This window comes from Podarcis melisellensis, assembly GCF_964234715.1.
Source record: "Podarcis melisellensis genome assembly, chromosome: 8".
In the NCBI taxonomy this organism is placed as follows: Eukaryota; Metazoa; Chordata; class Lepidosauria; order Squamata; family Lacertidae; genus Podarcis; species Podarcis melisellensis.
Window position 1 is genome coordinate 56,234,694 of NC_138540.1, and position 286,313 is coordinate 56,521,006.

The 286,313-nt window shown below is 45.7% G+C and overlaps 8 protein-coding genes across 15 annotated transcripts; 5 read left to right on the forward strand and 3 right to left on the reverse strand.

Moving 5' to 3' along the window:
• Nucleotides 1-828: 828 nt before the first annotated feature.
• On the reverse strand, nt 829-13,246 carry HERPUD1 (homocysteine inducible ER protein with ubiquitin like domain 1). 2 transcript variants are annotated; one of them, XM_081922719.1, is made up of 8 exons: nt 13,007-13,246; nt 8,487-8,564; nt 8,313-8,375; nt 7,076-7,203; nt 5,772-5,879; nt 5,105-5,455; nt 3,316-3,421; nt 829-2,394 (listed from the first exon to the last, which is right to left on the reverse strand). In XM_081922719.1, exons 1-8 carry the CDS (start codon nt 13,184-13,186, stop codon nt 2,239-2,241), a joined length of 1,170 nt encoding a protein of 389 aa, XP_081778845.1. In that variant the 5' UTR covers nt 13,187-13,246; the 3' UTR covers nt 829-2,238. The 2 variants fall into 2 exon arrangements, with proteins under 2 accessions (XP_081778845.1, XP_081778844.1); XM_081922718.1 differs by having other exon boundaries at nt 829-2,397; nt 13,007-13,245.
• Nucleotides 13,247-18,086: 4,840 nt separating this feature from the next.
• On the reverse strand, nt 18,087-46,294 carry SLC12A3 (solute carrier family 12 member 3). 2 transcript variants are annotated; one of them, XM_081922693.1, is made up of 26 exons: nt 45,938-46,294; nt 43,002-43,148; nt 41,993-42,068; nt 41,526-41,621; nt 40,630-40,769; nt 39,081-39,191; nt 38,597-38,708; nt 37,733-37,863; nt 36,535-36,619; nt 34,996-35,150; nt 33,458-33,565; nt 32,659-32,782; nt 32,337-32,438; nt 30,754-30,909; nt 30,335-30,434; nt 29,684-29,795; nt 28,133-28,273; nt 27,424-27,530; nt 26,969-27,051; nt 25,371-25,433; nt 23,942-24,043; nt 22,455-22,566; nt 21,975-22,061; nt 21,078-21,213; nt 19,790-19,857; nt 18,087-19,090 (listed from the first exon to the last, which is right to left on the reverse strand). In XM_081922693.1, the coding sequence occupies exons 1-26, from the start codon at nt 46,238-46,240 to the stop codon at nt 18,949-18,951; spliced, it is 3,099 nt and encodes a 1,032-aa protein (XP_081778819.1). In that variant the 5' UTR covers nt 46,241-46,294; the 3' UTR covers nt 18,087-18,948. The 2 variants fall into 2 exon arrangements, with proteins under 2 accessions (XP_081778819.1, XP_081778818.1); XM_081922692.1 differs by having other exon boundaries at nt 25,365-25,433.
• Nucleotides 46,295-56,462: 10,168 nt separating this feature from the next.
• Nucleotides 56,463-124,264, reverse strand: NUP93 (nucleoporin 93). Of its 3 annotated transcripts, none has more exons than XM_081922698.1 (22): nt 124,131-124,264; nt 114,489-114,696; nt 113,228-113,345; nt 84,757-84,819; nt 80,726-80,854; nt 77,525-77,599; nt 76,491-76,580; nt 75,376-75,515; nt 74,163-74,295; nt 73,185-73,342; nt 72,593-72,758; nt 71,317-71,410; nt 70,129-70,320; nt 68,876-69,002; nt 68,682-68,754; nt 68,441-68,485; nt 67,388-67,504; nt 65,882-66,000; nt 64,542-64,659; nt 62,631-62,714; nt 60,018-60,146; nt 56,463-56,692 (listed from the first exon to the last, which is right to left on the reverse strand). In XM_081922698.1, exons 2-22 carry the CDS (start codon nt 114,665-114,667, stop codon nt 56,582-56,584), a joined length of 2,460 nt encoding a protein of 819 aa, XP_081778824.1. In that variant the 5' UTR covers nt 114,668-114,696; nt 124,131-124,264; the 3' UTR covers nt 56,463-56,581. The 3 variants fall into 3 exon arrangements, with proteins under 3 accessions (XP_081778824.1, XP_081778825.1, XP_081778826.1); XM_081922699.1 differs by lacking the exon at nt 124,131-124,264 and adding an exon at nt 116,519-116,538; XM_081922700.1 differs by lacking the exons at nt 113,228-113,345; nt 114,489-114,696; nt 124,131-124,264 and adding an exon at nt 95,473-95,711.
• A 1,436-nt stretch (nt 124,265-125,700) lies between these two features.
• On the forward strand, nt 125,701-136,287 carry POLR2C (RNA polymerase II subunit C). The gene is made up of 9 exons (XM_081922733.1): nt 125,701-125,855; nt 127,711-127,760; nt 128,711-128,779; nt 130,135-130,187; nt 130,906-131,034; nt 131,959-132,010; nt 132,809-132,977; nt 133,904-133,978; nt 134,607-136,287. Exons 1-9 carry the CDS (start codon nt 125,770-125,772, stop codon nt 134,749-134,751), a joined length of 828 nt encoding a protein of 275 aa, XP_081778859.1. The 5' UTR covers nt 125,701-125,769; the 3' UTR covers nt 134,752-136,287.
• A 1,380-nt stretch (nt 136,288-137,667) lies between these two features.
• On the forward strand, nt 137,668-146,049 carry RHBDL2 (rhomboid like 2). Of its 3 annotated transcripts, none has more exons than XM_081922729.1 (8): nt 137,668-137,784; nt 138,188-138,424; nt 139,954-140,105; nt 141,207-141,319; nt 142,028-142,128; nt 142,931-142,991; nt 143,965-144,026; nt 145,672-146,049. In XM_081922729.1, the coding sequence occupies exons 2-8, from the start codon at nt 138,209-138,211 to the stop codon at nt 145,852-145,854; spliced, it is 888 nt and encodes a 295-aa protein (XP_081778855.1). In that variant the 5' UTR covers nt 137,668-137,784; nt 138,188-138,208; the 3' UTR covers nt 145,855-146,049. The 3 variants fall into 3 exon arrangements, with proteins under 3 accessions (XP_081778855.1, XP_081778853.1, XP_081778854.1); XM_081922727.1 differs by lacking the exon at nt 137,668-137,784 and adding an exon at nt 137,812-137,972; XM_081922728.1 differs by lacking the exons at nt 137,668-137,784; nt 145,672-146,049 and adding an exon at nt 144,120-145,630 and having other exon boundaries at nt 138,007-138,424.
• Nucleotides 146,050-150,891: 4,842 nt separating this feature from the next.
• On the forward strand, nt 150,892-153,288 carry GJA9 (gap junction protein alpha 9; the record flags this gene model as incomplete). Its single annotated transcript, XM_081921727.1, has 2 exons — nt 150,892-151,192; nt 151,349-153,288. The coding sequence occupies exon 2, from the start codon at nt 151,957-151,959 to the stop codon at nt 153,286-153,288; it is 1,332 nt and encodes a 443-aa protein (XP_081777853.1). The 5' UTR covers nt 150,892-151,192; nt 151,349-151,956.
• A 274-nt stretch (nt 153,289-153,562) lies between these two features.
• On the forward strand, nt 153,563-155,392 carry MYCBP (MYC binding protein). The gene is made up of 5 exons (XM_081922737.1): nt 153,563-153,716; nt 153,827-153,899; nt 154,170-154,218; nt 154,602-154,731; nt 155,304-155,392. Exons 1-5 carry the CDS (start codon nt 153,702-153,704, stop codon nt 155,346-155,348), a joined length of 312 nt encoding a protein of 103 aa, XP_081778863.1. The 5' UTR covers nt 153,563-153,701; the 3' UTR covers nt 155,349-155,392.
• A 1,359-nt stretch (nt 155,393-156,751) lies between these two features.
• RRAGC (Ras related GTP binding C) lies at nt 156,752-166,473 on the forward strand. Of its 2 annotated transcripts, none has more exons than XM_081922709.1 (7): nt 156,752-157,172; nt 157,892-158,095; nt 158,654-158,853; nt 160,560-160,674; nt 162,320-162,462; nt 163,421-163,641; nt 165,160-166,473. In XM_081922709.1, the coding sequence occupies exons 1-7, from the start codon at nt 156,777-156,779 to the stop codon at nt 165,309-165,311; spliced, it is 1,431 nt and encodes a 476-aa protein (XP_081778835.1). In that variant the 5' UTR covers nt 156,752-156,776; the 3' UTR covers nt 165,312-166,473. The 2 variants fall into 2 exon arrangements, with proteins under 2 accessions (XP_081778835.1, XP_081778836.1); XM_081922710.1 differs by having other exon boundaries at nt 156,759-157,172; nt 163,421-163,569.
• Nucleotides 166,474-286,313: the final 119,840 nt, after the last annotated feature.

Genomic DNA, 286,313 nt, shown 5'->3' on the forward strand with positions numbered 1-286,313 from the left:
CACCAACAAAATTCATGACACCCCAAAAATCAGCAGCTGCCTTTTCATTTAGAGTTTTCTTCAATTGCAGACTCAGGCTCTGTTTTGAAAACGAAATGCTCCATTGTAATTATTTGTATATGTTTATTTCACAATTTTGATGCAAAACACTTTTGTTGCAAAGGGTCACCATCTGTTTACTGTGATCAGCCCAGAAAGCAGCTGAAACCCCCCCCCCCTGCAGATTCCACCCTCCAGGGGCCTTCAGCTGCATATGCACCTACAGCTGCATAGACCGTACCAACTTGGGGAGGGGGCAAAGGAGGAACAGTGGAAGATTTTGCCACATAGCTACTTGCCTGCATCTGCTACCTTCCCAAGGCAAGTAGCGAATTTCATGGCTGCATCCCACAAAATATCTCCAGCAGTTTGCCACTACTGATTGATGGTTTGTTTGTATGTACGACATGCACTTTATTTCCTCAATTGTTTCCCAGAGACTGGTGTTTTCTCTATCCTTACAAGTGAAGGACGGGAGCTTTTGTCGTCTTAGCAGCACAGTTCTCAACAGCCTTGCCGGCAGCACTGCCCAGAAAGTAATGCTAGCGTGTGATCCAGCAGGGCTCTTCTTGTCTTATTCATCTTATGATGAAGTACTGATGATAGCCTTCAGAATCGCAGACCTGGAGTAAAGTTGGAACAGACTGCCAGATAATTGAGCCAGGTAATGAGAAGTACAGGGAAAGGAGTTCAGATTCTCAGCCACTCAGTTATACCATTTGTCCTTAATGCCTGACTGGACAGTTTCTTGTACAGTTTTACCTGTGCATTGACCGACAAATGAACAGCTAGACAGCAATATCTAAGTTTAATAAAAGTAAGTCATTGCGTGTTAAACTTTGTTCAACAGATATTATACAAGAGAAAGTGGTCAGCTGTACAGATGAAGATGATATGAACTGAAGGCTTACAATCTGCAATAGGGAAAATATAAATTCAGCATCATTTGATATTCACAATGTATACGCAGGACAATGGCCCTGTGTGTCAAGATAATCTAAGAAAAATTATCCCTGAGCTGAAAAGATTCTCAATGCAAATTCATTAACTTCTAGGAGATGCACGCCAAAGATTAACAGAAATGGAGGTATCAGGAATGCCTCCTAAAGTATAAGGAGCAAAGGAAAAACATCTCCAGATCCCAAAGGCACAAAATATACTGCTCTTCAACAATTTACCCTAAAATGTGAATATGACATTTTCAATACCTATTTCCCTTCCCAGGTCTTCTTCATACTTGCATAGTTGCATGTTTATTTTAAAATACAAACCACTATAAATTAAGCTAGTAACATAATGCATGTTTTAGAGAACTTCTTCTGGAAGACTTTCTTTTTTAAAACCCATTTAATACAATGCACAAAAAAACAGAATGCAGAGAAATATTCCACTGCTGAAATTCAGGAACAGACAGATGGGCCATCGTCTTTCTAAGCCTTGCTTGCAAAAGACTCTAGTTTGCAGATATCTTGAGTTGTAAGGTGGTGGCAAAAACAGCTGACAAGATTTTTGATTAGATGCTTATCAGAAGTCCTAACAGAAAGCAGCCTAGAAGATTTTATCAAGGGAAAGAATGCTTGGATCTACATGATCACTCCAACTGATAAAACTGGGTGATAGTTCTTGACATGAACCTGTACATGTGGGTTGGTTGCTCTTGCTATACTGTTTAGTATAAAAAGCTCAACTGAATCTTCAGTAGGAAGCTATTTATGCAAACAGCTCCCTACATTTATTGAGTGCAAGCACAGCTTTTAATTATTTTTGGCATAAATCTTCCCTGTAAAACTCTTATAATACATATCTAGCAATTCACTGGTTGCGCAAGATACTACACTCAGTGTAATTAAAGCATGAGATACATTCCAACAGGAATCAAGTTACACCAGCAGAAGCAATGTGCTTCTCTCACTCTTGGTCCATCAACAGCCTTACTTGCATTCAGTACAGAATTGCACACTGCTGTAGGCCTTCACTCAATGTTTCCCATACAATTCACTGGCACTCTGTACTTTGGTCTTATGGCTGCTGCAATCTCTGTCTTTCGCTTCTGAAAGCAGAGTAATTCCTTTTCGTCCATTGGTACCAGGCCACTTCCAGCATTCAAACTGGTGTCCAGTCCAGTCCTTGCTCAGCCAAAGGTCTCACAGCAAACAGACAGCTGCAGTTTACTGGCTATTTGTGTGGCTAGGCAGCCAGCTAGTTGGCCACAGCTGGGGGTCCCTCAGGCAGGAGGGATGCAAAGAAAGTCTTGAAGAAAAGCCAGGCAGTGCTCATGAACGAAGACGGTGCTGGTTGACTCTCTGGTGTGGTGTCAGGTGCCTCCATTTCACCCTGACCCCCCGCGTTTTCCTCCTGCTAAACCAAGGAAAGAGAAAGATGTAATAATTCCCTGACAGGATCATCAAATGACCTTCTCCTGCAGCACTACAGCTTTCTTCCTGGGTAGCTTTAGATTTGACACTGGCAAATATTACCAGTTGTGGGTTTACTTTGTCATAAGTCACATGAATTAGATATATTTGGCTAGCCAGACTCTGTGGAGGGAGAGCACTTCATGAAAGGACCTCATTTGAAGCTGGGAGCAACCTGCTCTCCAAGCATGTATTAACAACATGCAGGATCCAAAAACCATTTCTGAGATAGCACACAGCTGCTGCATTAATTCAACACATTACAACTCATTTAACGTTAGCAGTGACATCTAGGGCCTGGGAGATGGACATTTTCCATCATCAGGTCTCCAAAGCCTTCAGTCAACAGGAGCTGGAGATGGTTTACCTGCCTGAAAAAGGAATGCCCCACCCCAGAAGGACCAAAGTATGTGGTGCTGCCCAGCACTGGGTCTCACATACAAAGCATGGAGCGCATTATGTGGTACAGTAGAACCAGCACCATCAAATCAGGAAAATGTCCGACAAATGATTCAACACCTTGATTTATCTCAAGTTCTACAACATAATTTTAGCACGTCGACTGTGTTAAGTGGAAGCCAATACCAAATGTGCACTTTGCATCCTAAATTATTTTGTCACACAGAACAATTTACAGTACATAAGCGGCAAGCCACTTAAGATATGTGGACAGAATATACAGAGGTGTTTTAGAAACAGTACTGAGGCAATGCTGAAACCCTAAACAAGCTTAATTATCCAGGAAGCAAGTCCCTCTGAATGAGTGGCATTCATTCTGAGCTGCTTAGGTTTGGGCTGGAAAGTTCATCAGACCATTCAAAATTGTGCTTATGAATGAAATTATATCCTGTTAGGAACTTACCTGTAAATTATTGTTTTGGTCTTGGTTAACAGCTGCTTGGAGAGGAATATTGTTCTCAGCAGGCTGAGCTGGCCTCCTCCTGAAAGGAAACCATCCAACCTGGTGCCTGAGAAGACAAAACCAGTGAGGTATAAGACAGAATTCCAAAAGGAAGTCTGAAAAAAACCCTCTGTCAGGATAACCCATCTGGCATGGCAGAGTCTCCATTCAATATTCAAGGACAGGAGGAGAGCAACTGACTTAGCCCCTGCTGTACAAGCCTTTCCAGTTATTTCATAGAAGACAGATCAGAGTTCTGTGCACTGCATAACATCCGTAATGTGACTTTCAAGGTGGGAAATGTTATTTCCCATATATGCCCACTCAACTGCTTCCATCTGCATAACTGGCACAGGTGTTTTTAATCTTCGGATGGGAGCCACCCAGAGTGGCTGGGGAAACCCAGCCAGATGGGTGGGGTATAAATAATAAATTATTATATTATTATAATACTTGTAGCCACACTAAAATACCATTTTCTTACAAGTACACTTTGGAACTCCCTGCCTATTGATATCAGGCCTATCCAGACATGTGGAAGTTACGTTTCATTTCTTTTTAGCAGCTGATTGCAATCATCTTTTGAAACTGTTTAATAGGTTTTAATTGTTTTATCAGTAATTTTATTAGTTTTTTATATTTTTGTAAACTGCTGAAGAGGTTTTCCTTTTTTTAAACAATCAAGCGGCTTATAAATTTTGCTAAATAAAAAAGACCAAAGACAGTTATTTTGTTCAAATCAGTGTCGCTTTAAAGGGCTGCCAACATAAACTGAATGGCTGTCTACCCAAGTTTACCAACAAACTGCAAAAGCTGAGGAGCTTTTACTGTTGCTAATGTATAAAAACTGCATTCAGTAAAGAGCTGTCTGTGCTACAGTCCCACAGGTGAGAAATACATACAAAGGAGAGGACAGTTTACTAGGACAAATTCAGACGTCAGTGTTTAGCCTACAGTTCTTGTATGTGCAACAGTGAAAATGAGCGACAGGTTGCAAAACAAGATACTTTTTACCTGTGGTGCATGTTTCCTTTTAAACCCTCACAAGTGGTATTTTAGTAGATGTTTGAAGTACTAGCCTCCTTACAACTATTTAAAGGGAGCTGCAGAAATATGTCCAGGGGAGTTTGTGGGCCAGCTCAGATAAAACAGGAAACCACAGTTTAGCTTTATATAGAGAGGCCTGCTCACATATGCTCCCTGCCAGCCATAATAGGAAATTTTCACTTCTTGTTGTAAACCACGGTTTTCTGTACCAAAGCCTACCAAGAAATAAGCTTAGCGGAGCAAATAAAATTGTGGTTTATGATCCCAACACGTTAACAAGTTATGGCTAAAACTAAGCTGCCCTGCCCTCCACTTTGGATGTTAATGATATTTTGTCAACCAACCATAGGTTGGAGGCTGTTGCTTTGCATCTAGGTCCCCAATGGCATCTCCTGGTAGGACAGGCTTTCAGCCCTGCCTGAAATACTGGCAAATGACTGCCAGCCAAGGTAAGACAATACTGAGCTAGACTGACAGGGTCTGGCTCATATATAAGGTAGCTTCCTGTGTTCTTAGGTGGTATGTTCTCGCTATCTTCTCATGGCCAGGCTGAGCAACTGTGCAACCACGAAGCCTTGATCACAGTTTGACATCATGTCCACACTTGGCCACTAGTCTCCCCCAGCAGAGACTTATTTTAAAATAATGTGCACCAAGATTAGTGGTAAAACGTGAGAGATAAGATGAGGCCGCAGAAACTTACAGGTACATCAGCAGGGTGCCCACCATCACCATGAGAAGCCTGCTCATACTGGAGTAGAAATACACAATGTTGATGAAGACGTAGAAGAGGGTTGCTGAGTAGAGCCAGTCCAGCCAATCCCGATTGCCACCTTCTTCTTCTTCTTCCATCAAAGCCCCTCCCTGGGCATTCATGCGAAGGTTCTGGTTCACCCCTGGGTTTACCTGAGGGGGAACGTTTTGATTTCCGGCCTGGTTTTCAGCTGGAAAAGGACCAGAAAGAGGAGCTGGGGCCGCAACCGGGGCTGCAACTGGGATCTCCTGCGTACTTCGTGTAGAGGATACGTCACCAGAAACAGCACTGGCAGCCATGCTAGATGCAAGATAAAAGTCGTGAGCTCAGTTAGAAAGCTGGTGAGAGCTTGCTCAACTTTGGTGTGCATGAAACAAATTGGCAGCCTCAAAATAGCAAGCCAACAACAGGAGCACTTCAAGGGTGTATTTGATTCAGTGAATCACCAAGGACCACCGTAGCTTATTTGTGCCAGGGGTTTGATATAGGCTAACACTGAATACATACAGGCGAGAGCCCTAGCTTTTCAGCCACATCACACCAGTATGCAAATTTGTCAAAATGCTTGGGATTTAGCTCCTTGTAGAAATAGATCACAATGAAGACAGCAACTTACTATTGCATGTAGTATTGTCTTGCATAAAACTGATGGAACCAGAACTGCAGCATGCGGTATGTTGTATAGGATGAATAGCCTTGAAAGCAGTGCTGCGCCGGTGCAGATCTGATGCAGAGGAGAAGAAAATATGCTTAATCAGGACAGGCATACTATTTTTTCTCCCTTGCCCTCACTGAAAATTATATGGCAAGGATTTTGTAATGCTGTACCCTCCAGGCCAAGGATGTTTTATCAGCATTTAATCTTCAGGCTATTGAAGTGGAACAGAGAATGGACTGGCAGGGTTTCTGCTCTGGTAAAAGACTTAACTATTTGTGGCTCCTCTCTCTAAGCTCTTTCCATTCCAGCTGTTGGTTACATAGTCCTTACAACAAGGAACTCGTCCCTGGGTGTCCTTCCTCGCCCTCCCTTCTTCCCCGATCCTTGTGTGTCAGGCCTTTTAGATTGTAACATTTTAAGTAAAATGCATCACCAACGAATCAGAAGGAAGAATTAAACTGTGCTGCAGTCAAAGTTCCATTGGGGAAAACATGCTGATGTACTGGGCCTCATGTTGCTGAACCACAACTCGCATCACCCTCAAGAAGAATGACCAATGATCAGGAATGCATGAGCTGTAGTCCAACTTCTGGAGGGCCCCAAGTTGACTATCCCTATACTAGGGGCTCAGGAGTCTTTGGTTTGGCTTGGTAGCCAGCTGCTAGTTATGCTCACCACCAACTCTCTCTCTCTCCTCCCCAAGGCCTCTTACATGCCAAGCAGGCTTGCAAGGAGAAGGCAGGCATTTATTTACAGTGGTATCTTGGGTTACATACACTTCAGGTTACAGACTCCACTAACCCAGAAATAGTACCTCGGGTTAAGAACTTTGCTTCAGGATGAGAACAGAAATTGCGCGGCAGCGGGAGGCCCCATTGGCTAAAGTGGTGCTTCAGGTGAAGAACAGTTCCAGGTTAAGAGTGGACCTCCAGAACCAGTTAAGTTCTTAAACCGAGGTACCACTGTATTTGCGCTGGGTGCTGGAGAAGATCAAAACCAAAGCCAAAGGCTTGAAGGAGAGACAGGCATTTCTCTCATTTGCACAGTTGTTCTTTGCTTTCCCCAAAGTGGTACCTCACATGTGGAGTTAGGGTGCACTGCTAGGCACCCATTCCAGTAGTGGGCCAGTGGCACCAGCTGCTGCCAAGAGAGTACATAGATGCCATCTCAAGGGCACACAGATTCAACAGCAATTTGTCTGAACAAGCAGGCAACAGGTAGGTACCCGACAGGCAGAACCGAGCCACTCACACCACACTTACCTATTGCCAGCATTCTCTGCTGCAAGGGGCTGGTTGCCGAGGATGTCCGTCTGACTCAAAGCATGAACTGAAGGAAGCAAAGGCGGGGCTTGGCTAAAGGCTGCTGGCTGATGCTTGGCTTCAACAACCTGAGGAAAACATTGATCAGCTGAAACTTAAGAATGTGTCTGCATGGGAGCTTCTCCCTCCCTTTTGAGAGGATCTTCAAACAAATTGCGAGGAAGGGGAGGTATAACTTGTTCCCCCCATGGTTTCAACCCTGTTCCTTCCTCTCCCAAACACCACCACACAACCGCTCTTGGCTTGCCTTCACCTCATTTCTCCTTCCCTACACCACTTTCTGTGACAAGACTTTAGTAATTTGCCTCACAATTTTTCAATAACAACTCTTTTCTGGAAAAGTTCTGCTTGTATCTCTATTGCTCCCACCAAAGCACCTTATGAGGGCACTCTGCTACCTAAGTGCTACACACAAGTTGCTCCTGTTTCGTTTGGTTTCTGGGACAGTTCTACCAGACTGACAACAGAATAGCAGAATACAGCTGGGGAGAAGTCCCCCTGGCATCCAAATGAAATCCCCTCGTCAGTCACGTTCCCAGAGGGCCTATTCCCCAAACAGAAAGAAGAAGGTTTCAGGTGTGCAGACACAAATGTGCATAGCAAGTATGGTAACAACTATTCAAGTAGAATCAACTGAGGGGTGCAATATGTTTACATCCCAGCAACAGCTTTACTTCAACATTATGATAAATATAACCATCACACGGATAAAAGTGAAACCAGCAAGTTGAAATCATCACCCTTCTCTGTCCTTCCTATAGAGTTTATATCCAGAGCTAACCCATATCCCACTGGTTCTCTCCATTCCGCCAGGTAAGGGAGAGAACCATTACAGCTTATTTCTGAAGGCCACAAGTTTCAGAGATGGCTACTAATTTAGATGGTTTTCAAGCTGAAGCTCCAAAGTCTTTGAGGATGGGTGTGTCAATAGCATGACAGCTAAAAAAAAAGCTGCAGCAAAGGCACCAAACCTCTGGGAGTGGTTACCTCTCTTGTGGCCTAATAGTGAGCTTCCCAGGACTCTTAACAGATGCAAGTGGTGGACCTGCTATGGTTTACAGAGCAATGCAATATTCATGCTCTTACAAGGCTGTAGTAACAGCTCCAAGGGGAACTATAACTAAATTGTGGATAAATATAAGGTAGGAATCTGAACAACTTATCAGTTTATAAATACCTTCACGCCTGTTTCTTGCAGTTTTGAGTTGCACACCAGGTGGAGAGCATGCACCATATCCTGCTGAAATATAAACCAAAATAAGTTTCAAACAAGAGTTCAGTTTATTGCATTTACTTGCTGATCCACTAGAGTTAACAAAAGCAATGCTAGTAGCATGCAGCATCTAAGTACCTTGGCAAGCACATCTCGCAGGTAAAGATGGTCCTGTAACAGCTTCCCAGAATAAATCAGTCTCTGAACGTCTTCAGGCTTTAAGAGGAAGAGAACACAATGGTCAGGACCCATTCTGTTGAATTATGCAGAACAGCCATGCACAACTTAACATGTGCAATATTTATTTATGCAACTTCCATCTAAACAAAGTACCTTTGCAAACAACACAAAAACAAAAAAACCACAATTGTCTGATTTGGAGTATTTACATTCCATCCTTCTTGTAGCAAACTTATTTGTAATACAAAGCTACTGCATGAACAAGTTATGCATTTCAGCATTTCTGAGATCCTCAATTATAGTAATGCTTGGAAACTACTTTGGATTTGCTTGCTGGACTTCTAGGAGGCAGAACAGATGAATGCTGTCAGGTCAGAGAAGACCTTTTTGGGACACATATTCCCAAAAAACTGAAGATGTAGTTTCAGACGTACCCACATCTAAGAACTCCACACCTGCTTCATCAACCTGGTGACTGAGTGAGAGTGAAAAATAAGACTGCACTTATATTATGGGGCACAAAGTACAACCCTCTAATATAAGCCAAGATACTGATGTTGATAGACAAGGTGCCCACCATCAGCAAGCCTTTAATTCATTTTTTAGCCCTAGCTTAGTGTTCTTGCTGTTGCTAAGAACTGGTTCCAGAGTCCAGATAATAACACCAGTTTCTGTTTATATCCGGCAGTTGTAGAAATTTCATCAACAAAACTTTGAATCCTTATTTTGTGTTTTTGACAAGGGCAATGGTCAGCCACTTGTAAATTCAGACCAGAATGTCCACTTTGACCAAAGTTCTACCTCCAGTTAACTATGAGCAACCTTGGCCAAGTTGACAGAAGCCAGTATCAATCACTATCTCCAGTAAGGAACCATATTATAACTCTTTTCTCTAATTAAAAATAGGATTTCTGTAGGACTATTTCAATCTCAGAATTACCGGTAACCCCCTATTTTGCTCTTAAGTGAAATTAACTGTGCCACACTTCTTTGAAATTGCAGTTCTTGTGAAGAAGTCATCTGACACCACAGCATTACTGGAAATTTCAAACTGGCCTGACTGAAGTGTTATGAGAGACAAATTTACTTGCTGGAGGGTCGAGTATGAATTCCATGGCAGGAGCCCCCACCGCTGCAACCATGCTAGCAGAGGGAATGGATGTGAAGGCAAATCCTTTTTCATTGTTAGAAAATAACAAGGTAAGTTTTACTTATCTATAAGATAGAGTGGGTGGCATCTTCTGGGGGTGGGTACTCAATGCACAGGAGCATTTAATTTAATTTTGATGTACACTAGCATGTCCCAGTACCTAATCTGGGAATTAGCATATTTAATTTTTATTTTAACATACCATATTTTAACTGCTGTGCCAAAATGTATCAGTCATGTTCAGTGTTAGAAACTGAGATATGAGAGCTAGGAGCTAAATGGCACCTTAAACCTAGGTTATGGGCACAACAATGGAAAGTCTAGGCATACTTAGCTGAAAATGAATGAACTGCAGTTAAAGTCTTATGTTCATTTTTCACATGGTCTAGTCCTTATCTAAAGACTGCAAAAAACAAAGCCATGCTTCCCCTGCCTGCCCCCCTAACGTTCTTAAAGAGGGTCTCTTCTCCAGTCTTCAGAGAATAGCTGGAAGTGGGGAGACAGAAAAAGGTCCTCCTTTCCTTCCACTCTGCAGTTTTAATCTGAAATCTTAGGCGCAGTACTGCACCCAGAGCTCAGAAACTGCTTGTGCTAATGAAATTCTTGTCGCAAAATGCGCCTAGCACAATGGGAGGATCAAACGCTGGTCATGTCATTCTTGTAAACTGAATGAAGAATAATATAAACTAGACTTACTAGCTGGATCCATCTTTTCTTGTTGCTAACAAACTAAATCATTGTGAAGTAGTGTCAGTATCAGACCAAAAGGGAAGAGTTAGTTTCAGAACGTTTACGTGGCTGTCCCAATCTGTTTTGAATTCAAACACAACATTTGCTACTAGTTGTACTGGAGAAAAGCAGCACTAATAACCCTTTTTTGGCTTTTCAAATCATCCTTGCCAAAATAGCAAACTGGTCTACCAGCTGGGTCATTTGCATTGCAAAGAAAGTGACAAAGTACTGCTGCTTCTTAATCTGAAAAATAGAATGGAACAAAAATAACCCCATATGTTCATTAGGGGATTTTTGCTGCTTTAAGCTTCTTCAGACAGCAGATCTCTGATCATTTATTGTAAGCCACAAAATGATGAAGTCATTTGCCTTGGCCATGAATTCAGCAATTTCAGCATTTGACATCCAAATGTAATAAATCAAGAGCGACAAGTGAGTAAGACCTAAGCCCTATTGCATCATCTGTTTGGCAGAAGAGTAAAAAAACCCTGTTCAAAGAAGCTTAAGCTCCCAGAACAGAATGACCAGCTGCCAAGAGGTGCCCAGACTGTTTGGTTATGTAACACTGCTTGCTGATGTGGAGGGAGCCTTTTGCTCTGGGCATGGGTGATGGAAAAAAAATCACATTTGGCAAAAGCAATACATCACCCCAGTACTAAGCGGATAAACAGCAATGGGGGACAAAGGTCAAGATGATCACAATGATGACTTTAATCAAAATCACCACATTGCAGTTGCAGGCATTCTATGCTCCAAAGTCTGTTAAAACACTACTGGCAGCTTCCTAGTCCTTGGTGAGAAATGTTAAGATTCCAACTGCTGCTATATAAAGGCCTGTTTAGAGAGTAAGTACAGGCCAAGATGCCTGGAGAGAACATGAATAGGAAGAAAGCTGCAGAAACCGGAGATACCAGCCTAAGCAGAAAGAACAACTACGAAAGGAGGGGGGAAGTGGATGAGGAAAACGAAATAAGGTGAGAGGTAGAACTGGGGAAGAACAAGCCAATGCAGCGAACGAACACTGGACCACGGGGACAAATGTCTCCTTGGCCATGAAGGTCACAGAGGCACCTTGAGCCATTCTCCACCCCACAACCTAACCTACCTGCAGGAAGAAAGAGCAGATATCACTATGTACTCAGATCACTGGAGAAAAGCCAAGGTACATAATGGATACATAAAAAAGCAAACAGAAAACAGAAAAAGGCCTTTGAGCGTGAGAGATAAAGGCTTCAAAAATCAGTGACTGGGGAAGAGTTGAAAGAAAGGAACTATGGTGAATAGGGTGGCAGGTACCATGCAAACCACTTTGAGGTGTTCTCCCGCAATCAAGTGTTGTATAAATTTCATGAAATAAATAAAAATGAGTAATACAAGAGCAAGCTTAATCTTTTCATAGTGTTAAGAGTGCTGCTACATCAGATTGAAGGCCCTGCAAGTTCACTTGACAGTTCAGTTGACAGTAACCAGCCAGATGCCTATGGGAAATCTTTAAGTGGAATAAAAGCGCAACTCCATAAGTCTCCCCAGCAACTAATATTCCATCACAGAGAGAAGATCTTAGACAACAACCAGGTTTATCACCAGCCACTCCACAGCAACATAGAACCTCCAGATGCAGAGGCAGTATGCCACTGAATACCAGTCACAGGAGAGCAACTGCAGGAAAAAACTTCTGCCTTCATGCCCTCCATGAAACAACTTGTTGGTCACTGTACGCGGCAGAAAGCTGGGCTAGAAGGGCCACAGATGTGATCCAGGAAGCCTGTCATTCAAGGCCATGTTTGGTTTCAGAGTCCTAAATTTTCTAAAAGGAGGGTTGTGGGAAGAGATTAAAAATCAATCTCCTGCTCTGCTTAATACAGTGTAGTGACTAGAGTGGGGCCTGGGAGATCAGGGTTCAAATTGCCACTGGGCCATGAAGCTCTTACTGTGTGTGACCTTGGGAGCCAATCACTCACTCAACCTACCTCACAGGGTTGTTATGTGGATTCAATGAGGAGAGGGAGAATCATATGTACCACCTTGAGATCTTTGGAGATGATGCTGGGGCATAAATGCAAATAAACAAACATGCAGCCCTCTAGATATTGTTGGACTACAGCTCCCAACAGCCACAGCCAGCGCTCCCGGGGGGCGTTAGGAGTTGTAGCCCCAAAATCTGGAAGCCCCCTGCATTGGGGAAGGCTGGCTTAATAGTATTATTTACGTCCGTCCATGCCTTCAGCCTCTGGCCCCCGCCCAGTCACTATCAAACATTACTCTCGCCCCTTTAAAAGTTCCCATCTCCCAATTTCAACCCCCAAGCCGCCAGCAATAGCCGAGCTCAAAGGCAAAAAACCCCCAGCCTGTCCTACCTGGCAGCTTCCGAATTAGGCTGCGACTGAATTTGGAAGCTCCATAGGAGAGAGTTTTCTCAAACAGAGCCTCCCCGCTCAGGAGCAGTGTAGCCCGTAACAGATTTTAAATAAGGAAGGAAGGAAGGAAGGAAGGAAGGAAGGAAGGAAGGAAGGAAGGAAGGAAGGAAGGAAGGAAGAAAGAAAGAGGTGGGGAAGTGCCGTATGAGGAGGACGAGAGCGAGTCTTCGCAGACTCACCGGGGCATCCGGGTGGCAGCGGCGGAGCTCAGCCTTGAGGCGACGGACGCTCCACGAGCGCTGGGCGGTCAGGCGGAGGTCGGGGTGCCGCTGCGCGGGGCTCTTGACCACGAGCGAGACCTCCTCTCCTTCGGCCTCGCCTCCCGGAATCCGGCCGGGCCCTACCGGGGCTTCCGCCATCGAGTCTCCGCTTCTAATTCTCGCTTCCACCACTCCAACAGCTGCGCTTCACTTCCTCATCCGCGGCCCCCTCCTTATATAGCCTCGCCCTCCTCGCGGCGCCGCTGTGGCCTCCACGGATTGGCCGCCGGCTCGAAACGTGGGCCTATCGGAAGCCGCCTGTCTGTCCGGAGGCAGATGGAGGGGTAGGAAAGAGAGCCAGGCCTATCTGGGCGTGGCCAAAGGAGGAGGCGTGGCCAAAAGGGGGAAGGAAACAAACTCGGCCGGGACCTGCAGTTTTCTATGTTTACATGTCACGTTATGCCTTGTTTTGCCGTGGGATCGTAAGAAGCTCCTTTGTACTGAGTCAGAACCTTAAGTGCATCTAGTACTGTCTACACTGACCGGCAGCGGCTCTCCAGGGTTTCAGTCAGGGTGTCTCTCCCAGTCCTGCCTTGAGATGCTGCCATTGGGGGTTGAACTAGTGATCTTATTCATGCTCTACCTCTGAGCTATGGGCTTGTACCTAAAAATAAGTTTCTAGTCCTCATGATTCTAAAATGAAGGGGGGCTGATTTTTAAATAAGCATCGCAGAAGTTGCCTTTCACCATTGGTCCATCAAGGTCAGTAGTGACTACACTGGCTAGTAATGGTCTCCAGGGTTTCAGACAGGGTGCATTTCCAACCTTATCTGCAGATGGTGGGGATCGAACCTGAGACCTTCTGCATGCAAAGCAGATGCTGTGCTACAGCCCTCCCTAAGAACATAGTAACCTGCCTTATACTATTAGTCCATCTAGCTCAAGGAGTTGGGATCAAAGGGCGCAAGGCTGTTACCTCCTTCTTACACTGCCCTCCCCAGCCTCTCAAAGTGGCGCAGGGGTGGCTCAGGGAGGATGGCATGAGTGGCCTCCTGGGATGATTGTCCTGGCAGCCCCCCCCCCTCAATGCTACACGCCTGGGGGAGAGGGCTCTTGTGCGCAAATCCTGCTTGCTGGTTTCCCACAGAAATCTGCTCAGCCACTGTGAGAACAGGATGTTGGACTGGGTGGTCCATTGGATTGATCCAGTGGGGTCTTCTTATATTCTTATGCTTTGGAGCATATGAGCAAATAGGTTTTGAGAAGAGGGGAGAATGATTTCCTGGTTCAAAATGGTGTGAGCAAGAGGCATAAAGGTAAAGGGACCCCTGACCATTAGGTCCAGTCACGGACGACTCTGGGGTTGCGGCGCTCATCTCGCTTTATTGGCCAAGGGAGCCGGTGTACAGCTTCCAGGTCATGTGGCCAGCATGACTAAGCCGCTTCTGGCGAACCAGAGCAACTCACGGATACGCCGTTTACCTTCCCGCTGGAGCGGTACCTATTTATCTACTTGCACTTTGATGTGCTTTTGAACTGCTAGGTTGGCAGGAGCAGGGACCGAGCAATGGGAGCTCACCCCGTCGCGGAGATTCGAACCGCCGACCTTCTGATCGGCAAGTCCTAGGCTCTGTGGTTTAACCCACAGCACCACCCGCGTCCCACAAAGGCATAGGTATAGATTAATTAAGTGCTAGGGAGTGGAAAGTCCAGTGGTGTACTGGGGAGCCATCATGCTGGTGGTAGCTCATGTTTTGCATGCAGAAGGTCCCAGGTTCAATCCCCAGCATCTCCAGGTAGGTGTCGTTCTGAAACCCTGGAAACCATGTCTGGAACCTTTCTGTGTGGAGAATGCTGAGCTGGATAGATTTAAGACTGATGTAGCAGAAGGTATCTCCCTATGGCCTCAAAACTGCTGCTTTCACTTGCCAGCATTGACTGCACTTGTAGGGACAATGCTTGGACAGTGAGCATCCACTGTGTGCTGTTCCACTTTGTCTGAGAACACTCAGTGGACATTCAGGTGTGTCATACCTGTTAAATGGGTGCACTTGAGGGGAAAGCTGACACCTGCTTATCTACATGCTGAGCGCAGCCCATTGCCAGCAATCTCCAAAGCAAGTGTCCTGGAAACCCGCACAGAACTTTGTGAGCAGCTGTTTGTTTCACACTGTTCAATAATGGATATGCTCCCCTACCCTCCACCACAGGTTAAAATGGCTGATGCAATCCTGAAACTATTTACAAAGATATAGGAACACACATAAATAGTACATGAACACACACACACACACACTATGCTGACAAAGGGTGAAGATGTACAGTCTTCAATGTTTGTGAATACACCCTAAAGGAAATCATAGTAACTGAAAAATAAAAGTCTGAATCTTGGCCAACAAACTGATGATTGTGACCAAGTATTAAAACATTTGTTTTCTGAGCAAAAAACATTTGAAATGTTTGATTGCCCTAATGAAACTCACAAGGTAGCCAGCGTATTCAAGGGAAAGAAGCAATTCCACTATGTGAAAAGCTTACAATATTTGGAGCTTTTCAGTTTGTATAAATGTAAGAGGTGGCATGATAGAAGTTTATGAAATTATGCATGGCATGGAGAATGTGGGTAGAGAATAAAATCTCCTCTCATAACATTAGAACTGGTGGACATCCAAAGAAGCTGAATGTTAGAGGATTCGGGACAGACCAAAGAAAGTCTTCTTTCCATGGTGCATAATCTAAAATATGGAATTTGCTCCCACAGGAGGCAGTGATGTATTTTAATATTTTGTAAGCTGCTTGGAGATGTTTTGTAAAAAGCAAACAAATATAACAACAACAACTGATAATAATAAAGGGAGAGGGAATGGAGTGTCCTGGAAAAGGGCATGACAGGCTGGCTCTACACAACAACATTTTGTTGTAAATCTCAGGTCACATCCACACCACACATTTAAACTACATAGCTCCCCCTCCCCCACCCCAGAAAAAAAATTGTGGGAGCTATAGCTCACAGAACTACAATTCCTAGCACCTTTAAGAACCTATAGCTCTCAGGATTTTTTTTTGGCGGGAGAACCATGTGGTTCAGCTGTATGGTATGGATGTGATTAACTGGTTGGGATTTTGCAAGTCAACAGGGAAGACAGACAGGCACAGGTGGGCAGAATAAGGCAGAGAGAGTTGCCACTGTCAACACATGTGAAATGATGCAAGAGTGCATTGGGACAACGATCATTTCCCCCCAGTGATCTGCCACTGGAAAATAGGGAGAAGAGCTACTGCTTGGCTGGGTCTAAGCCAGGATGTGATTAAAAAAAGAGAGACAGCTGTTTTATTTCCTTGAACCATGGCAATTGTTTCCCCCACTGCTGTTTGGTCCTCGTGTTTTCTCTGGCAGGCCCCACATGTCGCCCTGGGGCTGTACATGAGTTCATTGCCAAAATGTCACACTGATCTCCTTGTGGGATTGTAGGTGTTGGCTCTAAGCCAAGGGGAATCTATGCTTGCAGGAAGGCCTGCCCTTCTCATACCCAGAAGAGTCACAGGGGCTCTGTGGAGCTCTCAGCAGATATGAGATGGACTGGTGGGCTCTAGGTTGTGAATAATCTTTTGCTCTTCTTCATCACAAAGACTTCCAAGTCACCTTCCAAACTGGTGTCCAGGATCTTATCATCCTGAGCCCCATCCCAGAACTCTGTGCCATTGAGATGCCTACTCTACACACACCATTAAAAAAAAAATCCTGGAGACTTTGCCCCATCAGGGCAGAGCTTTGGGACAACAATCCATGGCCCCACCCCACTCAGCAGAATGAGCAAGAAGGTCCCCAAATGCATCCCAGAGTCTAAACTGCAGACCAGATAGCTAATAATAATACCGGTAATAATTTAATAATTTTATTATTTATACCCTGCCCATCTGGCTGGGTTTCCCCAGCTACTCTGGGCGACTCCCAACAGAGGACTAAAAACAGAATAAAACTTAAAACATTAAAAACTTCCCTAAACAGGACTGCCTTCAGATGACTTCTAAAAGTCAGATAGTTCTTAATTTCCTTGACATGTGATGGGAGGGTGTTCCACAGGGCAGGCACCACTACCAAGAAGGCTCTCTGCCTGGTTCCCTGTAACCTCACTTTTCACAGGGAGGGAATCGCCAGAAGACCCTTGGCGCTGGACCTCAGTGTCCGGGCAGAACAATGGGGATGGAGACGCTCCTTCAGGTATACTGGGCGAGGCCATTTAGGGCTTTAAATGTCAGCACCAACACTTTGAATTGTGCTCGGAAACGTACTTGGAACCAATGTAGGTCTTTCAGGACTGGTGTAATATGGCCTTGGCAGCTACTCCCAGTCACCAGTCTGGCTGCCGCATTTTGGATTAGCTGGATGTAACTACCATTTGAATTTCCCACAATGTTCTAGGATGATACAGTGTGGAGGGTTATTGTGTGGAAGTAAAGTGGCAACAAGACCCAGCCCCCTGGCATTGCTCATTACCACTGCTGCTGCCACTGTCACCCCCTGTAGGCACCAGGTAAGCTGGTGGTGGGGAACCTTAAGCCTAGGCACTGGATATGTCCCTCCAGGCCTCTCTGGTTGTGCCTCTTGCTCCTTTTAAGGGGGATTGAGGAGTGTGTGGGTGTAGAAAATAGCTCACCATACAAAAGGCAAATTTTTACATTCATTGCTTCTTGCCCCACCCATAGCTGCCCTGTGGAAAGTAGCCCAGAAGAGAATGTGTCCCATGCGCTGAAGCAAGGTCCTCCCACCCAATCAGGTTTAAGCCAACCAGGGGTTGGAACAGGGGACTCCCACCAGAGGGCCTTTTGCCTAGAGCCCCTCTCCATGACGAGTGCCCAGTGGGATAGTCAGGAGATGGACCTACTTGATGCAGGTTAGTTGCCTTGACGACTCTGAAGCTTTTTGAGGGAATGGGGGGGGGGAACCAATTATGCAACATTTTTGAGGGCAGGCTCTTCCCTCCTGCTCATAGGGTGGTCACTAGTGCATTGGCAAAAAAGAGGACGCAGATTTGCGTGAACAGTGCATGTGATATTTTATAGGTATAGATGCAAATTTGGAAAGAATTGCTACAGTTTGAATAGAAATACAACCCATTTCACCATAGTGGGGAAGGTGTCAACCTCTATACTTGCTCAATCTGCCATCCGGGTTCTAATTAATGATGGACTACTGCGAGCCCCGCCCCCACCCATAATTTTATTAGTCTTTAACTTTAGGCTTGCCATACATCAGGAAAATTCCTGACACGTCCTGGTTTTCAGGTGTAAAAGTGGCATCAGGGAAAATGTCATGGAAAACCTGGATGTATGTCAATGTGATGGGAAAACAGCAGGAACAGCTCCAAAAGATTAAAATCACTATCCCCCCCCTCCAAAAAAAAAAAACACCCAACTTTGCAGATGTCAGGAATTTCTACCTTTTGAAATATGGCAACCCTACTTAACTTAGACTGAGCAACCATTAAACTGGGAAGTTTTGGCCCTATAGATGTTGCTGAACTACAACTCCCATCATCAGCCCCAGAAAACATGGCCAGGGGATGATGGTAGTTGTAGTTCAGCAACATATGGGGGCCAGGAAATACCACCACACCTGAAGTAGAGGATGCTTTCAACTTAAGGACTCTCCTCTGTACAGCAGGACACATGGCGAACCACATCCCCTCAGCAATCCATCAAAATCTACCAGAGACCATTGGTCAGATTATTCCTCTTAACAACTTGTGGCAGGGCGGAATATCCATCATTCACACCACAGCTCAGGAATATTCATCATTCACACCACAAGTCTTTTATTGTGGACCTTCCACCACCAGAAACAAACCCTCCAGAAGGCCCAAGTCCTAAGAGCAGGATCTGGCCTGGAACAACTTCTTCTTGGTTCAGCTGCCCAAGAATCACTGGCAATAAAAGGTCAAGACATTCTCCTGGTTGCCCCTGGTCAGGATGACGGGGGGTCTCAGGTCCTGCGAGAGGGTTTCCAGCCAAGCCATATAGAGGCTGCTAGGACATCTTCCCTTTCGGCCTATCGGCAGCGTTCTGGAAAAAAAAGGTGGAGAAAGCAGAGAACAGCTTAGGTTTGTTCGTTGTAAATACAGCTGGTTTCTTATTTTTATGGCACAGCCAGAGACCTGTAGTAGCTGGGTGGCAAGAGCTGACAGAAGCTATAGCCCTCTAGAACATCTAGAGGTTTACCAGGCTGGGGATGCAGCTGCTCAATCTAAATCTGGCCTGCACAACATCTGCTGTGCTTTGCTGAATGCTGCCCACCCTAGCTACGCATGGCAACCCTCCTGAGACCTGAGAGGGGGCACCTGCAAATCCTGCCTGCCGGGACTGCAGTCCCAGGAGAGTTGTCAATGTAAGAAAAACACTGGGTCCTAATTTGAATAGTATAGTGCTTGTTATCTGGTGGGCGGGGCTTGTGTGTTTTGCTCTAAAATCAGCTCCTCCCTTCATTGCGTGTTGCCTCCTGTTGTTGTATTTAGTGTCTCTCATTATGTTTTGTTACAGTTTTCTTTATTATTAAGGATTGATTTTTGTTAATCCTCCCCCCACCTCCACAGCAGCCAAGGCCCTTGGAGGCCACCATGCATGGTGCTTCAGCTTGCTGGGTTGTGCAGGCCTAGCCCGTATCAATGCGGTATTTCCAGCCATACTTCTTTGTAAGGTCAACATTTCACAAAGCACATGCAAAAACTCAGGTTGGTCAGTTGGTTGGTGGCTTGTCTTACTTACATGAAGATGAGAGCTGCATCTCGCGAGTAATCCAGCAAGATTTCGTTCATCCTTACTTGTCGAAGTGACTGAAGGGCGGAAGAGAGAATAGACAGTAAATGCTGAGATTAAGGCCACATTTAGACCATGAATTTAAAGCTCTGAAAGCACTTTAAACAGTCATGGTTTCCCTCAAAGGTTCCTGGAAGCTGTGGTTTGTTAAGCGTGCTGAGATTTGTTCGGACACTCCTGTTACCTCTCACAGAGCTACATTTCCCAGTGTTCCTTGGGAAGAGGGGCCAGCTGTAAAACCACTCTGAACAATGTGGTTTGTTAAATGTTGCTGGGAATTGTAACTGTGAGGCGTAAACTACAGTGCCCAGAGTTTGTTGAGGGAATGAATATGCTACGAAGGTGCTTTAAAGCCCAGATGTTGCTGAACTTATACTTCCCCTGACTGTTGGCCATGCCAACTGGGGTTTATTATTGTTTCTTTTTATTTAAAAGCATTGTAAACCACTAAAAAAATCTCTCAACGGTACAGTGGTCCCACAATTTACATGTAATTTACTTACATCATTGCAGCTTTGTGTGGGGAAAATAAATAACTGGAAACTGGGAGTGAGGAGTCAGAAGGAGCCACCCAAGATCTTGCACAACCTTCCCAGAGCCCAATAAGCAAGACAAGGGGGCTTAAAAAGTTATTTCCCACTGTAGAGCTTTTGGGCCCTCTGCCTTGCTTACTGGGTACTGGGAAGGTCACATGACCTTACCAGAGCCTGGAAAAGGAGATAGAGGGCAATACCCACTCCAGATAGGTAGGGATGGTTGCGCAGCTGGGAGGGAGATTCCAGGGGTATGCTGACTCTACACAGTTTTGCCTTTGCTCGTGGACCGCCCCCCGCCCCATGTAATTTGCAGGCCCACTGTATTCAAAAATGCAACATAGGAACAATGAAAATATAAAAGCAGAGATACAATTTGAAAACCAACAAAAGAGTGTTATTAAAAAACAACAACAGGAGGAATTCAGTAATAAGATAGTCCAATGTTGTGGGTCAAGGAAAGTCAGGGCAAAAAGAGATGCCTTTCTGAGTTGCCTGAAGCAATTGACAGGTGATGCTTCATGAATGAGAGAGGGAAGAAGGGCATGCTACAACAATGTAGAAGTCCAGTGCCATCTCGAAGGCCACAGGTCAGCCACCCCTGCATTAAAGGCCTTGGGACCCATTGAGAGGAGACAGCAATTCTTTTTCACTTTTTGTGGTGGCAAAGCCCACTCTCCACATGGCCAGTGAGAACGTCAGACCTTAGCTTTATTTTTCATGACTTCCTCATCGGAAATCTTCCATGGGCAGCCGTGCCTCATCTCGTTCACCATTGCCTCGTCTTTGAAGCCATCGTTCAGTCTGAATGGGGCGATTAAGTCGTCAAATCTCTTCACACTGTCAACAAAACCATGGAGATCTTGTAAGTGACCAGGTGGCATTGTTTCTGCCTGAACCAAAGAGACCATCTAGGACCTCTCTTCCCCAGAACATTCCAGCATCCAACATGAAACTGTCAGCTGTGGGGACCCATACAGGTCTGTAATACCAAGCTGGGGACAAATCTCAGTTGCAGTTTCTTGTTTTTCTAGCCTTGAGAACATTAGAAGAGCCCTGGTGGATCAAGCCAGTGGCACATCTAGGCCAGCATCCTGTTTCCACGGTGGCTAACCTGATGCCTGAGGGAAGCCTACAAGCAGGACCTGAGCACGAGAGCCCCCTCCCCTCCCCTCTAGTTTCCAGCAACTGGGATCCAGAGGCAAACTGCCTCCAACAGTTTGGAGGGAGAAACCTAGTCATTGTGCCTAGTAACCACTGACAGCCCTATCCTCCATCAAAGCCTTAATTTCACCACATTTCCACATAGTTTAAAAAGTCATATTTATAGCTAATTTTTCTAATGTAAAATGTTAGGTGCTTCTGATACAAATTATTACACAATCTTTAATGTATATGCATAACCACTGCAAAAAACAGGAGGTCGTGTTATGCATTTAACACAGTCATCTTGTATTATTATTATTTATATAACAAACCTTAAAATTTAAGGAATAAGTAAAAAAACCCATCAAAGTTTAAATAAACAAAATAACAATAAAAAAGACAACTGCAGATTATTAAACTGGATGAGCATGAAGCTACAGTTAGTCTTGATTTACTGTTCAGGTCGGGGTTTCTGGTTGATGTCGGGAAGAATATGGACCTCGTGAAACCCAAGTCGGAACTTGCTTAACAAGGAGATGATCCTGCAAGAGGAGAAAGAGACCAGTAGTACCTTTTGCAGGGGCAGCGGTTTCGTTTTTATGTTTTCCTATGCCCAGTGCACACATTGATTCTTTACATTCTGATGATAACTAAAATGCGATAACCTCTCTTCATGTTAAGAATTTTGCTATGCATCTTGGACCAGCCTTCCTCAACCTGACACCCTCCTATCATTTCTCCCACAATCTGCATTTTAATAGATACATATTTTTTGCATTGTTTGAATTCTATAGATAGACTAATTACTTTTGTAACCATAGCCTTTTAGATGCCCCAATGGGAAGCTTGCAAGAAGGGCCTGAGCACTACCACAGCCCCTCCCAGAGCACAAGGGATACAAATCCAACCAAGGGCACAAGCAGTCCTAGACTTACGCCTTGCGTTCTTCATCCATCCTGTTGATCTGCCCTCCAACAAACACCCGGATCTTGCACTTCCCCCACCTCTTCTTGCGCCCAAGGAGGTAAGGGATGAGGAGCGTCAGGCCTGCCAAGTAAGAACACAGAATGGCTCTTCATCAAATAGCTATAACCCTGGAGAAAATGGAGTCTGGGACTCCTTCGTTTATTTCAGTCTTTTTCAACTTGGTGCCCTAGAGATGTTTTGGACTACAACTCCCATAATCTCCAGGGCCCCAGGTTGGCAAATACTGATTTATATCACACTGTACTTCCAAGACGGAGCCTGTGGTGGCTATAGGCAAGGTTCTCAGGTGGCCTTTCATCCAAGGAGTGGCCAAACCCAAGCCAGCTTAGCTTTAGCAAGGTTGCTGCATCATGTGCCTCAGAGCAGCCCCTGGGACCAAAGAATCGTAGAACTGTAGAGTGAGGAGGGACCTCAGGAGTCATCTGGTCCGCCCCTCTGCAATGCGACAATCACAGCTAAAGAATCCTTGACAGATGGCCATCCAACCTGTTTTAAAACCTCCAATGAAAGAGAGTCCACCATCTTCTGAGGTTGTCCGTTCCACTGTTGAACTGCTATGACCATCAGAAAATTCATCTTAATGTTTAGTTGGAATCTCCTTTTTTGTTATTCGTACTTTGAATCCATTGGTTCAGGCCTTAGGGGGAGTAGGCTAGTTCCCTAAATGTTCCTGGTAAATTAGAGTATTAAAGTATTAAAGCGTGTTGCCTCCTTCCCAAAGCTTGGTGTCAGGGAACTGCCATCAGTGCCAGAGGGAGAGAACAAAATCCAGAGAGATTCCTGAGAGCGTCCCGGGATTGGGAGAGGCAGCCCATCTTCTGGGGAAGAGAATCAGCGTAGCACCAGTGGAGAAGGGGGGCAGATGGGGGAAGCGGTGAGGTGGTCCCATGACTCCTTGCCGGGGACCAGCAGGGAGATTAGGGGTCCTCCACTATCTACGCCCTCCTTGCGCAGAAGGCTTTTGCGCAGAGAGAGTAGGAGGAGACTAGGCGTCAAAGAGCTTCTTTGCTGGAAGAAGTTTAAGAAACGCCCACTGACGGATTCTGCCAGCGATTGAGACAGCCACGGGTGAGTGGCTGTCTGGACAGAAAAGGTTCACTCAGGCAACCCAGCCAGGTGTTTGCACCGGCTTACGCACGAGCAACCCCTAGAACCATTACACTTGGGAAGCTTCTACCCAGTTTATTGAGGGAGGCACAATGCTCACGTGTGCAATATTGGGACATTGTGCGTGTGATGTTTCCCCTTCCATCATCCTCATAAGCTGGCGCCTGTGGCCCTAACTGTTCCCTTATGAAAAAGGGACACCACTGTCCCAGAAGCCCCAAAGCAAAAATGGCAGTGATGGGTCCAAGCAGAGGTTTGGACCAGAAGGTGCAACGCTCCTTTAGTACCACAAATCCTTACCTATGTGGTAGAAGGATGCTGAAATTACCTCCATCATCGAAGAGCCAGTAGATGTCAATGGTTTTCTTGCCCTGCTCTATCTGGAAGGCAGTGCTTGCTTGCTGTTCTGCTACCAAGGCATCAGGGTCCACTAGGAATAATAATAAAAAGGATCCCCACTGCATGAGTGCCCAGGATTTCAAACGCCACTCACCAAGTGAATTTGCAAGCTTATGAAATCCCTCTTGAGATGCTCCACTTCCCATTCTGTTCATTAGGAAACTTTAAAAAAAAACCATCTAATTATATGCAAAAATATGTAAATTATATGTTGAGTTGTATCCAGCTACATTCTACTTAGAATAGACTCGTCAGAACTGATGTACCTAAGTTAGGCCATCAGTTTTGGTGGGTCTCCTCTGAGTGGGACTAACTATGTATAAAAGAGCCAAGTCCCATGCTGCCATGTATTTCTGCAACATTTTTTTACAAGTATTAATATGTATGTATTTTTATATAGTTATATGTATTGCTGTATGCATCGGCTTATGTGCTGGTTAGTTTAGGAAACCTGGAAAATATATATATTTATAATGCATATGTAATATAATTATACATACTATACTATGACGGTGCATATATAATCTGAGAATAGTTTGTATTTTTAGTGTGACTGGTAAATAAACAACTCATTTCTTCTTGAAATCTAGGAGCCAGATGGGAACTGGGGGGAAAATATGTGCTGAGAAACAGAGCATGGAAGTTTTCAGAGAACGCCGTCCCTAGTCTCACAGGCAGCTCTTATCACATGGTAAAATGTGTTTCAATAATTTTGGCATAGGCCTTGTAGGAGACAGTAGAACATGATGGCAACTTGGAACTGATGTATACATGGGGCTGATGTGGTCCTGACTCAGAGAGTAACCAAATTGGGCAGGGGGGGCAAAATGAATGTGGGATTGTTTTTTATTTGCATCTCATTTGCAAAGCTAGGGCAGAAATCATAAATCCTAGGAGTAAGCATAACCAACAGAATTAAATATTCACTTTGTAATCTTCCAGATGTTGAACTCCAACTCCCATCAGCCCCAGTCAAAAGGGCCAATGGGCAGGAATAATGAGAGCTGTAGTTCAACAACATCTGGAAGGCACCATCTTGGCTACTCTGGCTACTGCCCTAGATCCTTTTAAGGCCTATCCAGTCCAGCATCCTGTTCTCACAGTGGCCAAACCAGATCGATGAGGAAAGGTCACAAGCAGGACCCGACAGGAGAATGGTCAAGACAGGGCCCAAGATGGCAGGTTTCTCTTCCTGTGCTATAGGAGAAGAAATCAAACCTTTGAGTCGGCACACTCTGATTTCAAAGGCCTTCCATCTGTGGCCCAAGTCAGTCACTTTCCCCACAGGTAAGACAGTCTTAACAGAAAGACGAGCACTAGAGGTCACAGAAATGAACCTGCTGGGAACTGACATGTACTTATCACAGGAGGCTCTTCAATGTTCTTCTGTGGATCTTCTGCTGGGTCAAACACGGGGTTAACTAGAGGAAAGAGAATATGCAATGAACACAATGGAGCACTCTTCCTCAGCCTGGTGTCCTCCAGCTGCCCAGGACTACATCTCCCGCCAGCTGGGGCTGATGGGAGTTGTAGTCCAAAGCATCACGAGGGCATCAAGTTTGGAAAAGCTGCTCTGGAAGTTGGCTTGGAGCAAAAGAACACCCCCTTAGCAGTTGGATGGTAACAAGGATTGTGATTCATTTCCTCCTTACACTAGTGAGAAGGACCAAAAGAAGCAAGATCAGATTTATTTGATTTTTGTGTTTGTTTGCCTCGCCTCTTGGCCTGGTGCCTAACACTGAACAGTGGCTTGTGATGAGCCACTGTTTAATGCTGAGTGCAGCATATCATCCAGGAAGGGCCTACCTTCCTCATGAGTTAGGATGAAGGAACAGGTCATTGCTTTGCATCTGCTTTGCATGCAAAAGTCTCAAGTTCAGTTCCTGGCAGTGTCTTTAAAGGTCTAGGAATTGTCCCCTCTCTGAAATCTTACACCGCTATTGCCAGTCATTGTAGACAACACTGAGCTAGATTGACCAATGGTCCAAATGCCAAAGGCAGCTTCCTGTGTTCTTTTCTGTGTCCCACAGTTCAGTGGTTACAGCATCTGTTTTGCATGCAGAAGGTCCCAGGTCTTGAATGGGGTAACTGTGCCCCTGAGGGACTAGGTGCGCAGCCTGGGAGTCATTTTGGATTCACAGCTGTCCATGGAGGAGCAGGTTAACTCTGTGTCCAGGGCAGCTGTCTACCAGCTCCACCTGGTACGCAGGCTAAGACCCTACCTGCCCACGAACTGTCTCACCAGAGTGGTGCATGCTCTAGTTATCTCACACTTGGACTACTGCAACGCGCTCTACGTGGGGCTACCTTTGAAGGTGACCCGGAAACTGCAATTAATCCAGAATGCGGCAGCTAGACTGGTGACTGGGAGTGGCCGCCGGGACCACATAACACATAACACCGGTTCTGAGAGATCTGCATTGGCTCCCAGTACATTTCCGAGCACGATTCAAAGGGTTGGTGCTGTCCTTTAAAGCCCTAAACGGCCCTGGTCCTATATACCTGAAGGAGCGTCTCCACCCCCATCGTTCAGGCCGGACACTGAGATCCAGCGCCAAGGGCCTTCTGGAGGTTCCCTCATTGTGAGAAGTGAGGCTAGAGGGAACCAGACAGAGGGCCTTCTCAGTAGTGGCGCCCGCCCTGTGGAACACCCTCCCATCAGATGTCAAAGAGATAAATAATTACCTGACATTCAGAAGACATCTTAAGGCAGCCCTGTTCAGGGAAGTTTTTAATATGTAACGCTGTACTGTTTTTAACACTTGATTGGGAGCCGCTCAGAGTGGCTGGGGAAACTCAGCCAGATGGGCGGGGTAAAAATTATTATTATTATTATTATTATTATTATTATTATTATTATTATTATTATCCTCTGTTCCTAATTGCATCCTTTTAGGCAAATCAACTGAACTTTAGGAAGCCTCTGGCCCAGACAGGATGTGGTGGAGGAACTCACTGTGAGACTGCACAAGCCTGGAGATGTTGAGCCCCTCCTTCATCCGCATCATGCACACGCCATACTTGAAGTCAAAAGCATCACTGGAAGACAAAACCAAAGGGCTGCCAGAGTCAATGTAAGACAAATCTCAGAAGTCCTGGTTGGAATCAGCAGAGGCTGGTCTCCATGAAGGCAAATGGGGCACTGCCCACCAACCCACATCTGCCCTGCAGCCAGCCCCCCACCTGCCTTCTTACTGACAAGCAGCTCACAGGATGGCCCTGCCTGTCAGCCTCCTCCTCTTCCTTAGCCTCAGGGTTGGTCAAGACGGGAGCCAATTTATAAATGAACATATGAAACATTTGCCCAAGTCATAAACAGACACATCTGCCCATCCCTGGTGCTAATGGTGGCCACAAACAGCTGCAGCCGCTAAATCATTTAAATGGACCCCATGCCATGACCCAACTTACTGCAGAATCCCAATGTATTCTTCCACCGTCTGTGGATGGGCAGCCTGCCAATTCTTCTTGTAACCTATCACAAGGACATTGGGCTTCATTCTCCCAAGACCGGAAGCCTTTATCAAAGCAGAGAACAAGGGGGTATCATTATAAACCACACTGACACTCCCTCCTCATTCCTGAACTAAGAACTTGGGTGGAAACAACTGGGCGGGGGGTGGGGATTTTCTAGCCAAGTTCTCCACGCCATGCGTAATTTTATAAATTTCTATCTTGTCACCTCCTACTCTCCTTTTCTCTAAACTTAACAGGGCTCATCCACACTTGTCCTTTTCCTAGAAACCACAGGTCTGAATGGTTCCCCCTTTCCTCCACTCTTTTCCCAGGGATAACCTGCTCTTTAGTGCTAAATCAAAGGAAACATCAATCCAGAGAAAACTCAAATTGCCATTTGTTCTGATTGAGTGCTAAAGAGCAGTTTTCCTCAGGAGAAAGCAGCAGGACAATGCCCTCAGTAATGCCACCAGCATGCCGCATTCTGCCACAAAGTATGGCTGCTGAAAACAGACAGTAAGAAACAACAGTTAATTTGTCCAATGAATACTGAACTTTCACAATAATCATTTTAAGGATTCTTCAATGTAGCAGTCGTTGTAGACATGGGCTGCCTGCTTACCTTCAGCATTTAAAGATATTTCTCTTTTTGTTTGATTTTTACCTGCATAAGAATCTGAACTCCCGTTCTCAGGTCCTCAGCTAAGACATCAGTATAGAAAGATTTGATTTTGCGCTTGGTCAGCCACTTGACGTGGCCTCTGGAAGCAAGACGGAACTCAGACATCATCTGTTTGCCTGGCCCCTGTGAGAATGCAGAAGAAAACAGTGGGAGTCCCAAGGGTGGGTGGCTTAAGACAGGCACACCCTTCCTGACTCGTGTGACCATCAAGTTATCCAAACTGCACTTCACTAATGTGACGCCCTCCAGATGTTTTGGACTACAACTCCCACCATATCTAACTGTTGGCCGTGCTGAATGGGACTGATGGGAGTTAAAGTCCAAGCTGGACACAGAGCCTATGATCAGATCCCATCCCTGGGCTTGTCTCATGGGTGCCACCTGCACCTAGGATCCTATTTCAATCACAAAAGGTGTAAGCAATCCCTCTGAGCATGCACAGAGGCTCCTTCTTATACTAGCGAGAAACCACATGCCACTTCCTCATGTCTGCAGTTTGAAGAAAGGCCTTCAGAGCCCAGGAAGTTTGAGCTAAGGGGTACCTCTGTGTTGTTGTTTTTAAATTTGGCACTTGGCCAGCTCAATAATGCAAAGGGGCCAATCATTTCCCCATTGATCAGCCACCACATCTGCAATTGCTGCACCTCAGGCAGAGAATAAGAGGTAATCTGGAAGCAGAATGCCATCCTGTGATTAATGTGCCCTGCTTTCAAAAAGCAGCTTCTGATCTTTGCCTTGGCAATTAAGCTGCAGCTGGAAGTGATTGCCTTCCATATCTTCCGAGCCTATCATTCAGTCCTGCTTAATTAGCTGACTATCCTTCCAGGGGGAACAAACAGAATCAAATGCAGCTTTCATCATGCTTTTCATGGGGAAACCAGATTTGCTGCGGCCACTCCAGCGTGAACACAGTTGTTTTCTGCTGCGAACACAATGTGTAAAAAAGGCAAGTGCTCCAGTCTCTCCTAAACATCTGGAGATGGGAGTTGAGGGGTGGGGGTTACTGCCAGCTTCCCATTGGGGGCCATTTGGGTGTTCTAGGCATCTGCCTGGTGGGGCTGGTGATGCATAAGCAAGCAGCAGGTTCCACAGGTAGATTGTGTGGTCCAGCAGTAAGTAAATCAAACTGAGGAAGCCAGAGCCATCATTTTGACAGGCTCATGCTGGGATTCTATTGGCTTTTGGGGCCTCCTGATCCCTGCTGAGCCAGAATCTGCAGTACCACCTACAGTGCTGTAGCATAGTTGAGATCAGCCCAACTAGCTTACAAACTGACCTGGAGGTCTGAAGTGGCCCAATCTTGTCACCAAGGTCCCTCCTTTGAGACCATGGGTTCTGTATGCTAGCCTTCACACCTCATGGGTTCACTGTAGGTGGTTGATTCATAGAGAATCAACTGTCTCCAAAAGAGCTGCTAGATGAAACCATTCCTAGCCTGGGGCCTTCAGAAGTATACAATAGACAGGCAGGCAGGCAGGCAGGCAGATGTCCACAACCTGCAAAGTTGATTCTCCTATGGTGATAAATACTCACGATCAACACATTCCCACAAATCATCAGGCTCAAGTTTTTGGTGAAGGTGCCCACAAAGTCCACCAGGGCTGGGCGGAAATTGGGAGGGCCAGTCAGCACCAGGCATTGAGGTCTGAGGGACAAACAATGAGAAGTCATAGGCTGCACTTGGGACCAGATTATCTCTCGGAAGGCCTATTCCCATCTAGTCCTCCAAAGTCGATGTGATTGGTTTGACTGTGCCGGCTGAGGCCTCCTCTGTTGCTCTTCCCACTGTGTGGAATGAGCTCCCTGTGGAGTTCAGACAAGAACCAACAGTGGGGCGCTTTCTCAGGCAGCTGAAGAGCTCCCTGTTTACCCAACTGCATTCCCTGACTGCTGACATCATTTATTTTGAATTGCTTCCCATAAAAAATCCCAAAATAATGTAACAATAAAAACATTACTAAAAAAGCACATTAAAAATAATTTCAAGTCCAATACAGAACATAAGTGTATCAGAAGAGCCTGCTGGTTTAACTGCACTGCATGAAGAAGCAGTCCTGAATTGCCTGACATTCAGCTTTACTGCATGCCCACAGACGAAGATAAAAAAATATTGACCTAAAAGGCTTCTTGGAAAAGGAGGGTCTTCAATAAGCACCAAGAAGAAAGCACTGTACACTTCCTCACCTATAATTCTTAATGTGGTCATCCACCTCGTTGAGTCCCACAGAATAGTTCAGGGCCATGTTGTAGGAACCGGCTTGCACGGATGAGCCCCAGTTCACCCCTAGAGAGAAACAGCCAAGCAGGATCAGAGCATTTATTTTTGCTTAATGGTAGCTGGTGTTCACAGAATCACAGCAGAGTCAGAAGGAATCATAGGTACCCTCTAGTCCAACCTCCTGCATTGTACACATTCCCTTCTGGGCCACATTAGGGGGTTCACATGTCAGTGGTGGGTAGGGCCAGAGGCAAAAGTGGGCAGGACATTAAAAGAGAGAGAGGGGCTTTGGCTGGGAGGGGGCGTGTTGCAGGAAGAGTTCTGAGGGCCAGATGAAGAGACGTTTGCCCATCCCCACCAGGTCCGAGGTTCCCCAGTTACATACCTGGCTTCTTATACAGAACATATCCGAGCAGGAAGACCACAATTCCAATGGCAATGAGGGCAGCCCACCAGGTCAGCAGGAACATGATGACCACGGACACAATGGCTCCAAAGAGAGCCACCCACTTGCTGTAATAATTGAAGGAGGGCCTCCAACCTGGGTGGATGTGACAATGAAAGAGAACCAGAATAATTGGCAATCAAAGCACTGCACACACACTATCTTCTTGTGCAACTGCCTTGCAGATAATACTAATCTGCCATCCCCAAAGATCAATGGATCTTATATTAGGAGAAACATGGGAACTATTTCTTTGCCGTTGGAGTAATTTTATAAAACAGGGCAAAGAACCTAAATACCTTTCATGAGTCTAGATTACTCACACATTCACATTACTATTATCTCATCCAGGGCAACCAACTGATTATTATATCGTTTTTCTCCATGAGGATCTTGGATCAGCTGGTGATAGCAAAGAATGGAAAGTTTCTAGTGACTGTCATTAAAATAAAGGCCCAGAGATGTTCTCTGAGTTTTAAATTGCGTAATTTTTAATTTACTTTGGCCATTTTATTTGCTCAGTTGTGTTAAGAACATAAGAAGATCCTGCTGGATCAGGCTCAAGAGAGCCCATTTAGTCCAGCATCCTGTTCTCACAATGGCAGGATATGAGTGCAACCTGATTTTTTATTATTGTACTTCATACACAAATTTCAATGGTGGGGAGCTGATGCAGATCAATCTCTCAATCTATCCATTCAGCCACATATATTTGATGCACAATACCTTGGGTTAAGAACTTAATTCGTTCTGGAGGTCTGTTCTTAACCTGAAACTGTTCTTAACCTGAGGTACCACTTTAGCTACTGGGGCCTCCTGCTGCTGCTGCCGTGCGATTTCTGTTCTCATCCCGAAGCAAAGTTCTTAACCCAAGGTACTATTTCTGGGTTAGCGGAATCTCTAACCTGAAGCGTCTGTAACCTGAGGTACCACTGTATCTACTATTTAGGACACTGCTGGATAAATTATGTTAGCTTAATGTAAACATGTAATAAAATTTAAATGGGGAGGGGGAGAAACACCCCAATATGGAAAGGCAGCTAGGCTATAGGGATGAACCAAATCAGGCTTCCCAACGTTCAGATTTTGAAGCCCTGCTTGCTCATCACTACACCATCCTGGATGCTGTGGCTGACAATGAGGCCATACACCAACTGAAGGGCTCAGATCCTGCTTCCAGGTGCATGGCCCACAAACCTGTTTGGATCTGCTAGGAACAGCCTCCCAGCTTCAGGACAGTGAGGCTCTGGAAGTGGCCTAGGACCTGACCTGGTGCACTACTTTTGATGCTAAGCACTGTGAGCCAGTGGTGGTATGGTGGTGAGAGTGTCCGACTAGGACCTGGGAGAGCTGGGTTCAAATCCCCACTCAGCCATGAAGCTCATTGGGTGATCTTGGGCCAGTCATTGCCTCTCAGGCTGACCTACCTCACAGGGTTGTGATGAGGAGAACCATGTGTGTCACCTTGAACTCCTTGGAGAACATGATGGATATAGAGTCAATGAATAAATAGCATCCCTTACCTGGGGAGTTGGTAATGGACGCATGGAAGCAGCTGAAGTTTATGAGTGCATAGGAACACAAGAAGAAATTGGAGATGATGGGGGCAATGGCATTCAGTTCAGCTGCAGGGATAGGAGAGATAAGGTGGGAGGTTCCGTTCGTTTGCGCAAATTATTCAGAGCACAGAATCAGGTGTTTGTAGGGTAGTTGTTATTTATTAAGTCATAACATTGGGGACTTTCAACACAGAATTAAAGACCCTCCTATTGCCATTGTTTGCCCCACCCTGAGTTGAATCAGACTCTGCCCCTCCCCTACTTCATGACCCACTGAATTACTTACCAATAAGAATGAAGCAAATCGCAATGACGTACGTCAGCATGTAACCCCTGATAGGTTCGTTGTTTTTTCCATAACCCTTCCCAAAAAAGCCAATGGCGGGGTAGAGCTGGTCCTTACAAAGGCACTGTTGGGGAGATGCAAAATGGCTATTCATGACAAGGTTTTGAGCCATCAGGAACATGCCCAGAAATGTCAAGGTTTAAACTGGAGGCAGTTCTCCAGTGTCCTTAACATCCTGAGGTTAGTGGGGCGATGACTGGATAAGGGGGCTTCTCAGTGGTGGCACTGGAATTATGGAATTCCATTCCTAAACACATGTACCTGGCACACTCATCAATGTCTTTTAGTTATCAGGTGAAATAATTGCTGTTCTCTCAGACTTTTCATGAAATTTAGCTTTCATTTTGTTTGAGTAGCTTCTGGTTTGGTATGTATCCATTTTGGGGGGCCCTGCTGCTGTTTTCTTTCTAATTAATTTTCTTCTCTAAATAAATTTTATTTGATACAAGTGTCAATAGTCCACATAAAATCTATCTTTGTAGAAGATAAAATACATATATCACAATCTAATCTCACAGTCAACTTCAGAGCATCCCAAGGAAGATGTGGAGTCATCTTCTTTTACTGATGGGGGAAATAAGGCTGGTGGTTTTTCATACTTTGTGGACAGTTGTGGTCATTTGTATTCAGATTCAGAGCACATTCCTGCAGGTTCAAGCTCAGCCCCAAAGCAATCTGTTGTCTAGCTTTTGGTTGGGAGGGGAATCCAAATTTCCTGGTTAGTTGCCCTGTCTCTCACCTGGAAGACTTTGGGGGCTGACACAAGGCAGGCCAGAGCAGAGGAGAGGGTGGCCCCAAAGATCCCAGCTGTGATTAGTGGTGCAAAGCCAGACACCATGCTCATACTCTGCAAGGAAACACAACGGATCACATATGCACTGTGCATGATGCAGAGCAGCAGCCTGGACTTCAAAAACTCAGAGAGACCAGTCCAATCTATCTGTACAGCAGCCCAGGCCCCAGGGTCACAGCCAGCCCTGAGGCACAGCCCAAACCTAGGTCATGGCCTGTGGAGTCCAAGACACCCCAGAGCAGCCCCTGAAGCCCCTGAAGTCTGTCTCCTCTAAGCCTACCCCCCCCCCGAGGAACCAATCCCCTCCACACCAGTGACCCATGTTCCCAGCTTGCCATATCAGTGCATGTGATGCACACAAAATGACTTATTAGAAAGGAGGATACTCCAGTCCAAAGACTAGCCTCTTTCAAACCTTCAGATCCGGCCCCCAGAAACACAAAACCCACCACTGGTTCATTCGCCAATGTGATCAGAGCAAGGGCTCTCGCTTGGAACTGTCCTTGGTGCTGCAACTACCAACCTGTGTGGTCCCCCATGGGCTCTGTCAAAACCAGGAGAGGACACCTTGGCCTCTTCTCACAGGCCAGCATGGGTGTGTGTGTGTGTGTGTGTGTGTGTGTGTGTGTACCACTTGACACTTGTCATGGCCCCCACCCAATCAGGGGTCCCGCTCTTGAGCCTCTTTGCTGTTACTGCCTTGCCATTGGAAGTTATTAAACAGAGTTTGGATGGCCATCTGTCAAGGATTCTCTGGATGTGGTTTCTGGATTGCAGAGGGTTGGACTAGATTCCCATGGGGTCTCTTCCATCTCTGTGGTTCTGTGATTCTAGGGTTCTTCTCCCTACATGTGGGCCCTGATCAGAGCAAGGAGGAGAAGCATCCCCCACTTTCCACAACCTCTCAGGAGTTCAGCCTGGGTCCCCACGGGAAGTGGGGAAGGGGATGGGCACTGGTGGAATGAGCAAGAGCCAATCAGAGAGGGCAACTTCCACAAGCCTCTTCCCAAATCTGAAGTTAGGGAGCTCAGCTGCTCATGGCCACTAGGTTATCAAATACTGAGCTTCATGGGCTAATATAAGGCAGAATGATGGATTATTCAGCGATTCCTGCTGGGTCTAGGCACTAAACCAGCCTCCCTGCATTGTGCCTCCCCATTTTTGAAGGCAGCTGGCTTTGTCCCCAACCCAGTCTGGAGATCTATTCACAGCAGAGAAGCCATCAGTAGTCATGGAAGCATAAAACTGTAGAGTTGGAAGGGACCCAAACTATTCCTGCAATGCAGGAATCATAGCTAAGTGATGGACCCAGCCATCATGCCCATGGTTGATCAGAGATTGCAACCCATCTGGTAGGGTTGGATCCTGGGCTGCAATAGATTTATATGGAAGAAGGCAGTGTCTTTGTCCCTCTTCCAAGTATCCCCAAGGCCCAGGTGTCAAATAAGAAACATCCTTCCCCATGGCAGTATGGCTGATAATACCTGGTAAAAATTGATAAGCCCAAAGTTACAGGTGTGGCTCTGAGCACACTCCGTGAAATTCCAGCCCAAGTTGCAAGCGATCCCTTCACAGCCCTCAGAGCCAACAGAGACGGTGTCGTTCACGTTTCCAGAGGCATCCCGGACCACACACGCCCCTAAGAAAGGGACCATGATAATTTAGCATCATTTCTGACAGTTTTCGTCCACAACGTGGGCTCTTAATTTCAAAGACCCATGAGCCACTCTGAGCAGAGGGGGGCAAAAATCAGGCTGCTTGGATCTACTTTGTTTTTCTCACCAGAGGCCCAAACCAGTTAGAGACCTTGGCAAATTAAGCCATGTATAAATCCTGTTAAATAAACCATATAATGTTCATTCCACATTTGCAAGGATTCAGTCCTTCAGGCCATCTGTGCCTACACTTTGGAATTCTCTGCCCTTTGGTGCTGGGCATGTTCCTTCGCTGCTCTCTTTTTGACAATGGCTGAAATTTTTCTTTTTCTTTAACCAAGCCTACTCAGATATGTAAATTTGGCATGCATTTTAATATGCAATTTTATTTTATCATGTATATTTTTAAAGCTGCTGATTATATTTTGAAATGTTTTAAATATCTGATTTTATCAGTAATTTTCACATCCAGCTAAGTTCTATCCAGAGCAGACCCATTGAAATTAGTTAATTCTGTTTAATAATAATAATAATAATAATAATAATAATAATAATAATAATAAATATATTATTTATACCCCACCCATCCGGCTGGGTTTCCCCAGCCACTCTCGGAAGCTACCAACGGAATATTAATAACATGATAAAACATCAAACATTAAAAACAACTTTAACTTTTGTAGGTTTACTCTGAGTAGGACTACCTGTACCCCTTGTAAACTGCTCACTGGTCTTGACAATTAAATGCTTTACGAATCCTACAGAATAAATAGGTAAAGCCCACCAACCAGAATCAGGTGGACAGCAGTAGCTCAGGAAATACACCTTGAATTAAGAAGACATAATGCTCCTGAGCCCATACTCAGTCCAAAAACATCCAGGGGCAGCATCTTGGCTTTCTCTGCTTCTCTTGATGATGATGATGATGATGATGATGATGATGATGATGATGATTATTATTATTAATAATAATAATAATTTATACCCCATCCATCTGGCTGGGTTTCCCCAGCCACAGGGCGGCTTCCAACAAAATATTAAAATACAATAGTCTGTCAAACATTAAAAGCTTCCCTAAACAGGGCTGCCTTCAGATGTCTTCTAAAAGTCTGGTAATTGTTTTTCTCTTTGACATCTGGTGGGAGGGTGTTCCTGTAACTTGGCTTCTCTCAGTGAGGGAACCACCAGAAGGCCCTCAGCGCTGGACCTCAGTGTCTGGGCAGAATGATGGGGGTGGAGACGCTCCTTCAGGTATACCGGGCAGAGGCCATTTAGGGCTTCAAAGGTCAGCACCAACACTTTGCATTGTGCTCAGAAACGTACTACATTTACCTTGCTGATTACGATTAATGCCTGACCATTACCTACCAATAGTCGCAGATATAATCAGATATGACACAGTCGTCCAGAAAATAGCCATGAGGGTCCCTTTAGGAATTGCCACAGCAGGATCCTACCCAACAGAATAAATGAGATTTAGGAAAATGTCTTCCATAGGCACCACCGCATTAACCAGTAATTGTGATACTACTAAGGGCTCACCAACCTCGCCTGCCCCACCCTGTTGCCAACCCATTTACACCTCACCCAAACCTCTCCAGCTCCTTCAACTTCTCCCTTTTGCTCACCTGTGCCTCTCCATCACTCACCTGCCTGCCTGGGCCACTGGCTCACTCACTTAAGGCTTACCCACACTTTACCTTTCCTCTGTGCTTTCCAGGCAGAGCCCATGCTTCAAAGCTCCATTTTCCAAGCACTGGTTTTCTTCATCTTTTGCTTTGGAGCTTTCCTGGTGAAAACCTGCTCTTTTAACACTGAACAGGAGCAAATGGCAATCTGAAGAAAACCTGCACTTCAGGGCGGAAAAAAAAGGGGCGCTAGGACATGGAGCTTTAAAGTGTGGACCTGTGCGAGGCAAAAGCTAAGTGTGAATGAGTCCCCACTCTGCCTGTCTGCCTTCTCACTTGTTCCTCCTGCTTGCCTGTGGCTGCAGTGAGGTTTCATGGAGGTGGGAATGTGCCCCAGAGAGTGGTTTGCCAAACTGCTCTCTGAAGCAAATCCCCACTCAGTTAAACAGCTCACCCAGGTCGTCTGCCACTCATGCTCCTTGCTCGCTTGCTTGCTTTCTTGCCTGCTGTTCTGTTGTCATCCTGGAGTTTGTGTTTGGTAAACTGCAGCGTTATGACACCTTACATTTATATGTATATAGGAACACACAAACACACACATAGTTTTGTATAGAACTGCACAGGCCTCTTCCAAATGAAACATGGGTGGAAGGAAAGAAGAGTCAACTTATACGCAACTTTTCATGCTTAGCTGTAACAAGTCACCCCTCATTGAAAGAGAGAGAGAGAGAAATATATTTATGTAATGAAAGACTTGTCCCTCTGCATCCCCAACAGGCTATATGTAGAAAGAGGCTGGAATGGGACACACCAAACCCTCTGCCCCAATACCCAGAATTTCTCGCAGCATTGCTCTGGACCATGTTTCCAAAAGGAGGCTGCTGACTCCAGCATCCCACCTCCTGCCCCCCTGGGCTTCAGCAGCCAGACCCGCCTACCTTCAAATCACCTGAAATGTTGGCTCCTGCCAAGATGCCAGTGGCTGATGGGAAAAAGATGGAAAACAAACCAAAGAAACTGCCATCAGGCCCGCGCCAGTTTGGCACAAAGTTCTGCGCAAAGATGTCCGCTGGAAAAGAGAAGGTTTTGTCATGTGTGTGTTTGTGTATGCAAACTTTACACCTGACGATCAACCCAATGAGTTGGGAGAGGGCAATTTCCATCTCCCTCAGGGCACTGGACTGGGTGGAGAGATGTAAACCTGTATGGTCACTCCAACACCATCTCAACTTATTTATTATTATTATTCTACCACAGCTACCGGAACTTTAATCTGACCCAGCTGGGCTCGTCATATTTTGAGGATTGAATGCACTCCTTGAGCAAGAGAACCAAACTCAAATGTTCCTGTTGTTATTATTTAAAACAGATCTAATTTAGCTTGTTGACTTGCTAGTCACAAACACAACTTCAGCCCTATTATTTATTTATTTATTTATTTATTTATTTATTTAGAGCTACTTTACATGCTGTTTAAACACCAGAATAGGGAGGTATCTTACACTGAGTTGGACCATTGGTCCATCTAGGTCAATGTTGTCTACATGGACTGGCAGGGTCTCTCTAGAATTTCAGGCAGGCAGTCTTTCCCAGGACCACCTGGAAATGCCAGCATCTTACCCCTGTAACCGAAATGGAACTCAGGACTTTCCACATGTAAAACAGATGCCCTCATGCTGGGTTATGGCCCTTCGGCATCATTTCCAACCACCAATGCTTCCTTACACCAACTTAATTCTTCTGGAGTACTTCAGTTCATGAACAGTCCTCTCTTCCCTCAGCCACTCATGCCAGCATCTTACCCCTGTAACCGAAGAATCCTTTGGCTTGTTTCTCCTCACTGGCTGGAATGATGGTTCCCACAATGTAGTTTACAAAGGAGATCATGATGACAAAGAAGAAAAGAACCTGTGCCTGCAAAGACCAAGCAAATCCATTGTGACAATGACAACCCTATTGGGAACTGAGTGTCCCCGTACTAGGTACCTTTCAACACAAGGAGCACCTCATGTTGGAGACCATCTTCAGGCTGTGTGTTTGGTCTTTTAAGAGACCCTGGTTCTCCAAAAGGGGAGGAGCTTAATAGAGGCGAGCTGGAGGCAGAGACTCCCAAGACCTCAATCTACTCCCAGCCCCTTGGAGCTCTCCGTAGTGCTGGGATCACTGACCTGCCTTGCCCCATGGGTTGCTCCTCATGACCAGAATAGGGCTCTCTCCCCATTAGCCGCACCTGCCCCTGCCCCAGGCCTTCTAAAAGAACAAACATGTACATAATGAAGCTCTTACCTTGGCTTCCCACTCCATCCCAGCCAAAGAAATGCCAAGCAAAATAGTCACTGTGATGACCCCAATGATGCGAATGTCATTTGTGGGATCAACCATGGTAGAGTTGTGCTCCTTGGGCAGAAAAAACACCAACAGTCAGTGCTCACAGGGCGCATCAGAATGAGTGCACTGGGGACTCAAGGCAAAATCTGGGAAAGGGGGTGATGCAGAGAAGTCCACAGGGTTGGAAAGGGGCCGTAGTTCAGCAGCAGAAAAGGTACTTTGTAGGCAGAAGGCTTTAGATTCAATCTCTGGCATCTCCACTTCGGGATGCCCTTCCCTCTGCCATGCATGAAGCATCATCCATCACTTGCTCCAGACGTCTTGCAAAGACATACCTTTTTGCCCAGGCTTTCCTTGACTCATAAGATCAGAAACTGTTATTACTGGATTCCTGCTGTTATACGTATTTATGCTACTGTTTCACTTGTATATTGCACCTCTGTTTTCGCGATCCTGTTTTCTCGATATTAAGTCATTTAGAAATTGTTTAAAGTAAATAACTAAATGTCACCTAAAAGTGCCAGAAATCTGGAAGAGGCAATGCCAGAGCAGAAGGAACATGACTCAATTATATGCTTATGCCTTCTTAGTGGTGGTGACCTGGTTGCGGAATGTCCACCTGAGAGAAGCTAGCTTGGCACCTTCTTTATGGTATTTTCTGTGCCAAGTAAAGACCTTTTCGTTCAACTGGTTATTATTATTATTTTTAAATGTGTTTTTTAAAAAACACAAACTGCTGGACCCCAACTCCCATCAGCCCCAGTCAGCATAGGCAATGGTCGGAGATGAAAGGAGTTGTGATATGACAGCTTCCCATCTGCAGAAAAAAGCTTGTATTTAGAATCGGAAGATCTTTGGTTAAAAGATCAGTGCCGACTAATCTACCCCCAAATGCAAGAGTGCTCAAGACTTCACACAGCTGTGTAATTTTGCCCCCAATAATTGGCTCAGAGTGGGATTTGAATCCTTGGCCTGAAAATCAATCCTTTTTAGCTGCAATGCCTGGACACAGTTAAAGAAGTTATTATTTGAGGACCATTTTAATGTAAAAATAGGTAGAATCTCCTGGGCTGTTCTGATTCAACCTATAAAATCTGTTGCCAACCTTTCATGGTCTGGGGAAACTCCTAGACTCTATCAGTGGCGCACAGTGCCTGTTTTCAGCTCTGGATGTTCCTGGGGCAGCCTGCTCACACAGATCTATGGGCCAGTAACCTATTGCTTAGAGCCTTAGACTATGGCATTGTGCTCTATGTGCAGCTATCCTTATTTATTTTATTATTGCATTTAAACTGTGCCTTTCCACCATGGTTCTCCCCCTCCTCATTTTTAATCTTCACAACAACCCAGTGGGCTTCATGGCTGATTGAGGATTCAAACTCTGGTGAACCAAGTCCTGCTCCAACACTCTAACCACTGCACCAGGCTTCCTCTTGCTGTCCTTGATGTGGTTCAAAGATTGCAGAGATTCCCCCATAGCCTGGTGGCAGCAGTTGCCCCGGCTTACCTGCATCAGGTCCCGCACAGTCTCTGCAAAGCCCACCGTGTGCATGGCCACGGCCACCGCATTGGCAAAGGCAAAGATGAGGCCAATGGAGCCTCCCAGCTCAGGCCCAAGGCTTCGTGAAATAAGGAAGTAAGTCCCACCTGAGATATAGGTACACAAGGATCATCACAAAGGCTTGTATAGCTCACCTACTGCAAATTATATATTTGATCTTATTGCATTGCTATCCCACTTTCCCCTCCAAGAATCTCAAGGTGGCATGCAAACTGGTTCTCCTCTTCCTCATATAATCCCCACAACAACCCTGTGAGGTAGGTGAGGCTGGCTGGCTCAAGGTCACCCGGTGACCTTCATGGACCAGGTGGGAATTTGAACCCTAGTCTCTCATGACCTAGTCCAGCATCCTAACTGCTGCACCACACTGGTACCCAGGAATTGGGCAGGCATAGAATCATAGAATTGTAGAGTTGGAAGGGACCCAAATGGTCATCTAGTTCTGGGCCCCTGCTCAGATCCCTCCTCCTGGGAGCGGTTTGGTGGGATTTGAAGCTGCCAATGAGAAATGGCAAAAAATGGTGGACCCCCTGGATCTGTCAGTCTCTTGAGTGGAGAACCTTCCTAGGTGGCAAAGTCATTTTGTCCACCTCTGCAAATGCCTCCCACTCCTCTTGAGCCTCAGCCATGCCAGCAATGGGTCCCACCACCACCCACCCTTCCTTGAGGAAGTCTCATCTGGTTCTGATAGATGATGCTGGTGGGACATGGTTTGTCTGTTTGTTTTAAAAAATGATGAGACTTGTCTATGTGAAGTAGAGGTTCAATGTGTACACACACACTTGCCAACCCAACCCATGCAACTTTGTCAATATTTCTACAGGTGATGTGCAAAACGCTACCTGATTTAACTTTGCCATTGGTGGAGATGGCTGAGATGGACAGCCCTGTGACGGTGGTCACTGTCACAGAAAGCAGGATGATCACCCAAGTCAGTGCTGTGAAGAAAAGCAGTTGTTTTGAATTATACTACTTAGACATTAAGGCCATGGTTGGATTCCCACAGAGGGGTTCCACAACTTGGGAGCTCTCAATGAAAATGTCCTCTATTGGGCTGCCACCTCTCCAACTGCTGAGGCTGGAAGTGTGGATAAGCCGTCATGTATATACCAAGATATGTTTGCTTTCGTAGATTTTCACGGGTACAGGAATGCAGGTTTTGGTGTCCTCGGGTGTCTTCCCGTGTAAAAGTTGGGGTGTCTAGGCGACGTTTCGACGAGGTCTCACTCGTCATCTTCAGGCTGGTGCTTTCGGCTTCTTGTTACTGGAACAGAGCCTCAACCATGCAGTTAGATTCAACAGGACTTACCTATTCCAGCTTGTGCAGTGATCCAAGGCAGCCGCAGGTACAGAATGACACCCCAGATATTAAGCATGCAACGGATCTGGAAAGTTATGGGAGCAGCAATTGGTAACTGAGAATAACTGAAGCATGTAGGCACCTCAGGGCCGGTGAAGAGGACCAGAGACCTAGTCATTTAAAACCTGTGAGCCAGTGCCCTGACACCTCTGGGTCTGCTTATAGCATCGGAAGAACAATATGGTCAAGTCTTCCCTGGACTGTACCATTTCAGACTGAAGGGTGTGCATGTGCAGGTGGGTGCACATGTTTAAATATTTCCTTCTTTTAAAAGATACCTAGTGCCTGAAGTGCACTAGTCTGAAAAGGAGCATTGGGACCCCTGGCATAAGCGACGAGATCTGTCTGGTAAAGGAATATGTCACAAGGGGTGTCTGGAAGGAAGACAGTTCCCTGCACCTTGCCTTGTCTCTCCATCGCAGTTTGTGGCCTGGCAATTCAGCTGTGACTCCTCCATCGTAGGCGGTTGCTCTAGGTGACCCTTGGGGTCCCTTCCAACTCTACAGTTCTGTGATTCCATGAACCCCCTTTGCAATTCACCCAAGAGAACTCTTGGGTGATAGGTTGATACCATGATTTATAGCAAGGAGTAGCAAGGCTTTTTTCAGACTGAGGGCCATACTCCTACCTGTGCAGCCTTCCAAGGGGCCACCTGTCATTGGTGGGCGGGGCCAGAGGCAAGAGCAGGCAGAGCAACAAATGCACTTTCTACCTTTGTATAGTAGCCTAGCTTCTCCACACTCATATGCTTCTCTCTCTCCTCCATCCAGACAACTCAGGGGCATGATCACTCAGAAGCTGGCTGAAATAAAGTGGGGTTCCCTTAAAAACCAGTAGAGAGGGGGCCATACATATCTCCCTGGGAAGAGAATTCCAAAGGGATGGAGCCACTACAGAAAAGGCCCTGGCCCAGGACATCCTTTAAGCCAGGAGTGGGGAACTAAGTAACGGTACTCACCATCACCCCCTTAACCCACCCAAAACGGACAGGTTCCTCCTGAGGCTTCGCATCCCCCTCACCAGCCTCCTCCTCAGTTCCTTCTTCGGGAAATATGATGTCCCTGTGGAGCTCGTACGCTGGCGGGTGGAGATGGCTACTTTCTTGCTGGAACAAAACAACAACAACTGATGGCAATCAGACTGCAAAATTGGGGGCAGGAGGAAAGTGAGAAAAGTTATGGGATAAGGAGACACCTGAGGTACAGAACATCCTGTCTCAGCCAGCAAGGACAATGCAGAGGTCATCAGAACTGGGTGGCTGAGGAGTATGGCTCTATTGGGACATAGTGGACAGTCTGGCCATGACCTGGTTGTGTCAAGAACCCAAATGGCTGCTGCATGAACTGGCTTTGCCCTGCTGGTGCAGAATGAGGCCCACTCCAGGGTTGAGGGGGACCTGGGAAAATGACCCTCTCTGGGTTCCCTCTTCTACATCAGGGGCAGGGAAACCTTTTCAGCCTGAGGGCCATTGGCAACCTTCTGAGGGCCATTGGGGGGCAGGTTCAAAGGGGAAAGTGGGCGGAACAACAAATGAAACATTTCTCTTTGTGCCACAGGTTGGTTCTACAAACCTTTATCTATCCACCATCCAGACAAGTGAGAAGGCATTATTAGAGTCCAGCTTAGGATGTGATACAGGGCCAGTGAGGGACATGGCCTGGGGAGTGTTCCAAGAACCAGGTAGAGAGGCCTGGAGGGCCACATTTGTCCCCTCAGCATGAAGTTCTCCTGCCCTGTCCTACATTAGTGAACCCTGGTAGGCTGTGTTACAGCAGGGTTCCAAGACCTTGGCATCTGAATCTAGCCACCATTTTTCTTTCCCACAATGCCCCTGATGTGGAACTTCTCCATTGTGGGAAATTATTATTGTTGTTATTTTACTAGACCAGCCACCTGGTCCTGCTCAGGACACCAGGCTTAATGCTGACACTCACCCTGGTTAAAAAAGCTGGTTCAGTTTCTTGCACCAGCCTGAAAGCATGTTAAAACCTCCCACAAGTCTCAGCCCTGCCTGGTGGCCCCAACTCTTCTTAGCTATGGCTCCTCTCAGCTCCTGCCAGAACATCTGTGGTCCAAAACATATTAAGGGCACCAGGCTGGGTGGCATAGAAAATATGATGCCACATTAAACCAGCTAGTCTTTTAAGGGGTCACAAGGCTCTGGGACATCCACTGCACCTCTAGGAGATTAGCCATGAAAAATACATATTGACACTGGGGGAGGAAAGTTCTCTGCACATGCTCAGAGGCATCACCCTCTTTCTTATGTGCACAGATTTAATCTGATATTGAAAACAGATGCCAAGGATTCTCCACAATCTTGCTCTTTTGAACCTACTGGATGATCAAAATGCAATTTTCCAATCTATGGAATACTTTGACCCAGAGCCAAAGACCTTTAGGACTTAAACCTCTTGTTGTGGCACAGGAATATGGATACTCTGCCTGCAGCAGAGAAAATAACACACAAATTATGCATTTCTAAGGATAAGGAAGACGCAGAACATTTCTACACTGTTTGGCGGGATCTCATTGCTTTTGTGTCAAATTCAGGTATACAAAACTCTCTTCCCCCACCAAATTGCGCTTTCTTGATGCGTTCTTCTGCTTTTATTTTTTTCTAATTATCTGTTCTCTTGTTTATTTTGGAAATGCAACCTCCTGCTCTTCTGTTTTGTAACTGATTATTTTTTGTTTATGCTGTTGATTTTATATTTTAAAAAACTTTGTTTGAAGAAAAAGAAAATAGAAGTTGGATCTGTGCCCTGAGAATCCCCCACTCCCGCCTTCTCAAATGAATGTGTGATCAGACTGTCAGGCGAAAAACTCGATCCAAGCGTGCGGATGTCAAAAGGGCACAAAGATGGGGCTATTTTCATGCCACTTCTCTATATTCATGTTTTAAAATGCAATGAGCAAAATAGCTCTATAATCTTATTTTTATTTTATTATTTTTTTAAAATATACATGGCTCTTGGCCAGTATTGCTTATTTCCATAAGAGCTTGTGGGGAAAGGCAGAAAAAAGAAATCAGAGTTGCTAAAGACCTCAAGAAAGAGTCCCCCAGAGAAGAGACATTCTGAGCTACCCATCCTCAACCACTGTTGAGGTTAGCTCAATTGGTTACAGTGTGGAGCTGATAAGAACAACGTTGTGGGTTTGATCCCATATGGGCCACCTGCATATTCCTACATGGCAGAGCTTGGACTAGATGAACCTTGGGATACTTTACAATTCAATGATTCTGTGATCCAAGTAATGCAGATCAGGAAAAGTGTCCAAAGACCAACGAGGTTTTCTTCCAGCTGGGAACGAATGTGGGGCAAGATTCAATGCTTTGTCCCCCTGGCTCAAGACCTGATGGAGATTGTGATCAGGCAGGGACAGAGCTGTAAAGAACAGCAGTTAGAGCACCTGCTTTGCATGCAAAAGGTCCCAAGAGGAATCCCTGGTGGCAGGAGAGACCCCTGACTAAGCTGGATATACTGAGATAGATACACTAAAGCCTCAGCGCCTAGGACTTGCCGATTGAAAGGTCGGCGGTTCGAATCCCTGCAGCGGGGTGCGCTCCCGCTGCTTGGTCCCAGTGCCTGCCAACCTAGCAGTTCGAAAGCACCTCCGGGTGCAAGTAGATAAATAGGGACCGCTTACCAGCGGGAAGGTAAACGGTGTTTCCGTGCTCTGGCTTGCCAGAGCAGCGATGTCACGCTGGCCACGTGACCCGGAAGTGTCTTCGGACAGCGCTGGCCCCTGGCCTCTTAAGTGAGATGGGCGCACAACCCCAGAGTCTGTCAAGACTGGCCCGTACGGGCAGGGGTACCTTTACCTTTACCTTTCCTATGTCCATGACTCTGTGCAACAGACATTCTGTGAACCAAACTGGCTTCAATTTACCTTGAGGAATGAGTGTAGATCAGACAAGGTAGGTCTGGTCTTCTTGGCTTCACCGGAGACTTTTGTGTTGGCATAGTTTTCGTAAGTGGGGACAACTTCGATGGTGTTGTAGCCAAAGGTCCGCATGTAGAAAGTGTTGTTGTGGGTGAGATGGTTGGCTTGGGCAGCGTCGTAGGCAACCGTGTCCCCCTGGCCATAGTGAGGCCTGCCTCTGTCCTCGGTGCTGATCAGGGTGCTGATGGTGAACCTGCCGTTGGAGTTTGCCGGGTCGGCAGTCCGCTCCATCACCTGCGATTCAGCCATTTCATGGCCCTCTGCTCTTCGTTTTGCCTCTCCTTCAACTCACAGGCAAGGGATGGCGCAGATTTTGAGCATCTACTGCAACATCTAGGGGGGCATGGAAACTTTATACCCCGCGAAACCAGAAAAAACTGGCCGACCTGCTGCTCAGTTAACTCTTAACAGAGGGAAGTAATTGGCTCAAACCATCCTGAGCTGGTTGTTGAAAAGAGTAGCCTGGAGGGATTGCTAAAGACTTGCTCGCCAACTCGCGTTCTAGATCAAGTCTATGATAACAGATTTTGAATTAAGTCCTGAGGACATATCAGCTAAAAATACAGTATTGGTGGGATGCTGGAATGGAGATACTTTTCTGATTCATTCTGTTTGGGTACATTGTGTTTCCTTTATAATTGGGTCAGGCAAGGCATGTCCTTGGAGGAAGGAGAAGAGGGTCTCTTCCAGTTGACCTCCTGGCTGAGTGTTCATCCTGATTTGCTTGCACAAAGCTTACCATGGAGGCTTATAAAGCATTTGCCCTGATTTGTTTGCAGGGAAGTTATACAGCAATGGACACTTATCCTGATTTCTTTCCATGGAGGTTATATGTCTTCCTGTCAATTGACCATTATCTCACTTTTTTGGGGGGGCATTTCCCCATCACTTTCCTAATCACAAATGTCCATTTTTAAAAGGGGTTGTTGTGGCAAAGCTCTTAAATTCACTTTATGCCACAGATAGAAGAGTCACGGACCCATTTCATTGCAAATTATTGGACTGCAGATGGAAAGGAAGTGTCATAAGGCAGATAAGATCAGAACAGCCATGCAATGATTCTTACCAAAGGAGATGCAGAAATCCTTAGATCTTGCAACATTAATATAAGAAAAGATTAATGGAAGGAAAGAAACAATGAACAACAAAATGATCTTTATTTGTTCGCTATTGAAATGTTTAATAAAAACACAATTAACATGAAAAGTTTCAGCAACATTTTAATATTGTGATATGATTAACTCTAATAAAGAACAAGTGAGCTAGAAAAGTCAGTTTCATTGTTGCCTGGTGGATTGGGCCTGGAGTGGAGAGACCTGGGTTCAGATCCCTACTCAGCCATTAAGTAGGCTGGGTGACCATGTACTGGCTACCGTTTCTCAGCCTAATTTACCTCACAGGGCTGTTGTGAAGATACAAGGAATTAAATGCATACACATTGTGCTCAGTTCCTTCAAGAAATGGTAGGAAAATATAATAAATAAAACAAATTACAATTTTCAAATGCCCCCTTTTACATCTAACAATGGATTTTAAAAAGAGAATTAAAATAAACAGCTGATATGAAAGGAAATATAACAAGTACATTTTCTGTGCTACAGTTTAAAAGCCAAACGTGCTTCTCTTGTTTTTCCTCCCATGTTTAAGTCATTGAGGGAACTAATCCTGAATGGGACCACACTTTGCGGGAAGAGGGATTAATCCTTCTCTGCAAAAAAAAACAAACCCCATTCTCACCCAAAATCACCTCTGAATTAATTCCCCTGGAAAGTGCCATTTCCCATTGCAGGTCAGCTTTCAGATCTTAAAGGCCTAAGCACAGGCCAACTTGCCTAGTTTAATATCAAGTACCCTGCAATTTCAAATCAAGATGTCAAACATTCAACAAAATGTTCAGTATTTAGAGTACAGCTGGGAAATATTTTGCATCAAAATTTATGGTGGAAAATACTGAGAATTTATGGAAGCAAAATTGTTTTGGCTCTAGATTCATTCCCTCCCTCATTCCATTCTAAGGCCAGTGTGGCGCTGCCATTAGTATCAGACTAGGAATGGGGAGTCCCAGACTCAAATCCTGCTCTCAGGCATGGAGTGAGCACAGGCCAGTCTCTCTCAGCCTAACCAACCTCACAGGCCTCTTGTAAGGATGATATGGGGAAGGAGCAGACACCGTGTATATTGCCTTCAGCTTCTTGGAGGAAAGGTGAGATATTAATGCAAATAATAACAACAACAACATCCTCCTCTTCTTCCTCCTCCACCAATTCTCAACCACTTTTAGAAGTATAAACAGCAATGTTGAAAATGTTTCATTTCCAGAGCATACTGGATAGCCTACCATGAGCATTCCTAGTTAAGGAAATTTGCCAGGAAAATATGCAAAGCGCGATTACTGTTGCCCATAGCACTGGGAGGCCTGAGTTCCAAAGTCACATGGCAATTTAAAAGCAGTGACAGATAAGGATCTCGAGAGACAGCCAGTCAAAGCCCAGCCATAAAGCTCAGTTCTGGCTCTGGAAAAGCCACTTGAAATTCAGCACTGTGACTCATTTTGTCAGGTTAATGGGAAATTGTTTTCTGCTGTTCCTCTGGGGTAGGCTTTATGTTTATTTTATTTTTTTAAGGATATATTTTAGCTACTGTGTTCTGGAAGTTTTTATTAAGGAGTCCTGATTGTTGTGTTAGCAAGTTCCTACTTGGGGTTACTGACTGCACTGCTGTTTCACCCTTGCCTTATACCAGTCAGACCACTGGTCCAGCCCTACCTGAAGAGGCCATTGGGTATTGAACCTTGGTCATTCTGCATACAAAGCAGGGACTCTGCCACTGTACTTCCCATGACACCAAAGAACCAGCCCACAAACACAGCCTCTCCCCCACGCCAGTCACCACCATCATGAGAACCGCTACAACTGCAGGGCTCCATGGCTGAATTTTGCATGTCTCCAAGGGCACTTAGAATAGATAACCACTGAGAAGCCAAGGCTGCTCTCACAGATGGAAATGGCCTTTGCAAATTACAGCTGGCTTCAGAGGGTGGGCCAATTCAGCTTTGGGGCTCCAATTGGAGAGATAGGGGGAGAAATCCAAAATAATGCCGGGCTGTTCTCATTTAGGGCTTTGGGGAAAACCACACTCACAAGAATGTGAGAAGAGCCTGGCTGCTGGATCAGGCCAAAGCCCCATCTCATCCAGCATTCTGTTTTCACAGTGGTCAACCAAATGCCACTTGGAAGCCTGCAAGCTTTCAAGCTCTCCCCCCACTTGTGATTCCCAGCACACTGCTTCTGACATTGGAGGTAGAACATAGCTATGGAGGTGGTGCATAGCTTGGATGACGAGTACTAACTCCTCCCACTGCAAAGGTTTCAGGTCAAGAGAAGTCTTCCCCATTACTTGTTGAATTGTCCTTTTTTAAAGCAGAGATGCTAGAGATTGAACCTGGAACCTCCTGTGTACAGTGTCTGGGCTCTGCCTCTGAGCTGTGGTCTATTCCCTGAAGAACTCTCTCTACTTTCTGGTGTGGCATGCGCCTCCCAGCTGAAAGGTGCTCACAGCACAGCGGGGAAACCGTGGAACAGCAAAGCCAGGGAATCAGGAATTACTTGCACATCACCATAACCACTGCCACCACCTCCTCAAAATGGAGAAAGATGTGCCTAAAAGGTGTATTCACTAATTTAAAGAGCATAGACACGCAATGGGGAATAATTACTCTAAACAGAGATACAGCCCATCTCCCCCAAGTGTTGAGGGCTTTGACCAGGTGATGCAAGCGTCAGCAGAGTTTGCAGCTGATGGTCCTGCTCTCTCTCCTGAGCGATATCTAAACCAAATGTACGACCACCCTTGCCCAGCGGCTCTCCAAAGGCTGGATATAGAGTAGTCCATGGTTTTCACACTCAGAATATCATGGAAGCAACACACATATAAATACGCACACATTTGCCGTTGAAGCAGCTTTATTTTCAAAACTCACATCCCAGCTGCGTTGGGAAGAGAGTCTGCGGCAAAAGAGAAGAGGAACAGAAGAGAGTCAACGGAAATGACACTGGAGTGAATCTGCAGCCTCTCCGATGCTGGATGCGTAGGGAAGGCAAGTGGTATGATGCAACCCTGGTGTAGTGAAATAGCCGGATAGTAAGATGCGCTTTTTGTCGGCCTGATTCACAACACCAGCTGCAGCAACGATACCGTGACTCCAGGCTGGGGGCTGCCAGGCTCCTGATCCACCTTGGAAAACAGCTTGCCGATGTCTCGTTTCAAGAACAAATCACACTACTTTTTTTTAAAAAAAAAAAACACCACACTTGCATTTTTTTACTCTTCTTCTTAGACAATTTCATTCATTCAAACCCCAAGGCCCATCACAGGATCTAATGCAAGCAACAGGTCAATGATGACAACCAACAAGAAGCCAAATAGATTAATTCCACACCTAAGTAATTTAATTAATTTTAGTGGGCATGACCTGAATACAATTTAATTGGATACAGCCCACTGTCTTTAAACAGGAACAAAATCCATGTCATTCATCATAGTGGGGAAGACAGGCCAGATGTGGCTGATCAGTCTGTCAGGGAGTTAAACTGCTGATGGGCACCTTCAAGGTTCCTCTAGCTTTCCTTTCTTATCTTTAAACTGGACTTGGAATGGGGAAGGCCCTTCAAGGAGAGGAATGTCCTTTAGGTCAGAAGTCATCAGCCCCATGAATATGGTTTTGGACACCACCATGAGATTTATGGATGCTAATGTTCTGTTGAATTACGTACCAATCCTTTGGAACCTGACAGAGGGACAATTTAGCTTGCTTCTAAGGGTACTCATGGTGGCTAAACCACTAATACTTCAATATTGGAATCAGATGTCTATCCCTCCCAATCATACAGTAGACAGAGGACATAGAGGTAAAAGGGACCCCTGACCATTAGGTCCAGTCGCGACTGACTCTGGGGTTGCGGCGCTCATCTTGCTTTATTGGCCGAGGGAGCCGGCGTATAGCTTCTGGGTCATGTGGCCAGCAGGACCAAGCCGCTTCTGGCGAACCAGAGCAGCGCACGGAAACACCGTTTACCTTCCCGCCGGAGCGGTACCTATTTATCTACTTGCACTTTGATGTGCTTTTGAACTGCTAGGTTGGCAGGAACAGGGACTGAGCAATGGGAGCTCACCCTGTCACGGGGATTCGAACCGCCAACCTTCTGATCAGCAAGTCCTAGGCTCAGTGGTTTAACCCACAGCGCCACCCGGCAGCAAATGAGAAGGTGACCATAACCACAAGAAAAATGGGAAATTCTCTGATATAGTATAGCTCTATTTGCTTGACTGTCTGGGCACTGGGCTGGACCTCCAGCTATTCTACTCCCTTACATCTACTATTATGATTTAATGTATATTGTTGTATTTGTTTTTGATTTTGGAAAAGTCAAGTTTTAAAAATGGTTAATAACAGCAGCAAAAGACTGTCCTTTGCAAAGTGAGCCACACAGCCGCACTATCATGTACAGAAGTTGGAAAAAACAGTGGCTGATAAAAACAATATGTTTAAAACTATCAATTCCTTTTGAGATCATCACCTTTTACCATTGATTCAGTGTATGTGTTTGTTTGTTTTTAACAGTACTACCAAATCTCCATACTTTTACCTTTTGAAGGAGGAAGCAATCTTTAATATTTCCTTTTCCGAACCCAAGAACTTTCCTTTGCTGGTGATTATACTGACCTCCATCAATATCCAGACTAATTCTATGAACATTTATTTGAACCTATTGATATTTGGAGGGTTTATCCCAGAGAAAAGGGCACAACCCACTCAGAATTAGGCACTTTGGCACTGCATTGTTTTCAGTGGGAGAGATTTATGCACACATTTAAGATTCCCACTGACATCAATGGACCCGAAAAGGGTTTCAGTCATGAATGGATTGTGCCCAGTCCACCAAATGCACAGGATTGTTACCTAAAGCAGGGATGTCTCTTAATTTCTCAGAATGAAGCAAGTTTTAGGGCTATTAGCTTCAATATGGTTAAAATTAAACTTAGAATGGTTGAAATAAAGAAAATGGATGCTACATCATGCCTGCTTTAAGCTACTGTGGCATAAACGACCCTCCCAATTCCCTTTTGCCAAAGGGAGAACCAAATTCTTCCCAACTCCAGTGAGAACAGTCAGGTGACACAAATCCGCTTCCAGCCACCGTGGAGATGTTGTGCCAAAATCAATTTACTAGAAGACCTTAGGAACATGGTGCCCATTCCCTAAAAAAATGCACAGAAAACATTTTAGAAGAGAGACTGTGAACGATCATTTCTTCTTTCAGCAGAACCTTTCATACATCTTTGAAATTAAGGAAGCATTATTCATTTGTTTGGCATCAGGAGGGAAGTTGCTGTCGTGAGCATGCAGTGAAAGTGCCTGGTGGGGGGATGATGGGAGTTCCAGTCTGACAACATCTGGAGAGTAGCAGGCTGTGCAAAGCTGAGCTGACTAGTTCGATCCACACTAACTGGTCCTGCCCTGTGATGTCTCAATGGACAGGGGCCACACCAGTGCTGCTTGCCAGTTTTTACTGAAATCAGGTGGTTGGGAGCTAGCTGTAGTTCCCACAGGGTTGAAAGGCACACATGTACATTATTGCTAAATTATTAGATGAGAATTACCTTTGGGGGGTGGGGGTGGGAGACCTGCAGGGGTTCTGGCTTAAACATGGAAGATGCAAATAATAAGTTAACAGCCTCCCTTTGCTCCCTTTATACTGGTACAGAGGTACTGGATGAAGAAATTCTAATATTTTCCAATAGAGAAGATATTTTCCAATAGAGAAGAGTGGGTAGATTTGCAGACTGAGATTTGAGATAGTTGCTTGTTGATTAACTGGAAGCAAAGATTTCTTTCTTTCCCTGAACAGTTTGCCATCGTATATTTTAATTTTGGTTTGTATTCTAGCAGTGTGTGTGTGGGTGTGTGGGTGTGTAATGAATCTAATTGTGCTTTTCTGTTTGCAGAAGGACCTATTCAAGAGCCTATTAGTCAAGTAACTTAAATCCATTGCTTTCAACAGGTCAATTTGACAATGATTTAGCCAGATGTCACCCTGCATCATTTCACCAGGGAAATAAGTTATTGAGATACCCAAGTTGGTTTAGCTCTGTATTTATCTTAAATGCTTTTAGCGTCATTTTTATGGAACACAAGCAGCCATTATTTCAAAGCCTTTGCTAAAACCCAATGGGAGTTGGACTGCAATAAATTACTGGCTCAGAATATCCAGCTCCAACCCCAGGCTATTATGCTGCGCTTTTCCTGACAGTAGAAATGGCACAAATGTGAGTTTTCAACACACTGGGCTCATTGACAGATCCAACTCAATTTTATCAGGACTTAAATCATGGTTTAGGCCTGTCTTCTACAAAGACCCATCATCTCACACGTGAGGGCGTCATGGAAATTAATCCTCAACTGACCCCAGCTATGGGGTTTATTGATCATTTGTGATTCAAGCCCTGAGCAGCTAATTGACTCACAGGTACTGCAGTCAGGTTTTCATCTCGCCTTACCTGCACACCTTGACCTGTGTGGGTATCTATCTGTCCATCATCTTCACCACCCACCCCAGTGCACCTACGTAGGCTGTTGCCTAGTTCATGTCTCAATAAACTTGTCCACCTTTAAAGAATGGTGAGGTTTTACTGTAAAAATGTAATGTGGTTTGGGGTGTGCATGTGCAAGGCTGACCCAAGACACCTGACACTGCATGGGCCTGTATCGTATTATCCCAAGAGCTGTGCCCAAACATCATCTGAAACATGGCGCTACTCCAGGCAACTTCTTGGGCACCTGGGTTCCCCATTTATGTATGTACGTACATGTGGATGGAGTTTAACAACTTACTCTCACTTGCCACACAGCCATGACCTCTTGGCCAAGGGTCACCAACATGGTGCCCATGGGCACCAATGTGCTCACCAGCAGCTCTTGGCATCTGCAAAAAGGTCTCAGTAAATATATCCTCCAAAATCCACACTGCCAAAGAGGCTGTTTGCCCTATCTCAACTTCTCCTCCATTGAACATGCCCCCTTAAACATGCTTTCATATCACTGGATGCCAGGGGTGCTCCCCGCCCCCCGCCTTCTGAAAAAAGGAAATTGTTTGTTTGTGCGAGTGGCAGAGGGTGGCATTCACATCTCTCCCTCCTCCATTTATTCAGGTGGCACACTTGTCCCTTTTTCTGCTCTTTTAGGTGTGGTAGCCATTTTGTATTATGTCATTCCATACACAACTGTCTTTCTGTGACTGGCACCCACAGCACTCGCACAGATCTCCCTTCAGGAATTCCTATCATATTCTCTCCAGCTCTTAATCTCATCCCTCCCCCTCTTCTTTATGTTTTCTCAGTTATTGCCTTTTTTAAAAAATCACTTTTGGAATAAGTCATGACAAAGCAGTTGATTAGCAAATCATGCTGTAGATTAGTGATTTTTGTTGGCCCTATTCCACTCTTTGGCTTTGCCGGATTTCTGTTTGCTTTTGTCTCATTGCATTTTGCTAAGTTTCTTGGTTTTAAAAATCTATTTGTATGTTCTGACTTGTGTTTTACCCTGGAATCATTTAATGAAGGTGGTTAAGATATATTTTAAATAAACAAAACCAACAGAGAAATTGAGGCTGATTTGCTTAATCATATTCTGATTGTTGATTCTGGGTTCCCCAGAATCCAACTCTGGAACTGTATGAAGTGGGGCTCCAGCTTTTTTTATGGCAGCCTCACCTCAAATTCCCTCACTTCCCACCATAATAGGTAGAACAGCCTTTGCTAATCTGGTGCCCTCTGGATGTTTCAGACTACAGTTTCCACCTACTAAACATTCAGGGGGCACTAGGTTGGTAACTTACCTTGTGTCCTAATGTCATGGCGATGAGTATTCCTCCCTGCTCAGGATCACTAGTCATCACTAGCAGAAGTGGAGCTATGCTTGGCAGGACCAGTTGTACTATATCTTATGGAGGGGAAGAATGGAATCCCAGATGCTGATGTTTTCAATGGCAGTTCTTATAATTTCACTCTACACCTTCCTGATCTTACAGAAGCACTGAAGTCTAGACTATGAGGAGGCAGGGAGGATACTGCCTCCCACACTGAAATTGGAGACGCTGACCTCACTGTTGGAGAATCATGGACCTAAACAGCCTCTAGAACAGGGGTCAGCAAACTTTTTCAGCAGGGGGCCAGTCTACTGTCCCTCAGACCTTGTGGGGGGCCAGACTATATCTTGAAGGGGGGTAAAATGAACGAATTCCTATGCCCCACAGATAACCCAGAGATGCATTTTTAAAAAAATGACACATTCTACTCATGTAAAAACACACTGATTCCTGGACCGTCTGCAAGCCGGATTTAGAAGGCGATTGGGCCGGATCCAGCCCCTGGGCCTTAGTTTGCCTACCCATGCTCAAGTATTCAACTGCACCTCCCTGCTTTCCAAAGGAGTAGATGCCATTGCATGCGAGGGAATGCTGCAGAACGTAAGCAGCAGGATGGCTTGAACCCAAGGATGCATGAATGGGACTATTCATGCAGCAAGGAGTCCGTGCCTGCCCCTCTCCACACTGTACCCCCTGAGAAGCCACCCTTGAGGGCTGGAAGATCCACCAGAGATGCACAGGTTGGGGGGCGGGGTTGCTGCAAGAAGGGGGCGGGCTTCAGCTAGGGGATATGTCATTTGTGCAAGAGCACTTTGCGATTCAAATATCCTGCAGCCAGTGCAGGTAAGAGTTAATTATATGATATAATTTAGGACCAACGCATCTCTTGCATCCCACAGCAATAGAAATTAAGCCTCTTCAATTTCCTAGGAGAAGAGTTGCCAACATGGGGCCCCTAAGCGCAACAGTACCCTCGAGGTTTTCCCCTGACACCCACAAAATCTAAGATAAACCTTATCTTACTGCCCACCCCCGTTCATAAGGTGGTGAGAATGGTAACCTATTTCTCCCTAAGAAGGACATACAACTGAAAGAGAAAACTGAGTGACACTTTCCCACTTCTCCTTTCAGAGGCTTGGATTAGTTCAAACTTTTACCCAGATCACTTGGAAAAGTGTGTGTGTGTGTGTGTGTGTGTGTGTGTGTGTGTATGTGTGTGTGTGTGCACTTTCTCTTTTTCTGTCTCCCAGGGGCTGGGCGGGGGGGGGGGAGGTTGATGCAGGGAGAGAATGTCCAGGGAGGGGGTATACCTAAGGCACTTGCTTAAAAATCCAAAATGTGCCCATGGACTAAAAAACATCAGTGACCCCTGCCTGAGGAATTAAAATAAAGGACACAGTGCCTGCCTCCATAGATCCTGCTCCTTCATTAAAATGAGCTTCCCCCTTCCCCCACCTCTCAAAACAAATAAATATTGTAAAAAGCAAAATAAATGAATAAGTGAACATAAATAATGGCAAAAGTAAAGCAAAATGTCAAAACAAATATAAATCAAAAAAATTTATTGTGGTTGACAAAGTACATAATACAAAAAGCAAAAAACCCCAAATTAAACTGGGCCGCCCACTGAGGGTACCAGCAGCATCTGGCAGGTTTCCTAAGGCGCCTAGTTCATGAGGACCTCCATCTGCACCAGCCGTGCGTTGGTGTCTCCTGAGGTTCGGTAGGGGATCATGCCGGCAAAGGTGATCAGCGCCCGAGCTTGAGATCGGAGTTTCTACAAAGCACAGAAACAGAACGCTTTGACTTATATTTTAACTGGAGATGGATGTTGGGTGAGAGACTCTTCTTAGAATGAAAAGGGTGGGTGGACAGATCTAAATTCAAAGTATGTCAACAAAAATGAAGCCGTAGACCACCAAGCAACATGACCATCAGCTTGTGTGGCTGATATGTTCCCTCCCAGAAATAGATGTACCGTAGATTCCGGTGTATTGGGTGACTGGGCGTATTAGACGACCCCCCAAATTAGCAGCTGCAATTTGGGGATTTGTCTTATAAGTCCAGTCGCCTGATACGCTGGGCAGCTCCGCACCGGGAGAAAGCTGCCTGGAGCAGAGCTGAGCCTGCTGCTCGCTGCTGCTGCTGCTGCTTCGGAAGCTGCAGCAGCAGCAGGGGGACAGGTTCTGCTCCGCGCCACCCATACCCGGCGTATAAGGTGACCCCCAATTTTTTAACCTCTTTTCCGGGGTTAAAAAGTTGCCTTATACGCCAGAATCTACGGTATGTGTTTAGTGCAACCTGGAGAGATCGGGGGAGGGGAGGGCCTGGGTAATATTGCGCTTAAGAGGAAGAGCAAAGGTCACAGAGCACAATTGTTGGCAGAGGACCTTCTATGCATGTAGAACAGGGGTCAGCAAACTTTTTCAGCAGGGGGCCGGTCCACTGTCCCTCAGACCTTGTGCGGGGCTGGACTATATTTTGATTTTTTTTAAAAAATGAATGAATTCCAATGCCCCACAAATAACCCAGAGATGCATTTTAAATAAAAGCACACATTCTACTCATGTAAAAACATGCTGATTCCCGAACCGTCCGCAGGTCGGATTTAGAAGGCGAGTGGGCCTGATCCAGCCCCCGGACCTTAGTTTGCCTACCCATGATGTAGAAAGTCTAGGTTCAATCCCTGATATCTTGAGTTAGGTTAGAAAAAACATCAAATAAATATGTGTTGGCCTCTGTCTCCATCTGAGTTGAAATATATTGTTGAAGTGACCATATGCTTTCAGAAATAGTTCAGAATTCACTGAAGTATCGCCTCACAAAAACTCCTTATCTTCTAACACCCAGCCAGCAGTTATTTTGGAAGGTCTTGCAGTTACTGACTCCTGTTGTGGGGGAGGGGCCTCTGGAGCACCCAAGGACCCTTGCTGAGACTGACTAGCTACGTACCTTGAGGTTAAAGCCACTTGACTTCAGAGAAACCTTGACTGTGCAAGTGTTGCACTTCCTGATGAAGTAACCAATGCCAGATGGGTTGTGGGATCAGTATCAGCTAAGGCAGGTAGATGATTGGTACTGGCGGCAATATGTATGACCCTGTGCCCTCTTGGCTTATTAAATCTAACAAGAGGGGGGCTGGCTGGTTGGATCCAGAATGTAGTTCATGCTTCATTGCATGAGGGGACAGTTCTTACTGCCTTGAAACAGGCGGTGGTGCAGCAACTCCTTAAAAAAATCAGCCCTGGACCCCTTGAACTGGAAAGGCCAGTTACAAATACACCTTTTTTGAGGGAGTAGGTGGTGGAGAGGGTTGCAGTGAGCTAGCTGTGAGCATCCCTGGATGACACAGATTATTGAGTTTGGAATAATGTGGGTTCAGGCCTGGGACCGAGTTGGCCTTGGTCACCCTGATGGATTAACTTTACACAGGGGGAGGGTGACCTTGCTCCTGCTTGCGTCTCTGCGGTTTTTCTGTAGAATGAAAACTTGGGGCCCTGTGTCACTGTGGCTCTGGTCCTACCGGAGGAACCAAGTCCAGAGAGTGGCATTGGCAGAATTATTTTAGGCCCCTTCGCAGTTATGCTATAGGGTGCCACAGGGCACTACTCTGCCCCCAGCGCTGTCTAATATCTACATGCCACTGGGAGTTGCCATCAGGCATTTCAGTGCAAGGTGCCATCAGAATGCTGATGACCATCAGCACTATTTCTCTGTAATCTTTGAATCTGAAGGCTTTTTAAAAATTTAAAGCAAGTGCTATATAAATTTTATGAAATAAAATAATATGTTATGAGCAACTTCTAGACAAATAAGCAGTAGAAGATTATGATGATGCAGCTCTGTTTGGAGACTGAAATACCATTGCCCTCAAGGGCCTTCGGGGACAGATTGGCACGGCTGGTGGAGCCCCTTTCTTCCCGTCCTTGTTTGTGGAAAACAATTTAGAACTGAATTGCTGTTGCCCTCTCTACCGAGGTTAAAGGAGGCCTGGAGGTGCAGGTGTTCCATTTGTTATAAATTATTTAATCAAAAGCAGGAGCCACCCAAATACCTCGGCTGGTACCTCCCAAATGCCTTCAGTGCCAATTACTTTCCTTTTCCTTTCTCAAGGGGGCATGAGAATGCCCTTTGGCGCCAGTAAAAATCCCAAAGCAAATAAACATGGTTGTTATGACCTGCAATGACACTGAAATGGCTGGATTTGTATTCTCTTTAGTACTACCTTTTACGGATTTCCATTTGATTCAAGACTTAACAGGCAGAAAAAGAGTCAAGTGTGGATGAGGTGGTGTTTCCAAACTTCCAAACTAGTAAGGTTTGGGCACAATGTGGGCATATGTGACAGGAAAACACCTCCTTTGGGTCCCCATCTCTAAATCAGTTGAAACAGAGTTTCCAAAGAAAGAAAGGGAGTGAAGTTGTGTGAACACAAGGGTATGCCATCAAACAATAATCCACGTGCCCAGAGGAGGGAACCTTTCCATGGGCCCAAACCCTGCTGTAAATGGGAGTTTCCAAAGAGAGGACTCTTCCAGTGCTGCCAAAGGTGCAAACTTCAGATGCGTTCATGGCATGACCTTTGCCAATTCACTTTTTTGGTGTGCCTTCCCAGTAAAAGGAAAGCAGGCTTATCCTGGCCCCAAAAACAATAAGGTGGACTTGCATTTCAAGACAGGCATCTAAGCTCAGGAAGCTTTCTTAGCATTCACATGTGCCAGTGTGGTCCAAGGATAGGATTAGATTTGGAGCAGGGATCTTTTCGTGTGCCTCGCTAAGATAGTTGTAATTTCTCAGTTCTCTCTCCGTGAAGCGGTAATAAAATATAATTATTACTGTTATTATAAATGCCAGAACTAACATTCTGGGCCTGCAACATTGCCTATCACGATTAGTCTTGGTTTTACCTGCCTACAGCAAGAATGGGGATCATGCGGCTTTCCAGGTAAATGTTGCTGGACTATGGCTCCTATCGTCCTTGACTACTGGGTCAAGCTGGCTGGGGCTGATGGGAGCTGGAGTCAAACAACATCAGGAGGAGCACAGGTTCTCCATCCCTGACTTACACAGCATCTTGTGGGATTGAGGGAAGAGAAGCTTACCAAATCTCGGTCCTCCATGACACGAGGGGGTCTGGCAGGGGTGGCTGGGCTGGTGCCTTTCAACCTCTTGTACTGGGTAAACAAAATATTCATTGTTGCAAGGAGGACCTCTGACAGATTGTGTCTGATCTGTGAAAACAAGGGAAAATAAAATGCAAAAAAGAATGAAAGACAAGGCAGGGAGCTCTAAGGGTCAATTTGTGCCCCACAGGTAGTCAAACTGGGTATTGCACTTTCTTGATACACCACATTCAACCAACAAGGCTTGAGAAAACTAGACACACAGGAATATACTTACCGTATTTTTCGCCTTATAGGACGTACTTTTTCCCCTCCAAAAATGAAGGGGAAATCTGTGTGCGTCCTATGGGGCAAATACAGGCTTTCGCTGAAGCTTGGAGAGCGAGAGGGGTCGGTGCGCACCGACCCCTCTTGATCTCCAGGCTTCAGGAAGCCATCAGCAAGCCTGGGGAGCCTGCGGGAGTTCCCACAGGGCTCCCCACGCTGTGGATAGTAGCCCGGCGCGCAGAGCGCCCTTCACGCCGGGCAGATATCCACAGCCTGGGGAGCCCTGGGGGAGTTCCCTGAAGCAGAGCGCCCCGCGCTTCGGGCAGACATCAGCCAGCCCCACAAGCTTGGGGGACAGCGGGGAGGCTCAGCGCCGCCATCCCGCTGTTCCCCAACCTGGGTTTGGGGGGGAAATTAAGGAAAACATTTTTTCCTTTATTTCCCCCCCAAAAAACTAGGTGCGTCCTATGAGACGGAGCGTCCTATGGGACGAAAAATACGGTATGTCATTAATGGACAGTTTTCCAGCTTTCCTTGTGCAAATTGCAAAAGATCTGGGACATGCTGTAGTGTGCAGGTGCAGTTTATGTCGGGTACTGGGTAGCTCACTTCTGCCCTCTGTAGATCCTTTCCAGTTAACACACGAAGGGTGAACTGAACACGCCATTGTGGAGGCCTCCAACACCCTCCTGCAGATTCATCTTGCATGGGGAGACTGGCAGGGAGGGGCAAGATGTCTTTTAGGGAATCTTATCTATCATCCCTGAACTTCGCATTGGGGAACCCCAGACAAGCTTCTGGGAAATCCCGGTGTTCCCTGGAGCACAGTCTGAAGAATAGTTAAGATAAATGATAAACTAAGGAATAAGAATTTAAAGGATTCTTGTAAACTAAGAACTGCTGCACAAATAGATGATAGAAATCAAGTGCTGATACTATAGGGCTCCAGAATTAAACCTTGGATTAAATAAAGTTGGGGTAAAATTGGATGTCTTCATCTTTCTTTTTCTTTTTTAAAAAAGGTCAAGAAGAAAGCACACTTCATTCACTCACTAATCATCAAGGAATGAGAAGCAGGAAATTCATCTTTTCACTGAAGGGTAAGAGTTTTGAGCCAGGATTAGTGTACTGATCAAGAGCCGAGTCCCACAATGCCAAATTGCTGTGTTGGTTTTTGTGACCAAGCAGCCCAGAGGCAACTGATGAATGATAAGCAGCTTTTGGCTGAAAGCTGACAAAACGGATGACTCAGGAAATCAATATGTTCTGAGGCTAGAAGCCAAAAACAAAACAACCCCTCTCCACTTCCCCTGGCTGCCATTCATCCATCCAGTCTTTTGATTTCCAAGTTCACTTTGCAGCATGAACCAATTACCTTATCGACAAGCCCTCTTTAAGATGTGTTTGAAAGATTGGAGGTAACTTTCGATTCCACCTCTTTAAGCAAGAGGAAGAGATTTGCCACCCACCCCAACAATATTACTATTGACAGAAAGGCATCAGGATGTTATCAGTCCCCTTTAGGCTGTGTTTTGCAGGGGGCTCAACCTGACAACAAAACAAATATTTCCCTTTAAAAAATAATAATTCCATAATAAATTGACACAGGAACAGAATCAATATATGGGGACTGACCAGTTTCCCCAACCCAGTATCATGCTGGGATATCAGATTTGAAACATAAACACAGAGTGCAAACAGAGCTTGTTCACATCTTTGACCCAAAACAAATGCTCTGGCGTGAAAGTAAGTACACAAGTAAGGCAGCTCTTCCCCTTTCTCTCTTTGGTGCTGGGAAATGGGGATCAGCATGCAGAGCATTTCACGGCACTGAAGGGGAAAGGGGGAACCCATTCCCTGCTTGGGGACTCTACAACAGCAAGACCCCCTGCCACTCTGGAACACAGCAATTATGTTTTGGAGGGGAATGATGCCACCTCTCTCAAGGTGGCAGAAGAAGCTAAGTTACAGCATCTCCAGGAGTTTTTTTCCTACTTCCAGCTAAATACATCTGAGCTTCAATTTGGAATCATGTTTTGGGACCTGCAGCAGCTTCCTGTCAGGTGTGGCACCACATAAGGAGCATCAGAGAATGACACAGGCATGGGTGAAGCCCCGACCTGACACTCGCTGATCCTCAGTGCCAGGAATTGCACACTTGTCCTTGTCAGTGGCACTGGGGGAGCAAGTGCAGGCAGATGTATCCTGAGAATAGGAAAGGGATCCCCCAAGCACAGCCCCTGCAGGTCCCCATGGCAGAGGTGCCTGGATGTGCGCAACTCATGGAAGAAAAGGGGAGGGACCAAACAGCCGTGGCTTGCTTACTTCATCACTGAAATTCCTGAAGGCTGCTACTCGTTCCTCCACATATTCTTGACTCAGGGGGACCAGTTTCAGCTGCTCCATGATCTGTAACGAAAGCACAGGAGTAACAATGGACTGTTGTGAAGGGAAATGACAATTTGCAGGCAGTTTACGTATGCAATATCTTCTTCTGTGTTCACTCACTTTTCCTTACACACACACTCTATCCTTTTGCACTGAGTGCATACAGTTTAATTTAAGCTCTGAACGAAACTTCTGTATGTACCCTAGTACATACCTTGTGAGCGCATACTACAGTGGTACCTCGGGTTACATACACTTCAGGTTACATACGCTTCAGGTTACAGACTCCGCTAACCCAGAAATAGTGCTTCAGGTTAAGAACTTTGCCTCAGAATGAGAACAGAAATCGTGCTCCAGCGGCACGGCAGCAGCAGGAGGGCCCATTAGCTAAAGTGCTGCTTCAGGTTAAGCACAGTTTCAGGTTAAGAATGGACCTCCGGAACGAATTAAGTATTTAACCCGAGGTACCAATGTAATTGGCAAGTTTTAGCATATAACAGGACTTTAAGCTATGCAAATCTACCACCAGAAATACTGTGATAAGGACCACTTATGTGTCCTCTTTATTGGGCCTAAGATCAGGAAAATTCTCTCATTTAAGTTCCTGGTGGTCATCAGAAAAGCAGCATCTACATAGTGCTTGCACTGTTGCCACATCAATGAATTGTTAATCTTTAAAAGGTGTTCAAGGAAATTCCTGAGGATTCCTCACCCCCCCAATGCATAACAAAGAGCATTCATAGCGCAAGTTGGATTATTGAACAGTGATCATTTTATCCAGTGATAAAGCAGCCTTCCCCAATGGCCAGGCTGGCTGAATCTGATAGGAGCTGCAGTCCAAAACACCTGAAAGGCACTAACAGTCTGAACCACTTCAGGAGAATAGGAAGACTGAAACACTCCATCATGAAAAACCATTTCCTGTGGCACAGAGCAAACTAGCACACTATGCAGAAAGGGGAAGAGATGGAATCCATCTTTTGCTCGGCTAGGAGTTTGATTCTTGTTTTCAATATAGAAAAAGCATTAAAATATGTGTCACCTTCAATTCCACCTGCTATCTGAAGTTGAACAGACCCAGATCAGCTTTACCTACTTGACTACTATTTGTGATAACCAGACAGCTTTTTTTTTAAAAAGGATTAAACCAAATTCATGGAAGACCATGTCTTTAAAAGGAGCTAGATATGACAGCCAAAAACAGAACTTCCATATTCCAAGAAAGTATACCTTGGTATATAAAGCACCAGAGATTCTTAGGAGTGGAAAGGACTAGAACCAGGAGCATTCAGATCAGTACTGACACCTGAGACTGTAGTTCAGAAGGATTTGTGGGCTATGATGCCTGCTCAGACGCTGGAGATAGTCCATCCATCCAGGTAGCTCATTGGTTACCTCTGACCTGGTAGCATTTTAACAACTTTCAGGTCAGGCTTCACAACCGTCACATTTGCCAGCATTGGCTCTATGCTTGTAAGGCATGGATGGGGACTCCAACTCCCACCAGCCCCAGCTGGCATGGCCAATGGTCAGGGCTGATGGGAGATGAAGTCCAGCAACAGATTCCCCACAACCTGCTGTAAGGGCTTGCTCTCTTGCCTGCTTCATGCTCACTGGATTTTCCCAGAGGTCCTAGTCCTGGAGTCCCATGCCCCTTTATTTCTACTACACCAGCTTTCGTGGGCTACAAAAGCACAGGACCACAAGAAAAGCAATCAGGAGGCAGTGCCATCTCCACCATGCTTTGTTTGTGAGTGCCCAAGACTATTTATTTATGTTCCTTGTTGGGCTCGTCAAACTGCAGATCCCAGTAGCTTTATCTTCTCAAACAAAAAACTTGAAACTTACATCGAAGGCCCTGTCAATGTGACCGGCATGATATTCATCAAAAAAGGTGATGAGGTCTAACAGGAGGTAGAATGTGGAGTCAATGGGTTTCTTTGTACTTATTCCCTGTGCTTTATATCTGAAAAAACCAAAGCAAAACAAGTCACATTCCATCTGAGAAAAGGCTGCAGTACTATATGTGTGCAACACTTGCTAATTGCAAGCAGCTGAACTTTCAGGAAAGGACATTTCCCCTAGAATGAGTATATTTCGCATTTACATAGTGCTTCAAACTGCTTCCCACACATTCTCTCAGCAATTTGTCCAGCAACCCTGTAAGGATGGTTAATCTTGTTTTCTCCATACTGCAGCCTGGAGGGAGGAACTGAGGTTGAAATAACAGAACTGCCCAGGGGCCAACCAATGACTTCAAGGCTTCAAGCTGACAGGAGGGCCAAGGAGTTCTAGTCTCTCTGCTGCTGGATTCACTGGCCTTAGGCTGGAGCTGTGCCATGCACACACCCTTCTGCACCACCCTTGCTCAGTGAGTTACCTGCTTGGGGACTGCAGATCAACTCACAACCATGGTGGAGAAAACTAGAGTTGCCACCCTACCCAGCTGATTCAAGGGAGGGAGAAACACATGAACTTACTTTATGCCAGGTCTATATTGGTACTGACTCTTTCACATCACCTGATTTCTGACCTTTTTTTAAAGCTGGAAATGTTAGAAATTTGTGATCTACTGCATGCAACACGTGTGGAAGATAACTTTGGACTGCCCCTGCTCTGAACTGATGGCAATGGAGTGGGCAAGGGGACAGAGGGGCACAGCAACTCTATGGGGAGCAGGCAGGATCAGAACTTGACAGGGAGCTCCTACCACCAGAAGGGGTGAAGCTTAGCTTGATTTGCATGTCTGTTGGTGAAATCAATGGGAGGAGCCAGGACACTGAAGAAGAACACAGGTTTTCCACAGCTTGTGTGGAACCTCCTCCTCTGTGGGTAGGTTTTATGGACTGACGAAAGCCTTTAATTCATTCATTACAGAACAGAGTTGGAGAATTACTGAATTAAGTTAAGTATAAAACTGTTCAGATTATATATCTAGATTCACTCTCCTGTGGACTTTTTGCTTTCCAGTTTTGATAATGGCATAAATTTACACACACATATAACACATACATACACACCTGAGAAGCGTGCAGGATTGAATGCTGAAAATGCACAGCAACAAAAAGCAGTGTGGGACACATCCAAGCCATGTGTCTTTTCAACAAACTCATCATTAAAGGTATTCCTCAAGCTACAGTGACCATGGTCATGAAACTCAGTTCCCCTCCTGGAGGCTGTTCTCTCACCTCTCAGCAATGGAATGTGCCATATTCTTCAGCCTCTCCTTATTTGACTGAGGAGCGCTGATCTGAGGGACCACGGGACTCAGCAACTTGTTCATCAACTCAAGCACTTTGTCTGGATTCTAAGGAAAGTGCAAACAGGGAAGAGAAGAACTGCAGAGCCCAGAGACAAGAAGATGCATTTCAAAGACACACAACCAAGGGAGTTCAGGGTAGGGGGCAGGGGGAGACTTTTTTTTGGTAAAATGTAGAAACTCCCAAGAAAAACTGAGATCTTCAGCAGCAAAAACAATGTATGAGAACATGGAAGAAAGACTTTTGGGTTGTGGTATGGGTGGAACCTGCAGCCCTCCTGTGGTGGAGAGGAAAATGTGTGTGTATGTGCATGTGTGTGATAGAAATGGAAGAGAGAAATGAGGGCCCTCTGTCTATTTTGGATTCTAGTCCTCCCTCTGCCCCAATGGCAACATGTGACTCCCAATAGATTAGCCCTGAGGAAATGCAACTTTCATTAGGAAAAAAGGGTTCTTGGCTCCTGATCTATGGCATCATCCTTTGGAGGGAGTGGAGGAATAGCACAGGAGTAGTAATACTGCTCTGCTCCCTGAGAGCCTCCACTTTCACTAAAAAATAAACAAACAAATGTAGTTTCTTGTCCTTTTCTCATCCTAGGTCTGGTGAAGTCTCAGAAAACATAGAAGCAGCTAAGTGGGAATTTCAGTGGCTGGGGCTTCAGTGCCCTTGTCCCTATCATCTCAAGCAAAACCAAAAATAATTATGCCAAAACAGCATAGGAAAAATCTGAGAAATTACCCAGATGTGTTCAACCTGCACAACTGATACAGATCACAAACTCCAGCTCATGTTTGCACAGCATCTCGATTGTGCAAAATTTTGTTTTATTTTTAGCACACAGTTGAGGCTGGAGTCCAAAGAGCTGCTTTGGCTCACCCGAGGGACTTCTACTAAACCAGTGGCACTTTTGACCTTCTTTCCATTGAGCAGCTAATCCAGCTTCAAAGGCAGTTTGGCATATGAAATTGGGAGGGGTGCCGATGTTGGAGGAAAAACAGATCTAAATAAAACCCCTTTGAGCTGACACTGTTCCAGCAATTTTCCTGTAGTGCTCAGATAACTGTTGTGTGTTGCTCTGCTATTCTTCAATCTGCAGTGGCTAAACTGCTAATTAGTTGATAACTTACACATTGCCATTACTAACCAGATATTACTATCTGGTGGTCCAATCCTGTGAACCTTTCTACAAAGATTAACTATTCAGAGTGGTGCACAGAAGGAATCCTGAAAGGCCAGATAAAACAAAGGCCAGAAACATACAGGGCCAGATAACTAAAGGAAAAAAATAAGCATACTTTGATTCAGAGGCTGCAGCTGGCCCTAGTGTTGTAAATTCAGGTCACATTTCCAGAGACCACAATGCCTCCTAGCTAATCCCTACTGATCTAAAAATTAAACGAACTTCTTGGCCAGCAGTGATGGAAACCTGCTTACCTTGGCAAGGTCATAAAGTTTGGTAGCTTCTTCAAAGAGACCTTTACTTTCTGCCACTGAAGCAACTTTATTAATAAGTGGTTTGGTGTCTCTAGTAAACTTATCAATCACTCCAGGCTGATGAAAGAATACAAATAAAGAAGGGAGATAAAATACTTGGACAACAGAAATACTATAAACTTTTAGATGAGTCTTATCAACTGGCAACAACATTTTTGTATGAAAGATTATGGCTAATTTTACAGATTGTAATCTAAATCTGTTAACAATCTTGTGGCAGCGAGTTTCTCAGTATCAGAAAGCAAATGTCATTGCCTTTCCTCCCTTTCTGACTCTAAAATCACTCTTTGGTCTCTGTCTGCTGGGGCTACAGGGCAAGGTGGAATTATGGGCATTGCAGGGACAGAATATGTTGGCACTATGTGATTTAAGTTACCGTCAGGCCCTTTGAGTAAGTCTCAAAGGTTAGGAGAACCATAGCTGGAAACTGTAATACACACACACACCTACCTCACATTTTTCCCTGGTGGGATACTAGAAGAATGAGGAGGAAGGGGCTTTCTCTTGATCTGCCCTTTCATACTAGTTTTCTTTGCCCTTCACTAATAGGTGGTGGAGGGGTTTGATGAGAAATCTGAAAAGGCTGAAGGAACACACCTGTCCTTTTTCTGGGCTTAGTTCCCTAACCTGTGCTAATCGTTTCTTTCTATCATCCTGTAATGCTGAGCTGTCTGAATAATCTCCTGCGTGTTTATTTGAGGCACAAGAAGCTGCTTATTTGGGTGGCTAAAGACCAGCACAGACTGCAGGCCTTGGAAAGTTTGGGAATTATGACATCCACTGTAACTGCTGTTGAGGTTAACCGGGCCAGATTTGAAACTGTAGTTTAGAACCTGGGTTAAGAAGAACCCTGGTTTACCATAACCGTGTTTAAGTTTGAGCAATTAATTTCAATACTGAAAAACCAACAGGGAACCTGCAAAAACAATAATTACAGCCAGCAATCAAATAGTAGTGGGGGTGGGGGTGGGAAAACATTATATATGAACTTACTTTTCTACTGCCATCATTCTCCAGCTTTCCAAGAATCATATCAAACTACCCATGAAAAGGAAAAACAAAATAAAGTTAGGAGGGTGTGCTAACACTCTGAGGGATGACTGCAATATTGTGATTTAAGGATTTAACACCCCTGGTGGTGGGGTTCCACTGCTGCACTGGAAGCTACTTTTGAAGAAGGGTGATTTCCACCCTAAACTAAGGAAGGAAAAGGTGCAACTGGAACCTGGCATACCTCTCTGCTCTCAATCACTAGTTCGCTCACACAGCGCAAGAACATGTTGTCCCCTTGGCTGTCCTTCTCATTCCTGCAAAAGAAGAGCAGAAAGGAAGAAAAGCACTGCAGTTTGACTGTTTCCTGCTTTGCTTTTAACACAGCAGCTGTTAAAAAAACAGCCCGGCCTTCAAACTGCCGCTACAGGAGCCCACCTGAGAAAGTAGAAGTACTGCAGGGCTTCTCGAGGGTCAGTGGACTCAAACTTGCGGGTGTAGAGCATCAGCAGGCGGACAAAATTCAAGCGTCTGATGGCCGGAGGGTCACCTGCCTCATGGCTTACTGAAAAGTTAAGGGACAGGAAGATGAATCTCTCTTTTCCCCCAACCAAGGCAGCATTCAAATGAAAGATGTTCATTATGCCTGCAGGGATTAACCACAGGCAAGCACTTTGAATAAAGAAACTTTATCAAAGGGCTGGACCACCAAGTGCAAGAAGTGTAGAGTTGGAAAATGTTCTGAAGAGGACAACCAAAAATCACTGCAGGGTTGGAACAATAAGGTAAAGGATAAAAGTGAAGGACCCCTGGACGGTTGAGTCAAGTCAAACTTGACTGTGGGGTGCAGTGCTCATCTTGCTTCAGGTCGAAGGAGCCAATGTTTGTTCGCAGACAGCTTTCCAGGTCATGTGGCCAGCATGACTAAATGGCTTCTGGTGCAACGGGACACTGTGAGAAGGGCCAGACAGCACGGAAACGCCGTTTACCTTTACCTTGGAACGATACTCCTATGAGGAAAGGTTGCTGTATTTGGTGGGTTTGGGCATAGAAAAATGGTGAGGAGGGGCTGGGTAGGGGACATGATAGTGGAGTATAACATCATAAAGGGTGTAGAGAAAGTGGACAGATGATCCAGTAAAGCTGAATATTGGAAGACTCGTAACAGGTAAAAGGAAGTATTTCTTCACCCAGAGCATTTGGAACTTGCTGCCGTAAGACGTAGTGATGGCCAGCAACCTGGACAGTTTTAACAAGGGATTAGATAAATGCATGTAGAATAAAGCTACCAATGGCTTGTAGTCATGACTGCTGTGTTCTAATGCCAGTGCCAAAGGCAGTAAATGCCTCTGAATAATGGCTGCAGGGGATTACGTGTGGAAACTGCTGTTGCGCACATATCCTGATTGTAGGTTTCCCTGAAGCATTTATCTGGTTGGTCACTGAGAGAACTGAGCCATGTCCCTTTCTCTAACCAGGTTAGGTCCAAAAGATCTTCATTTCATTGATCTGGGCATAATTTCTCATTTGCAATCAGGCAATTAATTCATTTTTTTTAAGATAACCTTTTTTTTTTTTTTTTTACAAATTTCTGCCCTATTGCAGTCTCCTGCTCTCGTGGTTTCTTTTATATTCTGTGCAGGATACAAATGAGATGGGGAAAGCACAGGATAAACACAATCCAGACTCACAAAGCTGTGCGCTCTGCCCAGAAGATTTCAGGAGCAGCTTTAGTTCAAAGAGGACCAAGGCAACATGAACGGCATGGCAGCGCAGGCGCTCTGTGCGGAAGAGGAAAGCAATGGCAGCTTCGAACTGGGCCGTCAGAAACAACACTTGGAAGTAGAGAAATGGCTGCTGGTTCACTGCAAAATGCGACTCGCCTGAAGAAAAACACAAGAATGAAGGCTTAGGTATTTTCACAGCTAGCCTGATGGTGCCCGACACAGGATGGTGCCTGACATGCCTGACACAGCACACTGGCTTGCTTTAATCAGGGGAAGCTGAAGGAAACTAGTCACAAAATCAAACATTGTTTGCATTGCACCAAATTGACCTATGATTATTTAGAGAAAAGTTAAAATAAAAAGTAAAGTAGCAGAGGAAGCAATATTATCTATTGCTTAACCTGACCCGTCGCCTGAAAATGTTCAAGGTGCTTGACCATTTATAAAATTATAAACATTTATTAAAACAATACTAGTAATGTCAGATTCACATGCCAGTAATTCAAGCCATGAATTACCAATTTTTCAGGCACCCTTAACTATTTAAGTTGGCTTGTCCACCTTTTAAATGGGTATAACTCAATGTTTCTCAAACTTGGGTCTCCAGCTGTTGTTGGACTACATCTCCCATCATCCCTAGCCTGCAGGACTAGTGGTCAGGGATGATGGGAGTTCTAACTCAAGGTCTCGACTTTTTACATTGCCTTTATTTTACAAAAACTACCAGGCGTGCATACATATAAAAGGTAAAGGTACCCCTGCCCGTACGGGCCAGTCTTGCCAGACTCTGGGGTTGTGCGCCCATCTCACTTAAGAGGCCAGGGGCCAGCGCTGTCCGGAGACACTTCCGGGTCACGTGGCCAGCGTGACAAAGCTGCATCTGGCGAGCCAGAGCCGCACACGGAAACACCGTTTACCTTCCCGCTGGTAAGCGGTCCCTATTTATCTACTTGCACCCGGAGGTGCTTTCGAACTGCTAGGTTGGCAGGCGCTGGGACTGAGCAGCGGGAGCGCACCCCGCCGCAGGGATTCGAACCGCCGACCTTTCGATCGGCAAGTCCTAGGCACTGAGGCTTTAACCCACAGCGCCACCTGCGTCCCCAAATACAGAACTCCAAATATCACTCACGCACAGTCTCTGGGTTAACTTACCATAATCTTCAAGCAATTGCTTCTGGAACTGAGACAATGTCAGCCTGTCTTGGGGAGAGTTGGAGCCATCATCATCAAAGCACACCTGGTTCAACTACACACAAGAGGGAGAAAGTGATGCTAAGGCTTTCCTTGCATGCAACAAAAAGCTTCTCTTCAAAAGTCAAACAAGTGAAAAGCAAACAAAGGTTGCCACCAATCAAAATGAAATCAGGTAAACAACAACAAACTGTGCTCTTATAAACGGGTAAGTGATCCTGAATCTGAGAGGCACAGCCACATATTCTACAGCTTTGGGCAAGTGACTTCTCTCTCAGCCTCAGTTTTCCACATCCTAACAAGACGACTAGACTGGCCAGCCTTTTTTAGGCTTATGCTGAGACAACAGTGTGTTAAGCAGGGATGGGGAACCTGTGGCCATCCAAATGTTGCTGGACTACAATTCCCATAACCCCTGATTATTGGCCATGCTGGGCAAGACTGATGGGAGTTGGAGTCCAACATCATCTTGGAGTGGGGAGGGGAGCACAGATTCCCCATCCCTGCTATACAGGGAAACACTCCCAATAACCCTCTGTTCACGTTCCTGATATGACTCTGCCTTTGCCTGATGAGACCCTAATTTGAAAGGTCCTGTGCTACAGAGCGCTTCTTCCCTGAGTCTCATGTCCAGCTAGAACAAGACACTTGGTCTGATGTTGAAAATATTTTGAAAATGACAATGGCACCACTATTTTGCCCAAGAGGATTGTGTTAATACCTTACAGATCATATCTGGAAGTACTTTAGCCCTGGACTGGATCTTCACCAGTTCTTTTATTTATAGATCTGCTTGTATCCCGATTCTTCCAGCATAAATCAGACCCTCTGAACACCTAATACAGGCACAGGAAAACTCAGCCCTCCAGATGTTTTGGGACTACAACTCCCATCATCCCTGACCACCGATCCTGTTAGCTTCAGCAGAAGGAAAGAAAAACTCTCAAAACGAACAAAAAATATCAAAAATCAGGAAGAAGCACATCAGAAGTCAGAAAAAGCACACCTAAACAAGGCTGTTTTGACCTGCTGCCCAAATGCACAGAGTGAAGAAGACTCCCCTGGAGACCTGGCAACACAGCAGGCCACAGTTCTCATAATCCTTTGCAACTCACTGGTGGGAGCTGGGATACATAAGAGGGTATTCTCCAGAGGAAGGCAGTGTTCAAATGAGGGGGGAATTGGAAGTATAGTGAGCAGTGCTATCTCTAAAACTTTGAAGGGAAGCCACCATTACCTTTAGCCAAAGATAATCTTCTGTTTTATCAGCAACTTCACTGTGGTTATCGGCAATGTCGCAGCGTCCTATGATACAGTAAACCGCTCTTTTGTAAGGGTCGGTGTTGTTTCTCAGGGCTCGTCTGTAGTGGAGGCGAACTTTGTTCTCGGTGGCTGGAGACAATCTACAATAAAAGAAAGACAAGTTATTAAATGGAGCTGTGGCTCAGCTTACAGCCCACAATAAGACAGGTCCCTCCTACCAGTGTGCCAGTTGATTGACCCACACTGGCTCTGCGTGTGTTGCTCACAACATCCAACACTGTGTGCATGCAGCAAGCAATGTAGGTGTAAGGACCCCAGCAGAGCAACAAAAGCAACAGCTTTGTTTCCACTAACTTAAAGAACCGAACTTGCCACGTGCAACTAAAAATGGGCAATGTTAACATCAGCCTTTCCAGCTGAGAAGACATGTGTCATAAGGGTTCAAGCAAAAACCTTAGGAGGATAGATTGATAAGCTCCCAGCTCCCTTGCAATTCTATGATGCACTTCAAAGTAGACTCCTTGACCCATCCCATTTCTTGGCCTCTTTTTGAGACATCCTGGTACCTTCTATCTTTGCTGTGCATGTATTCCTGGAACCAACTTTTAAATTCTCCCAGCTGGTGCTGAGCTCGATTCACCACTTGCAAGGCTGCCATTAAGTCGCCACATCGCATGCAGTAGTAAATTATTGCCCAAACAGGGTGACCTTCTACTTCCCCATCCTAAAGAAAACAGATAAATGGTAAAAACAGAGAGGAAACCTTTCTTGATGTTGTGATTAAGGTCCAGTTCCCACAGGTGAGAAACCTATGTTTGGGGTGTCCTGCTTCAGGCTGCAGGTAATGCCTGAACGCTCTTCCACACAAAACAATCCCCTGTGCATGGAGAACTGGGTAGCCTTGCTTCATCCCTAACATGCTAGATTTCTACATGCAAGATTTTCCTTTGTACATTCATGGAAGCATCTTTAACTTAACTGAGCCGACCAGGAATGGCAGGGAGGGAATTTTAGCAGATTTTAGGTCCCTCTGTACACAAAGTGTAGCTGACATGGTGCCCTCCAGATATGTCAATAGTGAGGGATGAGGGAATTTGGAACCCAAAATACCTGGAGGAAACCATGATGGCTACCCTTGCACATACACACACACACGTCACAACAGACACACAATCTGTTCTGGAGGGCTGGGGGATGCTGTGGAACAGTCTGGAAGATGGCTAAGGGAGCTGCAGAAGGAAGCAGTGAAAATTGCCTCTCCCACTCACTGAAACTTCTGCTAGATTCAGATATCCTTGCTGTTCACAGGAGAACACCACTGAATACAACCACTGAATACAACTTAATCTTTTTTTAAAGATTAGACTACCCACAGCCCTGCCCCATAAGCAACTGCAAAGAGATACCTTTCTCATGCTCTCTTCTTGGCATACATGACAACCCCCTACTCAACCCCCAAATTTATGCATGGGTTAAGAGATCCAGAATGATCTGAATGGGTGAATACAGCCATGGCAGAACCCCTTGGCTGTGGAGATACCTACCTGGAGTCCTGGGACAGATACTGGGAGTTTGATGTTCAGGAAACTGCGGACTAGCTGGTAGGTTCCAGGTACCCCTCCCAGTTGGGCTTGGTGCAAGTTTCCAAAGACTGTCACTAACGTGTAGTTCTTGTAACTGCAAGGAACCATCCATTTCTGATTCATAATACATCTCACACAGTTGCATGTTTACTTAACATAGTTTTAAAGAAGTATTTAAATATATGCTTACAATTTCCACCTTAATGAGCTACGCCAGGTGATGGATTCCACTCAGCTTTATGGTGAGTATACAACCCACAGGAATAGCATTTGAGAGGGCATTGTGCTGCACAACTTGGATGTCCCCAACCTGTTCCTTTAAGACTGTTCTCTCCCCTAGCCCTCCATTTTCTGCAAATGAAACAGTCATGTCCCAGAGTTCGAATAATGTTGCTCTTTTCACCAGGGTGGCTTATTTCCAGTTTATGGCCATCTTGAGTGTTTCCCATCTCTGTCCTGGGACTGCATTGGGATCGCCTGGTTAATCCTGATGGTTAAACTCCTAAAAGCAGGCTGTTGTTACACAATCCTGTGACCCTAATCACACTAGCCCATCAATGAGATGATTCCATATTTGAGGTTTCCAGAAGCCTTTTTATAAGCAACTAAAATAGGCTAGCTACAATTGGATTGAACTGTTTCTTTTGTTTCAATGTTCTGTTCTGAAAAGTATGTCACCCTGGTCTTGGGGAATAGAGAGGTACATGAGATGCTATCCCCTGCTTCCCACTGTGGTTATTTCTTTGGGGTCTCCAGAGGTCACTCCTCTCTGGAGTCAGAGAGTGACAAATGGGTGTGGTGACAGCTACGTGAGTGCATTGAGCACGGCTATAGTTTACCCAGCCTGGCTGTTGGGGGAAGGACATGAGTGAAAGGTTCATCCCTTCCACCCATTAAAGGGATCCCAGTTCCAGTCAGCCTCCTTGCATGCTGGAAGATTCCACCACCCACCCACCCACCCAGGATCAGATATTGCAACGATGTTCCAAGTCTGCTTTCTTTGGTACTGAGGTGGCAATGCTTATAGAGGACACCTAACAGTTACATCTTCCTTGCATTGCATTTTCAGTTAATATATGAATGGGTGGTAGATCTTTCGGAAGCACTATTACATCTATAGGCATCTGTAACAACAAATGAAAGCTCCTGAGTTCTAACTATTTTGCTGCACTACCTTTGCTCGAGGTACTGGAGGGCCTGCTTGACAAACTCCATCTGCACTTCCATGCTTGTCCGGACCTTCAGCGCATCACTTGCAGGAACCAGCAAAACATCAGTCATTTGCTTCACCATAGCCCACAAGTCAGAAATGTTCTGCAAAACAACAACCAACCAAGTCAAATGACTAGAAGAAGCTACCACTAAAAGAAGCTGCATCCTTATCTTCATGAGAATGGCATATTAAATGGACAGGGTACATGGTAGCGGTTCACAGGAACACTGTTGCTGACAGTACTAACTATCCTCACTTTCCTAAGATAGTAGTCTTAAATGTTTTCAACACTAGCATCATATGTACAGACATGGCAACAATAAAGCAATATGTCCTCACATATTGCTTTATTGTTGCCATGTCTGTACATACGATGCTAGTGGTAGTGATGTGACCCACCTTAGATCAGGCCACAACCTGGTAGTGGGCCCTCACCCATGAGTTGAAGACCAATGGCCCAAGGCTACAACTGTATTATAAAGGCTTTAAAGCAGCTGAAATTAAGTTGTACTCTTATGGCCCAGGGGATTCTCTCTCTCTCTCTATATATATTGCTGGAAAAGGTTTCTCTACCATGGGATGGACATGCAGCTTCCAGAAAGTCAAGTATTATATGTAGTGTCCATCGTTTCATAAGTTACAGTGTGATTAGTAGACCATATGACACTAGAGTCTGTTCAGTGCCCCCCAAAACAAGGGATGGAGTTCAATGTTGTGCTGACATGATCATTCCATCAGTGCAAGCATTTCTGCTTGCCTGGATGAATGATCTCCCCCACCCCTTGTGCTGTTCTGGGGGTTCTCCTGAACCTCCAGAGAAGATTTTGGGAAGAGGCATGGCGGCAAGCACTGTGGTGCTGGGGGCAGTTCTTTGCTGGCTTCTGCTAGTATACCAGGTTACTTGAATTTGGACCAAGATGTCTACTGCCACCAACCACTGCTGTATGCAAAAATGCCTGTATGCAGCAATCTATGGGCATATGGAAGAAGCAGCCAGTGTTTCCTCCATCAGCAGGCTGCTCAGCTCAGTTGAGCACAAGCAGAGCATCTCCTTATGCTCACTTCACAGGCAGTACCTTATCATCCAACTCTGCTACAGAAGCACAAAGGTCCACCAAGTTGGGCTGCAGGTATCCATTCACAATCTTCTCATTATAAACATATATCTGAAAACAAACAGAGTAAGCAGCTTCCTAGCACAAGTACCCCTTCCCCCAGTGCTTTTTCCCTCCAACCCCTTCCCTCCCTGCTAACCACAGAAGAATCTGAAACAAGCCTCCAGATCACATGGTCTTGGGGGAGTGCTCCTGCCAGCAAGTGCCCCCGTTTCATTGCCTCGCAGCAATGGTGCATCAGGGGATACAGAGGAATACAAAATGTTCTGCCACATTTATTCTAAAGCCCCAGGCAGGCCTCAGGGTTGGGAGCGAGGCAGGATTTCTCACTGTTCCACATGGCCTATCTCTAAGGACAACATAAGAGGATCAAATACTGGCAGGTATGTAAGGGGTTTTTAAGTACATGCTCACATGGTGACACAATGGCCATATCTGCATAAGTCCAGGTTGCTGACTTAGTGTGGTTCATGTGGAACAAGCTTTGTGCTGCTACATGATGCTCGATTGCTCCCACTACACTCCTCATGTGTGGAAGAATGCAAGGGCTGTAGCTCAGTGGCAGAGCGCTTGCCTTGGAGGCAGAAGTTCCCAGGTTCAATCCCTGGCACCTTCAGGGACGGCTGAGGAAAGTCTGAAGCCCTGGAGAGCCACCGCCAGTCAGTGGAGACAACACTGAGCTTCATGGACAGGTGTCTGATTCTGTTTCCTATAATTCTGTTTGCTATGTCCTGTACTTTCTGGTAAACCAATGTGTTGCAGCAGTCAGTATGTCTTTTGGTTCTCTTGGTCTGATCCACTCAAATCCGATCTGCTTCACACCACTGCTTTTATATCTGGTGTCAAATTCCATTTTTAAAATGTCTGTGTTTGTTTCATGCCGATGTCACTCAAGAGGATCAGCCTCTGGGGAGCTGGCCTCTAAGCCTGACTGTGGGCTTAACTGGGAGTTTCAGGTAATATAGCTGAGATACTGAAGTTTCTAATTTACTCACTTGTCGAGCGTAGGCCATCTCAATGTTGTCCAAAGAACTACGAACTGGTGGTGGTAGCTCACTGATGTAACTGGGCTGTTGGAAGACAATGAAAATGCAGGTCAGAGTATTTGACACAAATTCATTTAGCAATTGGGTGGCACTTTTGTGCCAATACCAAAACTTCGAGAATCCCACCAGAGCATGAAGCTGCTGGGCAAGAGGCTTTTGCTGTAGCAAATTACTCACAGCTGTGAATCCATCTCTCTCTCCCTGTTCTTTATCTCCCTGCAACCCTTTAGAAGCAACCTGGGGACACATTTACAGGCCCAACGTCTGGTCGCCCTGCCACAGCGAGGTATTTTATTGCAGTGCCATAAGCACCAACTGGCTAAGTGGCCTGTGGGCGTGAAAAGAACCCTTGGAAAGACGTATGTCCTTCAATATCAAAATCTTGACATATGCCACTACCAACCCCCTCCCCCAATGCTCTTCCCCCACCCTTGTCTCTTAAGAAGAGAGCTTTCAAATTCATAACTGCCAGTCTTTATTGCTTTAAAATAATGGTACATACACAAAGAGAGATGTTATGACAATGAATAATGTCAAGTTTAGAGTCAGATTTAGGTTTTGTAATACTTAGAGGTGTTGGAAAATAAATCAATTAAGGGATAGCTGCCTCCCACTCAGCAAAGTTTCTTGCTATGTTGCTAGGAGAAATCCCTATCAGCATGACTTCCCTGGTTCAGTCTGCCTGTGTGGCAGTGCTGGGATCACCAAACTCAGTCAGGAGAACATTTTCTTTTGATGAGAAGACCCTGGTTTCTCTGGCATTCATTTCAGCATTCAAGACTATGCAACTTCAACCCTTGCATTACTCAAAGAAGGAAAAATCAGCTTGGTGAAAAAACCTGTTTTTATTTTGTGTAATCAATAAGTATGAAAGCAGGCAACATCTGCAACTAGCCATTTGGTGTGATCAAAGCATTTAAAATAATTGTCTTCTGTTTGCATGAGTCCCAAAGAAATGTGCAACAAGCTTGGAAAGCACAGTCAGCCTTTATTGTCAAGTGCCATGGGCAGGCCCACTTTTTGGATTTCAATGCAGGAAAATAAAACATGCCCTTCTAATTCCCAATGGCTTCTCCACCTTTACAAACAGCTCAGCAGCACAGAAAGCTACTACAGTGGTACCTTGGGTTACAGACGCTTTAGGTTAGAGATGCTTCAGGTTACAGTCTCCGCTAACTCAGAAATAGTACCTTGGGTTAAGAAGTTTACTTCAGGATGAGAACAGAAATTGCGCGACGGCAACAGCGGAAGGCCCCATAAGCTAAAATGGTACCTCAGGTTAAGAACAGTTTCAGGTTAAGAATGGACCTCCGGAACGAATTAAGTTCTTAATCCGAGCTACCACTGTACTCAATTGTGCCTCTAGCCCTTCTGCATTTAGCTTCATTTGTTGCAAACTGCAGGCACCAAAATCTGCATTATTCATACACACATTCCAAAGCAAAAACCTTGGCAGCCATTTTGGCAAAGCTCCAAAAGACTTGGCCATCCGCTGCAACATGGGGGGGGGAAGGGGGGACTGCAATGCTGCCAGTACACTTGCCATCTTGGCTCTATCTCGAATCCAGAAAACCTGAAGAGATACAGGAGTTTAAAGAGACCTGGGGATATCGGAACTCTGACAGAGCAGCCATGCACTTTAGATGGCATAGAAACAGGTTGTGTAACAGCTGCACTTTAAAATAAAAAGATGGGGGTGGGGAGATTCAGAAAAAACAGCAAGATGGCCAAAGGGTGTGGGGATGAGGGAGAGCAGAAGATCCCATTTGAACTGGAACCTTGGCCTGAACACTCCTGAAATACATAGCTAAGCCAAACATGATCCATACTGTTTTTCCTTTGACCAGACACCATATGCCCTTCAGGGAACTGTGGAAACCTCTAAAAGAGAATGTGTGTTCAGCTTTCTTTGAACCGTAAAACATCACTGACTAATTGGTCTTCTTTCCAGAAGCAACATGTCTGTATTTTTCACAAGCCCAAAGCTTGAAATATAGCTCCCCAGCTGACCTGCTTCCTGCTGTGTGGGTCTGTGCCTTTCAGCTGATTCTGCATATCCAGAGGTATCAATTAACTCTCTATTATATTCTAAGGATGGGGGTCTGCCTCTCGCTCGCTCACAATTTTTCTGAAATAGGATTTAAGTGCAGCATGAATTGGGAAAGTTAAGCAACTGGCTTTTAACGCAGCAGATGCTTGGCAAACCTCCCAGGCCTTTGACTTCAAGGCTGGGGGCAAAACATCGCATCAAGGGTTTCAAATGCTCTTGCAGCGACACACCAGTATTATATAGGCTCTGCAGGAGAGAGAAGAGCATTACAGAGTGATAAATCACATCCTGTCTTTTAACTGATTTGTGAAGTGTATTAGATGGATTATTTTTTTTTCTTCCTTTGAGATGTCAACATTTGTGATAAGGGCAGTCTACCACTTAACTCTAAGCTAGTCATCCTTTGTACCCACTGTTACCTGTTCAAAAGATGTTCCCAATAAAGGTAAACTCAATTTCACTTAAACCCCCAGAAGCTGTTGAATGCTTCCTGAACAACCTGCTAAGTCTGCAAGGCTCTGCTACTGAAGAGCAGTGAGTGATCACCCAGTTTCCAACATATTTTGTCTGCATCCCCCACAACTGAAAAATTTGATAGCCCACTGAGTTTAATAAGTTGTCAGTAAAACATCTTCCACAGGGTATTTCCATAAAGAAAATGCTTCCAGCATCATTTCCAGATCACAATATGAAGCATAGCCAATTAACATGAGCAATTCGGAAAATGAACTTCAGGGTTCCACACGTTTCTACAATGAAGAACACTTTTAGATGCAATTAGGAAGTGAAGAGTTTGAGGAGGATCAAAAACATTTTTTTAAAACTACAGACACTGAAGACTGCAATTATGTGAAAGCACGGGGGGGGGGGGGGGAGAGAGAGAGAGAGAGAGAGAGAGAGAGAGAGAGAGAGAGAGAGAGAGAGACACGCAGGAGGTAGTAGTGAGCAAGCTTAGATTTCATTTTAAAAGCGAGTTCCTTGACACCATGACTGTGAAGATATGCTTGAGAGTGTACAGGAAGAGAGTGAAATCTCAAAAGCCAGAGAGAATAAATAATAATGATGATAATGATGCAGCTGCAATAGAGCCCAAGAGATACCTCATTCTCTTGAGTGAAGTCCAAGGCATCTTCTCCTGAAGCCAGCAGTGTGTGAAGGATCCTTTGCTTCACCTGTTCCCATTCGACCAGCATTGATTCTCGGTGATACTCCTCAGCCATAGCAAAGGTCTAGGAAAAGCAAGATTAATGCACAAAACACCGACCCAAGAGACCACCCTTCAGCAACCTGGTGCTTTCCAGATGCTCTGGACTCCAGCTCACATTTTATGTGAACATTTAGCTTTACAAAAGTTGACTTCTGAGGACTGGGTGTGATCAGAAAGAAGACCCTTTCTAAAGGTATGCACTGAATCAGAACAAAGTTTTGAAGAACCAGATTAAACTCTATCACTCTGTCATTCTCTCCATTCTGGTACTATCAAAAAATGAAGTTGTTTCTAAATATCTTTCATTTTGGGATAAATCAAATGCAAAACAACATGGCTACTCTTGGTTTAAATGAAGAACATTTGATCGTTCTGAGTGAATCCAAATTTAATCAGAAACAAAGACTTTCAGACACGACAAGCTACAGAATCACTTTGTGTCATCTTGTCTTGCACTCTCAAAATAGGTACCATAGATTTATTAAAATTATTTATTATAATCTAAGCCACGTCTGCGTCCTGACCATCTTGTTAAGAACTACATTCTTGATGACTTGATGTTTTAGCTGTGAATCAGTGTCCACATACACCACATACACCAGTTCACGGTGAATTATTTGCAGGCTCCAAATGGTTAGTGATTTACCAAATGTCTTGAAACTAAATATTTTGATTGCTTGCATTGCTTTTGTTCATTGTGTTACTATGACACTGACAACTGCAATACAACATTAAATATGTCTTTCTAAATAGGCAGCCGTGTTTGACAAATATGTTTTGTCTGCATGCCCATATATACCGGTAACTGAAGCATCATGCCCTCCTCTCTATTTTATTATTGCTACACTTTCATTGCAGGCTGCAGCTGTTTTCCCAGCAACCAAGTTGGGCATTCTTTATGTCTATAATAGGATAGTAGCTTGTAAAAAGGCTGATTCATACTGGCCACACATTTACAAGGGCTGGTCAGCTGGACATTACTGTCCCTCCATTTTAAAAGAGCAAAACTCCATTCTAAGGCAGTCAGACCTGCATTTATGTGGCATTGCCTTTGTTTAATTTTGCCTCACTCACCAGGAGCGTGTCTATGTGGGGGGGTTGCATATCAACCTGACCTTACGCCATATGGGCTCTCTCGTGTTATCACTCTTAAGTGATAAGACATTTGCTTCCCAGCAGAAGTGTGGTTACCTGGTGCTTCTTCTCTACAACAAGTGACCCTGGTGCAAGTGTATTCAAAAGCACATAATATTTCCATCCACCTGTTACTCCGGAGACTGCCTGAATTGGTTTACATTCTCTCTAGAATGGGACATTACACCAAGATGAGCAAGACAGATGAGTAACCTTGGCTGGGACAAACAGGTGTATGTGTGTGCGCCCGTATCCCAGTCCAAAAGTCAGCTTGTCCCCATGGTTTGGGTTTGTTTTGGGGTGTTTGGAGCACTGCATATCTGTAGTGGTAGTGGTAGCTATGGAGAATCAGGCTTTGCTAAAAAGATTAAAATGCAGAATAGGATTTGAGTATGTGTTTTACTCACATACAAATGCAAAAAGAGAAGGTCAAAGAACACATTTTTTGCTGTTCAGCTGACTTCTGATTTGTCTTAAAACAGAAATTACAGGAAGTCAACATAGGGGTTTATTTTGCTGTCAAATTAATGCCCTGAATATAGCGCTCAACTAGAAGAGTGGAGCCAGTAATATTTTAAGACACCACCTCAACTAATATTTAAGACACATCTTTTCCTACAGGCATCTGGGGAAGATTTGCGATGAAGAAGTGGTTTTGTTCTGCTGTTCTGTGGCTGTTTTATGATGTTTATTGGTTTTATGTAATGCCATATTTTATTTATTTGTTTTTTAATTCATACTGACTTTGGCTGTATACTTCCCTTGGAATCTTCAGATTGAAGGACGAGTTATAAATGGAATAAATAGATTAATAAATCTCTTATGGTCTGACGATACTTTATCATTTATTCATGGTTACAAACAATTACAAGGAAAGCTACAATTTCCAAGTGGTGGAACAGGAGCCCCCAGTTGGCCAAGAGAGCCTTGCTGATGGCTTGCTAAATTCCTGGCACTGTGATCTGTTTAGCATGCTGAGCAGGTAGAAGACCAAATGCCAGCATTAGCAGGGGCCTGATCTATTTTGGCTAATTACTACTAATGCTGGCAAAATCAGTTATGCAACTGATTTCATTTCATTTTTCGACAACAGAAACATACAGCTTTTCCTTTCACCTGCACCCTGCCCTTTCAGTAGATGATGCTCAGTGCTGGATATCAGCCAACATTTTGTAGATAAAGTTCAGAGTGTGGTGTTGGAGGCAAAATGCAGGTGAGAATTCTCAGCTTTCTTTTTTTAAAAAGCTTCCAGTTCTTGGGACTAAAAAGTTATGCTTGGGAGTGTGCACACAATGCTGGCTGAAATGTCTGAAGTTTGTGGGGCTCTACAATCCTCACTATTTTCTCACTTCTTCAGGCGCAATTCAAGATCCTGATGCTCCTTTCTAAAGCCCTGAATAAACTGGTGCCCACATACTTGAAAAAAGAGCACCTCTTTCTATATGTGCCAGTTTGGGCCTTACAAACAGGAGGGGAGGCTCTTGTGGTCTTACCCATCATAAGGTGATTCAAAACAGGGACTTTTCTGTGGTGTCACCCCATTTACAGAAACAGCTCCCTCCTCCAATTTGGAGATGAATCAATCAGTTTCACCTAACCACCCAGATGTTTCAGTAATACTGATGTTTTGGTTGAACCATCGTTACTGTTTTTCTCATACTGTACCGATATGGGAGTTGTTAACATTAGTTTAGTAGTTACTATTTTTATGTAAAACATTTTTATTGTTTTATTATTGCATTATGAACTGTCCTGTGATACTAAATGGATGAGGGTAGTCAACAAATGAATTAAATAACAAAAAATAAAATAAAATAGGTAGAGCAGTAGGAAAATGTATTAAAGTAGACACATGTATTAAATTACACACAAATGAGAGAAGTTAGACAAATAAGCTTGATTAGTATTAGTCATACAGGTCAAAGTTTTCTTAATATAGGCTTTGGTTTGCCTATGTGCCAAATTGATGCCAATGGCACCAGACTTAGGGTAGGGTGGATATTGTACATTACAAAAGCATGCTGTTGGCCAGTCCCGGAATTAAATTGAGAAAAACCAATGCTTCCACATCTTCAAGAAAAACATAGCATTAAAAATAATAATCAGAGGCCATTACACATAAACTTGAACTTAATCACAGTGATTTCAAATCTTCATTTTGTGGTTTCTCACTATTATTATTACAGGCTATTTCAGAGGCAAACCAGTAAAATAAGCAAGAGCTTAACTCATGTTCACAGAGTACTAATGTATAACTCTCAGCTGAATGCATGTAATCTTAGCCCTACTCATGTAGCCAAATAAGGAATACTGTACACCATGGATGAGAGTGGGAGACTGTGGCATTAGGGCCAGACAAAAACTTTCCACTGACTCTTCTATGCACAGCCCATGCATATGGCACAAGAGCCAATCAACTCAGGAGCAGCAATCCTACTCCTCCACTCACTTTGGGTTTATTACAGAAAAGTATTTGTCTATAAAGTTTATTCAATTCCAAGGTGTGAAGTCATTACTCTGAAAGGGTTTTAAAACTAGGCATGGGAAAGAGCTCTTGCACTTGTAGAGCAAAAGCAGGCAACAATGTCATTCTCTATTGAACTGATGGGATTTGGAGTCCAACAACCTCAGGAGGAACCACACTAGCTACTCATGCTATGAAGAATAGTATAACCACAAATCTGTCATGTTGCAATGCCAATTAGAATGCAGAATTCTCTGAGATTCAGCCTCTCTACTGAAGAGGTGTTTCAATTTCAAGACTTTTTCATATGCCCTTCTCCAACTTACCCGTTTCCTGGACTCTTCAATGGCAGACAGCAAAGCATTATCTTTTTCATTTTTTAAGAATCCCTGTTGAAAGAAAAAGTGCAGATTCAGAAATTGGCTTGACATTTAAATTCAGACACATTTGGTACTACACCAACCTTTACCAACCTGGTGCCCTCCAGAGGTTTTGGTTTATAATTCCCACCAGCCCCAGCCAGCATGCACTACAGGAGTGATGGAAGGCTGCCTTACATACACAGCTGGCTTAAGTTTAGTTTTACGTATAGGTCAACATTCTCTGCAAATTGCTACAACAGCAAGATTATTCAACTTGAGAGGGGAAAGAGGAAGATGTTCATGAAGCTCCATGTTAAAATGAAAGAGGTTGAAGTCTTCCCTTTCAATATATATCTGCATTAACTCTTTACAAAGTGCCCTGCTTCTGTTCTCTCTCGGCTCCGCACTGCAGCACCTGCTGCCTCTCTTCCAGTTTGTGAGAACCAGAACGAAAAGCTCTGGATGCCAGTGAAGAGACATTAAGCTTGCCTGATCACAAGGAAGAGTTAAAAAGTGATGGTCTGGTTCCACAAGCTCCAGGCCAGTCCCTGAAAACATACAAATAACCCCAAAAAGGGCAAGTTGACTGAATGGCAGAAGCCAGAAATAATTGCTTATCCTTTCACTTATCCAGCTAAAGCATGAGAATAGCTGAACTCCAAAGTTATTCTATTTTTGTTTGTATTATTTATCTATCACATTATTTTGGAAGAGTTTAGCGTAGCCCAAGCCCTCAGCCAATTCTCTGGGCAAGGCTTAACAACCTGTCATTGATTTAACACACTCTGCTTTCCACTTTATTTATTCACAGGGGAACATACCCAAGCAGGCAGCCAGCCAGATCAACCATCAATCCAGAACAGCAAAAACAGCTACTCTTTTATTTGCTGTGTGCATCTATTTTGCTTTTTAAATCCTGGCTTTATACCCAGTCACATTCCCATCAAACATGAACAGACAACTTGGGGAAATGAGGCACCATCATAGGAATAGGTAAAAGGCAGAAAAGAGGGGGGTCAAGGAAGCAAACAGCAATTTCGAATAACAGAAACTGCAATAGGAAAAATGACAAAGATTTAAATGGAGCCTCAAATTTGGATTTATGTAATTTGCTTTTTAAAATATTTACCAACAAGCTTAACAAAGTCCAATAAGTAGCTTATGCATCAGGTCTGTGGCTCTCCTGAAGACACTGGGATCGAACTTCTAGCAGGGCCAATGGTTGGTTAGGGATTATGGGAGTTAAGAGTCCAACAGCATTTGGAAGGCCAAAGATTCCCCATCGTCCCATAAATTAACATAGTGGGTTTCAACCTCTGTCCAGAGAATTCCAGCTTCTTGGAGATTCCTCAATTAGAAAAATCAGCAGCACAGTAATGGCAGAGTGCCCCTGAAAGACAGCTTGCCCATTGCAACTGATCTTCCCCAGGAATTGGAAGCTTCTGGAAAGGGTCGGGTTGTAATTCAGTTTCTATGAGTGATCCAGGACGCATTTGTCCTAGGGACACCTGCAGTTAGGTTAAAAAGCTATCTTCCACCCTTGACACTGGGTGGCCTGGCCCTCACCAACCAGGATCACACCCTAAAGTCCAACAAGTGCAAAGCATTCAGACATGCAACCCCCCCTTTAAATCTCTCCAATACTCATTACACAGCTTGCTGTTTTAAATGACTGTCCCTACCATTTAGCAACCGGCTTCATGAATTTCCAACTGCTTAAATTCAAAGCCTTTTCTATTCTCTAACTCCACACATGTAGACTGTGGCACCGAATGTAGTCTTTGATTTGACACCTATTACAGACTTCCAAGTAGATCAGCATTTTCAAAAGCCAATTTCTAGCCTGCACAGTTGCTCATGTATTCTAGAAGAGACCCAAGGAATGCCTACAACAGCTCTCATGCTAAAGGGCAAATGCTCTCTTCCTTGCACAAGTACATCCCACATCAGCTTTGGCCATTTTCTCCTTTTCATGTTATTCTCACAATTTAGGTACAAATAACAATTGGGAAAAAGATTAGGCTCCAATTTGCTTGAATTTTGAAAAAGAGAAGCTGCAAAAAGTGCATGCATGAACACTTCACATCTGACTAGTGTCACATTCCAACTGAAAATGATTTGCGTGAAGTGATCCTGAAATAAAGTATTAAAGTGGAAGCGGGAAGAAATTGGCACATCACACAGAATGTGTGTTTTATTAATAAAGACTATTACATGGAAGATGCAAGGGAGAAGATTAAGAACAAAATCAGAATGGCCAGGACCAGTTAAGAAACAGGCAGAGTTCAGTCCTTCCTGTTTAATAAATTAAAAGAAAGGGAGTTAGATACCTTATACAACTTTGATACAAAGTAAACAAGCAGGACCACTGAAAAGCCAAGGTGACAATTATAGATCATTTGGCTGTGGCATAAACAGTTTATGACTACTTGACTGGAGTTTTTAATTATGCCCCGTTTATCACTTTCTGGTTCCTTCCAGTGGCTACGATTAGGAGAAAGAGGCAGAATGCATGGACAGAACACATGCATACAAAAGGTCCCAGGTTCAATCCTAATCATCTTCAGGAATGACTAGGAGAGATCCTTTAATGAAACTCTGGTTTTCACTCCTTCCAACGTCACTTTTGCACACTTAGATGAATGTGTTTGAACAAGAAGAAACGTAGCTTGAAAAGCTGCTTTTAAAAAGAGCACACGTAAAGACAGGGCACCACCAAAGGAGTGAGAGGCAGGGAAGATTGGTTTTTTCCATCGGAAATGCTTTAGGAGCCCATCTAACATATACTACCTGCAAACAGGCCATGCCAGTCACTTAGGCGATGCTTGCAAAATAAGGACATTACTGCTAGACGGCACAGTTCCTGCCAGCAGACGATGAACAGGGACAGTTCTTGTTAGTGAAAGTCAAGGAGCCAGAGCACAAACAGCTCCAATTTTGTTTAGCTCCAATTTTATTCTCCTTTTTTTGGCTCCATCAGAACTTCATGGAACATTACTGAAAATGTAGACAAATTGATGTCTCTTCTATGCCACGGAGAAATTGGGGAAAATATGTCTTTCTGGAGAATATTTAGTATCAGAGCTGTAGCATTTGAAATGTAAACAATACAATATGATAGGCAACCATATTCCAAAAAAAAAAAAAAGGAACCAATAATCAAGACACTTACATTGAAGAGAAGGAACCTGCAGGGTAGGCCAACTTAGCTTCAAGGCTGTTCTCGTTACATATGCAAAATCATAATTGGATTACAGACTCTGACAACATCATTCTGGTTCTTAAAGCATTCAGGTTAATTTGGCAATCGTGGGAAGAGACAATTCTGTATGAGGATTCTTTACAAGGAAAGTAGAACATGCTGATCATAGAGCAGAAAAGATGGTGAGCAGGAAGTCGTGGACAGGTCGTTAGACCAAGCAAAAAAGCAGACGTTCTGTAAGAGACAGCCCATCTGCACTAACATCACAGTTGTTTGGTATGGCATTATTTTCAGGGCCACCAAAAGAAGTAGAAGACCACTCAGAGGCAGGCCCAAGATTGTTTGCAGTATTGCAAGGGATCCTAGGCTGCAATTTGTGAATCATGCAGGGCAAAACGACTGGGACCAGCCCTACCAAGTACATATCACTGAAGACCTTCTTCCAGAGTTTTCTTAAGGTAACAAAACTGTGAAGGGTTAGATGTTGAGCTTGTTCAGATATAACACCAAATTATGATTTGAGACTACAATAAACTGTGAAGGAGTCTTGGGTTTCTGAAACATGACCCCAATGTAGTAATCCATCTCCTAGTTTGAGGGAACCCACTTGCTGTTTGGTCTAAACTAGCAAATTGTGATTTGGTTATGGATTGCAACCCTGGTTTGCAGGGCAAATGTAAGTATTAGGTTTGTTGGGTTAGGGTGAACTATAGCTTGCCTCAAACTAGGAATAGAGAGAGGGAACTATGAGAAATATATTTATCACAATATTCAAACCAGATTAAGGGACATTGAAAAACAAAACATTGAGTCAGCTGTAAAAAAAATTGCTCCCCCAAGTTCTATGGTTTAAATACAACAGATAACAGGGGCACTTATATTTCAAAATTAATAATTCTATTCCAACACAAGGCCTTCATGTTAGCCCGACTGAATGTTTTCCCCTCAGCTTTTGTCAAGGACAGACATTTAAACATCCCCATAAACAATAGACATTGAATGTTCCAGACACTGTAGAACATCTTATTTAATACTGTCCATTCTACAACCAGTTACACAAACGTGTTCTATCCCCTTTTTTGGGTAGTCTAACATCACCGGACAATGAAAATATCAGATTCTATCTGTCTGAATCAGAAGTAACTGCAAGCGTAGCTGAGATTTTGTTAATAGTATCTCTTAAGAGTAGTGAATGGTACTATTTAGTGGGAAGAAACTCCAACGAAAACCCTCGTTATTACATATTTTACATGGCTGTTTTTGTATATATTTTAACATTTTATATATGGATGTTTTATGATGGCCTGTATTTGTAGTGCCTAATAAAGGCTTGGTGAAGTAGAGAAGGAATTACAGCATAGAGGGTGGGAGGAAAAGGCAGGGAGCATGGCCTCAACTTCCCTGAAGGCTTGCTCTTATCACACCAAACCATGGTTTGGCATTACACCTGAACCAGCTCACTATGAGTTACAGTATTGCACTGCGCTGCACTGAAGACTTGTGAGCATCTAGAATACCCTTAAATAAAAAAGCAAATGCAGCAGCTCTCTCTAACTTGACAACAAAATGATATACCACATGTGGTATCAAGGTTCGTAAATGTGTTTTAGCAACTATATATACAAGTGTGATCGTTTCTTTTGTTTGAAACTAAATGATGTGCAAAGTAGAAAGGGAATTTTAAATCAAGTTTAGAACAAGGTTGATAGGTGAGGTGGTCTTGGAATTTTGTACACTCCAGTAAAACTCCAACATGTGCATAGAGAAGGAAGCACAGTCCTCGCACAAGACTTCAAATAGCTGCATTGCTGCAGACAATGGACGCAACCGATCAAACACGACTGCTGGGTCATCTCCATTCATTTCAGGAAAGCTCAGACTGAGAAACATACAGCCCACAATGAAATCAAAGCTGCGGCCATGAAGGATGGATCAGGCCCAACACAGGGATGTTTAAAAGAGAAGTTCAATTACAACTGGAAATCTGACAAGGGCTCCGCATTTAATATTTGGGTGCCAGCTGAAGGATTTGGATAACCAAAGCAAACTGAGCTATCCACTCTGAGTAAGTTTGGTATATGAGACAATACCATTTGGAATGGCAATTTCGCCAGTAAGTATGCAGAAAGCATGCAAACATGAAGAAGAAAAGGGAGGCGGGACTAATCTTACTGTCATTGACCTCCATTTTTATGAGGGTGTTTCTGACAACAGCAGCAGCAATGGTGCCGGCAGCCATTTTAACCTTCAAATTCTGAAATAATTTCATCAGTTTGTTTGTTTTTTAAATTGAAATTTCTAACTCAAAGCATTGGGACGGGTACCATTAGTTGATCATGATTTAATCTAATTCTGCTTGTAATTTATTTCTGTTGAAATGTATATTAGCGCTGACATTTCATATTTGGCACCAGACACTTGTTAAGCTTTAAAAATGCATGCAATATAAGTGCAAGGCAAGGTTCAGTTTTGAGCTGTCTTTAGGAGTCAATTCCACCTCCACCAGGCAGTAAATCTACTTTGAGTTAATAATCTGTTAAAGACAGAAATTATAAATCCATGTAATACTACTTAAAAGTTTGAGCTACATAAATACGTAGAAAAAAATAAAAATAGTGCATTTGTTTTTTCTTTCACTTAATATTTCACTATCAGCAGAGGGTCCTTACTGCTTCAAGGTTCCAACAATATTCTTCTCAGTTCTTGACGACCATTATTTTTGACAAAATAATTTAGTTCATAGCTGAGAATTTGCAGAAGGGACAGGAAAAAGACCTCTCTTACTACCTATTGGAAGCTTATCATCATTTGAAGGTCTGTGTCCCAGTTGGTAGCCTGGACCTAAATTTGGGGTCAATGAATATTTGTTTCCTATCAAACAAATTAAACCCTGTCTTATTTGGTTTCACTACTACCAAGCTATGTCACAGATTTCCGGACAGTAATTCTGTGACAGTTGTTGTGTTTTTTGGAACAGAGATTATTATAGCCAATAATGGTGATGACAGAAAAATTAAACTAATTTTTACATTAAAAGTATACATTCTGCTTTCAGCCTTCCTCTGGGCTCAGCAATATACAGACTTCACAAAGTCAGTTCTGTAAGTAGTTCTGCAAGCTCTTGTAACTCCACATTCTATGTGCTGGCTGAACTATACCTAGTGAAATGCTGGGACTAGTGCTTCAAATGCTATGACAAGCCATCTCGAGCATTGGCACACCATTACACTTATAGGTGAATATATGCTACTGTGTATGGCACCCCGATAGAACACCTGTTCTAAATCACAAATTGACCATTTCCACTGATGTCCTGTCCCCTCACATTAAGTTGCAGGAACTCATATGATGCTTCTAAGAAGCCAAGCATGGTTATCTGAAAGAAAGGTTAATCTTCTGAGGCACACAGAGAGAGTCCTTTTAAATGATAGTTTATAATCAGAATAGAGAAATGCCGTAATAAGAAAAAGATAATTTCAAATATAATTTTCCATTAAAGAGGCTCCCATATACACTTACATAAAACTGGATGCAAAGGTATAGAAAAGGAAAAAGGAGCTATTTCTGGTTCTAGAATGGAAACTGAAAAATGATGGTCATAACTGGCAGCAACCAGAACTGAAAAGAATCATCTTCCTCAGAATGAGCAAGGGGAACGCCCTGAAATCAGGCTAGTTAACTAATTTTTCCTTGTGACGCCATTTTATTGCTTTTTGCTGCCATTTTAGTACTGAAGTTACACGTATGCCTTTTATTTTTCAAGGAAGCAACATTAATGCTTTCTTTCTCAAACAACCTCAAAATAATCTAGATGTGTCTTTTTACCCGTCCTTCTTTTATGTAGCTGTGGTTTCTGCTATTGCACTGTCCTCAGGTACAAGGGGCAGAAAAGCACAATTCTGCTACTCCAGGACCCCGCCTTAGCTCTCAGCATTCAATGCATTCAAACAGGGTTAGGAAATTATGAAAAATCAATGGAAAGAGCCTTTCTTTGGGAATACAAGAGGCAGGGGAGTCTGTTTCCCAATATAAAGACAAAGAGAAAATCCATGAGCCATAGGGACTTGGGCTACAATACTATACTCGCTTACCTGGGAGTAAACCCCAACTGTACTCAACAGGGCTTACGTCTGAGTAGCCATGTAGTAGTAACTTGTTACCCAAAGAGAAGTTTGTTTGTTTTTTTGGGGGGGGGGAGAAAAAGTAACACACACACACACACATACCCCATCTATCTCCAGTGCCTACCTGGAGACAGCACTGCATTTTTGCCACTGCAAAGAAGCCTGATTTTAACAGTCATCATATTAGAAACACTTTAAAACCATCATAAATTAGCTGATAAAAACCTCACCATTGGTGTAGAATCAATGACTTCAAATGAATTATATCAATGAACAGCTTCCCTGGAATGCCATCCAAAAATCAAAACCAAAACCCCTCTAAAATATTAAGAAAACCACCCAGCAATTAACACTGTCACTGATCCTCTGTCCTACTGAGTTTCTTAGGCTGAAAAGGCAACTCCTCTGTCTTCACCATGTTACTCCTGTTCACATGATATCTCTCCTTTTTTTTCAACAGTCAGCCCTCTGGCTCCCTGTCAGAAATGCTTCATCTGCAGCTTTTCAGAAGCATTTCCATAGCTGGATTTTTACCGACACATATATTCTTGTACTATTGCAAATGGAGCTATACGCTTCACAACAACTACATTAAAATGTAGTGCATGTGCTCAAACACATTTTTTAAAAAGCTTCTTTGCTGCCCACATTTCACACTCTTTGGTTCATTTTAGCTTCGTTTCTTTAAGCCTGCAAGCTTCCCCAGACCTAAAATACAACTGAGTTTAACTACTTCATTTTTCTTGCCCTGAGACAATCCCATGTACCTGCTTATGATTCTTTTCCCTGGAAACACTAAAGATCTTGCAGTGTCTGTAAAAAAGCCAAGAGTTATAAGCTTCCCCACTACCCCACCTTCCATCTACCAAGTGTTCAGCATCTGCACACACCAACGCCCACTTGCTGGGCAACGCCTGGTTCGAAAGAGCCTTCTCGGTATATTGCAAGCACTGAAATATGATAACCAAGTTAAATGGAGATGCAAAATGCAGAACCAGGAGATGGACACGCTCACTCACTGCGACACTTTTGAAAATGTCATCTAATAATTTTCTTTCTGAGCATTTGAAGGGTTGAAAGAACTTTGTCACTATCAAACTTTCAAAGCAAAGCTACAACCTATTTTTCCCAGACTGGTATGATCAATGCGTATAAGATTACAACAAAGGGGCAGCAAGCATAAAAATACCATACTTGATATTAATACATTAGGGTGGGGTGAGGCAATTTAGAAGAATCAACAGATCTGAGACTTCAGGTGTCTACTTTAAATAGTTATCTCATACATTGCACCAAGACAGTCACCCAAGAATCTTAAATTCAAATAAGACAAATTGCAACAAAACAATTGGAAATTAATGAATCATTTGTTAAACAGATGATTAGACTGAGAAACAAATACTATTCCTCCTCTGACAGCGGGGGTGGGGTGGGGAGAGAAGGAATCACTCTTGAGCAAAAAAAAAAAGTTTTAAATAGGTGGTGATAAGGCTGGAATTAATTTCATTTCTGTTAAAACATTTGGCCTTATAAAAATGGTACATAATTAAAAATGGATATAGATCCTAAACACATTATACAAATTAAATTTGTATAGAAATTTGATGTATGAAACATTATTTAACACAATCTACAAAACTTATTTAATAATAACCATGTATTTTATCTATTCCTGCTATAATAAGTGATTTATGTCCATTAATTATTGTAGGCTTGATGAAGAAACACTGCTTCTACAATAATTTCCCCATTTTAAACTTTTTCACACTTATGACCATGAGACCAATGTGGTAAAGACACACAGAAGACAAAAGGTTTCCATTTTCCCTCATTCAACAGTATGCATATCCACACCCTCATTTTTTAAAATAAAAAATAAAATGCATACTCTCTTCTATAGAATGTATGTGATATGTTAAAAAGACATGAAAGCTAAACATTTTAATCACACACACAAGACAACTGCAACCCAAAAACACCCAGAGCATGGTTTTAAAATAAGCAAGCTGGACCTAGGGATTCTAGATGGGGATTTAGGTGTCTCCCCCTCCCACCTCCCCATACGTTGATTTACAGAGCTCATATTTGAACTCTGGTTCCCACCCTCTTCAGACAAAGGAAAATAATTTGCTATAAGACAGTGCAAAACTGCAAGAATAACTGAGGCATCTCCCACTTAGGGACAGTGGCAAGCTCCATCTTTGCATGAACATCTCATTGTCTCTCCTCTCTCTCTCATTCATATATATACACATATATATAAATGTATATGGGATTGCCAGGCTGTCTCTGTAGCAATGCTCCCTTTTAAACCAGGCTTAACACACAACTGTTTGGTCAAAGAATGTTGCCACACAGCAACATCTGTGTGCCAAGCTGTTGTCGCATTTCTCATGGAACAAGGAAAAGGACCAGACAACCGTCCCTTTATGATTTTAAAGTACAACCTCTAAACTGGTTGGATGAATCCTTAACTGCCTGTACCACATCAAGAGATATATAAAATAGAAACCTTTATTTAGCTTCCCCAATGAAGGTAGAATACTATGTTACAGACAAAACCAAATCAGCCACTCCACAGAAATATGTGCGCGCTCTCTCTCTCTCCTTCGTTGTTTTACATGGCTAAGAAATTTTAAGTTCAGAGTACTGACTCATGCCCAAAACCTAACAAGATAAAAAGTGTCTGACTATCAATTATACTTAATTCAAACCACTTTCAGTGGGAGAGAGAATATACTTCAGAATCAGGAAATAAATAATAACTCTTTATTTATTGACTCCTTCCCTTAAAATTAGGGCTTCATCTATATATTTCACAACTGAATTTCTAAGAATATAAAGCAAGTGGCTATACAAACTGGAACATATACAGGTTTCCACCACAGTTATATCATAATCCAATTTACAGATATTTCTCTTTGAAAAATCTACCACCCAAGGATGGTAATATCTTCAATGAAATCAGCAGGCTACACCTTAAAAACGTAGCACTCCTGACTTTTGCCTACATGTTAAAAAAATAAGCAGCAAAGGATTCTAAGGAGGTGAATAAATGGATATATTTTAAAAGCAGACAACAGACGCCCCTCCCTTACAACTATTTCAAAGGGAGGAGGGGAATTAGCAGAAGCAAAAATCTAATATTTTATTTTTAAATTATCACAGTTATTTTTCTAAATTAACTCTCAATTTCTACATATTTAAAAACAATCCACATTTGTATCTTTCATTACTACAGAAAAGAAACTGATTGAGTTCTTTGTGTGTTAAATATACATGCATTTAAACAAACAAACAATGTGTAAAATGCATTTCCTATCTTGTGGGCTACAAGAATGAGAAGTTACAAACCTTGTCGGGGTGAGTTGCAATACTTTAAATGCCTGGCATTTGGTTCCAGGCACCTCAAATCTTCCTGTATCAGAGCTCACAGTTTTTCTTCTCAAGGGTGGGAAACCCCCTGCAAGCTCTGCTATGGCTGAGACAGTGAAGAGTCCAGCAAGACAATGAGAAAGCAGCTGTTCCCACAGTGGAACACCACTGCCAGCAAAGCAGCGGTGGCATTTGCTCAGGGCTGTCCTTCACCAAGGATAGGCAGCACTGGTGTGAAACCAGTTACTGAAGGGAGCGTTTATAGGTTACAGAAGGATACTTTATTGTTAATGGAATGTACCATGTAAGATTTAAGAGCGGGGAGGAGAGAAGGGAAGGAAAAGATGAGATGCAAGCAGATAAAGATTTAACAAGGGTTTATTTTTCCCACCCCCACCCCCAAGCCACTGCAATTACTCCAATGTGAATTTTTGATGACTTCCGACATCTTGCATGGTTAATAACCGTTTCAGCTGTCATGTTTGGTTAATGTTGAAAATGCATTTCCTGCACTGGAGGTGCAGGGCTGTGGCTACACATTGCAACACCAGCTTGTAAAGCTATTCTCTTCACAAGCCGCCATGAATTTGCACAAAACACGAGGCTGCAATAAGGGACAGCCAGATCATCATTATTATATAGAAATGTGATTCTGCCATCTTAAGACTCACAGAAGACTCTGGAACAATGTCTGCATTCTTATTTACACACTGATGGCTGGCGGACTGATTGGCACCTTTGTTCACTAAAATATGTTGCTTGCATTCTTGACGAGGTTAGATCTGGGTGCTACTGGGGTTCACTACGAAGCCAAATAATATACACTGTCTGAGATGTACCTATGCATGTATTTTCTAATTCACACACTGCATTGCAGTCACACGTAACGCACAAATCCATACGCGATATAATAACATTATTATTCTGCAGCGTGTATTTAACCTCAAACTAGTGATTGTGGAGAAAATATGCCATGCAGAAAAAGGTTTCAAAAGCCGAACAAATGTTTCAGCAAGCGATAAGGCTGGGCGTGGTATGTTTAACATATGTCGGTCATCGTCGGCATAGGAAATGCTATACAGCAGCAGCTACACAATTAAAATCAGGAATGTGGGGGATGCAATAGAACCAAGATTAAAGCATGCTGAAAGAGCCAGTCACCCCACAATTCAAGGCAGGCCAGCCTTTCCTGAGAGTCAGGTGATGGTGCCATCATTACAGTGCAGAAATCCAGAGAAGAATCGAGAAGTGGGTGTTTCCTCCTCCTCTCCATCTTGCCTCACCCAACCCTCATCATAAAGAAAACTAAGGAGCATTAACAGACGCAACTGCAAATGCGCAGGGTACAAGGCCACGATAAAGCATTTTACAAAGCACAGCTAATGGCCCTGAGCCCTCCACTAATGCACATGATATTCTTTATCAATGCAGCTAGTGAACTTCATGAGCTGAGATAAAGGGTTTTTTTTAAAATAAAAAAATACAGCTGTACATTAAAATTGCATTCAATGGTGGATCAACTGTGCCAAACCACTACAGACTGGCAATACCTGATAAAACATTTTCTTTGTTTATTGGATTTAAAATCTGCCCCATCCACATGGGTTTAGAGAATGTACTTTATGAAATACAACAGTAAACCATAAAAAAAATCACAAAACAATACCCAAAACCGTAGACATTTTAAAGATATACTCCTAATGTAGCCCTCACATATGTTCACCCACAGAAAACATCTCCATGTGGTTCTGAATTTGTCCAACATACTGTATTGCATATTTAATGAGGGCTCTATCAGATGAAGAAAATCAAGTCGGAGATAGGCAGGAAGCCACTCCTTGAAGGGTCCAAAACCATTTTGGGCTTTGTGGGTCAAAGCTAGCATCTCAAATTGTGTCCTATTAATGAAATGAAGTTAGTGTGGATGGGAGAAATAAGCCACTAGGGAGCAATCTCCATTGGAAGGCAGGTGTTAAGAGTCCTAAATATTTGTTCTTTTTCCACAATCATACTCTGTAAGAAAAGAATAAATTATAGTATAGTTCAGCAGGAAGAATGGCAAACTTGGCTAACCAAGTTCAAATTCCAGCTAGGTTGCAGGCTTGTGGTTTTGAGTGACCAATTCCCTCTCAGTTGCAGTTTTGTAGAAGTGAGTGTGTGTTTGAAGGAAAGGGGGAGAAATAGAATAACATACTATCACCTAAGCGCACGGAGAGAGAGAGAGAGATGGGGAGGGGGAGAGAGAGAGAAGGGCACACAAGCCAGAGACCAATTTAAAATCTGACTTTCAGACTGAGTGTCTGGCTTCCACTTTGGTACTGAATTATGAGATATCGGGGTGGGCTGCAACAACTGGCAAGGCTTCATGAATGGCAAACGGTAGAAAAAGCCTTGTGAAGTTAAGTGAAATAGAGAATTATAAATGTTATGTTTCCTGGTTGCCATAAAGTTACAATATGTGCTTAGTAATTTGGGCATTTCAACGTCAAAGGCCAAGTAGGGACTGCCTGCCTGAGACTGGTTCTCCGGCTACACAAGCATCCAAGTGGCCTCTTTATTGCTGCACTTTTGTCCTTTGAAATTAGCAACACCTGAGTGCTGGCTCACTTTGCTGCAACAAGGAACAATCCTAGGGGAGCAGTTCCTTTATCACTGCAAGAAGCCAAACCCTCCTTGTTTCAGATCAAACAGATGCTGTACTCAGAAGCTGGAACCTTGTACCAGCAGTCTCAGGGGTGAGAGTTGGGTATCTCTTACACAGAGATTCTCAAAAGGGGAATCCAGCTAGATGCCATTTCAGGAAAAGCTGTCTAGTTTCAGGTGAAACAGAGACAGGAAGAGGACCATCTCCTTTAAAAAGATCTAACTCAAGTGTTTATCTTTTTTATTCTAAGGGCTTCAGTTAGCACACAAGTCTTCTACAGTGGCAAATGTTTTTGCAATTCATATGCAGGACTGCAGATATCCTGAACAAAAAAGGGGCGATCTAGTTTCTATATGCAATAAACACAACACCAAATTCTGTAACCAAATCCACTATGCAAACAAAGCAAATCCGTATTTTCTGCATAATTTATTCTGATTTTTCTCAAGGCCACCCACAAGACTGCTGGGGCCAGGAACAGAAAAGGAGAGGAGACCATGAGTGCTGCTCACAGGTCTGGTGCACAGGGTATTCTGGGCAGATGGGAAGTGGATATGGAAAAGAGGCCCCTATGAAGAAGCAAATAGACTAAAATTAAATGAACTCCATGGGATGAGCACTGCCTATTAGAGGCAGAGCACATGATTTGAATGCAGAAGGTCCCGAGTTCAAATCCTGGCCAATCCAGTTAAAAGATTTCATATATCAGGCCCAGGAATTTCCTCCTCCTGGGACCTTGGAGAGCCACTGCCAATCAGAATAGACAGCAAACAACTTGACAGACCAACTGTTATTTCTATATGAAACCACTGGGAGAGATCATCAGGGAGACAGGGCTGAGTGTTCACCAGTATGCAGATGATACCCATCTCTACCTTTCATTTAAATCACAACTAGTGAAGACAGTGAACGTCCTGTGTGAGGGTCTGGATGCGGTTGGAGGTTGATCGAGGTTGAATCTCAACAAGATAGAAGTACTGTTTCTGAGGGACAGGGGTCAGGCAGGTCTGGGGGACTTCCTGGTCCTGAATGGGGTAACTGTACCCCTAAAGAACCAAATGCACAGTCTTGGGGTCTTTCTGGACTCTCAGCTGTCCATGGTGGTACAGGTCAATACACTCTACATGGGGTTACCTTTGAAGGTGATTCAGAAACTACAATCAACCCAGAAAGTGACCACCAGACTGATGAATGGGAGCAGCCACCAGAGACCATATAACACCAGTCCTAAAAGATCTACATTGGTTCCCAGTGCATTTCTGAGTACAATTCCAAGTGTTGGTGTTGACCTTTAAAGCACCAAACAGCTTCAGCCCTGTATACCTGAAGGAGCATCTCCACCCCCATCATTCAGCCCAGGCACTAAGGTCCAGATCTGAGGGCCTTCTGGCGGTTCCCTCATTGTGAGAAGAAGTTACGGGGAACCAAGCAGAAGGCCTTCTCGGGAGTGGTGCCCACCTTGTGGAATGCCCTCCCATCTAAGAGATAACAAGTATACAACTTTCTATAGATAACTGAAGGCATAGAGCTTGGTTTCTTTATATATACACACACACACACACACACACACACACACACAACCCTCCCCAGCCAAAGCCAGGCTCAGAGCGGCTAACAACAGTAAAAATAAGCTGTGAAAACATTCCCACTACACAAGTGGGTATTCCAACCATGATATCCTGGCTGTGAGTGCTGGAAGACCTGCTCCCTTTCTTGCAGGCCTTTTCCGTCCTAGCCTGGGTGAGGCCCTGACTGACTCCAGCTACAAAAGTGCCAAAGGCCATGTTTGCAGACTCAGGTGACTGAGCCTCCACAGCTGCCACCTGCCATGAATCACCACTGACAGCAACAGCAGTAAGTATGTTCTATGCTTAATATTTTATTCTCTTGCTAATTATATTTTAAATGTGCATTTTATATTTGACTTTGTTTAGTAATGTTTTCTTTTGAAATAAAGATTTTTTTGTTAACTTTGCTGCGTTAAATGTGCATTCTGGAATTGACTTCTTTTGCAATGTTTTATTTTGAAATTTTTCAGATAATATTGATTTGAATGTATACTTTATATTTTACTTTCTTATGCAGTGTTTTATTTTGGATTGTTTTTATTTGATGTTTTAGCGTAGGTTGTAAACTGCTTTCTTAAAAATATAAAGTAGTAGAGAAATGAAATGAATAATAAATAAATAATAAAACGAAGAGCTTCTTATGGTGTCCCAACCTAGATTAGACATCATGCTTCTTTACCTGCTAGTGCAAATGGGGCCAGAAAGTGAAAATATTTGAGTTATGAACACTAGCTTGCAACATATTTACAATATGGCTTACAAAACTTGCTTTATAGATTAGCATTATTATGTACAAACACGGCTACTGTAAAACACAACACATATCAGGACAAGCAAGTGTAAATACAATCAGGGTGGTACATTTAAATTAATGAATGAATGATGTATGGTCAAGCAGACTAAAACAAAAATAAAAAATAATGTTGTGAGAGAGAAATTTTTATGCACTTGGTTTGCAGGGTTGTCCCAATCCTTAATCTAGCAGGCAGCAGAAAAACCAAACCAAACCAAACCAAACCAAACCAAACCAAATCAAAAAATCTCAAGCAGCCACCAGCATTGATGCCTGAAGCCAGACTTTGCTGGCAAAGCTTAGCCCACTGCTGCATAAACAGAATGGAGCATTTTCCCTTTGAATTTGGCAGAAGTTACAAGGGATAATGATCAGGTCTAAAGGCGATGACAGTTCTGGAAACCACTGCCTTGCAAGCGTGTGGCGCAGTGGACTGCAGTGTAGATATGTGCTATACAGCAGAGAGTGATACCCTTCCCACAACAGTCTGGGAGGGAAGGTGAGGAGTTTCCTCCTTTAAGTGGCAGTAAAGATTGGCACTCAGACGGGCTGTGCTGATTCTGCCATGAAAATCCCACTCACCAATTAATGGTGTCTTTTGCCCGGCTGAATGGAGAGCTTGCTCAATTCAGCAGCCTGACAGAATGCTGGCTTTTATACACACACAAGGAAAAAAGCAGGAATGGGTTTTAATTAGGAGTTTTTTAACAATCAACCTAGGGTATTAATTGTGCTCTTGCCATCAAGTGATAATTGAGATGTAATCAAACAAAGAGTAACAAGTGTCCATTATCCAAAGGACTGCGTTGTTGAAGGTTTGGTCTAAGAGGAATTTGTTGGCCTGTTTGTATGGGGAGGGGTTTTCTTCCCAAATAAAGAAGAGGGGTGAATATTCAAAACCTTTTCAGCCTCTGCACAGACAAAGAAAAACAAGAATCATTTTAAGAACATCAACTCAATGTTAAGGTGGCTGGCTTGACAAAGTGCAACTTTGATGGCTTTGAAAGGGCCAAGGAGGACTAAGGGCTTGATCCCAGGCTCTGTTGCACATGAGGCACAGCAGGGGTCAAGGGTTCTGGCTCCTTCTCCCATGCAAGCAGGCAGATCCACCCCTACCCCTTTCCCAGCTGAAGAAGTTGCTGCTTCTTTTATTTGAGGGAGGGGAAATTTCCTTGTGCCACAGAGGCTCAGAGCTCCCAACACCGGCAAAAAGTGAAACAGGGAAAGTGGTGCTCGTCTGATTCCAGAAGGAAGCAAGGTAGGATAGTGCTGATCTGCTCAGCTTTCCTTGCACAGGATTGCTGCAGTGGAAGTCTCTGCTTGTGTTGCAACAGCTACGATCAAGCCGCAAGTCTTATGTTTTGCACTGTGTATTAATCCTTCTGCAAATCATGTACTGTACAAAGACAAACACACAGCTCAGGGTTTTTAATTCAGAACCCTGAACTGGCCAACATCTTTCCACCAGACAACTGCAAGAGCAGAGGCAAGCCAAAGTGAAATCCCTCATGCTACAAGGCACTGCCCTGTAGAAGTCAAATGAAAGCTACATTAAAATGGCTCTCAGTCAGACTGTTCAAACAGAATACAAGGCTTTTGCCATGGTAAGCCAATGCTTTTTTAGCTCCCCCTCTCCCTCTCATTCACACACATATACCACTTTTGAGTTAACAGCCTTTTTATTATCAACACCCTGTCTAGGAACAGAATCCCCAGAGATGTGAAATTCCCAAGATGCCCATCACCAAAGCATATAAGCAGCAGACCAACTGCTTCTGTTAGCCTAATCTTGGGGTCTTTAATAATGTCAAAAAGAACCCATAACACCTGCACTTCAGGTGGGAAATCTGTGGCCCTCCAGATATTTAGATTACAACTCCCCTTTTCCCTGCCCACTGGACATCCTGGCTAAGGCTGACAGGACTTGTAGTCCAACAATATTGAGAGAGCCACAGGGTCCCCACCACTGCTTTGAGCAAACATTTAGATATATTGGGTTGAAAATACTAAACCCCGAACCAACCTAATCCTCCCCATGCCTCCAATGTTTAGCTATGCTATCCCTTTCACATGGGCAACAAAGTGCCTTGCACACGGTCCCAGTTCTTAGTTCCAAGCCCCTTAAAAGGTACATCAACTGTCTGCTTTAATAAAGTCTCTTGAATTCTCTTCCTAGAAAAAGAGAATGGATATACCACCACCCTCCAATTGTAGGACAAGTCAGCACAAATGAATATTACTCCACTTTAATATGAATTTAAATGACTGCACTGACCTTTAGACAGCTAATTTGATCTTGTTGGCTTTAAAACAAAATCTTAGCAGCTGCATTCAGAGGACTGGTTAAAGTTTGTAACCGTTTTTCAGATCCTTCCCCCGCCTCCCTTCTGCTTTTAAAAGTCAGCTTTACCAAATCTAATAATTATAGGCAGCTGCAAGCGCATCTCACTGGCAGCCTGATTAACAAAGGGAAGCAGAGAGGAGAGCCTGACAAATGGGGTTAGAAAGAACTGCCTTGGTGCTGACCACAAATTACTTGCCAGGTAGAGCCAGCAAGAAAGCAGCAGGAGTCATTAAGGGTGTGGGTAGGTGTGTACACCCCCCCCACGGAACGGACAGGCACCCACCTTTCCATTTTACTGACTCATAGCAAGAGCTTGGTAATTAATGGTCTTAATCCACTACTAGAGATTGAGAAAAATCTCTTCAATACAGTCCAACAATGCATTCACTTCAGTGGAAATAAAGCTTCAAGCTACCAGTAATTGTAATCCTTCTGCACTAACCATGCAGAAAGCAATTAAATCCAGCTATTTCTCTTTCTCTTAGGGCCATTTCACCCCACAAATGGTCCCAAGAAAGGGCTGCTCCAAATTATTGAAATTTATACCCTACATTATAGAATGTAAGCCTGGAGGATAAATTTGGTTTAATTCACACTTCCCAAAACAATACATAAACTAAAACACAGCTGTCTTTTGAAATGCATCCTTCTAAGAATCTTACAATACAATTCTCCAATCAAACACTGTTCATGCAAAAAGGTGCATATTGGGGGGAATTGTTAAAATCCATACCTTGGTGGGTACATTAAGAGAAACATGTTCTACATTGTTGCAAAACTTCATGAAGATTTTTTTTTAAATAACAAAGTGATGCAGAAAGGTGGTGAACGGAACCTAAGACTGTAAAATGAAAAAACGAAACACAACAAAATCAATAGATTTGTCTGTCTATAGCAGAATGTGAATGCACCTGGTGAGTACATTGAGAAATGGTGTAAAATCGTTGTAAATGGTGTAAAATAGTTTCCCCCATACCCCACCCAGGAAAAAACAGCCGTTTTTTCTCATGGCTTCAACATTTCTGGAAATTTTACATCTATAGTTTCCAAAATATTAACTGAAGTGAGTTTCAGCACTCTCAGAGCTTAGACCAACATCTCACACCACCTTTTGTTCTCAGATGCAAAGGCAACACTTTAGGTGCTAAGTACTTGTACAAATATACTGCTTAAGTGACTACTGTTCCTTTTTCAATTGAGGAGGATGGGGACCTCCTAGGCATCATCCATGTGACCTCCTAGGTGCCCCACCAGGTCTAGGTTCCACCACTTGACTATCAAGATCTCCAGTGTAATGATGGCACATGGCACCAGAACCTAAATCATTTCAGTGGATTGGGGCCTGGTACATGCCATGTGCACCCTGGTATATATTCTCCTCCTCCCTGTTACCTGACCCCAGCTCTGACCCTTTTGTCTCTATGAAATCCTACGTGGCATGAACACAGGGATCCTGGCATTAATTGCAGCAGAACAACCAGGAAATAACATTGACAATGATCCTGAGCTGGAGAACGGTCATGCCAAAACTAGATTTAGATCACTCAAGCCTGGCCCTGGAACTGTATGACTCATAGTTGGCATTTATTTTTTCCATGCTAACCACTACATCCATGATGAAAATGTGAAAACTACCTGCTTAGAAACCTATGATTCACAACAGATATGGCCTGCACCAATTCAAATAAAGGGGAGGGGGAGAGGGTTACGCCCAAGGGTTAAGACAGAATGCCCACCTGTGTAATAGAAAATGTTTTTAATTAGAAAAAGGGTTTAAAGAATGCAATCAAATTCTTGCCCTTTCAGGTCTACCGAGACACCTATTAATTCACCCTCCTGCAGATAGTTTATTATCTCTTGCAGCAGCAAGTAACTAAAGAAGTAGAGCAGAGTGACCCAAATTGGCATTGTAATTATTTAAGCCTATAAATAGTCATTGTCACTGCATAAATTAAAATGCTATATGGTAATGCCCTCTTTCTGGCTGTGCTGAAGTATGTTGGCACATAATATGATACAATACGATCAATAGAGCAATTCAAATATGCAGACCTTATTAATCACACCTGCTTAGTAGCTGAAAAACCATGTGTTTACATGCCTTTTTTGTTAGCGTAAATACTGACTGCAATATATATAATTTTCTAATGTTCATACAAAATCAGCCTTAAACTACCCAATGTAACAAAGTATTCTATATCGTATACGTATTGAAACAACAAAATGAGAGCATTCTAGCTTACACATTGTGAGAGATTACCTAATTTTTATTTTTATTATCATTGCTTATTATTATTTATTATTTGCTTTTCATCCACCCTTCCTCCCAAGAGAGACTGGGACAGCAGACAACAAAGCAATACAAGCAATACAAGCATTTAAAAACAAACCAAATGCCCCACAACTAACTAATAATGTCAAAGATGCCAGAAACAATGTATTTCAATTACCCAGTACTGGCAAGGCAGCACACAACAGTGGTGTCACCACCAACAGGGCCTCCACTGCCAATCATAAAGCAAAAGATTGTTGATACTGAAAATATGCCAACGTCACTCAAGAGTAGTGGGGAAGATAGGCCAAGACATTGCTGTTCTGGATTTCACTTTGCCCACAAGATCATCAGCACCTCCTCATCAGGGACAGCTTAAACATTACCGACATAAGATCACTCCCACTTGAGCCAGCAAGTCTTGCCTATATTGCGTTCTATGGGGTTGTCACTAGGCACCATGGATGAACTCTGATCTGGACCTGCTGGTTGAAAACATCTGGAAAAATCCAGAGTGATGCTCCACACAGAAAGCAAGGGAACATTTTTTTTAACCACTATAAGGCAAAATACTTCCATATTTATTTCAGAGAAGAAATCAAAGTGCTGTTTCCGATCATATCATCACCAATAATACCCAAACCACCACCAATTCAAGAAGCTGAAGAATTCAGGTTTCTTACAAAAAATATATATCATTTATTTGTTTACATATTTACCGCACCCAAATGAACAATGCTACTTCTAAAGGTAATCCCAAGATGTGATGTGACCAGACTGAAATGACAGTACAATACAATACACAAAACATAATGACGTTCATGTCTTTTCTATGCTATGCTTTTTTAAATAAGACAAACCTGAGTAATGTGCATTAAAGAGCCATCCTTCCTAGTATTGGCAAGATAATAAATATTAAAAAAAAGAAACTGCAGGCTTCATGTGCTTTTAAAATTAAACTCACATTAGTACTCTAAGGACAGATGGCCAACGTGCATTATAAACTGCAGAACTGCAACCTATCCTGGCCCAAAGCCAAAAGCTTAATGGACGTTCCAAGGCACCAAGTAAGGAAATAGTTCTGTATTAATGTCTACAAATAAGTCAACAATCAATGCTTCAATATTACCGTAAATATGTGATACACCCTTTGAAACTCACTCTCCAGTAAAAGCCTAACCTCAGCTGTAAGCACAACAGCTGAAATCTTAAGGTAGGAATGAAACCCAATTTGTTATCACAGCTATCAGAACAGATTTACCTTCCTGGCCCATGCAGTATTTTAGTACTGCAGAGTAATTTTTTATCCTATATCCTGTGGTCACCCTAAGGTATAAAATTTTATAAAATGCAGCACTTTAAACTGTAAATTAAAAAGGCAGATCAGCAGATAGACAAAAAAAGAGAGAGAGACAAACTGCTTAGGTATTTAGTTCAACCTTTACCATTCTGCTGCCCTCCAAATGTGTTGCACTACAACTCTCATCAGCCCTTCAACTATTAGTGAAGGCTGACTGAGGTTCAAACACAGCCCTGAAAGCATCTGGTACTTTCATCAGTCCTACAACCTCCTCCAATTAAGATAGTATGGAAATCTGCAGATAAAACATGGAGCTGTGGGTTGTAGCCAGCTACATTCTACTCAGAGTAGATCCACTGAAATTAGGAGCCCTAACTTAACCATGTCTAGTAATTTCAACAGGTCTACTCTTAGTAAAACCTCTCTTTTTTCCAGGGAAGCAGTACAAAAACATTTTGCCACCCCAGCTGTTATGGTGTCTGGCAAACGGCAAGCCCAGATGGGATGCATGTGGTTGTGTTGCAACATCATGCCTCACACCCAAAGAGTGTTCACTAACAATTCCTCATTATCCTGGGGAAAAGTGATAAGGGAGTGCCACAGGGTTCTGTCCTGGGCCTGTTGTTGTTCAGCATCTTTATAAACCACTTGGATAAAGGTATTGAGGGGATGCACATCAAATTTGCAGGTGACATGAAACTGGGAGGGGTAGCTAATGCTGCATAATACAGAATTGGGATTCACTATGACCTTAACAGATTGGAGAACTGAGCCCAAACTAACAAAATGAATTTTAATAGGGACAAATGTAATGCTCTGCATTTAGGTAGGAAGAACCAGCTACACAAATATAATGGGGACATTTAGCTTGCCAGTAGTACAAGTAGAAATGGTTTAGGGGTCTTAGTAGACCCTCAAGCTCAGCATGAGTCAATAGTGTGATGAAGCAGCAAAAAAGTGAATGCTACTCTAGGTTGCATCAACAGAAGTCTAGTGTCCAGATCAAGGGAGGTAAAGTAGGGCAATGGGGAGTAATTACTCATTTATGTGTACAATGGGCACAGTGGCATAGTTTGGAGCTTAGCCAAAAGGAGGAGACTGGATGCTCTTGCTTCTGTTACAAACTAACCATCGTGTCATGTTATATCCAAACTTGGCCACAATGTATTTAGCTTTATCTACATTTTACAAGGGATGCGGGTGGTGCAGTGGTAGAAACCACTGAGCCTCTTAGGCTTGCTGATCAGAAGGTTGGTGGTTCAAATCCCCGTGACGGGGTGAGCTCCTGTTGCTCAGTCCCAGCTCCTGCCAACCTAGCAGTTCGAAAGCACGCCAAAATGTGCAAGTAGATAAATAGGTACCGCTTTGGCAGGAAGGTAAACGGTGTTTCCGTGTGCTGCTCTGATTTTGGTGTTCTGTTGCGCCAGAAGCGACTTAGTCATGCTGGCCACATGACCCAGAAAAACTGTCTGCGGACAAATGTCGGCTCCCTCGGGCTGTAAAGATAAGCGCCACAACCCTAGAGTCGTCTGTGACTGGACTTAACTGTCAGGGGCATTTACCTTTAAAAAAATATTTTTTTACAAAAACATGCCAACTTCATAAACCATTTTCTACCCAAGTCAAAATGAATACAGCCATGCAACATTTCGTAAAAGGAATTAGGAAAAGAGATGTCTCATCTGTTTTTGAAATGATAAAGCATTTGCTCTGACAGAGCATTCTTTAACCCACTGAGGTCTAGTAAGTAGTAATCTCATGATTATTTTACAGCATATGATGGACTCTAAAGAGCTGTTGCTGCAGAATGTTGAACATCTTCAGCTTAGAACTTATAAATTAGAAACAAACGCAACCGGCACTCATGTAGTATTCCTTCTGGTGCTGATACTCTGGAGCAGACTCTTCAGTCAGCATTGAAGGTATGAGGTTTCAGCTCTTAAGATTTATCCATTTGTTTCTGGTGACATAGAGCAGAACACAAGCATGCAAGCAAGCAAACAAGCAAACAAACAAACTACTGTCCAGCATATTCTGATTGCCACCAAATGGAAAGCTCTTATTCTTCGCAGAGGTTTCGGCACAACAAGACCCAGTACACTTCTCCAACAGCTTTCGGAAACAACAGGCTACGTTCTGAACCAAGAATACCAAATGAAATATTCACGAAGTGCATTAGCGCACTAGAGCCTACATTTTGGACAGGCATGGAATCCAGGCACAATCCAGCACTTCAGAGACCACTAAAGACTGGCTGCATTTCAACAATATTGGGGTGGGCAGAGTCTTCACAAAGAAGGAACACTTTCACCCTTGCTCAGCTCATCCCTGTTGCTCAGCCAATAAGGATTGCAGATATATGAGGCAACGAGAGACAGCATGGGACACACCTGCCATCTGCCCACTTTCTTCTGATTTTATTAGACCACTGGTAACTCTAATGCAGGGCTGTGGAGTCTTTTTCAGCCCAAGGGCAGCATTACCTTCTGGGTATTCTTCTTAAGTGGGGCACATGCCCGTTGTGGGTGGGGCCAGAGACAAAAGTAGCACAGCAACAAATGCAAAACAAATGCACATGCTATCTTTACACAATAGGTAGTTTTACACACACTCCTGCAGTTTCTTTTGTTTTAATATTTCTTTACTGTAAATACAGCAGCACTCTTTGATGCCCTAACTCAATCAACTGGCATGTCTGCTAACCCTGGGACCAAATAAGAGTGGCATTTAAATAAGATCTGGCTAATGAATTAACACACACACCAGTTTGGACCATAACCGAACAAATCTGGCTTTGAATGAATCTGTCTGAACATTCAAGAGGTGAAAATTTAATTTATCCCTTGAATGATTCAGTAAGTCAATAAGCAAACTAAGCAAACAATGTTGCTGTGTTTTAAGCAAAAGAGCAATATTCGGGTGGACCACATTTTTTAGGATGCACTGTCAATTCTTGCAAGGGAGAATTGTTGCTGAAAGTCCAAACCTCAACCCCTGTATTTCCAGACCACCACCCTCCCCACATAGAGCAAAGACTAAACCAAGAGTATGTCCTGCTGTTTGCATTGGACTGATGATCATTTGAAATAGCCCAATGGTTGCCATGAAGTCCTGAGCTAGATCTGAGGCATCCCAACTGTGGATGCTGAAGTCACCCTAAAACACAGTTATTGTTTCCTCTAACATCACACCCAATTCAACCTTGGCCAGCACAGTCAGGGAGGCTGATTAGCAATAGGGTGGGCAGTAACAACTACAGCATCCCTAGCCAGTCTCTTTGGCCCAACACCAGATGCAAGCTTGAATACATGGGCAACCAGAGTGGAGTCAAAGTTAGCCCACCCACCTCCCACACCCAGGTCTCAGTAATGCACTAAGCCAACCTCCTCATACACAACAGAATCGTGGATCAGCACGGTTCTGTTATAGACTGACCTGGCATTCAGAAGTAGAACCACTAGACTGTTGGGGACAGTGGCAAAGCATCCATTGTTACCAGCAAGAGGATATCAGGCACAAGCACCTATCACAAGGTGAAGGGCTGCGAATCTGGCTTCAGAAAGGCAGCATGAGGGCTCTGGCAATGCCCCTGTCACATTCTCAAAGCCTAAGTACTTGCTAAGCTTTGGGAAGGAGGCACAAGGGTTCCAGAGTCTTTGTGCTTCCTTCCCAATGTCGGCTAATCTCACAATCACATTTTTTGCACAGGTCTGGGAGGGGAGGAGGAACAAATAAATGGAGAGTTGGTTCCTTCCTTCCTTCCTTCCCCACCCACCTGTGAAAAGCTGTGACTGCATAAGTAAAGTAAGTTACCTATACTCGATATGATTTTTTAAAAAGGTACTTTTTGAACAGCTAAAAAGTAGAATGGATTCCTTGCAGATTTAACCACAGGGAAATAACCCAAAGCGTACAGCTCAGTATAACAGATTTTGCATAATGCCATTAAGCCTGTCATCTTACTGGCAATTCTGAAGGCAAAGATTTAAAAGCTGAAGAGATTGCGGATTCACCGTAACACTAAAGGAGCCCCAGTAAACATCACTGTGCCTATTATTACAAATGCATTTCACATTTATGGGATGTGTCATCCTTAATTCCAGGCAGATTAAGTGGGAATTGCACTGAGCACAGACTAATACCTGAAATGTAGCAGTGATGTCAATACAAAATCAAATGAAATATTGCATGAGAAAAAACAGCTGCTTGAGAACAGGACCTCTTTGTTCTGCACTTTGGGCTGCTTTTCCCACACTAGTTCTGAGGTATGCATCTTAGATGTTTTAAAAGTACAGTTAAAGCATAATGTGCGAAGGCAACAGGCATGAGTTTGCACACGCCCATCCCTTAGGCTATGTTAGAATATAATGTTATAACTAGGGCTTAGTGTGATGAGGTGGAGCCATAGCCAGTCTTGGACTTATGCATTTCCTCTTCTTCCTCTGGCACAACCACATGCTTCTGCTTTCATTTTCAATTAACTGCTGTCATATAACCCCCCCAAACTGTAGTTAATTTTGACTATGATTTGTTGAAATGAGAAAATCTCGTTAAGCACGGTTTGAAGTTGATGTGCTTCAACAAACCATAGCTAAGTTTAACCATAGTCTATCCAGTTTGAACCATCACAACTACCTGTGGTTAATCGAAAATGAAAATTAAAGCTTCTAACCTCCTCCTGTACCCACAACCAGAGGAAGACAGAGGAGGATGTAAGACCAAGATCACTGTGACTTACATTCACTGGGAGGTAGGACCAGCTGCAGCTTTCTCCCAATTCTTCAACTGGTGGAAAGAGTCAATCACTCTTTATCATGTGAAAAGGCAATTAGGGTTCTTCCTCACCTTATGATGACATGCCTTTCAACAAACCCAACATCCAACCATTTTCTGTCATGGTGGAAGAATAAATTTAGGGGTATGGAATTTCTCTGAAGGCCTGGTCCTAATTTAATTACAACATCTGACTGCAAGTGGTCCTCTAGCTACTGCTCAGATTTAAGATTGTTGGGGTAGGTCAGCGATTTAAACAAGACCAGAAAACAATTTTATTTGTAAGGAAATTTATTCCCTAACAAAGGGTAAAGGTTAAGCAGTTACAGATCAACACTAAGCAAGCTGATGTGCCTTCCTGATTGATGGGACCCCACTCCAATCATGGAATGAAAATCCTATTTTGATCAAAACCTACTAAATTCTTGGTCAGCTCCTCCTCCATGATCTACACAAATCATGACATAACCTTCAGTATCTGATTGGTTAGGGCCTTCAAATGGATTTAGTATTCTCATTTTAGTAATAAGGGCTCAGGCTCAGGTTGTTTCTTGCTGAAGCAACACCAGAACTTTGTGTTACTCTAGCACAGCCTGAATCCTGCCTTTCCTCAGAGCAGTGCAACAGGAAGGAAGCCATGTGTTCTCCCTTAAGGACTCTCCTGTTTTTTTAACCATATTGGGAGGGTCCAAAGGAACCCCAGTGGTTCACTGGATGCTGCACCCCATGAGCTCAAGAGTAACCTATGAAAGCATGCATACCTTCAGTGCTACACTGTCTGCCTTCAAAATGGATATGAAAATGAAGTCCCTCCAAAATACAAAGACTCATCCACCCAAGAAAAAACTCACCCCACTCTCAAGTGACAGGAATCTACTACAAGATTCCTCATCAATTACTCTAATGGGAGCCATTTCCGAAACTACCCTCTTTTTGTATCAGCCATCTATGTTTATTACTGCTAAATAATTCACATAATTAACCAAGATGCAATTTGGCATGCCTCTCCCCAATCAACAGTAAAAAAAATATGGTTTAAGAAACAAGTTCAGATCAGCAAGACACTCAATTGATTAACAGAAGAGGGCAGGGAGGCTGATGGGCTAAGACCTTGGGCCAAATAATACTACTGAGCCATTCAAAGCACAAATTTTATAGACATCCATTCCGGCTAAAGCCTTGATTGAAAGGAAAACAGAAGTTTACAAGGATGTAGTAGCTGAAGTTCTGTCTGCCTTTATTTGAAAGTCTGGAATCCTAATGAATCTGCCAGTGCCACCCACTACAACACAATGGGGTGGGGTGGTGGGGAGATGAAGAGGCAGCTGGTTCAGTAAAGAAAGGAATAATGTTGAAAAGAGGACAGATTGTACTTACACTTCAAATTCAGTACAAGAAAACTCAAATTCTGTACTGAAAATAGATTGTGCATCAGTATTATCTACAATCACTTGAAGCTGCTCACCAGAGATTCAGATAAGAGTCTCCCCGCTCCCCAGCCTTACCTGGGGAATCTGGGGGCTGAACCTGAGACCTTACGCGCACAAAGCATGAGCTCTATCACTGAGCTACAGCTCTTTCCCTAAAGAGAAAACAGATGCAACAAGGGAGGCAAACACAGAATTGTGCCTTCTGGAATTGGTGGCTTTTTGCAAAGATGGGTCTTGAATGCAGCACATAGTTCATGCTGATGAAATCACAGCAACTTCAGGGAGGTTTAAGCACTCTATGTGAAGAATCAATTTTCCAACCTGACTGTCTCATACTAAAACTTTTGATCCTAATATTTAAAGCATGAATATTTGAAACATGTAGATATTGAAGGTAGAATTTGTCATCAGTGAAGGAGGAGAGGTAAGAAAAGAACTGTGGGAAATTCACAATTAACTTTATAGAACATATCCCTGTTGATAGGAAAATGTGGAAGTGTTGCAATCAGTGCAGCTCAAACACTTGCTTCCCCCAAAAGCTGGCAGTAACCCATTACTGTTCACTGCTGATTCTGATACTGTTCACACTTCATTACACAAAGACCCTTACCTGTATATCTGTGTCCTTTACAGGCTCTAGAGGCTCAAATGTTGTTACAGCACTAAGACTCTCCAACCGCTGGGAGATGTGGGAGATGTCAAGACCTCTGGACCCAAGGAGAACTGATCTATAAGAGACATGAAAAGGCAGGGGGATGAGACTACAAATACTTTCACAGTGACAGAGCGGGATCCAGAAGGACTCCAAAATTATGCACTTGATCCTTCAGGGAGAGTAGCAACGCCATCCAGGGCAGGCAACTTACTGACTTCCAGACACACTCACAGAGCCTCCATCTTCCCAGGATTCAGACTCAATTTATTAGTCTTCACCCAGCCCACCACTGCATCCAGACACTGGTTCAAGGCCTTTTCAGCCACTCCCAGTTCAGATGTTACAAAGAAACAGAGTTGGGTATCATTGGTGTACTGATGAGTCTTTGCTCAAAAACTCCTGAGGAAGAGATTCATTTCCTTCAAGGACACAAATCACTCCATGTATTGAATTGCTGGAGTAGCTTTGTATTTGTATCTGTATCTGCAAAGCCTACAAGCTGTATGTATTTATCAACATCCAAAACTGCATCACTGAAGCTTTATTTTCCGCAGAAGTAAGCTAGTTTGGACCTTAAACTGCCTCTGTGTGGTGACTGGAACTGGGGGCAACTTCCACTACATAGGCATCTCACCTCAGACTCCCAACACTAATGACCACTCCCAACAACTTCATGTAAGTGTTAAATGGCATCAGAGACAATATAGTGCTCTGCAGCACCAGTAGATCAAAAGCAAAGAGCTGAGAAGTAATAATCCAGTGCTACATTTTGCCCCTAGAGAAAAAACTGGACCCACTGTGAAACTGTGCCCCTGATACCCATCTCTTGTAGACAGTCCAGGAGGATACCACTGTCAATAGGATTTACTAAGAGAAACAGGTTCACAATCTCCCCTCTCAATAGAGGTCATCCACCAGGGTAATCAAGGAAGATTCATTCCTGAACCCAGGTTGGAATGGGTACAGATAATAATCCACCCTTCCTCCCCAAATGGTGTCTAGGACAGCCCACAATAAAATTACATAAAAGCAATTTAAAAATACATCATAACACATTCCACAGAGAATATAAAAAGAATGAACTACAGTGCAACCCTAAGCATATCGCTCAGAATTCAGTCCCAAGGGGTTTATTGGGGTTTACTCCCTAGTTAGGTCTGCTGCTATAAGCATCTTACCAACAAGACCAAAAGCTTCAATTAAACCAGGAACTTACGCCTTGACATCTGCCGTCTCCTGGGAAGTGCGGGTCAGTGTCCGGGAGCGCAGGCGCTCTCCTGCTTGCTGGATCTCTTGGAGGTTGCGTTCGACATGAGGAAGCTCAGCGATGCCCTCTGTTTCTGCTGCAAGCTGCTCTGCCTGCTGCAGGAGCTCTCCAAACCCTTCCCCATCCATTTGGGAGGCTGCTCACTGCGTGGACTGACCTGAGGGAAATGGGTATCAAAAGTCACCTCAGAAAGAATGGAATGTACAATCATGACAACCTGAAAAGACTACTGACAACAATGTCAGCCTCCAATTAACCCGTGTGAAAAAATAATAGACTGAAGCTTGCTGTGGTCAGTATTATGGATAAAAGCAAAATATTTGCCAGTCCATCACATACACATCACTTGAGCATAAAGAGGTAAAGACTGTAAAATTTCTAGTGACTGTCATTAAAAGAAAGGTCTCAGTGATGGTCTCAGAGTTTTAAATTGTATAATTTTTAATTTGATTCAGCATTTTATGGGCTTGTAATGGCTGGTGGCTTATAGAAATTTCTATCTATCACTGGAGAGGTGGTATGGTAAGCTCATCGCACAAAAGGCATTGTTACTCAACTCCAACAAAGGGTTAACTGCAAGGATAACTTAGCATCCATACTACAAGAAATGTACAGAACAGGGGTAGCATAGGTAAGTCTTTCTTACCAAACCTGTCATGATTTGTTTTTTCCATGTAAAAATGATATCTGAATGTAAGCTTATTAAAGCCTTCACTTATCATCTTAGGTAACTTTAAGAGGAACTAGAAAAAATGATGGCTGATAAGGCTATCAATGTCATGATGGCTGTATTCTACTTCCAGACCTGGAAGAAGAGTAGCATGGGAACAACAACAGGAGAGCACTAGAACCCTCCTGTACTGCTTGTGGGCTTTTCAAAGGGCCAGATAAAGACCTCATTTGGGTCCCCAGGCCTGTGCTAAAGCAAGAAAGGGAGAGCCAGGAACCAACACTGCTCTACCACAGAGGCTTAGTTGCACAGCTATGTCCACCTGAAAGACCTGGAAGCAATGGACGCCATGGCCATTGCCATAAAAGTGACACAGGCTGACTGCCACAGACCACAACTATGAGCTGTGAGCCAAGCAGTCTCTGCTTCTAAATTTAAGCTCTGATCACTGGCTCACAAAGTGGTCTCAGACAAGCTATATTATGGGGATATTGATTATGATTTTTATTATCTTAATACATGCCTATCTTACAGGGCTGTTATGACTCAGCTAAGCATGGTTAGAGTATTTTGAATTAAGTGTTATATAAGTTATTTGTATTATTATGACCAAAAGGCCCTGAAGCATCAGTGCTACTCCCCTTTCCTTGAAAGCTCCTCAGGTTCAAGTCTCTGAAATTTATTTATATGTTTGTTGACAATTTATATTCTGCTTAGTGACAATTGTCTCTAAGCTGTGTACAGCAAGTTTAACAAATAAAATAGAAACAAACTCAGATAAAAACTAACAGATAAATAGAAATACCATGTGGTCTTTCAAATGAGCTAGTCTTAAAACAAATTACAGGAGTGGGATCTGATCATTCAATTAAAGCATTGATCCCAAGTGGGTGCTTTGCACTTTCTTCTATATATTTCAAGCTTGAGGTCCAGGGAAAAGCTAGAAATCTAGAAAATATTGCTGTAGAGAAGGGCTATGCTTTGGGCCCTGCTTCTGAAGTTTCAGACCTCCTATAGAAGCCGGCTCAGTGTTGTAGCTGAAACCCTTGCAGATTTCAGAGGAAAGACTTACCAGCAGCAGCTGGCAGGAATCTGATATCCTAATCACAGTTATCTTCCAGAAAACCCACAAGGGGCTCCCATCCGACATTAACACTTTTCACATGTATTCCCGCGTAGGAGTCATTTCAAAGAACTCTCAGGGAGGAATAAGTTATGCCAAAACAGGCTGCAATCTGTTAAGTGCTTTAAAAGCCAGAATTTATAAAGCTTGATTTTTTACTGTGCCAACCCCACTCCATAGTCTTACTTTTCACTTCTGTTTGCATTGATCTGCCTGTGGTAGTTTATTTCTCTTCTTATGTGAAGTTTGTTGATCTGTCCGATCTAACCTTTTGTGGAATTCCCAAAGCATCTGAGTCAGCCCATCCTCCACTCTGTTTAAGGCAACATTTCACTATTAGGGTAGAAATAGAAGCAATACTTGATGGTTCAGACAAACTGATAATAGGTATCAGTATAAAATGGGGTGGAAATCTTTCTTAGCCTAAGGGCTGCAATTCCCTCATGGGCAAATTTCTGGGTGTCATATGCCTCTGCTGGGCAGGGCCCTACAGGAAAGTAGGCACAGGAACGTATATGATTATACCCTTTGCATAGTAGGCTATGTTCAGTTAGATGTTTCTATGCACACTTCCATTTCTCCATCCAGGCGATCAAAAGTCATTATTACACTTCCAGAATGCAAACCCCCCCCCCCACATTTGAGGAGTGTATGGAACAGGGCTGATCAGAGAACTGTAGCCTAGGGAGGGGTGTGTGGCCTGAGCAAAGGCCCAGTGCCCAGTGAAAGAGGCCTGGAGGGATGCCTTTGGCTTCTGAGTCTAAGGTCCCCCACCCCCATACAAATAAAGCCACTTCCCCTCATGCCATGACACTTAAGGGTGACCAAGAAGCAGAATCCAGGATAGAGCTATGTAGGTAAGAACAGGCTTCAGTGGCTGGGGTCTAGAAGGGTCTAGAATATGCTTGTTCCCTACAGGGAAGTGTGCAGTGTGCACCCTGGAACCCAAGGCGCAGAGCGTGTATATGCCTTTTCCCAAAATATGGCCTACCCATCCTTACAAGGCTTTGCTCCTGAAGAAGAAAAGCTAATCCCAGAATTCATGCAAATGCCAAAAAATGCAAATAATCAGGCTGGCTCCAGACAATGGAGACCATGTGAACCTCCCCTATCGCCAGGCCCTGGGCTCTTTGCTAACGTAAATGGCCATCAGACTTCAATAATCCAATAAATAGCGCAGGCGGTGGCCATGGAAGCCAGGGAGAGAGCCAGGTCACAGAGAAAAGGCAATTTCATGCCCTGCAATGCAGTACAGGATGTCGCCTCAGCATCTCCTTGCAAGCTGCTTCCCCTTTGGCAGAGAATGACTGTGCACCGCTGACAGAAAAGCCTCTGCTGGCAGACAGTGACCGAAGCAGTTGCCCTCCCACCCAGTTAAGGCTGCCACTGCCGGTTCCAGAAGGTGCAGCAGTGCGTCTGGTACTGACAGAAGGAACAGCACACGCTCCACTTTGATCCAGTTCACTTCTCTTTTTCATTAACTACATCGTCAGTAAGACGACACCAAGAGCACCAGCAAACTTCTGCGACGACAATGAAGCCAATAAGTATGTAAAGCAAAGCACACTCCATGGGCTGCTTCCGATGATGCATTTCCCTGCTCTCGCTTTTGAACGGCACACAGGGAAGCAACCATAAATCAGTATAAAACACACATGCAAATCTGTAAAAATGCTGGAATGATCCTGAGAATATTGCTAGATTTAACCCACATCTGGCCTTTCTTCTATCCAAACAGCAAGAGTGGGGTGGGAAGGGCAGTAGGTGGAGAAAATTGGAGTGAGGATCAGGCATGTCTCAAACCAACCTCACTGAAAAATATTAGAAATGTAAAAAGGTACTGTTACGTTTATTTTAAAATAAAATAGTACTTTTATTTAAAAATAGTACTTTTAAACTGAACTGTGCAAAAAGCATTGGTAAGGCTAGCTGACAGCACTGGATCACAAAATGTGATTCAGAACCTGGGTTAGCCTCGACCAGCCATCCCCAAACTGATGCCGTCCTAATCTTTGGACTACAACTCCCATCAGCCCTAGCCAGCAGAGTTATGCTGGCCAAGACTGATGGGAACTCTAGTGCAAAATGTCAGCAGCGTACCTACAAAGGCTGGTATTTGTACCAAGGAAAGCTTGTCCCACAAATCTCCAGATAAAACTGCATTTGAATCAAAGCCTTGGCATTCTTTACATTTTCTAAAAGTGAAGGTTTTAATAAAAGCCTTAAAAACAATATAATAAACATCCCCGTAACTGGAGCCTCTTTATACATCTCTGTTCCACAGCACCAAATTATGAGTCAGGAATTAAACTACAGGTGTAGGAACCCTATAGAAACCTAGCTTTCAGCACTACCCTAGCAGGGAAGCTTGAAAGGGTAAAATGAAAACTCTGATATACTGTACATAGTTCCACACAATATAAATCTAGCTAGTGAGAGAGTCAGATTTGATTTTAAAATGGTATGTTTAAAAACAAATAGAAAGCTCAGTTTTCCTAGGTTAAAATGGTTAAGCAGTTTTGCATGTGAAAATTTCAGCTCTCAGTTCATCTTAAAAACAGCTAAAACTAGTCTCATTCATAAAAGCTACAATTCTAGCTACACCTTAAAACCTTGGCAAAAAAAAAAGTACAAGCAGACAGTAATGGATGCTAGGAAAGAATTTTAAAAACACATTGCTAAATACTGGGGGAAGGGCATCCTGTTTCATTGAAGCAAAATGGGAAAGTGCTGCCTCAGCTGAAGCCTCCCTTATATCCCTTGGATTTTGCAATCTGTGGGGAGTGAATTCAGGAGGCAGGGTCCAACAATAGAAGGCTATGTCTGATTATGACGAATTTTGAATGAAGACAACAGCAGGGGCAGGGGTGGGGGCGAGATACTTAAGTGCTCTTGTTTTTCAATGGCTATTTAGCCCTGGACCAGCCAAGAAATAGGGGGCTTTCTTCCCAAATGACAGGATTCAATATTTTCCAGACCATTGGTGCACAGAAGTTATAGCCTTTACATGGATAGAATTTTACTGCATTCAAGGGACTGCAGTCAGACTCTTAATGTGGTTGCTCAGTATGGAAAGCAATAGCACAGTCATGAGCGGAATGATGCCAGAATCATCACATCTGGCTTAGGAAAAAGCAACAACTGAGACCCCAAAGAGGTGGGTCTGGCAGAAGGTAGTAAACTAAGTTATCTGAATCAAATAGTTGTCCAAAAGCCAGGAAGAGCAAAACTCATCAAAATCAAGATTGAAGATCTGTCAATAGTTCCTGCTGCATTAAGCCAATATCTGTGCTCTGAAACAACAACCTCCATTAAAATGAAACTATAACATTTGGAAAACAGAACAGAGAAATAGCCAACTTCTAACAGGAAAATAACCAGTCTACAGTTTATCACTTGGTGAAACTTAAGAACATAAGGGCCTACAGATTAGGCCAACATCCTGTTCTAACGGTGGTCAGAAATATCAAACAGTGCCTGAGGGCAACACCGCTCTCCCCTGTTGGGCTATCCAGCAACTGCACATGGCTGGATGGGTCAATTAAATGGAATGCTGGGCCATTCATTTTCCTCTAGTTGGTCAATGCAACTCTTGCCAATATACAATGTATGTGCATATGTGTGTGTGCACAGCTCATTCCCGTTGATTATGTATCCATTTATAAAGGGCTCTTGTTCCAGAATAGGAACTTTTTTCAACCTAAGGGCCACATTCCTTTCTGGGGGTCATATGTCAGGGGGGAGTGGGGCCAGAGGCAAAAGTAGGCACAGCAATGAACCTTTGTACAGTACTCTAGTTTCTGCACACACACTAACACCCCACTCTGTATCCTCCACACAAGCAAGCAAGAGGCATTATCCGAGTTCGATGACACATTCCAGTCCGGCAAAAACACTCAAGCTGGTGAGAGGTGTGGCCTGGGCAGAATCCTAAAGGAAGTCTAGAAGATAGCAGCCTGGGGTTCTCCACTGCTGCTGCAGCACTTTTTCCAGTGACAGATTGAAAGTAGAAGTTTCTGGCTTGACTGCAGTAGAGTAGGAGTTCCCCCAGGGCTGGCTAAGGCAGAGAATGAGGCCTGTGCTTGCTTCTCCAACACTGCTGTCTGCTTCTCAGCTATGCAGCCTACAACTATACCTGCATTGCAGATGGGCTTCACTTGCTACTCCAGTTGGTCTCTCTCATACCTCTGATAAGTTGCAACACACTGGACCAAAAGGTTAGTCTCTAATGCTCTAAACCATTTTTTAGACCCTCTTCTATTCCTTCTCCCTGATTCTCATGCACTTCAAATCAAGGTTGTTGCCACCAGCTGATCCTTCTTCAGCTTGATTCCTTATCCTGGAAGAGGCTTACAGAGAGCCTCTCTCCTCCACCACCCTTTTTTAATAAAGCAGCTGACAATCACTATGTTGGGGAATCATTACTCAAGCAAATACAAAAAGGATTTTTGGTCGCTAGGCAGGGAAACATAGTTTCTTTCCTTTGCATCCACTAAGAACTAAAGGCAACAAAATTTAGTTCTCTCTCTCACACACACAACTCCACATACATGCCAGATAGTCTCCTGTTACTCTGCCTGCATAGGTAGAGTAAAAGTGTGAGGTGGAAATTGTGCCTAGGTGTTACCTGTTCAGTGTTCATGCCACAGCCATACCAAAAGGTGTTGCGGACCCAAGCAAGAGACAAGACAATATATTTGTGTGCCATTCCCCAAGTCCCACTCATTTAAACAATGTTGAGGAGGAGGCATTCCTGGTGGATTGCATATTAAAAGGTAAGCTCCATCTTGAAGAAAATAAAACTGGAGCACAAAATTAGAGAAGATGCATGACTGAGAAGGAAAAGAGAATGTATAATGAGAGATTCAGGAGAAGTCCTAAGAAACATTTCACAAAGCCCAGACAATTAGGGATTCATACAGAGACTCCATTCCATTACGATAGCTCTAGCCCTGCAATGCAGGTTCACTTGATAAAACACATACAACACCAATGGACAATGCACATTTGCAATGTAAAACAATCTTGTGTAGTAAAGAAAATGACATTGTGCTATTTCAATGCACAGCCCACTCTGCAGACAGGGACAAAACAAGTCACATTGCTTTGTACACAATTTCCAGTTAATAACTCTGTTGCTGAACATCAAGAACTTCCCATATTACGATAGCTGAGTTCACACCAATCCTATAGTCTGCTTTTAGTAGTGAATTTAAAATTCCTCCTCCTAAGTCCAAGAGAGTTCAGACACATCCAGCTCTAAAAAGAGTGCTAAAAGCATTCCAATTAATAGTGCAAGATTCAACACAACACACACACACACACACACACACACAGGCATGCCTCTGGGGTGCTCCAGCACAACACTGCAAAGTAATTTTTTATGCCCACTAACTAGAGCAAGATCACTTCTGTGTCAAGGACCTTTATGAGATTTGTCGCAAGAAAGGAACAGGACTAATCATTTTGGCAAGGTACCGTAGTTTCCGTGCTGTTTTCATGCTATGTTAACTAGTTAGTAATGAAGAGTTAATGCAGCTTTACATAATCCTGGTGAAAAGCAGGATGTGCAGTGTTCAGCCTTTTCTAAAGAAAGTAGCAGACATCTTGAAAAATAAAGGTGCATAGTCTGGGACTATGGTGGGCCCAACCACCTTGTGAATACCAAGGAAGTAGCTGTGGCCAGAGGACGTTTGCCCAGTTTAGGCTGGTGAACCAACTATTATCATTTCTGTATCCAGCCACAGTAACACGTCTTGGTTACATAAAGACTGTACTACTGCAATGTACTACATGAGGCTACCTATGAAGAGAACCTCTGGAAGCTTTAACTGGTCCACAGTGTGGCTTGGGATGCTCATGAATGCGGGAAAATATTGTGGTCACTTAAGGACAACTGCTCTAGTTAGCAATACATTTCCAGGTGCAATTAAAGTTCTGGAGATTACCTTTATAAACCCCAAATGGCTTGGAGTCCAGGAAACCTAAAGGAATTCCTTCTCCCATACACAAGATGGAGAGGCCCTTCTCTATATCATGACGCAGGGTGATGATATGTTTGTTGGCACATGCAAGAGGGCCTTTTCTATGGCTGCATCCCAGCTGTGGAGATTTTCCTGTGTGGCATTCAACTGCCCCCTCACCTTTGAGTTTCCACCACTTTCTGCAGACTTGCTCAGAAGAAAGTCCCAGTATGCTCAATGGGCTTTATTCCTCCATTGTACACAGAGCTTTGACACTACCCAGCAACAACAACCAGAAGCCTGCTAAAGTGAGGCAAGGATCTAAATTGTATTATCTCAGAGAGCTAAAACAAAGCAGAGTCTTATGGCAGTTTAATGACTAACAAATTTATTATGATAAATAGCAGTGTAACAAAATAGCTAAGAGACTTGAGTTGTAAACTCTTCTAGATTCATTGAGCAGCTGTAGGCAACATATTCCCTCTCAGTCTCATATATGTTCATATCCTTGTTTCTGAGAGTGCAAGTCTAGATGTTCGTTAAAAGAGGTAAGTCTGAAAGTTCATATCCCTGTTTCCTGTCCTTATGGATTCTAGACGGCTAGCTCAATTACATGTTTTTGCATATGCTAACCAAAAATATGGGGGGCCCTATGGAGACAAGTTTGCTAGCTCTGCCTGCTGTCATTCTCCCAATTGTGCAGAGTGCAATCACAATTGTGGTGGGAAGCAGTGCTAACAGGACTGTCCCTGGAGCTCCTCCCCACCACACTTAATTAACATTAACTTTATTAACACATCTGAAGAAGGCTACAGTAGAGTTGGACAGATGCAGAAAAAGAAAAACCTTACCTTTCCTCAAGAAAGAGAACAACTCCTCTATTATTTTGTTTAAGTGTTTGAGCAAAAGAAGACAATTCTGGAAGAATATGCTAGAGGTTGATAACGCTATGGGTGATGTGATATGGATGGATAGAAAATAAATATATTGCCTTCTCTTAATATTAGAACTTGGGGATCACCAACTGATCCACAGTAGATTTAGGAAAGACAAGACAAAGCACACAACTTCTGCTTTAAAGAATTTGTTGTATCTAACTATAGCCATGTGAACATACAAAATCTCACTCATACAGACTCAAGACCATTGGGCTTATCTAGCTTCGTGCTGGTAGTGGCTCATCCTGGTCTCAGGCGAGGCCTCGTCCATCATCTACTTTATCTGGAAGAACCATTGATTAAACATGGAACCTTTTATGGGCAGAACTGGCTGCTTTAGGAGAGGTTTAGAAAAATCCAAGGCGACGGTTACCGTTGGCTGCACAGTCCTTTGCATGTCTACTCAGAAGTAAGCTCAATGGGCCGTACTTCCAGTTAAAGGTGTGTAGGTCTGCAGCCCAAGTGGTTTGGGTGACAAATCCACAGAGCAGGAGGAGGAGGAAGAGGGTCATCTGCTGCTGTTAGCCAATGATTTCGAAATAGAGCCTCCAGGTGCAGAGGTAGTCTGGCTCCGCACAGTTTCTCCATGGTGTTGGTTGGGGATAAGCATGAAGGGGAAACCCTCGCCCCCCGCTATCTAGTGAGCGAGCGCTGTTTGGAAGCAGGACGCTGGGTCAAGAGGCCCATTCTGCCTTGGCGTAAATGGTGTTCGGCACCTTAAAGCGGGGCGGGAAGGGTGGAAGGCGGCACATCCGGGTACTAGGGCCTACGGCTGAGGAAGGAAAGAAGGGGCTGTAAACGCGTGCCGGGCGGAGACATGCATGCGGGAGGCTAAGGTTTAAAGCTCCCCTCAGAAGCGTCTGCTCCCCGCCATCCCCCAGCCAAAGGGCTTCTTACCGTTCTCGCTCCGCTTCCTCCGTCCGCCGCGAGCCCGTCACGTCAACGCTGTTCTGCTCCGCGCCGCGCGCTCTGATTGGAGGAGAGCCCGGCTTCTCCCAGCAGCCACCGCGGCCCCCTTATTTCTACGCTAAATATAATAAGGCACTAAGAACAGCGGACGATTTTGTTGTTGTTGTTGTTAAATAAATAGCTCGGGGGCGTAAGACTTGTCCCACTGCTTAGAGTAGGTCCGGAAAGCACCCTCTTTCACGACCGCGGGAGGTGGAGGGAGGGTCAGCGGCTGTCGAAAATACCCGGATGTGAGCGAAGGCGAGGCAGCCACGCTCCCGCCGGTTGCAATCACTACCAGCCGGGCTTGGTTGCCATAGAGACAGGAGGCCCCAAGAGCTTCGTATCTCTTACTACAACCCGGAGATTTGGGGAGGAGAGCAGTTATTTTCCCTCCCCCACAAAGATACTCCTGCTGCATACATCAATCAAATACGAGCTTAAAACGGAAATGTTTTCTTTTATAGATTTATGATAAGCTACCTTTCAAACAGGTGATATAAAAGGAGTAGTAACAAATCAAGGAATGCCCTTAGCATTAAAATGTACAAAATAAACCAGAATGATAAAGAAAAAGCAGTAAAATATATTGAAATGTTTTTTATCAGAAGGCTCAGCACCCCACCGGATGGAGCAAGGATTTATTGCATCCAGTCTTGCAGCGGCATCTCAAATATTAAGGCTGCAATTTTAAGCGCATATATTTTTTCAATTTTTATATTAGGCTGGTCCTAAGAAAGATGCCCAGCTGTGGACTTTGGAGTGTATCCTGTATACAGGCAAAGTAAAGTAATCTTACTGGGGCTTCTGAGTACTGTAGACTCAGAATATAGGATTGCACTGAAACAAATTCATTATGGTTTCAAGGCCACAGTCCACTTCATCGTGGTAAAACCACCTCCATTTTTTGTTGAATAAATAGCGATGCACAAGATACCCTTTGAAGCTTTCTAGTGTGATAGGAATTTTGAGGTCTTAGATATATGTTAAATGTTCATAAGTGTGCCTTTCCAACACTAGCTATGAAATGCAACAAGTGCTTAGACCAGTCACAAGGTCTTGGGTCATTCTACACATTGTGGTATAGTATCTGGAGGAAACAAAATGATAGCAAAGTTGTGCACTATGCCTTGTAACCGAAATTGTGTTTTATTGTGTGATGCTTTTAATGCAAGCTGCACTGGGAGGAAAGGTGGGATATAAATATGAGGACAACAACAACTGAAGCACTCCTCCAAAGTCCTTATAAATACGAAGCCGACGTGATTATTGACAGAGTTTGTGTCCCATGTGCAGATGAAGGAGGAGAAGCAGCAGGAACAACCACAGCCCCACGTACCCAGGCAGGGGAAACATCTCCAGGCTTGCGGCGGAGAGCAAAGATCAGACCAAGGCCCACCAGAGCCACAGAGGGAAGCAGAGAGCAGCGACCACGAGGCAGCCGCCCAGGCCGGGTCCTCCGGGTCGCTGGGGGGCGAGCAAGGAACCGTGAGCCGGCGCTGGGCTGCGCCTCTCCCAGGCAGGAGGCGCGGAGGAATTGTCCCCGCTCCTCCTCCAGGTCCTGGTGCTTCTGCCGGGCGGTCCCGCCATGCCTTACGCCAACCAACCGACGGTGCGCATCACGGAGCTCAGCGACGAGAACGTCAAGTTCATCATCGAGAACACCGACCTGGCGTGAGGACGGGGGGGGGGGCCGTGGGGTCGGGGCCTCCGCAAGCCTCCCCCGGGCGGGTTCCTCTCGGGCCGCGCTACTACCGGCCGCCGCGCGCCTTGAACCCCCCGCTCTTAACTCACTGCATGCACATCGAAGAGAGAAGAGCCTTGGGGGCTCAAAACGCAGGGGGGCGCAGCTAGTCTAGCAGCCACATCCCCCATTGGGAAGCCCGAGAGCAGGGCCAGAGACAGCACTCTTCTCCGCCGGGGGATGTTCAGGATTCAGGGGGCTCTGGCCTCCCATGGGGCGTGGGGGGGCAGCGCGTGGATGTTGGGGGGTAGTAGCCGTGGATTCACAGTGCCGGATTTACATATAAGCTAAACAAGCTATAGCTTAGGGCCCCACTCTCTGGGCCCCCCAAAGAATTAAAGGGGGAAAACTGGATGTACTTTGATAAAATACATATTTTGTTATGTGCAAATGGCTTTAGATACCTATTAGGCCCATAAATTAGCATATAGCATGTATTCAACACAAAAAAGCGACACTTTGTTGTTGACAAAGGACAGCTGGATATATAAAGGGCCCCTTTACCTTCAGTAGCTTAGGGCCTCATCAAATCTAAATCTGGCCCTAGTCATAGACCCCATTAATTTTAAAGCCATCCAAGTTGCTGGCCCTCACCACGTCTTGTGGGAGAGAATGCCAGTGATTAACTGTGCTGTGTGAAAAAGTCATTTATCTGCCCTGAAGTCATCCCACATTCAACAGGTTACAGCACTATGGGGCTTTTTAGGTTAGAGAAAAGGTGAGGAAGGCCAGGATATGATGGAAGTTTATAAAGTTATATATGCCGTAGAGAGAGATCCCTCCTCCACATAACACTAGAACTTGTGGACATTCAGTGATGCTGAATGTTGGACGTTTCAGGATGGATGAAGGAAAGTCCTTCATGCAAGCGCATAGTTAAACTCCCACAGGAGGCAGCAATGGCCACCAACTTGGATGACTTTCAAAGAAGATAGATTCATAGAGGAAAGGGTTGTTGATGGCTGCTACCTGCAGTGGCTATGCTCTGCAGCAATGCTTCTGAATACCAGTTGCTGGAAACTACAGGAGGGGAGAGGGCTGTTGTGTTCTGGTCCTGTTTGCGGGTTTCTGTTTGGGACATCTGGTTGGCCACTGAGAACAGGATGCTTGGCAATGCAAGTGCTTGTTCTTCTGGTTAAAGAGATGCTAACAATATCTGTAGGAACTATAACAACTCTAACTATAACTCTCTCTATGTAATTGTTCTATAGAATATTAAAAACAGTTCAGAATGAATCTGTCAGCAGCTGCTATGTGTAACATAGCAAAGCCTGTACTATTGGGCACATTAGTGATCATATGCATGCATAAGCCCTGGATGAGGAAGACTCTGGAGGAGAGCACTTTGGGCAGATAACACTTAGAAACACATGCACACATCCCTAAAATACCAAGCAGGAAAGGACTATTGGTTTCCTCTGAAATTGGCCCAGTCATTTCCCATTAAGTCTACACTGTGCCACTGACTCTTAAAAGACCTGTTTTCCTCAACACAACTTGTGGTTTTTCTCTTCAAACTCCCCCCCCCCCCGGCTCTGCTTCTCTGTTGCATTGAAATATGAGTCTCTTGCAAGATCCCCTCCATGGCCTGGTTGTGGTTCCTTTGCCCTGGCTGCCTTGTCTCAGGGCTCTGATCCATAGCAGAGTTTTAGAGGGAGATTGCACCCAAGGCACTTCAGAAATAGTTCTCAAAGCACGAGCTGAGAAGGGGGCTCATAACTTCACACACGTGGTTCAGAAACACAATTCAGATTGTATAAAAACTGTTGTTTTTTTCTATTCTAGAGTAGCAAATTCCATCAGGAGAGTCTTCATTGCTGAAGTTCCCATCATAGGTATTTCCCCATTTTATATTTTGTCTCTTCTTGCAAGATAATAATATTGCTAGGCTGATCAAAGAGGCTGGTGTGCATTCACATGCATCATACACACACAATATCTATTTCAGATACTGTGGTCCACAAGCTGCACTCAGGTAGTCCACAGAAAGGTTGAGATATCTGAACTAGGCCTGGCACTTGATTTCCCCCTTCCCTGACACTGGAGATTGAGGCAGTTTTCCCCAGGGTTGGATTTATCAAACAGGCTAACAATGTCCTGGCTTAGGGACCATGATTTTCACATTATGGCACTAGTGCAGTATGCTAATTAACTCCCCCACCACAAAGAATATAATTTAAAGGGGTTCTTTTCCAGAGCTTGGCCTCTTAGTGGTCTTCAAAACACAGCACTATTTTTGATTATGCTGGCTCTGAAGGGGGGATTTAAGTGGTCCACCAAGACTCCGGTTTTCAAGCTCTCTTGCAAGGAAAGAGGAAAAATATTATTCATCCTGGTCAGTAACCTAGATTTGAATGTATTACGTAGAAAAAGTTGTGCTTCTGCATGCTTCTCTTAATAGTGTTGAAGTTTTCAGTTCTATACTAAGGTGGACTGCCAAGGCTTCTCTCAAGGCCCTCCAGAACTGTAGTTCTCTAAGGAAATTCCGGGTCTCTAGCAGAAAATTTTCAGCATCGCCCCAGTCTGCAGTTCTCAAAGTAACTTGTGTCCACCCTTTACAACTAAACCAATTTAGGTCTGTTATAACCCACACAACTCCCATTAGCCCCAGCATCATGTAGCTGTACTGTCTGGAGCTGACAGAAATTGTAATCTGAAACATATGGAGAGCACCAGGGGAGAAGCCTGGTTTGAAGTGTAGACGTGCCTCAGAGCCCACATTCTCTTACCGTTGATGGGTGAAAAAGTATTTTCTCATTTTGGGTTCTTACTGTCTTGTTTGCAGCCATAGACTGGGTCCAGATAGACGCCAACTCCTCTGTACTCCATGATGAGTTCATTGCACACAGGCTGGGTGAGTACGCAGAAGATGGAATGAAGGAAAACAAAAAATACAACCCCTCATTACTCTTTAAAGAGGGGCAGCCAGCATTAGCCTGTGGTGCAGCAAGTCTTGTAGTGTCTTAAAGACTAGCAAGTATATTATGGTAGAAGCTTTTGCGGCCCAGAGTCCACTTCATGAGATTCATGTGCCTGTTGTTTTTTACTTACCACTTATAAAGCACCCAAACTTTTAAAACATTGTACAGCGGTTGCACAGTTCACCAACGTGGTGCTCTCCAAATGTTGAACTACAACTCCCATCATCCCATTGCCTCTTTCTTTTGCATCTTTTTTTAAAAAAACTATTTTCCACATATAATCAATGAGATACAATAAGGTACATAAAGAAACAAGGAAGAGAGGCATGATGTTTTGTTAATTAGAAATCATAACAATATTTCAGCAAAAGAAATTAAAGGGATTAAAAGTGTCCGTCCGTTAATCGCTGTGCATTTTAATTGTTGCAAAAACAACATATTTAAACCAAACTGTATAAAAGTTATCAGATCATTCTCCTTTTTCTCTTGCATGACTTGCATTAGCTTTTTCAAAAGTGCTCATTCCCAAAGTTGTTGATCAAATCTCCATAAAAGCAGTCTCTAGGGATCTGCAATATCTTGCTATACTGATTTGAGTGGCCGTTAGTCATCAAATTAAGGGTCAAACAGCTTGCCTTCCCCAAGGTTTCAGATGGTATATGAGTAAGACCTGACATATATTGATCAGGCTATATGTAATTTCCGTAGATTTGCTTGTAGCTCATGCCCTGTTAATGGCTCATATTTTCATAGAAATCTTTCATCCATATAAGCCAACAGCTTCCCAATTTTAGAATACCAACCTGTCATTATTATACAATTAAGAGTGAAAAATGAGAGGACTGAGTGCAGGGTTTGGAAGGGCTGGTTTGGTGTGCCAGTTTTTCCATATAGCTAAATTAGCTCTTAAGTTTCTCCTGCATCTTTGTGGGGTTTTTTTTCTCTTCTATCCTCTCACCGCCGCCACCGCCACCCTTTGGATACTGTGATCTTTCCCCAAAAAGAGACAAGCCCCAAATTTTAATAAAATAATGAGATGTATTGGGCATTTCACTATTTTATTAAGTTCCATCTGATTTTTTTTTTCTTCAGTGCTTTGTTGAGGTTTGTTTCCCCACCCACCCCATCTTTGTCTTTGGGGCTATTTCTTTTTTTACCTCCGGGATACTGTGAGCCACAAAAGTTATTCTAGTGTCTGAAATTTGAACAGGGAACTGTGTTTGTTGATGCTGACTGGCTGGCTGCCTTCCAACGCTCACATGGCTGTTTTCACTCATTTCCTTCTTAGGTTTGATCCCACTTACCAGTGATGATGTTGTTGACAAACTGCAGTATTCTCGGGTGAGTCTTGACCCTAGTCAGCAAACTAGATTTCTTGGAGGATCAGTGTAGAAAGGGAGTTGGAGACAGAGGGCCAAAGGCCTCCCTCACCTCTTCAAAGGGGCCTCTCATGGACCACTTCCTTCACATCTCTTTTGCTCCTGTGTTGGCCACCAGGGCATAGTATCCTTCAGGAAGCCAGAAAGGATCCAGGAGTGTCTTGTTTGTAATTCCTTGCTTCTTGCAGACAACTAGTATATCAAACAGTCATCCTGATTTGCTTGCACAAAATTTGCAGCAAGATTAGATTATCTTGGCCATTGGTTGATTAGTTTGTGGAGAAATTAGACCATGTTGTGTCAAGCAATCATTATATATGACAGTTCATTTCCACGCCATTTTTCTTATTATTAGTAGTACATTTATATCCCAACTTTCCTGCAAGGAAACTGGTGCACATGGTTCTGCCCATTTCCCATTTTGCTGAATGATCATTTTCTGGGAATCGTGAACAAGAGAGGTCTGTTGCCTTCTTGGGCAGCTTGCATCTTCCCATAAACATCTGGTCAGCCACAGTAGGAATAGGATGCTGGACTAGATGGGCCGTTGGCTCTGATCCACTTCAGGGTCCTGTGTTCTAGTTCTTGGGGTGGGAGAGCAGCAGCACCACTGATTTAATGGGAGATGTTTCGAGTTGCAGTTGGACCATCCTGTCCTGCTTTTCTTCCCCTCCCTTCAGGATTGCACCTGTGATGAATTTTGTCCTGAGTGCTCGGTGGAGTTCACGCTCGATGTCCGATGCAATGAAGACCAGACCCGCCATGTCACATCACGTGACCTCATCTCCAACAACCCCCGAGTTATACCGGTCAGTACAGAGTTCCTGCTCTATCTCTGCAAAGTCTCTTAATTATATTTTTTGTACAAATAAAAGTGAAGAAATGTAGGACAGCTCCAGTGCAGGAATAAGAGAGGACAATGCCTCAAAGGTACTCCCAAATACTGTACATGCTGTTTCCATTCATTTGGAGGCTATTTGCATAACTAGTCCATGATTTCCATTATTTCCTATGTCAATATTTCTAATCTGGATTTTTTCCAATCTCTCTCCATTTTTCAATGGTTTCTTCCTGAAATGGCTGCAGCCAACCAACAAAGGAAAAAAACTGATTTGTCCAATGTCTCCTGCTATCTGATTCATTTGATCTTGCTTACTTCCTCCCTCCCTCCCTGCCTGCATGGTTTCTACCCCAAAATGGCTGCCACCCACCAGCAAAGCACAAATATGCAAAGAAATAAGGAAGCAAGCAAACTCCCAATGTTCAGATATCTGAATCTGCTGTTTTTAGTGAGCTTTGGGCATAATTCTTTATGTGCAGATAAGTGAGTTTTTGCAGAGCAGGTGGACAGCAGGACCTGCATGTATATGACGCCTGATGCCTTATACACCAGGGCTGTAACTCAGTGGTAGAGCACCTGCTTTGCTTGCAGAAGGCCCCTGGTTCAACCCCCAGCGGTATCTCTAGGTAGGGCTAGGAAAGAACCCTGGAGAGGTCTGAAAGCCTGGAGAGCTGCTGCCAGTCAGTGTAGACAATATTGAGTTAGAGTGACCAATAGTCTCCCTCATTATAAGGAAGCTTCCTATGCTCCTAAGTCAGGGTGGGAGAAAAGCAGATTGGGATCAAGTGGTATTCTGATCCAACTTGTGTTTAAGTAAGTGAGGAACTCAGTTTTTAAATTCAGAAGATGCAAACTGTCTTCCTGTGATCTCTTCTCTCTTGGCTCCACACAGGTGACGTCCAGGAGCAGAGATAATGACCCTAATGACTATGTTGAACAGGATGGTAGGTACCCAAGCCAAAGGCAATCTACAGGCAGAGTTAGCCATGTGCTTGTATTTTATCTCTATGGAGGAGCCATCATTTGATGCGACTGATGCTTTACCAGGCTGTGTAATATGTATGGATACCTATCAGAAGTCCACCACAATGCACCCATATTTTGGCTTCTGGTGAGAGTTGTCTTTAGATGGCAGGATTGAGCCCCTAGCCTCCCAAGGGTTGCAGGTACAATTGTGTATGTTTTCTTTAGACATCTTCATCTGTTGTGTTTGTTTTCTTTAGTCATATTCATCTGCCCATTATGGAAAACTCAGTTTAAGAGAAGGTCTGTTACATGAGAAGCAACTTGTGAAAGGTGTAAGGAGGGGGAGCTCCATTCCCAGCATCCATATGCACATATATGAGTAGGGAAACATGAAGATGGGATACCCTGTCCAGGAATCATGCCTGAACAGAGCTGGATTCTCTGATCAAACTAGACTTCTTTGTTTAATTCTTCCTGAATTGTATCCAATAACATACCCTTTGAGGCCCTAGGGTTCTATAGGCATTAATACACATGTTACTCAACATGGGATGAGAGATGGTCCATGTAGGTCCCCGCCCACCTTTGTGTGAGCAGCACAACTGTTGGTATTGAGGGAGTGTCCTTGAACTAGATGCCAAGATCCCTGCCCCAGCAGCCCCATGATAATACACCCCCGTTTGGGCTTCTGGTGAGAGGTGATTTTGAAGGTACAAAGCATCACAGCTGTTTTACACCTCTTCACCAGTGTATCTCTGTGTGTGTTCTTCTTCTAGACATCCTCATTGTCAAGTTACGGAAAGGCCAGGAGCTGAGGCTGCGAGCGTATGCCAAGAAGGGGTTTGGCAAGGAGCACGCCAAGTGGAACCCCACAGCAGGAGTGGCCTTTGAGTACGACCCAGATAACGCCCTGCGACACACCGTCTACCCAAAACCAGAGGAATGGTGGGTTTGCATAAAGAGGTGGTTCAAGTGGGGAAGACACAAAGTTGTCAACTTCTATTTCTCGTTTTTCCACTCCTAAATTCAGTTGACCAGATTTCTACATTGTTTATTAAAAAAAAGTTCTGAAGAATGTTTGCCAGCATTTTAACATCTAATTCACATCTTTTCCCAGGCCATGTGCCAGTTTCTCAAACTGGGACCACCTCATTCAGGTGGTTCATAAAGTGTTTGTAAAAATACAATTAAATACCATACATTATCTGGCGCGGCACATTACAATTGCTAAAACAGGCAGGAAGATCATTGAGTGGTCTGCCAAGACCTTCAGCAGTTTTCAAGTTGTCTGTGAGGGGGTGGGGGAAGTTTAGGGACCACTGTACTAATGTGCATTTTTCTGCACACTTTATGCTAATAAATGCATTACTGTACATGGATTTTGGTTCAAGAACTGCATCACAAAATTTGGAGAGGTGCAATTCCCCCCCCCCCCCCGTGATTCAGTTCTCAAACTGTTGTAGGCAGTAACAAGTTCATGTTAAAACACAAATCAAACTCTTCCACCCCACTGTATCTCTAGTTCAAATGAAAGCAAACTGTTTAGGGTATATTGCGAACTTTACATCTAACATTATGCGGAAGGAACAGAGATTGGCAAGCCCTGTGGATTAAATTTTTACACATTCACACAAAGATGCCCCAAAATGGGGGTGGGGGGCTGTCCTGCTGGTTGCCCTGATCTGTCATTTTCTGTTTGCAATCAAGGTGAGAGATAAATGCAAGGTTAAATCAATAAAATCTGTAAAAAGTGCTGAACAAATTTAGTATTGCATTTTTCCCTCCCCCCCCCAAATATTTAGGGGATGAGGGGTAGTTTGTTTTCTCCCTATGGATTCAAAATTTCTGGAAATGTTATGTCTCTATTCTAGGCCAAAGAGTGAATACTCTGAAATTGATGAAGATGAAGCCCAGGCTCCATATGATCCCAATGGAAAGCCAGAGAGGTGAGGAGTTTGATATCTTACCAGTGCCTGGATGTGTGTATGTGTGACTTTATTTTGCCCCCCACCATCTTGTAACAGCAAATTCCACAGTTTCAGTAAGCGCTGTATGAAGAAGTATTTTCTTCTGTCCTGAATCTTCCCAAAATTCGGCTTTGTTGGATGTCCCCAAGTTCTGTTGTTACAAGAGAGGGAGTAAAGTTTTTCTCTATCCACTTTCTCTACATATATCTATGATCTGTATGTTGAATATTGTGTTATAGCCATAGCTCAGTGGTGGAGAACCTAATTAGCATGCAAAAGGTCCCAGGTTCACCCCTAGATAGCACTTGGAATGTCCTTTATCTTAAATCCTGGAGAGCGCTTCCAGTCTATTTTGGACTATGTTGAGCTGGTCTGTGTATACATTCCCAGCATAATCCAGAGCATTTCTTTTTCCTGGTGAGTGAGTGTCATCAGCATCCATGGAAAACTGAAGCACTTTTAGACATTCACAAACAACTGAGTTGCAGTGCATCCTTTTAATAAGCAGTGTCATGAAGATAGTTCTCTTGAGTTTTCCTTACTGTGTGCTGGGGCTCGAGCAAAGAGCATCTCTCTCTGAAAACCTCTGGCCTCTTTATCCTCTCAGGTTTTACTACAACGTAGAGTCCTGTGGCTCCCTGCGTCCTGAGACCATCGTCCTCTCTGCATTGTCTGGCTTGAAGAAGAAACTGAGCGATCTCCAAACCCAGCTGAGCCACGAGATCCAGAGCGACGTGCTGACCATAAACTGAGTCTTCTCCGTCCCTCAGAGTAGCACCAATTCCTGAGACTCTTGCAGTGTTAGTCAGGAGATTGTTGGCATGGAGACAGCCTCTGAGGAAGATTATGTCTGTTGATGTGTCTCCTGTTGCTTTGGTCTGCAACTTCCATCAGCCCCAGCCAGCATAACTGATGGTCAGGGATGATGGGAGTTGTAGTCCAAAACAGCTGGAGGGCACCAAGCTGGGGGGAAGGCTGATGCTTGCCATTTTCCTTACAAAGAACTAGGCCCTCCCCCACTCTCTTCCTCCCAACAGCACAGGTTGCCTTCTGTTCTTGCCCTGCCTGGGCTTTTGAAGCAAACTTCCCCTGCCTAGCAGATGTACAGGTTACGCAACTGTTGTTTGATAGCATTTGCATTTATTACTTTTTGGAATAAAAAAAAATCCTTTCCCTCCTGCTTAACCATGTGTGAAAGCTTGTCTGATGCCTTGGGAAGGAGATGTCAAAGCGCTGATTTCTTTCCAGCCAACATTAAATTAATGAAGGTTGCAGATTGTCGCTCTGACAATTTCCCTTTCAGCAGTTTTTATGACCAGGGAGGTCTGGAAAGCAAAGCTCAGAACATAAAACTGTAACTTCTAATGCAGGAATTTAGTAGCTTGAGCAAAAGTTTTAGAAAAACAACATGGTTCTAGCCCTGTTGCAGAACATAAGGAAGCTGGGAAAATGATGAGCATTCTTGTTAAAACTTAACAAGAATTTACACACCCTTCTCTTCCCCATTCCCTTTCTATTTGCGAAGTGGGAATGACTCTGTGGGTACATAATAGACTTTCATTGCTTGCGCCATCTTTATCTTGCCCTTCCTCCCAAACACTAAAACACCCCTATGAAAATGGGTAATGAAATGTGAAGGTTGGGAATCTCAGATGAGAAGACCCCAGGCTTCAGAATGGTTGCAGTATGGTTTAAAGAACCCTAACCCTCAGACGAGGGTTATGGACCAGGAGAACAAGGGAGAACAGGAACTTTCCCCTCCTCTCCCTTTACCCTCAAATTAGCTCTGCAGGGATGGGGGGCCATCCTGATAAGAATTTGGGAGTGTGGAGGGGCAGGAGGGCTGCTGGTTGCTTTCAACTGCAGGATTCTCTGATTCTTTTACTGATATTGTGAGTTAGACAAGGGCAGGTCACATCCATAAGTGTGTCCCGAATGGTTCTTTTAAGGATGCTGCTGAGGTCTACCTACCTGATGAGTTGTGCTGTTGTAAATGCTCACTAGAGGGCGTTCTTGCTTTCTTTGATGAATGCTGAAGCAAAGTAAAATCCCTCCTTGAGGGGCAATCCGGTACCCATTCTTTGTTGTCATAGAAGTGATTCTGTAAGTTGACATGCCTTACATCTTGCATGTAGCAGCAAGGGGGATCTGTTAATTTAGGAAGAATGATCGTTTTAGTAATAGCCAAAATGGCCAATATAGTATAATTCTCTCATTTCCACCTATTTATTAATGTTTTGCCAAACAGGTTTATTGTTGTTTCAAAATAAACTGTTCATATTTCTGAATATATATGTGCTTAAATATTTTAATTTGCACTGAGTAATGCCCAATGAGTTTAAAATACACCATTTTTGAATTTTTTTGTTACATTAACTGCCTGCCCAAAATCTGGAATTGAATACAGAGAAAATGAGAAGGGAAAGGAAATTTTAACTCAATTGCAAATGAGGTACTCAGTGAGTGCATTTTTTAATTTCATAAAATTTATATGCCACTTGTAGAAAAAACCTCAAAGCGGTTCCATTAGTGCAAGGATTTACACTTAAGCAATAGAATTTCTCCCTTTCATTCCTCACCCCTTTGCAGCATGCCTATCCTAGTTCTGTTGCAGAGGGTGGGGAGCCTTCAAACAGATTCAGGGGGGAGAGGGGTGGAAGTTCAGTTGCCTCAGAATAAATCCTTCCATTACTGAAACAAGCTACTTATTACTACAATAGACACCTCCCATAGTTCTCTGCTCCATAGCAGCTGTGATTTTTCACAGTTTAGTATGTGGATAGAATCTCTGTTTTCATCATGGTTTGGGGGGAAAACATGTAAAAATCACATAAATTCACAAGGATCTATGGCTTGGATTTATGTTTTGCAGGGCAGTGAATCCCTAAATCTGTGGTGGGGTTTTGTGCTGCCATATTCTGATCTGGTGTGTTAAGGAGTGGACAGTTGTTTTGTAGGATTTCCCTATAAAAATTCCAGAGGATCCATGATCTGGATTCACATTTTTGCACTATGGCAGCACCATGTAATGGGTTTTATTGCTCAGTTTGTGCGCATGATGTCTTCCAGGAGTATCCCGTATAAAATTTCTGAGCGTCCATGACACGTGACATGACACATTGCGGGATCCATGGCTTCTAAGCTGCAATTCATTGTAAGGATGTGATCGGTGATTTGAGTCACTTTGGAGGGAACCCACTGTAAAAATCCATAAGTCCATAAAGATCAGTGGCAGCCCTGCATGTTGATAATATAAAGGCACAGATATGCACTTTTGTTGCTGCTGCTGTTGCCGTTTGTCATTCCTTCTATCTAAATACCCAGAGGGTCCCTGCCTTGCGCCATGATTCACGACTCCCCCCCCCCCGTGTGCTATAGTAATATTTATTTATTTATGCCCCACTTTTCCTCCCTAGCAGGGACTCGAAGCAGCTTACAGATAAAGCAAGAAGTGCTTAAAACGGGCGGAGGGGCGGGGACAAGCCCAATCACAACAAAAATAGCAGGGCACCACCACCAGTCAGTTCTCCAAAGCTTGTCTTCACCTGCAGGCGGAAGGACTGCAAGGAGAAAACCTGTCTAACTTCCCTAGGGAGTGACTCGCAGACGCTCCCTTTCTGCCTGGCTGGGACCCCCTAGGGCGGAGCCCGCTTCTCCTGCCTGCCTTCGCTCCTCCTGGCCCCGATCGCGACTCCTCGGCTTCGAGGGCGGGCGAGCGCGGCTGCTTCCTCTCCGCCTTCGCGGCCCGCCCCTTCGTGCTGCTTCCGCGCCGCGCCCGACTCCAGGTGAGCGCTCCTCGGGGCCGCCGCCGGTGGTGGTGGACTGCTGCCCTACCCGCCTCCTCCGGAGACACCTTCCGTCCAGCCTCGGAGCGCCCTCTGGGGGATCCCGCCAGCCGCGCGCCCTTCCTTCGCGACGGCAGCGGCGGTGGGCGATCAGACAGCCACGCCCCGGGCTTCTGCGAGAGGAGGAGGTGACTGCTTCCGACGGGGTCCCCGCGCTCGCCGTTCCCGCAGCCTGGCGGCGCGCAGCTCCGTGCGCTCTGGCCACGGCGCGCTCTGCGAGCCCAGTGCCGATCCGTGATTTGGACGGGGCGGGCTTGGGGTTGGGCTGCGTAAGGCGAGGCTGCTGGCGGAGAGCCGGGGCTTCCCTGACGATACCCGCCTCCTCTTCTTCCTTGTTCGGCAGGAGCAGGCTGCGGCGGGCGCGATGGAGCTGGAGAGGCTGAACGCCGAGGAGGAGCGGGCAGCCCGGTCCCAGGAGGGCGAGGAGGAAGGTCGGAACCGTGCGGCCTGCCTGAGCTGCGACAGCCTCCACAACACGGTGTCCAAGTGGATGCTCCCGGAGGATTCCCGGGCCACCTATCTGGAGAGAGCCAACTGCATCCCGCCACCCATCTTCATCCTGGGCATCAGCGTGGCTGAGGTAAGGAGCTCTCCCAGGAAATGTTCAAAACTCTTCCTTGCTACGCTACCTCCGCCTAAGATCCCAACATAGTTTTCACAATTTAGGATGACAGACAGTGTAATAGTCCAGGATGCCCTCTTCCCTGTGCGTGTGACAGTTTGAACCTGTGGTCTCATTTGCCTTCATGAGTAAAGTGTTCCTGTTCAGTTACTTGGGGCTCCACCTAGCTGTCAATTTACAAAAAAAGCCTATGCCATGGTGCAGCCTTCATGGGATTATATGATTTCAGAATGCAAGGGTGGAATGGCTGAAATGAATTCTCTGCCTTGTCAGGAACCTTGCACTGGGAAAGCTAGTGTGTCAAGGAAAAGCAGTCCATCCTCCTCAGTAAAAATGATTCCTACCTTTCTGTATGCAGGGATTTTTACTTTCTTCCTATGTGCATATTTACATGCTCTTTTCTGAGCATATAAAGTTCATTTCAAGTTAAGTGTCAGTTAATTGACAATAGAAATGCTACTGGGAGTAAACATCTTGCTTTGCTGATCTTAGTTTACATGACTTCGGATGAATTGTGTGACCGTATTTAAACTAGAAATGGTCCAATGAGGGTCTGAAAAGACACATACCCATCCGAAAAGCTACTGCTGCTGAGGGATTGCAGGGTTCTTTCCAGTCTGCATCGGAAAGGAGCTTGGAAATCATGAGTGCCAGGGTTCCTCTGGTCCACAGAAAGTATTGTGTGTGTATAGAAAAGTTATATTGTCTAAGGCTGCTTAGCAAGGTTCCTTTGAAACACATACTCAGAGATTTCATAGGAGAACACTGGCAGCAGTTGCCTTATACCAAGTAATGATAGTCCCATCTAGCTCAGTAGTACCTACACTGACTGGCAGCAGTGGCTCTCCAAGGGTTCAGACGGGGAGTTTTTCCCCAGCCCTATCTGGGGATTGAACCAGGTTCCCTCTGCATGTGCAGCAAGTGCGCTGCCGCTGAGCCTGCCATAAAGGAAAACAAATATTGAGGCATGTGGTCCCGCAGTGCCACTAGTCTATGCAAATGTCTGGCTCCGTTAAGACAACATAGAACATTTATTCCAAATAATAATGAAACTCACAGGTGAAGAATACTTTTATTTTTATAAACATTTAATATTTGCAAAGGGAATATTTGCATGAGTTAACACTTCATTATCCCTTTGGAGCTGAGCTGGATGATTGGACTTTGGTCCTTACAGGCTGCGGTGCTTCATGGGTTACATTTTTTATTCTTTCTTTTCTTTCTTTTTGTTAGGTTTGCACTTTTATTTTATTTTTGTAACAAATCAATACAAATAATTAAAGAGGCAAAATAAATAAAGGAAGACTCCTCTATCCCTTTGCCCTTGGTGCAGACTTTCTGTGCTCCTAAACTTTCGGATGCACCAGGTTCTGGCGACTCTGAGATATGGGCGAGAGATAGGTGGCAGCAATAGCTGCTCTGCCCTTTCGTTGTTTCCCTGAGCCAGTCTGAGTCGACTGCAACTCTCTCTGTGTGTTTCTTTCTAGGTGGCCGTGTTCATTTATTATGCGGTTTCGAAGCCCCAGAGTCAGTGGCTCACCCTAGACTGGGAAAGCAACCAGAACAGTCCTTTCATTTACAGGCCTGACAAAAGGAAGGAAGCCTGGAGATTCTTGTCTTACATGCTGGTGCATGCTGGGTAAGCAGCCCATTGCATTGATTGATGGGAAGAAGACTTGGCCTGTTTAAAATAAAACAAAAATCCTGGTCTATGGGATCAATGCCTGGGTTAACTTTGGAAAGTGCAACGGAATCTAACAGGCTTTTAACCTCCTGGAGTTAAGAAATGATTCCCATCTCAAAGAATTTGGTTTGGAATGTGCATCCCAGACCTAATAAATAAAAAAATTAAAAATTATCCAGTAGCGCCTTAGAGACCATCTAAGTTTGTTCTGGGTACAGTGGTACCTCGGGTTACAGACGCTTCAGGTTACATACGATTCAGGTTACAGACTCCACTAACCCAGAAATATTAAGAACTTTGCTTCAGGATGAGAACAGAAATTGTGCTCCAGCGGCGCGGCGGCAGTGGGAGGCTCCATTAGCTAAAGTGGTGCTTCAGGTTAAGTACAGTTTCAGGTTAAGAACGGACCTCTGGAATGAATATAGTTCTAAAGAAGTGTATCTGAAGAAGTGTGCATGTACACGAAAGCTTATACCCAGAACAAACTTAGATGGTCTCTAAAAGATGGTCTTTTATTGTTTTATTTTGACTGTGTCAGACCAACACGGCTACCTACCTGAATCATCCCAGACTTGTTAAGCTATATGAGTGTCTCCCCCTCAATGAAGCTGGGATGAGTTATGGATTATTCTTCGGTGGTCACCCCCTTCTCCTAAAATGGTGATTCTCTGGCTAAGCCTCAAGACAGCAGTGCACCTTCTAAGATGTGATTAAGATTTTCAGTTTCGTGAGGCTTGGCCTTTAAAGCAGCACCCATTCAACCACAGCCATGTTGCCTCTCTGGCACAAGTGACTGAGTGGGTGACTTGTTGAGTGCCCCACAAAGAAGGGCAGCAGGGTCCTCAAAGTCTTTCCTTTGCTGGAGACCTTGTCTCAGTTTCCATCTGGATCTAAACCGCCTTATGGCCCAGGGCTAAGAGAGTAGTAAGCGGCCTGTGTGTGTCAGCACCTGTAGTTACTTAGCCTCCAGCACTTGAATGTAGATTTCGTTTCTGTCTTAATCAAGATAAACATAAGTGCTGATTCCTCTTCTCCCTGTGCTCTTTTCCTCTGCAGCATTGAACATATCTTAGGAAACCTCTTCCTGCAGCTTCTCTTGGGGATCCCCCTAGAACTGGTTCACAAAGGTCACAGAGTTGGGTTGGTCTATATTGCAGGAGTGCTTGCAGGTGAGTGGGAAGAGAAGAGATTGGAAAACAGGCAGCACAGTCATGCCTCTTTCTATGGGAAACTGCCAGACTTGAGTGTTGACACTTGTGAGCACAAGACAACAGGCATGAGGATGGGTGATGAGTCAAGGGGTGGCGTTTTGCAGGGTCACTGACTTTCAGGGGCATGTCCAGGTTTCTTGATGCTGAAGTGTGGACTGTCAGGGCAAGTGCTTGAAGGTAGCATTGCCATTATTACCGTATTGGCCTGAATATAAGCCTCACTTTTCCCCCAATTCCGACAGTGAAAAGTTAAAGTGCGGCTTAAATTTATAAAAAATTGGCTTTTACAATAGTGCTGCTGAAACAGACATACAGTAAAATGGAACAAAAAAATGTTTTCTTGCCAATTTGCGAACTTGAGACTGTTCATTTGCCATTTACAGGTGTGAGTGCCTGCGGAATTGTAGCAATTGAATAGCAATTTGTGATTTTAGCGATTGTACGGTAACTTTTGCGAGCTTGCAAGATCAAAGGCTTAAATTGGCTGGAGTTACAATTCTACCAACCGCAGCAATTTTCAGCCTATAGCCCAATTTTAAGGGAGCAGCTTATATTCGGGTATTGTCTTTTTTTCTCCCCCCCCCTAAGTTTTAAAGGTGTGGTTTATATTTGGGCCAATACAGTAATTAACCTGCCACAATCCTCTTTTCCCCACCATTGCTGCAGGTTCCTTGGCAAGCTCAGTCTGTGATCCTCTCCAGGGCCTGGTCGGAGCATCAGGAGGAGTCTATGCTCTCATAGGAGGATACTTCATGAATATTCTAGTGGTAAGGAGGTTGCTCAGGATTCAAGTGAAGTTGTTTGCAATTGGGGTTGGTATCAATAAAGATACAGTTACTCAAAGGTAGGCCATACCTGTATTGTTGTGGGTGCCTAATCCTAACTCTTTTTGCTCTATGGGGAAACAATTCTTTTAGGCACTTGTTCCACAAACCAAAGCCCTGTGAGGAACAGTTGAAAGAGTTGGACATGTATATACTGGAAAAGGGAGGATTAAGGAGAGCAGCTCTCAAAAAAATTGAAGGTCCATCAAGCAGAAGGTGGAGCAGACTCTCGTTCTCTTTTGCTCCATGAGGACGAGACTAGAACTTTGGGGGATAAAGATGGCAGGGGAGCAATCAGGAGAAATGCCTGAATGGTAACAGGTTGTCAACTGATGAAGAAGCTGTCCCAGGAGGTGATGGGCCATTTGTAGTTGCAGACCCTCCATTGCAGACTCTGCCCTGAGCAGAGGACTGGACTAAATCACCTTCAAAATCCCTTCCAATAATATGATTGTATGAAAATGTAAGATACCTCCAGAACCCATCTCTAAGACTCACCCAAATGTTTCAAAGATACAGGAGTCCCATACCTTCTCTCCCCTTTCTAAAATATGTGTTTTGGTGGTGGTGAGGTAACATCTGAATCATAGAAACATAGAGTTGGAAGAGACTCAAGGGTCATCTAGTTCAACTCCCTGCAATGCAGGAATCTCAGCTAAAGCTGCCATGGCAGATGGTCATCCAACAGCACCCTTAAGAGGTATGGGGTTGTTCAAAGGTTTCTTAATGTTTTTGTTCTTTACAGAACTTCCGAGAAATGATTCCGCTGTTTGGAGTTGTCAGATTACTCTTCATACTCAGCATAGGTATTTTTTAATGTGTCCCATTCTGATCTAATCTCTCTGTAAATCTGTAAGCCCATTTACTAAGCCAGCCTCCTTTTTCTGCCCCATGCTCACTTGAGCATACCTACAGTTCTTCTTTTATGTGGCAGCTTATTTACATAGCTCCTTATTTGTTTAATATCATACCTTTTATCCCGAAAAAGCAGAGTGTCTAACGGAAAACAATTTAATACAGTCATAAAATAATAGTAATAATTCAATGTTATCATCCACAGTTTGGAAGCAGAACAAAGTCTGGTGGACTGTTTTCTTTTCAAAGAAGGTGACCCTTGCTTAACTTGGTTGTAAAAATCATTTTAAGGCGTAGCAATTACGACTGAGCCATACAATTCAGGCTCTTCTTATATCTACAATGGTCTTCACCGCCACTACCAATTTCCAAAATTTGTCATTCATATATAAAAAGATTGCTCTTATGTGCTTCCTCACTTGTGATGCCATGATCACAAATTTATTCCCCCCCCCCCCGTCTTCTCTCATCCACCCCCACCCTTGCTGTGATAGCAAAGTATTTTTATGGCCTCCCAAATTTGTCCCTTTTAACTTCTTTATAAATTTAGTTTTAGATTTACTTTCAATGTCTGCTTCCATGGGTGATACTGTGATGCCAAAGGTTTGGAGTTTTTTACGCCCACAAATTTGGTTTTTTTAAAAAATACTCATTTACTTACCATTCCTAGGGGGTCCCTGCTGTGATTCTGTGAAGCCAAAAGTTTGTTGCGACCTTCCCAGACTCCCAAAATATGTCTTTTTATAATTTTTTTAAAAATGGTGATGCCCACTTCTACATTTTGGCCCTTAAGGACTTGACCCAGTGGGTCAATGTGGCCCTTGTGCTTAATTGTCCTGTCAGTGGTTCCCAGACACGGAGGCTGCTCAGAAGTGTTTGAGGCCTTGCCCAGTTTCCTTCTGACCACTTGTCTTGTTTTCCTAGTTGGAACTGATGTGGGATTTGCTTTGTACAGAAGATTTATTCCCGATAATTCTGCGCCTCAGGTAAGCGTGTTTTCTGCAGCAGAGTTTCATCGGGCTCTCTCAGCTTTCTGCTTTGGGAAACTAACTTGGCATTCTCTTATTTCCCTTCACCAGATGCTCCTCCTTCCTTCAAGGGCTGAATCCTTCTGCTCTTCATGCTGTTGGCCTTTGGGACTGTATGATTTACCTGCGGCCTTCTTGCTCTCTCTTTTTCCTCTCTGGCACCTTACGCAGGCTTAGAATGAAGAAAGGCCTGTTCTGCGGGTCCAGCTCAGTGGCTGCCTTGGAGCTTCAAATAACACTGGAAGGAAGCTGAGGGGCACTTTGCATGCTGCAGGTTGCAGAGGAAAGTGGGTGGGCGAGGAAGCCTGAAGAGAAGTGGCTGCATGTGGAAAGACAGTCCATGTACGGTTCCTACATGAAGATAGGGCCGAATGCTCTGTGGGAAGGGACGATTGGTCTTGAGTCAGCCTGGCAATGCGTTGGAAGGAAATCAGCATGTTCTCTTGGTCCATGCAGAGCAGAAAGGGGGTCCCCAATTGTAGGGGGGTGGTTTCTGTAGCTGGAGTCAGACAAGCTGCCTAGGAAGGGAGACCTGGCTTCCAGCAGCAACCAAGACAACGAAAAGCAGTTTCTACTAGGGGGTGAGGGTGGGGCATGTGTGGCTCACTCTGAGGTGGGTGCTTCCCTCTAGCATTTGTTGTGGGGTACTCCTGCCCCACGCTTGCCGGCTTCATCTGGTTCCCCATTTTTGTGGGTTCCCTGGGAGGAATTCAATACCCCCTTGAAGTGATGGACATGAGGCAGGAGTTGATAATGCAGGTGAGCTGCATGCGAGCTGCTGACCAGCCCTGTGGAGCCTCCTTTTATTGAAACAAATATGCAAACCAGGCAGATACATTTTGGGCTGTGACCTTTACACATCTTCCAGTCCCGAGATCATGGGGCGGTACAAAGTTATTTTGGCACCTGTTTCCACCGCGTCATTTTCCCCTTGCACAGTGTATGATGAAGGAGACAAAAGGTCTCAGAGACAAAGGTTATAGACAGGACACCGCAGACTACTGAGACCGCAAAAGGTTAGACAGAGGCAACGATGTTCAGACAGCCATGGCTTTGTCTGTGAGGGGGGGGTGCGCCGCACCCCAAGGTCACGCGTGCAGGCAGGCTGAGGCTGCCTGCAGGTGGGAAGTGTGCTCCTTCCGGACCCCACTCCCCACTCCGCGATCATCCCTACACCCCCTGTTGTATCAGTGCAAACATTTCTCCTTGCCAGGTGGGACGGTCCCCCCATGATGTCTTGGGAGTTCTCCCAATCCTCCAGATTGGATTTGGAGAAGGGGGAAGAGAAGGTGGGAGCCCTATTACACTGGATAACGTGCTGGGTTAACCCCTTGTTTTTCCTGCCTGCTGCACGTTGGCAGGGTTATTAGAGCTCTTGGAAGCTCTTCTTGCAAAGTCCTTGACTTGGGCCATTGTTCCTGCTTGCAGCCCCCGCCTTCCACAGTACAGACTGCACTGAAGTCCTTCTGGACACTTGCTGGCAATTCTGCTCTGACTTTCCCTTGCGCTATACTCGCAGCCTCTGTCATGACCGCTGCTTGATCCTCCATCCTAAAGTGGAACACCTGCTAAGTGTCTCTCTGTGTTTGTTTTTCCTCTTAAGGTTTCCTTTGTGGCCCACATTGCCGGAGGTCTTGCTGGGATGTCAATAGGCTATGTTATATTCAGCTGTTTTGATAAGAATTTCATTAAAGATCCTCGATTCTGGGTCTGCATAGTTGCTTACTTGGCATTTGTAGTGTTTGCTGTATTGTTCAATGTGTTTTTTTCACCAGCAAACCAATAGAACATCTGACAATGTTTATGCAAAAAGGACAATATGAAGTGATTTTCTTTTCTATGGGTGATATTTCATTGCAACAGTGGTTTTTGTTGGTTTTTTTTTTTTAATCACTATCTTGCCAAAGTCAAATGTTGCACTTCAGTGCTCTGAAAATATATTTTTTTGTATTTTAATATTAAACTGCAAGCATTTTCATTACTTCTTATGTTTGGAATTATTTTGCTGTGCCATAGCATATGCACAATATGTTGGTATTTCATTCATATATGAGCTTGTTGATCTCTACACACAAATGCTCCTGCATGTGATCATGTCTTTCCTCGAGATCAAAGAGATCAGTTTTGCCTGATTCTGTCCAGATAGTCTGCCATGTTCTGACTACAGTTACAAGAGAAATAAAAATTTTGAGGGAAGGCAGTGGGGTGGGGATGAAGCAGATTTTTTTAGACCCATTTCAGTTTGGCTTTAGGCCTGCAACAGCTCCTGTTGCTCTCATTGGTTATTGAGAAAGGGGTAGGTGAGTTTTTCCCTGTGGATTCTTTCCAGCCTTTCAGTGGTTTTCTATACCATTGACCGCAGTATCCTCCTAAAACAACTCTGTTGGGTGGGGTTGCACTGTTATTAAGGTTCCCACTAGAGAACAGCACTAGAGAACAACAAAATTCCCTTTCTTCACAACTGTTAATGTTACAGAATCTCTGATGTTGAATGAGGAAAGTCCCGGCCTTCAAATTATTCTAATAACTTGCCAAAACATCCCAGCAACAGGAGAGGTGTCCTGTTCTTCGTTCTGGTTCAGTTGTTGTCCCTAAGTAGCAGGAGATTACAGATGACAAGTAGCTGGGGTCTTGAGTTAACTGAACCAATGTCAAGATTAATCCACTGGCTTTTACACTGTGTGTCCGTTGCAATGTTTAGACAGCCAGTTTAATATAAAAACACTGCAAGATAAGCCAACTTTAGGTAAGAAAAGCTTTTTTGCTGTTGGATCTTGCAACTAAGGAATAAGCTAGGCTCTTTTAACCAGGCTTTCTTTGTGAATTGAAGGCACAAAATGGTAAACTTTGGAACATTTTGCTAACTCCTTGTGCATAAGTTGGTGCAGATTTAGGAAGAAAACTGGGTGTGTTACAAAATGCATTCTGGAAGATTGGTTGTTTGCAGGAATAGCCTCAGTGGTTGTGGCACTGCCTTTTCATGTGGGGAATGGATATGATAATTACAAGTTGTCCGTCAGGGGGTCCTGGCCAGAGCAAGGATAAATGACTCATGTCCTTTTATAGAGTCAGGAGGGAAAGGGCAGCAGACTCTAAGCAAACAGGGTTCCTGCAGGGCTATTCAGAAGGCACTTGAGGACTTTGGGAGTAACCCCTTTACCCAAGCCAGCCATTTTTATGCAGCAACTATCCTGAGGTTCTTTTTAAAATGCATTCAGCTCTGTCTCCTGAGCTGTTCTTGGCCAGTAAGGTTAATCTCAGGCTGGAGGTATTGGGGATTGAACCTGGGCCTTCTGCATACCCCCGAGCTATGACTGTCCCTCACCGTACCTCAAAAAGTGGTTCCTGACTCTCTGCAAACACAGATACTAAAACAGGGAACATCTGCTTCCTGCAATAACAAGGAGAGGCCAGATCCAGTAGAATTATTCAGCAAACATAATAGAAGTAGGTAATTCAAGGAATAGGGTGGGGGAAGAGAGTCATTCAATGGACCAACTTCAGTTACTGAAGCTGCATTTAAAAAACGGGAGAAATCAGCTGCTGAAAGGCCTGTGGTGAAGGAGAGGCTGGCACAGATGATTTGACTGCGCTGGGGCCTCGTTTCATTTAACTATGAAATCGGACGTGACCGATTGATTGCTACCCAGTGCCAGAACATGATATTGATCCGCTGCTGGGAGCTCTCTCCATCTGGTTGTTTGCTTGTCCTCTGCAATATGTTCCTTAAATTGTGCAAATAAATAAGGCGGGAGGAAATACAGGTGCTCATGGCTTGCTAGTAATTGGAAACCAGCTAATTATTTTTGTATGCCATTATTGTGTGTGTGCCTAATTCTGATCGCCCAGGACTGTTCAATACCAGTGAAAAGAAGCAAGCTAACAAACTGATTTAAATATTGGCAATGTGTTTAGTTATTGTTCTCTTCCAGAAAGCAACAGCCTTCTTGCTTGCACTTTGGGCCCTGCCCATTTAGAAGCTGCATAGATGCATATTGCTTGCCTCCTGTTTCAAAGAAAAGAATGCACAGGCTCCAAGGAGAGAGGACTCCAGAGGGTGAAAGAAAATACACTGGCTTAGTTATCTGCTATGTGAAGAAACGAGCAATAAATGGTGGGCTAAGTCTGCCAAGCTAGCCTAGCCTTGTACAGTATAGGAGCCTACCCTCTGAGGAGGCTGCCATGGTGTCTCATGGGACTAAGCCCTTAACTCTATTGGCATGCTCTAAACCAGGCATCCCCAAACTTGGCCTACCCTCTGAGGAGGCTGCCATGGTGTCTCATGGGACTAAGCCCTTAACTCTATTGGCATGCTCTAAACCAGGCATCCCCAAACTTGGCCTACAGCTGTTTTGCGGCTACAACTCCCATCATCCCTAGCTAACAGGACCAGTGGTCAGGGATGATGGGAATTGTAGTCCCAAAACAGCTGGAGGGATGATGCCTGCTCTAAACAAAGTAAACTATTGGCAAGAACCCATTTCACTGAAGGCAAACCTTGCATAAGAACCAGGCAGGCTAGCCCACCTGAGATCCAAACCCCCCCCACTCCTTTGGTCCCAGAGTTTTCTGCTGTAAATTGAACATCAATTTCACAACATCAATTGGTACTTCAATTAATTACCCTATTAATCAATAATCACTCCCAATTAAAACAAATGGGGTTTGTTGTTCCTTTCAGGTGATGGGCCTTCTGTGGAAGGTGAGTGGAGTACCTGATGGAGGCAGCCAAGGACAAATCAGCCAGCAGCTGATCTGACTTTGCAGGCTACTCCTTGCTGTGCCTGCTGTGATGCAGCAAACACAACCTGTTCCCAGAGGCTGCAGGCAGGGCATAGGTGTATGTGTGTTTGAGACTGCATTTTATTCCCAGGTAACTTTGTGGGAACCTGCCTGGAAAGAAACAGAGACAGCATAATTTCCCTTCCTTTCCAGGGGCTTAGGGTAACACAGCTGCAGGCTTACAGCAGTATGGTTTGCCTTTTGGGCCTGGAACAAAGTTTTCTCCAACCTCCAATGCTCAGATCTTCTGAGAACTGGAAGGATTTGAAGCATGTGGAGGTTTATAGACACTTTAAAGCACTATAGAAACATTATTATTCTACATTGTCCCTCGAAGTGCAGACTGCCTGGATGGCTAGGAGTGCTGGTTCCCATCTACAGCTGGTTCACCAGCTATGGCTCCTTTCGGACAGAGATGACTTCGCCACAATACTCCATGCTCTGGTTACTTCCAGATTGGATTATTGTAATGTATGGCTGCCCTTGAAGACAACTAGGAAACTTCAACTGGTCCAAAAGGGCTGCCAGTTCATTTTTGGGCTCAATTGAAGATGCTCACACTACTTATGTATTTCATAAAATTTATATACTGTTTGATTGCAAAAACAACCAACAACAAAAAACCCTGAAAGCAGTTTACAACAAAACTATGAAATTATCAGTAAAAGCAGTTACAGATAGGTAGTCGTGTTGGTCTGCCATAGTCAAAACAAAAAAAAATTCCTTCCAGTAGCACCTTAAAGACCAACTAAGTTAGTTCTTGGTATGAGCTTTCGTGTGCATGCACACTTCAGATACCAGTTCAACTATTTAAAGATTCAAAAAACCTTGATGAGTCCAAGATGCACCCCCACCTTGTTATTTGGAGAAGATAACATTTGAAACTGGTCTCCTTGGCCCACATTTGGTCCTGCCAGAATATCTTCCTCTCTATATACCATTCCAGCCATCATTATTCAACAGCTTTTGCTGCAGGGCACAGGGAAACTTTTTTCCTACAGCAAAGGCAACATGAACTCTGCAGAGCCTCAATGCGAACATCTCTTTCCCCTGCCCACTTTCCACCCTGTGACAAAATGCAGGCTCCACCCCATGGTTTCAGTGCCTGCCAGCTGTTTCCCGCCTCTTGTTTTGTTCACCATCTCATGTGATGAAGAGTTCCAGAGAGCTCAATAGGATCGCACACAATTCTGTGACATGCTGGTTGGCCTAATATATGGCCTTAACGTGGATTATGGGTTTCTTGCTACCTGTTTCTGGATATGGAATAAAAAGAAGAGCCATGGCTCACACCAACCTTGGTACCAATAAGGTGGTAAGAGATGCAGCCTGCCAGCCTGTTATCCAGAACTGGGAGTGGAGGTCAGTTATTTGAACATAGCCTGGATTATTATTTCCTTTTGCCTATGGCAATTGTGATGGACCAGAAAATCCAAGAAGAAAAATAAACTGCACAAAGGCACAAGGGTTGATCTCTTCAATTCTGGGGTTTTTGCTTTTACAGCTTGATTATCATTTTGCTTCTAATGAAATTTTGAAAAGCAACTGCGGCTGCAAAGGGCTGATTGATTTATGTCCTCGCGTTCCATTTTTTCCCATGAAGGAAAAAAACCCAGTGCTGTTTTGTAATGCCTATGGAATATACAGAAGGTGAACTAGTTGCAAGAATCCACTGGGCTTTCAGAATTTGTTTTCAGCTGAAAAGGTATGTGCACTACTAAAATAGTGAAACAAAATACAAGAAGCCATCAGCTTCTTCCAGGGAGCAAAGCTTGCAAAATCTGAAAATTTGAATTGTGGTCAAGATGCAAATTAATTTATAGTGCATTATATGCAACCATCTCTTGCAAATGACTGGAGATATTGGTAGAGACTCATGTACTTTTTGTACAAGTAGAGATGTCTTTCAATCTTTGTTAGAAAGTTGGAGGCTCAATATGGGGGAAATATTAAAGTATTCTACTTTTCAAAATGGAATTTTAAGTCTTCACGGTTCTCCCAATGGAGGGATATAGAAAGCATCCTCAAAGATCAGTACAGTGGTGCCTTGGGTTAAGTACTTAATTCGTTCCGGAGGTCTGTTCTTAACCTGAAACTGTTCTTAACCTGAAGCACCACTTTAGCCAATGGGGCCTCCTGCCTGCCGCCGCGCCGCCGGAGCATGATTTCTGTTCTTATCCTGAAGCAAAGTTCTTTACCTGAAGCACTATTTCTGGGTTAGCAGCATCTGTAACCTGAAGCGTATGTAACCTGAAGCATATGTTACCCGAGGTACCACTGTATTGGGACCAGCGTTTTTTAACTTGCTCCTAAATCACCTGGTGTTAAAGATGAACAGTGAGGTAGCAAAGTTTGTTGATGATACCCAATTATTCAGAGTGGTTAGAAAAAATAATGGATGTAAAGAAGCTCCAAAATAATTTTTCCAAACTGGGTGAATGGGCAGTAAAATGGCAAATGAAATTCAATGTAAACAAATGTAAAGTGATACACACTAGGGCAAAAAATTCCTAACTGCACATATGCCTGTGGGCTCTGAACTGGCAGGGACTAACCAGGAACAAAGCCCTGAAGTCGTAGTCAATTAAAAAGATGTTGACTCAGTGTGCAGCAGCAGCGAAAAATATAAATTTCATGTTTGGAATCATTAGGAAAGAATTGAAAATAAATTATCCATATCATGTTGTAATGCAAATCTGTGGTGCAAACACACTTGAAATACTGTGTACAGTTCTGGTTGCTCATCTCAAAATGGATTTTATAGAGTTGGAAAGAGGCAACCAAAATTATTAAGGGGATCATTGCAACATTTGGGCCTTTTTCATTTTTAAAGAAAAGGCAAGTAAGAAGAGACATTATAGTGGCATATAAAAATATGCATGGTATAAGAAAATGGATGGGTATATGTTTTTAACCCTTTTATAGACCCTATTTATTTAGAGCTGACTGGAGTATCAAGCATTCAGAGTAGACGGAAGAGGTTCATCTGGAGTTGGTTGACAAGGGACAACTTTGCCTTTGCATTTTCAACATGTGCCCACCAAACACGGCCATTTTCCATTTCTTCTTCTGCTCTGGCTTCTAGGGTCAGAATGGCAGCATAGCCATGGGAGACTGGAATTTCCTGGGTGGGATTTTGGAGGAAGTCCACATCCACTCTACCACGATTGGCAAGATCTGGCTGACCATCCTCTTCATCTTCCGGATGCTGGTCCTTGGCGTGGCGGCCGAAGACGTGTGGGACGACGAGCAAGCAGACTTCATTTGTAACACGGAGCAGCCCGGCTGCAGGAACGTCTGCTACGACCAGGCCTTTCCCATCTCCCTCATCAGGTACTGGGTCCTGCAGGTGATCTTTGTCTCTTCGCCCTCCTTGGTCTACATGGGCCACGCCTTGTACAGGCTGAGGACCCTGGAGAAGGAGCGGCAGAAGAAGAAGGCCCAGGTGAGGGCTGAGCTGGAGGCGACAGCCCCAGAGAAGGCGGAGGATCGGCGGAGACTGGAGAAGGAGCTGCGGCAGCTGGAGCAGAAGCGTCTGAGCAAAGCGCCCTTGAGGGGCTCCCTGATGTGCACTTACCTGGCCCATATCCTGATGCGCTCTGCCCTGGAGGTGGCCTTCATGATGGGCCAGTACCTGCTCTACGGCTTCCAGCTGGAGCCGCTCTACCAGTGCCGCCGGCCGCCGTGCCCCAACGTGGTCGACTGCTTCGTCTCCCGGCCCACCGAGAAGACCGTCTTCCTGCTCTTCATGCAAGCCATCGCCGTCGTGTCGCTCGCCCTCAACGGCCTGGAAGTCGCCCACCTGGCCTGCAAGCGCTGCCGGGCCGGCTCCTGCGGCGCTTCGCCCTCGGCCCTCGGCGGCAGCCCGCGCTCCGCCCTGCTGGGCCAGCAGCCAAACCCCCCGCCCTGGGGACCCCGCCCGGACGACCGCCTCGCGCAGGGCCCACCTCCTGCCGCCGACGAAGCCCACCCGCCGCCCGGCCCTCGCAGCCCGACGCGGAGCAGCAGCAGCAGCGGCAGCACCAAGGAGAGCGGCCCCGGTGCCGCCGCAGCCCAGGCGACGGCCGGCTCCTCTTCCTCGTCCCGCTCGCCGCCGCCCCCCAACGGTGCCCGGCGCGGCTCCTGCAGCGGCGGCGACTCGGGCAGCGCCGTCTCCTCGGCCACGGCGGCGCCGAGCACGGCCGGCTCCCCGCCCTCCAGCACCGGCAGCGAGCGGGGACAGCAGAGCCCCCAGGAAGGGAGCTTCCAGCCCGGCCCCGGCCGGACTCGCGCCGCCGCCGAGGGGAGCCAGCCGGGAGGCTCGGCTTCCTGCAAGGGCGGCGGCGGCAGGGCGAGGAGGAGCGGCAGGAGCGGCGGCCCAGGACTCCCCCCGCCCCGGAAGGAGGCCTCGGCCGGCGCGGGCAGCCACAGGCGGGCGCCCACGGACCTCCGCGTCTGAGCGCTGCTCCTGGAGGGCGGGGCCGCCTTGGGGCCTTCGTCTTCCCCCTACAGGGAGGGGCGGGATATGCGGGGAGAGGCAGCACAGCCATAGAGGTAGGAAAAAATAGAGTGCCCTCTTGCTCTTTTCCTCCCCTGTTGCTTCTGCGGGGAGAGGGGAGCTCCTCGGCCGCGTTCGACCCTCGCCTCCACACACCCTTTTTCTCCCGTGGCGGGCGCCGCCTCCAGGACAACGTGCGAGAAGGGTGCCGCGGAGCCACAGTGAACGTGGAGCGTGTATGTCTACCCGTCTAAGTCTATGGTGGCGTCGGCAAGAGGAACGCCGGTCTCCATGGCGACGCGCGGACGCCGCGTCGCTTACAAAGGGTGCGAAGCGCAGGCGCAGTCTGACTTCCGGCTCAGGCGGCGGACCCCATGGCGAATTACAAGGTGGGGAGCCCGCGGAGGGGGAAGGAGGGAGGGAGAGATGGAAGGAGGGGCGGGCGGGGGAGCGCGGGAGCCCCCTCGAACCCCTGACTCCCCCATTCGCTCCCTTACAGCCCGCCGACTCCAAGAGGGAGCAGTTCCGCCGCTACCTGGAAAAGTCCGGCGTCATGGACAGCCTCACCAAAGGTAAGCCGGGCAGGAGGAGACGAAGAGGAGGAGTGCAGGGACGGAGCTCAGTAGGCAGAGCGCCTGCCTGGCATGCAGAAGGTCCCAGCTCCAGTCTTGCCCGAAACGCTGGAGAGCTGCCACTGCCAGTCTGTGCTGACTATGCTGTGCTAGACGGACGAGTGGTCTAGCTCAGTATAAGGCAGCTGTTGCCTATGTTCCCAGGGGGCAGAGAGAGCCACTCAGCCTCCTCTCTCCTTTCCTCCCTCTCTCTCTTTTCTCCTCCCGCAGTCCTGGTGGCCTTATACGAAGAACCAGAGAAACCCAGCTGTGCCTTGGAGTATCCTTCACTTGCCAGGCCTACTTGATGGGGATGAGAATAATGGGGGGAGAGGGGAGCCCTGCCGAGCTAGGGAAATGGATTCCCACAGTAGCTGAGTACAGCCCTGAGTCCCTGGTTCGCCTATAGGATAAAGTGCTGTGGCCCCAATTACGAGGCTCACTAAAGGGCTCCTTTCAGCTCAGCATGACTCACTATTTTCAGGAGTAAACCTGACTTTGGTGGGCTGTAATCCTAAAAACGAAAGTAGATGTGCCGACAGATGGCAGCACCTGAGTTAACTGGCATAGTTTAAAGTTTGGTGAGTAGCTCAGCCTGCAGTTCACCAGTTGCACAGTGAGGTATCATCCAAGCAAGCAAATAACTTAACTTTTGGTTAAAAGCTTTATGAAACATCACTTAGGAGCTACTGCTCCAGAAAACCCTGAAGTGGAAGCCCTTCGCTTGGAAGTGGCAGAGATGAAAGAGAAGTATGAAGCCATGTTGGAAGAAAATAAGAAACTAAAAGCAAAGGTAAAGTGTTCAGTGTTTGTGGAGTGCAAAGCTCATCCAGGCAGTTTCCTGCTGCTGACCCAGGGCCACCTCACCCATGAGGCAAGGTGAAGTGACCACCTCAGGCAACAGGATCCACAGGGGCAGATCCAGCCTCCAGGGAATGCATTGTTTGCTGCTGCCGCCACCACCATCATTGTGTGAGAGCATTAACAGCTGCTCCATGCTCCTTGGAGGCTGGATCTACTGTTTTACTGGCAGCCCTCCCCAGTGCCACCTCTGCAGCAGCTTCTTGGCAAATAAGAGGTGCTTCTGGTCTCCTTCCACCCTTGTTCCCAATGTACATCTTTATTGTCCCCTTATTCATAATGTAATCTTTATTGTCTTGTTGAGGTTCTAGCAACTAACGCATAAGTCAATCAGATCTATACTTTTAAAACCACAATTTCTTTATAAAGGTAGCTTAGTAACTTGTTTGGCAAGCGAACCAAAGTTCTATTATGCACTGCTAATGTATTCACACTAACAAGAGCATACTTTTTTTGACACAACAAAAATGATCTGAGACTTAATCAGGGTTTTTCTCTTTGCAGCTCGCTCAGTATGAACCACCTCAAGAAGAGAAGCGTGGGGAATAAAACCCTTTTGTATTACTTGAATAAAAGACCCTGAAGCACACAAATCTAGTGTTCCTGACTCTTTCAGTAATAAGTCTTCTTCATATGCTTTTGTAAACATGGTGACTATTATCTTTCAATACCTTGTCTTGAAAAAATAGAAAACATTAAATAGAAAAGCACTGTTTAAAATGGATCGATTGTACAGCAGGGCAATTTTTCTATTTTTTTCGTTGGAGGGCTGAAAGATTTTATGAAAGACAAATAAGGGCACAGACATTGGTGTGGCGAGTCATAGAACAGTCGGGTTGGAAGAGACCCTGAGGGTCATCTAGTCCAACCCCCTGCAATGCAGGAATCTCAACAAACAACCATGACAAATAGTCATCCAACCTCTGTGGACTTGAATGCCACTTAATATTCCTAGGGGGAAGCTAACTTCCCTTAGAACAAAACAAAAAAAAATCCTTCCAGTAGCACCTTAAAGACCAACTAAGTTAGTTCTTGGTATGAGCTTTCGTGTGCATGCACACTTCTTCAGATACCAAGTGTGCATGCACACGAAAGCTCATACCAAGAACTAACTTAGTTGGTCTTTAAGGTGCTACTGGAAGGAATTTTTTTTGTTTTGACTATGGCAGACCAACACGGCTACCTATCTGTTCCCTTAGAACAGTTGCAGCCAACCCAAGATCCTTCTGCAGTTCCCAACTAAGAGTGTTTAGAATTGTAACCTTAATTCTTTTTGGCCAGTGAAAGAATCAACATGTAGTAATTGTAGCCCAGTGCAAGGAGATCATGAGAGTAAGAATGGAGGAGTCGCTGGTGGGATGCTGGAAGTTTCAGCTATTCCTCCATAGAAATTTCCCGGTCATGCTGTTTTAGTGAGTCCGTGGAAAGGGGGAAGGAGCGGAGGGCTTGGGGGTGTCAGTTTATTGGCTTCCACGACCGTAGCGCACTTTTTCAGGAGAACTTTCGAATGGGTGGATGCCAACCCCCCCCCCCCGTTGCGCCGCTTCCGCGCGATTCCAGGGCGGTTCGCGACGCCGAAACAAGGACATCCTAAACGTTCGATGAATTTGCTGCTGCCGCCGCAGGTGACAACACTGAATGCAAGGCCGCTGCTGTTTCTGCTCCCTTGACAAAACCAGGAAGTCGCCCGGAAGGCGGATCCCAGGTGGGGGTGGGACTAGAAGAAGAAGAAGACGCGCCATTGGGCGAGGCGAGGCCTGCTATCGGATGTCATCAAAGGGCGCCCCTTCCTTACCGGACAGGTAGCTGAAAGCACGGTCCCCGCGCGCCCCCCTCCGGTCACGCGCCGCGCTGCCGTCTCATTTTCGGCCAATGGGAATGCCTCTTGCTCCTGCGGGCCAATCGGTGCGCGAGGTGTTGGGAGATGGGGGCGGGCTCAGGAGCTGTCGGAGTGGGGGGCGCCTTTGGCAGCTCGTGATGGCGGCCCTGCAATTCGGGGCGGCGGCGGGTCCTGGTGCGGTCGAGGAGCCAGCGTCGGGGGCTCTGCCGGGCGGGAGCCTCGGGGCGGCGGTGGCGGCAGCAGCGGCGGCGGCGGCGGATTCCTTCCCGAAGGACTTCGGCTACGGCGCGGAGGACGACGACGACGAGGAGGATGACGAAGAGGACATCGATGGCGGGGCCGAGCTGGGCGGCGGCAGCGGAGGCGGCGGCGGAGGAATCATCGGGGGGCCTGGCGGGAGCGGCGGCGTAGGAGGCGGCGGGGGCAGCAACTGCGGGCTCGGCTCGGGCGGCGGAGCGGGCGGCGACTCCTCCAAGCAGCCTCGGATCTTGCTTATGGGGCTGCGTCGCAGCGGGAAATCGTCGATCCAGAAGGTGCGTAGGGCCTCCCGCCACTTCTCCCTGGCGTGGGGTCGTGTCCGGAACATCGCGGGGGCTTCGGGACAGCGACGAGGGAGGAGATCGAAGTTTAGGGTCGGACTAGGACCTGAGAGGAATCCAGGGTTCAAACTCCTTGAGTGATCTTGGGGGGCCAGTCATTGTCACTCAGCGCAACCTACTTCACAGGGTTGTTGTGGGGATAAAATGGGGAGGGGGAATCATATGCACCACTTTGAAATCTTTAGAAGAATGGTGGGATATAATTGGGTGTATTATTATTAACAATAATAATCACTCATGACTGGGGAGAGCAGGGGGACTAATCAGGCGGAGGGAGCCTGCAGGGGTATGAGCAAGATCTCTTTTCTTCATGCCCAAGTGGAACAAGGTAAGTTCTTTCCCTAATACTCCACCGTTCAACCTGTCATTCCACATCAGGATGTCTACAGGCCTGACATTTCTTTACTTGCTCCTCCTCAAGGTAGCATCATAGTTGGCGGTTCAGGCAAGAGACTTGAGAGAAAGATGCAGCTTCAGGTTCTCATTCCTGACCCTCACTGAGAAGGGGGGAGTTGTTCCTCTTGTTATTTTGGAGATAAAATGGATGGGTGGAGGAGAGAACAAGGATTCTTGAGTTCCTTAGTGGAAGGAAGGGTAGAAATGTAAAACAGCAAAAAAGTAAATAATGGTTGTATGCTCTCTATTGCACACAGGTGGTGTTCCACAAAATGTCTCCTAATGAAACCTTATTCTTGGAGAGTACCAACAAAATCTATAAAGATGATATTTCAAATAGCTCCTTTGTGAACTTCCAAATATGGGATTTTCCTGGACAAATGGATTTTTTTGATCCAACGTTCGATTATGAGATGATCTTCAGGGGAACTGGAGCCCTCATCTATGTTATTGATGCACAGGTCATTATGAAGCTTCACTTTGGGGAACAGAGTAGGTTGCTCTGTGAGTGGTGGGGAGGATGTATTGGGGATGTTGCAAGCAATGATCCTGAACATAAATATCAAGTGTACGTAAATATCAAGTAGCTGTAGTCTGTCAGTTGTTCTCTTTTAAACAGGTCACAGCTCAGAGCAGATTACAACCTTTAAAATACTGGTAATGGCAGGAATGACATTGTGTAGGGGCATTAGCATATCAGATAGGAATACTACTGAGTAATTTGGGCAGTGTTAAGTAAGGTAGAACACAGCTCAAGCAAACAATCCAGCTTTTAGAGACCAGTTTGTAGTTGAATTTATCGGTTTCTGTAACAGTATTTTTAGTCTTTGGGATGAGATCTGGTCAAGAATAGAACTATTTTGATTTTGAATTATCCTTGGGATTCTCACAAGGTCTGTTTCTATTATAGTAATTGTAAATTGTAAATATCAACAAGCAGACATCACTACGTTTCTTAGTAATGTATGGCCTGTACATTTAATTCTGACTGAAGAATGCAAATTATATTTTGCTTACAGGATGACTACATGGAAGCATTAACCAGGTTGCACATTACAGTCTCAAAAGCTTACAAAATTAATCCAGAAATGAACTTTGAGGTTTTTATTCATAAAGTTGATGGTTTGTCAGATGATCATAAAATAGAAACTCAAAGAGATATTCATCAGAGAGCCAATGATGATCTTGGTGATGCTGGGCTAGAAAAACTTCACCTTAGGTAAGTGGACTTCATTTGGACACAATTTTCTCCCGTTTGAGACCAAATCTGGAGAAGCTGCATTTTTGAGGGCTTGTTTAATGCTGGGACCATCAGCTGAATAATCAGTTGTTGTTGTTGTTAGCATTTGTTTGTCTCGAGACAATGAAGTGTGCTTACGGGGATGAAGTCAAATCACTGTGCAAGCTTGGGCAGTGTGTATGGAGGTGGTGGGCTGCACAGACGACAGGACCCCAACCCCCCACCCACCTTGCTGATGTTGTCCAAAAAAAGGCAGAACAGGATGTTTGGCACCAGCTTGGGTGCAAGAGTTCCAAGGTGTCGTCTAACTCCACTTTGGATTTATGTAGGCTTTATTCCTTAGACTTTTCTTCTCCCTCAAGGCAGTGAAGGTTTAAGATCAGAATTTCCCTTCTCCTAGATGGGCTACCTTCTCAGGTTGATGAGCCCCATCTGCCCGTCACTTTCCTCTACAGCATATGCAGGGTGTATGTGGTGTTAGGGGAGGGGTAGTACCTCTGGTGCGGTGCATGTCATGCTCCTTCTGGGGTAGTTTGTCTACCTTTGGTCCTCACCCTGCACTCAGCTCTCACCTGTGTCTCCTAGAAGCTGTCAGCATGCAACAGCAGCCACATCCCAGGAACAACTTTTAACTGGTTGGCTAAACCAAGTGAGGGTAGCCTATGGGTCTCAAATCCTCAGTGAATTAGGGACTTCCCCTGCATGTAAATACTGGCTCTGAGCGGCTAAGACCAATAGTGAGTCTATTGGTCAAGAAGAAGTCAATTGTTACTTGACTAATAATATGAGTCTTAATCTACACATGAATAAAGAGGTAGCTCTGATGGGGGGGGGGCATTTGCATAATGTTAGAAGAGGTATTTTCTCTTCCATACAGAAAGGAGGAATATGTATTCCAAGATGGTACTAATCATTTGCAGGTTTTGTGAGTAGTTGTGTTTAAAAATCATTAGTCTCTGTCGATTATTGTTGGCGTCTTCTTAAAAAGTGTACATTCAATTTGACCAGACATTATGGAAATTACAATTTGTGCAAAACATATTAGCTAGGGTGCTGATAGGGTAGTGGGTCAAGCACATCTAATTCCCATTTTACAACAGTTAACATTGTCTGCAGATGTTGTTCTGGGCCTAAATATGGTGCTCACACTTAGGTTTAAAGCCCTTGATGGCTTGGGCCCCAAATATCCAGGAGAACACCCACTCTCATGTGTAGACCTGTCCATGCCATGAGACCTGCAGATGAGGCCCTCCTACTGGTCCCTATGGGGGAAGGCTCTTTCCAGTAGTGGCCCTGCAGCATTCCTTCCTCCCTGAGGTATGTCTGGCCCCTTGATTATATTCTGTATTTCCAGAGAAATGTTTACAAAAAGGGTTGCTCCTTATTGTGTGCAATAAGGAGAGATTGCAAAAATATTTAAACTGCTTTTGCTCTTTGTTATCTCCCCCCCTCACGGTTTCTTTGAGATGCAAATTAGTCTTCACCTTAAAAGGTATCTTTGGAAGCAATGATCTCATCTCTGAGGGGAACAAAGAGAAAAACAAGACTTTCCAGAGTATGTTAAATGTATTTGAAGCTGTTCAGTGTGGGCCTCCTTGATGCTTCAGTTTTGCTTTCAGTATGCCAAAGCAGCAAATTAAACCTGGAACTGTTCTGATAGCTAATAACAGTGTTCTGCTTTGTAGTTTTTATTTGACCAGCATCTATGATCATTCTATATTTGAAGCCTTCAGCAAGGTGGTACAGAAGCTCATTCCACAGTTGCCAACTTTGGAAAACCTGCTAAATATCTTTATATCAGTAAGTAGGTGTTGTACATGTACTTTAATTGTCATGTTTTTGTACCCTGCCCTGGGAACGTTTAGTGAAGATTGGGCAATGAATTCAATGACTTGTTTTTAAATGTTGCAGTAATGCTTTGTTGGGTTGGTAAGCGTATGGACTTGCTTAGAAGCTCTTATTTGGAAGACATATTGCTAAGAAATAATGAGTAACTGGCATACTTGGTTAGAACTTGGAACTACAGGCTTTTGCTTCAAAAATGTGTGTAGTTCTCTGCGGGCTCCAGCAGTTGGGGAGCTCTCAAACCATGATCTATGCTGGACTTCTTCATTACAGCACCTGCAATAGCAGCTTGTGCTCAGTCAGGGCTCCTGTGAGCAAATAGCCTTTTTCTTCAGCTCTAGCCAGTGGCCAGATGTCCAGTGGCATCTTGGATTCTGAGATGCTCTCTGCAAAGGGAAGATTTTGAAGGTGGGTTGGAGGCTCTATAGGCTTATATCCTCCATAGACAGAATAATTGTATTTATTTATAACAAGTCATTTTAATCAGCAGGAAAAAGATTTACGTCCCCTTAAGATTTAAGCTTCCACCTTTGCACTTTATATTTTTTAAAACAAGAGTCTAGTGCAGGCTTCCTCAGACTTGGCCCTCCAGATGTTTTTGGCCTACAACTCCCATGATACCTACCTAGCAGGATCAGTGGTCAGGGATGATGGGAATTGTAGTCTCAAAACATCTGGAGGGCTGAGTTTGAGGAAGCCTGGTCTAGTACAACTATCAACTTCTATGTAAAAGGGCAAGTTTTTATCCAGCCTACTTACATTCCCCCAATGTGTATAATAAAACACCAGCAAAATAAAGCAACTGCTTGTGCAGCATAATAGGCTTGGGGGGGATTTAGTAGGCCTCTTAAAGCGCACAAAAAATATTTTCCTAAATAGTTGACTGATACCTTCGGAGATGGCAGCAAATGTGGACAAGACATTCCTCAAAACAGAATCCTCTACTAGAGAGTCTTGCTTGTTGCTTTATAAAAAGATAGCCAGTTATTTATTACCTTCTGAGCGTGTTTAGTTGTTTCGGGTGCCTTCATTTCACACTGCAAAATGGACAACAGATGCCCCATCACTACCACCAGTTTGAAAATCAAACTGGTAGTATGGCTGTCAGTTTTGCAGCTGGCACAATGTGCTATTAGAAACACTGGTGGTGGTGTCTTTGAGGTAGGTTTGGCTAATGTGAGGCCACCATCTTCATTTCCTGCAAGAGATAGTGGTGGCTGCTTGGGTGGCTTTGAAAGGAGATCAGACAAATTTCTGGATGTCTGTGCTCTGCTTCTGCCATTGGAGGTAGCTTGCCTCTGGAAGCCAGTTGCTGAGAATCTCAAGTGGGAAGCGTATTGCTGCTCTTGCACTTGGGTCCTACCTTTGGGCTTCCCATTGGGGCATCTAGTTAACCACTGTGGAGAACAGGATGCTGGGCCAGATTTTGGCCTGATCCAGCAGTGAGCTCTTCTTCCTTGCGCTCTTAGAGTGGGGATGCAAGGCCCCTTCCTGTCTGACCATCTGCCTTCAGTAAAAAAGTAAAACAAGAGTTGCCAGTAAGCTGAGAAATAGTTCAGTATGTGAGACAACCATTTTAACTTGTTTTTTCTTCTTTAAGAATTCCGGTATTGAAAAAGCTTTTCTCTTCGATGTCGTCAGCAAGATCTATATTGCAACAGATAGTTCGCCTGTTGATATGCAGTCATACGAGCTCTGCTGCGACATGATAGATGTAGTCATTGATGTTTCTTGTATATATGGGTAAGTACCATGTGGTGCTTCTTTGGCATTTCAGAGAATCTTGAAGTAGCTTAGAGGGAAATCTGTTGTCAAATGTCATGAGAAAATGAAAACCTAGCATTGAGGAAGCCCTGGCTTTTGAAATATTGGGTGTGAAACTATAACACATTTTCTGTATGATTTTGTTGCTAGTAAGGAGGGGTACTAGAAATTGCAGTGTCTGTTTTGAGCGAGTGATGTAAAGTAGGAAGGTGTTTGGATGGATTCATGTGTAAATATTTTTTTGTATTTATGATACTGAGACATTTTAATATATTCATTTGTACCGAATAATGAAGAAACCCTTTTGTATGCTGCCCATTCACATTATGCATCTTACAATCAGCTCCAACTCTTTTCCGTACTATTGCTAAACCTACCATTCCACACCCACCCACACCCCAGTCCCATACAGATGCATCTTATTTGCCTAAATATAGAACTCCCGTTGAACTTCATTTTGTTTTGGCCCTTTTATCAAGGTTGCTTTGAATTTTCTTCTGGCCTTTGGAGGTGTTAGCTGTCCTCCCAGTCTTGTATAGTTTGCAAATCTGATCAGAATTCCTTTCACCCTCCATCTAATTCAGTGGAGAGGACCAGACCCAGGGTGGGGGCCTACACTACCCCATTCCAAAACTTCTCTCCAGTTTGATGAGGAGCTGTTGGTGAGCATTTTCCTTTTGGCTAGTTTTACAACCAGCTGTGAATCCCTCAGCTGTGAATCTTCAGTCCTGCATTTAGCTAGCTGCTTCATCAGAATATCCTGGTACATTGTTAAGTGCTTTGCTGAACTCAAGAGAAACTGTGTCCACAAGATTCTTACATTCCTCATTGCTGCTTAATGCCTCAGTCCAGTATTCAATTACTGTTAAAATGCTGCCTCAAAGTCCTTAGCTAATTGTGTGCCCTGAACAGTCCCTTCTGTCTCAAACAACCGTAGGCTCAAGGAGGATGGGAGCGGTAGTGCCTACGACAAGGAGTCTATGGCCATCATCAAGCTCAACAACACAACTGTGCTGTATTTAAAAGAAGTGACCAAGTTTCTGGCCTTGGTGTGCATCCTTAGAGAAGAAAGCTTTGAACGCAAAGGTGAGGAAGAAGATTGGTGTGTCCCGCGATTGAGTGCCTGGGCTCCAGCTTCTATGGGGTTGCACAAATCTGGTAATTGCAATTTGTGAAGAGTTGATCCTTGTGAGCTGCACTCACCAAAATCCCCTTGGGGCAAGTTTTCAAGTCTTCTCATTAGTCTTCTGCAACCTTGTTTATTTACAGTATTTATCTCCTAGAGTGGGGTAAAAAAAGGTAAAGGGACCTCTGACTGTTAGGTCCAGTCGCGGACGACTCTGGGGTTGCAGCTCGCTTTACTGGCCGAGGGAGCTGGTGTACAGCTGGTTATGTGGCCAGCATGACTAAGCCGCTTTTGGTGAACCAGAGCAGCACACGGAAACACTGTTTACCTTCCCGCCGGAGCGGTACCTATTTATCTACTTGCACTTTTATGTGCTTTTGAACTGCTAGGTTGGCAGGAGCTGGGACGGAGCAACAGAAGCCCACCCCATCGTGGGGATTCGAACCACCGACCTTCCAATCGGCAAGCCCAAGAGGCTCAGTGGTTTAGACCACTGCGCCACCTGCGTCCCTCAGAGTGGGGTACAAGGAAATAAAAATAAAGAGAAACAATATACAAAATTATATAAGCAGAATCAATAAACAACTAAACAATCTATCATAAGGTACACAGGCAAAGGTTTTATGATGTCACTCCTCAAGTGGGAGCTGAGCAGTGTGTGCCTGGGCTTGTGCTGCCAGCCTGGAAGAAGGGGGAAAGGGCTGCAAAGATTCAAGCAAAGGGCAGCAAGCCTAGGAGGGTGCTGAGAGCCTCCTTATGGTAGCATTCCGGAAAAGGTCCTTCTGCATGATGTGTTTTCAGTGCAATGTAAAACTTGATTGGAGGCTGTTGTTTTTTTGTCCCTTGCATCAACTAGCTTGTGCTATTTGATGCCCTCCTTAGTGCTGCCCTCCTCATCTCTGCCTAGTGCTCCAGGGCCTCTGGAGTCACATACTCTGCCATAGACTCAACCTATATTCATTTTTCCAGGTTGGCTGACTCCAAAATCCATTTTGGATGGCCTCCCCGCTTCTAAAACCATGTTGCAGATCAAGGGCCTGTTTCTATATTTATCCTGTCCCAGTTATTCTTACTAAAGAAGCTCAGGTTTGGGCTTCCATCCAACTGAATCTTTATTTGCCATGCAATCTTTGCTGCTTGGATCCAAACCCTGAAGCAGCACGAGTGTCTGCCTGAGCATGTAAAGTTGCTCATCTTCTTGGGTTGTTGAGTTGTGTTTTGTGTTGTTGTAGCTATTTGTGTCTCGACCAGATAGGCAGTCTGAGATGCTGGAAGAGCAGGGCCCCTTTCTAACATGCCTGGATACCGTCAGGCATGTTAAAACAAGAACAGGCATGTTTAGTCAACTGTGTTTTGGAATGCATTTGGCAGTAACTGATGCAGCTGTAGAGCTTCTGTCTGCTGCTGTGCAGAACAGCTGGGTCAAGGGCTTTACACCCAGAATGAATGGCAGAGGGTGCTGAGGGTCTTCTGGTAAGAGGCTCCCAGATGAGGTTGTGCTTTGCCTTCTCTCGATTGTCACCTGTGGTTTGTTTCTCTTGCTCCCCCAGGTTTAATAGACTACAATTTCCACTGCTTCCGCAAGGCCATCCACGAGGTCTTTGAAGTAGGCATTTCCTCCCACCGATCCTGCAACCATCAAGCAAGCATCCCTGGTCTAAAAGCAGTGACTCATAACGGCACTCCTAGAAATGTCGTCTAGCGGAGGGGACCCAAGGCGGGTGGCCAAGTGTTCCCTGCTCCGTGTCCGTGTGTTGGGGATGGACAGCACAGAGAACTGGCTCCTTACATTCCTGTGTGCACATTCTGGAAGAGACGGGACTTTGCCTTGTGGAGCTGCAATCGTGGCAGGCGTGGCACAACTGAAATGGCCTGGAAGTGGGGCTGCTCCCTCCCCTGCTTCGACATCTCCCTTGATACAAAACAGGGCATGGATGATTCCGGAACTGAGCTGTTTTGACACTCAGCATTCCTTGTGTTTTTTTAAACATGCGTAGTGTTAGTGCATTTGCGTTTCAAAGAAATTGGCGTTCGTAAACTCAAACATGACAGCTTGTAGTTTAGTTTAGCGCAATTTCAAACATTCCATCCTTTGAGTTTTATCATATCCTATTGCGGTTAACCCCTTTAAAAAATTCCATCTTCTGTGAAATGAATGTGATGCCAAGTGGTGCCATTTCCCTCTGCAGACCCACTGAGCGCAAAGCTCTCTTTTTATTGGAGAACAGGATAAAAGACAAGAATTGGCAACCTTAACTTCGTCGCTCGAAACTGGTTTAGAATATGCTCGTCTTGCATTCTCAAGCTTGTTGGCAGGCCACTTAACAATTTGCTGCAGCAGTTCCTGTACTTGTCCTTGAAGATGCTTTTTGTAGTAAATGATTCAAATTCTGCCCAGTTGTGGCTAATGTGTTTGGATTTAAGTGCGTTTTCCATTTTTTGAAGCTATGCTTCAATTGCATAACAGGTTAGTTTTTGTAAAATATGGTGTGCAACTGAACTCTGGTTGCTAGAATTCTCTGTAGCTGCTCACCAGGCAAGGAAGTGCCTTTACCTCAAGGTCAGGAAGATACAAAGGCCTCCCTGAACTCCATATTCTGCACATATTCCATTGGATGGAAGCTCCCTTCCAACTCGTGTGTGGACTTTCCCTTGTGGCCTCGTGCACATCAGACAACGCTTGTATATTCCCAAGCCATGGAACCTTTTCTCTCCTCAGATGTCAATGTGGACGCGCCAAAGTTTTAACAGGGTGGCTGGTGTTGCCGGCAGCCGACTGTGTCCTTGCACTGTTCGGGAGGCGGGTGGCTCTTGTGGGATTCACTTCTCAGTAGTCCGCATTAATAAAATGCATTTTACCTTGACAGCTGTTTTCTCAGTTAAGTGCATGTGTGAATTGTTGGTTTTGGTGCCCATGCATGGACAGGGCATAGCAGGTTCGTACACTATTCCTGATGAATTAATTGGGTAGTTGTAGCTGCCGACGGATGCCCTGCAGAAGCTATGCCTTCTGCTTTGCAACACTTGCAAGTGTGCTCCGTGCCCAAAAATGGTGGCAATTGGTTGTTCCCCCATTAATACTGTGTCATTTCAACCACACTCTGGATGTTTTGAAATTTGAACTCTATAAGAGAGTACAGTGATTTTCTGAACAGTTTTTTGCGCTGTTAGAGCTTGGAAGTCTCAAAGAACTCAGCGGAGAGGCAGGAGGTGTGGTGCTGATCAGGAGAAAGAGAATTGGGAGGCCTTGAGCAACTGCATAATGGTCTTTGCTTGGTCAGACCCAGGCTCATCTGCTTTACTACTGCAGTGTAAGCTATCCCCTGAGCTGTGCGTCCATTGTGCTTGGTACTCGCAAGCATGAAGCTTCTCTTTTGGCCAGTAGGATTAATAGCACTCTCCTTCATGATCCTTCCTGAGAAAAACCCCAGTAAGCTGGCAACAAGTGAATTAGGTGGCAAGGAAGAAAGGACTCTGCTCTGTCCTGAGCCCACCACACAGATGGCTGATTGTGTGGTTCACATGATAGGTTTATCTCCATAGCACACTATTTTATACAGATGTGTTTAAAGCCAAGCAAGTACTTTATTTAGAATAGAAATCACTTAAACACTTAAGCATTTCTGCAAGCTCTGTTTTCCTAAAGATTCTCTGGATCAGCCTGTATTTACCTTTCCACAAAATAAAATGTGCTCAAAGCAGCTTGTGGTACACAGAAAGTAAAAACTAGATCTTTGAGGACGGACCTAAGCGGAATTAGATGGATTCATTGTACTGAAATAGCTAATAGCCATGGTGGAACTGCCATTTACTGTAGTGATAGCCCTTGGATGAAGAGCAGTATAGATATATTGTGAAGAGCTGTTTGACAGTGGAACTGTCTCCCTTGGAAGGGGGTGGATTCTCCTTCCTTGGAGGGTTTTAAGCAGAGGTTGGATGGCCATCCGTCAGGGATTATTGAGCAGGGATTCCTGCATTGCAGGAGATTGGACTAGATGACCCTAGGGATCTCTTCCAACTCTACAATTCTATGATGGGCATATGCCCTCAAGTCCCAGGTGCTTGGGTTAAACAGGAAATGGTTATCCATCCCGGCTTGTGAGCTTTCCAGTTACACTAAGCAGGGACCTTGATGGCACACCTCTGTTCTGCAGGTGTGCCTCCAACTCAAGCAGCCCCTACCGCTTCCATGCTTGCAGGAGGGGAAGAGCACCTGTCTCTCCTGCAAGCACCTGACACCTTCCTTGCACTACACAGTGTAAGGGAAGGACATCATTTAGGCAAGCAGAAGAATCCACTTCCTATGGAAGAGCACAACCTTGTTATTGGATACCCCACCACCTTTCTCTGGGGGCAGGAATGGTGAATGGGAAGTAGTCTGCAACCTCTTTGAGTGAGGTTATTGCATTATTGCAGGCCTTAGAGGCAGCTTAGCAAAAAGAACTTAGGCAGCTTAGCAAAAAGAGACTTTGCCACCTGTCGGACAGGTGTGTGCAGGGTGCGTTTGGGTTCCAGAGATTCGGGTGATATAAGGCTGGAAGGTAAGCATGTTGGGAAATGGATTTCCCCATTCAAGGAAACTGGGTGTAGGGTTTGTTGCAAGGTCGTTGTGGGAAGAGGCATGTATGTGGCAACCCATGATTAGGAAGAAGGCAGAGCCCAGCAAGCACGTATTCTCTTCCCCTGACTTGGCACTTCTAAGATTGGTTGCCCTCCTAAATACAGTGGTACCTTGGCTTAAGAACTTAATTCGTTCTGAAGGTCTGTTCTTAACCTGAAACTTTTCTTAACCTGAAGCGCCACTTTAGCTAATGGGGCCTCCTGCTGCTGCTGCGCTGCCGCTGCACAATTTCTGTTCTCATCCTGAAGCAAAGTTCTTAACCCTTGGTAATATTTCTGGGTTAGCGAAGTCTGTAACCTGAAGCGTATGTAACCTGAAGTGTATGTAACCCGAGATACCACTGTATACTTATGTTTGTAAACTCAGTAATTGAGGATTTTACCTTAATGCTCCCATGAAATGCCACAGGGCTCGAAAAGAAGCACACAGTAGTACCTCGGGTTACAGACGCTTCAGGTTACAGGCTCCGCTAGCCCAGAAATAGTACCTCAGGTTAAGAACTTTGCTTCAGGATGAGAACAGAAATCATGCACTGGCGGTGTGGCGGCAGCAGGAGGCCCCATTAGCTAAAGTGGTGCTTCAGTTAAGAACAGTTTCAGGTTAAGAACAGACCTCCAGAACGAATTAAGTACTTAACCTGAGGTACCACTGTAAAAATTTAGTGTTCCATAAGATAAAATACACACTACAGAAAAATAGTAAGAATGCTGTCCTACATTCAGCTTATGGTATGGTTTATATGAGTTTTTATTGCTCTAAACCATTTGGTATATTTTTATGATAATAGTGGTATTCGAATATTTTAATAAATAGATAATTGCACTCACCATATGCAGACACTCCATAGAAACTCATGCATATCTCCCCCTCCCCATATCCTTCACATATACACAACTACACACATACATCTCGCCTTCTCTCACACCACATTTTCTCTTCTTTCTTTCTTTCTTTCTTTCTTTCTTTCTTTCTTTCTTTCTTTCTTTCTTTCTCACACAGCACAGATGTGTGGGTCTTCCTAAGTGCATCTCTTCTTCACCACCCTCATATATATCTACATTTCTCTCGCATGCAGAGACAGATCTCTCTCTGTGTCTCACACAAACCACCCATACAAACATGCCACTCTCAATCACTCAAGTCTCAATCAATCAATGGCCTGGATTTCACTTCAGCCAAGAGTTGGACAAGAGTGGTGCCTTTGCAGCAGCAGCTGGGACTGATCTTGATAGAGCCCCCTTGGGTCTCTGGGCTCCAGAGTGGTCTGGTGAGGTTGGCACAAGGCAAAGTTTCTGAACCAGAGGTTGCTCTGGGGCTGGCCCCAATAATCAACTCCTTTCCCAATAACTTTTGCAGGCAGTTGGTTAGATCTAGCACTTGGACCCCATACTTCCAATACGACCTTTCTAGTCACCCAGGCCTTTTAAAACAACTTCTGTTTCAACTTCTGTCTGGACCCTTCAAACACTGTTTTGTGTGTTAATTGGTGGTTTTATTTTATATCGTATTTTTTGTTTCTTTTTGTAAGCATCTCTGAGAAAATCTCCTATGGGTTGGCTCTGGCTGTAGCTCAGTGAGCAGAGCATGAGACTCTTAATTCTCAAGGTTGTGGGTTCAAGCCCCACATTGAGCAAAAGATTCCTGCATTTCAGGGGGTTGGACTAAATGACCCTTGTTGTCCCTTCCAACTCTACAATTCTATGATTCTTCTGTATGCAGTAAATAAATGTGACCAGCTTAAAGGTAAAGGGACCCCTGACCTTTAGGTCCAGTCAGGACCAACTCTGGGGTTGCGGCGTTCATCTCGCTTTACTGGCCGAGGGAGCCGGCGTACAGCTTCTGGGTCATGTGGCCAGCATGACTAAGCCGCTTCTGGCGAACCAGAGCAGCGCACAGAAACACCACTTACCTTCCTGCCAGAGCAGTACCTATTTATCTACTTGCACTTTGACGTGCTTTCGAACTGCTAGGTTGGCAGGAGCAGGGACTGAGCAACGGGAGCTCACCCCGTTGCGCGGATTCGAACTGCCAACCTTCTGATTGGCAAGTCCTAGGCTCTCTGGTTTAACCCACAGTGCCACCTGTGTCCTCTGACCAGCTTAGTCCGGTATATTTCAGGAACCACCTAAATCTGGGTGGCTGCCAGGGCGAGGAAGAAATCTTGTTTCTGCCATTCAGTCACAAGGTGGCAATGCTGCTCTGTGTATGTGTCTTGAGCCGACAGGCTCATTCCAAGGCAGAAAGAAGCTTTTCCTGGCTGATATCCTGGTCGTCCTTTGCTCAACTGCTGATGATCAAAGCCTTGATTGGAGGGTTACACCAGAGGCTACTCTGCTTGCTGCGCTGGGAGAGGTGCTTGCTTGCCCCTTCACCATAGCTGTCAACATTTTCCCTTTTTTAAGGGAAATTCCCTTATTCCAAATAGGATTCCTTGCAAGAAAAGGGAAAAGTTGACAGCTATGTCTTTCACTTTTGGCACCTGTTCGGGGGACCCCTTCCAACTTGTGTCTGGAACTCCTGTGGGCCTGGCAACATCCTATGTGGGGTGGATTCCCATTTGCGTGAGACCTGACTCGCTCCGGTGGCCTAAAAAGGCCAAGGGATAGCTGGAAAGGGTTCCTCAACAGGCCAGGAATGGGTAACAAAGCCAAGTGACAGGTGTGAGTGGCTCTTTTGTCTTGTTGGTGTGAAGTGTTAAGTTTCAACCTTTCTGGAAGCACAAGCAGAGGTGGGGTTTTCCTTCAGAACAAAAGTGCTCAGGCCTGGCTAGGGTGGTTCTGCAGGCAGAGACAGTCTAGAGCTTTCACCCTCCCACCATCCTAGAAATTGCCCAAAGGGTTGCCCACATGACAACAAAGCTTTCTTTTAGCTGCACTCAGCAGAAATCTTCTAGGGTCACTTTGGCCCAGGCAAATGCTTCACATTTTACATACATTGTTGACGTCAGCTTAGTAAGTTAAATGCTGGTGGCTGAGGCAAAGGGCAGCTTTGCAAAGTTACATGGTCCCTTCATGGGGAGATTATTTAGGTAGCAAAGCCCAAGGCAGCAGGACCACTTGGTCTGAATTCTCCAGTGTTTTGCTCTCTACTGTAGTGTTGGGGGCTCTTGGGGTCCCCCCATAATAGAATCTACTGCAGGAGCCCTTTGGGCTTCTTGACCTACCTTAATCATTGAGGCAGACTGTGGGTGCCCTGAGTGTGTTCCTGGAGTGATTCTCTAGCTGCTACCTGCTTCCTTCTGGCCGCTGCTCATGGCTCAGTGCTAGAACTCTCCCTCTGAGCATCCTTGACCTTGGCTCTTGTTTTGCAGGAGAGGTCCTTGGCTTGCCTCTTCTACTTGGAAGGCATTTGAGCAGCAAGACTCACTGCCATGTTTGAAATGTGTGGGTCTTCCCAGATCACAATTTGTTGAAAATATTGCTTTTGGGAGTGTGTTTATTTTTAAACACCTCCTGCTTTGATTGCCTCCTCTCTTGCTTAGGGTGCCACTCTTCCAAACTTAGGTGGGATTGTGTGACTGTCTGCTTCAGTCCTTCTCTGTCGCCTTGCAGTTTGGCTGCAAATCCAAGCCCAGCCGGATGGTAGCTTTCTGGGATGTCTCTGCATGCTGAGTCGGTTCTGCCCATTGGTCTCTGTCGTGGTGCCAACAGTTAGTTGAGATGTACTTTTTTTAAACACCCCAATTTCATCATTTCACAGAAGGAGCGATCGATAATTCTCAAGTTAACAATTCTTGTTTAAAGCTCTGCCCCTGCTGTGCAATGAAAGCAGGCAACTTCCCTTGGCTCAAAACGACTGTGATGTTAATGCCCTGGTTTTGTGTCAGTTGAGGGCAAATTACCCTTCCATTTCTCGCCATGAGTCATCCTGTCATTACGTGTTAGGCACTTACTGTACCTCCACTACAATGCAATTTAGATCCAATAAAAATTGTGACAGAGTTTTTATCCACTTCATTAAGCTACTAATTTCTTGTAAAAATGTACATTAATCTTTTTTTATAGCTTCATGCAGAGTGGCACATTTCAAGTCCATAACATTGATTAGGTCCTGCCTCGGAATAATTTTCATGGTGCTTTAAAAAATGTAAATGAAGTTGCTATAATTTAATTTTCCAATATAGTTATGACAGTATTGATCTTGGAGAGGAAATATTGGTTCCATTAAAAAGCCAAACAAATGAATTATTGCTAAATATGTTTAGAAATGCAGACTGCTGGAAGGGGCTTCCTTAGGGTTTATTACAGTTATGGTGGACCATCTCTGTAGAGCACATGCTATCAGTGGCCGGGCACCTTCTGAAGCTGACTGCTGCTGCTGCTTTAACTCCAAGTTACTTTAAGTGTGCTAAGTTATAAATCCAAGCGAGAGCAAACTGGATTTCTGCCTCGCCCTCTGCTTCCTGCACTCAGTTCTGGGATTCAGGTAGGGCATCAGGCTAGCTGTAGCCAAGACAGGCTGGGAATCCAAAGGAGGGGCCTGATCCTGCTTGCGCCATAGAGATTTTACATGGTTCTCCCTTAGGACGGCGAAACTGAGGACTGCCTCAACAGCAAAACCAATTAAATGAAATGTGTGGTGACTGTCAGATTTCCATTAACCCGCATGCTGGAGCTTCATCCCTCTTGCTCGCTGGGTGTCTCTGCTCACTTGTGTTGCTGCTGCTTCCCTTCCCCTGACACCCCTGTTTCCACCCCATGCAAATGGTCCAGAGGACCCAAGCGATGGCGCCACTGAACAGCAAATGAGAACGGTGTGTGTGTGTGTGTGTGTGTGTGTGTGTGTGTGGATCCACTTGCCTAAGGAGAATGCCAAAGAACCATGGACTTGCCCTTCTCGTTGATAGGTTTTTCATCCGTTCTTCAAATCCGGGCAGCCTGATTTGTGTACACTTTAAATTGTTTGCCGATCTTGCAAATATTACTTAAGACTGTGTGTGTGCGCTTTTGAGTTTTTAAACAGTCAATACTGCACTTTGCCTTCCTGCAGGACCATGGAGCAGGTGCCTCTTTTTAATGCAGCTGAGGGGCCCTGGGAAGAAGGCTGATGTTTGCTGTGATCCTGAGGGGTGTTCTGTGTCCTGGGCTGGAAATCCAAACCAGCCATGGACAGAAACCAGGGGGAAATGGCTCTCTTCTTTTAAAGCATTGTTTAACACTCCGGAGGTTAAACTTACACATAGGGGGTGAGGTGTGGGGGAGACTGTGGAGGTGATTCCAACAGTGGGAGAGGGGTGGTTGAATGCTTTCCCTTTGGGTTGCTTTTGGTGGTTAAAATGGTACCCCCACTCACAAGACTCTCCGTAATTTATTTTCCTTGAGAGGTGTGAAAAGAAGGAATAATTTGTTCCCTCTAGCACTCCTCTCGGGATCATCTTTGCATCTCCCTGTTCCCCACCCCCTGTGCCCCCTGCCTACCACCATCTTGGATCACAGAGGATGGGGCTGTGCCTTCCTCCAGGCTCAGCACGCATGATTCTCTGTCGCACCCTCAGACAACCAGGACTGACTTGGCAGGGCTGATGAGGGAAGCTACAGAAACACACACACACAAAGAGAATATGATGGACTTTGCCTTGAGTGACAGGGCATTTTAAAAGTAAATGAGCCCCTAAGTTAAAAAGAGCATGGACCCTTGTCTCCTCTCTTTTGTTTCTGGATCAGCAGGGGCCCAGGCGCAGCTGCATTAACATCCTGGGAGATTCCCTTGTTTCTTACTGGCAGCGGCTGCCGCCACAGAGAAAGCCCCAAGCAAGAGCTGCCTCTTTAACCCAAGGGGGCAGTCAGATGCTGCCTTGAGGCCTCCTGTGTACAGAGAAGATATGGTGTGGCAGCCACTTGACCTCATGGCTCAGTCCTTAGGAAGCAGCAGCAGCAGCTCGGAGCAAATGGGCATGACTCACGAGAGAGCCCAGCAGTTTGTTTTAGGACTTAATTTGCTCATAAGTGATCTGGGTTTGGGGGTGAGCAGGCCTCAGTAGAGGCGAAACCTGAGCTCCTCAAGGAGCTCTAGTGTAGGTGAAATGGTAGCAAAATGACAGCAGGGCAAAAACTCTTGGCATTTTCTTGGCTCCGGGAAGGACCATTGCAGCTCAGTGGCAGAGCACCTGCTTTGCATGCAAAAGGGCTCAGGTGCCTCTAGGTAGGGCTGAAACCTTGGGGAGCTGCCGCTGCAGCCGCCACCAGTCAATGCAGACAGTACCAATTAGTCTCACTCAGTATAAGGCAACTTCTGCATTCCTAGCATTGCATAGACAGGGATAGGGACTCGTCGGTTATTTGCCAGGAAAAAGAACTTATCAAAACATCACTGCAATATGCAGCAGTGTTTAACAGTCAAGTTCCATTAAAAAAACACATTTATAATAAATACATGGAATTTGAGTGTTATAATAAATACAACACCCTTCAACAATGTTTCTGGGACAGTTTCCAAGAACCTTGATAGCATGTTGCTTTGATTTTTATTTTATTTTTTTAAAAAAGCTACATCATGCTGCATTAAAAAGCCTGAGACAAACACTTTTGCCTGATGCTGAAAATACAGTGTTGGTGCCAGGTGGGCCTCCTTAGGAAGGGAATTTCACAAATGGGAAGACTCTGGCCAACACTGCCTGCCTTCCTGATCTCTGATGGCTGGAGCACTTGGAGGGAGGTCCTCTGGAGATCACCTCACTGTACAGGCAGGTTGGTTGGTGTTCCTTCAGGTAAATAATCAGCGACACAGAACGGCCATTTCCTCTTGCTGGGTGAGCAGAATCGCTTTAGTGAATTGCATTTGCTATTTCACCATCTATTAATTCAATTTGGAGAGGTCCTTCTGGAGCTCCTCCGTATTATTATTATTATTGTTGTTGTTGTTGTTTTATTTTAACAACCCTGAACAATTCAGTATCATCAGCAATCTTGACCACCTCACTGCTCACCCCCTGCTCTAGATCATTGAGAAACAACTTAAAAAGTATGAGTCCCATTACCGATCCTTGGAGGACTGTCAATTTATTCTTGTTTCCTGTTTCTTAATCAGTAACTGATCCATAAAACGACTTATCCTCTTTTCCCATGACTGCCAACATGGGTGTAGTCAGGATTTTTGTTAGCGGGAGTGGGGTGGGGGGGGCAGGACCTACATGATTGGTCAGTTAGTTAAGTATTTCTATTGTTTTATTTGATGGGGGGGCAGCTGCTTGTTTTGTGCAGGTGGTCCTCTAGGGGTCAGTATCCTCCATGTGCCAGAGAGCATCGCTCAAAATCCCAGAGCACCACATCCTCATTTTATCAAGCCAAGAAGACCAGGTAATGGGAGAAGCACTTGAGTCAGGAGGCTTCCTTCTTAATCTTTCTCTCTCTCTCAAGCTTCTCCTTGTTTTCTCTCTCTGCATGTCCCTCAGCATCTTCTCCATCTGCCCCCATTTTCCCCTCCCAAAAAACCCCTTTCGGAGTTGAGGACCAAACTGCAATAATAACCACCCTCACCTGCTCTTCTGCTCTTGGACTTGCAAGAAATGCACCCAAGAACAACCAAAGCACATCACATTAAATCAGTAGTCAGAAGCCCCTGGGATATGAAGTGCTAATCACTGGGAACCTTAAGACAGACAGCAGCTGAAAGAAACAGCCCCCAAACCCCCACTGTACTAGGCTGGTTCTCAGCCACAAGAGGAAGTGTTGGAGGAAGGGTGGCATAAAAATTTAGCAGGCTGGCATTTGGAAATGGAACTGTTTCCCCATGAGGACTAGGGACTTGTCCCCAGGGAGTGCTTGCAAAATGTAGCCTGGCTTGTGCTGATCCACCAAAGGCGCCATGAAGAAATGCCTGGCACATCCTTGCCTTTCAGCGCAGCCGTAATCCTTGAACATCTGTGTGTCACCATGCCTTCCTTTTGCCTGGAGGCTAAAGGCTGGGTTCTTTGCTTTTTTCACCACGGGGCCTCAATGGAGGGAGCAACCACTGTGGTGGTGGTGATGATGATGATGTGGTGGGGCACCTGCCCTAGTGGCTTGACTAAATACTCTACTTCAGATGCTTCAAAAGCAAATGGTCACATGGGAGGCTGCCATCTCTCTCTGTGAGCAGCTCCTAGGAGCAGGAGCAGCAGCACAGCCTCCTCCTCTGCCATCACAGTGCTGTGTGACTCACAAGGACCACTCTTTGCATTAAAAGGCAGGAGAGGCATAGCACTGGGACCTCTCATGCAGGCTGAGAGCTCACTGGAGTGACTAGGTGGCTAATTGGCCAGCCACAGCTGGAGCGACTGAAGCAGGCCTCCACTTCCTCCCGGGCAGGATGATGGAACAATGTTAAGGATCAGGCCTTTGGGGTTGGCTGTACCACATCCATGGTTCATTTCTCTGAGTGACATTTCCCTCTTCCAAGGGTAGAATTGAGGGCATGCCTAGCTCCCATCCACTGAGACAGAAGCTCCTCCTTTGCAGCTGGAACCCCCATCTGGTGCGCTGAAGTGGGAGTTGCAAACAGCAAGTGGGAGTGGCGTCTCCTGGCGGTCCATCTGTGGCCAAAAGTGGCTCTGTGAGGAATTGCTGCCTTTTCAGATTTGGCCACCTTGTTCCACGTGGAGCTTATCTATTGAATTTTGAAAGTACCTTTGGAGGCCCAGGCACTCAGGAGAATCTAAAGTGAGGATCATATAACAACAAAATAAACAGCAGTAAGGCACATTTCAGCCCTGTTGGCAAATGAAGAGAGGGAGAGGCAAATAGCGTTTGGAAACAGAAGCAGAAACAGTAGATGCCAAAATTTAGTTTAGTAGACTAATTTACCACTTCACACAACAGTGCTATTTTTCTAGAAAAAGAGGTGCCGAAGCTCACGATGAACTTCTCCCTTGTTCTCTTAGAATGGCAATGGCACCCACCTGAGAGGTGCCAGAGCTGAGCTCCTGTGTGAGCTCTGGCTGAAAAAAAACCCTGGTTGTGGTTGTCCCTTCAGATTCTCTAAATAGGCTGGTTCCATCCTCTGTTTATTGTGGGAGGCACCCGTGCTCAATTGCAGTAGAGAAATGCTTACAAACCTAAGCTTCAATTTTCTTTTTACATATGTGAATACGGCCGAGCGGTAGAATTCCTCTGCATGTTAAAATGCCAAATTGGTCCTTGTGTAGTTGATGAAGAAATCCCAGAGAGATACATCTGGCAAGGTGAAATCCATTCCTTCATGTTGGCCAAGTTTCCTTAATCTCACTGCTCAAAGTTTTCAGTGAGCCATCACGCTTCATTTCACGCTGCCAGATAATCCCTTTCGCTCTGAGTTCTGGGGGTACAGCATGCGCACAGTCTTTTTGGGAGTCATCACCGATGACATTGATGTGTCCGGGCAGCTGATGTAATGAAGAAGTATTGCGTTTTCCACTGTGTTGAACCCAGAGGTTCAAGTGTCTTAATGCAATTGAATTGATTGCAATATTTTATAAAAGTTTCTCCAGCAAAAATATACGGCTAGGGATTCTATTTGCCAAAGGCTATTAAAAACACAACAGCCTGGATCTTGCTGGAATGACGCAGGATGTCAAGCGCTGAATAGAGGCAGCACTGGAGAGAGGCTGTCTTCTTCTTGCTCATGCACTGCCCAGGTTTTCCTTCCTCATAGAAAAGCTCCCTTGCAGTTGCAACTCCTTCTTGAGCTTAAGTGTGAAAGCTGAAGGTATGAGGTGTGGAGGACATTGTAAGTTGGCAGCTGCCTTTTCTTCATCTGCTCATCCTCTCTCTCTTTCACTAAAGGCCAGGCAAGTCTGCTATGGGTGACGGCTGCCATGGATTGCTGTACCGTTGGGGGTAATGTTACCACAGCCATACATTCTTCAAGGAGCAAAGGTTATACAACAAAGCAATGCCCCTTTCAACAAGCGTTAATGCAGGCTCCCGCACTGATCATGGCCACCATCAATCATGCGGCCCTTTCCTACAGACCCAAACCTACATATTCCACCGTGGTGCGTTGAGCAGGCTTCTAGGAGAAGACAAAATGTTCCTTTGGGCTCTCTGGCCAGCAACAACATTGATGATATCAGGTATGCAGAACCTCTCTCTCTCTCTCTCTCTCTCTCTCTCTCTCTCTCTCTCTCTCTCTCTCTCTCTCTCTGCAAAGCCACTTCTTAACGAGCTGGTTGGACAGTGTTCTCAAAGCTACTAACATGAGTTTGACCAAACAGCAGGAGGCAGTGGAAGACAGGAGTGCCTGACTCTTGTCCATTGGGTCACGAACAGTCAGACACGACTAAACGACTAAACGACAACAACATGGGCAGCTCTGCCCATGAACCCTGCAGTGTGGACACTTGCCAGCTCCCCCTAGATCTACAAATATTGCTGAAAAGTATTGAAAGTACTCAATTATCTGAGGTTCTGCCCTCCCAGCAATGTCCTATTCACGGGGTGTTTTTACCCGTGATTTCCCAAAAGAAGCTCTACAACTTTAGCTGCCCCCCTCCACCTTTTCCAGATGAGAATGGTACCTCAGAGGCAGCTGCTTGTTCTTTCTCTTTTTCGTTGCAAGTCACTTTGAGGCACTGTCGTATAAAAAAGTGACAAATGGCAAATGACTAAGTAGTAGGGAGAGCAGCCCCACAACCTCTTCCAATTTGGCCTTGAGCTTGAAAGCAATCCAGGGACTTGGCGCATGCCAGATTTCTTGATCTCCTACGCAAGCTATAAGGCAGAGGAGTGATTGGCAGGGGCCTCCTTCTTCCTGCATCCTTCTGCCAGGTTCTGACGCATCCTTGTCCATCAAGCCGCTTTCATAGAAACAGGAGCCAAGCAGAGGGCAGGACCTGTTGAATCCATCCTGGTCAGCCCTGGCCTTGCTGACGGCCTCCTCAGCTACAGTCTGCAGGGCATTGCACAAGAGAACCTTCTTTCCTCCGCACCTTTTGGGGAGCTGCCAAGTTATGCATGGAGAACCCAAGCTAACAGCTGTCTTAAGTGTTCACCAGGAGAGGGGGATGAGAATTTGCCACCACCTCCGTGCTCTTGGGAACCTTGGAAGCTGCACTGAGTCAGACCATTGCTTCATCTAGCTCAACATTGTCTACATGGGCTGGCAATGGATCTCCAGTATCCCAGTGTCTTTTCCATGCAAATACATTTTCCCATACAAAACACCAGCTCCCCATGGAGCTAGAACCCTCCTTTTTCCAGGACCCTGGGCTGAGCCCCTCTCCCACACTAGGGATACCCACTGCCTGGTAACCGCATTTGGAGAGTCAACCACTGCGTTATGTAATATACCCAGAAATACTTCTATGTTGGGGTTGCAAAACATCTCCTTTCTGCAGGGCATATTTACTTGCATTGTTTTCCCCACCCCAACATTGCTGCTCTCTGATATGGGTGCTGTGGTTGTTGTGATGGGGTTATATAGTGGCCACATGTTAGAATAGGTTCCAGAATCAATCATTATCCTGTTCCCCACCATAGCTGTGGAAGCAGAACTGGAGGTCAGGCCAGGGCTGTATTAACACCCTAAGGGACTCTAAGCACTTAGAATATTTTGGTGCCCCCATATATATCTAATTCAAAATATAAACAATAATAAACCATAAAATAAAATTTTAGTTTTCAAAATGAAACAAAGCCTACAGTAAGATGGAAAATAATGTTTATTTTTGTATACTTTATTTATATTTGGAAAAAAAATATTCTATTTTTTCTAACTGCAAACTCTTTGATCGGATCCTCAAAACTAATCTTACATAATGCATCTGCTTCTACACTTAGTAGACATAAGGCATCCTGCCTGCCTTCTTGAACAGTTGTTCTGCTGGGATTTTTTAAATATACTTCAGCTGAGAAAATGAATGCTCAGCTGAGCAACTTGTGACCATTAATGTTGAAAACCTGGCAATGGAAAATTTCTGTCGTGCCCACCTTCCCTTGATGCCCTAAGCACATGCTTACTTTGCTTAATGGTTAATGCAGCCCTGAGTCAGGCAGAGTTGCCTAGTGGATCCTCTATTGACTTCAATAGGAGGGCTTTCATTTACACCACTTGCTAATGTGATTTGCATGAGCAGAGTTATGCTGGCATTGCCACGACACAGACATAACCATGTGCCAATATCCCCACGTCTGGCCTTCCTTCAGAATCAAGAATCAAGTACTCAAGAATGAGTGTGTAGGGATGCTTCTAAATAATTACATTAGCTAGGATATTTGCAAATTGTCCATTTCCTCTTGCAAAGTCCATCTGTTTGGCATGGGAAAGCCATCTCCTTTTGGAGATGCTGAGCGGAAAAAGGTAAAGCTGGTTTGGTGAAGACCTCAGAAGCAGCATCCAATGTGTGGGCTCTGGTGCACCCAAAGGATTCTGGGATGGGGAACTCTTTAAGTGCCATGTTTGGTCTTGGTGCCTCCCAGCTGGCCTCTGTCACTGGAGCTCCTCTCTGGGGCCAGGGGACCTCCCTTTTTCAAGGGAAATGCTGTTTCCTTTCGGCTTGTGCTTGGATTGACCTGAATTGGATGAAGGAGGAGAAACCATAACTGTTTTGGAAACAGGAACTGGGCAGATATGGAAGGAGGAGGTGGAGACGGCCATGGATGCTGCCCCCAGCACCTCAGTGACAGGGGTGAGAAATGCTGTCGCTGCCCAGAAACAGCCCTGCGAGCGAGTTCCTTGCTCTTCTCTCTGAGTGGCTGTCATGTCTGTGTCCTTGGGCCACATAAGATGGTCAGGAGCCACTACAGACCATGGACTGATGCTGCTTTTTGACTAGAGAGTGCCTAGTCCTCCTTTTATTGATCGATATCTGTATTTCACCTCAGGACTTCTTCCTCAAGATGGTCGAGGTGGCTGTGTGTCAGTGCATCTCCACTCGCTTTTGCCAACAGGCAGCCCCCCCGCCATGCCTCTCTTTTGCCAAATGTTTCCGGAGCCCAGCAGTGACTGACCACCGCCACTTTTGATCACCGGAGAGGACAGAGCCTCCTACTCCTCCGTCGCCTCTCAAGCCGGCCTCCTCCCCGCAACATCCTGTGGCGAAGGCAAACTTCAGTCTGCTGCGCATGGAGTTTCAGGGGCTGACCCTGCCAAGCGCTGAGCGTGTGACATGGAATGAAAGGTTGCGCTGCCTCCCTGAAAGGCGGTGGAGCAGATCAAATCACAGAGGATCAGGCAGAAAGATGTTGCCTTGCTCTGAGTGACAGAAGTTAATAATTAGTGACAATGATTGACAGATACACTCCATCTGCTGCTCTGATGCCTGGAAGCATTTCTCCCACGACTGTCTGTGGGCACAATGAAATCCTGTGGGAGAGGAAGATGGCCCATGATTGACAGCTGCCTCGGAGAGAGACGGGCCGCTGACAGCGCATTCACTGTCAGGAAAAGCACTGAAGTCTCCGGGTGTTTCATGGAAATCTGGCTGGCTGTATACATTTATTCCATTTCATTTATCATGTCAGGAATGGGTTTAAATATATTACTGGGTAGCCTGTATTTTAACTGCAGGCTTTTTCGCATGCTAAATTAGGCACATTCATATCCTAACGGGGTGGCTGCCTCGCCACTTTCTGGCCACAGACAGGGCAGAAGATGGCAGCCCACCTGGACTGGGCTAATTAGTCCTTCTCTCAGGAGGGGGAGAACCCAACGCAACTGGCCCTGTGAACTGCCATCCTGAAGGGCACCCTACGGATCGAGTCCCTTGGCATGACACGCACACACAGAGCAGCCTGCTGAGCAGAGGCTGAAGGAGAAACATGGGGAGCACCTCCTTCCACTTGTGCAACTGAGCCTGGCCAGCCACACAGTCTGGCTTAAGCACTGGCTGAGGAGCTTTACCTCCGTGGCTGACATAGCATAGCATCATCCGCACAGCTTTCTGTAAGGAAAGATGCAGAACTGCAGCCAGCAGAAGTCCGTGGACCGACCCAAGGAGAAGAAAGCTTTCTTAAACACATTCCTGTTTGTTAGTCAATTGCAAGACGAAACACTATTCTGTTTTGTTTTTGTATTCTTTAATATGACTATTTTTAAAAAGAAAAAAATAAAGCACTCGGTCTATTTTGGAATAGCTGCACAGCCTGACCCAGTTCAAGGTGCTCACTTTGGTGTTTTAAGCCCTGAATGATTTTTGGTCCCAAATGGATTCTCAGTGAGGGTTGGTGTGTGTGAAGAAGGGCCTTGGACTCCTGCCTCCCCTGCCCCCAATTTCTCTAAGCCAGGCTTTCCTGTATTTCCCTCCAGTTTCTTCAAATGCAAATGGATCCCTGAGATAAGGGTCAAACTGGCTTTGCCAAACTGAGCTGTCCTTGCAGCTTTGGTTCCCTCCTATCATTAGGGGGTCCAGGCTGGGTCTTACCAAGAAACACATCCTTTAATTCAGATTGTAATGCTGCATCACATTAACTAAATTGTGCTTGAGACTACAGATAAACACTGACCCTCCAAGTTTCCCTATTTCCCAGGGATAGTCCTAGGTTCTGATTTGATCCCAGAATGTCCTCCTTTCACTTAGGACATCTCTATTTTCATTGGAGAAATGTTGGGGAGTATGGAGTTATGTGACCCCTGAGCCAAGGAGTTAAGTAACTTTACAACTTTAAAAGACATCTGAAGGCAGTTTAGTTTAATGTTTGATTATGTTGGAAGCCGCAGAGTGGCTGGGGCAATCGAGCCACATGGGCTGGGTATTATTATTATTGTTACTGTAATAATAATAACAACAACAATAATAGTTACAGGTAGGTAGCTGTGTTGGTCTGCCGTAGTTGAAACAAAATAAAAAGATTCCTTCCAGCAGCACATTAGAGACCAACTAAGTTTGTTATTGGTATGAACTTTCATGTGCATGCACACTTCTTCAGATACCAATAATCTTTTTATAATAATAATAATAATAATTTTTATACCCCACCCAACTGAATATTAAAAACACAGTACAGCATCAAACATTAAAAACTTCCCTAAACAGGGCTGCCCTCAGATGTCTTTAAAAAGTAAGATAGTTGCTTATTGCCTTGACATCTGATGGGAGGGCGTTCCACAAGATGGGTGCCACTACCAAGAAGGCCCTCTGCCTGGTTATTGTTATTGTTATTATTATTATTGAACAGGATGTCCCTATTTTCGTTGGAAAAATGTTGAAGGGTATGCTTTAATGCTGCGTCACATTAACCAAATTGTGCCAATACTACAGATGAGCATAGAGTGGGTCATTGAAGAATTCTGAGCTTTGGGGAAGGTTGTAGGTTCCCAAACTGGAACCGACTGTGGCCGATGCAAGGCTGAGGGGCCAGGGTTTCCCCACACCTTTGCAGCAGGTCCTGTTCCTGAGATTGCTTGGGGCTACTTGGCCTTCCAATGGTGACAAGGAGGCAAGATTTCATTGGCTCGAAGTCCAGTGTCAGTTTTCCTGCATGCCCAGGAAAGGAAAGAGAGAGAAGCTTGCTGAGCGATTTCCTTGCATCGGCTGCACAAGCTCCTCCAGGATATGTAAATACATTACCTTCCCCAATGTCATTCCAGAGGAAAGCCGGGCAGTCAATCTGCAGAGAAATAAAAAACGAAAATAAAACCCATCAGTGTCTGAATGCTTTAAAAATACGCAGGACTTTCTTGTACAGAACTGCGTAGATTCTTCCTGTCACAGATAATATCGCTTATCTCGTTCCTGATTTCTTTTCAGTTGCTGTTTTTTTTTTGTAAAAAACTGTATTTTAATTACATTAAATTCAAGTGCAGATTTTCAGATGGCATCGAAACTTTTATCATCCTTTCTGAGTACTTGAGAGGAAAGTACAATGTAACTTCAAGATTTCATTGAATTGGTAACTTAAATTCTTGAAAAGACTGGTTCTTTAAATACTGAAATAATTACAGAATAGATTTAAGATTGGAATGTGGGTGCTACAAGGATCCAGGTGAAGAGGGGGAAGAATATTTGTGAAAAGTCTGCCCTCCTCTTCCTCCTTGCGCTGGGCTGCAGGCAAAGCCCTACTGGGCCTCTGAGGGTGATGGTGGGCACCAAATGTTGAACATGTTGTCTAAACTACTTCTGCAATATAGGGAAAAGGCTTGGGGTTTGTGATTTGGTAATGTTTAAAATTAGCTAGAAAACCCAAGCTTGAAAATATTCAAAGAGGAATGTGAATGAGATATTTACTGTTTTGAACAAGCATGTACAGATTTTAAGAAAGCTTTGGAGAAATGGATATCACTGACCACAGCAAAAGATCTGCACTGGTTTTTTAAAATTACCAGGTTTCCCTTTCTCTCTTGGCAGGGCCTTAAATAACTCTAAAATCTGATAGCAGGTCAGTGTTCTTATGAAAGTCCTCACTGAAAAAGGTTCATCTGTAGATACAACCTGCACAGGGACGCGGACTTATAAAAAATATTGGGGGGGGCCCGGGAAAGCTCATGAATAATAAATAAGCTCATGAATATGCAAATAAAGTGGCGCCGCCTCCTCGTGAGCGAATAGGGGAGAGCGTGCTGCGCCTATTAATCAGCTCCAAAGGAAATTGGGTGGAGCTTTTGCTCGGGAGGGAGGGCAGGAGGCATGCAGCCCGCCCCTCCCTGTGCATTTTGGGCTGGGGGAGGGGCGGCGATGGCGCTCTGCTGGAGGGGCGCCGGAGATTATTGGGGGGCGGAGCCCCCCCAAACGAATTTTTGAGGGGGCTCGGGCCCCCTCAAGCCCCATGGAGTCGGCGCCTATGAACCTGCAAAGTAAAATGATTTATGGGCCTGAGGGTTATTTACTGCCATTAGTCACCACTGAGGAGATGTTATACAGGCCCTGAAGCTTTCGAGGTCCCACGAGGCAATCTGATGTGGCAGAAGGGGCAGTGCCAAATTCTAGAGGTAGCCAAGCCTGACTCTCCTTGCAGCATAACATACCCTTGTAGCCTCATCAAGAGGGAAAGGGCAGAAAAGGAGAGGACCTTTTACTGTTGGAGGAGCCACTTCCTTGGGAAGTAGTCCATTGGGGCCCACATGCCAGCACTGGCGGTCCTCTCCTCTTCCACTCGCCTGCTTTATCCTTGCCCAGAGGCACCCTGTGCAATGCCCAAATTCAGCACCCCTGCCTCTCTCATTCCTTTCTAAATCATAGTTGTGGTGTCCTCGAGGCTCAGTGCCCAGTGCGAGAAACCCGTCACATACCCCTAGATCCGCCTCTGCCCCTTCCCTCATTCTGCTGATTTCAATGCCCCTCGGCACCATTTCCCCTTCTCCCCAGCTCTCCCCACCTGGTTTAAATTTGGCTGTTCCTTGAGCAGCAAATCCATCTACCCCCCCCCCCCCCGCAAACAGAAAGGAAGAACATCTGGCTTTGGAATCCCTCTCTGGGAGGAGGAGCCTTTTTGATGGTGTTCCAAAAAGTTGCCCCTCCATTTCTTTCTTTTTTTTATGAATGTCTAGGAAGTCGGTGGCTAACAGAAGCCATCCTCCCTGGCAGTTTGAAGTCTGAGGGGCCTTTCAGTCTGAGGCCACCCCTCTCTCCCTCCCCTCCTACAGACACAGGATCCCATGTCTGTTCCTGTTAGCAGGGAAAGTCAAGTCTTGTTGAGTGTCTGTTTGCTCACACAGCAGGAACCGCATCAGCTGTCTTTGAGTGGAGCTCCTGTCGGCTTGGCTGACATGTACAAGAGGCAGCGTGCCTCGCAGAAATGAGTGTGTGATAACCATACACTGAACACAATATTCTTAAGGCATTAGAAAGCCGAACAGATCTCGCCACGTTAGGCTTTATCCTGGCAATTCAAAGTGACAGGTTTTTATAGGTTCCGCGGAGCTGAATGTGCCTTTCTGCCCCTGCAAGAACAGCGAGAGGATTGGAAGGGGAAGCCTGGCAGAGCCCACGAATGGGGCAAGCTGCTTCTATCTGCGCGGCAAACAGCGGGGCTCTGTCCACAGCCAGGCGATAGGTCAGGCTCCTGGCAAGTGTCAAGAGGTGGATGTGAACTCTGCACACCCCACACAACCTGCCCTGATGCATATTCGCAGGGCGGCTGCTTGGCTCTTCGGCCTCCCTGCCTTGGGAGCTGTGTGGCACTTGCCAGAGAGATGCAGCTGCAGTTAGAGGCTGTTTTGGAATGTGACACTGAAGTTCTCTCCATTTCCATAGTTAATGCACAGGCAGTAGTTCTTTGCATTTCCAAACTGAAATTCAAATTCGAAGCTTCCCAGTCTAGAATTGTCATCTGTTGCTTGCAGTTCTGCCAAGAGGCCAAGAAAAGGAGCACTTGCCAAAAAGACCTGGCCTCCCGTGAAGCTGCCTGCTGGGCTGTTCCTTGCCATTGATGGCAGGTTTCCCCTCTGCAGATAGTTGCTCATTCGGGGACAGTTAATCCTTTCCTTGATACATTCAGCTCATGCTAGCTACAACAGGTCCAGGAAGCTGCCAGGAGCCCCCTGACTTAGTTCTGAGCTGCTCTTGTGCCAGGCAGGACATTTCTTCTTCTGTTCTACAAACTTCTACCCTGCTTGCTCCTGTTTCTCACCACACCCTCCACACCCCTTCACAGCCTAGGACCCTCGTAGGACTTCCCTGGCTTTTTTTCTGGCCCATGTAGGACCAGAAATAGTTAGCCTTGGTGAAGACTTGACGTTTTTATCCCCAAAAAAGTTTTTGATTGAGTTCCACTGAAATGAGGCTGCATTTTAATGTTTTAATGTTGTATTTTAATCTTGTTTTTAAAGCTGTATTCTAATCAATTGTTTTTATATTTGGTGTTAGCCGCCCTGAGCCCAGACTTGGCTGGGGAGGGTGGGGGTATTATTATTATTATTATTAATATAATAATAATAATAATAATAATAATAATAATAATAATAATAGCAAAATCTGAGTATTAACAAACACCTTCCACAACAGGCTGCTCAGTTAGATGAGCCCCTGGGGGAGAGGTTCTTATGTCTAGATCATCAATGGGACTCAAAATACAGGCTGGGGCAGAGAACGGCATTGGAGACCTTGAAGCTTCCCACCCTCCAATGGTTCACTCTTGGTCTTTCTCGTGTTTGATGCCCACAAGAGCCTGGAAGTAAAAGCGTCATCTTTGCCAACAGATTAAGACACTGAGAATGGACCAAACGTGTGAGTTATTGAACAGAAGACTGGAGGGAAGTACAAAGAAGACCAGAATAAATTGGGGGGGGGGATTTCCCTCCAAAAATGAGTTTCTTGGGATTTGTAGGATGGGATTTAAAATAGCGCTGCTGCCACCCTGAATGCATTTCTATTTTAAAAATGCTTGCCAACGATGCCAGCTTGCAAGTGGGATAAATCTCCCAGGTCCCCATTTATGCTTGCAGGATTTCAACTATACTGACTCTGCTCAACATTATTGGAGTGGTTTGTGTATCTCAAATCCCAACGTATACCCAGATATGCTTTCCCAGGATCAAGGAGTTGCATCTGGTTTATGTTTTACATGTCTGTCTGTGTGCCTAATATGGAAATGAAGAAAGGCAGTGCAGAGTAACTGTGGCAGAAGTGTGTGTGTGTGTGTGTGGCAGGTGGGGGGGGGGGTAGGTGGGAGCTGTGCTCTGTGCTCTGACCAGGGTCCTGAATATGAACCCATTCAATGTCTCATGCGGCTGGAGCCTCTTGTGACACAACGGGTTCCTCTGAATTGGGGATGTCCCCCCCCCCACCCCAATGATACTCGTGGAAGAGAATACATGGAGAGTTTGGGATTGAAAATGAAAAAAGTATGACTGTCCCCTGGAAAGATCCATGAGCAAGGACAGAAGATGGGAATTTGATTGTGATCTTCCTTTGGTGAAGACAGAAAGAGCCTTTTCAGAAAGGAATGACTTATATACAAAAAGAGGGAAACATGGTTGCAGTCTCTCCCCGCCCCTCCCTGCATGGGATGGGATATGCTGGAGACTCCGAGAATAACAACATGAGCAGCACCAGCTGCTTTCCCTGTGGAAAGGAGAGCCTCCAACATCTGGCCTTGTTGATGGACAGGCACAACACATGTAGGCTCACATATAGGCACGAAACATTTAGGCTCACATACTGTCCTGTGAGGACACATGTGCCCTGCAGCATTAACCATGTTGCTTTTCTGAATGTAGTATATCTAGTGGCAAGCATTTTTGTATGAAGAAGCCCCATACATTCCTTGGGTGGGGCTGGGGTTGCATTGTGATGATCTCGGAAGGTTTCCAGGGTATATTTAGTCATTCATGTAGATGCATGAACATGTATAAAAATCTAGACCTTTCTCTCCTGGGAAACCCCCTCCCCCAACACACACACTAAGAGCAACGTGCAGCAGTTCACTTAAAACCTGCATTCTTTAATTATAAATAGAATTTGTTGGAAAAATAAAGGAGCAGAGTCCCAAACCATTTCAAAATTATCATCTCACTTTAGCTGATCAGTGAATCCAAAACAGGGTCAAAGACCTTAATCTTCCAACACAGACTCTGCTCCGTTTTTCCATATTAGCTGAAATTTTCAAATTGCTAAATATCTGAATTAGCTGCAGCATTTGCATGAAATGTTCCATTACCATTTTGAAACAGGCCATTTAATCTCCTTGACCTTTGCATTGTGGTTAGAGCAGGGAGGAGGGAAGTCCAAGATACTAATAAAAAACATAGCTGGGGTCTTTATTCATCGTGGCAGACTAGGCATGGCTGCTTGGTGGAAAGGCCCACTCTGCTCAAGGATGCTGCCAGGTGAGGGTGTGGAGTGGTCAGCCTACAGGTTTACTCTTTATTCAAAAGCAGAGTAGTAACCAAGAGAATTCCCCCTTCTCAACCAAACCTCTACATGGCCTTGCAACTGTGGCCTCAATGAGCATTAAGCAAGCTACTTTGGTTTTGATGCAAAGCAAAAGCTGAAGACAGGAAGAAGAAGAAGAAGAGGAGGAGGAGGAGGAGGAGTTTGGATTCGATATCCCGCTTTATCACTCCCCTTCAGGAGTCTCAAAGCGGCTAACATTCTCCTTTCCCTTCCTCCCCCACAACAAACACTCTGTGAGGTGAGTGGGGCTAAGAGACTTCAAAGAAGTGTGACTGGCCCAAGGTCACCCAGCAGCTGCATGTGGAGGAGCGGAGACGCGAACCCAGTTTCCCAGGTTACGAGTCTACCACTCTTAACCACTACACCACACTGGCTGTGGTGCATCACTGGGGCACATTTTCCTGCTACAGATTGCCTCTGTAATTGAAGGCTGCTTCCAGAAACATGGAAAATGTCATCAATACATCGTTTGAGCAAATCAAGCCAGGTGGTGGTGGTGAGATATGTGACACAGGATTGCAGAATTTGGTTTCCAGGTTGAACAAGGATTGTCCTGGATCTTGGAGACGCTGAAGGTGGAGCCAAAAGGGGACATCACTGCCCAGGCAAGTGAGGGCAAAGGCAGCCCCTGAGTCTCCCTCTGAACCTGGCTGCAAACTTGCGACAAAAGCAAGGCTCTGTTTACCAAAAACAAATGGTGCACAAGCTTTACTTTAAGGATTTAGACCCTCCTTTTCCAAAGTACATGCATTGCTCAAGGTGACCTACAGAAATTAAAATCACAACAGTAAAATACAGCAACGATAAAAGCAGCAGAGACAGACATGGCAGATTAAACTGTATTCAGTAAAACCAGCCTTCAACAAGACAAATCAAAAACCTGTTGAAATAAGAAAAAGTACCCACCAGCTGCCAGTTAGAAAGGAAGCCCACTGGCCTGGCCTGACCCTCTTGGGGTGAGCTGTTCCCCAGTCCTGGTGTGGTCCAGGAGAGAGCCCCGCCCCTGCAGTTGTCCCATCCCCTCTGGATGGGATGCATAGAAGGGCTTCCCCACATGCTGCCTTCAAAGACCTGGTTCTTCAGTGGGGTAAAGGTTTTGATGAAAGCATCTCCACTCGTGGCGCTGTGGGTTAAAGCCTCAGCGCCTAGGACTTGCTGATCGAAAGGTCGGCGGTTCGAATCCCTGCTGCGGGGTGCGCTCCCGCTGCTCGGTCCCAGCGCCTGCCAACCTAGCAGTTCGAAAGCACCTCCGGGTGCAAGTAGATAAATAGGGACCGCTTACCAGCGGGAAGGTAAACGGCGTTTCCGTGTGCGGCTCTGGCTTGCCAGAGCAGCGATGTCACACTGGCCATGTGACCCGGAAGTGTCTCCGGACAGCGCTGGCCCCTGGCCTCTTAAGTGAGATGGGCGCACAACCCCAGAGTCTGTCAAGACTGGCCCGTACGGGCAGGGGTACCTTTACCTTTACCTTTACCTTTAACATCCCCAAAGAGTCAGGTGTATCTGAGAAGGACCTCAATGCCAAATGCAGCTGGTCTGTCACTCTGCGTCTCTTGCTGCTTTGCAGTTTCATGCTTGAACTTCTCGAGGTTATTCATTTGACGAGCTAATTAGTGAAGGCAGAGTAAAAAGTGAGCTGGGCCATTGCCTTGTTGAGCCTTCAAAGCTCTGGAGGTGCAGCAGCAAAACTCCTGGTGGGAGAAATATGGCAGGTCCTCCTCTGCCATCCATCAGGCCATTCTAATGTAAACAACACACTTTTAATGAGCCAATTTCCCCTGGACAAGAGAAGCGAACAATGGGAGAAGTGTCTTTGATGTGATTCATCAGTGGGAGCATTATTGTCTATTACCATGGCTTTGTTCCTTTCATCTCACAGGGAGAAAAGGAGCCCACCAGAAGGGTGATTTTTTAATACATTCATTTGAATCACGTGTTGAGAAAAACAATTGGTTTTTGTTTTCCTCTTTCTGATCAAATGAAAACATTATCCTGATTTCATTTCATTTAAAGAGCGGAAAGGTTGATAGATTCCACAGCCGAATAAAATATGCACCTATGATTTGAAATAAACTGTGTTTAAATAAATGGATGGTATTATGGGATGCTGCTCTTTACCGTGATGGGGCAATGCAGAACCCTCTACACCTATACACGTCCAATAAATGGGACTTCGATAATGATGAAATGGAAGGCCTGCATTTGACCTGCAAAACTGAATTGCAGGGTGAGCTCCCGATTCCGTGTGATAGTGCGAAGAAGCCCACAGCCAGACGTGAAGGGTGCACACGTGATCTTGACCAAGCAAGGAGGCCTCTCTAGTAGTCCTGAAATGGGCTCCTGAAGGGAATGTGCCCTTGCTCTGACCCACGAGGAAACCACCCTTCTCCTCCCCAGAAATTAATCTGCAGCATTTGCTCAGACAAGCCCCTCTGCTCAGGAGGAGGTGTTTGAACGCCAACACATGGAAAATGCATTATTTATGGGCCTCTGAATAACTAAAGCAAAAACAGGCAAAACATTCTGACACAAAGAAACACTCATGAATATTTGAATCGCTAAAGTTTTGCCATCATGATTAGACTGGGTGGCTGGTGATTTTCATGCAATAAATGCACATTTATTGCTCTCTCTCTCTCTTTTGCATTTTCCCACAAGGCAGCACTTTGAGGTGGGGCTAGCAGGCCCCTGTAGGTTGCTCTACCATAGTTGATTTGATTAAGCTCCCTGTTCTTCTTGTGTCCTGCTGGGTGATGCACTTCAGTGACTAGCAGGTGTGTTCAGAACATTTACTGCAGTTATCGGGGAGGAGGTGGAAAGTCTTCTTTGGTGAGACTGCCTGGCTTATGGGCACGAGGATTCCATTAACCCGCATCTCTGCTGCTCCTGCTCCTGGGACCTTGAGAGCACAAGAAAGTGACAGCAACTTCTCAAAGCAGATGTCCAGGTTGTAGGTTTTGTTTTGTTTTTTAAGCCACACCATTTGCTGAAATTTGGAATGAAAATTCTGCTGGTGGGGAGGGGCTTCTCAACTTTTGCCTCTCATCTCATTTTTCGTGGGGTGTGTGTGTAAAAATCCAATCCGAGCTGCTTTTGCTCCATCCAGGAAAATGTGAGCAAATCTCCCTCCCTCCCTTGTCCCCCACACTGCAAACCCCAAACTTAGTGGCTGCATGATGGAATAGCAATGATAAAAGCAAAAAACAGAAGCATAGACTTCCACCTAATGTCACAGCAGTGGCCTCAACAGGTTGGCTTCAAGAGCATCGATGACAGGGATAAATGAATTTACCCTAAACTTGTCTCTTGGAGAAAGTTGTCTAAGGCTTTGGGGGCTGTCCCATCCTCTTTTTCTGAGGGGGGGGAGGTTACTCTCTGCCTTCATTTGACAGTTTTGTACTTCACATCCAATAGAGTAAATTTTGCTTGCTGTTCATAATTAGCTACCGGTAAGTGTTTGATACAAACTACAATAGTGAGTTGTCAATATTGGCATCCAGTAATCCTGCTTTGATTTACTCTTCAAGTTTTGATGTGAACGTTTGACCACACTTTCTTTTTAAGTATGTCAGTGGCAAAGCTGCATGATCTGGCACTGGGGGCGGAGAGCAGGTGAAGGTTGGCTGGTGCGCGTCCTGGGGGTGTGGCATGCCGTCATGGGGGTGTGACACACTGCCCACGGGGGCGTGGCACCTGGTGCAGTGGAGGGGTGGCATGTGTCCGGGGGGGGAACCACGATGGTACCCCCCTCCCCGATGGTGCCGGGGGTGATGCGCTCCCCCACCCCCTGTTCCTCTGCCAGTGAAGTACGTTAGCACAGAGTTCATATTTTGAGAGTTTCCATAGGTTTCAACAAGATAAACGTGATGCCAAACATCGAATCCAGTAGATGTTAAAGCTGTGGTTGAGGTAGTTTGGTAGTTAACACACGAAACAGTAGACTTTTCCTTTTGTGAGAGAATACAATAGTCATTCTCAAGGGTAGTCTTCCCCATTTACCTTGGTGGAATAGAATAAAATCTTTAAGCAGAACCGGGCTTGTTTTTTGTATGTTCACTTCAAAGTGGTCCCAGTGCTGCCATTCTGATGGACCATTCTCAATCCAGAATGCTATTATTCATTACTGTCATTAATGTAAGTACTGTCTCTGAAAGCACTAGTAGCATGAACAGCTGGTATTTTTGTGTCTGTAATGCTAGGGTTTTCACTGAGAGCATTTGCTTGGTTTTCTGGTTCTTTAAGACGGTAATGAGCTTGAACTGCTTCTTGTGGTGTAACTATCTCATGACATGTTCCTTCAGCACCTTGTGTAATTCTTTGGTTGTAGGCCCTGTCACTTCATCGTCACATTCCCCAAAAGTTTCTGCACTTGTAGTGGTCGTTACTGATAACGGTTCTCCTTGAAGTTCTTTAGAGGCTGTGTTCTACATATAAACTGGTTGTTCAGGCTGCTCATTGTAGTCCACTTGACTTTCTTCTGTTTGCAAACATGAATGTTCTGTATCTGAGGGACTATGTAGGGCTGTTCCCATCTGCTGTACAAAACCATATGACGTGATTGGCTTTAAACGTTTTGAGTATTCCCTTCTGTTCTTTTTGTCACTTCATTTACTAGCACCACTTTCATATCACTTACTCATTATTATTTTCACAAAAAGTCAAAATTTAATATTATTGTGATTCACAATAATATAAAAGAATTCTCACTTGTTTTCAAAATGCATGATATGCAGTGATCTGAATACTTGTATTGCTTCATAGCTGACTTAGCATCATTTCAAGCCTCCATGAACTTTATTAAACAGTAAGTATGCACTTGTGTAACTGTTATACAGACATAGAGTTATACGTCATTAAGCAACTGGGCCCAGATAGTAAAATCTGTCTGTTTTTAAAAAAACTTTTTGGCAAGGCAGAGCCTTTTCCATTTAAAGGAAGTCCCAGTGACTTCTGCAAGATATCTTCTCCTACACTACCTGGAATTTCCTCACTACAGCAGTAATAACATGAGTACATGCCTAGTTAGCTCATGGAATATTGGCTGCATCTAATGCAAGTCCTCCCCTCCACATCCTTCTTCAAATATTAATAAACTCTAGGGAAGACTTTTCCAGTGGTAAATAGATAAAGTCTAAATTTACATTTCTTGGGAAATGTATCACCCTTTTCCTGTTAATACATTGTGATGGTTTATTATTATTATTACTACCAAGATATTTCAGATAAACAAAAATTACATCATACCCTACAACATTTCTCTGATGAAAATGGGGACATCCCATTCCATAGTGATAATTTTACTATTTATACCCCACACATCTTCCTGGGTTATCCCAACCATTCTGGGCAGCTTCCAACATATATTAAAAAAAAAATGAAACACTTCCGGAGGCGGCGCGAACGGCAATGGCGGTCCTCTTCTTTTAGTGAAGCTTCGGCGAAGCGGAGACCCATTCGGGAAACCCACAGGCAGCAAAAGCCTGTGGTCTCGGGACTCGGCGGGCACCAGAAGTGGCCCCCAAAACGCTGAAGGAACCCCGTAAGGGGCTCCGGAACGTGGAGGGGGTAGTGGCGCTGTGAGTCTTTTCGCAATCTGCGGAGTGAAGCCGCGCTGCTGCTGCTGGTGAGCGCTGACCTCTTTTCCTGGAAACTTCTAATTCGGAAAAGCAACAACCCGTGAGTAAAGAAGGATTTTATAAGATTCGAGACTAAAATATTGAATTTGGTTGAAAGCGGAGCGACGTAAAACAGGAAGTCTGTCTTCCGCTGCTACTGAACTTTAAAGCAAAGAGCTGGAGGAGTGGAGGCGTTGAAAGAATCTTTTACCTAACTGATCTGAGCACCCACTGAACTTTTTCCTAAACAAAATAAGGACTCTAAGTATTTGATTTCTTGCTTTTTATCTGCATCGTGATACCTTTCCTCTATTGGAACTACAATTTGAATGAGAAACCCAGGTGCTGGAGCTGCCTGAGAAATTGAGCTGTCAGTTTTGCAGATCAGGCTACTGTATATTAGAACTTGCAACAATCTGAGGGGGTTTGGACTTGTTACTTTGAAACATCATTTGAAACACCAGTATGCACTGTCTGAAACAATGTGGCTGTTAACACTAACTCTGCTTAAAACCTGCTATTGAAGGCTCTTGGACATTAAATTTGATTTTAGTAACTTTAGCAGAACTGGTTTCTTCCCTAAAGACATTTTAAGCTCCCCCAGAGGATTTGGGATTTACAACAGTGACATCATTCTACTTTCTTTTTCCCGGCCTCCTGTTTGACTGTTTTTCTCTGGGCTTTAGTTTTCTCATGGGAACAACTCAGCTTGACCTTGACTTTTAGATAACTTTGGAATGAGTGGCGCAAGAAGAAGGGGAAGAACTAGACAAACAACTTTAACAACTTTAACCTCAGCCTTGCAGACACGTAGATGATCTGTACCCACTTTGCCTTCAGAGGAAGAAGCAGCCTCTCTGCCACAGGCAGGGGAGGGAGAAACTGAGCAGTTACAATTGGAAGATATGGCCTCAGGAACAACTGCTTCTATTTTAGAGAAAATATATGAAAAAATTGGAATCTCTGGATAAGAGAGTGGAATCTTTGGACAAGAAAGCTGACGAGCAAACAGCTAAGATTGATCAAAACACAGAATGTTTAAATAGATTAACTGGACAAGTATCACAGAACGTACAAGCAATTGGGCAGTTGACGGAGGCCACAGCAGAAAACCGGAAATTGGCTGAGGACACTAGCCAAAAACTTGAAAATTTAGAACAAGAGGTAAGACCACTCTGCAAACAAGTAGGTGAACACCAGACCTATCTTTCTATGATAGAACTGCGGAACCAGGAGAGTAACTTAAGGATAAGGTCGATACCAGAAGCGGAAGAAGGTAACCTAGCTGAGTTTTTGACTAAAGAATTTTCCAAGTTTTGGAATTTAGAGGAAAAGGACTTTAAAATTGTGTCAGCTTTCAGGCTTGGAAGATTTGCAAAGAAAGAGAAGCCCAGAGACTGTTTGATAACATTGAGATCAAAGGAGGAAAGGGATAAGATTACGAAAAGACACTGGACATTTTGGACAGAAGAATTGAAATTTACAAAGATATTCCTAAACAACTGTTGGACCTTAGATCCGCCTATTCTGAATTGGTCAGACTATTGAGGAGCAACTCAATTATTTTTAGGTGGGAATTTCCCCAAGGACTATCCTTTACCTTCAGAGGGAAGAAGGTTAAAATCAGAACATTGGAAGATAGAGATAAATTTCTGACTACATACGGAGAGGACCTTCAAAAAGGAATTGAATCACCCTTTGGGCCTGGAGCACCGGCGGTACCTGCACCCTTGGAACCTGAAGATCCTGTGAATAAGATACCACCCCCAGAAAAATAACCAGATTTATTCAGGATGTCTCTGCAACTCTTGAGCTGGAATATAAATGGCTGTAACATCCCGGAAAAAAGGAAGAAAATATTTCACATATTGAAAAAAGAACAACTGGACATTATTTGCCTGCAAGAAACACATGTGACCAGGCTCCACAGAAAAGTGTTAATAAACAAAAGACTTGGCCAGGAATTTATATCTTCGGACAGAGTAAAGAAGAGAGGTGTGGTGATATATGCAAAAGAGAGCCTGTCACCTAAATTCTTATTTAAAGACGAACAAGGAAGAATTTTGGCAATTGAGATACAACATCAAGGAAAAACATTTGGAAAAAAATGGACTACCAAAATTGTCACAAGAAAATAGAACAATCCTGAATTGCAAAATAACACCACAAGAGATTGAACAAGCCATTCAGAACATGCAATTGGGCAAATCTCCAGGGCCAGATGGGCTGACCTCCAAGTATTATAAGACACTAAAAGACTATTTGATACAACCATTGACGGAGGTCAGCAACGAAATTATGGAGGGGAGGAGGGCGCCGGAGTCGTGGAAGGAAGCCTTTATCACATTGATACCAAAATCGGAAGCTGAAAAGACACAACTTAAGAACTACCGTCCCATCTCTCTTCTAAATGTGGATTACAATATATTTGCAGACATTTTGGCAAACAGACTTAAAAAAGTTTTAAATGAAGTAATTCACAAGGACCAGGCAGGCTTTCTCCCAGGTAGACATTTGTTTGCTAATACAAGGAACATTATTGACATCTTGGAACTTTTGCAAACAGATATAAATACAAAAGCAGTATTAATTTTCATAGACGCGGAGAAGGCCTTTGACAATATCTCCTGGAAATTTATGAAGGGAAATTTAAAAGAAATGGGAGTGGGATGGGGTTTTGAGAATGGGATTGAGGCGATATATTCAGAGCAAAAAGCTAAATTGATAGTTAACAATGTGGTTACAGAAGAGTTTAAAATCGAAAAAGGAACACGACAAGGCTGTCCCATTTCCCCTTTGCTATTCATTTCGGTTCTGGAGGTGCTCCTGAACATGATCAGAGGGGACCGGTTGGTGGAAGGAATCCAGATCGGAGCGAAACAATATAAACTTAAAGCTTTTGCAGATGACCTAGTTTTGACCCTGCAGGAGCCAGAATCTAGTACGAAAAGAGCTCTACAACTGATTCAAGACTTTGGTCGGGTGGCGGGATTTAAATTAAACAAACAGAAAACTAAGGTATTGGGTAAAAATTTGACAGATACAGAGTCAGAACGGTTTCAGAGAGAGACAGAACTAAATGTGGTTAAAAAAGTAAAGTACCTAGGGGTAAACATAACAGCAAAAAATCTGAGTCTATTTAAGGATAATTATGAAAAATGTTGGTCAGAAATTAAGAGAGACTTAGACAGTTGGACAAAATTGAAACTTTCTTTGTTAGGCCGAATTGCTGCTATCAAGATGAATGTATTGCCAAAAATGTTGTTTTTGTTTCAAACTCTACAGATTGTGGACAAGACGGAGTGCTTCCGGAAGTGGCAGAGAGACATCTCTAAGTTTGTCTGGCAGGGCAAAAAGCCCAGAATTAAGTTTAAGATATTAACTGATGCGAAAGAAAGAGGGGGCTTTGCCCTGCCAGACTTAAAGTTGTACTATGAGGCCGCAGCTTTCTGCTGGCTAAAAGACTGGCTACTTCTTGAAGACACTGACGTATTGGATTTGGAAGGTTTTAACAATGCTTTTGGATGGCATGCATACTTATGGTATGCCAAGGTTAAGATCAATAAGGCCTTTAAGAACCATATTGTCAGAAAAGCAGTGTTTAACGTCTGGACAAAATATAAAGACTTATTGGAAAACAAAACTCCAAGGTGGCTCTCACCTCTGGAAGCTAAGGCCTGAAAAAGACCCAATATGGAGGCCAATTGGCCAAAATATTGGGAAATTTTAGAAAAAGATGGTGACAATTGGAAACTGCAGAGTTTGGAGAAAATAAAGGATAAAGTGCGAGACTGGTTACACTATGCTCAGATTAAAGAAGTTTTTAAAAATGACAAGAAGTTAGGGTTCCAGGTGGAGAAATCGAAATTGGAAACAGAACTGTTAGAACCAAAGACTAAGGTACTTTCAAGAATGTATAACTTGCTGTTAAAATGGAATACACAAGATGAAATGGTTAAATCGGCTATGATAAAGTGGGCACAGGACATTGGGTATAATATCATGTTTGAGGACTGGGAAAGGTTGTGGACCACTGGGTTGAACTTCACAGCATGTAATGCGTTGAAGGAAAATGTAATGAAAATGATATATAGGTGGTACATGACCCCAGTTAAACTTGCCAAAATATACCATTTGTCTGACAACAAATGCTGGAAATGTAAAGGAAATGAAGGAACATTCTTTCACCTCTGGTGGACATGCCCTAGAGTGAAGGCATTCTGGGAAATGATATATAATGAGCTGAAAAAGGTATTTAAGTATACCTTCCCTAAGAAACCAGAGGCCTTCCTCCTGGGTATTGTCGGCCAGAGGGTGATAAAGAAGGACAGAACTTTTTTCCTCTATGCAACAACGGCAGCAAGGATACTCATCGCTAAGCATTGGAAAACCCAAGATCTACCCACACTGGAAGAATGGCAGATGCAACTGATAGACTATATGGAACTGGCTGAGATGACCGGCAGAATCCGAGACCTGGGAGAGGAGAGGGTGGAAGAGGACTGGAAGAAATTTAAGATTTATTTACAAAAATACTGTAATTTGGCTGAATGCTAAGCAGGGTGCTAGATCATAAATAATTGAGCACCACTAAACTAGATGGAATTAGGATGATAAGTGAGATTGAGAAAGCACAAACTTTTTGGAAAATTATTAGACTACAATTAAATGCGTGGGACACAAGAATGTAAACAAGATGATAAATTGCTGGTAAAAATTTACAATGATGAAAGTGGGAGCGGGAGACGTGAGGGAGTCCAAAGAAGTTGTGAAACTATGTTATGATATATGTTATATTGTTTATTATCTATGCACTTGTACTCAAAACTTTAATAAATATTTATATATAAAAAAACAAAAATAAAAAAACAATGAAACATTAAACATTAAAAAAACAACTTCCCTATACAGGATTGCCTTCAGATGGCAGATACAGTAATTCTATACCCTCCAACATTTCTCCAGTGAAAATAGGGACATCCTAAGGAAAAGTAGGACATTCCAGAATCAAATCAGAAACCGGGATGGTTTCTCTAAATCAGGGATGTCCCTGGAAAACAGGGACACTTGGAGGGACTGTTAATAATAACACACAAGGCACATTAGATGAAACTTGCAGGGGTTAAATGGGTGTTTTTTTCTTGGGATCTGGTCACCTGTTATTCTTGCAACAGGGGTAGGCAACCTTAGACCTGGGGGCCAGATGCGGCCCAATTGCCTTCTCAATCCAGCCCATGGACGGTCCAGGAATCAGCATGTTTCTACATGAGTAGAATGTGTACTTTTATTTAAAATGCATCTCTGGGTTATTTGTGGGGCCTGCCTGGTGTTTTTACATGAGTAGAATGTGTGCTTTTATTTAAAATGCATCTCTGGGTTATTTGTGGGGTATAGGAATTCATTCATATATTTTTTTTCCAAAATATAGTATGGCCCACCACATGGTCTGAGGAATGGTGGACCGGCCCATGGCTGGAAAAGGTTGCTGACCCCTGCCTTACAGTGAAACAGATCTACACACTGGAGAGGAATCTTTACATATTGCACTTTGTAATGAAGACAAACGGGGCAATTAAGAGGTTATTCGTGGCTGAAAATCCCTCTTCCTTTATCCCCTGGGGATTTACATTTCGTCCTCTGATGGATTCACAGTGAAGTGGCAACAGTAATTGGAATCTAAGGACCCAATTCTATAATGAAGATTCAGTGGCTGAGGGACCTCAGGAAGCTGCAGCGCACATTCCACTCCACCAGCAGAGAGAGGTGGAGCTGCCCTGACAGGAGGACTTGCCTACTGGCAGGACCCCACTGGGGCACAACAATGGCACCTCTCAGCACCAGGTCATGGTCTGCTCTGTTGCTGCTGCAGAGCAGAGGATGTAGTGTGTAGCTCAAGGCCAGCATACAGAACCACCACCCCAAGGCAGAATGCGGCTCAGATATGGGGGTGGCTTAGTGGTTGGGGCGGCTTCCTGTGCTCATGCTCAAATCTCACAAGCGGGAGCTGTAGGGGTGGGAATGTTATGAAAAGAAGAGCGCTCCTTTTGCTTTGCTCAGCTGAGAAGGCCACAAGCCCTTGGCTATGAATCTCATTGATCTACTATGCTAGGGAACTTGCATTTTACAACTAGATGGGCGGGAGGAAGGTGGGAGATTACATTATTGGCTCAGATTGATTGCTTTGTCAATGTTATTTATTAGTTTATGCCATCATTAAACCATGAATTAGCTTAAGCAATTTCCATCATGTTGCTTTAAACTGCTTTCATGACTCACAATTTGTTCTCTTTTCTGTTAATCCCCTCCCTCCTGTCCGCATTCATAATGCCACCATGCTGCGCACATCAATGAATAGATGGATTTGTTTCTGTCACTGTCTCAAGCCTGGGAGGGTCTCCCCATGGGAAGGCTTTGCTTCCATTCTCATTAGGGTGCTGAGCAAATTTGAACCCCGATTGAGGGAGATGTGGCTTGGCAACAGCTGCAGCATGCTCCCTGGAAGTCAGATCTGCCACCTCCTTGGCAGCCTACATCCCCAGTGCCACATCTACAGTGGTCTATCTTCACTCACTCCTTCTTCCTTGGTTGGAGGGGAGAGCACCAATTTGTGGTTCGCCTCAGGTGTCAGAGTGTCTTGGGCTGGCCCTGGGGGAAGTACTGATAACCTATAAGCTGGATATAATTGCTGTGCATTTCACATGAGCTCTGCAACATGGCTCTGACTGGCAGCAAAACAGGGCAAGCAGAACACAGGCCTGAGTCCTGCAGCTGAGGCTTAATATGCCCACCGAGGTCTGCAGTGAGGCTACTGCATGCCAAATGAGAAGGGAAAAGAGGACTCAGGCTGGCCTTTCGTGGCCTCCCACTCGCCCTCCTCCTGAGGGTTGCCCATCAGTCCCATACCTTCAGTTCCTAAGTGCCTTTTGATGCCTCACTATTTGTTGACTCCTGCAGCCGGGAAGGGACATTTATATGCTAATGCCTTTCCCCCAAGCTGAATGAGGTACCTAGAGGAGGCCTGGCTGCTGTTGCTGCTAAGGATGCCTTTGTGCTAACCTCTGTGGAAGCAAGAAAAAAGGTTTCTCAGAAAACAAGTGAGCTTCTGTGAGATGAAGTCTAATTGTCTATTATCAGATGTCCTGTAAAATTCAAGGCCTATTAAAGCTGCTAAAAATATTGAAGCCCTAATTTCAGCATAATAGCATTTTAATTTCATCAAATCACAGCTCTATTGTTGCAGGACATCTTGCTACACGCAAGGGGTAAGAGGGTCCATCTCAGCTCTATTAGGAAAACACGCACAACAGCTCCCTTTCTTCAAGATATTAAATTAAATCCATTTGGTTCCTTTTTTTTGCCTCAATTAAATCTTTACAATCATCTAACCCCCTGTGACATTTTTAAAAAAACTTATCACGGGGGAAAACAATGGCTGTTAGCATTTAAAAGAATTTGTTTTTAACATAGTGAATTGCTCAGCTAACAGGAAGCTGTTAGCTAAGCATACGCTTTCAAGAGTGATGCTGAAATTTATTTCAATATTCAGCCAGCAAGCAGCAGCTTTTATGAGGGAGTTTCATTGCAGCCAGTTCAGGGAGAAGGCAGGCTTGGAGGGGTGGCAGGCCATTGCCTTCAAGATGCTCAGAATGGTGCTCCTGATTGCACCATCTAGCCAGGCTGAATGAATGGACCTGAAAGCCACAGCGCTTGAGATGGCTCAGATGAACCCTGAATGCATCAGTAACCAAGAACTATGGTTTGTCTTGTCTTTATTTGTCTCTCCTAGTATGCAAACCATAACCCCTTAAAGTGGTGTTGACGGGGGCGAGGAGACAGAGGCACATAGTCCTCTGGGCTGACATTACTTATGCCTGAGGGTCATTGGAACTGCTGGAGCTTCCGCGAGGTCACAGAGGACTGCCCAATGAGATCAGCGGGGTTGTGGACAAATTGTTCTGTTCCCCTCCCCTCCCCTCCTCCTTTGCAAAGATACTGTGGACACTTAAGCACAGCAGCTGTACAAATCCCACTGGTGACAGCAGTGAAGAGATCTATCTTCATCAGCCTGCTCAGTGTTTGGAGATGAGCATACGGTGGTGCTGAGCACTCCAGCAGCAGGCTCTTTGGGATGGTAAATGGCTGCTTGGTGCAAGAGTTTGAACCATCAAAGGCCCACTGTGACAAATTTGCAGATAAAGCCACTCACATATCCATCCTTACTTGGATGGCATTGTGACAGAGTCTATGTCTATGTGCTATCTACCGGTAATCATGTTTTATGGGTACCTTTCAGCTTGAAGACGCAGACAAGCTGCTTGAGGGCCACAACTTGCTCCTTGCCCATTTTGGCTTATAAAATCCCCATGGACTGAACAGGATGTTTGGGTCCCAGATGTAATTGATGCCTCTACTCCACACGATCTCCACTCCTTTGAAAGAAGCAGCAGTGAGCCTGTTGCTGAAGAAACTAAATTTGGATGCTCAGGTTTGGTTCCTGAGAGTTACTGTTCAGCCCTACATTTTTCAGTTTGGGCAAGTTCCATTCCAGTCTGTTTTGAGGCCTGGAAACACCCTCAACCCCCCTGTAAATTGATCTTTGCCTATGGGCAAGCTGGGTAGTGTGGGGGAGACTAAAAGAAGAAAGAGAGGTAGCAGCTGGCACAGGGGAAACCTGTGACACAAAGGAAGAGCAGGTTTCATCACCCCATTTTCTCTCTGCTTCCATGGTGCATACAATCACCTTTGAGTGAGCGTTGTTGGAGCATCAAGTGGCTTCTGTGGCTAGGAGCACTTATATGCAGCTTAGGCTGGTTCACCAGTTATGACTGTTTCTGGTTTGGGATAGCCTGGCCTCTGCTTGGACTACTGTCATGTGCTGTGTGTGGGGCTGACCTTGAAGACCAGAGGCTGCAGCTAATACAGAATGCAGCTCCTAGGTTAACTCAATGGGACCAAGCACCAGCAGTCCTGAAAGTACTGCACTGACTGTCTGTCAGCTGGTGGGCCCAATTCAATGTGTTAGTATCACCAAATAAAGCCCTACGGTAAATAACAACCCTGAGATCACTGGTTGAAATTAAGCTTTTAATTGTTTTAGAATGCTAAACAATGGGATGCATTTGCTGCCCTGGGCTCCTTCAGGAGAAAAGGCAGGATATAAATTAAATATATTTATTGAATAATTATTGAGCTCTATTTTTATTTTGATGCAAAGTAAAGTGACAGTGAACTGAACACTTCACTCAAAAGTTACACAAATGTTAGTGGTGGACTTTCCAACGGTAGCCATGCTGGGGGAGATTTATAAACCAACAAGAGCTCTGTGGTTTGGAGATGAGGATATGGTGGTGCTGAGGACTCCAGCAGCAGGATTGTGGCTATAATTCAAGGCACTGATTCTCTCTGTGATACCCACGGGAGACATTTGTTTCTTAAAAGGGATGTGGCACAGTTCCAATTCTCTGGGATCGATATATATGCCCCAAATAATGGCCAGCCTGACTTCTTTAAGAACATGTTCCTGACTCTGGAAAGTTACAGAGCTGTAGAAGATTCTAGCTGGTGGCTTGTTGCAGTGTTGAATTCGGCAACAGATAGAATCTCAACCGTCTATAATGACAGCAATCTGGATTCATAAAGAATCGTGCGTCTGTATGTATTCATTTATTCACAGCATCTGTACGCTTATCTCATAAAGTCATCTGGGTGACCGACAATAAATAGCAAAAAACAAAACCTAAGTTAAACACAAGATGAAGCATAAAATCATAGAACCAAAAGCAACATCAATACAAGAAAAACAAAGCTCTCTACAGCTCCCAAAGTTAATGCTTTGTGCTTATCAGACAAGGTTGCAAGAGAGTATATCTTTTATTCATCATAACATAGGTCATCTCACAGGGCTGCCATGATTTTCACCTCCTAGTCCTTGGCTTCAGGTTTTCAATAAGCCATTGTCACCTGGTCCGATTATTCCTTTGCTAGTCTAACAATTCAGTCACAAGGTTGGATGACCAACAGCTCCTCTTGGAAACTGAACAACAGCTTGTTGTGGGATGCTCTGTCGGTACAAAGGGTCACCTGCAGGAGCATCTTAGAGGGATTAATTGAGATGGATCCATAGCTGTTTCTGTCGCATGAAGCATTTCACCTTAGATATGTTTCAAGTATTTGCTTCTCAAACAGCTAATCAAGCAAGTAGAAGCAATAATTTATTTATTTTTCTTTTTTTATACACAGCTTGATTGTAAACCCCCCTAAAGATGTGTGTGTGTGTGACATTATCAATAAGAAAAATTAGCAACCATCAGCAAGACTTTCAAAAAGTTAAAATAACAATAACCTAAAAACAGATTAAAACTCACATTAACTTTAAAAACATCTATGTAGGCTTGCCTAACCAAAAAAGTCTTTAGCAGGTGCCAGGAAGAGTTAGGCAGGGAGTTCGAAAGCATAGCTGCTGCTACTGCTGCTGCCGCAACACTAAAAGATCAGGTTCCTACAAATGTGGACTAGGCGTTATATAGTCTCTTCACAATAGTGGTCTCGATTGCACAGAAAGAAAAGAAGCCAAACAAAGCTACCTAGTGTTCTAAGGTTCCAGGGGTTACACAGACATTCCATAGTGTAAGAGACATCATCATACCTGTTAAGGATTTAAAGCAATAATTCTTTGGGGTTGAGTTATAAAGCCCATGTCCCACGTGCACAGGCTTCACAACTCACATGCGGATTTTGACCCACAGATTAGGAAACAGTGATGTCGATTATACCTAACAGACCATAAATCATATAATGATCCGAAATGCAATAAACCCTGCCTTTCCACAAAGGAGTACATTCTTATCTACCCCTTCTTATTGGTAATTTTTAACAATACCATACATACTGTGCTGGTAAGAATTAGAACTAGTCAAATCTCACCATTATTTTATATAATTTCCCCAGAGTGCCTCTGCTCCTGGTGTGATGATGACCTCTCAGAATGAATGGATTCTCTCCCAGGTCCTTTTTACTAATTACAGTCATACCTCATGTTACGTCCGCTTCATGTTACGTTTTTTCAGGTTGCGTCCCACAGTGACCTGGAAGTACCAGAAAGGGTTACTTCCGGGTTTCACTGCTCGCGCATGCGCACAAGCGCCAAATCACACCGCACATACGCAGATATGGTGCTTCAGGTTGCAGGCTTTTCACGTTGCGAACTGGACTCCGGAATAGATCCGTTCGCAACCAGAGGTACCACTGTGTTGTGTTCCCCAAATATTACATCTGAAAATATTGATCACAAGGTGGATAGCCTTGCATGAACTGATTTGAGATCTCTAGATCAGTGTCTATTCCTGGCTTACCAGATTTCTCATTTCTACCATGTTGTTCTCCTTTTGATATTTCAGTTTTACCAAGTCCTGTATGTTTTGTGCTTCACTGTTGTAATATATTGCCGTATAAGTGGACAGTTCTGGTGATAATTTATATTTTAGCTTTTGCCAGACTTGATGTTAAACTTAGAATTGCTTTCACTTGACATTGGTACTTTCCAGTGCTATTTTTCGAGAAAAAGAAGTGCCAGAACTCACCATGAATGCCTCGCTTGTTCTCTTATTTTTTTTAAAATGTATTTTTATTAAAGATTTCTTGGTTTACAAAAGTATGTGCAATGTCTCTTTTTTCAAGTTGCATTTTCTACAGATCAGTTTCGTTTCTTGAGACATTAGTGTTACATTAGGATGAAAAGGGGGGAAGAGGTGGAGGGGTGAGTGGGGGTGGGGTCGGATGGCAATGTTTCTATTTTACTTAATATATGTGTGGGGTTTTGTGTCAGCGTCGCTTGTGCGGGTTCTCTTTGCTGTTTGCTTGTGTTCCTTTGGTGATGAGAGAAGTTGGGGTTGGCCTAGGGTGTAGTTGTTTGTTTGTGATTGGCTGTGGTCAACTTTCATGTGTGAGTGGGGTGGGTGGGTGTTTTGGATCAGGTTAGCCATATTGATTTGTATGCTATTGGTGGATTCTTTTTGTTGTCTTGTTGGGCTGTGTATGTGATAAAAGGGAGCCATACTGGGGTGAAGGCATCTTCTTCTATTTGTTCCCATGTCAGTTTCAGTTTATTGGTTAATTTTTCTAGTAAGGCTGTTTCCTATACTATTTGGTACCATAGGTCCATACTTAATCCTGACAGGTCTCTCCAGTGTCTGGTTATGATGTTTCTGGCTGCTGAGAGTAGGTGGGTTATGAGTTCTTTGTGATGTGAGTGGGCTCTTGTTCTCTTATAATGGCAATGACTCCCATATACAAGGTGCTGGAACTGAGTTCCAGTGAGTTCCAGCTGAACAAAGCCCTGGTACTTTCTAAATATATGCTGCAAAGTGTGTCTTTAAAACCCTGAAATGGTCATCTGTTCTATTATATCTTCTGGGTGATCAAACCATATTCTCTATGATTTAGCATTGCTGCTAAGGCAATAAGGCAATATATTGAGAAATGTCAATCCTCCTTCATTTACCGTACTTCTTTACACAATGTGCTTGCGCTCCTTGTGCTCTATTTCCTCTCCACGCAGAACCAATTATTAATTTTTGCCAGGTCTTCATAATTAAGATGGGTACCGCCAATGGTATATTAAATAACAGAAATGGAATTTTAGGCAGTACATTCATTTTAACAAGCAACATTGTGTTAAGTCTTCTAAATATGGAGTTATGCATATTCCTAGATTATGAACTGTAGGGTTTCGGTACAGAACATTTATTCACAATACAGATTATTCCCCAAACTCATTCCCTCTCACCCACGAAAGCATTATATAAATATTTGTATTCAATGCAGTCAAATGCTTTTTCTGTGACTATAAATAAAATCTTGCTGGCTCTTTGGTGTGATTTGTAAAATAAATTAGATGCAGCAGTCTCTATGTTTGTTGAGATACATTGTCCCCTAAGAAGTTGTGTTTGATATCTTGAAATGTATTTACCCATTGCCTTATTTAACTGATTAGCCAACACACTAGACACTCTGGAGCTCCCTGCCTGGATAAATATAAAATAATAACTATTTTGTATGCTATTATTATTATATTTTAGAACATTCATGAATTAGATGGAGAAGAGAGGGATGGTGATCACAAACATGGATAATGCTTCAGACTTGAAGTTGTCTGTTTCAGTGCAATATTCATGCAGATCCAGAACTTGACTACCTTTAGAGCAAGATCAGTTGTGCAGACTTTGAGCTCTGCAAGTTTCATTCTTATGAACCCAACCCCACTAAAAACACAAATATTATGTTAAGGAGAATGTGAGTTGAGTGGTTAGCTGAGTGTTTGACTTACATTATCCCTAATATATCCCATTTTACAAATCCCAATGGGCCAGTGTGCCTGGCTGTTAACCAGGTTGGTGGTTTGAACCTACCCAGGGATGGATGTGGGAAGTATTCTTGCATTGCAGGGGGTTAGACTAGATGGCCCTTGGGGTCCCTTCCAACTCTACAATTCTATGATTCTATGATCTACGTTGACAAGGTATGAACTGGTGGTGGCTAATCAGGAAGAGATTCTGGGGCCAATAACAGCTCAATTGAAACATAAAAGCTGTTTTTAAAAATAGGGACAAATGCTAAGCTAAGTTTGATGATGCAGGAATAAAATTGCTGGTTCCGTAATGCCCTTTATGTTAATCTCTATTGCAGCCACATTTTGCATTCTGGGCGCCTCCTCTTAAAAAGACTGTCCTAAAGCTGGAAAGGGGCAGGAAATGGCAACCCAAAGGATGGCTGTGTTTTGGAGGCCCTTTGATTTAAGGAAAGGCTACAATCTTCAGAGCCTTTGGTTTAGTTTAAAGAAAAAAGTGAATAAAGAGTGGGGGCATGTGCCAAAGATTTATAAAATGATGCCTGATATGTAAGGAGACTACCCATCAAGCTTCAGGAGAGAGAAAATAATTTGTATGATGTGTAACGGAAATCACTGTCCTAAGGGAATGGCAGTGACTGTGATGACCACTAATACTGAGATGACTTTAGAAGAGGAGCAGGCAAACCCATGGTGCTGATGGAGGAAAAACCTCTCTAAATGAAACCTCTGTTTTGCCAGTTGTGTTGGATATTCTCTCTCTCTCTCAGTGTGTGAGAATCATTTATTTCAGAAACAGAGAAGAAGTTTCAAGCAGCAGCAGAAGGCTGAGATTGTTTTGTCAATGCAAGGGCATTTTCTGTGGGAACTGTTTTTTGGACATGTGCATTGTGACAGGAAGTACTGAAAATAGTTCTGTGAAACTTGTTGTGTGTCTCTTGCGACAAGAGAAGCAGAGAGAGTGTCTTGGACTCTTGTTGGACTCTAAGCATGCATTGACCACCGCAGTGGTGAACGTCTGTATATATTTGCTACCGATATGCTTTTATGCCTGTCAAGTAAACTTCTGCACTTGGACTGAATCTTTATGGCATCCATGAGTGTTTATTACCAACTGTGTGTTCCTTCAACCCCAAAGACACTTCCAAGGAAGGAGCTGCATCGAGATGTAACTCTGCTGAGTATGGATACTGGATCGCATGCACAGTGAAGGTGATGCCGGACCCAATCCTTCTAAATCACCCATCAGAGGTTGATAGATTGAAGTGGGAGGTGGCCGCAGGACAGGGCTGTTCCTTCATGTCCCCAACCTGTGGCCTTCAAAGCTGTTCTTAAGGCTTAGCGAGAAAGTCAGTGCTTTAGGGGAAAACTCCTTTGCTGAGCACCACCCAGCTTGAGGAGGAATCGGCCTTCCCTCTCTCCATTACATCCTGTTCAAAGCATACAGGTAGTTAATATTCCATTAACAAGATCATTACAAGCACCGAACAGGAATATTTCTTTTCCTTTAAAGAAGCGAAACCCGCTCCTAAGTGTGATGGAACTGCTGAATAAGCACTTTTTGCTGATTTATGTTCATAACATTTTGATTTATAAGGAACACCTCAATTTGAGGAAGACTTTAAAAGCTACTGGCTTAATAATGATTTCTGTTAATGGGCAAAACAGCACTTTTTAGCAACTGCCAAAGGTTACTTACTTGTTAAAAAGTACACTTGCGTCCATTAATGGAGATGACAGTTCTGTGTGGGGCCACCAGAGGCAGGGTGGGAGGGGGAGGGCATTCCAAGGGAGCTTTTGTGCGGTTTTGGAAGGTGATAAATGGAACTGGTGTGGATGACGTCTTACCAGCTTCTCCTTTCCAGTGGTCAAAGGGGCCCATTAGGGTAGAAAATCTCACCATGTCCCAATATAACAGAGCTTAATGGGTGCCAAAAGGAAGATGAAGGGGGAGGTGTATTCAGCATCCTTATCAGAGGCAGCATTCAGAGACTCTTTGCCACTTTCCAGATTCTCTGCGCAAAGCATTTCCTGACACTTCAAGGGAATGGATAAGACACCAGCCCTGATAACAAGCTACAACTTCTCTCTGTGAGCAGGCCCAAAGCCTTATTTATAGTGAGAAATTAATCAGGTGAGTTTGAATGGCATGTACAAACCCAGGTGTGTGGGGTGTGTGTGTCTGTAAAGGTAAAGGATAAAGGTAAAGGACCCCTGGACGGTTAAGTCCAGTCAAAGGCGACTATGGGGTGTGGTGCTCATCTTGCTTTCAGGTCAAGGAAGCAAGTGTTTGTCCACAGACATGTAGCCAGCATGACTAAACTCCTTCTGGCAAAACGGGACACTGTGACAGAAACCAGAGCACACAGAAATGGCGTTTACCTTCCCGCCGCAGTGGTACCTATTTATCTACTTGCACTGGTGTGCTTTCCAGTTGCTAGGTTGGCAGGAGCTGGGATAGAGCAACAGGAGCTCACCCTGTCACAGGGATTCAAACTGCTGACCTTCTGATTGGCAAACCCAAGAGGCTCAGTGGTTTAGACCACAGTGCCACCCGCATCCCTGTGTGTGATGTGTGCGCACATGTGTGCTGATGGAGCATGTCCCAGCCGAATCTCTAGAGTATGAGCTGGATCCATCCTTCCAGCTGGCCATCTCTTTCACGCATTCCAGGTTCTACATGGAAGGTGTGTGAAATCCCCTGCTAAGATCCATTGACGTCATGATGGAGATGCAGAACTCCTGCCAATATTTGGGGTTGAGAGGACATTGCACACAGAGGGGCTCAAAAGGTTGTTTGGCCATGTGGCATCTCAAATACCACCCCAAATGCCCATCACCAAGGAATCCTGGCCCCTGGAAGCAGAGCTCTCAGGTCAGAGTCCAGACCAGGACATTTGTCTCAGAGCCCACATAGAAATAGTCCTCCCCAAGGATACCTGCTCCAGGTGGGAGGGAAAGAGGGAGAGAGCAACCCCATTGGGTTTAGGAGGGAGCAAAGGTCTTTGAGCACAGGCAGACACAGCTTGGACCATGACTTGTTGCAACACACAAGGGAATCCACTGCCTTTGCTTCCAAGGGATCGTGGCCAGCTAGAATCTGCATGACCATCGCTAGCAGGACGAACGGCATCCCTGCCTAGATGCTGATCCTGCTAGGAGAGGGTCCCTCATTGCATTTCGCCCACTAAAAACTTCAGCCTGCTCCCTGCGCCCCCCCTTGCCCCCACCAGCTGCTCCAGCTCCAGCTCCATATATTATTCATTACAATCAAATATGACACAGTGGTGGCTCCATAAACTTGCTTTTCATATCAGAATTGCTTTTATTGAGTAACACACACTGGAGCCCCCCAGCTTCCCGCAGCCTGGGCTGAAATGAGCAGCTCTCTCATTGTAATAATGCGCTTCTGTCATCTCCTTATTATCAGCATGATAAAAGATGAAATATTCACAGATGCTGCCCTCCTAACCTGATCACAGCTTGATATTTGAGCTTTGGAAATGAGTTTTATAAGCTTTAATATACTCCTTGGCGGAGTGACCCCTGAAATTAAACATTATTACAGAGCGGATATTTAAAAAGCTGGGGCCGCAAATTACATCAAAATGAAAATATTAAGGCATATTACGACTCTACCAAGTGGAGCCTCGCTGGCTCCGCGGATGCCGTGAAACTCAGCGGGCTGGTGCCAAAAACATCAGGGGGAGAAAAAATAGCAGCAGCTGCATTTTGACTTCAGGGATGATCTTGCCTGGGCGAAACGAAATTATGGGAATGTTTTCCCCCTAAAGGCTGGTTTTCCAAGGGGAGAAACCACATTAGCCCCTGCTTCATCTAACTCAGGCCTCTTTCACGCATGGCTTCAGATGCTCCTTTCTTTTTCCCAAGCACAAATAAAATAAATACTTATCTATAATGAAACCAAAGAGCTTTGCAAGGGAAGGAAAAGCAAACAGCCTTACAAGGAGCATTTGGATCCAGGGGGTGATGGATGGGCTCTTGCCAACCCTCCAGCAAGCGGCCACACCCCACATGAGAAGGGGAAGGAGGGAGGGGGCAGTTGCAGGCACTGGAAAATAAAGTCCCACTCTATGCATGTTTAGAAAGTAGAGTCTCCACAAACTGCCTCATGCACAAAAAATTCTGAGCTTGGCTATAGATCCTGAGTGAGACAGACAGACAGACAGACAGACAGACAGAGAGACCTAGTGTAGTGCAGTGGTGAAAAGTGTCAGACTAACACCTGGGAGACCAGAGTTCAAATCCTCACTCAGCCATGAAACTCACTGGGTGACATTGAGCTATTCATTGCCTCTCAGCCTAACCTATCTCACAGGGTTGTTGTGGGGATTAAATGAGGAGGGGGAAAACCATCCACGTAACCTTGAGCTCCCTTGGAGAAAAGATGGAATATAAATGCAACAAACAAACAGGTGTTGCGTGGAATACACACTTTTTTATTACCATGGAGGTGTGTGGGGGAAATCTACATTGAATGTTTTGAACGTTGTTAGAGGTCATATTTTGAGTCTTAAATTCTGAAAGAAGAAAAACTTGAAATCAAGGGGCCTTAACTGTACATATATTTGCATTTTCAACATTAAATCTCACCTTCCCATTCAGTTGCAGTTCTCAAAGCAACTTAGAAATTATATTTAACCCTGCCCCTAGATAAACAAGTGCAAAAGGGAGACAGGACAGATTGTGGCTGTTCTCCTCCTCCTTCTCCCCTGGATGACCCCTACTTACCTTGATTGCAGATATAGAGGAGGCCAGCCAATCCCTGCCAGACTGTCAGGCCCCCAACAGGCAAAAGACACAGGCAAGGAGACAGCAGCAGCAGAAGCAGGCAGAGGGACATTCCCATGGAGGAGGAGAACCTGTCAAAACAGGCACTCTGGTTAGGAGGCTGCTGGTTAGAACTCCCTATGCGCAAAGGGCACTGAGGGGAAGGAACCATTTTTACTCACCGCCAGTGGAAGAAGGACCAGGAAGTAGAGGCATCAAGGAAAGGTCTCATTGTCGCTCTTTGCAAAGCAACCAGAGACAGGAGCTCAGGAGACCACAGGCTTCACACCGTCGGCCAGATATTTGACCTATGCCTCCTGTGTGTTCATGGAATAAAGACACCTGGGCAGCAGCAATGAGCAATGGGATTCCAAGCAGGCACAGACTTGCTCACCCAGTGGCATTCCTCCCTTCCCTAGTAAAGGTAAAGGTAAAGGTAAAGGTAAAGGGACCCCTGGCAGTTAAGTCCAGTTGCGAACGACTCTGGGGTTGCGGCGCTCATCTCGCTTTATTGGCCGAGGGAGCCGGCGTTTGTCCACAGACAGCTTCCAGGTCGTGTGGCCAGCATGACTAAGCTGCTTCTGGTGAACCAGAGCAGCACACAGAAATGCCGTTTACCTTCCCACCGGAGCAGTACCTATTTATCTACTTGCACTTTGACATGCTTTTGAACTGCTAGGTTGGCAGGAGCAGAGACCGAACAATGGGAGCTCACCCTGTCGCAGGGATTCGAACCACCGACCTTCTGATCAGCAAGCCCTAGGCTCTGTGGTTTAGGCCATAGCGCCACCCGCATCCCTTCCCTGGTAGCCAAGGGTCGTTTGAAAGGAGGTTGACTCATCAAGTTGTAGAGAAAGACGGACAAACACTGCCCCATGTTATACATGTTAGCCATGCCCTGCTGTTGGCTGGAAGTGTCTGGGGCTAGAGGATGTTCCTGAGACCCCACTGGTCTCTGAAGAGGAGCCAATCCTGCACTAGAGCCAGGAGCACACATTGGCACTGCCATTCAGAGCCATGCTAGGATGACTCTTGGGATTCCTTCTGACTATACAATTCTTTGATTCTGGGTCACTCACCACCATATCGTCCTCTGTGGGGTTGGAAGGCAAAAATATTTGGGCTTCTAGATGCCATTAAACCTCCAGTGAAAAATATGAAAATAATTCTGAAAGAAGAGAGTGAGGGGGAAAGCCCTCCAGCACACACAGACACATGCTTGCATGTGCGCACACCCTTCTTCGATGCAAGGAAATTAATGATAGATGCACGATCAGAAACCTCCCACCAGCAACCACATTGTTGGCCCACATCAAACCTGGGATGGAGAAGCAAGTCCAGAGCAGAAAGGGAAAACATGCACCGAGTCCTGAAGTGGGGTACCTGAGATTCCTTTCCAGGCCCTTCATTGCTGTGAGTCCTCCATCCTCTCTGGAGCCCTGCAATTCCAGAGTTGCTGGGATGCCTGCGGTTTCCAGCCTCTTGCCGCACTGCTATCTTGAGGCATCACCAAATCACTGTGATTGTAATAGTCCCTCGGCTGATACAGCCAAAGCCCTTCCTAAATTGAGCACAGCAGGAGTAAGTCCAGCGACCTCATAACTAGGGGAAATGATTGCAAATCAGAATTCATATATGTTCCTGTCTCAGTGGGTTCTCTTATCCCCCTTGGAGGAAGCAATCATCTCTTTCAGATTTCTGTTTGCCCTTTCACTCAGATGCCTTTGGAGATAATGCAGGGAAGATGGTCATTGGCAGCGGCAGCCTGTGTGTGCCTCAGACGCAGCTCACAAACCCAATCTTGGCCCCTTCCCTTTCTTAGGATTCAGAAGCTCCACAGGCTCATCTTCAAAACAAGCATAAATTTACAGGATTTAGCATCCGGAAGCCTGCTTTGTGACTTGAAGCCTCCCAGATTGCCGTGGTCTTCAAATCCTGCAGGACTAACTGGAGTCTGGGGAAGGGCTGTGGGGGCCTCCAGACACACCATGTTGGCCTCCAGATTAGTAGATATTCATAGATATTGTGATGGAGCACTCAGATCCCAAAGAAGAGAAACAGTACTTGAGAATCAACACAACTATGAGTGCTATGGTGTCCTGAAGCCTAACCCGGCTAATTGTGGAATCTGTCACTTCAAAGATATTTGAAAAGTTTAACAAACAAACAAGCAGCAGGCAAGCACGCTAGGAAGCTTTGTTGTTCACCACCAACAACACAATTGGTGCTTTAACAGTTACACAACTGCCCAACATTCACAATCTTAGAATTAATATGCTAACTAGAACAGGGGCAGAAGAGCTGCATTCTCCCAGAGGGAAGGATTGGTGCTATTTAACTTTATTTTTAAATGCATTTTGATTAGAATAATACATTAAAAAAGCACAACAAAAACAAATGGGAGAGGACAGGAGATTTGGCAGGTACAGAAAAGGAGTGAAATAGTTTGGCTTGGCCAGCAAAACGTTAATATACGAGAAAGTGCTAAAGTTGGCCCCTCTCAGCAATGTAAAGCCCTTGCCAAGGGGCTGCTTATGCCCATTCTGATTTCAACCTCCATTAGTCGAAACATAAAGTGGAATTTTACAACTTTCTGCCAGGGCTTTGTAGTTGAACCCTGTCTCTCTTGGCATGCCTAGACCTGAAGTGAAGCAGTTAACCTGGATCTTCTTCACTCTTTTAGAGAAGGAGGTGACATTTCTAAGGTGATCACCAGTGAATTTTTAATTAGCTTCCCAGAATCATAAAGTTGCCAAGCTGAATAATGAAGTCATATTTTGAAGAGCCCTCATATGTGAGCTTCCCTGCAAACTATAAATACAAGTTCACTAATGGAGTCCATCAGGCACGATGATGCATAAAGATGAACATGTTAGAATCTGTGTCTGAGCGTGATAAGTATAAGAAGCCAGCTGGAGTCTTCTTCTCTTGGTGCCCCAAATACCACAAGATTGGTAACAGGTGAACCTCCCTGGAAAGCAGTGGCAACCTGAGTGCACCTGAATAGGCTTAACCTTGTCCATCTGGAGGGGTGGACCACCAGCCCAACAATACCTCCATCTTGTCTGAATTGAGTCTCAGTTTGCTCACCTTCTTCCACTGCACTAGTTCAGGACAGCCACAGCTGGAGAAAAGAGGGATAAAGCTGGGTGTCATCCATGTACTGGTGACACTGCAGACCATGTCTCTGGGTTACATCTCCCAATGGCTTCACATAAATATTAAGCATCATGGGAGAAAGAACAGAACCTGTGCGGAACCCTAAAGATCCCAAGGGATCTTCAAGAACAGGGGTGGGGAACCTCTGGGCCTCCAGCTTAACTAGGCTCAGCAGGCCATCTTGGCCAAGCCATGCGCACCTGTGTGGCAGGTAAAGTTGTGGTCAGGCCAAAAATAGAGCCTGTGGGGCCCTTTGCAAGACACCTTGAAGCCCCGACTGTCACCTGATTGTCAGGGCATCAAAGCACAGCCCATGGCCTTCTGCATGCACTGAGGATCAGCTGATAGCTGGTGCTTGAAGAGAGCCCTGCACATCCAAAGCCCTGTCAGTCAGCTGGGGTTAGCTCTGCAGGACCAGATGAAGCAGCATGTTACTGTATGCCATGTATGCTCCCTCCAGCAAGTGCTTTGAATGCAAACTGTAATCTCTGCCGAGGAGAAAACACTCTGGTTTTAGTAGAATTTTCTCTTCTGCAGAGACTTCAAAGCGGCTCCCTGTAACCTGCCTTTTTGAAGGTCAGCTGATTGGCACTGAATGCACATCTTCAAAGGAGGTGTCAATCATGTGATGTCATCATGGCCATGTGGCAGTGGCAGCTGAGAAGAAGGCTCATTTTGCAGCTTGCGTTGCATCCTCTAGTAGCCAGCTGGCAGAGTTATTTCAGACAGTTCGGAGGTTATGAACCCCCCCTGTGGGGACAGGCCTCTGGCACATTCATAGACCTGAAGATTCGAGGGCAAAGTCATGACTTCTGAGTGACCGTGACTCTGCAATTGTTGCAGTTTCAGATAAAGAACCCAGTGCTGCTCAATATCAAGAAAATAAAGTGTTGCACCCACAAGCACAAAACAACCCCTCTGCAGTGCCACAACTTAATGGTGTAACATTGGAAAGTGTCAATCACTTTTCCTACCTGGGCAGTTATTTTTCCACAAGGGCCAACATTGATGCCAAAATCCAGCATCGCCTGATCTCTGTGAGTGCAGCTTTCTCCTGATTGAAATGCAGAGTGTTTGAGCACAAGGACATTTGCAAGGAAACCAAAATGCTTGTTTACAAAGCTATTGTACTACCAAATTTACTGTATGCTCATGAAACATGGACCACTTATAAACACCATCTCCACCTCCTCAAAAGAGTCCATCAACTGTGTCTCCGAAAATTTTTACACATCACTTGGGAAGACAGGCAAACTAATGCTAGTGTATGGGAAGAAACAAAGATTACCAGTGTTGAAACATTGATTCTTCAACATCAACTTAGTTGGATTGGTGGTCATGTTGTGTGGATGCCTGATTATCATCTTCGAAAGCAACTGTTCTATTCCCAATTTAAGAATGGAAAGTGAAATACCAGTGGACAACAAAAGAGGTTTAAAGATGCTCTCTAGGCAAATCTAAAAAAAAGTAGTATAAGTACTGATAATGGGTAACACTGGCCTGTGAGCACTCCAACTGGAGAACAGCCTTTACCAAAGGTGTCATGGACTTTGAAGAAGCATGAATGCAGGAAGAAAAGGAGAAATGAGCTAAGAGAAAGGCACTTTTAGCACACACTCAAGGTGATCAACTCCTGCCCAGAAACCTATGTCCCCACTGTGGAAGGATGTGTGGATCCAGAGTCGGCCTCCACAGTCACTTACAGACTCACTGTTCAAACCGTGTTCATGGAAGACAATCTTACTTGGCTACGAGTGGTCGTCAAAGAAGAAAGAAGAGCTCTTGGTCATTAGACCTGCTGCTGTAAGTTTACCTTCAGAATATAATTATTTTTGAAGAAAATCTCATTGAAATACTGATAGGGTGATGGGCTGCCTCTCTCTCTCTCTCTCTCTTTCTTTCTCTCTCTCTCTCTCTCTCTCTCTCTCTGAAAGGCAGAAAAGAAATGCAAAAAGAAAAAAGGGGGAATGCTTTCCCCTCCCTTGCCCCCAGACAAACAGTGAGCATCATCTGATGAGGCCAAGAAGGAAGAGGCAGCATGTGATTGGAGGAGGAGAAGAGGGAGGGGACCAGGGCCCCCCTGAAAGATAGCCTGTGCCCAGGGCCCCCCAGAAATATTGCATTACATTTCAAAGGCAGATGATAAATTCCAGATAATAAACACACCTTAGGTTTTATCTCTTGAATTCTGTTAATTCTCTCATAGGATTAGCTCTCAGAAATGTATATACTAATACCCTTATCTGGAAATATTCAAACCATGGTGAATTTTCTGAGTACATCTATTTTCTAATTTCAGAATACACAATCCTATTATTTCTTTTAATAAAGTTTTTTATATCTGAGCAGTTTATTCTTTCTCCACATTCTAAAGGCTTGATCAGAATCTAAATGCTTCAGTACAGATGTAAAGCGGAATATATTGGGCTTAGTAATAGTTCATAACAATGCCATATCTTTAGCCAATTTGAGATTAGATAGGACAAAGTCAGTAAAAAAACAAAACCCTATCAATACTTTTTCTGCAAAGTAATTTATGTAACTGAGATCTTACCAAGACTCTCTCAAACTACTATAGGCAGAGTCAGGATCCAGCTCGTGCAGGACCACCAACCCATTTAGGCCATTTGCGATGTGATACAGATTCTGCTTTGGGGTCTGCCAGGCCTCCCCTCCCTTCTCCATCCTGCAGGACTTTTGCTTTAACCTTTGGCTTGGTCTTATTATGGATATATTTCAACATGAGCTGCTTCTGCTTCTTAATTTACTGTTTTTTATTTTAATTGGTAAAGTATGAAACAGAGAGTTAAGTTTTGGCAACAGTCCCATTTTAATCATAGAAATTCTTCCTGAAAAGGAGCAAAATAATTCCCACCATTATTTTATCAAAGTATCAAAATACCTATAAAGAGATTCATAATTGTCTGTGTCTAAGTCATTTGTATGTTTGCTCTTGTAATTCCCAGATAGCACCTCTTAAAAGTGTCTTGCATCTTTTGCTTCATCCCCAAACTCCTGTTCCTTTTCCTTATTCACTTTGAACCCACCAGTCATGCATATTCTGCTCATCATGGTTCTCCTGCTGTCAGAGTCTGCTATGGCTGAGGCCATTTGCTCTTAGTTTGCTTATTTCACAAGGTTAGCAGAGCAGATGCTCCACACAGTTCAAACACTGTCGATTGTCCAGTTGTGAAAGCCATTAATTCATCCATTCACAGCTCCTTCAAGGGAGGAGAGTTCCTTATAAAGGAGGCTCCATACAAGTCCAGAGAGTCCATTTGTTAGCCAGAGTTCACTGTAAAAGAACAAGCCATCGTCTCCTTGTGTCAACGGAAAGGTCTGCTAGTCTGGCCTTGACCATTGACATTTGTTTGAAAGTCTGCAGCGTCCCGGTTATTAATGTATTTTTCAGAGAAATATCCTCTTGCAACAGCACCATCAGAATCAACAGATTTCTTGTGGGAGAAGCTTTCATGGACTTCATTAGGTGCACAATACATTACAAGGATTACACATGGATTTTTTTATTTTGGGGGTTGTATTGATTGTGAACAGTAAGGTCAGAAGGAAATGAAGTGCAGAAAGTACCTTTATAGTTACATAATTAACAGTGACCAATTGCAAAAGATATTTACACAGACCTTTGAAACATGAATTTCCTTTTAACCAACCAGTATTTATGGATGGTTCTCTTGCAACTTTTTCCTGGTGTACAGTGTCTTGCTGTCTTTGTTTACAAATTGGTAGTTCTGTAGGAATAAATGCAATGCTTGTTGATGATAATACAGACAGTTAACATTTAGCTAGTTACCACATGCATTGTTCTTAGAAAATGAAGCTTTGTCCTTAATTGTGCTTTGAGTTGAAGCCAAAGGAGGTTTACTAGACAGATGACACCAGGTCTCAAGGACGCTGGTCTCTCCTCCCTGAAGAGAGGCTCCAAGTAGCCATCCCTCCAGCTTCCTCCCCAAAATCCTCAGGAGGACAAGTGATGCTATGTTGTTATTTGCTGTTGTTCTGAGGAGGGTTCCCAGGGATGTAGGAAGTGGCCTTATACTGATTCAGACCATTTGTCCTCGTAGCTCAGAATTGTCTACACTGACTGCCAGTGGCTCTTTGGTCTTTGCCAGTTCTCCCTGGAAATGCTGCTGGGGCTGAATCTGGCATTCATGATAGCTAAAAGGAAGTACTTCATTATGTAGTTAAACGATGGCACTTGCTCCCACAGGAGGCAGTGACGGCTACCAACTTGAATGGCTTGAAAAGAGGATCAGACAGATTCATGGCAAAGAGGGCTATTGATGGCTACAGACCATGATGGCTATGTTCTCCATCAGGCATCCCCAAACTTGGCCCTCCAGATGTTTTGGGACTACAATTCCCATCACCCCTGACCATTGGTCCTGTTAGCTAGGGATGATGGGAGTTGTAGTCCCAAGACATCTGGAGGGCTGAGTTTGGAGATGCCTGTTTATATCCACAGTTAGAGGCGGCATTGCTTCTGAATACCAGTTGCTGGAAACCACAAGAGGAGAGAGTGCTCTTGTGCTCAGATCCTTCTCATCTGGTCAGCAACTGTGAGAAGGGGATGCTAGACTAGAAGGGCCATTGGTCTGTTCTAGCATGGTTGTCTTATGTTCTAATGTTGTTCTGCATGCAAATAAGATATACCACTGAACTAGTACGGCCCTTTCCCTGTATGGGTGAAGCAGCTGCCCTAATAGATAGCAGCTCCATTGCAAACCTCCTCCTTCATCCATCCAACACCCCATTCCCTCCCTCCCTCCCTCTCTCCCTCCTTATGTGGTGGCTATGGAGATTCACACAGACAGGCATCTCCCTTTTGAGCTCCCCCACCACCACAAGGACTCTGGTATTAAGGCCTTTTGCACCTGTCAGGTAGAATTTGCTCTGACTGTCCCAGGGGCAGGTGGGGCCTGTCTGAGGGACGGAGGTGTCTTGGCCCTCCTCAGGACAAGCGCAAGGAGGTGGAGGTTTCATTCCTAGCCTGCCTGGCCTGTGACTCCTGCCTTCCTGCCTGCCTCCCGCCTCAGTTCTCGTCTCTGCCCTGAAGTCAGCAGTTGCTCCGATGGCTTCTGCGGATGGAGAGAGGGCCCTTTATTGAATATTCAAACTTATTCAAGGAGGGGAATGGAATGTCTAATTAATCTCTAAGAAGCCATCCGAGTGTCTGCTGCTGGTTCCCCTGGCAGTCTTTTCCTCATGTGGAATAGCCACCAGAAGCCCAGGGAAAAGCAGCTCAGCACCAGCAAGTCGCAAAGTTGACTTTCGAAAGTAGGACTCCAGCTTATTTTTAGCAGATTGACTGCCTCCAAGTATGATTCACCACCCCTCGTTTTCAGTGGAGGAAAAATCTGGGTTTGAGAAATGTTCTTATTTTGGAGGAAACAACACCTCTATGGCTGCACAAAAAAGACTTGGGCCCTGCGGAGAGGGATTCTGTGCTGTGTTCCCCAAGGATTAGACTCTTCCTTAGCAAAATAATTGGTAGAGCTAACAAATGGGGACTTGCATAATGCAGCCCCTTCTCCGCCCCACCCCACAATAGCCAGCGCCCCAATAACTCAAGCTAAAATCATTCCAGCAATTGCTTGCCCCCAAATATGCAAGCTCTAATCACCATATATGTTTGTATCAATTTATTAATACGCATTCTGCCTTCCTCTTGTAAAAGAGATCCGAAGCTTATTAAATGAAGCCAAGGTGTTCCTTCTGCTTCACAGGGAAGAGAAGTGACTCCACTTTGTGGAGATACCCCATATCCTCCCCTGAATGTGGCAAGGGAAAAGGAGGAAGAAGGAGAGCTTTCTTCGCCAAACTTGTCCAAATGAAGCACTGCAAGGAGTCATTTCTGAATGAAAGGCTTCTATTACATCTTTCATTATTATTATTTTTTCAAAATCAGGATGGTTTACAACACAAAGGTGGTACATTTAAAGCACATTTCTTTCCCCCAAAGAATTCTGAGAACTGAAGTTCACCTCTCACAGAGCTAGAGTTCCCAGCACCATTAAAAAACTACAGTTTGTTAGGAAAGGAATTGAAAACAAAGCTGAAAGTATCATATTGCCGAAATACAAATTTGCAGTATAGCTGCGTTTGGAATACTGTCCTTGCCTGGCCACATCTCCATGCTCTCCCTGTGCTGATAAGTAGGTGGTGTGTTGTTGTTACTGGGAGTTGTACTTCCAGTGTGGGTCAGTGTGGGTCCCATTGGTGGGAGACAGCCTCTGCCCTAGTGTAGCTCAAGCAGAAGTGAACTGAGACTGCCCTTTACAGTCAAATCAAGAAACTGGACAAACATGGGTTTGGTTGCAAAAAGTTTAAAAAAGCATCCTTCAAAACAGGGAATTAAAGAGACACATTGAGGGTTGAATGTGGGCGGAGAGGGGGAGTATCTGCCCAACGAATTGAGTGGCTATTTTCTATCATTCAAGCTGCCACTCTTCATTATTCTCAGCGGGACATGACAGCATCATTTCTTGACTCCAAATGGCCTCTGGCCAAACTGGCCTCAGATCAAACTCAGCATGAATCACAGCAGCAGCAGCACTCAGGAAATGCTTCCAGCTGCAAAGAGTGACACTGTGGCCTTCACATTCAGATGATGGGGACACAGGAACACGAGGGCAGGGGGTTGGTTCATAAAACCCGTGACATTCCAAGCAGCCTCTGCCCTGTGTGGCATTTGTTGAAAGACGCCAAGCGCAGGGAGTGCGAGGCCCTGTTGGGCCTGCAAAGCCCTGGTTCCTCAAGGAGGCACCTTCCCTCATTTGCCTCCTCTGGGGCTCAGCTGATGGCACCAAGCAGATTTCCCAAATACCCTGCTAGTCCCCACTGGGTGCCTCTATGCCCTCCTTATCCACATGGAGCAGTCTCCATGTGGGCTTAGCTGTTAACTTCATTCAATCCAGGCACACAAGGAGTCAGGGCTGGCCCAATACACTTTGGCACCTGAGGTGAAACACAAAACGGCATCTCCCTCCTTGTGACAGAAGAAGGGGTGAGTGAAGATCTGCATCAGGAACGCGGGGGGGGGGGGATAAAGATCTGCACTGGGATTTGTTGCCCCTGTGGATCCTGCCGCCTGAGGCAGATGCCTCACCTCATGGGTGGGCCAGCCTTGGCAGGGGTAAATAGTGCATATAGGCCAACTTCATGCACCTGAATATGTTGGCTTTTTGTTTGTTTGTTTGTTTGTTTGTTTGTTTTACTACAGCTTGTTTGGGCAGATACCCCTTGCTCTCACCTGCAGGGTTACCCACTGGGTTGAATGACTGGATAAGGCCCTTTCTCCCCCCCCCCCAAGAAAAAAAGGAACAAAACTTTAGCATCAAGTTACAAAATGCTTTGGTTTTTGCAGGCAAAGTGTGCAGCAGGGACTCTCTGCAGGGATCACACAGGAGAGCCCAAGAAGGGCTGATTCCATGCAAAGAAAGCACCGAAGGGAGCTTCAGCTCAACTTGGGTCTAGAGTAATTATCACTTCTGCACGGCAACGGAAGCTTCCAGCAATCCCACTGTGGGTTCAGGTTAATTGTGGGCTCTCAGCTGAAATGTGAACACTTTTCTCTTTAGAAGGTGTAGCTGTGTTTCCCCCAGCCAAGCAAAGGTCACCGCAAACCAGAAATGAAATTGGCAGTTTCCATCCTTTGGCTGGTGGAGATTTGTGGCAGAAGTGGCAGAAGTGGCTGCTGGGAGAACAGCTGGGCCCCATCGCAGGAGCTGCCTCTGCTCCTCTGGGGCTCTGCCAGCCTGACCATGCAGCCCACAGGGTAGCAAGGCAGGGGAGAGATGAGGCCGAGCAAAACTCTTGTGCTGTGGATTCAGACCCAGATGCCCATCGTGAGGGCTCTGATCAGGCTCAAGGAAAGCAGAGCCTGCTTGAGACTAGAGGAAGGGAGAATACCTCAGAGGGGAAGGAAGTTTGCCTGGCTGAGTTTCTTTCCACAAGAGTTTAATGTTCCATTCCCATCTGAATGACCTGAGCAGTCAGCCTGAATAACTGACCCTTGGCTCTCCCATGCAGGGAAGTTGGAAAATTCTGATGGAGGCAGGACCGGGTATGTGTGGAAATTGCTGATGGTCACTCATTCATCCCATGTCCAGAATGGAGAGAATACAACCAGTTTTCACAGTTGCTGTTGTTTTCAATCATTAATAAGTAACTCTTGACTCTTGGATTGTCTTACACAGAGAAAGAGGTTTGGGGAGATTTGGTTTTTGTTCTTCTCTTCTATATAAAAGGGACAACATCCTTGATAACCAGCAGTCTCTCAAGCTCCTATGCGGAGAGGCCATGTGGGGCTCACTGAAAGTGCGGTAATGCATGGGGCATTAGGATGAATCTTCTCGCATTAGGATGAATCTCCAAAGACATGAGAGCAGAGTTCACTGGTGGATACTTTCCTTGCTTCTGCACTGTGCTTTGCTTTGTATTAGCTTGTAACTGAAAGAATTGTGTGTGTTCGCCAGCAAATGGGAGAGCGAGACAATACCCACAAAAGATGACTGGCTTCACAAATTAAGCAAATTTATAGAAATGGCAAAGCTAACTGCAAATATATGCAGTCAAATAAAAAACTTAGACAAGAATGGCAATGTTTTGAAGAATATATGGAGAAACACTGTTCAAAAAAGAGCATGCTGATATGCTTAGATTAAAGGATCAAGGTGGAACAGAAACCATTAATATGTCATGTCATAAAGAGATCAAAATAAAAAACTTAAAAGATTGCAATGTTTTATTCCAAACTCAAAATATATAGTAGTTGAGGTGTGGTGGAGGGAAGCGGTGGGGCGTGGTGATGGGTAGTCATGGGGGTGGGAATGATTTTTGTTTGTGTAAATAGTAATTTATTTTTGTCTATCTATGTATTTCCTTTTCTTTCTGTAACATTAAAATCCAATAAAAATGTTTTAAATTTTAAATTTAAATTTAAAAGAATTGTGCACGGTTATATTTGTTCTTTGCAACGTTTAATGAAACTAATAAAAATTCTTTTAAAAAGAAAATGTAATCAGTGCCTTACGCTGCCCCCATTTGCATTTTGTTTCCTTTGCATTGCTTTGAAATAACATAATGATAACTGAATTACATAAAATTGTGCCATAGCAGATGGCAAAGAGAATAACATCATTTTGTCAGAAGCCGAACTGTAGCGCAACAGAAACAGTACTGTGGACAGTGAACAGAGCAAGGAACAGAAATCCATGCGTTCCGACATCACTCCTTCCAGGCCACAAAGCAGGCCCCTTGGGGTACATCTCCCATCCTGCCTTGGCTCTGCTGCAATCAGTCATGGTTTTAAAATGGGCCTAAAGTCAGGCCGGATGTATTTGGTTTCATACTGGCACTTTAGCCATAAAGACTGTCAAGTGCTCCTTGCCCAGGTAACTTGAGATTCCTGGCCATACTAATCTTTCATACTTTAGGCTCAGCTGACTAACCAAGGGAGGTTCAGCCATCCCTTTGAGTCTCCTCTTCCACTGCATCCTAATGAACACAGCATGGCCTTAAAAATACTAGGTGAGCCTACTGAATCAGCTGCACTTCTCTCCTCCTGTGGTTTCCAGCAAGCACAATCCACAAAGTCTAATTCCTGGCACAGGAAGGAAAAGGTTCAGATGAAATCTTACGTCTGAGTGTGCCGTGGAGCAAAGGGGGAAAGATTTGAGCAACGTGCAGGGATGGAGCAGGAGGGTTGCACGCATCCGACTGCTGGGGGTTTATTCTTATATTGCCTTTGAATCTGAGGGTTAAGCAATGGGTGTCTGTATAAGGAAAGGAGCCACCTCTCTAATCAGGAATAAAGGCACAAGATTGTAAGCGGATCAAAGGGCAGCAGCTTCATTAACGTAACAAGATCTGTAACATGCGTCAAGGGATGTTAGCAACCAGCTCATGACCCTTCAGTGCGGGGGTCCCTGAACTTCAGATGAGAGCTGAGGAAATACTTCTGCTGTCTCTCTGGTAGACATCCACCTGTTTCTGAGCACCAGGTGTGCCTCCATGCCAATCATACTTGTGCATAGGAGAGAATGTGGAACCGCGTCAACAGAAGTATAGTGTTCAGATCAAGGGAAGTAATAGTCCTGCTCTATTCTGCCTTTGTCAGACCACACCTGGAGTACTGTGTCCAGTTATAGGCACCACAATTTACAAAGGATATTGACAAGTTGGAATGTACACAGAGGAGGGTGACCAAGATGATCAGGGGTCTGGGAAGCAAGCCTTATGAGGAATGGTTGAGGCATTTGGGTATTAGCCTGGAAAAGAAGAAGAAGAAGAGTTTGGATTTGATATCCCGCCTTTCACTCCCTTTAAGGAGTCTCAAAGTGGCTAACATTCTCCTTTCCCTTCCTCCCCCACAACAAACACTCTGTGAGGTGAGTGGGGCTGAGAGACTTCAAAGAAGTGTGACTGGCCCAAGGTCACCCAGCAGCTGCATGTGGAGGAGTGGAGACGTGAACCCAGTTCCCCAGATTACGTGACTACCGCTCTTAAACACTACACCACACTGGCTCAGAAGAGCCTGAGAGGAGATATGATAGCCATCTTCAACTATCTAAAGGGCTGTCACATTGTAGGACCCCAAATAATGACTTCAAATGAGATTCTGTCTATACATCAGGAATAACTTTCGGATGGTAAGAGCTGTATATTCCCAGTCCAGACAGACCATCCAGGAAGGACCACAGTGACAGCTTTTTGTGGTCTGGGGAAATCAGCAGGGTCACGCTCCATGGACCTCTTTCCTCCTGGAAAAAATGGTCAAAACAGGAAAGTTCTTGAGCCAAGAGAAAGATCACCACCTCCAAAAACCCTTGCTCTACTCTTAAAGGAAAGCTACACAGGGCCTCTTTTTCTAGCAAGGGTAACCTGATGTGGGCAGCCAAGCCAGCCCAGTGCCTGAGTGCTGGTCAGCCAGCTGGGGAGGTGGGGATCTGCAGGATGCAGCAGAGGTGGACAGTTTGTTTGTTTCCACTTCTTTCAATCTAGGACAAGGAGGGCTGCACAAGGGCCCCAATGTGAGCTGACAGTTCTGAAGAGATGACAGGAAATGGTTTCCAGGGGACTCCTTTGGCCACGGAGACTCTGGGAGACGATGTGCGGAACCAGGGATGCTTGAGCTGTGGAAGATTTTGCCTCAAAAAAACTTGTCCAATTTCATTTTTTAAATCCTTCCAATGGAGGTGAAACGGCCTTGTATCTGTGGATTATTTTACCCCAGGAGGGTTTTGTAACAGACATCAAAACAGATGAGTTGTGACAGACACATCCTGAAGTCTCCAGTCGAGTGGCTCACACTCGGCGGCACCCAGTGACCACCCCGGTTGTGAGGCAGGAGGTTCAGACAATGCCTCTGACGCTGCAGGAAGATGATCTAGCTGGAGTCTGTGATCAGAACAGATCATTCCACTGCAAGAGCTCCCCCTTCATTTCATCAGGTTAAAAATAGGGACCAAGGGATGTTACAGGAGGTTTCTCAAGGGGAAAACAAACAAAGCAACAACCTTTTGCCTCGAAACCCAAACTGGGCAGGTGGCCTCACCTCTTCATCTCCTGTTAGCATTCCACCTGTCTCCTCTTTTGCTTCAGACTGACCTTAAGCTGCAACTTTAAAGCTCTGGCCATTTCAGTTCTCCTTGTCCTTTTCTCTGTAGGGAAATGGCATCTCCTTCTTCTACCCCCCCCTTTCCCCCACGTCTCCTTCTGAGTGCGAATCCGTCTTGATGTTCCTTTTGGCCCTTGTGGAACTGTTCCCTCTTCAGGCTACATGCATATAATTTCTTCTTCCTGGAAGAAGTTGGTCAGAGAAACTCCGTCCAACTTCTCAGTGGCTTCCTTCCACTTTGTAAGGAGTCAGAGGATGTGGGCTGGTTGACTACATGGTTTCCTCTAGGGAAGTTTCAATATTTGAGGCTTTTGGGGGGCTGCTAAAAATAGTTCATTGCCCCCTCAGAACTGAAGAGAGGTGGATTTCCACTAGTTTTCCAGTACTGAGTGGACTCTATGACGGTTGCGATTTTTACAATGGCAAAAGTGGACCAGCCTTCTGTAGCATTCAGACAACCTACTACTAGCCTTGGGTGAGAGGACATATGTTCACACACACACACATACACACACACACACGTCCCACCACAAAGTCCTTTTATGGGACCACGCCAAATAACTTCTATGGACCGTGAAAGCCCTTCAGAGCTTGGGGATCTCTCTTCAGGTGCACCTACCTGGACCTTGAGATCTGCACAGGAACCTCTTCTCTGGGTGTCTCTGCTAAGTAAGGTGTGGCCTTTCCAGCCCCATAGCTGTAGAATCCGCTCCTCCAGGAGGCTTCCTGACAGCCCACTGCTCCCTTCATTATTCTGGTGCTGAGTGAAGAAGACCTTTTGGTTTTAGGCTGAAGCTTGTCTCTCTCTCTCTCTCTGCTCTTTGATCCTTTTTTAATTATGTGTTTTATTGACTGTGGATTTTAATTTATGGCAGATGGACATCAATGGAAGCAGGTTCAGAGGAGGGCAGTAGAGATGGTCAGAAGAGGGGTTCAGCCTGGAGGGGGCAATGATTGAAGAGAAGACAGGAGAGATGTCTTCTCTGCTGCTGCCCCAGCGGCAGCCCAGGAGAAAGGCAAATTGTGTTTGCACATTAGGAGAAATTTAGTGAAGGGAAGAGCAGATCAATAATGGGAGGAATTGTCTGGGTAGGTGAATCTCCTTTGCTGTGTGTTGTGGAGGGAGGGTTATCAAGCAGTGGCTGGGGACCTAGCCCTTGTGCGGGATGAATTATTGAGAGCTTGGGCTAGGTTAGGGACTCTGGACATGTTTTTAAGGGTGTACCTGGGTGCTCCAAGCAGTCAGGATATGATTAATATTGCCAACTCTTCACATGCATTTTTTGACATCTGCTTTGTTAATGGGCAAATATCACATTAATTATTGTTGAAATAAATTACACATTACCTACTATAATAAGAGGGGGAAGTCTGAGAACTGGGAATGAATCAGTGTAGAAATTATAAAGCATGTGTTTTTGTGAACCTCATCAGCTGATAAAACTCAGCCACCTTATCTACTTCAGAGGACTGTTGTAACCTCCTGCCCCAGCCTTCACTACAGTAGTCGACTTTTCTCCCATCTTTATTTGTTTGGGAGGGGGATTAGCTCCTTGCTAATACTGAGGGGGCATTAGCCTCCTCTGCCCCCACCATTCCAGGACCAAGTGGCCTATCAGGCTCCCCCCTCACACACACGCTGCCGCCATGCCAGCTCTGTGATTCTGTGGCCAGGGAGGCATGGCAAGGAGGGTCCCGTTTTGTCTTCTGCTCAAATCACTGACATGCCACAATGGAGGAATATTTTTGTTCTGCGCTCAGCACCTTCCCGTTCCAGAGCAGGCAATTCCTCTCTTCCAGAGCTTCCGGAGGCCACTTAATATGCAGCGGAGAAAACAGTGCTACAAAGAAAATAAGATAAGGTGGGAATGTTGAATATTCATTTTTCATGGTTAGAGGGTATTTTTCCTATGGTTCAGTTATTCAAATTAGCTTTGGTTTGTAACTGTCATTTAAACAACAAAGACTTAAAGGAACCTTGCAGGATAATCCCAGCTCCAAATGAAACATCCACACAAAATCCAAAATGGAGCACAACAAGGGCGACCTTTTCACAAAAGAATTGGAGGATGATGAAGAGGAGGGTGAAATATGAGGGCCGCTTTGTTGCCTACAATATCAGGTGTTCTCCTTGGCAAAGGGGAATGCTGTACGGTTTGGAAATGAAAAGCAACTCGTACAGCATTTAAACCTGGTTTATTTAGTCTCCCTTTTCTAACACAATTGGGCCTGGAAAGTCTTTTTTGGAAGGTTTCTGCTTTAAATACAGTACCATAATACAAGTTGTTAAAGATCTCGTGTGGAGGCAGCTTAAGTGAACTTTGTTTTAATGCTACGGAAGGGCACGTCCTGAAGAAAATACTCTTCTTCCTTGCATAGGGAAATAGAAGGAGGCATCTCTCTCCCTACTGCTGCATCAGTATAGAGCTTCAGTTGCAAGCAAAGCTGTGTCACTTGGAGCGGGGGCAGGCTCAGGGTTCCCTACAACACCTCTCTGATGAAAATAGGGACATCCTCAGGAAAAGTGGGACATTCCGGCATCAAACCAGAAACCGGGATGGCTTCTGCAAATCCGGGACTGTCCCTGGAAGATAGGGACCCTTGGAGGGTCTGTAATATGCTGGGGCTGGCATCCACATTTAACTGATTTGCTCCCTCCCTAGCAGGACATTAGAGGTGCACCTTGTTCCAAGACTCTGATCCTGCTAGGGCTGTAGAGCTCCTATTGGTTACTTTTGAGCAGTGCTATTTTTCTAGAAAAAGAGGTGCCAGAACTCACCATGAACTCCTCCCTTGTTCTCTTATAATGCCAATGACATGAGAGGTGCTGGGACTGAGTTCTGGTGAGTTCTGGCTGGGAAAAAGCCCTGTTTTTGAGGAACCTCCAACATAACACACACTGGGGTGATGACGTGCACCTTTCTGATGAAGCCTATGATATTTTCTTGGGAAATCTGCAACATGGCGTTCTGCATTGTTTTGCACCGTTATGGGGCAGAGGTCAGTCCCCTCTCCATGGCAGATAGAGTGCAGGTGTGGTGAAATAGGAGTGGAAGGGAAAACTGGTGAGCACCTTGAAGCACCTTCTGGGAGATGAAGGGGTGCTTCCTCACACCTACCCACCAGTGCCCCAAGGTCGAGGGTCAGGTACAGGAGCCCTGCTGTACAGGAGCAGTGCTGAAAAGAAAGGTCTAGAAGGAAGGAGTTGCCTGCTTTGAGGCGCTGAGCCATGGGGGCTCACCCAAGAAATCTGGGGCTGAGGATCCCATGCCCCAGATTCATAGGAGCTCTCACTGCTTTCATCCAGTGCACTTAACAGTTTTAGCCAAATCCTTTAGGATTTTTCTAATGCCTCTTGTTGCCAATTTCAAACCCAGGCCCCTGTCTTCCATTTGTGGGGTGTGAGTGCAAGCTGTTGTTGAATTGTGAAGAGGTGGACATTTTCCAAAGGCCATCACCTCTCCCTTCTCTCTGCAGTCTCCTGGTGTCCGCCCCACCCCCAGCTGATGAGTTTGCTGCTGATTTCTTACTGAAGGAGGAGAGACACCCGCTTCTTCACAGCCTCCCCTTCCCAGATCATCTGAGCTCCCATAAATTATCCCGTCTGTGCTGGGTGTCATGCCACCTGACTCCGGTGACACTGTTTAACATACAACAAAGCTGACGTGGAAACAAAGGACCTCCAAGACTCTGCAGCAGCCCTCGAGGTCACTTTGTTCCTTTTGAGACACCACCAGGACACCCTTGAAAGGAGAGGGAGCCCTGCCAGGAGATTTTCCCCTCCGCTCAGGCAGGCTGCATAGGAGGCCTCTGCTGCTGCTCCTGGCATTAATGAACTAAGGGGTCCCTGGCTGGAGTTCCCACTTGGATCAGGGCCAGTTTAGCCAAGCTTCCTCTTGCTTAAATCATGCAGCTCCCCACTTCCCTGCCATCATTTCTTCTGTTTAAGTAAGATCCTTCCTCCCCTACCCCCTGCACCTCTGGTGCTTCACCTCTGCCCCTCTGCTTTGAAGTGCAGCCTCAGATACACATAATAACAATAACAATAACAGAATATTAAAAACACAATAAAACATCAAACATTAAAAACTTCCCTAAACAGGGCTGCCTTCAGATGTCTTCTAAAAGCCAGATAGTTATTTATTTCCTTGACATCTGGTGGGATAGTGTTCCACAGGGTGGGCGCCACTACAAAGAAGGCCCTCTGCCTGGTTCCCTGTAACCTCATTTCTCGCAGGGAGGGAACTGCCAGAAGGCCCTCAGAGCTGGACCTCAGTGTCTGGCCTGAACGGTGGCGTTGGAGATGGGCTGAAGCCGTTTAGGACTTTTAATTGTGCTCAGAAACATACTGCAAGCCAAGGTAGGTCTTTCAAGACTGGTGTAATAATAATAATTATAATAATAATAATTTATATATACCCCGCCCATCTGGCTGAGTTTCCCCAGCCACTCTGGGTGGCTCCCAATCAAGTGTTAAAAACAGTGCAGCGTTACATGTTAACAACTTCCCTGAACAGGGCTGCCTTAAGATGTCTTCTGAATGTCAGGTAGTTGTTTATCTCTTTGACATCTGATGGGAGAGCGTTCCACAGGGTGGGCGCCACTACTGAGAAGGCCCTCTGTCTGGTTCCCTGTAGCCTCACTTCTCACAATGAGGGAACCGCCAGAAGGCCCTCGGTGCTGGATCTCAGTATCCGGGCTGAACAATGGGGGTGGAGATGCTCCTTCAGGTATACAGGAAGGAGGCTGTTTAGGGCTTTAAAGGTCAGCACCAACACTTTGAATCGTGCTCGGAAACGTACTGGGAGCCAATGCAGATCTCTCAGAACTGGTGTTATATGGTCTCGGCAGCCACTCCCAGTCACCAGTCTAGCTGCCACATTCTTGGTTAGTTGCAGTTTCGGGGTCACCTTCAAAGGTAGCCCCATGTAGAGAGCATTGCAGTAGTCCAAGTGGGAGATAACTAGAGCATGCACCACTCTGGCGAGACAGTCCGCAGGCTACTCTTGGCAACGCAGTTCCAGGCAGGGCTGAGCACCTCTCACCTGCCCCCGCTTGCCACAGCCACAGCAGGTGCTCTTGTGAGAGGCAGAGGCAGCAGCAGGACAGGAGATGGCATTCTACTTTTGGGAAAGTTGCCTGGCCAGCATGACTGGCACACAAAAAGTGCCAAATATTGGCACAGCAAGCTCAAATGCTGATGGGAAATGAGTCTCCCAGGGTGGTCTCCTGAGACCCACGCTGCAGAGGCAACTGGCAGTGTGGCCCTTGGTGCACCCCCTATGCCCAGTGTAAACCCCCTGGTGGCTTCCTTTACCCTGTTGCTTCTTGCCAGCTGCCCCCAGGTGCTCCCCAAAATGGAGGGACTTGAGACAGCCCTGTCTTTTTCCGAACTCAGTGCCCCATCTGTGGGGCAGAGCAGTCTCCCTTGACAACAGGCGGCCTCAGCTGGAGCAACATTAATTCTCCTTTTCTTGCCTGACTGTTTCCATCTCTTTCCTAACAAATTGTCATCCTATCTCAATTAACTTTTAACAAAGATTCTAGATACGTTATTCTCGGGCACAGACATCCCAGTAATTTTTATGTGGTCCTCCTCTGTTGTCATTGTTTTCTCTCTCCTTCCCTCTCCGTCTGCCCCCCCTTATATCAGATTAGTGTAGTAATTGTTTGGCAATCCGATGCAATTGTAGCAATAGCCTATTCAGGGCTGATAGGCCGAGCCCTGGAGACTTTAATGAGAAGCCTCCTCCTTGATGCCTGACACATTGTATTCCTTCCTGTTGCTCTTAGCTGAGAGGGTCGAGATGCATAGCGTCAGGGTTTGATGTTGCCTCAGCCAAGAGCTGAAGCCACCTGAGGTCCTATCAAGGTAGACTAGGCTTGCCTGCTATTCACCCGGATGACCCTCCACAGAGCAGCCGGCTGTGCTGCTTATCAGATCCTTCCTAGACTTCAGTGAAACTGGAGAGGCGGAGGCATTGCTGGGGACTCTCAGTCCCAGGATGGTGGTACAGAGGTGTAGCCAGTGTTAGTCCTACTCAGAGTAGACTCATTGAAATGAATGAACATGACTAACTTAGGCCCATTAATGCCAGTGGGTCTTCTCTGAGCAGACCTTAATTTGATACAACCCAGGGTCACATCATCTGGCTGGGATGATGGCACCCAAAAGTCCCCTACTGGGCGTAATAGCCTGTAGGACCTCATATTCACCTGAGTCTTCCTCCAGGAGCCCTGGGGGTTGGGGGCCATGGCAGCCTCTTTTAACTGCTCCAGTGTCCATTTCTGTTCGCCTTGGGAGGGGGAAAGCAAAACCTACTTGAGGAGGAACTGACCCTGCTGCAGCAAGAAAAATAGATCTGATGCAATTGAGAACAGCTGATCAAGGGCACTCAGCCACCCTGACCTTTCAACCCTGATAAATGGAGCCTGCACATGTGATATTAACCAGGGGTGCTATCATGCCCTGAGGATCGTGGGTGCCTGCCGCTGCAAGGCAGACTTGCAACATCACATGCACACGGCTGCACGTAGTGTGTGTGTGATGTCACATGCATTGTGGGCAGGCGGGTGCATGGCATGTCACACGTCCACCTGGTGGTGGTCAGTGGCGGTGACTCTTCCTCCTCCTATCTGCAGCCAGAGAGACTGCCTCCACGTCTGAGTCCCACCCCACCCGGAAAAGGGTGCCTCACTGGCTGGGTGCGGAGGGTGGAATTGAACTGCTTCTCTCTTGGAGGCAGCACTGCTGCCATCTGCCAGCTTTTTTCATTGATTTTGTGGGTGCCTAGCCCCCACAATTATTTGTTGTGGGTGCCTAAGCACCCATGGCCCCCTGGAGTTGGCTCCTATGACATTAACACTGGACAGGATCTTTGCTGAGTAGAGCATCTTAAGCAGGGGGTGGGGGGCACTGTTTCAATTCTGCTTTCAGCTAACTATGAAAAACCAGTCTCTCTAGCATGGGGGCAACCCCCTAGATGCTTCTGATAATACATCCTGGAAGCACATGGCAGAGGGCTATGCCAGACCACAATGTTAGAATTCCTGATCCATGATTGCAGTCATGGGATTTTTGTCTTTCACATGACAGTATATGTTTTGACTCCACAGAGTGGGAAGTGACGGAGACAGGATGTTTGTGTTACTGTGTTCCATGAAGTGGGACTATTGTCCTTTGTTCTTTTTCTCTTTGCTGTCTGATGCTAGAGAGAGACAGGGAGCCATGTTGCAGTGCTCCGTGTGTGTTTATATGTAAATAAAATAGATTAGCCAAAATGCTGAGTTGCTGGGGTTCTGTTATGCAACTGTGCAAACTGCGGATCCCTAAATGTGCCGATGTCTGTTGGCATCGGTCGCTGTGATGTTTGGGATGAAGAAAGCTTTTGAAACTCCCAAACGATTGACCAGGAAGGAGAGAACATGCCAGTCAGGCATGTGTCTCTGCCAGGGTCCTACTCGAGTGTAGGCTGAACTCCTGACAGGCAAGTGCTCAGGATCAGATGCAGCTCCAGGCAAAGGAGGAGAAAGGCCCAAGCCTGGAAGTTGTGTAGTGGTGCACAGGCAGGATCACTCCTAACATCCCCCAGGTCACAGCTCATGTGGGCACAAGGTTGAGGGGCAAAGAACCAGGTGCTGCTTCTTGAAGCCATCTTTTCTTTCCAGTGCAAAAGTCCCAACACGTGTGGACAGGCCACTCTCACCACCACTTGTATGCAAGTGAAAGAAGTGGTAGTTCCCTCCTCCTCCTCCTCCCCCTTCGCCAGGGCAGGGCAGGGTGGTTGGCAGGGGTGTGGGGAGCAGGCAGTGAGTCTGGCTGTGCCGGGTTCTTCATTCCTGCCTCATTGGGCCCTGGATGGTTTGGGGAAGTTTGTTAATTGGCTCAGCTGGAAAGCGAACAACTTCTATCCCTGGTCTATAGCTGCACCATTGTGTGAGGGGAGGGGGGTGATCATTTCCACAGTATGTTGGGGGGGATATAAGCGACACATTTTCAGCCCCACTTGTTATAAGCACACAGTGATTTTATTGGCATCACATGAGCCAAACGGGTGCTGTTTTGTTTTATTTGCTGAGCAGTGACAGGGTTCCAGCTGCTCCGCTTTTAAAAATAACTCTCACCAATGAAATCGATCTTGCCGTGCTACGAAGCCTGCCTCCTGCTCCTTTTTCAGTAAGCGCAGGAAATCAGCAGGCATCGAGGCTTGGGCCAGCGCTCTGCATGCCATTGGGCCATCATGCTTGCAGGCACCTTCTGAGGCCAAGGCTACCCTTGGGAGTCAGGTGGTCGCTTATGTGTTGCAAGCAAAGAGGAAACACATCATCCAGAGAGAGGCCACAGCTCTGTGTGAAAATGGCATGTTCCACTGTCAAACAGCTCTTACCATCAGAACGTTCTTCCTAATGTTTAGTCAGAATCCTATAATTTGAAATCCATTGGTTCGCGTCCTACCCTCTGGACAGCACGAAACAAGTTTGCTCCACCTTCCATGTGACAGCCCTTCAGAGTTTTGAAGGTGGCTGTTATGCCACCTCTCAGGTTAAACACACCCCAATGCATCAACTGTTCTTCATAAGGCTTGGTTTCCAGAACCTTTATCATCCTGATCACCCTCCTCTGCATACCTTCCAGCTTATCAATACCCTTCTTAAACTGTGGTGCCCAGAAGTGGACACAGAACTCCAAGTGGGGTCTGGCCACTGGAGTGGTACTATGACCTCCATTGTTCTGTACACTAGACTTCTGTTGATGCAGCCTAGAGTCACCCTGGTGTATCTTCTCCAGCCATGGAGGCCTATAACTGGTTCTGGGTTTCTGGCATATCTGACTGCTCTTAAGGCAGGGAAACCTGTTGGGCATTATTACAACACAACCTTCTTTTTTCTGGTGTGTGTGGAAATGCTCCAGTCCCTTTCTCCCAGTGTCTCTCCCTTTTTTTAAACCCACCCACTCACCCATCCAGAGAGAGAGAAGAGAAGAGAAGAGAATCATGGTGGTGATTCCCTTGCACCCAGTGTAACTCCCCCACTTGAGGACCAATGCCTGAAATTCAGGGTCTGGCAATGGTAATGAAGGGATGTTCCCAGGAAATACCACACCATGTCCTCCCACCTGTTTTGATTGATTTAAGGAGGTGATATTCTACCCCACAAGCCTCCTTTTTTCTTGAGGATTGATAACAATTTGTGCTCATGACATGAGATTGTATGACTCCGCTTGCAGTACCATTTGCGCTCACAAATATCGGGGCGGGGGGTGTCCATCCCGTTTTGTTTGCAAAAGCTGCACATCCTGTAATGTCCTGCTAAAATCCTGTAACTTTTCATGCTACAAATGCTCCAGGATAGTGTTGTTGGAGTGGTGGGGAGAGAGAGGTTGCCCCACTATAGTACAAGAGAGCCCCCATCTTCCAGGTGGCTGTGATGCAGTCACATTTGGGAAGCATCGCAGACCATAAAGGGAATGACGTGTGAAGACTCCAGTATTGCTTTAGCAGCAGCAGAAGAAGAGTTTGGATTTGATACCCCACATTATCACTACCCGAAGGAGTCTCAAAGCGGCTAAAATTCTCCTTTCCCTTCCTCCCCCACAACAAACACCCTGTGAGGTGAGTGGGGCTGAGAGACTTCAGAGAAGTGTGACTGGCCCAAGGTCACCCAGCAGCTGCATGTGGAGGAGCGGAGATGCGAACCCGGTTCCCCAGATTACGAGTCCACTGCTCTTAACCACTACACCATGCTTAATGCACTCTTATTGTGCCAGTGATGCGATGTACAATCAGTGCTTTTTGTCTGGGGGTACTCAAGTGTATGCAGTACTGGCACCTTTTTTCTAGAAGAAAAGCAGTGCTGAAAAGTGTGGCATTTACTGGAACAACTTCAGAGCAAGTACCAGCACCTTTTTTCCACAATACACACCCACCCACAGCAGCAACAACAAAAGCCAGTCTGGAGGGGGCCTTACATGAAAGATGAAACATGACTTTACAGCCCCGGCCTGGCCCCCCACCCCCACTAAAACAGTTTAAAACACTATTTTAAACAACTCGGTTTTTAGCTGGCAAGCAGAGTTTGAAACTCAGTATGATATTAACAGGTTTATTGCTGAGACTTTTTATGTTAATAGGTTGTCTGCAGCTTGTAAAGCACCTCAGGAGACAATGAAATGATAAAACAAATGAAGGGATTAGTGAGCCAGGAGGCCTCGATGCCAGCATCCCTTTGGCTCAGGCTGGCTCTGTGGCTCCACCACTTCGGATTACATTGCTGGGTTCTGGTGAAGGAAATCAATACAGGATTTCCTGGAAGTGCAAGGGAGCAAAGAAGGGAGGGGGTTGTTGGAATAGCCCCCCTCCCTTAGCGTGCTTTCAAGCTTAGGTTTTCTAGTTCCTTGAGAAAAGTGTGTGTTTCAGTCTCTTACAAAAAAACCCCTGTCACCTTTGCCTGCAGATCTGTGTTTGGTTCTCATGATTTTGCTGATGAGCGTCTTGAAAGAGAGAGAGCATACATTTCAGAGAGTGTGTGTGTGTGTGTGTGTGTGTGTGTGTGTGTGTGTGTATATATATATATATATATATATATATATATATATATATATATATGTCATAACAACATTTGGGCTAATTGATTCTAATGGAATAATGACATCCAGTATGGAGTGAGAAATATTCATGAGGATATCTGTGAAAAATCGAGAGGTGCTGAGCTGCTTTGGTGTAACAAGAGAACTCATTAGACTCCATAATTAATACATACACACAAATATAAGCAGCTGTCAGTCCTCCACTCCCCCCAAAAAACTGATTTCAGGACAATTCCATTACCGGTGAGTTTGGATAATGCAGCGTGGGATGAGGAACTGTCAGGAATGACTCAGCGGCTGAGATCTGACTTCTACTGCTTGCAATGCTCTGTTTTACCCTCTGTTTTACTCCATGGACATACCCATGCAATTTGCACCCAGCGCAAACATCTTCGAGGTCAAGGACAACTTTGTCATTGGAGGTTGCTTTCTCCCTGATAGTGAATGGCATCACACTCCTGTCTATATGCAATGGGAACAGGTGATTGCACAAAACACACACAGAAAGTGTGGGAAGCACTTTGCGAAGCCAAAGTACCAGGTGAAAGAAAACCTTCCTGCCAGGCACCTCATATGCCCGCTTGTTGCAGGTGGGTCTATTTTGTGGGAACAGGCGTGGCCTGAGCACGGTGAGGTTGCCCGACTCTGCAAGATCCCAGAGAGAGATCAGCAGGGAGCAAAGAGGCTCACGAAAGCGGCATCCCATCTCGGAGGATGACGGGGCTCAAGGAGATCCACGGCTTCAGAAGGAAAGCGAGGAGCAATTAACCGCAATCATGAAATTAATCTAGGCACAGTGCATGCATTATGCCAGAGGCAGGAGCGAGGGAGAGTCACTGTGCCTTCCTTTACTGGCGACAGGAGAGACCATCCCAGAATGAGAAGGAGTTAGGGGAGGGAGGGTTATGGCCAGGGGTGGAGGAAGGGGGTGCAGGGGGGCTGCCCCGGGTGTCTCCACTGAGGGGGGTGACAAAATGCCAGGCACCACTCACTGCAGGTCCTGCAGCGCACCTGAGCCACGCGTCTCTCCTGGGAGTGATGCGGTGGCTTGGACGCCCGCAGGCTCCGCTGCCCCAAGTGGTCCGCCTGCCGCCTCCCCCTCAGCTGTAGGGTGGCTGAGTGGGAGGAGGCAGGCAGACTCCTCGGAGGCGTCCCACCCCTGTGTGCAGCTGGTCCAACCCCTGGGCACAGGTCACGCGCACCACCCCAGTTGCCCAATCAACTTGCACTGCCACTGGTTATGGCACTGCTGGGTTAATGTTTTTCCTCATACTACTTCCATGTCTTAACCACCCCCATCTGGAAGCTGAAATGAGCCACTGGGGAAAGGGGGGCTGGCTGGCACTGGCTTTTCCTTCCTCTGCAGCTAATGACAATTGGGTGAGGGGACACTGGAGAGGTACTCTGGGTCTGACGTCTGTGCTGAATTGGTCAAAGTGAGAAACCAACCCTCCCTCCCTTTCTACATAATACCAAGGGACAAGTGAGACTAGCAGGCAGAGATCTGAAGGAGGGCTATTCCATTTCAGGCCCATAGATAGAAACTGCCAGGCAAAGGGGCACAGAACTCATGGGACAGGGACCTGCCTTGCTTTGTAGGTCTATGTATACGCGCACACACACAGCCTTAAACCCAGCATAATCACCACAAGAGCAACGTTTAGTTCCAAGAAATAATGTTGCAGTGTTAACTCCAGCACCTGATAAAGATTGCCCACGTATCTGTTTATAACACAGGCATGGGAGTGTTTTGTGGCCATGTCCTCATTGTGGGACTCCCACTGAGTAGGGCTGCTGGTTGGTCACTGTGCGAACAGGAGGCTGGACTCTGATAGGGTCTTCCAGTATATAGTCAGAAGCTCTATCTTAGAAGTCAGTAATAAGTTAAAAGTAAGAATGCGAAAGCCATGCTCGATCAGGCAAAGGAAGCATGTTACTCTTACAATGGCCAACCAAATGTCTGTTGGAAACCAGCAAGCAGGACCCAAGCACAAGGGCATTCACCCCTCCTGCAGTTCCCAGCAAGTGGTATTCAAAAGCATTGGTGCCCTCAACTATGGAGGTACAACATAGTCATCATAGCTCGTAGCCATTGATAGCCTTCACTTCCATAAATTTGTCTGATCCTCTTTTAAAGCCCTACAAGCTGATGGTCACTGTCTCCTGTAGGAATGAGTTCCATAGTTTTAACTATGCACCGTGTGCAGGACTTTCTTTTATCTATCCTGTAAAGGACAAAGTCTTAAACAAGCTTGAAGAGAGTGGACTGAAATGGTCACACGATCCATGCTGAGATTAATCCCTGTCAATTGGCCTGTTCAGTCTATGACTTGCTCCCAGAACTGATGCACTGACTGGGTTTTAGCTCCGCCAACGTTGCTTTTGAGGAGGAATGCAAGATGATACGTTTCTACCTCATCATATTTCTTCCAACTGTTGAAAGGCTGTTTGTAGCTGGATAAATTAGTGTGATTAATGAGGATGTAGTTCTATCATGTCTATGAAGGTGCAAGAGTGATTTGTAACAGACAACAGCACAGCAGAAGTCAGGCTCCGAAAGGTCTTTCCTCTTCAAGGCAAAGCAGAAACAAGCCTGCTGGTGTTGCTTCTCTGGCAGCAAAGTTTCTTCTCCTTTTTATGGCATTCAGGGATGCCTGCTCTGCTGTTGCTCTCATACAGTGAGGAAGCTGTCAGGAACTCCCTGCAGCCAGGAGAAAGGGTTGCTCTGAGGGGACACGACACCTGCCAGCTGGATAGGAGGCACGGCAGGTCTGCTTCTGCACTTTGTTCCCTCTTTATTGAGAAGCTGTAAAAGATAAGTGCTGCAAGGCCTGGAATTGCTTACTCTGGTGCCAGGCTTTAAATAGCAGTGAAACAAGTTCAGGCAGGGCTTCCCTCCTCATGACAAGAAACAAGCACTTCCTGCCCTGTTCTGGCAAGAAGGGCGTCCCAAAACTCACATGGCCTCTCAATTCCCATCAGCATTTAGGGAATGTATTTCCACACATGCTATGAGCAGAAACACCCCTCCCTGCCTGTAAAAGAACTGACCAGGTGAAATTAGAAGCCCATTAAAACTGACATGTTGTGGGGAGGTGTACCACAAGCTGTGGAAGTGAGAATGAGCCCTTGCTCAACCAACGGGTGGCTTGACTTTTAAACTATCCTGGGAAATTTGTGAGCTCACCTTGGTGCTTGGAAGGACTTTTTAAAGGACAGCTACCCCAAGATTTTCTGAGGAAGTCACTTACTCACATGACCATATTTGTTTGTTTTCCATCTCAGTTTATAGCAAAACTAAACCACGGAACAGCCCAGAAGGGAAAACAACAGTATGATAAATGAAAAACAAAGCACCTCAATGGCAACTATAGAACGATGGCTTAAGAAAGCAGTACATCTGAGATAAAAAATTATTCACATCTCCCCCAGTGCCTGATGTATGCCACTTACCACCCACACCAGTGGGCAGCGTTTGATGGGAAATATCCTGGATGTGGCTTTGCCCCTCCCATCAGGCAACCCCCCCCCCAGCTCACTCCCTTTTAATGTTCTGAGCAGGTGGGCATTTCTCTGCCTGAGCAACTTTCTTCTTTTTTTAAAAAACTCCCCTAGGAGTTTAGAAAATGCTTCACCTGTCTGTCCATGTGTTCTCCATGGGTTTGGCTGCCTCTTGAGATATCACTGCCAAACTTGGCACAAGGATTCCTGGGGTGAGGGCTGTGGTCTTCATTTATGTTGTGATGCTAGCCACCAGTGCTTTTTTCTGGGGTTACTCAAGGGTGCACAGTGCCAGTACCTCCCCCCTCAAAAAAATATTAAAAGTGTGGCACTTACTGTAATGACTTCATGGTGAGTACCAGAAAACAATCAAAAAGCACTGCTGGCCACCATTTTGAATCAAGATGGTAGACCAAAATGTGATTTAGCTTGTTTTTTGGCATGACAGGTCAAACCTCACAAATTACGCTATCCATTTAAAAACCACATATTTATTTCTCTGAATTTCCAGACAGCACGAGGCACTCCCCACCTAGGGCTCCATGACAGGCAAAATGGAAGGTTGTTGGTTAGGGGTAATACTGTTGCACAAATACCTTCCAACACACCATGATATGATGTGGCCTCATTCAGTCTTCACATGTTGTGCATCCCAATGCTTTTGGTTTCCTTCAGCTCATCCAAGCTGGAAACATTTTAAAGGCAAAAGTGACCTCTCAGTGAGTTTGCCACAGGTGGTGGTGGAGAGGGTTCCACAAGAGCCACAGACCCAGTAATGCTTCATGCTTGCCTAGATGGCAGGTGGACTATAGCCTACAAAGTCAAGAGTTCCATCTCTTGCTTTGGGCTTAGTGCATCCCAGGTTTGCCACTGAACCCACCAGCCACTGGCAAGGGGCTCCCAGAAGATTGCCTTCTGGGCTGAAAAGACTTCCCCACCCTGGATGTAAGGTAATGATTTCTTAGATCTTAGGCAGATTGTGGGGTGATCAGAAACTCAAGGTCCTTTGGGATACAGAGAAGCTGTTGACCTAAATGAGCTCCTTCAGTTTCAAGAAAGCAGCCCAACTTTCTGGAGTGACCTTTGAGAATCTCCATGAAGCACAGCATGGTTGGCAGAGGAAGGAGTCCAAGATGATGGTGGCGCTGTGGGGCCTTTGTAGGTGAGCAGGATCTTGTTCCAGGTGCAGAGGCGGCAACTCAGGATGGGCCCCACAGACCATTCCTTCCTGTTGTGTTCACAATGCATTATTTTTACATCTCATTAGGCAGACGTTCCTGCCACCTCTGCAATCTATGAATGAAGTACAAGCAGGCAACATCTAACGCAGCATTTCTCTTCCGTAGGATTTAATTTGCCAGCAATTAGCCTTGACCTTGGATTGCTGTGTGAACAGATGGTGAGGGATGGTGGCCTTGGATGTCTCACAAGTGGCTCCTGGGCTCCGTCCAATGAAGCCCTAAAAGGGAGGGAACATTTCCTACCTCTGGGAAGGGTCTGTATTCTGCCAGGGCCCACCCAAGGGAAAAGGAGACGGGCTCCCAAAATAAGCAATTCTCTCCACTTTGAGGATGAGTGTTAGGCAGGCAGCAGTTGGAATAGCAGGGATTATGGCCGAGCTCTTAAAACGCCCAGCCTGCTTCAAGAGAACCCTGGTAGATCCTGTGGGGTGGACAAAAGCTCTGGGCAACCGTGCAGGTAGATTTTGTATGCGTAGCCAATAGAGTTTGGTGTCAAACCTTGGGGATTTTCTTCCCCTGCATAGGAACATAGAATCATAGAATCATAGAGTTGGAAGAGACCACAAGGGCCATCGAGTCCAACCCCCTGCCAAGCAGCAAACACCATCAGAGCACTCCTGACATATGGTTGTCAAGCCTCTGCTTAAAGACCTCCAAAGAAGGAGACTCCACCACACTCCTTGGCAGCAAATTCCACTGTTGAACAGCTCTTACTGTCAGGAAGTTCTTCCTAATGTTTACGTGGAATCTTCTTTCTTGTAGTTTGGATCCATTGCTCCGTGTCCGCTTCTCTGGAGCAGCAGAAAACAACCTTTCTCCCTCCTCTATGTGACATCCTTTTATATATTTGAACATGGCTATCATATCACCCCTTAACCTCCTCTTCTCCAGGCTAAACATGCCCAGCTCCCTTAGCCGTTCCTCATAAGGCATCGTTTCCAGGCCTTTGACCATTTTGGTTGCCCTCCTCTGGACATGTTCCAGTTTGTCAGTGTCCTTCTTGAACTGTGGTGCCCAGAATTGGACACAATACTCCAGGTGAGGTCTGACCAGAGCAGAATACAGTGGTACTATTACTTCCCTTGATCTAGATGCTATACTCCTATTGATGCAGCCCAGAATTGCATTGGCTTTTTTAGCTGCCGCGTCACACTGTTGGCTCATATCAAGTTTGTGGTCAACCAAGACTCTTAGATCCTTTTAAGGAAGCTGCCTTATACTGAGTCAGACCATTGGGTTCATCTAGCTCAGTATTGTAGCAGCAGCTCTACAGGATTTCAGGCAGAGAATCTCTCTTCAGCCTTACCTGGAGATGCCATTGGGGGTTGAACTTGGAACCTTCTGCATGCAAGGCGGATGTGCTACCAGTGAACTACAGCCCTTCCTCTGCCTCTCCATATTGCTTTGGTAAGATTGATTGGGCCTCCATCTTCCTTACAGTACTCCTGTAATGGGGGAATGTTCTATGATCCTGTGGAAATGGTTGGGGCGCTTAACTCTATTAAGTCTGTCAAAGGCTACTAGCCACAAGAGCTATGTTCTGCCTCCACTGATGGAGGCAGCAATGTTTCCGAATACCAGTTCCTGGAAAACAGAGGAGGGGAGAGTGCTTTTGTGCTCAGAGCCTGCTTGAGTGTTTTCCTAAAGTTGGATCTGGTTCGCCACTGTGAGAAGAGGACTAGATGGGTCATTGGCTCTTCTTGTGTTGACTCCAGCTCCATCCAGCATGGCCTGTGGCCAATTATGATGGTTATGAGAATTGTAGTCCAGCCATAGGGTTCTCCTCACTGCAGTAAGGCAAGTTGGTAATATTTGCCCCATAATATATTACTTTGTAAACTATTATTGGATGCCTCATGGGGAGTGATGCATAAATGAAAGTACCAACACCTCAAGGATTGAGGCAGTGGCTCAGTTCAGAAGTTATCAAGGCCAAACCATCTTGAGAAGATCCTTCAGGCTCCTGTGCTCCATCCCTATAGCACTTGACCTCTTGAATAATTGCGGTTGATGGTAACCATAGTTAGTCATGAGTTGGGAGTAAACAATGACTAATGCAAACCAGTTTTCCTACAAAGACTTGGAATTACACTTCAAACTGTGGTTTCCAGTTCTGTTTCAGAGGAGCCTTTTCTTCAGATGTCATGGTAAACCATGGATAGTCCACCAGTCAGGAAGAATGGGGCAGAAACAGGGGGGATAAGGAAGCCTGTGGTCCCAGAGCAATTTCTTCCTAATAGCAAGCTGAAGAGAGGGGCTCATTTAGGCAACCCAGTGAGCTTATTCCTTGCTCACAGCCAGGCTCTCAACCACTGTGCTTGCACCAACCTTCACCCCTTCAAATCCAAATCTGTCTCAAATCCTGCTGTCTTCCCGCACCAACCTTTTCCCACAGAAGGATTTCCCTCTTCCTTGTCTGACTGCAAACTACTCTCAAAAGGTTCACTACTGCAGTAACAGCAGATCTGGCCATGGGCAGAATTGAACAAAGGTAGTTCCACCTGCTTCTCCTTTCATTCATTCACCAGCAACTCCTCGGGGTGGGTGGGTGGGTGTGCTTTTATTAATGGCACTGTTGATGACACTCCATTAACACCACAAGAAGTAATTCAGAAGGCTGGTTGACAAGGATACTTTTATGAAGGCCAACTGAGCTGTGAACACACCTCTGGAACTCTACAGGTTAAGCATAACACCAAAAAAAGAGAGAATAAAATCTGAGCATCCTAGTTAGGTGGGTGGAGGAAGAGATTGTTTTGCTTAACACCCAGCCTGAGGAAGAGTTCTAAGGGACTCAGGGGCTTCCTGGCTCTCCGGATCCTAATTCTATGCCTTTAACGTTTCTATTCTAGACAACAGCCACCTACAAGTTTTTTTGTGTGTTTTGGAGAATACTAAATTACATCATGCAGGAGAGAGATCCTAAAAACCAATGTAAGACGATCTTCTACCAACTAAGTATGATGTGCCTTAGCTCTTTGTGTGTGTGGGGGGGGGGGATTACATGCTTTTCTGACAGCACTAGTTTGGCTTCCATTGATGCTTTGCCCAGGTCACGATTACTGGTACCCAGGCTACATCCTCATCTTTGCTTCTGAGGTGGCTCTGCTTCACAGGTGTTCTGCTAGAGAGAAATTCCAGTAATTGCTAGATTCTACACTGCCTTTGGGATGTGAGGGTGGGAGTGGGGGGAACAACTGCTTTTTCTTGGTCTCAGAGGCTCTCCCTGCGGCTACCTGACACCTGCGTTTGGTACAGTCTACTCCCCCCCCACCTTAATGCTTAACATATAGCTTGAAGGAGAAGCTTCTTCACTGCTTTACAACAGTTTAGCTGGCGTTAAGAAGCATCCTTTCTGACCCTACAGGAGCTTCTGGCTGTCTTCCTAAGGAACCAGACTCTATGCCTATGACCTTTGTGCAAGCAAGCTCTTTCCTGATCCTTACTGAGGAAGCTGCACCGCTTCTTACGAAACCTTATTTTCCCAGAATTCAGCAAAAAGATTCCTAGAATGGAACCAGACTTCTGCTCCTTTTAATACTGGAGATTGCAACATGCTTGAAAAGAGGAGAGTCACAGAGCCTGCAAGGAAGACCTGAGCACCTGGAACTGAAGTGTGCTACTGGTGCGCAGAGGGTGAACATGTTGAAAGGGACCCTGAATTTAGGCTGACCCCCAAAGTCACGTTATGCCTCTGGATCCCACCTTTGCTGCCACTGTGTCCAGGATAATATCTGCCGCAGAGGGGGTACTTCTTTTGTGGCAAGCAGACCTGTGTGGGGTTAAGGATTATTTTGCTCTTCGCCTATATCTCCTTATAGCAGGCACTATCCTGAACAGAAAGGCAAAGGGGGAGGGAGCCGCAGCAGCATTTCTTCAGGGTTTGGGTGCTTAATGCTGGGCCATAGCTGTCAACTTTCAGATTTGAAAATAAGGGATCAGCAGCCTCACCTGTCCCGGGGACAGTCTATGGGATATCTAACAATCCGGAATAGCAGTGGGAAGCAGCCAGAAACGGTGCTGGAATAAGGGAATTTCCTGCAAAAAAAGAGAAGGTTATGTGCTGGGCCCTGGTTCCTAGTTTCAACTTGCTTGACTTCTGCACACAAGTAGAGGTTCCCTATTGACCCTCCCCAATACACACAATTTTCACCCCTCCCTCCAGTGTTTCCCCAGTCATATTTTGGATTTTGGACAGGGGCCTTCCCTCTAGTACTCCTTAAAGCACCAGGCACGCAGAGGGTGCTGTAGAAAGGAAGGAAGGAAGGAAGGAAGGAAGGAAGGAAGGAAGGAAGGAAGGAAGGAAGGAAGGAAGGAAAGAAAGCTTTGCTACAAATGATGCAAGGCTATTGTTCTTCATTATGGTCCCATTCTGCAACTGTCTGGGAATATTGGTGTACAGAGGCAGAGTGGTGTGGTGGTTAGAGTGTCAGACTAGGACCTGGGAGAGCAGGGTTCAAATCTGCCACACACACAACCATGAAGCTCATTGTGTGAGACTGGGGGCCAGTCCTTGCCTCCCAGCCTAACCTACTACACAGGGTTGTGGGGATTAAATGAGGAGCAAGGAGACCCATGGACACTACCTTGAGCTTTCTGGAGGAAGAAAGGTGGGGTATAAATGCAATAAATAATTAATAAATAGCTTTTTGGCTGTGGTGCCCAGAATATGAAATGCCTTCTTCACCTTCCATCCCTTTGTTGCTAGCCTTCAAACAGGCCTTGGAAACAGTTTTATTCTCAAAGGCATTTTCAAGATCCAGTTTCTTGGAATTTCATTTTAATGTTACTTTAATCTATTGCTGCTTTTCATAGAGTCATAGAATTGTAGAGTTGGAAGGGACCCCAAGGGGCATCAAGTTCAACATCTTGCAATGCAGGAATCTCAGCTAAAGCATCCATGACAGATGACCATCCAACCTCTGCTTTAACACCTCCAATGGAGGAGAGTCCACCACCTTCTGCTCCACTGTCAAACAGCTCTTACTGTCAGAAAGTTCTTCCTGATGTTTAGTTGGAATCTCCTTTCTTGTAACTTGAAGCCATTGGTTTGGGTCCTACCCTCCAGAGCAGGAGAAAACTAACTTGCTCCACCTTCTATGTGTCTGGCAGTATCGTTTGCACCCACATGAACGAGAAGGAAGGGGCTTTATAAGACTTGGCAACTTCCCTGTCACATTGTGAATCTTTGCACCTGGAAGAAGAACACACCGCCCAGGACATTGTGTTATTTCTGCAAACTGCTGCCTCTGTTCCCCTCAGTAGGGAGTTACTTACCGCCACTGCATGTCTCTTCCTCCTTTGGGAAGAAATAATTATGTACTTTGTACCTTCCTCGGGTACCTCAGTGTGTTCTGAAGTCTGCAGCTGTTGTCCTTGCTCCTCTGGCCCAGAATTGGTGTCAGAGGTGAGAGCATGGCATTGACTTTGCAGCTGCAGTGACACAGCATAGCTCATGACAGTTCTGCTTCTGTGAGTCATGTTCATCCAGGGGTTTGTCTCCTGCAATGGGTGATCTCCCTCCTCCCTAGGGGCACTCTTGCCTGTGTCGCTGTTCCAGGTCAGCCCGCTCTGCTCTAGCGAGAAATTCCTCATCTTGCCCAGTACAGTCATACCTCGGGTTACAGACACTTTAGGTTGTGTGATTTTGGGTTGCGCACCACGCTGAACCCAGAAGTACCTGAATGGTTACTTCCGGGTTTCGGCACTTGTGCATGCGTAGAAGCACTGAATCATGACCCGCACGTGTGCAGACGTTGTGAATGTGCCCCCCGCACAGATCACGTTCACAACCCGAGTGTCCACTGTAGCTCGAGCGTGGATAGGCAGGCCTCAGGTTGCTGAATCTTGGTTTACAGCAAGGCAACCAGCTTTCACCTGCTGCAGGTGTAGTTTTCCACCTTCTCAGGCAGGAAGACAAACATGGTACAGGTGTTGCAGGTCAACTCACCAGCCATGGCTCTTGGTCTGTTACTTTATACTAGATCAGGCATAGGCAAACTTGGTGCTCCAGATGTTTTGGGGCTACAACTCCCACCATCCCTAGCTAACAGGACCAGTGGTCAGGGATGATGGGAATTGTAGTCTCAAAACATCTGGAGGGCCGAGTTTGCCTATGCCTGTACTAGACGTTTGACATTTGTAAACTTTCCTGGGTATATTTTAATAGAAAGTCAGGCTGTCAATTATACTTGGGGTTTTTTTAAAGTGTTTGGTAATACCTTAATGACAGCTGGAAGCCTTTGCTCCTTTGAACTCCGGGCTGCCTTCGCCTCCCCCACCCCACCCTGAGCTGTGGCTCCATGTGCAGGAGACAGGCCTCATCTTCCTCCTTCTCCTTCGTAAGGAGAGCACTTGAGTCATCTCCCCACCAGACAGGAAAGGCGGACTGGAAGACTCCTGCGTTAGCAGTCCTAAATCACCAGGTAACTCGAGCTCCAGATCTGTGAGAAGAGGAATGGAACATCCAACTATGCGGATGTTGTCAAGCTTTTAATTAATATTTGTAAAGAGTTTCATGTGTGCACAGCACTTTCCACCCAAGACCTCTTCGCGAGATTATTAGTTGCAAAGTAATATTAACTTCAGTTGCATCAGGTGTGTTTCTCACAGTCTCTAAAGGAAGCTTAAAGGGAGCCAGTGGGGTGTGAAGGGTGTCAGGCGACTCACTAGGTGGACCTTGGGCCAGTCACCAACCCTAATTCCAGTCTACCTCAGAGATGTTGAGAGGAAAATGCCCCCTGGGCTCTTTATGACAAGGCTGGCAAGTTTCCTTTCCTGGTCTTCAGAGTCAGGATAGGCCTCTGTTCCTTCCCATATTGTCTCCCTGGAGCCAAGGTTTGGTTTTATGATTAATCCTGAGGGCCAAGTATGCATTTTCCTGGCTGGAAGGAAATGCTAATTTTTTTCTGAGCACCTGCCACACACAGAAGTGTCTTGGGCTCTGCCCAATTTCCAGAGATTCCTACAAACACACACCCTCAATGTTCTTGAGAGCCCCCAAACATTCCAGAAGGGCTTTTTTGGCAGGAGGGAGTGCAGGGAGTCACCAAAAAGGAAGGAGGGATGAGGGAGTCATATCTCATCCCAGAACCAGGCGAGGTGGGGCTCATGGGAGTTGAAGAGACCCACAACATCTCAAGGGTCACAAGATTCCCACCCCCTTCCCCCCAGTTTCTTTTCTTCCTTCTATCTTGTATAAATGGATTTTATTATTCCTCACTGAGTATTTTGCAAGGTTGTTGGTGATCCAGGACTGGGCTGCAGAACCTTTCTGGTCTCTCCTGATGTTGCTGAATGAGATCTCCTATCATCTTTCCCCACTGGCCAGTCTAGGTGGGGCTGGGGGAGTTAAGGAACATTTGGAGGGCCCACGCTAGCTGAAGAAGCGGGTTCTTTTAGAACAGGGGTTGGCAAGGTTTACCTCGCCTGGGCTGGTTCACTCCTGCGGAGATCCCTCCATGGGCTGGACCGTGCACCCGTGCAAATTGTGGAGAGTGCGCAGCCACAATTTCCGGCATCTGCGTCTGCGCAGACATGATTTCTGGCGTCTGCGCAGATGCGATCTTCGGCGTCTGAGCATGTGCAGATGCAATTTCTGGCACCGCGGAAGCAAGTGGGCAGCTCGGTTTGGAGGCGGCTTGTGGGCCAGTTAAACGGCCCTTGTGGACCACAGGCCTTAGGTTGCCTACCCCTGTTTTAGAGCCAGCCAACTAAATCTCTTTATCCTGGCCTTTGGCAGTTATTGGGGGGGGGGGTGTCCAGCTCTTTCGCCTAATTTATACTGTGGTGTTCCATTTGGGTTGGTTTTGTATGTTTTATAATAGTAGATTATAATGAACAGAGCCAGCATGGCTTCTGTAAGGGAAAGTTCTGACTCACAACCCGATTAGAATTCTCTGAGAGTGTCAACAAGCATATAGACCCAGGTGATTTGATCGACATCGTGTACTTGGACTTTCAAAAAGCTTTTGACAAATAACCTCACCAAAGGCTCCTGAGTAAGCTTAGCAGTCAAAGAAGAAAAGGAGATGGGCTGTTGTGGATCAGGAATTGGTTTAGTTGCAGAAAGCAAAGAGTAGGAATAAACAGTTCTTTAAGTGAAGTAGAAAGTGGAGTCCCCCATGGATTGGGATCTGTGCTTTTTAACTTGTTCATCTAGAGTTAGGAGTGAGCAGTGAGGTGGCCAAGCTTGCTGATGATACTAAATTGTTCAGGGTTGTTAAAACAAAGAAATTGCAGAGTGTTTGAAAATGTCTCCTCTGAACTGAGTGCATGGGCTGTAAATGACGAATGTGATGCATGTTGGGGTGAAAGAATCTAAATTTCACATATATGCTCATAGGGTCTGAACGGGCAGTGACTGACCAGGAATGAGACCTCGGGGCCACACTAGACTGCTCAATAAAGATGTCAACCCAGTGCGTGGCAGTCGTGAAAAAGTCACATTCTACGCTAGAGACCATTAGGAATGGAATAGTGCCAATATCATAATGCCATTCTACAAATCTATGGTGCGAACACATTTGGAATACTGTTCTGGTCGCCTCATCTCAAAAAGGATATTGTCAACTTTGGAAAAGGTTCTGAAAAAGGCAGACCAAATGATCAAGGGGATGAAATAATGCCCCTACAAAAAAAAAAAAAATAGCAGGATTTGGGACTTTTTACTTTAGACAAAAGGTGAGTAAGAGGTGACATTTTAGAAGTGTAGAAAATGGTGCATGGCAAGAAGAAAGTGTATACAGAGATGTTTTTCCCTCCCGCTCCTAACACTAGAACTCATGAACATCCACTGAAGCTGAATGTTTTTTCCCACGTAGCACGTAATTAACCTATGGAACTCACGCCCGCGGGACCCCAATTGGGATGGCTTTAGAGGAGGATTAGACAAATCGATGGAGGAAAGAGCTAACGGTGGCCGCGATAACTGCGTCCTGCCTCCAAGCCTGGCCCCGGGGACAGCGACAGGCCCTGCGCCGCCTCTTGGCTCAGCCTCCCTCCCTTTTCCTCGCGCAGGCACAGCAGTTTCGGGCCCGCCGTCAGCGGCGCCCGCGGATTGTGCTGCCTGCGCGGGAAAGGCGGCCTGGCGCAGCCCGCCGGCCCTCCGCCCCCGCTCGGCTCAGCTCCGCGCACCCTTTCCCAGGCCTCGAGCAGACTGCTGAGTTGAGTTCACGGCCTGCCGCCGCCGCCGCCGCCTCTGCAAGCCTCGGGGCGGCACGGCTGCCGAATCCCCTGCTGCTGCTGCAAGAGGCGGAGGAGGTGGAGCCGCAGCAGCCCACGCCTGCTCGCTCGCTCGCTCGCCGGCCGAAGGACGCCCGACGGCCCCTCGCAGCCACTCCTGCCGTCCCGTCACCCATTTCTTTCTCCCAATAAATCCCAGGTTCCCAGGACTCTTGGCGGCGGCGGGGGGGTGAATCTTAAGTGCATAAAGTCAGATTGTGGCTGGAAAGGGATGTGGGGGGCGGGGGGCTTGAAAGGCTCTCCCCCCCCCCCGCTCAAGGGGGCGTGGGCACTCCCGGACTGCATAAAGGTATCGCCGGGGGTTGCGGGAAGTCAAGGACTTGTCCCTGGAGGGGGCCTCAGGTGCCCACCCCATTCTGGCCTCTCCCGGTTTCCGTGCCCCTTTGCTTGCGAGGGGTCTTCTGAGCGTCGCTTCTTGCACGTCCAGGCGCGGCGAAGCTCTCCCAGCAGCATCCCCTTCCGAGAGGTGTGAGTGTGTGGCTTCGGCCGTGCTTGTGATGGAGGAGCGTGAGACCTTGAGCTGCTCGCGCGCGGAGATAGCTGAGATTCCTGCATTGCTCGGGGTTGGTTTAGATGCCCCTTGGGGGTTCGCCTCCAACTCCATGTGATTCTATATACAGTGGTACCTCGGGTTACATACGCTTCAGGTTACAGATGCTTCAGGTTACAGACTCCGCTAACCCAGAAATAGTACCTCGGGTTAAGGATTTTGCTTCAGGATGAGAACAGAAATTGTGCTCCGGCGGCAGCAGGAGGCCCCATTAGCTAAAGTGGTACTTCAGGTTAAAGAACAGTTTCAGGTTAAGTATGGACCTCCGGAACGAATTAAGTACTTAACCCGAGGTACCATTGTATGCAGCGCCACGCTGGATAAAAACAAAACGGGGTGGTCCTCAACTCGTGGCTGCTCTTTATTTTATTGATGAAAATGTGCATCTCATTCAGTTTCCTTCTCTCCTGCGTTTAATGCTCAGGACAATTGCTGAAGCTAGACTGATCCAAGATTTGCAAGGCCAGTCAGCTTCTAATTCCTATCACTGCGTGGTAAATTTTCCATAAGGTGGCGAGAAATGGCCCCTCTCCATCCCCGGAGGCCCCTGCCTCACCTTCCTCACTCTTGGGGGCAGCGGACCTTCTCAGGGGCTGAATCTTGAGGGAGGCGGGTGAGGGGCGGAGCCCTTGTTAGGCTTGACACATAAATTTGCATCAATTTAAATTAGACATGAATCCCAGGACGGGGTGGCTAAGGCGTCATAGGGTTCCATAGATTGCCACCCTCCAGGAATGGGGATGTTGGGATGGCCGTATTTCCCATGGGCCCAGAGTTAAACCAGCCTCAGAGCAGACCCAATAAATTCCTTTCCATTGGAGTTGCAGGGGGGTTGGGAGGTTAAAAATAAGCTCCCACTCACAGCCTCGTTGAGCCATCAGGCCATGGGAGGTGGCAATAATTCTGCTGCTTTTACACAGTCTCCAAAGAGACTTTATATCCTTATAGGGGATAAACATGACAGCAATAAAACCCCATTCATGCACTTGGGAAAGGACTAATTGGTGCCGGATTAAATCCTGTGGAAGTCAAAATCTCGGAGGCCCCCTCTCAAATTATCTCTTAATACTTTTTTTATTTTACCAGCCAACGATTTCAACAAACCAATTTTGATCTGTTGCTTTGGGACCCCAACAAGGCGTGGGGCCCCTAGGCCAGTGCCTACTCTGCTTATCTGGTAATTCGGCACTGGTAGCTCTGTGGTGGGACATCTGCTTTGAGTGCAGAAGGCCCCTCCGAGGTGCGATATCCCTGGCAACGTCTCCAGGCAGGGAAAGGCTGAAACCCCAGAGAGAATCTGCTGCCAGTCAGTGTGGATGATCCTTTGGATGAATGTGGCTGGGAGGCGAGTGTGCAAACACGCTTATGCGTAAGAAGAATGGCTGTTGCGGTGTCGAGGATAATCTCCGACTCTTTGTCGGGTGGGGGGCACGGCTGTGGCTGAGCCCACGGTCATGTTCAAAAATGTAAATGCATTTGGAGAGAGAGAGAGAAAGGCTCCCCTTGGTAGTTGTGTGAACTCTGTTGCCAGGTTGCATTAGCGCCCCCCCCCCCGCGTGCCTTGCGCTGCTGCCAGGGAGAGGCTCGGCTGCCTTGTGGGCCCTGGATGAGCCTGCCTGGCTAATGAATAATGCAACGTCGAGTTATTTATTCTTCAGTTGTGCCTGGAGGCCCCTCAGCTCCAGAGCAGGCAGAGAAAACAAAGCCAGCGCAGGGAGCCAATGCAAGACGTGGGGAGAAGGGGAGGAAGAGGAGACGGCCACAGTCACATATTGGGAGAAAAACCCCTGTCAGGGAGGAATGAGCAGCATGCGCAGCTCCCTGGAAGAAGGAGGAGGATCTGAGGACTCTGGGTGCAGTGGGGGTGGGGGTGAGGAGCAAAGGAACCGGTCAGCCCCAGACACAATGCAGGACAGGCTGTTTCCTTTTGCAGGTTGCGTTTGGAGAGAATCGGCCCAGATAATAATTTCCTGCAAGGATCATTCTCAGCCCCCTGCGATGCACGAGTGGCAGGAGCAGAGAAGAGGTTGTCCGCATGCAGTTACACAGCGAGGAAGCCAGCAGGGGTGGGGCTTTCCAGGGTCTGTAGGGAAGATGTATGGTGATTCTCCACTTGCAGGACAGAGGCCAAGTGCGGGTCCTCATTGCAATGTTCCTCTTGAGTGCCAGTTGCTTGAAATCATAAGTGGGGAGGGTGCTGCTCATAGACTCAGGTCTTGCTTGTAGGTTTCCCACATGCATCAGGTTGGCCATCGTGAGAACAGATTTCTGGAATCAATGGGCCGCTTTGGCCTGATCCAGCTACAGAGCTCTTCTTAAATATCTGTGGTCCAGTGCGGGCAGGTCTGTAAACTGCTAAATTTGGAGTGAAGGCCACACAGCTTAGATATGGCCTCCCTCAAGATCTCAGATGTTTTATTTATCGTATAGGTCAAGTGTTTGTTTTTGTGTACTGCGGTACCTTGGTTCTCAAATTTAATCTGTTCTGGGAGTCCATTTGACTCCCGAAACGGTTCGAAAACCAAGGCGCGGCTTCTGATAGGCTGCAGGAGCTTCCTGCTCTCAATCAGAAGCTGCAGAAGTCGCCAAAAAACATTTGCAAACTGGAACACACACTCCTGAGTTTGTGGCATTCGGGAGCCGATTTGTTTGGGAGCCAAGCCGTTCGACTACCAAGGTACCACTGTATAGTTCTTACAATGTAACTGATGCTCACAGGTTTCTGTTTGACTACAACCCATATCTGGTTGACTTATTAATACATTTGAAAAAATGGTTAGTGGTCCACCATAATTTGGCACACAGCTTGTGGCCCCAGGAAGCTTGTGTTGTTGTGAGTCCAATTCTGTGGCACTGTCAGCTGTGGCCAGGCAGGTCCCTCAGCTGTTGCACTTCCAATGCTTGGTGAAGAGGGATTATTCATATTCGTATTATTTCAGCAGGCATTTTAAGTATAGCATTTTCTAATTTTATGGCAAATTTTAACTGATTTCATGCTGTATCGCTCCTGTATCCCTGTTGTACACGGCTAATGCTTAAAACAAATAACTAAACATACTGGGGTCCTTCCTTTCTTATTTCCTTCTGCCCTCCCTCTCAGGATAAGGAGGGTAGCTGAACAGTGATGGCGAAAGGCCAGTGAGAATCTCAGCATCACTGAGGCATCAGGCAGACTTGCCTCATTCAGCGCTTGAATGAGGCACTTGAAGAGGTAGAGGGGGCAGGGCTGACTTGAAAGATAGAGGTTCCATAATGTTTCACATTTAATGTAACCGATCAGTAGAAAAGACTCCACAACCTGAAAACAGAGACAGTGCACATACTTTTGTAACCCAAGAAAATCTTTAATAAAAATTGTTTTGGAAAAAAGAAAAGGATGAGGTTCAACTTCTGGGCAGGCAAAGCCACTGGAGGCAAGAGAGAAAAGGAGTCTTCACCCTTAGCAGTTAACTACCAGCTGAATTTGAAGAAGAGTTGCAAGGTCCAAGTGCCACAGACCCCAAAGTTCTTTGCAGAGGGGGCTGCAGACTCCTCAAGCCAACTGAGGCTTTGCCAAGCAGTGTCTCCCCGCTTCCCACCCTACATTTCTAGCGTTCTCTGCCTTTAAGATCTGAATGAGAAGGTGAGACTTAACCACTGTAGCAGCAGCTGGTCCCCATCTTTATAAACCCATTCATAGGAAGCTCTACATTTGCAATATCTGTTTTGAAACAAATTACTGTATTTTTCCATGTATAAGACTAGGTTTTTTCCCTAAAAAATAATGTCAAAAATTAGGAGACGTCTTATACATGGATACATCTCCCCCCCATTTTCTTAAATCTGAGTCCTCAAAAAATAGGGGGCGTCTTATACATGGGGGTGTCTTATAGACGGAAAAATACGGTACATTCCTGAAAATATGCTCCTCCCATGTTAGAATATGTGGCTGGGAAATGGTGAAGCTGCAATTGGGCTTTGTCCTGGTTTGCTTTGATGGTTCTTGCAATGGGCACCAGTCCTGGTCCCTGTCATTTTCCTGTTTATAAGAGTCTGGCAGGCCTGTGTGATGATCAGTCTTTGACTTCCAGAGAATGACAGAAACGTCTCAAGATGAAGCAGAGAGCAGGCCAAGCCGGCCTGGGGTTCCACCACCCAGTGCTTGGAACACAACAGGAAATGGAGTAAAATGGCTCCCAGTTGGCCAGCATCTTCCTCTTCCTCCTCCTCCTCCTCTGCCCTTGAGCTAACACCTTTGACAAACATGCACCTGTCCTGAAATTTCCCATTTTATGTGGCAATTGTTTTTCAGCCTGAGGGCCACATTTACTCCTCAGCAGCTTTCCAAGTGCTACATTGCCATTGGTGGGCAGGGACAGAGGAAGACGTGGGCAGGGCAGCCCATGTAAATTGCGCCTCTATAAAAGCAGTGTGGCTGTTGCACATACACCCCACACTCCTCTTTTTCCTCCATCCAGGCAAGCCAAAATAAACATATTTGTTTATTTGTTTTATTCCCTTTATGAATTGCTTTTTTAAAAAAATATTTTGAAGCAATTGAACAATAAAGCGTTACCAAGAGACTCGATTAAAATGACGTAATAGCTATTTCACACATGCACAACCATTTCAAATCCAGCTGAGTGGAAGGAGGTGTTCCAGCCAGGCGAAAGTCCTGAAGGAGAATGTGAAGCAGGACCAGTGGGGTGTGTGTGTGGCCTGGAGAAAATCCTAAGGGCCTGATAAGAGGGCTTGGAGGGCCACATTGTTCTGCTAGGTGTTCGGTTCTCCATCCCTGCTGTACATATCTTTGTGAGAGTCAGCTTGGTTGAACTCAATGGGAATTACTTCTGAGTAGACGCATCTATAAGCGAGCCAGAAACAATGAGGCGTTTATTCCACAGCCCTCTGCGTAGTCAAAGGCACTTGAGTCATCCGTGCAGGGAGGAACCACTGGCAGCAGATAATGTGGGCAAAGGGAGAAGTTTCAGGGGGACACATTGTGCAAAGGTACCCCCACCCCTCAAGCAGCAGCAGAAGTTAGCCAGGCTCAGTCCTGGGCTACCACCCAGGAGGACTCCCCTGCTCAGGGCTTGAGGGCCCCAGTCCTGCCACTCACCACCTGGCCTAGGGCAGGGCCTGATGGGCTCTATAAAGGACTGCTGCCACTGCTGCTTCTGGTCAGAGAGGGTTCCATTTTGATTTTGTTTTTTCTTTAAATTGCTGTAATTTGTAACCCATGTCATTTTAAACTGTAATATTAATGCTGTATTCTTAGTTTTAGATTTAGTTTTATGTGGAAATTGTTTCCCATTTGGTTGTGTATTTTTTTGATGTGGTTTATTTATTGTTTATGACTTTTGTAATTATTTAAATCTTGTTATGCTGTAAGCCACCTTGAGCATTGTTTTTTTAACTGTGGAAAGGCGGCATACAAATAAAAAATGATGATGACGACGATGATGATCTCTGCCAGCTCTTAGCCTGGGGCCACTGGGGCCCTGTCTGTCAGCTGGCCTCTGGCTGGGCAGAGATGGCTCCCCCAGAGCCCCTACTGCAAAAAAATAAGGCACAAGAGCTCTTTCTTGGCCAAATCACTGCATTGCCCATTTCAGTCGTGCCTGAATTGCAGGATGGGTGCAGGAAGGGCACTAGCTCCTTACCTTTTGTCACAACCCACCTAGCTATTATTTTATGATGGGGTTTGGGAGGTGGGGCCTATTATTATTAATTAAATTTCTGTACCACCTTTCATCCGAAAATCACAGGGCAGGTTGCAACATAAAATACGAAATGAAAAGACACCCTTCATAATAACAAAACAACCCCCCCCAAAAAAACCCAACATATTTAACAGGTCATGTGTTGTTTAATATGCCAAAGGCCTGGTTGAAGAGGAATGTCTGCTTGTCACTTAAAGATATGTAAGGAAGGCACCAGGTGAGCTTCTCTGGGGAGAACATTCCACAAACGGAGGAGCCACCACAAAAAATGCCTGTTGCCACCCTACAGACCTCTTTGGGCTTTGGATGATGATTGCAAGATTCAAGTTGGTTTGTGGATTTAATACCCCCCCCCCATTTAACCACTGGTTCGAATGCTGACCCTTAATAATTTGGAACAAAAAGATAGGAGTTTCCTCTCTGGTGCATTTCCAGCCTAATCCATTGGCTGCTCAGAAATGCTTTTCAGTGCACTGGGCATATTTCCAATGGCACCAGAGTGTGTGGGGTGGAGGGAAGAGGCAGTGGCACTGCCAAGTCTCTGCAGCAGTGCCCTCCAAAATGGGCAGTAGCACCCCCTGGGCTGCGGCAGGATTACCTGGAGGTGGGTGCTAGCAGGATAAATGACTATCAGAATTTGAAAAGCTGGTATCTCTAGATCATGTTAATCAGGGTTGTGAAATGTATTAAACCAAATAGTATTAATTGGGTTTTGAATAAATGTGCAATTAAATGTCACTGCTTTGAATTGTATTATTCTCTTCCTTAGTGGGTCGTGCAAACCGCTACTCTGAATAATGCTTTTTATAGGGAGGACACTGGGGATGAATTTATGGAAACAAGGGGGCAGGCCGCCAAAAAACAATGAGAACCACTGCTCTACAGTCTTGGCAGTAGTCATTGCCCCAGGCAGCCCCAGGCTGTGGTGAGGGCTCTCTTGCAAAGCCCCCAGGGTGGGCTACCAGCAGAGGGAGCTGTTGTCCCCATGCCACCTCCTCAGAGCTCATGGCAGAACTGCTTGGCATCCCCTTCTCTGGCTACAAACTGTCTCCATTTGTCTTGGCTGCATGGAGAGAATCTTTAGTTTATCTCACCTCATTTGCATGATTTATGCAAAGTGTATTAAGTGTTCCTAGGATGTTTAATCAATGTGCTGGGTGGGCGGATTATTTACTGCTTGGGCTGTGACAGCCCAGTCAGCACAAGGCTGGGAGGGACTGAAGGAGAGGCAGGCAGCCCGAGGTCAGGGATTTGGCACTCCTGGAAGGGAAGCAAAGATCTGGGGGCTTTGCTGCCCCACTGGTCTGGCCGCTGCACAAAAATAGCGCAGGTTTTGCTGGCGAAAAGCAAACCCAAAGGATTTTGGCTCGTTCAGGGAGGTGGGAGAGGAAGGACAGGAATTCTGGCTTCCCTATTGCATAGGCATATAGCATAAGTTTAGCAGACGTCCCTGTTTCCCGGGGACAGTCCCCGGATTTACAAATCAGTCCCATGACAAAATCCATTGAAGTTGAAAAGTGTCCCCGGATTCATTGAAAAAAATCTGGTAACCGTAATGTAGCATGAGAGAGTAAGAAGAGCCTGCTGGATCAGGCCAATGGTCCCTCCAGTCCAGCATCCTGTTCTCACAGTTCCAGAGCAGATACCTGTGTGAGACCAGCAAGCAGGATCTGAGCACAAGAGCATCCCTCTCCTCTCTTGTGGCTTCCAGCAACTGGTATTCAGAAGCACTGCTTCCTTCAATTGTGGAGGCAGAGCACAGCCGTCGTGGTTAAAAAGGTAAAGGTAAAGGGACCCCTGACCATTAGGTCCAGTCGTGACCGACTCTTGGGTTGTGGCGCTCATCTCGCTTTATTGGCTGAGGGAGCTGGCGTACAGCTTCCGGGTCATGTGGCCAGCATGACTAAGCCGCTTCTGGCAAACCAGAGCAGCACACGGAAACGCCGTTTACCTTCCCCCTGGAGCGGTACCTATTTATCTACTTGCACTATGACGTGCTTTCGAACTGCTAGGTTGGCAGGAGCAGGGACCCAGCAACGGGAGCTCACCCCGTCGCGGGGATTCGAACCGCCAGTGTTCTGATCGGTAAGTCCTAGGCTCTGTGGTTTAACCCACAGGGCCACCCGTGTCCATCAATAGCATCCATCAATAGCCCTCTCCTCCTCCATGAATTTCTGCAATCCTCTTTTAATCCCCCCAAGATGGTTTGCAATCACTGCCTCTTGTGGGAGTGAGTTCCGTAGGCTAACTATGTGCTGCATGGAGAAAGTCTCTTATCTATCCTGAATCTGCCAACGTTCAGCTTCGCTGTTTGTCCACGGGTTCTAGTGTTCCAAGAGAAGGAGGAAAACTTCTCTATCCGCTCTTTTCATGTCATGCCGTCACTGGGTGTCACTCTTCTCCCACCACAAAAGTGGAAGGCCTGAGGGGAGGGGAGGGGAAGGGCTTTTCTTGTGTTAGGAGAGAAGCAAGATTCCCTTTTCTTGCCCAGGAAAGCTGCAGAATTGTATGCTAGGGTGGACAGGTGGCTTTGGGACTCTGAGGCCACAACACAGTGATTCCTTCAGTTATGTTGTGGTCACCCTACTCTGGGTAAAATCTTGTGAAGATCATAAATGCTATAATTACCATATTTTTTCTGTGTATAACACGCCCCCGTGTATAAGATGCCCCCTATTTTTAGGGACTCCAAATTAAGAAAATAGGGGGGAAATTGCTCAGAGTTGTGTAGCTTTTTTGGGGGGGGGAGTTGTTGAGTTGTTTTTTTTAGGGGGGATTGCGTCAACAGCAGGAGCTGCAAATTGCCCGCCCATTTGATGCAGCAAGAGCCAATCAACACCAGCCCATGCCACAGCTAACTATGACACGCCCAATAGCCGCTGACAATCTCCAGCTTGCAGCACCAACCAATCCCATGTCCCCACCATTCACTATCCGTGTATAAGACACACACCCCCAGGTTTTTTTTTAGTAAAAAATAACTTTTTAGTTAAAAAAAACAACCCTAGTCTTATACACCTGTGGGCTGTGGTCTCAAGCAGAAGCAGCTGCAATCTGATCACACTGAAAGCTATGCAGCCTTTTCTTGTAAAAACAACAACAATTGTTTAAAACTGAAAAGGTAGTCAAATTCAAGAGGAGGGCAATGGCTCCTTCATATTTTACAATCAGAAGTAACAACCCTAGAATTGTAGAATTGGAAGGGGCTCCAAGGGCCATCTAGTCCGACCCCCTACACTGCAGGAACTAGAGCTAAAGTGTCCGTGGCAGGCAGTCATCCAACTTCTGTTTAATAATGTCCAATGAAGGAGACTCATCAGTTGGCAACAAGTCTATTAAACTAGTGGCAAAAGAGTGCAGTGCCCAACAACGGGGAAAATAAAATCTCTCCCACCCATTTCAACAGATTGGTTGAGAGAAATCTGGGAAGCAGCCTCAGTGACAAAGCTAACCTGCCAGAGGGAAACATCAAGAATGAAGCAGCAAGATAATTTATTGAAAGTTAGGCCTTGTTTATTCAATTTTGGAACAAAAAAAAGTCACAGATAACATCTCTCCATATACTGCTTTCCCCCTTCCTATACTTCTTTATCCTCTAAAATACCGTCATGTAAATTCTTCTCCTTTCCTTTTCACATCTCTTTTATTATTTCTCCTATGTATTTTATTTGTGTTGGGTTTTGTTAACTTCCACTTTTCTATTCTGATTGAATGGATTCAAATGACAAGAAAGGAGATTCTGACTAAACCTGAGAAGAATTTTCGGATGGTAAGAGCTATTTGACAGGGGAAGAGGCTCCCTCAGAAGGTGGTGGACTCTCCTTCCTTGGAGGTTTTTAAACAGAGGTTGGATGGTCATCTGTCAAGGATTCTTTAGCTGTGGTTCCTGCATTGCAGGGGGTTGGTCTATATGACCCTCAGAGTCCCTTCCAACTCTACATTTCTAAAAAGTATAAAAATAATAAAAAAGGAGGAGGAGGAAGGGGAAGAGGAAGAGGAGGAGGAGGAGGAGGAGGAAGAGGAGGACAAGAGAGGATGGATTCCCAAATTGCTCTGCTATCTCCAGGCTCACCTTTGCAGTCAGAAAGTGTCGGTGTGCATTTCTGTGAAAAAAATCAAGGGCATATGGAGTTTTGTCACTGCAAACTGAGCTCAATTGCACAAGCAGAGCTAGCCATAGCCTCATTGACTGGAGCGGGGGCCAGAGTTTCCAGAGGTGCTACTGGTCCCTGGACAATAAAATGTCCCTGCCACAAGGAGCTTGCAGTCTTAATGATGATAAGGAGTGGAGATAACAGAGAGAGGGGAAGCATTTCCAGGGAGGTCTGGAAACACTTGTTGAAAACTTCCAGATAATTAAATGCCACAATGCCAATTCCCTGAGTGGCCATGTTTCTCCCTGCTAGATTTCACACATCTTGATTTCCAGCCCAATCAAGAGATTCTCTCTTTTTTGGCAATTGCACATTTTTCTCCCCTTTTACATAAACAGGGGGTTACTGCAGACATTGTCATCAGTTGTCCTGACAGCTGAAGCTTCATTCACAAGCCTATTAACATGACCTCATTAGTTCCTGCATCTAAACATATAAGCCGGTATTGCAGTGGAGCCAATCATGCTAATTGCACCCAACCCATTTGCATATTCATAAGCCAGTGCCTGCTTTATGGACAGGAAAAAACAAACACCATGTGTCTTTAATATTTTTAAGTGGGTCACTTTCAGGACTGTATCTGTTTAAAATAAATTACCATATTGTTAAGGGCCCTTGTCAATATCTCTTCCTTTCGTGTCATAAGGGGAGGAGGGATGTTTTGTGTTGTTGTGTCCTCTGAAGGCAAGAGCATCTGCTGGAAGTGGTCCTCCTCCACCACCATCACCAGTCAATGCCTTTTTGAGGAGGGATTGAGGTCCAGTTCTTGGGAGTTTTGCAAAGGAAGAAGAGCATCACATCCTGGCTAGGGGGTGGTCCTGCAAGAAGATCTCTCAGAGGAGGAAGAGGAGGTGATCAGGCATCTTCCAAGGCACTGGGAATGGGGGCTACACAGGCCTCTGTCGCACACCAGAAAGCAGCTTTCTCCACTGGGCAAGAGTACCCTGTGGGACTATCCGCCCCACTGCTCAATGGAGGGGCTGTAGTTCAGTGGTTCAGCTGGGTCTGATGGAAGTCCTGGTCCAGTCCCTGCCAGCATCTCCTGGAAAGACTCCTGGCCAGAGGGGCTTCCAGTCCGTGTACAATACTCAGCCAGGCAGACCAGTGGGAAGAAGAGTATACTGCTGGAAGCTGTTTCCTACAGATACAACTGCAGTCAATCAACGTGGCGCTGTGTGAAGAAGCTTGGTGGATGACCTATGAGTCACAAGCCAAACACTCCAAAGAAACACTTTTACATGCAATTCCCCCTGGTTTCAGTCACCCTGGAGAACCTAAGAAGAGCCTGCTGCACCAGGCCAATGGCCCATGCAGTCTAGCATCCTCTTCTCATAGTGCCCAGCCACAAGCAGGTTTCAAGCACAAAAGTCCTCTCCCCTCCTGCGGTTTCCAGCACTTGTCATTCAGAAGCATTGTTGCCTCTGACCCCATCGCAGCTAGTAGTCACTGATCTTTTGCTCTGTGGATTTGTCCAATCTTCTTTTAAAGCCATCCAGGTTGGTGGCCACCACTTCCTCCTGCTGAAGTGAGTTCCGTAGTTTAACTATGTGCTGTGTTAAGAAGTACAGTGGTACCTCGGAAGTCAAACGGAATCCGTTCCGGAAGTCCCTTTGACTTCCAAAACATTCAGAAACCAAAGCAGCCAATTGGAAGCCGCAGGAGCCCTGTCGGATGTTTGGGTTCCAAAGAACGTTTGCAAACTGGAACACTCATTTCCAGGTTTGCGGCGTTTGGGAGCCAAAATGTCTGAATACCAAGGCGTTCTTTTATCTGTCTTGAATTTTCAGTTTCAGTTTCATTGGATGTCTATCTGTTCTTATGTCAATGGAATGGATTTTGGTGGTTTTCCTTTTTTTTATTTCCCCTTATTATGTACGCTTCCTTCCTTTGCTTCTTCCTGGCTCCCAGGCAGAACCTCTCACCCAGACCCTGACAGGGCCCAGCCCTCCTTAGGGAGACAGCTGCTGCTGTATAATGCACCTGGGGAGGAGACGATTTATTCCTTATAGCTAAGCTGCTCATGGTCACCACCAAGGCAGCTTGAGGCTAAGCTCAGAGCAATCTTGTGGAGGATCTTGCCTCATGTGAAAGACTGGCAGGGACTCTAAATCCAATTTTGCAACATCCCTGGGACAATTACAAGCATAAGCAAGGTGTTCCAAACTGCTTGTTTTCATTGTAGTGACCCTGATTGATGTGTCAAACAGCAACCTCATGCATGCCATGGCTGCCGCGGTTATTAATCAGGCAGGGCTGACATTGAGAAGGGGTGGAGCAGGCCTATGACTGCCAAGCAGTGGATATGACTGGTGGTTGCAACAACCAAATTGCCAAATCCAAGCCACAAAGGGCTCTTCTGCCTGAGATGCTCAAGAATCACCGGGAAGCCAGAAAGTCCCCAGTTCCAAGCAGGAGTGCCCTAGACATCAAGGATGACATCAACATCAAAGCTTCTGCGCTGGACTGCTCAGTTCCAAGGCTAAGGATAAGAATCCTTCGCATTTGTACTGGGGGAAAGTTTAAGGCACTAATTGGATGCTTTTGATGCTGACCTGCAAATTCTGCCTTAATTGTATATGGTAACAAGTTGGGATTCCTGAAGGTGGAGCTCATTTCTGGTCAGGTTGTCTGGTCCTCCTGAATTATTGCAGTCAATGACTCCAAGAATCTTGAGACGTGCAGGGCTTTTTTCCCTGCAGGGACTCACCGGAACTCAGTTCCAGCACCTCTCAGGTGGCCGCCATTGCCATTATAAGAGAATAAGAGGGGCATTTATGGCAAGTTCCGGCACCTCTTTTTCTGGAAAAATAGCACTGGATACGTGAATAAATAACTTTTCCCACTCCCGAAAAAAGGCCCTCAAATCAGCTTAGAGCAAAATAATTGAAACACAGTGTTAAAATATGCATGCATTTAAAATAATGAAACAATTTAAATGGGAATTACATAATAAAAATGGCAAGATAAATGAGAAAAACCAAGCTAAGAGCAGAAGCAACATCAAAGAGCATCCAAGGTGGTGGTGGTGGTGGGGGAGGGGACCATTAGGCGAGAGCAGGCATCCCCAAACTCGGCCCTCCAGATGTTTTGGGACTACAACTCCCACCATCCCTAGCTAACAGGACCAGTGGTCAGGAATGATGGGAATTGTAGTCCCAAAACATCTGGAGGGCCAAGTTTGGGGATGCCTGGATGAGATGGTCTTTGCCAAATGCCAGAAAATCAAGAAGGAAGGAGCCCAAGAAAGCTCCTGGAGGAGGCCAGCCACCAACCATGAGGAGGCTCCTCAACTAGGCCTTTGATGGTGGCTGGACACAAAGCAGGATAGGACTGCCCTCAAAGACCTCAGCAGGTAAGGCAACTGTGTGTGTATACAGTATAAGGAAATTAAAATATATAAGTGTTTGTGTTTTCACATACATCGGATATTCTTTTTTTTATGCTTGTCAGGCTTGGGTAGAAATGGAGAACATCAGGTGGGGGGGGCAATTGTGGCCCTCCAGGCATTTCTTTCTGGTCCTTAATACTTTCCCAGGTCTTACCCTCCTATCTCCAACCCATGCACCCCACAGGCCCTGCTCTGCACCCTCCATTGGTGCTTTTGCCTGGCTAGAGCATGTCTTTGAATTGGGATAGTACTTCTTGCTTGCCTCGGTGGAGTCAATTCACATTTGCTGCTCCACCCATTTCTGCTCCTGCCCCCATGCACTGCTGGCATGTGACCCTCACAAGGTGGCCTAGAGGGGAGTGCAGTGTCCCTTGCCCACTTGCCACAAGAGAACAGGGTCCCTTTAACTGGATGGGCCCCATTGATCCACCTGTCAGTTCACTGCTCAGGTTAATTCTTGGATGAAAGCCTCACATCTATGCTAGCGCCCATCAGTCCCAGCTGAAAGAGGATTCCTCTTTTGCTGTCTCCTCCTGTCTTGATGTAATAATTACTTCAGAATAGGTATCAGATCCATTTGTTTTTGTTATCCATTGCCTTATTTCTTGGTGGCTATGTATAGTTTTATTTCCAGCTTTTGTATCTGTGTAGGATTCCTGGCGGTTGTTGGCAGGCAGCTTCTCAAACAATCCATCGTTTTATTTGTATGGCACCTATCCAAAGTTAAAGCCATAGTCAAGGCGGCTTGCAACATACTAAAAAAAAACCACATCCCTACAAACATAACGAAGGTAGTCATGAACAAGAAACAAAACTTCAAAAACATACAACCAAATCAAATGATTTCCACATAAATCATAACATTCAAGATAAAGATACAAAAAACTAACAGCAACAACAGCAATCCCTCTTCCCCAAACAATGCCCAGCCAAAGAATCTGTTCAGCAGCCTCAGTTTTTGTAGCTGGAGTCAGTCGGGGCTCTGTCCTCCCAGGTCAGGTAGGAAAAGGCCTGCAAAGCAGGGAACAGGTCTTCCAGGACTGACAGCCAAGATGGCGTCAAAGGACCTTCTTCCTCTGCCACTATCCCTTCACCTTTTTTGTCTAGACTAGCTGCAGGCATCCTTGCAAAACATATGAACAACAAGTGTCTGCTGGGTGAGGCCAAAGGGAGCCCATCAAGTCTAGTATCCTATTCTCATTTGGACCAACTAGATGCCCCAATGGGAAGAAGGAGGACTTCACAAATGACCAAAGTTATGACAATAAGACAAAATGCCAGATTCCTGAGGTGAATGCCTTCCTCCTCTGCCAGGAAAGATGCCCTGCCCTAGTCACATCTCTCACGAGGGCCCTCTAGTTCATGTTTCCAAGTGCTCTTTGGCTTCCAACCCATCCAATGTGGCATCTGCTGCCAGGTGATCTCCAGCCATCCAGGTGTCCCCTGAGTAGCAGTCATGAAATGAGTGAGGAGTGGGGGTGGGATGAGGCTTTATCGGAGCAATGGGACAGAGTCCCTCCTTAGGATGATGGGGGGGGGGTGATCCTGGCCTTACTGCTGAAACACTCCTGTGTTTACAGTGCAGTTGTCATGGGGTGTGTGGCTTAGGTTTGCTGTTGTTGGGCATCATTGCAACAAAGCAACAGCAAGAGCCTGTTTTCCTCAAAGAAAAAGAAGAGGTTTTTGAAGTGCTGAGGCCCTGGTGCAGGTGGGTGGGGGAAGTGCTGACTTGAGATGCTTTGTTTTCTCTTTAAAGGGTTACCCACGAGAGTCTCCTTTAAAAAAAAAAGCTGAATAGCTTAATGGGCCTGGGTGGTGGGGTTAAGAGAGAGGGGGGAGGAGGGAGAATGTCTGTTTCCCTGTCAGGGATGCTACAGGCATAAACTAAATCTGCCTGTGATCATCACCCAATGACATGCACACCTGGAGCAGGTTGGTGTCCTGAAGGTGATGGCCTTCACAGGGACCTCCCTGGAGAGACAAATTTCAAGTGGTGGGCTGGGCTGGCCTATCCAGGAGGCAAGGTGATGCAACCACTTTGGGTAATAGGTTCTACAGGGGCAGCAGTTCTGCCCTCCAAGGAATGCATTGCCTGCTGCCACTGTTGTGGTAGCAGTGACAGCTGTGGCAAACTCCTTGAGAGCTGGGTCTTCCTCCTCCTTGGTAGCTCCCACAATGCCTGTAGTCTAAACCACTGAGCCCCTTGGGCTTGCTGATCAGAAGGTTGTTGGTTCCAATCCCCACAATGGGGTGAGCTCCCTTTGCTCTGTCCCAGCTCCTGCCAACCTAGCAGTTCGAAAGCATGGCAGTGCAAGTAGAAAATAGGTACTGCTGTGGCAGGAAAGTAAATGGCATTTCCGTGCGCTATGGCTTCCGTCACAGTGTACCATTGCACCAGAAGCGGTTTAGTCCTCCTGTCCACATGACCCGGAAAGCTGTCTGTGGACAAACGCTGGCTCCCTCGGCCTGAAAGCAAGATGAGCACTGCAACCCCATAGTCGCTTTTGACTGGACTTAACCATCCAGGGGTCCTTTACCTTTAAAATGCCGCCCCTGCCACAGCCTCGTGGTGAATAGGAGGCACAGCTGGTCTCTTTTCACCCCTAGGCAGAAAATGGCAGGACTGCCCTCTGGGGTCTCCTGGGGTCTGCACCTGCCTGGCATGATTCAGGGCAGGCTCCTTCTCCCCTGTGATGGCCTTTGATTCCAACTTCACTCATCAGGTAAGACTGATTTGATTCTCCCCCTTGTTTCTGATGTAGACCTTTATTCCCCCCTTCGTCCCCATGTGGATCTTCACTCCCGCCCCCCTTCTGCCCTGGAGAGGGAGCTGCCATTTTGTGGCTCTCCTCAGGAGCCAAAGTGTCTCAGGCTGGCCCCGGTGGTGGGAGTAGATGGGCTCCTGCCTACACTGTGCCAAACCAGAAGGCAGGAGGCTTTGTGTGCCCTGTCTTTGAAAGCATTTGCCTGCACAAGCTCCAAGGTTCACACTGACAGTGGTTGGATGAGCAGCAATGGGGTCTTCACGGGCACTGGGAGGTGCTGCAAAACCATTGTTTCATCTTTCTCTGGCAAAACAGTGACCAGTTTTGCTTCCTTTGTAGGATAGTCTTCCTCCTCTTACAGCTGAGAAATCTGACTTCTCACAGCTCTCGCCTGTGTTTGTGTTTGGAATGGACCACTGAGGGGGGGGGTTTATTCCATTTTTGCATTTATATACCACCTTTCCTCCAAGGAGCTCAAGATGGCTTACGTGGCTCATCTGCACCCCATTTCCTCCTCACAACAACCCTGTGAGGTAGGTTAGGCTGAGAGGCAGTGGCTGGCCCAAGGTCAACCAGATGACACCAAACTGAGAGGAGTAGCTAATGCCACAGAAGACAGAATCAGGATCCAATATGACCTCAACAGATTGGAGAACTGGGCCAAGACCAAGAAAATGAATTTAAATAGGGACAAATGTAAAGTTTTACACTTAGGCAGGAAGAACCAGCTGCACAAATATACTGAGTCAATAGTGTGATGCAGCAGCAAAAGAAGCTGATGCTATTCCTGGCTGCATCAACAGAAGTATAGTGTCCCAATAAAGAGAACTAATAGTAAAGGTAAAGGTAAAGGCACCCCTGCCCGTACGGGCCAGTCTTGACAGACTCTGGGGTTGTGCGCCCATCTCACTTAAGAGGCCAGGGGCCAGCGCTGTCCGGAGACACTTCCGGGTCACGTGGCCAGCGTGACATCGCTGCTCTGGCGAGCCAGAGCCACACACGGAAACGCCGTTTACCTTCCCGCTGGTAAGCGGTCCCTATTTATCTACTTGCACCCGGAGGTGCTTTCGAACTGCTAGGTTGGCAGGCGCTGGAACCGAGCAGCGGGAGCGCACCCCGCCGCAGGGATTCGAACCGCCGACCTTTCGATCGGCAAGTCCTAGGCACTGAGGCTTTAACCCACAGCGCCACCTGCGTCCCTGACTCTTCAAATATCTAAAGGGCTGTCAAATGGAAGATGGAGCATACTTGCTTTCTCCTGCTCTGGAGGGGCAGACCCAAACCAATCACTGCAGGTTACAAGAAAGGAGATTCCAGTTAAACATCAGGAAGAACTTTCTGATAGTAATTGCTGTTCAACAGTGTAATGGACTCCCTTGGAAAATGGTGGGCTCTCCTTCATGGTTTTTTTTAAGCAACAGGGGATGGCCACCTGTTGCTTAAATAATTCCTGTTGTCAGGAATTCTTTGGCTGGGATTACTTCATTGCAGGGGGTTGGTCTAGAGGACCCTTCGCTCACTTCTCAACTCTATCATTGTATGATTCTAAGGGCTGCTAGACCTCCAAATGAAGCCAGGGTGCCTTGCTGAAAGTCAGGAGAGATGCGGAGAAAGAGAGCCCATGCAGCCAGCTAGTCCTAGTGTTGCCACAAGAAAACCGCTGGCACATTTGCAAAGCTAAGCAAGGTCCAGAATGGTTTCAGATTGGATGGGGGACTGTGTGTTGAAATTCCTGCATTGCAGGCAGTTGGGCTTGATGAACCTCAGGGTCCCTTACAACTCTACAATTCGGTGATTCTTTAGCACAGCCAGGGATGCAGCTCACAGCTGCCAAAGTGAGTCCTTTTCTCTCTGCCTAGTCCAGGCCGTCAGTCCTGGTGTTCAGCCACCACCGCAGGATCCCTTGGCAGAGGGAAGCGGCCAAGTTTGTGTGAACATAATGGGACAAAACCGGCAGCCTCCTCAGCTTTGCAAACAGCGATGGAAATGTTTATATAATGGCTCCAAGAGGCTTTTCTCTCCTGTACCTGTTTACGCACTTTCCTTTTGTGCTGCCCCAGCAACCAGCCTCCGCTGAGTATTTCTGCCCCACTCACACCCCCTTGATTGCAAGCGAGGAGAGGGCCGGGGAGTGAATCACTGGGAAAACATCCCCACGGCCAGCGGGGCTTTTAATGAGGGTCACCCTTGGCTTTCAGCACTCTCCCTCCGTATGTGTGTTGGGGGGCAGGCAGGGAGGGTAGGAGATGCAGCTTTGTTTTGTTGGGAAACTGTTTTGGAGGGAGACACAATGGGGAGGGCCAGACACCAGGCCTTTGTGTGCAAATTTCCCAGCGAAGTGAAGCCACTTTCCACAAGTTAATTAAGCAGGTTTGTAGTCTAGGGCCTGCCTAATGAGCAGCAATTCTTCATGAATGAGAGGCTTGTCCCTGGCTGCGAGGCAAGGGGCCAAAAGATGTCAACAGCAATTACGGGCAACTCCAGCCAATTCAACTGCTCACACGAACAGGAGGGAGGCGGGAGGGAGGGAAGGAACCCCAGAGAGTGTCGGAGGAGTCCGGCCACCAGGCTCATCCCAGCCCAGGTTCCTCTAGAAGTCAGGAATTTCATAGAGTGACTCTGTCCCCCAGGCCTAATGGGTAGAGAAGCTCAAGTTTGGTGGCTGGAAGGGGCTCTTCAGCTCTCTTTACCTGGCACGTAGGGGAAGGGCTGTAGCTCAGAGGTAGAGCACCTGCTTGGTTTGCAAAAGGTCTCAGGTTCAATCCCCTCTGGCATCTCCAGGTAGGGCCTGAAACACAGGGCAGCTGCTGCCAGTTGGTGTAGACAATATTGAGCTAGATGAACCAGTGGTCAGATTCAGGATAAAACAGCATCCTATGTTCAAGATTCTGCTCAAGCAAGAGGGAAGCAGGCAGGCAGGTATTGCATTGGGCTGCATTGTCCCAGGAGGATCCAGGACTCACTTTGGCCCTGGGGCTTGTGGGGTCAGAATAACGGTCTGCCTCAAAAGATGCCCCCATGTTGACTCTGGGGGAATGACAGGACCTTACAGAGCAGAGAAAGGCGTGTTGTTGGAGTGAATTAGTTCTCATTGGCCATATTCTGTGACCCTCGAGTGACAATGTTTAGTCAGTGAGGACTTCCAGAGCCCTTAGGACAGGGGCGAGGGAACTGCTGTCCTGTTGGGAGCTGCATTCCCCAAGGATCATCTGTCTAGGGCCACAGACGGGTGGCAGCCACAGGGCCAAAGCCCCCCCCCCCCCCCGCTGAGTGGAGGCACCGTTCCCATTTCAATGGGAGGAGAGATGTCTGCTGCCTTGTGGAGAGGGAGGCAGGGCTCTGGAAGAGGCATGCAGCAAAATTATTTACAATTCTACTCAGAAGAAATTCCCATAGGGTTCGAAGGGCTTAATCTGAGGTAAAGATTGCATCATTTGCCTTCAAAGGGCAAAAGGTAGAAGATGGGAGGGAAGGAAAATGTATTTTTAAAAATTAGCAAGAAAAAATGGCATTACTCCATGGCTGGAATGCTGACATTTCAGACTAAAACAAAGCAAAATCCAACACGAATATGCACTGCTCCTTTGGCTGAGGTGGTCAAGTGGGAAATGTTAGCCTCTAAGGAAGTTCACCAAATAAACTATGTATAAATTAAGGAAGTTCACCAAGTGGTCTGACCTTGTGGCCTGTCATCATTTCACTTGTTTCATTCCTTGCCAGTGATGAAACACACACGTCATTTGCTGTTAAAATAGGGGGATTTTGGGTGCTGGTTAGAAAAAGGTTGTGTGCCTGGTTGTCCATCCACACAGCAAAGAATGTGACATGAAATGGCTGGAAGATGCAAAATGTGAAGGAAAATATAGAACACTGGTTTGGTACCTTTTCTACTTTCTAGAGTGGCAGTCAAATTTAAACTTTTAACAGCAGCAGCCTGAGGCTGCAGCCCTTGAAAGGAACATGGAGCTCAGAGGGGCCTACTTCTGCAAAGGAGGGCTGGGATAGAGACATTCCTGCATCAGCTCAGCATCAGTTTCCTGTTGTCCCTCCTGCATCTCTGTTGTGGTTTGCTGTGAGTCTTCTGGGTGATGGAGGCAAGGCAGGTTCGATGGAGAGGCCAAACCTGTAACCTGTGGTGGGTCCTGCTCTCTAGGCTGCATCTGTCCAGCAGGGGGAGGTGTGGGGCTGGAGACGAGAGGAGGTTGTGGAGACTCTCCTCCTCCTGGTTTCCCATATATTCCTGGTGTTCTGGCAGCAGCAGCCGAGATGCTGCTGATCGCCTGGTCAGTAAATGATAAGGCCTCTGAAATCCAGGATTTGTTGCTTGGTGAGCATTCTGAGCTGTTGCGCACTCTGGTCAGGCAAAGAAGAAGGAGGGATTTTGATCCAACTTTTCCCACTGGGTCTTAGTGTATGGGAGGAGGAGGGAGGAGCTGGATATGGTGGGTGGGAAGTCATTGTGATCTGATTCTGTCCCTGTGTAAGAGTTATTTGACAGTGGAGTGGACTCCACTCCTGAAAGGTGGTGGACTCAGTAGCTGAGCAAGCCGATTGGGCACCTGAGGCGGGGCGCGTGCCCTGTGCCTGGAGGCGGGGCCAGCACCTGTTGGGGCGGGGCCAGCCACCCACCCGTGGGGCGGGGCGAGCCGGGACAGGACACTCCGCGGGGCCTCTGAGGAGTCTGCCTGCCTTCTCCCACTCAGCCTCCCTACAGCTGGGGGGGAGGCAGCGGGCAGTCCATTTGGGGCAATGCAGAGCCCAAGCCACCATGTCACTCCCAGGAGAAACGCATGGCTTGGGTGCACTGTAGACCCCACGGTGAGTGCCACCTGGCATTTTGTCACCCCCCTCAGTGGTGACACCTGGAGTGGCCCGCCTCCTCCACCCCTGGGTGGACTCCGCTTTATTAGAGGGTTTTTAAGCAGAGGCTGGATGGCCAGCTGTCAGGGATTCTTTAGTTGTGATTCCAGAATTGCTGGGGGTTGGGCTAATGGCCTTTGCTGGTCCCTTCCAACTCCACAATTCTACAATTCTCTGCCTAATTTCTAATGTTCACTTAGTGAGCTCCACACTATATTTGTAGGAGAAAGACAGGAGCTGAATATCCAAGGGCTTCTGATACCAGGATGCCTGTGGTGAGGGAACCTCTTGGACTCTGCTGGAGCGCTCAGGCCTCCTTCCTTCAAGCCTTTCACTGAGCGAGGGCTTGTGGGGGCACAACAATTTTTGGGCTAGCTCAGGGTGCCCAAATCTGCTCCTGCCCTAAGTTTTGGAATTCTCTCCCCACAGAGATGTGTCCGTCACTCTCCTTATTCAGCCTCTGTCATCTTCCTTACTCTGGCCATCGACACCTGAGAAATAATTTTTTAGGACTGACCCTATTCCTTTTGAATGCAATTTGTTTTCGACTGGTTTGAATATTGTATTTTTAAATTCCTGCAACCTGCCCTGGCTCCTTAGGGTGAAGGGTGAGTAAGAAATGGAATAAATAATGATGATAATTGTCACGGCCACCCAGGTCTGGTCCCAGCTCACAAGAGACCTCACTCCGTTGCAGCTTATTTACAGGAAAAGTTTATTGAAGATTTCTGCTTCTCATACAGTTCAGCATTGTGGCCGTACGTCTGCCACGTTAGACCGCTGAAGTCCCCTCTGACTCCTCCCCTCTTCCGCACCAACTTAATAGCCTGGCTCTAGACCACCTCTTCCTCTCCTTTCTTTTCCGCAGGGTCTTCCTGCCCCCCTGGGTTCCCTCTCTCCGTGACTCGCCTGAGGCTGAATCCTCTGCCGCCTCTTCCCCCCTCTTTCTGGCTTTAGGGCCGGGCTCCTCCCCTGAGCTCTCTCCACTTCCGCGCGCCTCTACGTTTGAACTTGGCGCGCGTACGTTGCTGCTGACCTTTCTTTCGACCGCTACACCACCCCCTGCTCTGCTCTCCACCCTTTCCGGCTGAACACCCTGCTCCAACCCCCTCTCTCTGTTCTCTCCTAATCCTGCTCCCTCCGAGAGGCTGACGACTCCACCCCCTTTACTCCGTTCCGGCTGAGACGTCTCTTGCTTCCTCTGTCTTCCACTGGGCTCCTCTCCGCTTCTCCCTTCTCCTCCCCTTTGCTTGATTAAGGTAACCCCCTTTTGAGAATCCTCTGACTCGCTGCTCAGACTCGTGGATTCCCTCAGAATTCCGTCATCTTCTTCCTCATCCTTCTGCCCCTCCTCCCACTCGCTCTCCGTCTCCTCTGTCATCTCCTCCTCTCTCCCAGAAACCCTGACATCCATCCCCCCCTCGAAGCCCCCCCTTCCCCCCTCCCGCTCGCCGGGGACCGGTTGTGGAAACTGCGGCTCTTCGGGGGTAGGCTCAGGATACAGGTCGTCTACGTCAATGTTCTCTGCTGGCAGTTCTGTGTAAGTGTATTCGAAGTCGGGTTCTTCCCCCAAATGCTTCTCAGTCTCTGCTTCCATCGCTACTTCCTCCGGTGCTGCCCGCCAAGGACCTATCAGCCACCTCTTACGCCATTCCTCCTCTGGCTGCTCCTCCCACCAATAAGGGGTTTCCGTGTCCACCCCCGAGCACGATCCCCTGGGCGGGCTTGATTCTGGTGTTCTCTCCTCGGGGGAAGAGAAACCCCTGAACGTGCTATCTGACAATGTGGGTGTGAAAAGCCAGTCATCAAAGTACTCAGCTGGCATGGGTCTATGTGGGAAAAGTGCATGGAACTCTTCTTTCAAAAGGGGTTCGTCTAACTCGTAGCCTGGCACCCAACTATTAGCAGCGGCTGGTGTGCCCTCCCTGGCGAGAAAATATTCAACTCCCTCCTCCCCCCATCTCGAGTCCAGTATCTCTGTGACCTCGTTAAGAGGTTCTGGTCTTGGCGATTCCCCCCTCTCAGGCGCCCTCCTACGTGGCTCTGGGGGTGCTCCTGACTCTTGAAACCTGTGTGGGGTTTTGTAGGGAGTGAGCACCGACCTATGAAAGACCGGGTGCACCCTGGAACCTTCCGGAAGGGCTATACGAAAAGCCACCGGATTGATCTTAGCCTCAACTTGATATGGCCCTAGCTGCCTGTGTCCTAACTTCTTCTTGGCCAATGACCTGGCCGGCATCGCGTGGGCTGCTAACCACACCCAGTCCCCAACCTGGATGTCCTCTCCCGCCCTCCTGTGCTTATCGGCCTGCACCTTATACGCCTGTTTTGCCAGCTCCAAATGTCTCCGCAGCTCCTCGTGCACCTCTTGCAACTCCGCTGCAAACTGGTCGGCATCTTGAGGCCCCCCCCCTCCTGGTGCCGCAAATCTCGGGAAGGTTCTGGGATGACGGCCATTGTTCGCGAAGAAAGGCGTCACCCCGGTGGATGCGTGTTTCGTGTTGTTGTAGGCGAATTCAGCCATCGGCAGATAGTCCACCCACGCCGCAGGTCGCTGGTTGGCGTAGCACCGCAGGTACTGCTGCATGATCGCGTTGACCCTCTCCGCTTGACCGTTGGTTTGTGGATGCCTCGCCGATGTCAGGTTGATTTTGACGTGCAAGATGCCCAGAAGCTTTCGCCAGAAAGTGGAAACAAACTGGCGCCCCCTGTCGGACAAGACGGACTGCGGAAGTCCATGCACTCTGAAGACGTGATCGATGAAGAGCTTTGCGGTCTGTTCTGCCGTCGCCACCTTGGCACAAGGGATGAAGTGCGCCATCTTGGTGAACAAGTCCACCACCACTAACACCGCCGTCTTACCTCTGGAGCTGGGCAGGTCTGTAACAAAGTCCAACGCTACCCTCTCCCATGGTTGCTGCGGTGTCTCCAGCGGTTCTAGCAATCCCGCCTGCTTCTGGTGCACTGGTTTGGACCTCTGGCAGATATCACACCTGGCGACGTAGTCCGCCACCTCTCCTCTCATCTGGGGCCACCAAAAGTCTCTAGCCACCAACTCCATCGTCTTTTCTTTGCCGAAATGGCCTGCACTAGGGGCGTCATGCAACTGTTGCAGAACCTTGGCTCGAAGCTCGTCGGTGGGCACGTAAAGGGCACCCTTACGAGTCAAAAGTCCATCTTGTAATTGAAACTCATCGTTGTGTCGCGACCCTCCGCGTAGCTCCTCCATCTTAGACTGTGCAAAGTGATCCCTTTGCAACGCGCGTCGCACCGCGTCCAGGTCGACTGCGATGGTAGCGCACGTCCACGCCTGCGGTGCGAAAATGTGCTTTGCTGCGATTGGAGCTGCTTCCTCCAAGTATTGCGGCTTTCGGGACAGCGCGTCTGCAATAACATTGGAGTCTCCTGGGATGTATTCTATTTTGAAGTCGAAGTCCGCAAAGAACTCCGCCCAGCGCATGTGTCGCTGGGTCTGCAACTTAGCCGTCCGCCAATACTCTAAGTTCTTGTGATCCGTGCGGACTTGCACCGTGTGCTTGGCTCCTATTAAGAAGTGTCGCCACGCTTTGAAAGCTGCATGAATGGCCAACAACTCCCTGTCCCATATGGTATAATTGCGCTCCGTTTTGCTGAGCTTCCGGGAGTAGAACGCACCCGGTCGCCAGTTGCCTTGTGAATCCTCTTGCAAAAGAACGGCCCCAACCGCTCTATCCGACGCATCGGTCTCTACCCGCATGGGTCTGCCGGGATTCACGTGGAGCAGCTGCTCTTCGGAGGCGAAAAGACCCTTAAGCGTCCGGAAGGACCGCTCCGCTTGTTCGGTCCAGACGAACTTCTTCTTCTTGGAACTGAGGGTGTCAGTGATCGCCGCCGTCGCGTTCGCAAAACCTTTAATAAACTTGCGGTAAAAATTGGCAAAGCCGATGAACCTCTGGACCTCTTTCCGATTTCGAGGGCTTTTCCAGTCCAACAGCGCTTGAACCTTAGCCCTGTCCATGGCCAGTCCCTCGTCGGACAACTTGTAGCCAAGGAAATCAACCTCTCTGACATCAAACTGGCACTTTTCCAACTTGGCGTACAGCCTGTGTTCCTTCAGCCTCTGCAGGACCTCCCTCACGTCCTTATCGTGATCCTCCGGCGATTCCGAGAAAATCAGGATATCGTCGAGAAAGCAGACACACTTTTTGTAGAGGAGACCTGCTAGCACGTGGTGCATAAATGCTTGAAAAACGTGGCTGCCATTTTGGAGGCCGAAAGGCATGACTCTGTATTCGTATGTGCCCAGAGGGGTGAACATGGCGGTCTTCCACTCATCTCCTTTCCGGATGCGGATGAGATTGTAAGCTCCACGTAGGTCCAGCTTGGTGAAAATCTTGCCCCTCCTGACGGTCGCTAAAAGGTCGTCAATCTTGGGCATGGGGAAAGCTTTGGGCTTAGTCAAGCTGTTGATGAACCTGTAATCCACTATAAGCCTTTTTTGGGGCGTGTCCTTCTTCTTCACAAAGAAAACAGGGCTGCCTCCCGCTGCTTTAGATTCCTGGATGAAACCGCGCTTGAGGTTATGGTCTATGAACTCCCGAAGCTCTTGCATTTCGTCCTCCGACATGGAGTACAGCTTGGCCGCAGGCAATTGCGCCCCTGGCACTAAATCAATCGCGCAGTCGTAAGGTCTATGAGGCGGCAACTTGTCAGCTTCCTTCTCACAGAAAACCTCCAAGAAGTCCTGGTACTTGTGAGGCACTGTTTGCACCATACCCAGATGCAATGGCTGCTCAGCTTCTCCTCCCTGATCGGTCTGAAAGCAATGCTGAGCACAATACGATGAACAAAAGTTGATCTGCCTCTGGTACCACGCAACCGCGGGACTGTGCCTCTCCAGCCAACTCATGCCTAACACGATGGGTGTGTCCGATAAGTGGGTGACATTGAAACTAATAAGCTCTCGATGGTTGCCAATCTGCATCATCATGGGAGGGGTTTGCTGCACCACTTGCCCCCCCAGCAACTTCCTGCCGTCCACCGTGACCACGTTCAGAGGCGTCGTTGCAGGCAGGAGCGCCATGTTGTGCTGCTTAACGAACTGCAGTCCCATGAAGTCGGCGTTGCTTCCCGAATCGATCGTTATTGGAACCTCGAGGAGTCTCCCATCAGGCAACTGGAGTGTTGCTGTGAGCAGAACTGCCGGTTTGGGAGGCAAAGGGTCCACGCTCTGCAGTGATGCTGGGGGCTTGTCTACAGATCCGCCTGGCTGAGCCCCAGTAGCTCTGCTTCCAGCCAGGCACTGTCGTTTCCCTGAAGCTGCTCCCCTGGTTGCACCTCTGCTGTTACAGTTGCCAGCGCTGCAGTGTGCTTCTGGAGCCTCTGGGGGCACTCTTTCGCCATATGGTGCGCACTGTCACAGATGTAACACTTCCTGGTTCCTCTAGGAGGCTTCGCTTTGGCTGCACCAGGGACAGGGCTCTGGGATGGCTTCTGAGCCCTAGCACCACCAATCTCCATTGGCTCCTCTCTGTCCTTCCCCATTGGCGAGGGGTGCGCACGGCTGAAGTCCCTGTGCCCAAAAGGGAGAGTCCTTGCTTGCGCACGCGCTTGGGGCCCGTCCTCCTCATGCCACGGACGCCCCTCATGTCGAATTCCAAGAGCTAAAGCCCGTTGCACCACGTCTTCTAGGGTCTGGGGTCTGTCCCCCCTAGCGATCTCATCCTTGATGGGGGGGCTCAATCCCTCCCAAAAAAGATCTCTGACCGGTTTACTGTCCTTTGGCCAATCTAAGGCGGTGAGCAATGCAAAAAATTTAGAGTGGTATTGGCGCACAGTCGCTTTCCCCTGCCTCAGCCCGTGCATTTGACGGCGCGCAATGTCCACATCCACAGAGGATTGAAAACAAGAATCCATCGCTTTGATGAACGCAGTTGAATCGCGACGGGCCGGTCCATCTTCGCGCCACAAATTGCGTAGCCAAGCCCTGGCCTCCCCATGCAGGTGCGAAACAATGAACCCCACTCTCTCCTCCTCATCTTTAAAATCGTGACGGAGTAAGTGCAGTGCATATACAACGTCCGCTCTGAAATTGGGATAGTCTTGCAAGTTGCCATTAAAATGCGGAACTAGGGCACCCCCCCTCCGTCCAAGCGCAATGCCCTCCGCTCTGGATCCTGGGGCCCCCGCCTTGTCCGCGCGCTCCCACCTTGCCTGCAAATCCTGGCACGTCTTCTCCAAGTCGTCATTCTTCTTCTGCGAAGCAATGACTGCCGATGTGAGAGCGGTAACCTGATTCCGCAATGCAACCAGCTGCTCCTCAGCGCTCATGGCTGCTCCCGTTCGTGAGCTTCGCAAAAAAAAAATTTTTGCTTTGAGAGAGGGGACTTACTGTCACGGCCACCCAGGTCTGGTCCCAGCTCACAAGAGACCTCACTCCGTTGCAGCTTATTTACAGGAAAAGTTTATTGAAGATTTCTGCTTCTCATACAGTTCAGCATTGTGGCCGTACGTCTGCCACGTTAGACCGCTGAAGTCCCCTCTGACTCCTCCCCTCTTCCGCACCAACTTAATAGCCTGGCTCTAGACCACCTCTTCCTCTCCTTTCTTTTCCGCAGGGTCTTCCTGCCCCCCTGGGTTCCCTCTCTCCGTGACTCGCCTGAGGCTGAATCCTCTGCCGCCTCTTCCCCCCTCTTTCTGGCTTTAGGGCCGGGCTCCTCCCCTGAGCTCTCTCCACTTCCGCGCGCCTCTACGTTTGAACTTGGCGCGCGTACGTTGCTGCTGACCTTTCTTTCGACCGCTACACCACCCCCTGCTCTGCTCTCCACCCTTTCCGGCTGAACACCCTGCTCCAACCCCCTCTCTCTGTTCTCTCCTAATCCTGCTCCCTCCGAGAGGCTGACGACTCCACCCCCTTTACTCCGTTCCGGCTGAGACGTCTCTTGCTTCCTCTGTCTTCCACTGGGCTCCTCTCCGCTTCTCCCTTCTCCTCCCCTTTGCTTGATTAAGGTAACCCCCTTTTGAGAATCCTCTGACTCGCTGCTCAGACTCGTGGATTCCCTCAGAATTCCGTCATCTTCTTCCTCATCCTTCTGCCCCTCCTCCCACTCGCTCTCCGTCTCCTCTGTCATCTCCTCCTCTCTCCCAGAAACCCTGACAATAATAATAAATAATAGCACAGGAAGGAAGCGGGGAGCAGCAAGATGTGTGAAATAAATACACAGAAATTCAAGAGAGTGAAGCAGGCAGGATTTTCTAGAAAGGAACTGGGCAACGCAGAAAGAAATGTAAAAGCAAGGCTCCTGAGCCAAGGATAAGATCTGAGGCTCCTGAGCCAAGGATAAGATCATGGGTGGAATGCTTTCCTGGAACAAAGCATGGATGTTCCAGGGAAGCAACAGTTAATGGTAATGGGGACCTTCTGCTATCCTTCTATCTGCTGGGAGGCAAACTCCACCAAGCATGAAATCTCCTAACAAATTTCTGGCATGCCATGCAGATAACTTTCTCCTCCTTCAGAAGATGGAGGAAGGGGGCTCTTGACAGTATTGACTACTCCTGACTTGATTGTAAACAAAAAAGAAGAGTTTGTCAATGAAATTGAAATAGCAGGAAATTTGAGGGAAAGTGACCATGCGATTCTGTAAGTCCTGATCTTCTGTAAAGCCAAAGGTGAGCCTAGTCAAACAAGTTCGTTGGAATTGATTTCTGTAAGCTTGGAGAAACACCAAGTAGGATGTGGAACTGGCTAGATAAAACTATTGGAGAAAGCAACAGTGGGGTGAGGACCAGAAGGAGGACTTACTGGGTTTCAGAGGAAGGCAGCCAAGATGCTCAGGGAGATGGAAAGCAGGACCTCTGAGGAAAGGCTGAGGGAAGTGGGCAGGTTTAGCCTGGAGAAGAGAAGGCTGGGAATGGGGTTGTTGGGAGGTACACATGATAACCCATCTTGTCATCATCAGATACCTGAACGGCTGCCACAAAGAAGAAAGCAAAGGTTTATTCTCTGCTGCAAACATCACTGTACACAGGAGTGAAAGCTATCAGAGCGCTGTGGAAGCATGAGATAGATTGGCACTCCTTTGGGGACAGGGTGGAGATAGTGTAGGCCTGGAATGTGTGACCTCTAACCTGTTGTCTGGGGAGAGCTCGACTCCAGCCTGACTGGAACTGCATCTTAGAATCATAGCATCACGTACTGTAATGTGTAGAGTTGCAAGAGACCCAAAGGACCATCTAGTCTAACCCCTGCAATCCAGGAATCATAGCTAAAGGATCCCGGCCAGGTGACCATCCAACCTCTGCTTTAAAACCTTCAGCAATGGAGAGCCCACCACCTTCTGAGGTTGTCTGTTCCATTGTTGAATGGCTATTACTGTCAGAAAGTTCTTCCTATAGATGCTGTTGGCTTCAGTGTCCTACCTGCGCAGCAGGAGGACAGAACAGCTACCCACCCCACAGGTACCAGCCAATCAGCTTCCCTCATTTTTCAACCACTGTTAAAGGCTTCCATTCCCCTTTCCTTTGAGATACAGCTGTTGTTGTGACTACTCCTTGCCCTACACGTTTCTCCTTCAAGGTCCCAGTTTCTCCTAGAAGGAGCGTTTTCTGATCATGTCACTTGCTCTGCTGTTTCCAAACTCTGAAAGACAGGTAATGCAATGCCCTTCTTTCTGGAAAAGTTTGGGCAAAGGTGCTTGTCCCCAATTAAACCCTGCCCCACGTGCAGAGGAATGAAACCCCATCAGGCCCGGCACTGACTTCCCCAGCACAGAACATGTGGAATAGGCTCAAGCGAAGGAAAGACAACTCAGCAGTCTGAGACAAGAGTTTGAGAAGGAGATAAAGGCCTGCCCAGGCTAGGGTGGAAAATTGTGGGCTTTTAATCTTTCTTTTTTGCAAGCTGCCAGTTAGTTGGTAGTGGTGTGGGTAAATGCTGCTCTGTGTTCTGAATGCTCTGAAGAGGCTCAGGAGCAACAAGTGCAGGGAGCTCTTTCATTAACTTCCACTTGTGTTTTTGACATCTACTAGAATCATAGAACTGTAGCGTTGGAAGGGATCCCAAGGGTCATCTAGTCCAACCCCCTGCAATGCAGGAATCACAGCTTCAGGGAGGCTCTCCTGGCATCTTCATTACCTGTCTTTAGGTGCCAGGCGAAAAGATTTCTCTTCAATGAGGCCTTTGGCTGATTACAGTAACTTTCTATGGTTTTTTTAATGTTTTGGTGGGAGAGGAGTTATTGGTTGTTTTTGTTTGATTGCATATTTTGTATTCTCATTTTGTATTTTTCTGTTGTGAACCATCCTGGGATCTTTGGATGAAGGGTGGTATACAAATTAATTAATTAAAGCCCAACAGATGGCCATCCACACTCTGATTAAAAACCTCCAGTGTAGAAGGGTCAACAACCTTCCAAGGTTGTCTGTTCCACTGCTGAATGGCTCTTATTAGGAACACAAAAAAGGTTTGTCTCTGGGTGTTCTGCTTGCAGGGCAACTCTTTGGTTGAGCAAGGCCTCCTCAGTCCTACAAAAATCACAAAAATGTGGACCACACACCTCAGAGATTCCTAATAATAATAATAATAATAATAATAATAATAATACAGTAATAATAATTTTTTATTTGTACCCCGCCCATCTGGCTGGGTTTCCCCAGCCACTCTGGGCAGCTTCCAACAAAGATTAAAAATACTGGCACATTAAAATGTCACACATTAAAAACTTCCCTGAACAGAGCTGCCTTCAGATGTCTTCTAAATGTCAGGTAGTTGTTTATCTCTTTGACATCTGATGGGAGGGCGTTCCACAGGGCGGGCGCCACTATCAAGAAGGCCCTCTGCCTGGTTCCCTGTAGCTTTGCTTCTCGCAGTGAGGGAACCACCAGAAGGCCCTCGGTGCTGGACCTCAGCGTCTGGGCAGAACTCTGCTTCTTGAGCTTATCCAAGGCCTAGGTTACTTCCTGTTGCCAGGGCAGCTGTTGTTTTGGTGCTGTGAGAGAGGGGCTGCAGCTAAGTGGCAGAAACATATGCCCTCTTTGGGCACAGAAGACTCCAAGCTCATTTCCCAGCCAGCAGCGCCAGCCGAAGAATCTCAGGCAGCTAGACTGGGGTGGGGGGAAATAGATAATGCAGGGCTGGATAAGCCTGACTCTGACTTAGGGGATGTGTGTCCTGACTGCCTGTGTGGAGTGTGGCAATTTAAAAACCATTCACTACTGTTGGGGGGGGGAGAGAGATTGGGCAGTTTTCAAAAGCTACATTTCCACAACAAATGCTTCATCAGTGACAACAGTTTGAGTTGTGTTACAATTTCATTGCAGGACCTCCCCGCCACAGGTGTATCCCTGGATGCTCTCTGGCTGCCCTCTGGGGCCAGGGATCTCTTTGGCCTGGCCCCCAATTGCCTCTCTCACCCCCCTCTGTTGCTGCTCCGGGGATGGGGGTGCGAGGGACTGAGGTGGACAGGCTGGCAGGCGGTGCTGCTGGGAGCCCTGTCAGACCACGATGATTAATGAGCGCCCGCTCTGGCTGAGGGTAACCTTTGGAGAGCCAAGCAGGACATCTGCACAACTGTCAGCGCAGTGACAAGGACGGAGCTGAACAACCAATTATTCCACCATCACTAAGGTGGGCTGTCAGTTTAATCCCAGCCAGTCACTTCGGCAAGGACAGGGACGTCTCTCCCTTTGCCGCTTAACCCTTCCACTGCCACTGGGCAGAGGGGTCAGGGGCCAGGGGTGGCATGCATGGACAATGCCAGGGGGTGGGACTTTGCCAGGCTGGGTCTCTGCCCAGGCTCATGTGCATGAATTTTTACATTGGCAGTGCTCTCTGTCCCAAAGAACCCCTCCTGGGTCTTCTTGTTTGTTTGTTTGTTTGTTTGCTTGCTTGCTAGGCTTGCTTGCTTGAAGAGAAGACAAAGCTGGAGCCCAAGGCCTGCTTCACCTGGGAGGCAAAGCACCCTCTCTTCAAGGATCCAGAGCAGGACAGTCACCACTATGACAGCCAGTGTGGTGTAGTGGTTAGAGTGTCGGACTAGGATCCTGGAGACCAGGCTTCAAATCCCCATTTGGGTCAGTCCGTTCAGCCTCCCAGGGTTGTTAACATTGGGATCGGCTCCCCACCTTGCCTCATGTGTGGGTTAGCCCAGCCTCAAAGGCCAGTTGGAGTAGGGAGGCCTTTGAGGCCTTCTGGAAACCCTGCTGTGGAGTGATGGAAGTGAGTTTCAGAGATACCAGGGGGCCACCACAGAGGAGGCCTTCTCCCTTATGGCCACCTACTTGACTGACCTCAGGAATGGGCACACCTGCAGGTTTCCAAAGCAGACCTTCCTATACAGCCAAGATGGTTTGGGGCAAGCAAGCCAACAAGTAGCTTGAGCTGAATCTATTTGCAGCTTTAAGCTGGGCCCGGAAATGCACTAGCAACCAATGTAGCTGAAATAACAAAGGTGTTATTGATGCTCATTGCCCTGCCCCAACAGCACACAAGAAGCCAGCAATTCCCAAGAGCTGATCTACCTCCTCCTCAGAGGTTCCTTACTCCAAGTCTCAACCTTGGTGTGCCAGGGCTTAAGCGAGAGCTTCTTTCGTGAGTAAATAGCAGGCATGGGGGAGCTGATCCTGACTGGGACCACAGCAGTCTCAGTTCCTCTGCCGAGCTCCCGGTCTGGGTCAGTCCCCTCTCCCCAAGCCTACAATTTGTCATTGAGACCATGGCTAGTGGTGTGGATGGCACCACCAAAAAATGAATGAGTTTGGACCTCACTTTAAGAATAAAAGTCTCTCCGACTTTGCATCTGTGTGTGGGCTGTTTGTGATTTATATGACCAAACAATCTCATGGTTGGCACATTCCTGCTAAATATGATTTTATTTGGCAACATTTATGACTATGTGATATGTTTTGTATAAATATGAACCTTGTATCTCACCATGGAATATATTTTATGCTATTCATTCTTTTTTAAAGCTTTATTTTATTTTATTATTTTATTTTATTTTATTTATTTATATCTTGCATTTTTACTCCTCTTGCCTTCATGACTGTTTTTATTATGTATTCTAGTTTGATGTTTTGTTTGTTGCATTTGCAAAACTTGTTAAAATTAAGGAAAAAGTCCCTTGACCTCTCAGCATTAGAAGTCTTTGATAAGATTGAATTTACTAATACTGTACCATTAAGCTTACAACCCTGTGCCCACTTACCTGTGAGTAATCCCCTTTGAACTCAGTGGGACTTCCTTCAGAGTGACACACGGGATTGTGCTGCAATCTGCTTGGATATTCTCCTCCTCCCCTTCCCTCTCGTTTTAGACTCATCAAATCATACAATTATTGAGTTGAAAGGGACCCCAGAGAGTGTTCTAGTCCAACCCACAACCGAAGAATCCTTGACTCATTGTATCCACATTAACGGCCTCTTCCCAGAGCCTCCAAGAGGGAAAACTTCCTTCCTTGCTTGCACTTTTTTGTCCCAAACACAAGACAGTTCTGGAGAGACAAGAACTGTCAGCTTCAATCTCTCCCTAAAATGTCCTTTGGGGAAAGCTGACAGATATTGCTGATTGCAAATAAAGTTTCCTCCATTGTTTTCTCTCCCCACACAGAGCTTTAGTTGCTGGAGGGGAAGGAGATTGTCCTTGCAAAGAACTGGAAAAGAAACCTCTGAGCACACATACACAGAGAGAGGGGGGGGGGCGGTGAGCCTTGCTGCTGCATCAGAGCAAAGACCCACTGAGCCCAGCACTCTGTTCTCACCATTGGCAAACAGTGTGAGCGGGAATCAGTCCATGGCAACCTACAGACCTGGCTCATCCCTAGAGATTTGCGTGAGGCTGCAGTGCC

Coding starts and splice junctions, on each gene's coding strand:
- NUP93 (XM_081922698.1), bottom strand. CDS start 114,667: ATGGATGGGGAAGGGTTTGGAGAGCTCCTGCAGCAGGCAGAGCAGCTT. Junction 76,581..77,524: donor AGATGGCCTACGCTCGACAA/GTGAGTAAATTA, acceptor GTTTGTTTTCAG/ATATATGTTTATAATGAGAA. Junction 71,411..72,592: donor AAGATTATCTTTGGCTAAAG/GTAATGGTGGCT, acceptor TCTTGTGTGTAG/TTGAACCAGGTGTGCTTTGA.
- POLR2C (XM_081922733.1), top strand. CDS start 125,770: ATGCCTTACGCCAACCAACCGACGGTGCGCATCACGGAGCTCAGCGAC. Junction 125,856..127,710: donor ATCGAGAACACCGACCTGGC/GTGAGGACGGGG, acceptor TTTCTATTCTAG/AGTAGCAAATTCCATCAGGA. Junction 130,188..130,905: donor ACAAACTGCAGTATTCTCGG/GTGAGTCTTGAC, acceptor CCCTCCCTTCAG/GATTGCACCTGTGATGAATT.
- RRAGC (XM_081922709.1), top strand. CDS start 156,777: ATGGCGGCCCTGCAATTCGGGGCGGCGGCGGGTCCTGGTGCGGTCGAG. Junction 157,173..157,891: donor GGAAATCGTCGATCCAGAAG/GTGCGTAGGGCC, acceptor TATTGCACACAG/GTGGTGTTCCACAAAATGTC. Junction 162,463..163,420: donor GATGTTTCTTGTATATATGG/GTAAGTACCATG, acceptor AAACAACCGTAG/GCTCAAGGAGGATGGGAGCG.
- MYCBP (XM_081922737.1), top strand. Junction 154,219..154,601: donor AAACCCAGCTGTGCCTTGGA/GTATCCTTCACT, acceptor TTTGGTTAAAAG/CTTTATGAAACATCACTTAG. Junction 154,732..155,303: donor ATAAGAAACTAAAAGCAAAG/GTAAAGTGTTCA, acceptor TTCTCTTTGCAG/CTCGCTCAGTATGAACCACC.
- HERPUD1 (XM_081922718.1), bottom strand. CDS start 13,186: ATGGCGGAAGCCCCGGTAGGGCCCGGCCGGATTCCGGGAGGCGAGGCC. Junction 8,565..13,006: donor GCTGCCACCCGGATGCCCCG/GTGAGTCTGCGA, acceptor TTCCTCTTAAAG/CCTGAAGACGTTCAGAGACT. Junction 5,880..7,075: donor GCAGAGAATGCTGGCAATAG/GTAAGTGTGGTG, acceptor CCTCTGCATCAG/ATCTGCACCGGCGCAGCACT.
- RHBDL2 (XM_081922729.1), top strand. CDS start 138,209: ATGGAGCTGGAGAGGCTGAACGCCGAGGAGGAGCGGGCAGCCCGGTCC. Junction 142,129..142,930: donor ACTTCATGAATATTCTAGTG/GTAAGGAGGTTG, acceptor TGTTCTTTACAG/AACTTCCGAGAAATGATTCC. Junction 144,027..145,671: donor CCGATAATTCTGCGCCTCAG/GTAAGCGTGTTT, acceptor TTTCCTCTTAAG/GTTTCCTTTGTGGCCCACAT.
- SLC12A3 (XM_081922692.1), bottom strand. CDS start 46,240: ATGGCTGAATCGCAGGTGATGGAGCGGACTGCCGACCCGGCAAACTCC. Junction 32,783..33,457: donor CAGCCCCCAAAGTCTTCCAG/GTGAGAGACAGG, acceptor TCTCCCCAACAG/TGCCTTTGTAAGGACCAGCT. Junction 29,796..30,334: donor GACCACATTAAGAATTATAG/GTGAGGAAGTGT, acceptor TTTGTCCCTCAG/ACCTCAATGCCTGGTGCTGA.